General features: G+C 41.8%; 1 protein-coding gene across 6 annotated transcripts; it reads left to right on the top strand.

Moving 5' to 3' along the window:
* The first annotated feature begins 39,661 nt into the window (after positions 1-39,661).
* Positions 39,662-188,467, top strand: FAR2 (fatty acyl-CoA reductase 2). Of its 6 annotated transcripts, XM_049821934.1 has the most exons (13): positions 40,089-40,174; positions 98,156-98,337; positions 105,976-106,210; positions 151,164-151,339; positions 154,006-154,185; positions 160,066-160,243; positions 161,622-161,666; positions 167,204-167,322; positions 170,110-170,177; positions 175,792-175,963; positions 181,051-181,180; positions 183,021-183,148; positions 184,743-188,467. In XM_049821934.1, exons 3-13 carry the CDS (start codon positions 106,022-106,024, stop codon positions 184,903-184,905), a joined length of 1,548 nt encoding a protein of 515 aa, XP_049677891.1. In that variant the 5' UTR covers positions 40,089-40,174; positions 98,156-98,337; positions 105,976-106,021; the 3' UTR covers positions 184,906-188,467. The 6 variants fall into 6 exon arrangements, with proteins under 6 accessions (XP_049677894.1, XP_049677895.1, XP_049677891.1 ...); XM_049821937.1 differs by lacking the exons at positions 40,089-40,174; positions 98,156-98,337 and adding an exon at positions 39,662-39,720; XM_049821938.1 differs by lacking the exon at positions 98,156-98,337 and having other exon boundaries at positions 40,031-40,174.
* Positions 188,468-219,789: the final 31,322 nt, after the last annotated feature.

The raw sequence follows: 219,789 nt of genomic DNA on the forward strand, positions 1-219,789 counted from the left end.
ACATTGAAGCTGTTTGCACCTGTGCGAGTCTGACACGCTGACTGAAAGCACAGAGCCACTGCTCGTGTTTATTTGAAAGGTTTGAGGGTAAGGCATATTCTCCGTGCACCCGGAGCGTCAAGGGGAACCAGCCAGCAGAGGAAGGCTGAACGCTATACGTGAAGTTACCCCCGCACCGCGGTCTGGCCCGAAGCCGATGCGTGACTTACAGGACTTACTCGAAGCCTCTAAGAGAGCCAGATGGCCTGACCGGGCCTGAAGCCATCCCACACTGCTGGCGTGGTGGATTTGCAGATCAGGCTGGGAAGTCAGAGGAGAGCACAGAGGGCAAGAGCCACCGGCAGCGGTCAGGCGGTCTGGCAGCTCCCTCCCGTTGGGTGTCAATGCAGGTACTGCCAAGGGAGGCTCGTACGGTCACACGTGGCAAAGGACTGCAGATACAGCCCAAGCAAAACTCCCTTTGGGGTTCGGGGATTGCCACCAACCCACGCGGTTCACTCAGCGCTCACTGGATTTACAGCTGGGATAATTACCTGTCAAGCTGCGCAGAGCAATTGGGTGTTTCGTTCTCTGCTGAATTCACAGTGGCCGGTTTTGTCACAGCTCCTGGTCTTATGGTCTGCCTCTGGGGTTCGCACTGGAGAATTACGACTCTGGCCACCCCAGGCGGATTGTTTCTGTCAGCTGAGGGTGCAGAAAAATAATCCCACAATAAAGACTGTTTTCTCGGTATTTGTGAGTGGAGGGAGGGCAGGACTGACCCTTTGGGGAGCATCACACATTTAAAACCACATAAGCTGGTCATTAAGCCACTCTCTGAGGGTGGTGGCTTCATGCCTGCATTGTTATGCGCAAACTACTGTAATGGCTGTATCTCATTAACAACCATGTGTTTTAACTGAAGCGGACATTTATTAATTATTGGTACTTCACTAGAAGGAAGACTTCAAAAGTGTCTCTCTAAAGTCAGAAAAGATAAGAATTTTTAAATATTTATGTCCCAAGTTACAAAACTGTTAAATTTCAATGAAGAAACAAAGAGCCTTTTCAACAGAAGTAACACATATTGCCACATACTGCAAATGTACGCACTGGTTATGCACTTTTATGCAGGTTCCAGACCGTGTTCTGAAACTCACTTGGTTAAGCTAGAGCTTAAACAAACTTGAGTTTGCTTATTCAAGGTAGCAGCATCCAAAGGACTGAACCTCAGTGTAATTATCGCATAAAAGGCTGTGCCCAGGAATTTTAATGTAAAGGACCTGCTTTTATCTTAGATGCTCAAAATAATAATTTTGGTGTGCGGCACTAAATGGTGACAATTAAGTAGAACTGTTTCTCTAATCTTAGGTGCTGTATTAAAGGATATTAAATTTAATGCAGCCATAAAGAAATGTTTTGGAAGATGTTTTAGCCTCTCTGGGTTAATAAATTTGCTTCTTTGGTAAAGCTAATTGTGAAAATCAGTGAAGGTAAGTTTTTGCCTGTTGTGGATAGACACGTGCACAAAAATATATGTACAGATGCATAAATAAAAATCTCTTTAATGCTGTTTTATTTTAATTATATTTTATTTTTTCTTCCTTTATGTCTTCCTTTGTTCTAATGCAAACATATCTGGAAGAGAAGTTGATGCATGAGGAGATCACACGGAAAAGGCCTAGGGATTACCGATGTTTCACTGTCAGAGGCTTCAGTGAAACTTAACTAACGCGTAAGCGTCCGCTGCTGAGGAATGAATCTGACCCATAGTGAACTAATATGGTAAGTCTTGGTATTTTGAGACTGGCAACAGCTGGCAAGTTAACAGTCACCTACTGTGCAAGCCCAGGACGTTTTTTTCCTAAGCAAAGTTTCACAGGGCTTCCTATTCTGAATTCACACATGCTAATAATGCAATTACACATCTTGTTTGTTGCCACTGCCTAATTATAAAATATAATTTTCCTCTCCTCACAGAGAGGAGGAAGTAAAAATATTTTTACAAACATAAATCTTGATTGTGTAGATTGATATTTACAAAATTAGGGCTGGTGATGCTGTTGTGTAAGGACAATTTCCCATCACAAAAAAAAGCAGTAAACTAAAGTGGAAGATTGGGATGTGCTGTAACGTTATGAAAATAAAGGAAATCCTTCGAGGAGACTAATGATTCTGAAGGGGTTTGGCATAAGTCTGACTAGGAATGGTCCTGATTCCCTTGTCCAGGCAAATTTCTTTCTGGAAAGGGTTCTTGCTGTTTATGCTGCTTTAAAAAAGTCTTCTAAAACTGTATTTTTTTGTGTCAAGTTTTTATGATTTCAAAATAAAAATGAAATTAAATTAAAAAAAGAAAATGCCAAGTCCAAGTCTTAAAAAAAAAAGTGTAAGCCAGTTTTCCTTTCCATGCAATACATTGTAGTGACTGGTATTTGACAAATGTTCTTTCTAATTTATACAATATCACCTCCTTCCCACCTTTCATGGGTAACTGTGAAATGAAGCCTTGCCTTACAATTTTATCAGGAATAATTACTCCATTAGTATAACTGTGATCAGACATGACCTTGTTAACTGCAGAATAAACCCAGAAAAAGTCATTTGGCTTCCAAGAGAAGAAGCTCTGTTGCTCATGCAAGTATCTCTAATAATATTTACTCAGAAATGTACGTACTGGCAAAGAAAAATGTAAAATGTTTTCGTTTCTGCATGTTTGTCCCAGAATGAAAGTCCCTCTTTAATTACCAGCTAGCTACAGCCAGCTCCCTGCCAAAAATGGTGAGGAGGGCGGGGGGACACAGGGGAGAGCTATTTTAAGCAATAAAAGAAAGTTTTCAAGGCTCTTTCCCTATTGTTGTTTTGCCGTGATTTTGCTCCTTGAAGGATTCCAAGGCAGCACGGGCTCTTTGCTGTTCTTTGTGAGTTGGGTATTGAGCGTGCGTGTAGAGCAAGCACTGCTGCTGCTGCGGCAAGGACGTGGCTCACCCCAGCTATAGCCTTGTAATTCCTTCTCTTTCTTTGCTCCTGGAGACTTCGGAGAGCTGAATGGTCTTTCTCCTACAGTCTGTGCTGAATTACCAAGGCTGAGCAGATACCGCAAAGCCCCTCAGTGCTGCTGAAATTGCAAGATCGGGGAGCTCCTTGGGTCTTTTTGAGTTTCAGTAAAGGCCTGCTGCCTTTAAGGTGGTTTTGACAGGCTGCATATTGCTTCTTTTTGTACAACCTGTACTTTTAGAAGTAGTAAGGTATTTGTGGGTGTCTGGCGAAGGCATCTCAAAATCCCAGCCAGAATGTAAACAAAATACAGTTCTTCAATAAAATTCAATAAATATTGGCCAATATAAACCTGCAAAAAATCAGACTGTGCCATGCAACATTAAACCTTGTGAACTGCTGAAATCCCTCACCTCAAGCCTTTTTCAAAAGCACCAGAAAAAGTACAGTCTAATGTACACAAATACACAGAGACTGTGTTAGGATGGTATGTAGAGGCCAGTTAGTGTACTTGCTCCATATTTTAGGGAACAACTTTTGAATCTCTCTGTGCATTTAGAAGATCCAGCCTCTAAACTCCAATTCTATTGTCAACGGTGTTTTCTTTGGAAAATAAACTGCCTTGGCTGAATTTGGAACTGCTCCCAAATTCAGCTTAGTGCTCACTTCCTGATAAATGGTAGTAGAAAATTTAGACCAGCTAACATAAACATTAGCATCTGTGTCCATAGAGAGAAGGTACATATAATAATACTGGGTGGACATCACTCAAAGAATTGTGGAGGCCACTGAAATGCTAGAATCCGCTGTCCTTTATTTATACAGCACTGAAAGATGGCTCGTCTGAAAAATCCAGCCAGGCTGTAGGGCAGTGCTGCTCCAACGGCACTTGTCTAGAGGCAGAACAAAAGTATATTTTGCCCAGCTCCCATGGAGGCCTTATAACTGTGATATATCCCAAATTCCTGTGGGAAGCCTTGCACTTTTAATGATTTTTTTTTAAAGAGCAGCTTATGGTGCACAGGTAGGGTCCCCGGGTGGCGGGGCAGGTAAGCAGAGCCAGGCAGAGCAGGAGATGACGCTGCCTTTCCTTCTGAGAAAACTTTAACAGCAACTGCTGGATACTGATGGGATTACCCATCAGATAGTGCTAAGATCTGAGTAGCTTTGACTCCCCAACAGAAATGTGACTGGGCCAATGCTCCCAAGTCACTGCTGAAAAAGCGATGAGGGAGCGATTTCTGTACACGGGGAAGTGCTAAGTTAGAGGGACTGGGGGAAGAAAAAAGAATAAAATATACGGGCATCAGCTGTCAGAGAACAAGAAGTTCTTCCTTCAAGCAGCATTTGGATGCCCTTGACAGCAGCATCCTCACAGTACACTCAACTTGTACCACTACTGCCTTGCGGTAGTGCGTGCACTTCTGTCCACATCTCGCCCTCCGTGCTCACGATATCACTGTCTGGAAAGCATGGGATGTGGGGGTTGTGGCAGAGGAGGGGAACGTGGCGATGTAGTGGAGAGGTGGGCAGAAGTTCCTGGCTGTGTGGAGGGAGGACAGAGGAAGATGCTTGAAGGGTTTGGCCTGTGGCAGGAAGGGTGGCCTAAAACCTGGATCTGACCTCTGTGGCCGCTGGGCTAATTTGGACTATTGTGTATTTTTTCTCCTTTAGCCATTCTGTACAACTTCCTATGGACAGTCTCCGCGGTTCAGTTGCACAGGAAAAGCCACGCTTGTACCATGAGAAGGAATGATTGTGATATCTGGCCATCACCTGATGGCCTTCCAGTTGTCATGACAGAAAGACCTAAACCACAGGACATATGTATAGAAACTGTACGGAATAGGTTTTTTCAGCCTGGAAAAGAGATAATGGGAAAGGAGGTGGAGGCTCTACAGGACAAGTACCTGTCTAATGCCGGCAGAAAAGGAGGTAATTCAGAAATTATTATTTGCTATTTCTCATAGCACAAGAAGTAGGGAACACCCAAGGAAATTAGCAGGCCCCAGGGCCAAAGCAAACATCAGGAAATGCTCCTTTCAAAGAGCATAAATTGCGGAACGCATTGACACAGGACGTTGTGAAGGCCAAAAGTATACTTTGGTTAAAAAGGAAACTAGGTAAGTTCATGGAGAACAGACGCCTACAGAGTAATTTAATTGGCATGCTCCAGTGTTAACCTTCTGAAGCCCTTAAAATACCTCCTGCTCTATCTAGGCTGCACAAGTTCATCAGGGTAAGGGCTATCTCTGTCCTTGTTCTGGTCTAAGACTTCTTTTCCAAAGCATTTACTGTGAAGGACTGTCAGAAACAGGAGAGTGAACTAGCTGAACCTCTGGTTTCAGTGTCACAGTTCAGTTTCAAGGCACAGTAGGTTGTGGCTGGAGAGTGGGGCTAGAGGTATTTGTACACGAGAGGCCATGTGAATATGAAATAATTAAGTGAATGAAATGAAATAATTAATCCAAAATGAAATAATTAAGTGACAAGTACCATAGGCCCATATCTGGGCTCTGAGGTTTATTATTTGCATTTTCTTAACTGTCTTTAACTTCTTGATACAATTGTATAGTAAGGGAAAGAAAAATAAAAGGAATTTCTTCTCTTTTTTTTTTTTTTTTTTTCATTTTCCATTTATAACCGAGCAGACACTGTCTCTGTTTTTTTAAGGAAAGATCCACACATAAAAATTACTTGGGCAGATGTTCTTCCATACTTTTCTGTAGCCAGATACTGTTTTCCCCTTCCCCCAACTTTCTTATTCATTTCATGCAGCAGGGATGATACAGTGCAGGACACCACTAAGCAAAGGTGAAAATAAGCTATAACGATGGTTCAAAAGCTATAGACTAGATCCTCAGCTATGGTGAGTCTGAGCACTTAATTGAATCAACAGAGGTACAGCCATAGAAACCAGATGAATATGTGGCCCACCATCAGGGAAGTCAACTGAAGTGACAAACTAAGTTCTAGTGACATCTCACTAAACAACATCCCAGTGATGAGAATTTTCAAGAATAGAGCTCATCCCTAGTCATTGCAGCTGTTGTTCTGTGTTTTCCCCTTAAGCTGCTCTGTACTGACATGAACGTGAGATGACTTTACCTCTTTCTTTCATGCAGAATCAATACAATGCTTGCACCAACACTGGTCATGAAATGACCATGGACCATGAAATGTTTGTCTGACTTTATTTTACGATACACCGAAAGTATTTCAAAAATTAATCAGGTCATAAGGCTGAGATATAGTTACATAGTTACAAAAGTTTGGGCAAACCTGCCAGGCCTAAATGTATTTTTGGTGAGTGGTCCCTCTCATCTACCATAACAACAGCAGCAAGAGCAGTGACTTAAGAAAAGAGGAAAATTTTTTAAACTTCCTGGAAGCAGTAAGAACTGTGAGTTATCTAGTATGTGGTGGTTCTCCTATTGAGGAGCAGAATGTTACTAAAAATATTTTGTAAGGAAGAAGAGCAGCTAACTCCCCTTTCAGAAGAAAACTGCCATTTGGAGGAGGTTTGCAATTCAGGAGGAGTTGCAGTTTCCAAAGATCTTCCCTGAGCAAGCATCTTGGGTTAGATAATGGATCCTCAGAAATTGATGTCAATAGTCCTTGAGGAAGATTGGGGGCTGGGTTAGATGACCTTTAAAGGTGCCTTCCAACCCAAACCATTCTATGATTCTATGATTATCATTACTGCTATCACAGAAGAGGGTTGACAGCCAGCTGCCCACATAGTTTTCCCACCAAGAAATCAGAGACAGAGACACTTCAAAATGGCACGCATTTGTCAGAGGGTACATTTATTTATTATTTTTGGTATGTTGTTCTGGTTTTGTCTGCTTTGCCCCCAAGTATTCTTTTTTAAATTTTTTCTTTCAAAGTAAAGCCAGATGAATCAGTGAGTTTCATCTAATTTTCTAAGGTTTTGAATGGACCTGAGAAGCTGTTTGCTAATGGTTGTTACAATGAGCTCTTGATGATGCCACGTAAACTTGGTAGAACGGCTATAAATGAACTCTGTATCTGTTTATTTTTATTAATGCATGAAATCACTTGCATAAACTTTACCTACCTACAAGTATATCTAAATCACAGAATCACAGAACTACTGCTACTGGGAAGGACTTCTGGAGTTCATCTAGTCCAAACACCTGCTCAAAGAAGGGTCAGCTGGACCAGGTTGCCCTGGAACTTGTTGAGTCATATTTTGAATATCCCCCAAGGATGGAGACTCCATAACCTCTCTAGGAAATCTGTGACAGTGCTCAATCACTCTCACAGTAAAAACGTTTTTGTCTTATGTTTAAATGGATTATTTCTTTATATTGCAGTTTGTGCCCATTGCCTCTTGCTCATCACTGGACACCGCTGAGAAGAGTCTGGTTTGACCTTCTTTAATCCCCCTATCAGGTATTTATACACATTGATAAGATCCCCCAAGCCTGCTCTTGTTCAGGCTAAACACCCCAGCTCTCTCAGCCTCTCCTTGTATGACAGATACTCCAGTCTCTTAATCATCTTTGTGACCCTCTGCTGGACTTGCTCCAATACACCCATGACTCTTTTGTGACGGGGAGCCAAGCACTGGGCACAGCATTCCAGATGTGGCCGCAGCAGTGCTGAGTAGAGGGACAGATCACCTCCCTCGACCTGCTGGCAGCGCTCCTCCTAACGCAGCCCAGGACAGCGTTGCCCTCCGTTGCCGCAAGTGCACACTGCTGGCTCACGTTCAACTTGTCAAACATGACGCCCAAGTCCTTTTCTGCAAAGCTGCTTTCCATTTGGTCAGTCCACAGCCTGAACTGGCGCATGGGGTCGTTCCTCCTCAGGTGCAGGACTTTGCAATTCCCTTTGTTAGACTTCATCAGACTCCTGTCAGCCCATTTCTCCAGCCTGTGAAGGTCCCTCTGGATATTAGCACAACCATTTGGTGTATCAGCCGCTCCTCCCAATTTTGCAACATCTGCAGACTTGCTGAGGGTGTACTCTGACACATCATCCAGGCCATTGATGAAGATGTTGAAGAGTACTGGATCCAGTATCAACCCCCAGGGTACACGACTAGTGACTGCCCTCCAGGTGAACTTTGTGCCACTGACCAAAACGTTTTTTGCTCAGTAGTTCATCGGTTTTTAATTCACTTCACTGTCCACTGACCTAGTCTGTTGAGGAAATTACGCTACCTGCCAGGAATTAAGCCACCATCAACAGGGCTCAGCCCTAGGTTCCTGCTTGAAGAAAATGAGTTGCCAATCCGCTGAGTAATTAAGTGGGTTTTTTATCCAACATGCAGAGCAGCTCAAGAAATCAAAGACTGATCTTTCGATCAACACAGAACAAAGAAATCCTGGGCAATTATACCCTTACGATCTAAATTCCCCACCCCTCACACGACAGTTCTGACTAGTAGTAACATTAGGGTCTGGGGTCTTCCCGTTCTTCATTGGGCCACTTCATAGTCTCTAGGTGGGTTGTTTCTTCTTTTACCTCCAAGGTTGCTGCGTCAGCTGATGATGGTAGTGGCCTTCCTTGCTTCCTTATCTTCCAGCTTGAACCAGCTCTGGGGCCTCCTTTTACTTAACAAGGTAAAAAAAGTTCAGCATCCCTGGATGAAAGTTAACAGCTTGCAGCCTAAAGTTGCAGCAAATTTAGCTACTAATGCTAAGCAAGTTACACTAAGCGAGTTCTACATAAGTAGTATGCCAAATCCCATAACACTGTTTGTTCATGAGGGTATTATGGGAGATAGTGTTGACATCATCTGGATGAACATTTTCATCTAGGAAAATTCCATGGTATTAAAAGGACTGAGGGCCACTGCAACACCCAAAATGTTTCTTGCTCTCTTTCCATGAAACATTATTTTTGTGGATTTGAAGCTTTTGTAGTGAATTGTTTGGCTTGGATAGATGTGTCAAAATATTTTATGGCCTGTATAATGTGGGTATTTGTGATGCAGTCATTCTGTGGATGCAGCTTTTATAGAATTTAGCCACATGCAGTTCAGGGAGCAGGCCACACTATATGTATGCTATCCTTTTCCAGGAGCTAACTAAGAAGGAGTACTTCTTTGCTAACAATTCTGGATAATTTAGAGGGTGCTGTTGATATCCCATTTTTATGTGTATTGTGTTTCTACAATAAGATGGGCAAATGTCTTCTATAAAAAAGATGTAAGAATTCTACACAGTTTTTCCAACAAAATGCAATGTAAATATTTGGCTAAGAAATTTTAGTCCTGGAACAAAGGTTTCGAAAGCTAAGATGAAAATATTGTCCCTCCCGTAATGACTAGACAAGTCACCATGTGCTAGTAGTCACTGTGCTCAACTGCAGTTCAGCCTAGCATTCTCATCTTCTAATTACTCCTTAATATTTACAATGAGGTATTTATTTGCAATACCATACAGGTGTTACAGAGAGTAACAAATCATATTCCATAACAAAAAACCCCCACATAATTAACAAGCAGCCACTCCTGAAGCAAGGTTAGAGTTAGGTATGTATTTCAGCATAAACAACTTAGTGATTACAGTCCTGCCCAAGATTTTACTTAACTGACTTTTGGGGAGGAGGATGGAAGGAGTCAGCTAGAAATTTTCTGTTTATATGGAGCCGCTTTCAACAGAAACATAAAATGGAACAATTGTGTCTGTAGAGAGTGCTTAGTACAAAGACTTTCATCCCAAAAGATCTCATGTTTGTTCTGTTAGGCTTTCTAAAACAATACAACCTAAAAGTAAAATACCATTTGCAATAAAAACAGTATAAGCAATTCAATTTTTTTTCCAACTTTCAACAAGAAAAATACATTTCTTGTTGAAATCAATGTTTCTTAGATCCCCGACTTGCCCTCTTGCCTCACCACCCCAAACAGAATGCTGCCATACACCAAATTTAAAACCTCTCTGCACAAAAGCACTCTGTAGCTATTATTATGCCCATAAAAACATGTGCCTTTGAAAATATACACCGACAAGGTGGAGATTTAAAAACAAACAAACAAAAACAACCAGGAAAATGAGGTGATCACACTGTCCATGTCAATCAAATCTGACACAGGAGTAAGAGCCTGAAATCTGTGGTAATAAATGGCTGAGAAGAGTGAGGACAGCCTCTCAGGAACCCACTGAAAGAACAGCTGTGAGGTCCTGTGAGACCTTAGAGAACCAACATGGGATGGGGGGCACCTCCAAAATAAGCTTCAAATTTTGCACTCTATTAACACCAGAGAGCCGTACTCTGAAACTAAAGGTATAGGGAACCACATTTCATTAGTTCTGTTGTTCATAGAGGAGCCTGGACTTTTTTATTTATTTTTTTCAGGGATATTAAAGTTGCAGGTTGGCAGAAAAGAGGTAGATTTGTCTGAAAACAGGCAAGGAAAAAGGCTCTACAAAAGGGGTCCAGAAGGGTCCTGAAGGGATTGAGCAACAGAGACAAATCATCAAATCATGACAGCCTGTAGGCAGAGGAAGCACTCCCTGCATGACTGCTGCAAAAATGGACAAGATGTTCAGTAAGGAAAAGAATATGAGTTTGTGAATTGTACTGATTTTTTCTGGAAGATAGCAGTTAAAATGAGGTTTGACAGAGAGCCTGCAATAAAGAGAAGCTATTGCTTGCTTCCCACTAAGCATAATTCTGTTTTATACAAAAGGAATTGTTCTGTGCAAGGAAAAATATAGTGTCCCACTGTTTGTACAACCCGGGAACAAAAAGTAGAAGCAGTTTCTGTTTTCCACATTCTTGGGTAACTTCAACAAAGCTGGCTGCATCTTAAAAGTTAAAGGAGCTATCAGTGAAGTACTTTTCTCAATTTAGCCATTCAGAAAATTAATGTGTGTGCCTGATAGAGAAAAATGTGTTTTCTTCAACCTCTTCATCTTTCACCAGACTGTTGTGCCCACATTTCTTTAGTCCCCAAGCTCTGACAATAGTTCCAACAAAATCCCCTTGTCATAGAATCACAGAATGGTTTGGGTCACAAGGGACCTTTGAAGATCATCTACTCCAACTCCCGCATGCCCCGTCATGGGCAGGGACATTTTTTGCTATATCAGGTGCTCAAAGCCCCATGTTACGAGCAAAAAGCAGGTGCAGATCCCTCAGGGAAGGGGCATTACAGTCAGTGAGTGAAAGCTTTGGCTTTATTGCAAGTCTAGCACTAGCACAGGGGCAGCCCCGGGACACCAACGCTAGTAAAAATGGTGACCTGACGGAGTCCTTCTTGGGGGTGAAGCTCAAGGGAAAGCACCACAGGGGTGGGTAATAAAACTTGTGCTGATTAACATATCGTACATATACAATGTCTTGTTTTGCTCATTAGCAAGTCTCTGATGTAATGCAGGTCTATCATCCAAATTCTGAGATCTGCAGCTGGCCGTGACGTTGATGCCCATGCAAGGGTATGTGTAGATGGGGGAAACAAACTATCCTGGGTTACCGTGACAAGAAGATAAGATGCACTTGGGACTCTACACACTCGGATTGGGGAGGTGAATTATCCTGGGTTACTGTGCCAAAGTCTTCTCATGCCCTACACCTCGTCCAACCTGGCCTTGAACACTTCCAGTGATGGGGCATCCACAACTTCTCTGGGAAACCTGTTCCAGTGCCTCACAACCCTCACTGTAAAAAAATGTATTCCTTATGTCCAATCTAAATCTACCCTCTTTCAGTTTAAAGCTATTGCCCCTTGTCCTGTCACTACAGGCCCTGGTAAAGAGTCTCTCTCTTTCTTTCCTGTAGGCTCCCTTTAAGTACTGGAAGGCTGCAATAAGGTCTCCGTGGAGCCTTCTCCTCTCCAGGCTGAAAAACCCCAACTCTCTCAGCCATTCTTCACAGAAGAGGTGTTGCAGTCCTCTGACCATTTTCATGGCCTCCTCTGGACCCGCTCTAACAGGTCCATGCCTGTCTTGTGCTGGGGACCCAGAGCTGAATGCAGAACTCCAGGTGCGGTCTCACCAGAGCAGAGTAGAGGGGCAGAGTCCCCTCCCTCAGGCTGCTGGCAAACTTCTTTTGATGCAGCCCAGGATACAGTTGGCTTTCTGGGCTGCGAGCGCATATTGCTTGGTCATGTCCAGTTTTACATCCACCAGTAACCCCAAGTCCTTCTCTGCAGGGCTGCTCTCAATAAATTCATCCCTCAGTCTGTACTGACACTGGGGATTACCCTGACCCAGGTGTAGGGCCTTGCACTTGGCCTTGTTGAACTTCATGAAGTTTGCATGGACCTATTCCTCAAGCCCAACAAGGTCCCTCTGGATGGCATCCTTTCCCTCTACTGAATCAGCTGCATCACTCAGCCTGGTGTCATCTGCAAACTTGCTGAGGGTACCTTCAATCCCACTGTCCATGTCATTGATGAAGATGTTAAATAGTATTGGTCCCAGTACAGAGCCTTGAAGGGCACCACTCGTTAGTGGTTTCCACTAGGACATTGAGCCATTGACTGTAACTCTTTGGATATGGTCATCCAGCCAAATCTTTATCCAGCTACCAGTCCATCCATCAAACCCATATCTCTCCAATTTAGAGGTAAGAATCTTGGGGGGGACCGTACCAAAGGCCTTACAGAAGTCTAGGTAGATGGCATCCATAGCTCTTCCCTTGTCCACTGATGCAATCGTTCTGCTGTAGAAGGCCACTAGGTTAGTCAGGCACAATTTGCCCTTGGTGAAGCCATGTTGGCTGCCTCAAATCACCTGCCTGTCTTCCATATGTTTCAACATATCTTCCAGAAGGATCTGCTCCATGATCTTACCAGGCACAGAGGTGAGGCTGACTGTACTGAACCCCGTCTCCTTACTTGGTACCTGTGTTAACTGAGATTCCCAGATGATGCCTGTTGGGTATTAGCTTTGCCTGAGCTTCCTTAGCTTCCAAGATCAGATGAAGACAGCATGGCCTGGCCCTGGTCCCTGTGACTCCACACCAGTCGCTAACTGCCCTGTCAGCGCAAAGCAGCAATGTCGTGTTTGTCCCAAATTACAAAGCAAAGCAGCTGCATTGACCCACAAGTACAGCTGGGGAAATGCTAAGGCATGAGACAGCACACGAGGAACTTGCATCAGCTGGATGACATGAATGCAGGAGGTAAAGGTAAGTAACCCCCCTTTCCTCCATGCTGTGTGTGAAGGTGTGAACAAAGCACTTCTAGTGCTGACCTGGCATATCAGCTCTGGATAGGAAGTAAAAAGCGATGCTGTTTGCAATCATTCTGTAGAATATCTGGAAGCAACCCACAAATTTAATTTTTCCCAAAATGCAGCCAATAAACGTCTGTGGTGTTCCTAACTTAAATGAGGTTTGAGCTCCAAAGCTGAGTGCTTCTTTGCTTTAAGTCTTTTGCATCCTAAAGAAGATGTTGTCTAGCAACGTCCCGCAGAAGTGTCCAAGTTAAGAGTTTATCATCTCCCTTGTAATAAGCTCTAAGCTATCTGGTATCATACTTCAGAGTTTAAATTGCAAACTTCAGGGACTTGGCTGTCTCAAAGAATATTCACTTAGCTACCCATCATGCTAGTAAAAACCCACAGACAAATCCTGATGAGATGTCAGCTACAAACATATGCTAGATCCTAATTCTGAGCTGAGCAGCTCCATTAGTAGAAGACAGGATAATATGGGGTTTTGTAAGTACCATGAAAATTGTAATTGATTTTAAAAAAAAATATCATTAGGAGCCTCATCATTAGTAGTCAGCTGGTAATAATAGCGTGAGCCACATCACACGAAGTGCTGCCTACTCTGTTACTGGTTCTCTGCTCTTGCCCCTCTCTAGCCTCTCCTGTATGTGTTGCAGCTGGAGCTCTTGCAGACGTAGACCCTTGGTGTGGTGTTGCCTACCACATCTCTGTGGAGTTTCAGCCAGGAGACATGGGACATAGCAGCTTTTGCTCTGAAGTTAATTCCTTTGGCTTAGGTGTTTGGAGGAGATAGCGGTAGTGGGCATACCACGTATAGCTGAGCCATCTTTAATTTGTGTTGGTAGAAAGCCGTTCCCTGCCTTTTTCCTGTGATGCTCCATGTGCCGTGCTTAGGTGACTCTGGGGGAGATATGACCACCTCCACTTCATCCGACTACGTGAAGGCAGACAGACCAGTCATTCCCTGGGCTCTCACTTCTGGATGACTATGACCACTTTTTGTAAAGGCTGCGGGAGAGAGCTGCTTTCTGGTGTGTGTTTGTGACAATAATCTTATATCTATGCGCTGGGTTGACCCTGGCTGGATGCCAGGTGCCCACCAAAGCTGCTCTATCACCCCCCTCCTCAGCTGGACAGGGGAGAGAAAAAACACAGCAAAAGGCTTGTGGGTCGAGATAAGGGCAGGGAGAGATCACTCACCAGTTATTGTCATGGGCGAAACACACACAACTTGGGGAAATTAATTTAATTTATTACCAATCAAAATCAGAGTAGGATAATAAGAAAATAAAAACTAAATCTTAAAACATCTTCCCCCTACCCGTCCCGCCTTCCCAGGCTTAACTTCAGTCCCCATTTTCTCTACCTTCTCCCCCCCAGCAGTGCAGGGGGATGGGGAATGGGGGTTGTGGTCAGTTTGTCACACGTTGTCTCTGCTGCTCCTTCCTCCTCAGGGGGAGGACTCCTCACTCTTGCCCTGCTCCAGCGTGGGGTCTCTCTCATGGGAGACAGTCCTTCATGAACTTTTCTGCCTTCTTAAATCTGTTCTCCCAGAAGTCCTACCACCATCACTGATGGGCTCAGCCTTGGCCAGCAGCAGGTCCATCTTGGAGCCGGCTGGCATCGGCTCTGTCGGACATGGGGGAAGCTTCTGGCAGCTTCTTACAGAAGCCGCTCCTGTAGCCCCCCCACTACCAAAACCTTGCCGTGCAAACTAAATAAAATCTAGCATAAGAGCATCAGGTTTCTTTGGCAAACTGGGTGTTCCTGGTGAGTGCTTGAAGTCAGAGTTGAGTCTCTGCTCATGTGTCTTAAGGGCATGTCTTCACTGAGCTGGATGCACGTCTCTACCCTGATGCCTCTGGAAATGAAAGACAACTCCAGAACAAAAAGGCCTCTGAGGGAGAGGTACTTTAACATTCAAAATAAATACAGATACAGGGACCTATTCTCTTTTTTCTTTTTTTTTTTTTTTTTTTTTTTTTTGTAGTTGACAGCACTGCTGTTTTGTTGGCTCACCCAATACAATGCTTGTTTGTGATGTGAAGAGTCCGTAAAAATCTCTAGCTGAACATATGATTTTCATCGGTTTTTTGGTGGCATCTTGTTCTCTCTCTTCTTGTTTTGTTTCATGTCTTAGTCTTTCTCTTTTTTTTTCCAAGTGCCATTGCTGGGCTATTTATTAATGACAGATGTACTTGTTTACACGGATTCTGACTATTATTTAACATTTATTATTTTTGTAGCTCCTCAAGGCATGAGGGCCAGGACTCTTCTTCCACTTACAAATACATTTAAGAAATAGCATCTCACCCACTGATTACATTTTAGGCAATTCTAAAAGGAAGAATTTCATGCTCAAATTAGAATTTCCATAATTATTTTGTTACCGGGAAATGACAGTGTTTTGCTTAATATTTCATATGTTTCCAGATGCAGCACCCTAGTTATTTACAATCTTAAGGGATTTAATTTTCCATTTTCATTTATAGGATTAGTGTTTGAATAAATTGACTCCGATTGCCAGTGGCTGGGAAACACTGTGATGATTTTACAGAGACAAGGATAATTGAAGCAGAAAAGTGGCTTTACATGACATTATGCTCATTTAGAGGCATTTTATTTACTCCCAACCTCCTTGTTCTTTTTTTTCCCTTGCTTGTCTAACAGGAGGTTCGTCCAACCTTCAGCATGACTCCTTTGTGCTTGGTCTGGCATTTGCATTTCAGAACTACTTCTCCCTTGCAAGGGGAAGGTTGTTTCTGGGTACTTTTCCAGTGAAACTCCTGCTGAAGCTATGCTGAGAGCAGCTGGCACTTTTTAGCTTTGGGCTCTGCGTCAGGACTTGTCTATTAGCGTCCACAAGGGATGTACAAATTTTCACTGATGTAACTGTGCTGGTTTCACTTCCAGCGTGTTTTACAAGTGGTTACTGAAAGGTACGGTGCCTGTTCGTCATGTTGTTCACCACTTGTTATATGATGGGGGGGGGGGGGGGGGGGGGTGTTATTTAAAAGCAGAGATATATCTGTCACTGAAGTTTCATTACTTGTTCAGTTTCTTTCAATTATTACTGAGGCTTGGCCTTTTTATAACAAATGGTAAAAATAATGTCTGTCTTTGCTTCGTGTACATCTTTTGCTGTACACAACCCCAAGTCAAATGTTTACCTCTGCTCTACTAGCTTACACTATTTTTCTAATATTCCCAAAAGTATGCAGATAAAGAATGGAGCCTTCTGATTATGAGACTAATGAATTCAAACCTCACTTTTATGCTCAAATACATTTCTTTCCATACTATTCAGTAGCATAAGATTTTATTTGTCCTCTGTATGTCTATAAACTTAACAGGAGAAGCTAGTACAGTAAATGATGCTACTAATTTCCATCAAAAAAGCATATCTTTGTTTTATTGTGGCTCCAAAGGCAATCTTAGCAGTCTCCCTCTAAGAGCAAGGTTCCATATGTACCTATACAGATATGGAAGTCATTGTGTACTAGAAACCCTAATGCTCATGCCAAGCGAGCAGACCTGGCATCCTCCAGCCTTGCAGGTGAAAACATCAGCTGACAGCTGCAAGTATGGTTTTATTTCAGCCAGTGCCCTGAGGCTGTGCAGAGGAGGTGAATATTACTCTGGAGTGCAAGCTGGCTTTCTTCAAGACTTATTCACCACTGTTAGTCCACCTAGCTTGAAGGTCAGGTAGACCCTGAGCATCAAGACTCACTCAGAAGGAATCCTTGCCTTTCTCCTACCCCCACCTTGTGTGCAAGCCCTCTTCCAGGGTTTCTTTCTGACTCTGGGCTGTTCCTGATGAGTAGCATCCTAAACTAGGAGAAATGCCATGGTGCTCTTCCTTCTAGCAGTACCTCACTGGAATACAATTTCTTTGGACAGCAGCATAAAGCTGCGGCTTCTTCAACTTCATATGGTCTGGAAGGCTGTAGGTATTTGGAATGCATGTAGCATAATTCCACGCAGATGCTTCCATACCGTGTTTGCTGGCCGCATGAGAGAGAGAACGTGGGACTTCACAGGTTGGCGTGGGTAACAACATAGTTGAGTCATGGAGGTGAACTCATAAAGGTTCCCACCACATATACGCATGTGTAGCAGGAGCTCAGTATAGAGCAGCTGCAAGGAATGCAAAGTTCAGACCTCTATTCTACCTGCCCCAAAACTGCTGTGGATCAGGATCCTCTTGTGTTTTTCCAGCTCCCCCGCAGCTCAGCAATAGTGGTCACATGAAAATACTCTCTTGGCTTTCCAGTGGTCTCAGGCCACCGAGTCAAGACCTCATAGTTATACAGGGACATCAGGATGCTGCGCTCTCCCCAGGGCAAGGGCACTGTGGGGCATCCGTGAGACACCTCTGGGATCTGGCCTGGACCTGGCTGTGTGCTCAGTGTTGGAATTGCTCATCTGGTCCATCTTCTGAGCACCTTTCCGGCTGCCAGAAAGTCCTATAGCTGGCACATGCCACATCCCTCCTGAGCCCTGGGCTCCAAAAGCAGCTCTGGAGAAGGGCTAGCGAGCTCCTGTGGCTCTGGAGAACCCCGGGGGCAAAAGGGAGGTCCTAGAGTGAGAGACAGACGACTAACGACATCTGATGGCAGCCCTTGGGCTTTAGCCAGCCACTTGTGATGTGACCTGATACAGGAGAAGAGAGGAGGGGAGAGCACGGCCCTTACAGAGCACCATCTCTTGTATGTCAGCTTTTCCTTCACAAGTTACGTGGAGTCTGTATGCTGTCCAACGCTCCTCTCCCGTCTGTCATTGGGCCGTCTGCGCTTGTTAACTGTGTTCATTTTTTCTGTTTCTCCAAGGGCTTCTCTGTATGCTTTGAGGGCCTTTTCTGTCTTTATTATTTATGGGGCTTTGTCACTCCCTTTTTCCTTCTCTCATCCCCCTCACACAAATCCTGTAAAGAAGCTGGTCACGTCTGGCTTCTTGTATGCTGCAGGTACCAAGCTCAGATCAGGAAAGTTAAAAAGTGGGGCTACTAGGCAGTGTTCAGCAGCCTGCCGAGATGTCTGAAAGGTTGGTTTCTGGAACACTCTCCAGAGTCTATTGTGGGATATCTCCAGCCAGTGTGACGCAACAGGTTTTGATGATGACAAGCATCCTGTTCTCACAGATTGTCCCTGGTAATAAACGAACAGACCAGATAAACCGAAACTACTGACCTCAGAATAGGAAAGTCCCTAAACTTATTTAAATAAATTATTAAAAAAAAAAAAAAAAAGTTGGAGGGGGCAGCACACTTTACATCCCTTGGTAAAAGATTTTCTTAACGCCTCAAGTTCCTGGGTAGTCAAAACATCCCCAAAATGGTTATTTGTCATTGGTGGTGTTTACTGAGATCATTCATCAAATCCACTCCTGGTAATGCATCTAATAGGTAATGGCAATACAGACGGTGCATGTGATACTGCTCTCTTGCTATACTTGTTCTTTAGGCTAAGAGTTATTGTTGAAAAAAGTGATCATCTTCTGAACATCATTTTAGAGGACTGATGAGATTCTGCACTTGTATGAAACTCAAAAGACCCCTAAATAATTCCCTTACTTACATGAAGTGTTTGAGTCCTGTCTTCCTATTGAAAGGCACCTACTTTCATGGAAAGGTTAGCTACAAAGTGTGTATGTGAAAAAGGTATGTTAGGTCCCTCTATTCCATTGGGATAGTTTGCTGGGATGCATGCTGTGTGTTACATGACAGGGAAGAGGCTGCACAACCTCTTCTCTCACCACCCCTGCGCATCAAATTAATTGTGACAGCTCAAGCTTCTAACCCCATATAAAACAAGAGTTGCTTTATCACTGTCATTTAACATGAGTTGGCTAATAAGTTATCTAACGTGACCACCGCCTTTTTCTGTTTGCATTTGGGGTGTTTTTCCTTTGGTTTCTTTTCTAAAGCAGCCATTCTCTGAAACACTACGTTTCATTCATCCTCTTGCGTCCACAGAACAAGCCACAGTCATCAGCCCTCTGACATGCCCCACGTGTTGCAAACATAGACCCAGCAAGGGGAAAAATGTCTTTGTTTCCTCCACTAAGGTATTTTGTTATGAATAGTTTAATTGGACCTCATTGCAAGAACTGGTGGAGCCAGCTGTGCTGACGATGGATGAAGGAGCTAGAAGGTTAGTTATCTCTCTGGGCTGGGACTGAGTTACCTAGACAGACTAAAAGGGAGTTGTTATCACCCTTCTTATCCCTCGTTAGCATCTTCTGGGTGCCCATTTATGGCCACATGATGGAGAAAGTTCATTAGTGAATCCCTTGCATACACTGTGGCTACACTCCCCTATGCTGGTGAATAAGGTGAATTAACCCCTCTGATGTATCCTCCTCAGCTTTAGGAAGAAATAGCTCTTCGTACATGCACAGATATTTTCCCGCATTTACAATGCTACTGGGTTGCATCCTTGCATGTGCAAAGGGTCAAGTACTGTGGCTCAGAGGTATATTCTCACCAAAAAGGTGTTTAGGAGGTTTAAGCACTGAGCCTTCTGACTGATAAAAATCTAAGCAAACAGGTCGCAGCACAGCTTAGTGTACCTTGCTTTGAAAACATAACAAAGCAAAATGGAAAATGAATCTCCTCGAACCAAAATGCATGAAGCAACTGTAAATTATCATAGGTTTCAAAGGAGGCATGCCCTGCTCCAGCACTATCAAAAACTGCTTTGATGAACTATACAGCAGCACTATAGTCACTTCAGTGTTCTGCTGGGGGAATTTGACTGTAATTAAAAGGCGTTCAAGAAAATAAAATGAACAGAAGAAAATACTCTGTACCGTTGCTTTGCACCTTGTTGAAGTGGAGGTTAGATGCTACTATTCTCTTTCGGTAACACTTTGTGCTGCTGTAATTGACTGTGCCAAGTAGATGGCAGCAAAGAATCCTTTTAAGAGGAAAAATAAAGGGAGAGAGACAGTCTACCAAAGCATGGCAGGGCAAGAAGCTGAAACCAGAGGATAAAGGAAGGCGCAGGTAACAGAGAGCATCCTAGAACTGCTAGGTAAGTGCATCAGACCGTGCAGCACAATGCCGGAGGATGATCTAAGTTTTCACCTAACAGAAGTAATTCAGTTGATTAAATCTTAGATGTTTGCACAGCTTTGACTTATGAAAGTACATAAGGCTTTCTCACAGCAGCTAACTTTAGATCCACACGGACAATCTCATTAGGCTGTATCTAGAGCAGTGATTTTTCAATGTCTTTTAGTTGCAGTCCTTAAAAATTTTTCACTGCAGGTGCAAAATCCTGTAAACTGATTTCAAATGTATTGTGAAAGTGTTAGTTGCTCTTAGGTACACCTCGCAGCACCCTCGGAAATATCAGTGGATCACAGGATGAGATTATTGCTTTACGGTTGAGGAAAAAGAGAGGAGTTGCTCTAGCGTACCTCAGGACGGAACTGATGCACCGTGTCAGCCTCTGGAGGAGACTCCCACTTTTCATTAGCTGTAGAAGGGCTATGTGAAGACAGGTCTGCTGTGTCTGAAGGTACCCATTGTGGAGGGGAAAAAAAGAGGCTAAATATATCATTTACTATCCTAATCATTCACTCTAATCATGATCTGCACTTCACAGAAATTTAATGCACACACGCACACCACACCACCCCCCCATCCCTCTTTTTTCCTGAAAAGGAAAAACTTGCTCACCGATTATCTAAATGCAAATTTTTATTTATTTAATGAGTAATATTGGGGAGGGGAGAGGAGGGTTATCCTACTTTGTTTTTCTCATATCTTTGTTTTCTCTTCCGTTTGTCCTTACTCGGACCAGACACAGAACACCCTAATCACTTGGATAAGATGTTCTCTTGACTAGTCATGTTTTACAAAACATGTTAAGCATATATGAACTCTTCCTGAACTATGTATAGTTAAAGGTGACCTTGCTATTTCCTCAGTGCTCTGTAGGGTGGCAGATTTGTCTCCATACAGTCAGTACGGTAAGAGGCATAAAGAGAAGCTGAATGGAGATTCAGAGACGAGATTAGGTGGCTGCAGACTGAAGCTTGCATGACATCTTGGGTTATTACTTTCCTACTTAGAAAGATATCTTCGACAATTACATGTGGGTATCTGGATGAGAATGCCATGGTGAGGAAACTTTCTGAGCAAGGAGTGGAAGGGAAGAACAAATGGGGTGGTTCAAGAGAACTGAGCAAACCAGATAAAGAGGAAAAGCATATATTCAGAAGAATTGTCTAACATAGATAATATTTAGTCCAGAAATAGCTTTGTTGTTTATCCATGGGATTTTCGTTTTGCATGATTTGTATCTTAATGATGTATTGCATTATTTCAATGTCTTTTTATGATATTGGAATATTCCTTGTCTTCACAAGATAATTAAATACAGTAGCTAATTAGTACCAAATTAAATACTTTTTTCCGCTCTAAACACTTGTACTTTTATGCTGTAGTAATACTAATAACAACTGGTCTAGTATATTATTATGTGATTTAGAGAAGATGATATCTCAGTCACCTTTAAGAGACAACAACCCATAATGCTTAAAAAAACCCTCTACTGTGTTATTTCACATCAAGTTAGGTCATCAGCAGTACTATTGGTCTAATGTTTTTATTGTTACTAATTAAAAATCATTAAGTAATAATACTTTTTAAAATATGTGATGTTCTGGTTGACACTTCATATTTCAAACAACACTTTTTAAAATTGCAAATTTCCTAAAGCAGTTTTCTTCAATGACATTTTCTGAGCTCTGCAAAACAACACCAAAAGAAAACAAGTTCCACAAACTGGTTTTCATTCCCAAGTTGAACAAAGACAAATTTCAAAACTTAATCAGAAAATAGAAGTCCAAATTTCCATCAGCTCTGGTAATGAATCTCTGCAGAGTTCTCCTTTGTACAGCTAGATTATATGATCCCTTCTGGCTTTTTTCTCACACAAGAGCTGCAATAAACTTATATCACTTGTAAAATGTCCTGAGATCTGCACTGGAATGTGGTATGATAAGATATAAAATACAAGCCAACCTTTTAGAATTTAATAACAACCAAACCTTGGTATAAATTGCTTTAAATACCTGAAAGTTTTATCACCCCTTCCCTTTCTGCTGAGGAAATTGAAACAGCAGGGATCACTAGGAGGGTGGCAGAGCTGGGTACGGAAAGCAGGCATCATGACTTCCAGGTCTCTGTGTTTCTTGGTCTAGTGGTTAGAGTAGAGGTAGTAAAACTAAATGGACCATGAGGAAGCCTTTATTTAAGCACAATAGCTTAAGAAATTAATAGGAAACATATTCCAATTTAGAGAAGGTGCTTTAGAATTAAATTGATTCAGGAGCGATGCACATGAAATCTTTCCTCTTTAAAAAGATTTGTGTTCATGGTATTGAGCTTTTAAAACTCATGTCATAGTACTAATAACCCCTACTGGGATCCAAGGCCTTAGTGGTAAAAATAAACTGTGTTCAACACAGTGTTATGAAACTATTTGTTAGATGAACGAGGGAAAAAAAGAACTAAATCAAGCAGACATTAATCTGGCATTTCAAGCAGGTCAGACAAAGCAATGCATTTTATTTTTATATTTTATTCATGCTAATTCCTCCCCCTCTCTCCATCTCCGCTTAGAATATATTAATGATTGAGTCACAAAAGCTCTGCTTCCAGGCAATCTAACTCACAGCAACAAGCAGAACAATTAAAAGAAAAAACAGGCCATTAAAATATTAATCTCGAGAAGCAAAGTGCCTTCCTTACAGAATCTGGAAGAATGGGGTTCCAAGGACAGAAGATGCCCCAGCCCAAGTTATTAAATTTGGCTCTGAGAATGTGATGCATATTGTGGTAGCTGGAGGTCATCAAAATGTATGCCTAAACATCGTCCCTGCCAGTGGTGTATTTAACTCGCTCTGCTCTGTTACCCCAAACTCATAGCAAAAATTGAAAGAGCATCTTTACCTGGTTTTTCCTTTGGGGGCCTGGTACCAAGACATTTGGGCATCTTGCACCCAATGAGGCTTTTCTAAGCCTCTTTTTTTTTTTTTTTGATAGACAGGTTTTTATAATTATTTTTTTCTTAATCCATTTAATAATGAGTTTTGGGCAGTTTTTTGAGTCCTGTGTTGAGCTGTCTCCTTTTTCAAGCTGCCAAAGCTACTACTAGGCATGATTTTAAAGTCTCAGTTCTAAAAATCATGTCCAAGGTTTACCTTTTGTTAATATTTCCACTGTAATAAGGTAATTTTTATCTAGCTTTCCTTAGAGCCCTGCTGGAACATGCATGTCCATATATGTCTACTGTCTATCCTGTGGAAATTCCTTTAAATTTCAGAAAGAATGATGTAAACAGGATTTTTCACACTTTCTGCAAAACACTGGAAGTCTGTTTACTCGGGTGTATGCACAGATTTTATTCTTACAGAACAGAGGTAGTCTTGCCTATTTATAGCAACCTACATTTTCAAAAAGAATTTAGACCTTGATCCAATTGACCTTTAAATCCACCTGAACTTGTACCTAGCTGTACAGTTTTAGCTAATACACTTGTAAGCGTTCACAGTTTTTGTTTGTCAGGAAGAATATATGTCAGGAAAATGTCTGCAAGTCTTCATGTATATTTTTACATCATTCGCAAAGTGCTTGCTTTAGTAAATACAGCTAAGCAAATAAACTTTGAGGGACTATATTCACACATTGAGAGTATTTTTAGAATTTTTCTCTGCTTTAAATTATCTGCAGCTTAAAAAAAATGTTTCTTAAAAGCTGGAGCAACATACTTGAAAATGGTAGGCAGCCAAAGGAGAAAAAGGTTTCTGGAAGTAAACTATTTCAAAAATTCCTATTCGCTCGCATTCCATTTCAGGATTTTTGTAAAAGCAGATTGATCAACCCTCCTGTCACATTTATGAGGCTGATATATTTTAAAATATTCATTTTCCAGAGGGAGAAACTGAGGTTTAAGTAAAACAAAGCAAAGAGATCATAGTACAACAGTCAAAAATAACAACTAGATCCTTTGCCTCCCCACTCACCATATAAAAGGTTCTTCTTCTGTGCTCAAGAATGATCAAAGCTTTGGCTAACAGTCAGACAAGGTATATTAGAAGCAATTCATTATGTGAGCATGCTAATCCCAAGGGCATATTTCATCACAGCACAAAGATAATGTTACTTTGCAGCCCCAAACACTGACAGCACATCACCAGAGAAATGTAAGAAATGCTGCTTTGGGAAGAACAGAAAGCTTGAGAAGTCCACCTCCCCCCGTGAACTGACACCAGCAGAATCTTTACTAAACATATTTCATGCTGTATCATATGATTACCTGATGTATACTTGCAAACCACTGTTGTGTATATGCATTTTTGCTTTTCTGTAGTATGATGAGAACTACTGGTTTATCTGCAGAAGGTTTTAGTTTTCTTTTTCACATGACTTTGAACTTCATAGTGATGAATAGAGAAGGCATATATTTTCACCGCAGTTTAAAGTCATGGCAGGAGTGCTCTTTTTTCTTCCCTCAGAAGTCCCAGGAGTTAGATTTTCCTTCCTTTCCTCCTTGGACAGCAGTATTTCACAGGGGTATTCTGAACCCTCACGTTTTTACTGAAGCAATCACGGTGATAAGTGTTTAGCAGTGGTATGATTTCATACATGTGAATTCAATCTCGAATGCAGTATGAATGAAGAAAGACAAATTTAATTTTAAACATTTTAACAACCTTTCTCTCAGTTACTCATATTTCTTACTTTGTTCACATGATACTAGTTCTCTATGCTTCCATATTAACATTTCAAGTGTAAGATGCTAGGATAATCTTTTAGTATACTAGTTCTAAGTAGATGAAGCCAGAATTTTTTAATATAAAATCGTGAGATATTTTTCTTGGTTTATTTATTTTCTCCTTTTTTTCTTTTTCATTCCTTTCTGCTTACCTCAGAAGCTCAATTTCTTCCACCCCCCCACCCCCCCACCCGTTCCCTTTAAAAAAAATCTTATTAACATTCATTAAAGAAAAATAAAAAAATGCCACAGAAACCATATGAAATTCTGCTGCAGAAAATGTCATGCTAGGAATACAGTGAATAATGATGACTTGATGCTTCAAAGCCCATGCCAGATGACTGGTAGGAATGAGGACTGCGAGGAGTCCAGGAAAAGAGAGGCTCCTGTTGCCAAGCAAATTTCCCCTTCGGAATGGAAAGCTGTCACCCTGCCTCCGTTAGGACTGCCCTTCTTTTCTGCCGAACGACGATGAGCATTCAAACAATGCTTTTTTAATGCTTTGGCGGTCCAGTAAACGTAGGACATCTGCATATGTCCTGAAGACTCATATCCCCAGCTCTTCACCCCACTGTTACAGGAAAGGTGTCGGCGGGCAAGGCTGCTCAGAACCAGCATTTTCTTTTGCTCAATACTTCAGCGTCGTTGCCTTCAGACTCAAACTGCTCTCAGCAACCAAACAGGAAAGTTGAGTCATGCAATGCCTTTTCCTTCTGAGGGGTAGGCAATTGTTTTCTCACACTTCTTTCAAAGCTGGATGATAAATAACCCTCATTTTTTGCATCAGACCCCGTACCTTCAGGAAGGAAAGCTCTCGGCCTTTTACACTGCAGATATTAAGGGGGATGATTTCAAAGCTGTATTTTGCAAAGCTAGACCTAGCTGTCATCTGAACAAGAAGGGGTGGATAGAGCTGCGGCGCTCTGCCTGCGTCAGAAAATGCAAAAGTCCACCAGCCATCCCAGGTGGGGTCTAACAGCTTCTATGTGTCTCTTCAGACTCTCCCCGCCACCCCCGATTAAATCTGTACCGGTATCTGTAAATTCCAGCTTACATACTGATCTTTGAAAATCTTCCCCTTGGCCATTAGGGAGAACAAAACTCCTTTGAATGCAGCCTTTCAAAACATCAACTATTTTGTTCTCACAGCTGAAACCTACTCACTCCCATTGTTGGATGTTCAGTGCTAAACAAGGAAGAAAGCTAAAATTATTTTAGAAGCATAACTTTAGACACAAAATCTTTACAATTTTTGAAAATTTTGGAAGGTAGTAAAGAATGTTACTTGAAATCCTCCTGACGCATTTTTATACATCATAATGCTATAAAAAACTATCTAACAGAGGCACCATATTTCCTTCGATAACAGATGTTTTTATACTTTAAATGAAGCAGCAGCATCAGAGGCAAACGTTGAACTTCACTCTCGAACCAGAAACCTTTGCCCCAGCGCTAAACACCCCTGCCTCATGCCAGGACAGATGCGCTGTGCTGTGATGCTGGACCTCATTCTACCTCTCTACTCAAAACACTCAAAAGAGAGAGGCTTTTCCTCAGTCAGTCTTCTTCTGTGGTAAGGGCTCTCCAACAGAAGAAAGTACGCTTGTGTCCCCTCTCTCAGTAGCAGCAAAGTGGGGCTGTGCAACAGGATCTGTTGGTTTAGGCTGGGGGAGATTTATAGAAGCACTCAGCTTGGGTCTAAAACACACCAGGAGGAGACCTACGTACTCAACATTATCTCAGCTGGGGGACCACTCTGAAAAATAGCTTTAAACGTGCTTTCTGGAAGAGGTCCCAAAGAGATGCATGCTTAGCAAGGTGGGACAGGCGAGGATGGAGTACAGACCATTCCTCTCACATACAGCAAAGTGTGGCTGGAGTTGGAAATCAAGTTGATGGAAGAGAAAGTTAAAGTCTTACTACCACCCCCACTGGAGGATGGGCAGTCTAAAACATGGGCCGTTTGGGTTTGGCTGGAGCCTGATAAGGGGATGGATTCCCCATCCTGCAGGGAAGAGCAAGGTCTGAGCTCAGAGTGGGGGTAGGTGAATGACAGCAGAGAAGCTGAGACATAAGCACGGCTTTGATGAAGACTCCTCTGTGTTGTGTCCACCTATGGTCACGGTCCATTGGAGCCAGCTGGGACAGGCTGTGTCCGGCATGGGACAGCCCCTGGTCTCTTCTCACAGAAGCAACCCCTTCAGCCCCTGTGCTACCAAAATCTTGCCACCTACACTCAAGAAAACATCATATAGCTTTAATGCTGCAAGCTCTTGTGAACGTCCCCATGCCCCACGCTTGCAATCCACTTCAGCATTTTGCTACTGCAGAGAGTCTGTCTTCCAGAGGACTAGGAGCTTGGTGGGGCAAAGACTCTTCTCTTGCTTTGCCCAGTGCCTCACCCAGTAAAGCCTTGACCCATCATTGTGGTCTGTGGCTGTTATTGCAGTAAAAATCAATAATGCACTTGTTTTACTGAAGCACACCTGTGCATTTTAAGCCTTTGCCTCTTCTACTTGCCACACAAACAGCAGTTCCTGGGGGTTTTGATGATGATGATTTTTTTTTTTTTCCCAAGCATCCTCTTGGACATGATGGAATAATTCAGCTCAAGTACTGCCTCTCCTCCCAAAATTTGTGTATACATTCATCTTTGCTATGAAATCTAATCTTTTTCCCAGACTTGATTCAGAAGTAGGAAAAGTAATCCTGCAAGAAGCCTAGGTTGCTGAAATTGCCGCTGGTGTTCAAAATTCATTATATAAGGAATTCCAAACTCAAAAGAGCTGCAAACAACAACAAAACTTCTTAAAACTTAATTTCAAATATACTTTTTCCTTGTCTTTTTTGTTTAAACCTCATTGATAGTGAAATAAGTGCAAGCTTATCACTTCGTTGGTTTCTTTGCTTTTTATACTTGTTATCTGTAATTTCTGGAAGTTAATTTCCTCTCTCTGTCTTTCTGTATGATGATAGACAAGCAAATTTACCATCCTTTCAAGCTTTTTTTCTTTTTCACAGGTACAAACAACTTCTTTGCATATAAGAAGGATGAGGTGGGCATTCTCAGTAAACAATTACAAAATCACACGTGCAGTTTGGAGTTCTTTTTTGTTTTATTTTGCTTTGAATTTTTTACATTTCTAAGTGCTAAAACTCAATCCAGATTTACATACTTAGAAACCTTCTGTGGCCATCCCTGTACAGTTTAAACAGGAGAGCCTGACAAGGACCACAATTATCAGTAAATGTTTCCAGTCCTATGTATGTTCTGCAAGAGCCATGCATCCCGGTAGCCCAAAAAGCACTTGGTAAGAAAGTATTTCTGTATAGAGGAGGCCAATGCATTTCTCTCTCCTTGCCTTATTAGAATGTCTACTTACTGCCTTGCTATGTTGCCCACTAACAACTGACTTGTGTTACCTTTATCAAGATTTGATGCGTCTTGACTCAATGTGCCATCCTATCAACTTCTGTTATAGCAAAACATTTTAACACGATGTAGTCAAAATGGGAGCTTGAGCAACAAAGCTCATCACAAATCTGATCGGCATCACTTGAAGCTGAAGAGATAGTAGGATTTAGTAGACAATGGAATTGCTGAAAGTCTACACACACACCCCCTGTTCTGAGCTATTTTGGGCTCAGTGCTCTGTTATTTCGTATGTGCACATGGTGGCCTGAGATGGAAATGAATAGCATTTGCTTGTCTTGTCTTTCTTGCTTGATGACTCGAAATGAGTTTTAAGGGCATTGAATCTCATGCTTCAGTAAACAGTTATTCTTTATTCCTAATGGAGTATTGAATGCCCCCAGGATCAGGATCTCTTCCACACACCCCCACACCCCAAATGCCTTTAACTTTGGAGGATAAGAGCTTAACCAGATTTTGTGCAGCACTAGAAAAATTTCCATCGAGTGGCAATAAATAAAATATATGGATATCTGTTGAGGAACAACACCCCTTTCTGCAGGTATATTCCATTGTTTATCTAATTCAAATACAAATGAATTTTTAATACCAAAAGCTAGATCTTTCATTATTGATGATACCTGATCATGCTGTAGTAACTGAATACAGTAGTATAGGGGAGAATGAAGTAGCTGATTTGGAATGGAGCTATCATGGTATGCTACTGATGTTCTCTAAAGGCAAAAAAAATGGTTTGTCAATATGATACAAAACACTGCTACCAGACTAAGAAAGAAAAGATCCTGGGTAGCATGTGAGAAACAAATATTGAGAACTGTGGCTATCATCCCATTGAACCAAGGAGGTCATGTCTGTGATGCGATGTGTAGGATTGAAATGTTTAGATACATATATACTTTCTCTCACTGTGTTGCTGTTGAGTGATAGTTAAAAAGACAAAGCAAAACCACCGGCTCATCTCTGCCCAAATTACTACTGGTACTTGAGCTTTCTGATCTTTTTCTCAGTTGCACAGTTGACTGGAGATGGTTTCTTCCTCTTGATCTTGTCATCTTATTTTGGTTTTTACCAGCTCAAAACCAGAGTACTTTGAAAGAGAAAAGCCAAAATAGCTGAGATGCCTACTGGATTCTGAAAAATTGAAAACTGAAAAACCTTTGATCTCAATTGTATTTCTGGCAAATTAGTTCCGCAGTCCTGCATAACTAGTAATTTAAGGCTCAATTTTGTTAAACTGCAGCTATCTTGGTTCAGTTGTGTTTACTGTGAACTGCACAAGGGCTGGATATTTTACTGCGGTGAAAACAATGAATAAAGGAAGCTCATCAGAGCAATTTAAGCTGCCTGAAAATTTGACTCCTTAGGTTCAATTGTTTGATACTAAATGTTTTATTTAGTTAAGTTCTTCGGGCAGCCCAAGGGTTTGACTGTTGGGATGCGTAGAATGTGATTTAAGCTAGCAATTGCCATCGTCCCATTAAAGAAAAGTAAATGATGTGCAGTGCTGCTTCAAGTTGTCCCTTAAAACTCACACACACACCCCTCTTTTCACTGATTCAGGTGATTTTTTGTCAATAACAAAAAGATGGTGATCTACTCGAACATATTCCTTTCTCTGTTTCTTCTTACTGAAGAGTTAGACTGGGCAAATGCTGGGAATAGACATCTCCAGAGCCAAAGGAGCAACATAAATCTTCTTGAGAAGGCTACCTGAGAATCAAAGCCACAAAACTGGAAGCTATTAAACCAAAACAAAAACTTTCATTTTTCAGTCCTTTATTCATCAGGTTTATCACCATTTTAGACCACAGGAGAGAACAAAAATATTTGTTTTCTCCCTAACAGAACGCTGCTGTAACCTTTGCTGACTGGTTGCTTTTATTTGAGCATCTTTTTGTATCTTCAGAATACCTTCAAGCAGGGTTATACTTTCAGGTACACATCAATCTCTTATTGGCTAATACTCACAGTAGACAGCTAGAACTAATGTGATACTAGGCTAAGCACTAGTATGCCAACCAGTCCCATGCAGGCAGTTCTTGAGTCTGCTGCCTGGGCAGCTGGCAATCTGATGGGAAACTGCTGGCCTCTGCTATTTATACAGGATCATTCTTATTCTTGCTCAGTTGCCTTCTGACTTTATGATGTTTTATCTGGAGGTCTGACTCTTTTCCGTGTTGCTATTTTCTCTCTTGAGTCATTATTGCTGTCTCAATTTCACTTTGGTCTTTATTTTCTCTTCTCTTATCTTGCACGGTATGCTCTTCTACAGCTCAACAAAAGATTCTTTTTGCAAAGCTAGCCAAGGTCATACAGCCTGTGCTTCACAGGAGGGGGCTAATGGTTAGGGATAGGTGAGCCCCTGTACTGTGGATCACGCAAGTCATTTGTTCTGCAACTTCATAGGTGTTTTGGAGCCCAGTTATTAATAATATTTACTAGATAATGGGTTTTAACCCTGCTTCTAGTGGCTTACTAAGAGCGTGTCACACTTTGAACCCTGTTGCTGAAATGCTGAAACTCCCTACTCATGCCAAGACCGTTTATGGCAAGGATTACATCAGGAAGAAATGCCAGAGAGGAACAGAAAATACCTGAAGGAAGAGCCTGTGCTATCAAAGTGCACAAAGACAAAACACCAGCACATGTAAGGAATTAATACTACCAAATGAGACACAGAAATGAGAACCAGGAAATCAGATTAATGAACGTGTTAAATACTTTCTCTTTTGTATACGGAATTGTAGTAGAACTCCATATTTCTGATGTGGATCTGGATTTTTTAATACTAATTTGTATCTTTGCTAGCAGAAGTATTTAAAATGTGCAAGAGCAGTTAGCCCTTGAACAATGTTCTTACTGACTCATTCCCTGGTAGTTCCACCAGACTCGTTTTTCTTGGCAAGCTTCAAGCAAGACATCTGCTCTATCTTCTCTTTCTGCAATTCACTTTAACTGTCTTTTCTGCTAGTATTTACTCTTGTTTGTCCCTTCTTTTACGATGGCATTACAAATATCACAAATAAGTGAGAAGGGGCTTTCAAACCATCTTGCATGGCCTGCTAGGCCTCACGGATTTGATGCCACTGTGCTTATTGGCCTATAATCTATTTGTTTGTGCTGTTACACCTTGCTGTTGGCTTCCTTTATTTGATTCTGTCGGTTGTTCATATATCTTGCTTATCTAGATGCCACTGCACTGAAGTGGGTGATGGCTCCATCACGGCCAAAGACCTCCTTGTCTAAATATGGCACTGCTGCACAGCCGCCTTCAGCTTCATTGCTGTTGCTTTTCCAAATCTGGAACCACAAAATGCACACAGTAGCTCACTACAGGTTAGACTGTCTTGTCTTCGCTCTATGCAGCTTTTTCATAGCTGGGCTTGGTCTTGCTTGCCAGTGCATAGTGGGCTCACACATTAAGCCCTTTTGTTATGGAATAATGTTTCAGCCCCAAAGGTGCGGACAGAATGATACAAAATTCAGCAGTAATTATGTAAACAAACTGAGGTTGTGCTTTCTTTAGATTAGTTGCCCAGGTATCTGACACTTTCTCTAGTATTCGCAAGGAATATCTGATACTCTATGTCATAACCTAGACATCAGTAGGGAATAATGAATAGCATGTTCTCATATATATAAAGAATTGAGTGCCTTCGGAAAATTTAGTGCACATCTCTGACTTTCTGCAAAATACCACTAGGTGTCCTCTCATAGTAACTTTATTCCTGTAATACGTATCTAATTGTGTTCAGGGATGGGAAAATCCAATAAAATGAAAAAGCCTTGTAAATGTGTACCCAGAACTGATTTTTGGCTTGACTGCTGTAATTTTTTTGAAGCTTAGTTTCATTTCTGAAGCACAGGAAATAGTGGGGTGTTCTGGATAAAGATCAAAATAGTTTGGGAAATAATAAAAAATAAGCTATAGCAGAAAACTGCTAACGTGTCTGTCACCTGGAGATTTACAGATTTACAGATCAGCCGATGAGGAAATAACCAACTCCACCTTTGGACTCCTATTAAAAAGTTGAAAGATTACAGTACAAACATTTTAATGTTTATGGTTAAAAAAGCAGGATTAGGGCTCCTGTGACAAGGACCCTATTTCTGGCTGGCATCAATCACTTAATGAGAAGTGGCTTGACATTTTGTGATGTAAGGCACTCCAGACATGCACAAAGCATTATTGGTTTAGGCATAATTTGACCTGAAAGCATGAGGTATTTCATTAATTCTTTGCAGCTCTATGACATTTCGCTGCTGGTTATTCAGTGTTCAGTGCCAACACTGAATTGGTGAAAAACAGCAGTTAATTCCAAATTATAGAATCATAGAACCATTTTGGTTGGAAAAGACCCTTAAGATCATCAAGTCCAACTGTTAACCTAGCACTGCCAAGTCTACCACCGAACCATGTCCCTAAGCACCACGTCTACACGGCTCTTAAATACCTCCAGGGATGGTGACTCCACCACTTCCCTGGGCAGCCTGTTCCAATGCCTAACAACTGTTTTGGTAAAGAAATTTTTTCTAATACCCAATCTAAACCTCCCCTGGTGCAACCTGAGGCCATTTCCTCTCATCCTATCACTAGTTACTTGATAGAAGAGACCAGCACCCACCTGACTACAACCTCCTTTCAGGCAGTTGTAGAGAGCGATAAGGTGTCCCCTCAGCCTCCTTTTCTCCAGACTAAACAACCCCGGTTCCCTCAGCTGCTCCTCACAGGACTTGTGCTCTAGAGCCTTCACCAGCTTGGTTGCCCTTCTCTGGACACGCTCCAGCACCTCAAGGTCTTTCCTGTAGTGACGGGCCCAAAACTGAACACAGTATTTGAGGTGCGGCCTCACCAGTGCCGAGTACAGGGGAATGATCTAAGTGCCGGGTCCTGCACTTGGGTCACAACAACCCCATGCTGCGCTACGGTCTTGGAGAAGAGTGGCTGGAAAGCTGCCCGGCAGAAAAAGACCTGGGGGTGCTGGTCGACAGCCGGCTCAATATGAGCCAGCAGTGTGCCCAGGTGGCCAAGAAGGCCAACAGCATCCTGGCCTGTGTCAGAAATAGTGTGGCCAGCAGAAATGCATCATGGGATGTTAGTCTGACCTTCTCAAACTTCTGATTTCCTTGAAAACTTTTAACCTTTAAATTGTGCACTGCAGTTCTTGTGCTAGTAGGATTCGTCTTAAAAATCAACATTTGTCTTTTTTTTTTTTTTTACTTGCACTCAACAACTTGCTGTCTTCTCTATCTCCTCAGGTATTATGACCACACGAGGAAGTTGTAAGTGGGCTAGATTACAGTTATTTAAGAAATCAACCTGTCCAAAGTCTCTCGGCAGCTTTCCAATACATAGCTCTGATTTTCCTTCATCATAAACACCAGGTCTGAATTAAATTCAATCAGGCTGACAGGTGACAAGATCTGTTAATATCATCTTCTTACTTTGAAACATTAATTGTAGGCTTAATTTTTAAGTTTCTTCTCAGAGTCCCTGATCTTCACCTGTACCTTGGGTGAAGGCTAATAATTTATCAGAAAAAAAGTGAAACTGCAAAATGTGGATTCCTTGTATTAAGACAATAAAAGCAACATTACCTAAATTAATTAATTCCCTCCTCCTAAGGAATTAATAAAAAAAAAGCTAAATATATATCAGTAGCAAAATGATTTTTTAAAAACTTGTTTGTACGATGTGGCAATTAATCTTCTCTTTGGAGTTTGACTCATTTATTACTTTTCAAATGTCTGTTAATCCATTAATCAGAATTTTAGGTTTTGTTTAAAAGGTTATTCAAAACCTACATCTTCCATTACATTTCAATTTGCTTCACTCGGTGTCTATTATAGAATATACTTGCTAAGTCAGAAATATCAGAACTGTGTACTGGAAGCCACAGAGATAACAGGTGTTCATTTAACACTGGGTTGCTAAATAAGCATTATGTAAAAGAAATTTCAATCCAGTCCCTCAGATCAATGAAGCTGGGCAGCCATAAGTAGGAGTGAGTGGCTGGTTAAAATTATTTTTAATAAAGACATGATTTTCTGGCATCATTGCACAGGGCTTAGAATAAACAATAGTTATTGGATTTGATTTTTTGATTTTTTTTTTATTCCCATAGGCCTCCGCACACATTTAGGTTTTTCATGACAGCTAAACTATCTCTGTGCTGCTCTGCAGTCTGTTTTATACATGTGGTCTTGCAGCAGGTGATCCTGCTAGCTGTGGTTTGGGATCTTCATCTGAATAAGCAGTATATTATCAAAATGCAAGAGAAAGATAAGTGTGGAATTATATATTACCTAAAATCAGCTCCTCTCAGAAGTTCCTTTCCTGTAGTGCACTGGTAACAGGGCAACTTCAACCTCGGAGCAACATAAATATCATAGGTCAAGCTGCAACTTTTTAAAGCTGCAGGTAGAAATTTTGTGGGGAAAACCCAAGGTTAATTAATTTTGTATGCTTTCTTGTACATTTCTTTTCCCCTCTGGATGCTTAATGGAAAATGATTCCTTTGCTCAGAGTACCTCACAAAGATTGAATCGCTCTCATTGGCAAGAATACAGAGAGACACTGATGTCTGGGAAGGAGCCAAAGAAAGCTTATCTTTTAATAAAATGAAAACAAAACAACAAAAAAATTGATGCTCAAGAATGAGTTTTGAGAACGTGTAGCATGAGTTTCACAGTGTATCAAAGCACTTGCAGTCCTCTTCAGAGGAAACTGCAGATGGTTTGGCTCTGTGCTATTCTCATGCTGTTCATCCTTGTCCACCTTATCCTAGAAAAGTATGTAATGCTTGTTTTCTATGCACTCCCACAAGACTTCGGACAGATTATTATTGCTTCTCGAGCTGACCGGCATCTGGATAGTGCATGTGGAACAACCCTATCTGAGACCTTGACATACTCTCTTGGGGTTCTTCAGTCAGAAATACAACCTCAAAATAAGGCAGTGCTACTACAGATCCTGTAGTTTTCTAAGCAAGCAATAAACTTTGTGATTTATATCAATCATGACCAGAAAATGGAGTCTGAAATAAATATTTGAGGCATGGCCTTTTAAGCATTTAGTTAAAAAGATTCTCCGCAGCCAGCTGGGAAAGCTCAACTGTGAACCTAACGAGCCCACGCTGAACGGTGTGTAGATGAGGGACTGCACGCGCGCGTTGTGCTTGGCATCTCCTGGATGCTCCTGCAGGAGATGGTCTTGCTTCAGTAACTGTATGACTGTGACAGCAGCACCAGTCTCTGTAAATTGTTTTTTTATACTGCAAACATCTTGCCGGCTGCCTTTCTTCCTTTTTTTCTATATTATACCACTAAAAGGGAATCGGCAGAGCTGTTATCGATTAGCATCGGGTAAGGTTTTGGCCTAAAAAGGGAACGGACCCCCAGCTACACGTGGCTGGACCTGCCTCTACCTCCGAGTTATTCTCCACGTTCTATTTTACTCAAGAGACTTCGAAGAAATCTCATTTTGACGTGAGAGAGGAAGGTGGCACTAAAACTTACCTTGACGGAAGCACAAGGTAAAGACAGACCCAGAATTTTCATGAAAGGTGTTTTTGAAAGAGTACACATTGCTGAAGTTTGATACTGTTAAATGAGTCCTTTTAACTAAAAGGGAGGCCACAAAATTAAGCATCAAATGCCCTTAGGAAACTAATTTCTTAAAAATGCTATGAATCATGCCTTGTGAACGCCAACATATTCATTACTCTGATAAAGCTTACTCTCTCAAGCAAGTATAAAACCAGAAATGTTATCACAAAGTCTTTTTTTCCATTTGCTTGGAGAAAGAGCGAAGGGTGTTTCACACAGGCTGTGAAATTTGAGAGTTGTGCGGCCTCTTTCTTGCCCAGAGGGCTGTGCCATGAACATGGTGAGGAGCTAGAGCTGTATGAGCTGTGTGTATTTAATGAACGGAAGGAGTTTTGCAACATGGTCTAATCTTTGCCTACCTGAATTTTCTCACGTGTTTCTTGAGATGTTCTTTGACTAGATCTTGATCCTGATGAAGAAAGCCTTTGCTAACAGTGTGCCCCAGGAGAATGAAGAGATGTTTTATTTTGGGCTGCTGGATATGATGTGAACCCCAGATTTCCCTATCTACTAACTAGCAGGCAGTGAACCTCTCTATAAGATAGTTGCTAAACCTGCAAAGCATGCAACGTTTTAAGCTCTTTCCGGCCATGAGTAGTATATGCTTAGGTGGCAACAGGATCTAATGCAAAACAGCATCATTTTACCTGTAAGCGTAATCTCAAGTGGGGAAACTAGAACGTATCTTTGCCCAGGTAAAGCAAACCATTTTTTCTGTCTGTGTGTCAAAAGCCAAAGTGATTTTTCTCATGTCTGTGGTAAACCAGGGATGCTAGTCAGCACTGCAGCGGAAGCCAGGACTTGGAGAAGTCTTTGCCTGAACTGAGGACCTGCCTTCATACCCTCAGGTAGCTGAACTTGGGAAGAAGCAGTCTGCATTTCTCGCCTTGATGATGCTCGTGTTAAAGTTGAGGCCTCCTCTGGTCTCAGATAGGGGAAGCAGGACGAAGGCAGCTGTAACAAATAGGATCCACATAGATATTAATGAGTAGGAATGTAAATGTTAATACTTCCTCGCCTGGTGTAAAGGGAATCAGATCTTCCTGACAAACTAAAGATGAACTTCTGCTGGTTTTGAGGTCCATGTCCATAACACCTAATTCAATCTGTGAAGTACTCATATCTGAGAGTATACACACTTTCCAGAATAATCCAACTAGATTTCCTCAAGCTTTATATAAAATAAAAGTATTTTTCTCTTTTGAAATGAGGCATGAAAAAGGCAAGCTTAAAAGAAGTTGTTGAAGAAGGTTGAGTGCAACTAAAAAGCGGAGATAAAATAAATTTCAGCAGACAAATGTAGCCATTTCTATTAGAAGAATAAACTGTAATATTAAAATGGCTGCAAACCTTTACCCTTAGATTCCCTTAGATTTCTGATGTGTTGGTAGCCCTAAGGATCTGGGGTTTTTTTTTCCCCAGTTTATAGATCTTCCGGGCTCTTGTACTGTTTCTCCAGACTAAGCTGCTTTGCTCAGATGTAAAACAAACAAACAAACTGAAACAAACAAACAACCCCCCATATCTGTGCTTGTTATTTCCCTCAGTAACCCATGAGGCACAGAGTTAGGGCACGTTGCCAAAGGAAGGGAGGGAAGTGCTGTTCCGATTCTTCCAATACTAGCCTCATGGACCTGCACGAGGCAACTTCCCTTAGGCAGCCTTGCATCAAATCACTTAACAATAGTTTGATGTAAAATTTAACTTTCCTACTTTTACATCTTTCTTATGCTGCATTAGAAGTTCAGGTGTATGCAATCTCTAGCAAGGTCAGTTTGTTTCAAACGCACGCCTCATTCTTGTGACATGCACTGAAGTCCCAGGCTTGCAACAGCTCTTTGTCCAGCTCACTCGCTGCAATTAATGACAAAATTAAGAGGGTTACTCAAGAAAGAACAACGAAGGCTAATCTCTCTCCTTTTTCCCTGAGGGCAGAGTACCCTGGAGAGTTTACGTTTTTTACTCCTATTAAACATTTGTGGTGTACTACTTCAACTAGCTAAAAGGCATTTTTTTCAGCCAAGCCTCTAGATTTCCCCCAGCCCTTGACACATTTGAGAGCTGCATTACTCCCTCCAGTTCATCGGTTCAAAGGGTAGCCTTCTCAGGGTGGCACTGTTTTAATGATTCTTTCTTGTTTCTTCATCTCCTTAATCAAATTATCCCCTCAACTTTTTCCTAGAGATCTCTGGGAAGCTGTCACGAACTGCCTCTGACACGCTACCTGTTTAATGTCCTAACTGGCTCTTAGTTGGAAACTGTCCTTCAAGCCTGCCTGCTTTTTCGAAACTTCACAAAGGAACTTCTGTAGATTTGAATGTACTTTGTCTCCCATGCAATGTCTCTTGAAAGAGTTTATGCAAGAACTGATGCTTATCAAGCTCTCTATTCAATGTCATGAAAGATAATGCTAGCAATAGTTCTCCCTCATTCTGTGCTTCCCAGAAACTCTCCTCCTGGTTATTTTTCAGACTGCAAGATCGTGGTCTTTGAACAAAGCCACCCCTGACTGCCTATTCTATTCATTCACAGCTTTGTCTGCTTGTTCCCCATTTTGGTGCCAAGCAGTCGCTCACCTTCAGCTGGCAGTTCAGGTATGGCTTTTTCAGTTCAGATGCCTGGCCAGTCTGTCCAGACAGATGTTTATGTTAAAGAATATGCCTGAGATGAAGGCGACCAAAGGTCTGTTTACTCAGAATTACCCCAGCAACCATCAGTCACTCTCTGCAAATAGCTGGGACTTCCTTCGGTAAGAACCATTTCCTGTGGTTTCTTTCCTTGCAAGTTCCCTCCTGCTACAGTTCCAATTAATGAATTCAAAACCTCCTTTGCTGGAACCATAGAATCATTTAGGTTGGAAAAGACCCTTAAGATCATCGAGTCCAGCCATAAAGGAAGTCGTAAGCTGGTTTTCCTTGTAAAGGAAAAAATGAAATCGAAGCCAAGGCTTCTACTCTTCTGTCGAGCGCTCCAATCCATTGCGATGGCGACGTTAGCGATACGCGATATCCTCGTTATTTGTGAAGGCGGCAGCCTTTCTTCCATCTATACGAATGATGAAGTCAATGTACTCTACGTGCCACTCCTTTGTGTGGAATGAATTCCCTGAATGGCTCTATCTGACCCCACGCATATAAAACTCTCCTTTGAATCTGTAGGTGTAGTGTGGAGAGCAGGTGCCGTGGATCTTGTGTCCTGGGCAATTTGGACTTTTATGGTCCGCATTGGTCTTAGAGCCCTATGCCCCGGTGTGACGTTAATGTAGTGTGAGGACACTAGCCAGAATGAGGTGAAAATGTGAAGGCTTTGGGGACTCCACCTAGTCGCAGGCTTTAACTACTAGTGCCCAGGTGTGCAAACAGAGATGCCGAGGGAGCTCTCGTGTGGAAACGGCAGGCACCTGTAGCCTTTAAGCTTGTCAAGAAAGGAGCTAGAGGCTGGAGCACTGCAACTATGGGTGTAGTACTTAATGCCTTTGTGCGTGGAGTTCTGCTGACAGCTCTGATACCGAATCAATCATCAGTGGGCACCTTACCCAACCTCTCTGGGGCTGGCTTTTTTTCAGTACTAGTAAATTGAAGACGGTAATTAGATAAACACAACCTTGTAAAACTAATTAATGCTTGTACATACACTAAGTGTAATAAGAGGCTATAAAAGCACCACATCTTGCCGATCCTCATGTTGGGTTGAAAAGATCTTTCAAAGGGTGTAATCTTCCATAGCCGAAGCGAGAAAATTAGTATTGGTGGCAAAGGTAGGTATTCGTGGCTGAGCAGGTACGCGGCACGTCTCGGGTTTTTTTCCTTACTGCTTGTAAGACAAATCGCGTAATTAACTTAATATGCCCATTCTGTAACTCCGTTTCTGCGTTTAGAAACGCAGAGGTAAATTCTGCTTTTAAGCTGAAGGGAGAAGGAGGCGTAATAACCTTGGAGGACACCCGGGGGACCACTCGCCCTACCCCTTCGTCATGCATTTAGAAGGATTTCACCCCCCCCCCCCCCCCCTCCCCTCCTCCCCCGGCCGCCTCCTTCCCCCTCCCGGCCCTCCTTCCCTCAACCCCCGGCTGCCCGCTCCCGCCCAAGCGGGAGGACGGGGACGAGGACGGGGGCTCGGGGAGGAGCCGGACCCACCTCCCCGACCCCAGCCCCAGCCCCTCCCGGGGAACCCGGAGGCGGCAGCGCCGGCAGAGGAGCCCCGGCAGCCCGGTAAGGAGAGGAGCCCTGCGGCACGGCTAGCGTTGTTGGGGCGGGGGGGGGGGGACGGGGACGACGGCGGAGGCTGCGCAGGGAACCGGGGGCGGCGGGGGCAGAGAAAAAACGTGGTTTTGCCGCGATGCCGGCAGCGGGGAAGAAGGGGAGGCCTGAGGCGGGGGGCGGCCCTGAGCCGCTCCGCATCCCCCGGGCACGCCGGGTGTGAGAGGCGGCGGAGGGGAAAGGCAGAGCCGAGGCGCTGCTCCTCCCTCCTTCCCCCGGCCGGATATATAGTATCAGACCCAGAGGGGGGAGGAGAGGTTTGTAATTTTTTTTTAATTTTTTTTTTTTTTTCCTGGTGGTGTGGTTTGTTTTTTTTTTTTTTTTTTTTTTTTTTTTGCCGCCTCCTTTTCTTTGCCGGGAGTTGCTAGGGGAGGTAGGGGCAGCGGTCTGGTGACGGGAATTGGTCGGAAAAGCGGTAATTGAAGGTAACAAACCCGCTGGGGGACATTGAGGGGGAGCAGAAAGAAAAAAAAAAAAAAAAAAAGAAAGAAACACCAAAAAAATAAAACCGGGGGTGGGGGAGGCGGCGAGGCTGTGGAGGGATGATGCCCAGGAGGCTCAGAAGGGGGCCGGGCCGGCTGCAGGGAGGCTCGGCCGAGCCGGGTCGGATCGGATCGGTACCGCGGCCCGGGGGCAAGCTTCGGGCCGGGGCTGCGCCCCCCGGCTCTGGGCGGTGCCGGGAGGGGAGGGAAGGGGGGGGGGGGAGCGGCGGCCCCAGCCCTGCCGGCGCTGGGGCTTCTGCTTGGAGGAGAGAGTTGGATGCGGAGTGCAGCCCGGTGGGGGGGGGGGGGGGGCTTCTGCTCTGTTTCGCAGCAGGGTTTGAGCCGGGGAGGGGAAATCTTTACTGCGATGCTATTAAAAAAAAAATTTAAAAAGCCAACCCACACCCCAAACCGGGAGGATCTAATGTAATTTTAGGGAGGCTTGCGGTTTTGTTTTCCCTGCTGTTAGGCCCCTACGCTGTTGTTTGGATGGGTTTTTTAAAAAAAAAAAAAAAAGTGTAGTATTAAACAGCAATTGAGTCTTAATTGTATGAGAAGGGCTCCTTATTCTAAGCCTCGTTGCTGTTTTCTGTCTCTTGATTGGGAAATTACTGGATAACCCTGCTGCCCACCCACCCACATGGCACCACAAAGATACAGCACAAATTTGGTTACAGAATCCTGTGAGGATATCCTCAGTTTTCTAGAAACTAGAGACATGCGACCTTGTCTTACACGGTCCTTTACAGTAATGTTGTTACTCGGAACAATTCGCGTTTACGTGTTTGCCTCGGAGCCTTTTAAGGGCATAACTAGAGAGATGAATAACTAATGACAGACCGTTATCTTGCAGTGGGAAGCAGTAAAACTAAATGCGAGTTGCTTCACCCAGAAATGCTGCACTATAAAGTCAATCAAAAGCCTGGTTTTGCATCTTTGTTTAGACTGAGATTTTGCTGTCTGCGAAGGTCATGATTAGGCTAGAAAAATATACTCCAAAATCTGTATCTGCTCTAATCCAGATTCACTTGAATTTGTGTTAAAAGTACGGGTAAAACTCAACTATTAGGTGATCCCAAAGGTGTGTTTAAAAAAAAAAAAGAAAAAGGCATGGCCTTTCAGAAGCCTTCAATACCAAAGCTCACATTGCTGTGGCATGTTACTTTGGAGTGTAACTTTCTATGTGTGCTGGCGTGGTGGGAATCTTCATCTCCATTTCATAAGAAGCTGATGGCAGTCCGGAGATCTGCTGTTGGAGTTTGTTTTCATTTGCATCTACCGTATCAAAGGCATCATCGTTTTCTGCTTACCTGTAATGTTCTTGAATAGGAAAGTGCAAGTCCTGTTCATTACCGTATAATGTACTCATCTTTAAAGTGTTATAACAGAAGTGCTTTAATCTCCAGATCTATTGTGTTCTCGCCCTCTGATAAACTACAGTTTTGTAGAAACAAGTTTTAAAAACATTTCCTCTGTGGTTTGGGGTTTTTGTCTAAGTTAAAGTCACCGTCAACTTCAATACATAGGTGATGAGAATAGAAAATTTGGGGGTGTGGGGAGAGATGCACTTACTCAAAGGTATCTGAATTAAACATGAAGCAATAGCAGATTTAGGCCAGCCTTTTACTATATTTAGAGGGTGTTCGAGGATGCATCTGATACAGTAACAAAGCTGCAAATTCCTCAGTTCTGCCAATTTGGGTTTCAATTCTAATCCCTATTAAGGCTTTGTTAAATTAGTGGTGGGGAAATGTAGCTTTAAAACATCTTGAAGAACATGTCTGAAAAGCCTGAGTAAATAAAACCCGTAGCATGTCAGCTGGGCGAAAAAAGAAGAATCTAGAGAGAGAATGCTAGAAAAATAGTAGGGAATGGCCTGTTAACAGAGGCATACAATTTGCAGCTCTGTTATGGAGGCAGCTTTGACTGATAAAATTCTCGTGCTTTCCCCAAAGTCGGTTCAGATGTGACAGACCTGGATCTTGGGGAGTGGCGGTGGGTGGGTTGGTTGGGGAGGTGTGGGGGTGCTGGCAGGGAGAACGTGGGTAATGACAGGGCAGAAGGATTGTGGCAGAGAATGTGGGTAATACGACCAAAGGCACAGAGACTGCCATTTGGTCTGCGCGGTACGGTAGAGGAACGCAAACGAGTGGCCAGTGTCTTCAGAAATCTCTCAGGTACTGGTGATTTCAAATCCTGTGGCAAGTAGATCCTTGTCCAAGAGGGCCGTCTACAGCATTAGACTGTCATTGTAAAAAAACTTTTCAATATTTTTTCCTTACGTTCCACGTAGGAAGCTCCTAATTCTGATCAATTTGCCATTTTTTTTTCCCAATGGCAAGTAGTTTTGATCTATCTATACAAGGGATGGATCATGTAAATGAGGGCATAGGGAAAGAGAAGAAAAATACCTGTTTTGAAATGGGAAAAGGAGAAGGGACTTTTTTTTGTGTGTGTGTGTGTGATATCACAGATCTGAGTAGTTCATAGAAGCTGAAGGGCAATGGAGAGTAACTCAGTGGGGTTGGGGAAATTCTACTGATGAGTGCTCAACTCATCTGGGGACTATTGCTTATCTTACTATATTGTTTGGTTTTGCTGTGTTTGTAGGAAAGTGTTGGGGATGATTGCTGCAGGGCATAATGTTAGCATCGCTCTGTAGCTGCATTATTATCCCATTATTACTACTAAAAATTATAGCATTCTTATTCCCTAAGGGCCCTGGGTCTACAAAGGGTGCTTAAGAAATGGAAGTTTGAATATTGCAGTGCTGTCCAATGAGATTAACGTTATCAAAGTTATTAGCGGTATGTCGTGGAAAGAGTTTTGCATTTCCAGATGTATCTAGAAATAAGTATCATCTGAAGCGTGTTCACTTCCGTGGCTCAACAAGCTATTACACAAAGGCAGTCCTTTTCTGGGAGCTATTCACCTGTATTAATGTGAAGCTGTGCTGGAGCTAACCAAAATTTGCCTCTCTGCAAGGCAAAGGGTGCAGTTCAGCAGTCATTTCCATTTGCCATAAATGTGGGCTTCTGCCAAAGGGTCAGCCTGCCTGCCTCGCCTCTGGCGACGCGTTCCTCATCTCTCCCTTTGTACCGGTACTATCACTTGTGGCCAAATGCAAATCCACTCTTCTTGTTGCTCTTGGCCTGGCTTTTAGTTGGATGAGTTCCTGGGTCTGACTCAATGCATGACTAAAATGCACCAAGGAGTCAGCAGAGAGGTGCACTTGGGCGAAGAGCGGGCAATCCTCATCGTGCTTGTTAGGAGATCCATTTGGACCAGATTAAAATGATGCGGGACCTGCAGCCTAATGAGCTCGCTCAGTGCTCTGTTAACGCTTCTGCATGGCTTTCAGATTGGGTTTGGCTTGTGTCTGGCCAGTTTGGAGAGTGAGTAGAGGTACCTGTCTGTCTCCAGTCACCTGTGTAGACGTACTCTTCACGAGCCTGATGAACCGAGTGAAAGAGGAAACTTGAAGGACAAAGTTGTTTTAAACACCTGTATTCTTGAAGGAGGTGGAGCCTTACTCTGGCATCCTAAAAAATTACCTCCCTCTGCTCAGGATGTAGAGCTCTGAATTTAGGTTTGGGGTCAGTTCTGCCACTGACCTGATTTATGGCCTCACAACCACTCCTCTTGCTTCTGAGTCTGCCTGTCTTGTATTGAAATGGCAGACTACTTCAACTACAGTCTCTCTTTTTTGCTCTATGTTTGCACATGGCCTGTGCTGATAAAGCCCAGGTTTGCAGCATGACTTCTTTGTTGCTATGATGATATCGACAATGATGATTTCTCAGCCCGGGATGGTCAGAGCCATAGGGACCAGTCATGGGGGAGCATTTGCTCTCTTGTGCGGTCTCCTGGCCTCCTGCAAAAAACATTCCCTGTGGACTGCTGGGGTCACCATGCACTTGTAGCATCTCAGCCCTTTTTATATGCTGCCATGCCTGGCAAAAGTTCATTTTCGTTTATTGTCACACCAAAGAGTATACTACAGTGAATGCTTTGTCTTTTATTATATTTTTTCCATTCAATTTTTGAACGGTAAGCCTATAACTCATGGGTTTTTTTAACACCATTTGAGTTAGATGTTTTGTCTGGTGTGGGTTCTTTTTGTTTTCTTTTTTTCTAATTTTCATCTAAATAGTGCTTTCAGGCTTCCTTTAGAAAATGTAGTTGTCTGGGTGATATACAGTGTTAAAATTACAGCTGATTAGTTCTTTACACAGTGAAATAGTCAATAGTAGGATCTTGTGTGTAGGCATATAATGAATGTTCTATTGGAAACTGAAAATCTCCTCTCCCTCAAAGCCCTGGCCCATTTGTTTTTGTTAAAGCATGAGGCATACTGAAGGTCTTGCAAAAATACCTGTAATTCAACTATAAATGTGTTCAGTTCTAAGCTTATACTAGCTATCTTTTGCAGGAGTTGCTTGCACGTGTGTTTCTCTTTGTGTGCACCTATGCTTAGGCAGTTTCAAGTGACTGGAAATTGCATACGGCTCTGTTCTTTCACCCACATTCAGAGAAAAAGATACCTCGTGCCACAAAAATATAATATTATGTTTAATTCCAATGTTTTCTCCTTCCTGAAAGTAATTGTGGAGCAGCTGTGCCCATAAGAGATGCATATTATAGGTTTTTCTCATACTTTGTTTCATTTTTAACCCATTATGCCAGTATCCATCACCTATATCTTATTTAAGAAGCAGTAAATTGTCCTGTGGTTTTAACAGAACAAATTCAAAACTTAATGACTGGTTAACGCACACAGAAATGGCAGGACTGGTCACAAACCTGGATGCTTACAATTTAATTTCTAAAGCTGTCTTTCAGCCTTGCCTTATCCAAGCCCAGATCCACTTTTTATTGTGCTCAAAGGTGAGAGACAATTTTACCGTGGGGTGTTCTCTGGAAACAAATTTAAGTTTTTTATTCCAAGCTTGAATGGCTTGCGTCCACCTTTACAGCAAACTCGGTTTTCACTACTGTTTCGGCAATGCTGTATAAAATTGGGGCCAGCTGGATTGACAATGCCTTTTTTGTTTGTTTGTTTGACCTTCCTGAAAGCAACCACAAACCCCATTGATTGAAGGAAAGAAAGGTTCCCTGATTTCATGTAAAGAATGTGGATTTATTTTGCCATGGAAGGTTCAGGAAGGCCTTTCCTTATTCAGGGGATGCTGAATATAAATACACTGTAGTGTCACAACCCTCCCTAGAATATTCCTTCAGCAACTACCTTGATACTGTGAGTGAAATTATGAAAATGTAAATGGATTGCAATTTTGTAAACAATGCTATAGATGAACAATAAGGAAAAGATTCTTACAAAGCTTACACTTATACTGTTTAAAGAAAAGGAAAACAAGAATAAGTGTTATGTTGACATTGGCTTAATCAGGCCTATTTCTGAGGAGCATCTGAAAAGCAGAGATGCTATTGTAGAAAAGGTACCGGCCCTTTTCAAAGCGTAATTCCTACAATACACCTTAGTAAATCCTGAGAGATTCTTAATTTATTCAAGAAATGCGCGAGCATAGCAGTCTTCTAAAAGGTTCTTTGAGATGGGTGTACCGTGGAGTTAACAATGGGCTATACAGATGGGTTTGATAGTAGCCAGAGGTGGTACCATTTAATGATTCATTGGTGGTATATGAAATTGCCTGAGTCATCTTCCTAGGTGTACTGTGATGTCTCAAAAGAGAGTTACAACTGACTTTAACTAGTGGTGTGCTACAGCTGATGCAGCGTGCAGAAAACCACAGCCTGAAGCTGGCACTGTTTTCTCATTAGTAGTGGGTGTTTGCTCCCTTAGCACAATCAACGATAACTTGGAGAAGGTTGTAGCTGCAGCAGTCAGCACAGTTTTGGCCAAACACACAACACTCATTTGGAAATATACTTTTCTGTTACTGCTCTCGTTGATATATGAAATTTTTTTTTTTTGCCCGCTCTCTCTTGTTTTGAGACATAATGTGAATAATTGTGCTTCTCTGTGCTTTGGTCTCCATTGCAGTATCACTCTATGACTAGTAACACAAGGTTATTCATCATTTGTGAAAGTTTGTTTGGTTACGCAGGGTTGAAGCATCCGGAATGCCTCCTTCATCACCAAGGCCTTCGGAAACAAGAGGTGGTGCTTTCAGCAGAGGTCTGTACTGGAAGGCAGGTGGTTTTGCCTCAGTCCAGCACTGGAGCGTTCAGTGATGCTCCCTCTTAGATACTTTGGACTACACCAGAGGAGGGTGATGCATTCAGAAGCAAAGTGGTCATGATCCGTGGGGAACAAACACAGTGCTAGACTGCCGAAACCAGGAGCTCTGCCCGCTCTGTTCCCGGTCAGGACCAGCTAACACAGAGGTGATCTTGTGGCTCCTGGCGGATGACCACCTGTCTGGTTAGCCAGTATCAATGGCTTGCTATGGGCTGAGCTTCTGCAGCGAGGCAGAAGCAGTTTGGAGCGGGGATGAAGAATGTGGGTGAGTGTGCTTTGCCGGTCCTATCCAGGCTTTGTGGCAGCCAGCGAGGTCGGCTGCTGCTGGCTTTCTCAAGTGAGGTGAGGAAAGAAGAGGAGGGGAATCGCTTTCTCTGCCAGTATCCTGCGGAGCTGCTAGGACAGCGGAGCCAGGGACTGCCGCAGATCTTTTCAAAACCATCTGCTTTTACCACCTGTCATTGCTTATTCACGAGCACATAGTCTTATTGGGCATGGGTATTAAATCTTTCCTTTAAGTATAAAAATAAGTACGTTTCTTCAGAAATTCCCCCACTGTGTGCCCATAGCCCAAGTAGGGGACTTGGAGAAGTGCTCTGTTGTGAGGGAGCGGGGAGGAGGGAGAGAAAGAAAAGGACTTGCCTGCCCAACATAAAACACTTTGTGATGTACGCGCTCACAGTGCTGTCAACGGGACTTATTTTTGTCATCGGCTGGTCTGTAATGGATGGCGTGATTCTGCTTAAACCTAATTTTAAGGACAATTTTGAGGGTGAAATTTTCTTACAGAAGGAGCCCTTAGCAAAACTTCCATTGCATGCACTGACATCAGCTTATTCATTGCTTCTAGCTTTAAGTGAAGGGGAACGTCACAGTCAGGACTGCTGCTAGATTTCCTTTGGCTATTGAACTGAATGTCATTGTTGTAAAGCACCCAACTCCTTTGTTGGACGAAAAATTTATGAAGAGCCTGAGACTGTTGGTCCCCAGGCCATTAATAAGACACCCGAACTCTCATGTATTCACATTTCTAAATTGAATGTGACAGACAGAATTATACCCTTAGTTAACCCTTGCTTCATATAACTGCAGCCTCACTGCTTTACCTCTTTCTGATCCTGCAGACTGCAAGGAAACAATTTGCTTGCTTTTCTGAAAAAAGATCTGTTTATGCAAACCTGGAGCTCTTATAGCCATGTACTCCAACGTTGTGTGCAGTAAATTCCACTTTATTCCTGTGACTGCAGCTGGTACTTCTCAGCCCAGCTCTCTACGTGCCCTATGATCTTTTCCGTAGTAACGTACATTATTGCTTTTGATGAGGTTCTGTAGTACTTCCCTATGGAACCCTTCAGTCTGCCATCTGCGGGTAGAGATGAAATCCCAGATCAAGACATTACAGACATTGAATGACACCGTCTTCTACCGGTGACCTCCTTCAAGCTCCGATTGCTGCTATCTTTATTAGATACTCCAGAGCAAAGTGACTAAGCTAATACACTCCAAGTATGGAACAAAATGTCAGTGATCCCCTCCGCACTTTTTTTTGTGCCTTCATTTGCATCTGAAATGAACCTGACACTGTTGCGGAGGGAAGAGGGCAAGGAGCCCAGAGGTACCAGGGTCTTTATGCCGTGCTCTGGTGTATGAATCAAAACAACCATCATATCTTGCACCTAGATGCAGTGGTCAAACCCGTCAGCTCAGTGGAAAACCTTCAGGGTTCTGCAAGTGATCAGTAACTTTTGCCATAATGCTGTCTAGCTGTAGTCTTAATTTTTCTTCATTCTTAGGTTTATGTTCAGTGCTTGCTGCCTTGCCCCATGTATCCTCAAAGCAGACTGTGGGTTTCTACTATATACTAGAATTCAAGGTTTCAAGGCATCCTAAACAATATATCCATTTGATGGGGAATGTTAGATCTCGATGCATTTTTCAGTTAATATTTTTTTCGTTTCCCTTATTTCCTAATCACTGTGTTCTCTCCCAGGCATTTTGTTTTGTTCCTTTGCCTAAATCTGGCATCACTAAGCTGACAGAGGAGATGAGGAGTCTAACTGTGTCCTTAAAGACTGATTTTCATGCCTGAGATGTATCACTTCACCTTCATTTTGGCTTATCACTGACCCTTCATTGCTGTGTGGCGTCAGGCAAACTGCTAGCTATGTATTAATTCCTGTGGCTCAGAAAAGAATTTAACCCATCTCCACCATGTTCTGAAGCTGTCTTTTTTTTTTTTTAATGTTAAAATGAGTGCTTTACAGGCACCTTGCTCGAATCCTGCACGCTGCTGTTTGCTACAGGGTAGTCAATCAATACGTGGAGAAGAGATGTTCAGTTCCTGGTACTGGAACGCTCCATGCATGGGGCTCAAGTGTTTTGGTCGAGTGTTTGTTTTTTTTTTTTCTGCTGAATATTTGTGTTGGACCATATACAACTGAGATGCAGGCAGTTGTTTATCTGCAGAGGTTAACACTGAATTCCCTACCAATGGAAAGCCTATTGCTTTGGCTAGCTCAAGGTTTTTCGAGAACTAATTAGGCATTGCTTACTGCTGATGAACTCACCCACAAAGAAATTCTAGCAAGAAAGTCAGGGATGGAATGAAACTGTATGCTTCCAAGATGAAGTGATAACATCGCATGTTTGAAGATGAGGTTTCTGGACTCTACCAACAGAGTAATACTGTTGAACCAACCACATATGCAAAAGTAAACTCTGATCTGACAGCAAGTCAATCACAGCATATAGATGCATTAGCTGCTCATACTACACCACTTGGGAGCGGGGAGGGTCTTACTTCTCAGGTTCCTCTTGGAAACCTTTTGCCTGTTAAAGTTACATTTACTGTGGCTTTGGTTTTCAAGTAATAGAAGGTTGTATTTCTACAGCCATCTTTCTGCTGGTGAATCATAAAGAGGCTGAAGTTGCATTAATACTGAACACATTTCTGTCGTCTTTTCTGAAAGGCTAGATGTCCCCCAGACCAGGGTGGTGACGTACGTAGGAGGACAGGCTGCGTTGTGGCTGTCTCTGCTTTGCTTTTGAAGTTCAATATGATTTTAAACTTCCAGTATTAAAGGTTATAGGCTGGCACATCTAACAACCAGTATTTCACCTGGAAATTGGATAGTTGTGTTGAAAAATGAAAAAATAATATGCAATGCCAGAGTTCCCCTCGCTGACCATAGATTGCATCCTTGAAGATGGCAAAGTTCCTGTCTTCTGAAGCAACATAATCTGCATTTATCAAAACCCAAGTACTCTACTTATCACTAACATTTAATTTCCATGGCAACCTACGTAACTCTTGTTCTGGGAGATGAAGTAAGGCGATCTGGAGCCCTTCATAGGAACTCGCCTTTGATCTAAGGTTCATGTGTTCAAAATGTTAAAACAGTCACAATACTGTAAAAGTAAATCTATCTTTCATTAAATGGCAGGGTGCCTTCAAAGAGAGTAGTTGTCTTGTATTCCACATACGCCTACACCTAGTGTGACTAATGTTACTGTGAGCCCTTAAAGTGCTATACAAATAAAAGTGGAATTATAGAAGTAGGTCTCTCAGCATTCCTAGGTATACAGCAGGAAATTTGTGTCTTGTTTGGTGGGTAACAGGAGTAAACTAAATTTATTATGTCTGATAGTTGGAAGTAATCAAGACAATAGGATTTTTTTTTCATGTGATGTATGCAAGTCCTTATATGTATTTTTACTCTAAACATTTTTTTTCATTGTGTTGTCTATATTTTCACTCTAGAGTAGCTTTGGCAGCATTTGGTGCTTTGTTCCATGTAGCGGTGTATAAATATCACCCTGTACTGCTGACTCATTTATAAAATAAAATGGGCACCTCATTGCACTCCTTTTTTTCTTCTTTTGTCTTTGAAATTCTTATCTGCTATATGCAACTTTGAGTCCTGTCCACGCAAAATATAGCGCCCAAAATATCCTGTCTGGGATGCTTTTAATCTAAAGTGCTCATAATTTCCAGCAGCAGCTTCCTTTAAATCAATTACAGAATTTTCACTAGGGTGTCCCATAGTAGTTAGTTGGCTTTTTATTCTGTACAGTGTTGTGCAAAAATCTTACCAAACCAGAACTAACTTTCCACTTGCAGCAATACAAGTATTGCAATTATTTGACACTTGTTTTGAAAATTCAAGAAGATTAAGGCCAGAAAAAATACATTAAGGATAACTGTGATTCTGTGACGAAAAGGTCATACTTCATTGCCTTATCTTTTTAAAATGTCGTGTTTTCCATATTTTATGGAAATCTACCTTCTTTTCTTTAAAAAGCAAATTCTGAATTAATCTGACTGAAAAATTAAGATAAAATATATCAGTTTTCTATTTTTTTGTTGTTGTCCTATTTGTAAGTTATAAACCTACAACTGCAGAAGCCACTCTTTTGTGTTGAGCATTTCTTCATCGATTAAATCATCTCTTTGATATATTGCAAATAAATATCTGGTGTAGTGCTAGCAAGGGAACATATGTTCTGATGTCTTAGGGTAAACATAAAAATTGTCCTAATATATCTCCACCAGAAATGCCTGATAGGAGAACAAAATATGCTGGGCCACAGGTGAAGTGGTCGCTATGATCTTGAGAACGTTTTCTGTCAGAACATGTTGATTTTATTGGTATAGTAAGTGTCTTGCATCTGCACTTTGTGTGTATTCATATGCTTGTTGGAGATGAGTATTTTCCTTGTAGCAGTGTGGCATTACTACTTGAAAGCAAAGGGAGCATAGCAAAGGACACAAGTGATAATCCATGGTACAAGGTATGTGGAAATTAGGTAAATGTGGTAGATTTCAAATCGGATACGGAGATGCCAGTGCACCATATGCTGAATGAAGAGGAGCAAGATAGCGCTTGGCACTTGTGTTTCCTGCTTCACTGTTAACGATGAAAATGAGATTAACACAGGACCAATGCATTGTATTAATGCATACGGTAGGGAGTAGCGATTAAAAACCATGTATGGTGGAAATGGCTTGCTTTCTTTTGTTCCAGCTTAGCCCTGAGAGTTGGCAACAGCACAGTGGGGTTTGTCTGAAGACCCCTGGGAGCATAAGAGAATATTTGGGTCCTCTTCTTTCTCAACTCGGAAGCACGTAGTGACAAGTCTGCAGCAGATCGTGGGTCCCTGGTACATTCAGAGGAAAGGGTACGTAGCAGTTGTGCTCTGAGCATTCAGGAAGGTAACCTGGAAAGTTTGTCAAGACAGCAGTGAGATGGATCTCTAATGTCAGGGAAGGGGGAAACTTTCTGGGTCTTACTGGGTCTCCTTCCCCCGAAGGAACCATATCCTGGCAGAATCCAAATGGAACCCAGTAATTTTAGTCCTGTTAAGTGAGTATAAGGGCATGTGCCAGAAAGGCAAGTTACTCTTTCTTCATTCCTTCAGTTATTTTGGAGCTACCGTTAAGGGTAGGGTCAAAAGTTTTCTCTTTGCGCTGTGGGTATTTTTTGTCTTTCTGTCCTTCCCCCTGAATCAGTATTTAGAGGCTTAGCGCTCTGAAGATTTGGGTTCTCTTCTTTCCAATATCACTTGCTATTTGTCAGGAGTGCTTTTTGCTAGATGGCTGCTCATTAGGGTCAGGGGGTAGAGCACTTTCCTATTTTATAAGGGTGTGGTGAGGATAAATACTGTGTTCTCAGAGCCCAAGCAGTGTGGAATTGAGTGTGTGGGCAAGAGATGACCTGTCTTGCTGTGTGGCCCACTGAGCAAGAGGCATGATCAATTCCTATTCCACATATGATTCTGTACAAAAGCAAAGATTGCCAAGGAGAACATAATTAAGCAGTGCTGCACAGCAAACAAAGCATACTTTACTGTTAAGAACTACTTAGAAAAGCTGGTTATACTCAGATCCATCGGCCTGGGTGGGATTTATGCTAGGGTACTGACAGACATGGGCGACGCAATTGCAATTCTGTTATCTATGAAAAAAGATGGCAAAGAGGTCCCTGAAGACTAGGAAAAGTCTATCATTACACCCATCTTTAAGAAGAGTAAGGAAAGTCCAGGGAACTATAGGCCAGTCAGCCTTACCACAGTCTGTGGAAATATTATGAATCGTGTCCTCAGGGAATTCGTTTCCAAATATGAGAAGGTAATCAAGAACAGTTGACCCAGAGGTACCAAGGGCAAGTCATACTTGACCAACCTGAGTGCCTTTTGCAATTAAATTACTAACAATGTAGACGTGGGGACATCAGTGGATATAGCATTTCCTGACTTTGACTTCAGTGAGGTTTTTGTTATCATCTCTCACTGACGAAGCTGTGTAAGTATGGGCTGGAGATACGGATTGTTAGATTGACTGAAAATTGCGTGGCTCTCCAGGTTCAAAGGGTAGTAGTCTTCAACAGCTCAGAGTCTCATTAGAGACAAATAACAAGTGGCCTGTGAGAGACTGGGCCAGTAGTGTTACATCTCTGTTAATTACCTAGATGGTGAGACAGAACGCACCCTGAAAAAAGTCATAGAACATGTTAAAATGGCAGGAGAGAGAGTTTTGTACACCAAATGGTAGAAATTAAATTCAGCTGGACCTCGAGAGACCCGAGCTTTGGGTCAACAGGAACCTCATGAAGTTCAGTGAGAATAATCGTGAAGTTCTCTGCCTGTGCAGATTAACTCTGTGCAACAGTACAGGCTGGGAAACAACTGGCTGAACAGAACATCTGTGGGAAAGCAATGGATATTATGGTTGCTGCCAAGTTGAAAATGAGCCAGTGGTACGTTTTCATTGCAAATAAGTCAAGCGGCATAGTGGTCTACATTAAAAGTATGACCAGCAGATCAGGGGAAGTCGTTATCCTCCTCAGCACTGTTAAGTACTGTGCTTCTCCAGTCAGTTTTGAGGTTCCTCAAATGAAAAGGACAGTGTTTAAAAACAGAGAGAGGATGCAACAGAGGACTATTCAGGTGATTTGAGCCATGGGACCCCATAAGCTATGAGGAGAGGTTGAGAGAGTTGGGCTGGTTTAGTCTGGCCAGAAAAAGAGGCTAAGGGGCAATCTCACAGAAGCCTGTAACTGCTTGAAGAGGAGTTACAATGACGATGGAGCTGAACTCTTATTAGGGGCAGATTGTAAAAACAAGGGGCAACTGTCACAAGTTGCAGCTTGAGAAGTTCAGACTGGCCATCAGGAAAAGTTTTTTTATCCACGAGGGAGTAGCACAGGACTTTTAACATGTCACCCAAAGAGGTGGTGGAATCTTTCCTTGGAGGTTTTCAAGACAGCTGGACCAAGCTGTGGATGACCTGATCTGGCATTGGTGACAGCCCCTCTTCAGGCAGAGAGTTGAACTGGTGATCTGCAGAGGTCCCTTCCAACTAGCTTTTCTGTGATTCTGACTTCAAAGAAGTTAGAATCTGCATAGGACAGCAGGGCTGTGCCATGTGGAGGAAGAATTTTGTAAGGTTGTGATGTTTGTATGTCCACGATGGTGGATCTGGAATGGTGGACAATAGAAGCCCCTCTTCTACAAAGACTTCCTCCCTACCATCAGCTTCAGTTGTATCCATGTTCAAGGCATCCTTAACTCTATATGATATTATGTAGGTTTATCTTGCTTAGCCATTTTCAAATTTTCTGTTCTTTTGACATGCCTTTGGGAAAGCCACAATGTTCACGTGACCATAGGAATCCAAGTAATTTGTATTTCGCTTGAATTAAGATTATTTATTAAGAATTATATCTATTTTGCCATCCCTTCTCTCTTCCTAGGTGTGCTAGGAGCTGTAGAAATGCATAGAAAACTGTTGTTCAAGTTAATTTTTCAAAAATAAGAGAGAGAGATATGAGAAAATCAGCTGTTGGGATTACATTAGATCTGTTTTCACAGATCGGTGTTGATGATTGTTTGTTTTCAATGGAGTTGATTCCTTCTTTTAAATCTGACTGTGATTGTGAGCGCTGCAAGATTTAATTGAGGGAGCCAACTCATGGAAAGGGGGAAAAAAATAGTCAACTAAAAGCCAGGATAATTGGGAGTATGATTTTATCAGTAATCCAAGGTAGGAGTGGAGACAGACAGAATGGGGTCAACCTTTGCACAAGAAAGAAAGAAACACCCAAAGTCCCAGTTCCCCAAACTCACAGCCAAAGTGCCATTGCTGGAAGCCTGTGGGTGGGAATGTCCCGGAACATGCCCTGGGCACCAGACCTGCCTTGGGGCTGGCCAGGAAAAGGTATTGCGGTCATATGTTGGTCATCCTTTGTGGTTTGTCTGACTCCCAGTTTAACACCATTGCCAGCTGCGTTGGGGGTAGGGCCATGCAAATGTGGCTGTATCACTTCAGGGCTGATCCCAGTCCCAAACCAGTTTTATTTCTTTCACTTGATGCCTGAGCCAAGAAACCCTGCAGACCTGAGATGGCTGGGAATCAAACCAGTTTAAGGGGTATCAGATCTCATTTAGGTTGCTCGTGATTACGCAGAGAACAGGGGAAAAAAATGAACCAAAACGTCTTATATTCTAAATCCAGGAGGAGTTGGTTTGGGAAAGCCTGGATTTAAACTCTTGACTTTAGCTGATGTAAGCTGATTAAAGAAAGGGCACTCAAGTAACTAAAACACACACAATGTTACTTAACGTGTAGTCGTGCTCTTTCGTTTCCCTGTTCAATGTGTTTCTGTGAAACACTTTTCCAAACTATGCCTGTGTGATTAAAATAGGCATTGCTATTGATTTACTGCACCCTTTCCTGTTAGAGTGCTATGCCATAAAAAATAATGATATGTAGAAATAATGCTCTGACTAGATGTGGATTTCCTTCCTATGGTTGGTATTGCTATAGCAACACTTCCCCCCAAACAATGACTGTAATTACAAAAGTTGCCATTGATCTTCTGTGTAGTAAATTATATCTGTATTTAGCAATGAACTCGCTAATGTCAAATGAAGTAAATACTTGCTTTTCCTATTTGTCCCTCACCAGACCTTGATTTTCATTTCAAAAAAAAAATTTTATTTTTATGAAATTTCCTTTACCAGTTTTTCAGGAAGTTGTTGCTGGATGTGAACACGGTTTTTCACTCTCAGGATTTAATATATTTGTTGCAGCTTAGTTTAAGCATCAGCATTTGCTGTGGCAGTTTTACTGGAAAGATTCTTGGTAGGAGTGTCTCTGCCTCTGCCGGATAAATTTTCACAAGAGGATAATTAGGACCTAGTCTAGATCTCTGAGGAGACAAATACAAAAAAAAAAAAAAAAAAGGAAATGATTTACATATGGAATATCTGGAAAATATATTTCAAAGGGAATACATTCCTGACAAACATTCTTGTGTAAACTTAAATCTCGTTATTCATGTAATAGGAGGATGTCTATGTTCATATTTGTTTTCAATCCAGAAGTAGAAGCAGCAACCAGGGACTAAGTGTATGCACAAGAGCTGTTAAATACAGGGTGGGAAGCAAATCAGCACCAAGAGATTAGATTTGTTCTGGTGATCTTCACCGGGACTTCCAGATGTTCTTATTTAGGCCTGGGCAGCGATAACTTTGCTGAGAAATGTCTGTTTTCCTGTGGGCTTCAGTCTTGCGGTGGCAATACAAATAGCGCAATGAAACAACCCTCTCTGAAGACCGCATTACTCGGCGTGCCGTTTCAGACAAACCGTGCCACAGAGCCGTGCTGGCCGCCGTGCTCTCTAACTCATCGCAGGGCCATGCCGAAGCAGCTCCTTAACGCCCAGGGCCAGTGCTAGCCCAAAAGCAGCTTCGCGGCTCTCGCCTGCGGTCTGAGCCAAGAGCTTTCTGCCAGCTGGGGAGTTTCCGTGCTGTGAGGCATGAGGATAGAGGGGATAAGGGGCAAAATGCAGATCTCCACTTGTTTTGTATGGACCCGCGTGTCGTCAGCCATTAGTGGGGATTAGTAAATTCAACTAGCAAAATTCAGGCTCTTCTGCAGTGTGCTCCGGGTCCTGGGGGCTGTAGTAACTTAGGGCTATAGCTGGTCTGGCACAACATCCAGGCAAGCGTCTTTCAGTAAGTCAGAGCTGGGAGCAGCTCCATCACTTCAGCAGGCACCAGCTTGTGTTTGGCTGGGTTTGCTGGTTCAGCAGTGCTGCCTCTCCTGCTGTTTGGGTGACTCTGCACTGTTCTCCCTAAAATACCTTTTACCTGTCATCTCAGATATGTTGCCTGAAAGTGAACTATATTTGACTGGCGGCCAGCGAATCCGAATTTCATTGTTAGGCTATGTGTATAAACCCCCAAGCCCCTAGAACTTAGAACGTATAAACCTAATTTTGATTAAACCCCGTACATTATGCAAGAGCATTTATGAAATGAAATTAAAAAATACAGTGTGACAGCAGGTAAGGTAAGAGTGCAATAGCATGTAATCACAATCTGACCTAGAAGCTGAGGAGTCATTGTTATGAAAACAAAAGCATAAACCTGTTTGAACTCCTTGATACGATCTGCTGTTTCTTCAACCTCTGAGCAGCCCAGATGGTAAATCCCAGCTAGGTTTGCAGTCGTGAGTGATAGGCACGTAGCTTTGAAATAAATTGTAACTTTACTTTCATTTCTTGCTCCTCTTTATTATCTTGTAATATGTAGCTTGTTGGTTTGGGCCGTTTTAAATTCCACTTTGTGCTTAGACTTTGGACTGGGTTTTATTTGAAAGAGTCGAGGCTCTTAAGCTGGGACGTGGATACAGTTGACTGAAGGACCTTTGTCTACACAGTTATAGGTAAGAAGTGTTCCTGGGGCCCTTGCACCAAAGTGACACTGTTAATATGATCCCACCCCTTCTTTCTTTTCAACGAGTTACTGAGAACAAACTTATCTACACCTCAGGCTGTAACTTAGTTGCTCATCTCCTGAAATTGCCCCTGCAGAAAAGCCCCAGTAATACCTCCGTCTCTCGATGTGCTTGGTATCCTAGACCATAAGGAAAAAAGAGTCTGTTGTGATGCCATAAAAAGAGGTAGAGTAGAAGTAAAATCACTTGCATCTCTGGAGAGAAGGAGAGGGAGTGCAGCCTATGGCTAATGCTTTGTCATCAGGGAGCATCACATTGCACAGATGCTTTTTGGAACCTGAAAATGTTTAAAACAAAGCTGGTTGCAGTGTGGACATCTGAGAGTCATCAACAAACACACCAATTCTCTAAATCTTGTAGGTAAGCTGGTTACAAGCTAGTTATCACAGGAGTCAGCATGGACTTTATAATAAGCGTACAGTCTGCTCCATATTTGGAACACTGTTCACAATGGAAATTTTATGTATATGCCAGCATGGGATTACAAAGTATAACGTGGTGTTTGTAGGCAAAACTTTTTATGTGCAAAAACATACCTAAAAGTGGGTCCCAGGCAGTGAGCCACCTATCACACAGGTCTGTCAGGTCTCACGCTTTATGCGTAAGGCTCTGTCCGTTGGTCTGCCTTCCTTAAAATTCTGTATTCATGGATGGCTTCTCTTAGGCTCCAGGCTACACCTGATGGAGAGTTGGTAGAGTTGGAAGGGCATCATTACATGGGACTGTGCTGCAAGCCAGGTTTTGCCTCCCAGCAAAGCCAACCTGTGTGATGTTGGGCCTTGAATGCTCAGATTTCTTGATGATCTGAAAACTTAATGCATGCATCACAGGACCCTGATGTGTTGCATCTTTTCTCCATGCTAGTGCAGAGTCTATCTTTCGCATTGGTGTTGGAATCACCTGGATGGTGTCATGTAATATTTTGTTGTTATTTTTAGGAGTAGTAGATTAGATCTGCAGTGGAAGTTGAGCAGAATGAATGGTCTGCATTGGTTTATGGTAACTGAAGATTGTTGGTTTACTTTTTTCATGTGGTTAATAATGGTGTTTAAGAAGACTACAGTTGCAGAGAACTTGATAACCAGGCTACAGATGTATTTTCTGTGCAACAGTGCAGGATGATTTAGGGAAGCAAAGAAGTGTCAATGTTTGTTCTGATTTCCTGCTAGAGAATACGATATTCCAAACTTTAATGTCATGACTATAGCAATGTACTTTCTAAACCCTTAGCTCATGCTTCAAAAGATAGGGCTGTATATGTGACTTATTGCTCTGCTTGCCACATCTCTTGGTCATGAATTCTGACCTTGTCAAGTGGATTGTTTTCATAACTGCTAAGCAACGGTAAAAACCCAAACCATCAGAGCATTATTAGACCAGCAATCTGCATTTCTGTGGTGTCCTACGATGAAATGGAGTCAGTCTGCACTCTGCAAGTGCAACAAACTGCAGAAACAAAATTTGGCAAAGTTTGAAGGCAAAACTTTCTTTGATATCCTTTGTTATACTGTCTTATTAAGTCTCCTTATTGTGACGGCAGTCAGCGTGTTTTTATGTGCCAGAATAATTCAGAAGCTCAATAAAGGGAGTCTACTGTCCTACCTGGTAGTTAAATGGATAGATTCAATGCCTTAAAACCACGTTGCATTTCCTCCAAATGCCACTAGGTAATAGATCCTGTATGCTGCAAACTGGAAGGGAGATGCATTACAACGCTGGATGCGGTTTTAAGTGACTCAAGTAAATGATTTTCACTCGGGTATTAAACTTGTCAACTGAGGTAGTTTAGGGGTTTTTAAAGTTGTTGCAAATGCTTCATTTTCTAGCTTAAAGAAGTGTATCAAATGCTGTCACTTTTCTTTTTAAATTTGTCCACTGTAAGTTTTGGGTTGTTTAATGCAGCCTATAAACCAAGCAGATGAGTTTGGAGCACATAACCTTGGAACCTTTTCTCTGTGCCTGACTCATAGACATGTTGATTCAGCTTCAGGGCTGATTCTCCTTGGATTCTGTTATCCTCAAGCAGCACTAGTTTTGCCAGGCTCGGCTATTCAGGAAACATAAATCATGTCCTCAAAAACCATGAGAAAGTACTGAATAAGAAAACAATAGGACAAATCAGCAAATCTGTTTGAATTCTTGATCTTTAGGCTTCTCACTGCAGTAATTGAGGTTATAAAAGCAGAATTCCCATGTAATCAGGAAGTCCAGGAACTGGCTATTAATAAAAACTACTGCAAGGATTGTTCTGGTGTGCTAAGGACAGGAATACTATACTATGGGCATAGTCTGTAACAGATACTTAGCTATAGCTAAAAACAATATACATTGTGTTGAATGATGTCTACTGGTTCTTAAATTGTGCAACTTTCTCCATGCATAAGCTGTCTATTCATTTTGCTTATAAGCAAGGCAAAGTTTGGGTTGTTTTTTGTTTTTTGTTTTTTTTTTTTTTTTTTATTTAGTTGATGTGAGAACCCACTGAAATCACCTAACAATTCATTTATTGCGAAAATGGTTATGCTACGGGTACAAAGCTTGCCAGAAAATGTAGCTTATTTTATCTTCTGGGTTATTCTTGGTGCAAAATACAGGCACAGCTGACCCAAAAAGATCATGACAAGGGACAGCTGAACTCTGTATAGTTGTCATTTTGATCTTTATGTTTTGTTTGGTTTAGGGAAACTTAAGCACCTTTCTTCCTTTAAGCACAGTGTACTTTGCCTTGTTGGTGTTAGCTCAAAGCTAATACTATAAATAACATTGAATTTTTGGTGGTGTGCAGTCAAGTGCCCTTTTGCACCCTAGACTTTGGTTTCTTATGTTAGAAATAGAATGGGTTGAGAAGAGCTAGTTGTTACCAACTGGTTTATGCATATGCAAGAATCTTAATTTATCAGTCTTCTTACAACCCCTTGTTTTCCTCAGTTTTCGTTTTTGAGCTTGTCTTTTGAACGTTGCCGAAGATGGGAAGGGAAATTTAACAAGTTTTACTTAGCCTCATGCAACAATCATCTGTAAACTTTAGATTTAAGAAGTATAGGCCTAAACACCTTTTAGCAAATTTGGTCTGGGTAGTTAACATTTCAAACCAGATTAACTTTGTGGTTTCTAGTGTGAGATTGTAGGTATTGTGCAATTTTATTTTCTGATAAACACCATTTAGCTGCTGATGTTTGCATCTTAATTAATCTTACAGCTCCTAGAATCATGTGTTGCAACACAGTCATGGTGAACTTTAAAGACCTAGCAATCCTATATGTAAGCATCTCCGAGAGGGGTTTTTGTTGGGTTTTTTTTCTTGAGAAGGGAATGTTTATTGTGGAAGTTCTTGGAAAAGAGACATCTAATATATAGGGTTTTGATTTACAAAAGAAAAAATCGAGTGTAATGGGTTTTAGGTTGCAAATTTGTGCGCGTGTAGCGATGTAATCTTTGTTTTGAGTATTTGCCACAGCCAAAGTGAAATGAAATGTTTTGGAACATCTTGATTTTGCTGTCTGACAAGTTTTCTCTAAGAGAAAGCAGACATGTATTCATCAGCAGGAGAAGAAAGGACTGAAAGGGGGAATACACAACTACCATTTAGAGTGTCAACGTTGTTCTTTTCATGCAGACTTGCACAGGTACTTGTGGTCTATATCTGATGGTGAAGTGCGAAGATGATGAAGTTCATTCAAAGCGTGAATTATCATAGGAGTTGGACAGCATTGTATTCTGTTTATTAATATTATATGTTTAAGCAACTTGGGCTTTTGAATATTCTGTGTCTTCTGACTACACCTGTGATCCATACTCAGGTGAAGTCCTATTGTTTAAACAGGTGCATATAGTTCTAAAACTCTTTGAAGTGATAACCTTTTAGAACTTTATAATTTATTTCCATTTGAAAGATGTGCTTTGGATACTGTCCTGAACAGGAACACTTTCCAAAATCATGGGTTTAATGAGGTTGTCTTGACTTACTCCTTGCTGTGTTACGGCGTGTTATGTCCTTGTAATTCTCTTACTAGCATATTCATTCTGCAAGTCTAGCAATGATTTTTCAGATGTGAGGCCAATGAAGTTAAACCAATTTGTAGTTTGTCAAGTATAGTCGAGCAAAGAGAAAGTATGTACCAAAAATGAGTGTTATGAAATTCCTAATTGTTTTGCTGAGGTTTCCTAAGAACAGAGTCCTTTCTATAATGATTTTTTTTTAAACTCCTCATGCTCAGAGAAAGCTTTAAAAATTATACTCTAGCATGTATTCCAGATGTACGATGTTCAGGTGCGTTATTTCCCTTAAAAGAAATGGGGGCAGAAAATAATATTTGAAGTGGAAAGCCATCCTAACAGTTAGTTATGGAGCATTTACAGCAGCTGTGTATAAAGTCACCTGTCTTAAAGATGATTGGCAGTCTGCCCAGAAATAACTAAAGGACATGCATTTCTAGGAGAAAGAAGATATTACCGAGCTGCCCAAGGGATGCTATGATTTTGGTACAGCAGCTGAACCTGTGGAATTCAGTACTACTCTAGCCACAGACCACCAGCACCCATTTCAACAGCCCTAGGGCTTTATCCCCATATGAATTTACTTTTTTTTTCCTCCACCCCGCCCATCTTTTGCTTGTGTGAGCTTTTATTAGTGCTAAGCTTAGAAGTTCAAGATGGACTTGGAAACATCCTTCTACTTCATGCCTTCACCAGCCTTCCTGAGATAAGCTTGCTGCTGCTCACGCCTTTGCTTCTGCTGTGTTTTTCCAGAGGAAACAGAGTTAACCTGATGATGAGGTTTTTCTGTTTTGGTTTGGTTTTACTCTAATTAGTGGTATGCTGTTATGTAGGGTACAGTCTATAGCATGCTTGAATTATTTACAGTGCTTGATTTGTTAATCTGGCAGTTGGGAAGTTTGGAAGACTTCTCCAAAAAAATTAGTTTAGAGAAAATATATACGCATCACTTCTTGTCCTTTAATTGTGGTCAACAATGTGCCTAAATAAAGCCACAAAAGAAAACCTGCGTTTCACTCCAGGAAGAGTGATACACACTGTACCCTAAAATTCATAAAAGGGTTTCATTAATTACAAAATCATGTATCTCGGGTGAGTCTCTGGTGAACCACTGACTCTCCTGCCTTGAATTGTGGCTGCACTAATTGCCACTCAACTGTCCTTGCTAATTTGCAATTAAGCCTAGTTTGGCATGTGGTCTGCTTTGGGTTTGTTTGTTTGTTGTTTTCCTTGTGAAGCGGTGCCTTAAAGCAAAACCACTTTTATCCCAATCTTTTGCACATGCACGCAAAACGTGTTTCAGTGTGATCTGACTCAAACAGATGCTTAACAACAGAGAGGAATTTTGCACTATGCTTGTTGAGTTAGTAAACTTTGAGCGTAACAGACTATGTTGTGGAATGGGTGTTAAAAACAACCAGCTTCCACTGAGCATTTCCCTCCAAGGCAAAAGTCAAGGGACTGCAAGAAGGTGCCTTCCAGTTCAGCAGAGCCCTAAAAATCCTACCAGAGCACGGCTTGCTCTTCTTCTAGGTCACTGTAGATCTTTGCAGCTATTTCTGGACATGGCTCTGAGACAAGAGAGGGACTGGAAGGGTCGAGAGCATCAGTTGTGTTCCTGTCGGCGGCATCTTCTGTCGCTGAGTGCTGGAGGCTGAGGATCCACCAAAAGCGGTTGGCAGGAGGCAGAGCATGCTTGGAGGAGCTGCCCGTGCCAAGAAGTGATTCTTTCTTTTGAGGTTTGGCTAGAGATGCAGCTCCTGGAGGGCAGTTCTGCTGACAAGGCGGATACCAAACTGCTATTCAAAGCTGAACAGCTGATATAAATTGAAGATGAGAGCACAGTACTTTGCAAAATCCATGTGCTTAGCTCTTAAAGCTGTTTTTGAGAAGATAAGGAAACAGAGGAAGACTGAAGATGCCGCTTCCACTAAGCTCTATGTCTGTATCTTTTAAAATTAAAACTTCACTAGACTGTAAAAGGCCCACAAGACCTGGTAAATGTGCATTTGGAAATCTGAAAGGGCAGCACCCTCTTCATAACTCCTAACTGGGTTTGAAGCTGAGCGCTACTGTATTATTTCTGTGATTAATGAAAACAGCTAAACCCCAATAACATTATGGAACACAGTCATCTCTTGCAGGCTTCCTTTCAGACAACTGAACAGTTTTTTTACAGCTAGTTTTAAAAATTCATTTAACATGTCTGGCTCTGAATAGAGAGAGAAAAGTGAGGAATTTGTACTTTACTAATTCTAAGTGGAACTGCGCAGAAGGAAAAACTCCTTAGGAAGGTCAGTTCGGCTTGAAGAGAATATAGTAACTTGGTTTGTCGTGCTGTCTTTCTGATTTTTAACCCTGAACAATTTCTGAATTTATACAGATCAGACTATTCCTTGTCATACATTTCATTTGACCAAGACCCACTCCCTATAAGTGCCAGGGAGAATCTAAACAATTACCTTAACATCGGAGTCGCTGCTATTCAAAATGGTGCCTTTGAAACTGTTTTGACATTTGGCCGTGCACCCAGGTGCCGTGTTTTACAGCCTAAGCCAGTACACTTACATATAAGGCAAAAGGAGATCTGATGATCAGATCTATTGGAAAAATTCCAGTAAATCAAGTTTTGCAAATCGTCTGCTCCAGCACATTTCTGCCTGCCTCTGAAGGATCCGCAGCTCCCGAACGTTGTCGCTGTGTGGGCAGTGCTGGCATTGCCGTGCCCTGAGACACTAGGCTATTTGTCATGGAGAGGGAAAGGGACAAAACCCTGGGAGCTGCAGCTTGCGGGGAGGCTGTGACCGCAGCCCCCGGGTCTGTAGGCATCCCCCCACCTGGAGCGATGGAGCGGAGAGCTTCGTGCTGAGGATCCTTGACCTGCGTATTAAGATGTTTGTGGGGTTTTCTTGGGAGGGGCAGACTGCGTCAAAACCTGAAAATGCAGATGTTTGGCATAATTTTACAAGTCTTTTCATTATTGATGTCCATTTATTTTATTTTAAAGGGTTGTGGGGGTTGGTTTGCTCTTGGCACTGCATGCTAGTTTTCCTGGAAGGGCACCACAGCTGAGAGCTGCTGGGTGTTCCCTACATCTTGCTGTGGACATACAGTAGCATTTTTGAACACGAATGCTGATAAAAATAATAATTACAAACAATTAGAAAAGTCTTTGCCTAGGAGTTACTGACTATCCACCTACAGGAGCATTGTAACGCTGCAAACTAGCGCTGAATTGAACATGACCGTGCAACGTACGTGTGCACCTCTGTGTATGCTGAACACCTCTTTCCTGATTTGCTTAACATCTATAAGAGGATAGAAGGTGGTGGTTTGGTTTTTTTTTTTTACAGCCCTACCAGGCTGCTAACCCTTGTTTTTAACTCTAAAGGGTTTTGGTTCAGTTGAACAGTTGTTAAGATTAATGGTTATTGGAATTAGGGAGAAATGTACCACTTAACCACAGTGCAAGCATGACTCTCTATTCAGGCTGACTTGCTACTTTTGCCTGTTCTTTAGCAGTGATTATGCAATTTGGGGCATACTGCTTTGTCTCTCTTTTTTTAAAATCCTGATAAAACTTTAATTGTCCCATTATCCTCCCACATGTTTTGTTTTATAGCAGATCTCGGGGATGGAAATGTACTTGCTACAAAAGTCAAAAGTGAATAAACTAGGAAGGGTGTATGCAAACTTTTTAATTTGGGTGTGTTTCATATTTGTTATATGGTTTGTGTTTCCTGAGATCTTTTTATTTAGTAAGGGATTTTTTTTTTTGGTGTACCGGTGAGCATAATTGGTCATCAACAAGAACGCCCTCTTTTACTGGGTTTTGAAGAATTTTGACTGTAGGTAGGAGAAGGAAAGAAGAGAAGGAATATCTTACTTTTTCTTTTTCTGGCCCCAAGCATTACGCAGCAAGAATTGCCTCAGCTTCTGCCAAACATGATATTTTACCTTTCTGGTGAAAAGCAGTAGTTCTTAATGTGTATGCAGCATCCCAGCATGACAGGCTCAACAGAAGCAAACCACATGTGACAACAGGAACACCATGGGAATTCCATCTTGTGTCTCAGTGGTGGTAATATGTCAAGGTGGTTGTGACCTTTCTCTCAGAGAGCCTGAAAATATTACTGTGTTTATATTTAACGGTAGCTGTCTGTTGTTTTGTTTTGTTGTGGTTTTTTTTTATATCGTGGGCTCTGGTTTTATTTTCTGTTTCTCTCTAAATTGAAATAGGAAAATTAGAATATTGTCATTTGTATTTATTAATAAATGCTGGCACAAAAACGTCAAGGTGGGTTATGTTTAGATAGAGTACTTAGGAGTGATAATGTGAGAGAAATCTTGAAAAGGGCAAAGACATGGGAAGTTCAAATAAGTGCCAAGACTTGTCGTCTACTCAATTTACTGGCTGTTTTAGTGTTTTGTGTTGCTCCAAGCTAGGATGATGCGGAAAAGAGCAGAAGGTACCAGCATCTATAAAATCTTCAGATGGGTACCTGATGTTACTCTCCTTGCCTTCCAGTCTCAGCACCTAGTGTGGTACACAGTATGAACCCACTCCTTTCCCACAGAGTAAATTGATTAAATTGGCATAAACAGTGTTTCTGAACCTTTTCTGATGTGTGAAAATTAAAATATATATATTTCTCTATATGTTCTTTCTACCTCTATATTTTGGCAGTCATTCATAGACCCTCTTAGGAGTAGTCTTTGGCCACAATCTAGGGCATCTGGACCAGCAGTAGAAAAGCAGGAAAGAGATGTCATGAAAGAAGAGTGTTTGTTGTCTGCTAGTTCAATAGTGTCAGGCTGAGAACATCTTTATTGTAAGGTAAGCAATGAGTGATTTCCAGCAGAAAAGACTGAGCTCCTTTCCTGGCTTATCCTTCAGAGCCACTGATTTCACAGATCAAAGGCTACTACCTGGAGTTTTATTGTCATTAATGGGCAGGATGTGTACGTAACAAATCTCGTTGCTGGCGATGGTATGAAATGAACAGTTTCAGTCGCCTATTGTGTCTGCTCACCAGCTGGAAGGGAAAATGAGTGAGTGCCTTTTTTAAACTTGAGACCTAAACTAAGTTACTTTCCATGGTAGCTGCAGTACCTCTGTTGAAGATAAAACCCAAAAAGCAGCCAGACAGGGACAGCTGGAGGCATTCGTTGAATGCTGTTAAGTTTCATAGCAATACTGTAGAAAAGTGGGAGGCTTAATTAGAAGTTGTTAACAAGTCATAAATCTTTCTTAAAAATAACTGTCAATGTGACTTCCTAGTCTACCTGTCCAGGTACAAGGAGTAGAAACATTTCATAGAATCCGAGAAGTGGAAGGACTCCTGCTGTGTTCGGTTTTTTATGTGATGCCATATTTTTCATCAATGAGATCTACAGAAAGCTTTTCCTTTGCTCCCTCCTCCCCGCCTCAATGTCGTAAAGTAAATGGAAGCCTATGTGTTGTAGATTGCTAGCTTGTGGCTCTTTTTTATAATTGAATAGCAGGTATTAAACAGATTTTTCTTTTCTATACGTGTTTCCCTGCTAGCAAAAGAAGATTACAAATACATGGTATTTACAGGCACTATTTTTTTTTCTCCAGGTACCTATTATAAAAACTCATGTGATACTGTGCCACATTGGGTATGTCAAATAGGTACATGCAATTCATTACAAAAACTGCCATACGGAAATCATTGTTCCTGCTATAAGGTGTTAAGCAGAGCTAATTGGAATATATTTTCTTCTGCGTACTTTCGCTGTCAAAATTTTGTTCGAGATACTGCTTTAAACAGTTGGGCTCTTCTGGTCAAGAATTGTCTTCTTGCTTTCAGTTGGTGCAGACTTAAGTGGTGGGTTTTGGGCCCCTGGCTGCAATTTAGCAATGTGAATTGGAAAATAGGGGTTTTTAATCAGCTTTCTGCACCGAGCAGATAAACTTAGTGAAATAGGTTAACAGAACAAAAAAACACTGTTTCTCTGAAGAAAAACAGGTTTTAATTTTCTGCCAGCCCTAATGTCATCTCCTTTGGTTTTGGATTTGTGTGGATCCTTAGCTGGGCTGAGAACTGTACTTCTTCACCCTGGAATGGATAGTTTCACTCCTGTAAATGTGCCTATAAAGAAATCACAGTTGATTCATATAAAGAAATCACCTTGATTCATAGTTACCTCCATGTGTTAGTTACCGAAGCCCAAATACACACAGAATGCCTAACCGTTAGAGGGGATGCTTCTTAAATCACTGAAAAAATTATTAGCACCAATTACTTCTAAGTTGTTTCCCTTTCCTCCAAGAAGAGGCTACTTGTTAAAGGTCTTTGTTGGGGAAAAAGCATATTTATGCTTAACGAACACTTTGTGTGCTTAGCTGCCGTATCTTTCCGTTGTTTTCTTTGTCCTGTTTTTCTTAAAATACTGGTAGATACGTGCTTGTATAAAAACTCTGCCTGTCAACTATTTTTCTTCTTCCTTTCCCACCTGATCAATCTACTAGTAAGACTGTAATTAAGAATGAAGGTCATAGGGGGTGTGAAGTGGGAAAGACTATGCATCTTCTGTCAGATATCTGTAATATATTCTTCCACCCTTTTCTCCTCCTGATGTCAGACAACAGCAATAACAAAGTGATAAACCCTTCATCTTGTCATCCCCCGCCCTTCCATACGCATCACTGTTTGTTATGCATGGTATTACCACTCTATCCCTTTATCAGCTGCTATCATCACACCCATTATATCAGGCTCAAAATGTTAATCTGCAGCTCTGATATTGTCATACTGGTTGTTTGCATCTTTCCATGGTGCAGTGCTTTCCTTTTCAAAGTACAGAAGCGTGCTAGCATAGATGAAGATAATAGCTGTTCCTTGAGGCAAGAGCCTCAAGGTAGCTCTTGTAACAGCAACCATCAGCCTCGTATGATGCAGTGGTTTGTTATCCTGCTTTTCTACGAAGGGAGAAAGTGATCTAGGTGTACCTGTCAGGAAGAAGCTGCTCATCCTTGCACCCCAGCAAGACAGGCTATCGTAATTGGGCTGTGTGCTATAAACTACATTACAAAGACACTGATGCGTGGATTCAGTCCACCCATCTTGGGATTGCTTGGAAAAAAATTGCCTTTCTGTCTACCCACTTTTTGTGGGTGCAGCAGCACACACCCATGATAAGGCAAAGTTCCTCATATAATTTGGGGCACTTGTGAAACACTGGAGGATGTAACAAGTTCTGTAAGATGAGTGAAGACCAAACAAGTTTCATACACTGCATGTGAGCTCTGGAGCAGTATCTGTGTCTCACTAGGACTTTTCAGGGTAGTGACACAGTCGCTCTCTTGCTCCATGTTTCCACGTGCAATGTGAAGGGTTCAACCCAGTCTGTTTTTTTTTCACCAGCTGTGTTTCAGGCATGATGACATGGTGAAGCAATGCAACTAGGCAACCTGCTTCTGGCATTTTCTTCTTCCTGCAGCCTCCTGTGGTGGTAGTCCTCTTGTTACCGTATCTAGATTGTGGAGACCTGTATGCCAAGTGAGGAAAAGGGTGTTGGGAGACCTGTATTCTGATGGTCTATAGCCAGTCAACTGCTTTGCTCAGCAAATGCTTCCCAGATGTTGGATATAACAGTTGGGAGCGGGTACTTCATCTTTCAATGATCTTGTTAGTGAAAGATATGCCAAAAATTAGTTTTCTCCTCTGGTGTGCTAAGCCATGGGCAGCAGTGTACAAGCCAAAATGGTTGCCTGTGGATAGGTACCTGTAACGCTTTATCTTGTTCCAGTGGAGATGAGTCTTGTCATCCTTTTGTCCGACTATTACTTCAGAAAACTGGTTATGTTCTGTACCTAACTGGTTCAGTTATTCCCCCTCTATGCTTTTCCTCTACCTACTCTCTCCATCCTGTTTGCCTCTAGTGGGCATGATTGCCACCACTGCCATTTCTTTGCTGAAGGCCTTGAGACTACTGCCTTGGCTAATAAAGCCTGTTAAACATGGCCAAGACCACCTGGAACCTCTCATTTGGCTATGCACTGGGCTTCCCTGCCTCCCTCCTTTTGGGAATGCAGCACAGAGGTGTTTTCATAAGGTTAGCAGAGGCCCTTCTGCGTGGGACTCTGCTGCACACCAAACTGGGAGCATCCTCACGTTGCATTAGCGAAGCTGTCTTTACCCATGGAGACCATCTAGTCTGTGCAACAATGCCCATACAAATAAAGTACTGTCACCAGTCACTCTTGGCATGTTGTTAGAGGGGGCTGGGTGACGGGCAGGGGTGTAAAAATGATGCCAGCAAAGTTGGGTGCAGCTGGTGGCAATTTAGTCACTATGTAAATAGAATCCTAACACTGTGTGTGTTTGGTGAGTGTTCTCGTTATTCTTCATAGATCAGTCATTCCAGAGATGATCAACAGTCAGGAATGCTAAGATGGAAAGATTTTTGGATTTCAGGTAATTGAGCGCAAGTCATAACAGGCAAGGAAGGTTCACATGAGTCGTGCCATCGTGGCTTTCACATTAGAACAACAAAGCGTGTAGCCAGGTATACAGGAACAGAAAAGTGCCTACAGCCACATACGCAACAGGAGATAGACATCAGTGATGCCATGTTAATAATATTTAAGGATAATACCCTTGGAGTCAAGATTAGCAGTTTTACTTTATTAAAATTATTGCATCTTTGGAGTCTTCATGATCTTAAACTAGAGTTGAAGGCACATATATAAAAGCCTATTATTTCAAGAAGCTAAAATAGCAGAAGCAATGGTATACAGTTTGTAAATTTTCTAATGGCTAAAGGAAAGTTTCATTAACACAGGAGATACAGAAAGGGAGAGTCTGTGCTCTTAATAGCGTTTTCCAAAGATTGCAGCTGCTTATAGCACATCTATTAAATGACCTCCACCTTGCTACACCATGATACGTGCACTGGCAGATAACAAAAAGCCTGGAGATAAATGAAGAGGCTGTATTCCTATGCAGATGAGCGGGGAGAATCCAGAGTCCAAACAGTTCTTCTTTACATGTTTTGATTTTTCACTCCCATCTGGGAGGAGGAGGGAATGCATTGCAACTCGCGTGTGGATGGCTGTGGCGCAGGCTGGAAATGTTTCCATCCCTCGTTCTGGGCCAGCACCCCCAGTTCTGTTCTTGATAATGTCTGTGTGGGCAGGTGGGAGCTGGGAGGAACAAAAAGGAGCTACTTCTACAAGTCCCATCACTCTTTTTCCTTTCCTAAGCAAGCATTAGACAGGGTGGTTTTCTACAGTATTTTGAAACATGAAAGAAAATGGCTCATCTCTGGGCAGATTACGCAGGTGAAGGTACCATTGTTGGATAAGGATTATCTGCTAATAGATTTCAGGTTAAGCAATATTCAGATCAGTGCTGGCTCTGAAAAATCGGAGAGGAAGAATCACTGGCCTATGAATTTGAGGTAGAAAACTGTTCTGGTTTAAATAAACCATTCGGGTTGCTGCTGCACCTCCGCCCAGGTGATAAACAAAAGTGATAAATGTTAAAGCAAAGGTGTGTTTAATTTTTTAAAATTTTAAATAAAATATTTAGGGGTTAGGATTTTTTTTAATCTCCCATTCCCCAAATAATTATTTGAAACTGACACCAAAAGCATCATAACTCTAAAAACATTGATATGACCAAGATCTTCATTTTTCACCAAGAAAATTTCAGACAAAATTTCTTGCTTGCCACTAATAGCACTTCCCTGTCAACTTCCATAACAAAATATGGGTAGAAGTCAGTGGATGCATCAGATTACTCTTAAACGTAAGATGCCTGAGCTCAGTGCCGATGATGCTGTTTCAGGATGTGTGTACATTGTGCTCTCTCCAACGTGCCATGTCTGGCACTTGGTTAACATACCATAAGGAAACAGCACTGTATGAGCAGCCTGTTTCACACAATAAAAGTATACTCTGATGAGCCCATCAGGAGGCTAAATCAGGGGCGTAAAGGCTGAAGACTATGGATTTGTCTCCATGTCGCAGCCCTTCATCTGACACATGTACCTGTCCCTAGCAGTCCAATGGGGGCCTCTTCCAACACGACATTGTAGGATCATCTGCTCTAGTAAGATCTTCCATCTCCCTAGCCTTTGAAAGTCTTTTCATCACTCTGGAGTACTTAACCTACAGCACATAATTAAGGTATTTTTGAGAATATCTGCCTATTTTACAGAGATTGCAGCGACAATTTAGATGCTTGTCTGTCTTGGCTTTGCAAGTGAAATTGTGACCTCTCTGAAATGTACTCTATAATCTACTCTGGTTTGCTTCTCAATTTCTGTTTGAGGAGCAGATACCTAGTCTTGTGGGAGCATCACAGGTTGGTCTGTCTTCCTTCCACACAGGGACAATGCCATAGCTGACCTGGTAAATCCATCATCCAGGTTTTGCATTAAATCAAGCCTGGTAGACCTGATTCATCCCAGCAGATGATAAGGAGCACCAATTTTGTCCTTCAGTCAGCCCTGGCAATATTCTCCTCACCTTAGGAAAACTTCTTATATAGCCGGCCAGCTGTTTTTGAAACATTGTCCTAACCCTCAGGGCTGGAAACACATTTGTCTGCCAACTGAGAATCAGAAGGTACGGGTTACTCCCTGGACCTGAATGATGTTTCATTACAGAGTGCATCACAGCTGTCTTCCGGCTCCTACACACTTATTCTTGCAAAACTTGGTTATATACTTCATCTTGCCCTCCCTTTTGCTTGGGATCCCTCCTCCTATATTTTCAGAAGGGTACTGGTTCCTGAGAGCAGTCTGTTAAAAGTTCTGTATGGACCAATCTAGGAAAAAGGCCCCAGTTCAATTTTGGTAAAGTATTGGTTTGCAATGGTTTAAGCACTCTAATTTCTGTAGCTAAAATCAGATCATAGCCATCTAAGTTTGACTCAATAGCTGAGATACCAGTTTCCAGGTGAAGCGAGTTAGGGAGAGCCCTCCGTATGAGGGCTGACCTCTAGTGAGAAGCTTGAAGGTCCCTGTCACCATGCCATTGATATGACTGTGAATAGACATTATCTTAGGCTTAACGCACTGACAACACTCACACTGCTGCTAACTGGAATGCAGCCTTCAGAATGGGAAAACTCCCCCTACGTATATGTTCCAGAAATGAAACAAAACTCCTAACTTTCATTTTGTTATGAGAAAATCACCAAAATTCTAATAGTTTTATCACAAAATATCGTAAACTTTGAAAAAGTTAATGGAGAGGTTTTCCAACGTCCTCTAAATACCAGGAACACTGAGTAAAACTAGGTTGTTTGAAAATCCCTTCTAGTATTGATGTTAATATATTTGCCTCTTTTCTCCCAGCTGTGTTTCTCCTAACTGAGCTACATTTGTTTTCCTTGTGAGAATACTTCATTCCCGTCCCAGTGCCACTGGAACCCGTATGGAAGGACTTCTTAGTGGGCAGAATTTACCTGTGTAGGTACACACTTCTCCTCATCAGAACATTTACCGGATTCAAATAAAACTGCGACTTAAATAACAAAACTTCTTTTTTGCTTAAACTTTCTCTGAATTGCTGACAAAATCTATCCTGACAATGCAAAGAGGAGGAAACAACACCACCACCCCACCACGCCTAATTTGCTTGGCAAACTCCTGGCAGAATCCGACAAGATTTGGTTTTGTGTGTGTTTTTTTTAACTATCTTTACAAAACTTTGCTCTTTGGTGTTGCTGGTGAATAGGACATGCTGACATTCAACCGATAGGCTCAGGAAATGGCGGAGTCATGGAGTTTATTTTGATACCTTCACTGGGTAGCATAGTTTCATCTAGCCAAAGTGTGGTTTGACTGAAATAAGAATTAAAAATTCAGGGTTTTCCTGGTCAGGAAGAGAAATTGTCTCCCTGTTGCAAAGACCCATTTCCCTGAATGTATAACAGTCAAAATAGTGGGGGTGCTGCCCACAGCTCTAGGTCTTTTGCAGGCCCAAAAGTTGCACATACTCACATTTATGTTCTCTCTCTCAAATCTCATCTCTTTTGTTTTCCTGCCGTGATATTTTTTCACGCAGATCGACAATGGCTGCGCGTGCGCCCAAGTCCATTGCTCCTCTTGACTTCAGGAGGACTTGTTTGCTCCGAGTCTTCTACTTCTGTGACACTTGCAGGCTGAGGTGCTCTCTGTCCCTTGTGCCAGGAGGTTGTTGTTAGATCAAGATGAAGAAAAAAGACAGCCAGGAGGTTGTGTCAGTTAAGGGTATGTCTGTGCTGCACAATGGCACGCAGTGCAAAGAGCATTTATCGGGCTGGTACTTCTGTCTGTGCCACAGCCATGCTGTGGGACATGATGAGCTTAGAACTTCAAAGGTACACTCAAAAGCGTCAGCTGGCAGCACTGCACGTGGGTTACGTATAGGAGCAAAGTTAATTAAGCGAGGAGCAGCGCTGCCTGGAGCTGATTTGATGACTCCCAGTTCTGGAAGCAGGTCGGTCACAGCCAGACTGGGGCATCGCCGCTGTCCTCTGCTGCAAGGTGCAGGTCTGCTCCCTCGTCGTTCCAGCAGGACGTAGCTGTCGTTCTCGCCTCGGCTGGTGGTTCAGGTGCTACAAATGAAAGGGTTTGGTAAACACAGCTCTACGGAAAGCCAGCTGTTTTGCTTTGGTGAGTGTATCGTGTCTTTAGAGTATTGACAATTTGGGATAGCCTTCGGGCATTTTTGTTGTTTTGTGGGGAGAAGGGGTTGGCTTGTGGGGTTGGTTTGTTCTTTTCTTACACTGGTGGTTTTATTTTTTTTTTATTAAAAAAACAAAGGATCTGTTTTTTGTGTGTAACAGAAGAGCATTGTGTGAAGAGCGCTGTTAAGGATGGTCGATGTGGAATGATGTGTGCTGGCTGTATTTTATTGTTTTGAAACAAACACACCCCTCCTCTCTAGCTGCAATCTGCTGATTCAGTTGAAGCAAGGTCAGCTTGCATCCGTCTTCTCCATTCCTTTCTTCTTATATTCTAGAAATATTTTAGAATATTCCTTTTTCACTGCCAGAGAGCTTTATGCTTTCCTCCTTAGCTCAGCAGTCACCCAGGGCTCCTGGGTGCTTCTTGCTACTTCTGCTCCACACCCCGCCACGTTTTGAGCTGGGGCAGATAAAAAAAAACCCGAACAGCTGAAGGAAGAAGGTTACAGCTGTGCTATCGGAGGAGGCAGGGTTGCCGGCAGCAAGAGGACAGTCTGAACGGTCACATTTCTATTTGCGTGAAAGTTTTTGAAGCTGGCCAGTGACCCAACAGTTAACACGGTGGTGGCTCACATGCGGTTACAGGGGACGTGCCATAACCTCGTGCCGTGAGGGACACAGCCGATGCGCTGCAGAGAATCGCAGCGATTCAGCTGCTCTCGGTGAGATCGAGATTTCCGAAGAGCGCAGCTGGTCCTCGGCAAAACGAGCACGTCCGCTGCAGCAGAGTCAAAGACGTGCACCGCCAGAAGACCGCAGCGGATCAAGGAGGGCCTCGCTGAAGAGAAGGAAGGGACATCTTAAATGCCACATGAGCTGTCTTGGGCAACAAAGATTTTAAGTTACCTCCCAATTAGATGACTGTCGCAACTGAAAACAAGCAAACCCACACCTTTTCTTTCCAGGCTGTTGCAAAAGACTGAAGAGGATTTTGTGGTGGTGACAAACGTCAGGTGGCTTGGAGATAGGCCGTGATTCCTCGGCTCTGCTGAAAGGAGCAGTCCTTCACCGCTGGCTGCGTTGGAGCCAGGGTTTTGTGTCTTTGCGTATTTCACCATCTCTTAATCTCAGGAAGGGACTGGGAGAGAAGGCATTGCTAACATTTTCTGTTACAGTTGGGTATTGTCCATGGGTAGGTGTAAGATAAGACCATTTTTCTCTCATGAACTTCCTGGTCGTTCGCGGTTTTGGTGGCAGGTGATGGATGACAACGTAGCTGTTAGGGCAGCCAGCCAAATGAGCAAATTTGGAAAGCTGCCTTGCCTGAACAGAGGTTCCTTTGCACAAACAAATTTGGAAAGCCCCTTCAAACAGATAGTATGAACAAATCACCGTGTTTAATGGCTTTTACATTCACGGCAGAGATATCAACAAATTTGAGGGTGGAAAACTTTTTAAAGTACCTTTACTCTTGTTCTAATTTAATCAACAGGAAATATAGTAAGCACCCAATTATAAAATAAGTAAAAGTGACAGGCCTGTCATAGGATTTTATCCTATTTCTATCCCTTTCTAAGCACAGCAAGAGGATTATTTTAATGAGGTAATGAGTATTTTATTTTGTGGTGATATTTGGAATAGAGAGATTCAAGGGAAGATTGAGAATATATGCCCAGATGAAATGGTAAATATTGTACTGTTATGAAGTAAATTTTTTAAGATTTCCAACATTTGAAGTATTTCTTTAAAGGCAGACATGCGGTCTAGCTCTGCAAGTACTGGTCCTCTCCTTGCCTGGAGTAAAAGCGATACCTCGCTGGCTTAAATGTGCTGCCACTGACTGTTTGCAGTGAATTCTGACCAGCAGGTCTCATCTCTTGCATCCCACAGATGTCCATGAGTGTAAACTTTGCTGATGTGCGTGGCGAGTCCTGGACTGTAAACTGCCCTTGTGGATTGCCGTCTGTGAATGTGCTTGCCAAAAACCTGGCCTGTGGAAGGGTTCCTCTGTTGTCTTAGAAACCGGGACAGAACTTAGTAACTCCTGTTGTTGCATTTCTGTGAGCTTATGTGGTAGGTGCTAGGTTTGAGAATAGTGGAGCGAGGTCCAAATGATTTACTTAAGGATTTATATTGTATCAGGTTTTTCAAAGAGCTCCCTACTTAACTGTTCCCATGTAAAACCTTAAATGAATCTGGCCATTAAGAAGAAAGGTTCCCTTAACACTACCAAAAGATAAAACCCAGGTTTTTTAATATATACTTGGTGACAGAGAAGAAGCCTGGTTTTTCCAGTCCTACCTTCACTACTCATGTGAAGGCAGTCTGAGGCTTTTCAGAGATCCTGCCAGATGTGGTTATCCAGCCAGTTCTTATTCCTAAAGACATGCATTTCTGAATTCTGATTTACAACAGCCATAAGGCTAGGCTTGGATTTGTTGGAGTGATTGACTCGGCAGCGCTCCTGGGTCTGCCCAGAGCTCAGCTCTGGATGGGGCACATGCCACGTGAGGGAGCTGGGGATCAGCACCTCCAGAGCAGCTTCTCTGGCAGTAAACGTCCAGCTTTTCAACCTTCTTCAGTTCGCAGGTGAATGCTGTTGAGCCACTCTTTCTTTCTGTCATGTCTCTGCCCACCTTGCAGCCTGCTCTCCTTATCCTTCCATGCTCGCTTCCCCCTCTCCAGCCTTAATGTAGAATCAGTGCTTAATTAATGCTGCGCAGCGGAGCCAGCTTCCCTTCCCGATGCTCGGCTAAATTCATCTCATTCCTCGCTGAAGAGAGGGGCAGCCTCAGAACAGGTTTGATGCTACAAGTGATCTGAAGGAAACATCACTCTGGTGTCACTTTGCCTTAATGTTATTTTTTTTAGTATCTACAGATTTTTCTTTTGCCACTGTTAAGCTTGTGGAAACCTGTTTGTATACCGAGTATCTGGGAGTACCAGCAGCCTCCCTGAGTAGGAAGGGCTGCAGATAGAATGTTATTTTAGGTGGCTGGGTTTAAGTGTGTGCAATGCTGTGTGACTGTGGCATGTTAACCAGAAGGACAAGTGAGGAAATCCTGTTTCAGTTTATAGTTATTCAGTGTAGGTGGCAGCTGAACACCGATCTCTGTTGCTACCTTTCTAAACTAAGTGTGGCTTTGGGGAAAGAATGGACAAACCTGTACATACCCTGTCCAGCTGCCTTGGTGATTTGGGCTATTTCAGTTTCAGAGTTAGAAGAAGTAGGGTATGCAAGCCTCAGCCTCTACAACTACAGAATTGTTGTACCTAATATTGGAAAGTCATGAGTCATGTTGTCATCCTGTTCCCATTTTCCTCCCTCCAAAGAGATCTAAAATGATAAGAAGCTGCATGCTTAATGACACGTTTTATGCTTATTAACCTTGCAGGACAGGCTCTTTAACTGGTCTTGGTACAATTAGAAAATCAGTAGTTCAAGTGCACAGAAAAATGCTTTTTTTTTTCTGAAGAGTCCTCAGAGGTCAGTGACTTTACTTAGCCTCCCTCAACCCCTGAGCTTCGTTTAGTCCCCAGCAAGCTCTGGCTGCTCGCAGTCACCCTCTCTTTCCCTCTCCCCTGGCTCTGTAGCCTTCTGCTCTCTCCATTCACAGCTCCCCAAAGGACACAGCTGGTGTGTTGAACCGTCTGCCCCGTTAACACTTCCTTGTCCTCTGCTTCTCACTCCAGATTTGTTCCTCCTCCAGCTTACTCTGGAGTCCCTCCTAAAAACCATATTTCTTGAACACCAGGCTCTTTTTTTTGCCCAAAGGCTCCCTGTTTCACACCATGTCCCCCCTGTAGGCTACTATCCTCAGTCTTTGTCCACAAATTATTTTCTGCAGTGTTATTCCTTACTGCTGCACATTCACAGATCCTCTTACTGTTTTCTGTCTGGGCTGTAAACAGATAACAAGAAGCCTGGATTTACAGTAACTGGAAAATGTATGTTAAGATTTTTCTTAATAGGGCAGGTTCCATCCTCTTATAGAAGCTGTAAGGGAATCAAAGCCCATTTGGCCTTTTGACCAAAGGTGGCCTCCTTTAATCATATAGAGGGGAAAAAAAAAAAAAAAAAGGATGCAATGGGCATGTGGGACACGTATGGGAAGAAATAATAAGCTCCTTCCTTTATTAATATCACAAATAATAACAAAACCCACTGCTTAAGTTCAGATGTGTGGGGGGTCACTATGAGGGGTCAGTGTGGAGCTGAGTCTACAGTTTTGGAAATTTTTATCTTTTCTCATCTCAGATGTCTTCTGTGGACCCCATTTACAGCTGTAGTTTGGGAATAAAGATGTAGAGAATCACATTTGCTTTGACTACCATTTTGTACGAGTTCTTTTTGCACTATTTCCCCTGGCTTCCTTCTGTTGCATATGCATGATGCAGCCTGATTTTATTAATTGCCATCAGTATTTTACCTAACAATTTCTCAGCATCTTCAGCAACTCCAGCAGCTGTTTTCAGTTTCTCTATTTTCTCTGAGCAACTAAGAAAGAGGTCTTACTCATAGTTGGGCAGCAACTAAGAAACCGTTTTGCCTATGTTTTCCAGAAGTTTCTTGCTTTACAGTGTTCCTAATATGTCAAAGGGAATTCACCTAAAACCAGGTACATCCCCATTCCAGCCTGAGTTACTAGGCACTGAATGAATCCTGTAGAAAAATGAAATTCACCATAGCAGATCTTTCCTGCTCCATTTTCTCGTATTTGGTTTCCAACTGTCTCCTGGACTATTTCTGTGCATCTTTGATCAGATCCCTTAATTTCCCAGTGCCTAAATCTAAATTAAGTACAACACTATTTCTCTACCTTACAATGATGCAATGAGCTGAAAACTGGTTTGGATTACTTGGATTAGGAAAGAACAAAATATGGCATAAAACAGTAAAAATCACAAACTTTTGTGGATTTGGCTTAGTGTAAGGTTGTCCAGAAAGTGTGCAATGAATAGAATTAGAGCCCAGTTATTGTAGGATCTAGTCTAGCAGAGGCCATTCTCGGAAGTAAAAGCCCATATAATGAGGTTAAATACAGCCAGCTATCTTGTACCTTTAACCGTTCACAAAGAAGATGGACATACCTTCCCTTACTCCTTAACTACGAAATTCCTCAGAGTATGTGGGAAAGAGGGTGAAAATTTGAAGCTGTGGAGTGATATGAAATAATTTTAATGTAAATCTCATTCCAGCGTATACTGTTGCACTTCTTAACAACAAAGATGCATTTCATGCATTTTAAAGTAATTTAATTAAAGTCTACCAAAGCTATTCAGGCTACCTGGGAACTCAGCTTTCATAATTTATTATGGTGCCATTTCTCTGCAGTCGCCTTTTGCTGAGAATCCAAGAGTTCTGAGTTTCAGCCATGCAGGTTTCCCACTTTACAGGGCTTTTAAGTGCTGCATCTTTTCTGGTTTGACTTTGTGAAGAAAAGAAAAATGAAAGGAAAAAAAAAAAAGTCAGGTCAGGCTGATGACCCAGGAAGCAGCATTTCATTGAAACTCCTATATAGCTGCCCCTGGGCATGCTCTAGGGAAGCAGCAGATTCTCTGCATTTAGTTTAAAAGTGGAATATTACAGAGCTAAGGGAAAAATCACTCAGGGGAGAAGGAAAGAGATCTGCAGAGAAGGAGAGAGAAGCCCAGAGCAGCAGAAGTGTGATGGTCAGTAGAAAGACAGAGAACAACCAAGATAACTAGTAAATATTTCGCAAAGCAAAGACAGAATATCTTTTCATTTATCTTTCACTGGTCAGGAAAATATTTTCCCTTAAAAAAATTTCTCAGAACTACTCAGAAAAAAAACTTGCTGACCAATATCTTTTTACTTTTTTTTTCCACATCAGAATATCTTCAGTTAAACCTCTTCTTTAATTTATATATTATCTATCTAAAACTCTCATTCATCTCAAATCAACTCTCTGCTCTAGGTGAGACAAAACATGATTTATTTCTTCTCTTAGCAGTTAGAGGTCAGTATTCCCTGGCATTTTTGTTCATAGTATTATCTTTATATAAAAGATTTCCTTTCTGCCAATCCCCCCACCCCTTTTTTTTTTTTTCCCTGCTTCAATAAAAGACTTTTCCTTTTTAACATGTGTGTTGAGTGTGGAGCAATGGTCCTTCATTCCCAGCTCTTGGTGAGAAGCTCAGGCAGAACTGAGCAGAACAAACCTCCTTCGATGTCCTTTGGCTGAAACTGCCTTTCCCAGGCAGACTCTGAGATGGTTTGTTGCCCAGAGGTCCTGGTTTCTTACTTTGTGTACTCTTTCCTTCTCATTTTTTTGGCCCTTTTCGGGCCAGCATCAGTAACAGTAAAGTAGTATAATGTAGTCACTCTGCCCATGCATCGGAGGCACCTCAGAGTTAAGGGCCAAAGAGTTCTTGCCCCTCATATATCCAGTGGGGAGAGAGACGAGTATCCAACAAGGAAAGTCAGAGTCTCTTTCCATCATTTTTTGCTGTCTTTTTTTTTATTTTTTTTTTAATTTTTTTTTTTTATTTTGGGGGCTGTTGCCATTACTGATCTTGAGGGAGCAAAGCAGAGCTTGCCAGGCAGCCAGGAGAAGGAGGAGCGCTGGCTGAGTGTGCAGAGGAGCCACCGCTCATCCCAGCTTCCCACAGAAACCTGCGTGGAAATACAACTGGAGTAGTAAGAGTACATTTCCAGTTATCGTTCTGATAAAACAGCACTTTAGAAAGACGGAAAAATATTTGCTCCCAGGACAAAAAGAATAGAACATGCCAGCTCACAGGCTGTGGCTGTCAGAGAGGGAAGGCAAAGCCTTTTTCTTTCTGAATCAATCTCCCTGCTAGGACACTCCCTGATTTTAGTCATTCAGTAGCTATTTGGAGGCTTTTCTGATGGTGGAAAGATAAAAATATTTTATTTGGGTTCTCATGAGCCTGTCATTAAGCAGACAGTGCTCCCTTGACAAGAAGGAATTGTTTTCTGGGGAGCAGGTTGAGGCAGGAGGCCGAGACATCTCAGGAAAGCCTCTCTGGCCAAAATAATTATTAGCCTCCATGGTAATCTATTGTCCAAAACCAGGATTTGTTGTACTAAGAAGCCCTAGCTTTTTTGTTTGATTAGTGAGCTAAGAAAAAATGTACAGAGAAGTTGCATAACTCCATGAAACTCAGTGTTTTTGAAGGTATTTTTATTTCTTTCTTGAAGGAGTTCTTTACGTAGCTTGGAAAAATTTGCTGCATTTATGTCTATCTATAATGTCTAAGTTGGTTTTGCCTCAAGTACAGAATAATTTGTATTGAGTTTTGATTTTTTTTTTTTTTCATCTTCTTCACAATTGTTAATGAAGATGGTTTCTAAGTCCTGCACTGAGGGATATTTACCAGTGGTCAGCATACCATTTACAGCAAGCAAAACTGAATGCCAGCACGGCAAAGAAACTAATGTTCAGCTCCCCTTCCCCCTTTTATGTGCTTGTTTTCTTCTTCCTTGTCTTTTTTTAAGGAAAAATTATAGGAAATGCAGTTATAATCGTAGTAATCAATTATTATAGAAACATAGAATGGTTTTTCTTCCACTTCTGGAAGTTTCTTTCTTCTTGCCCATCCTGAAGACGGTCTCGGTGTTTGCCTTTTACTGTCCATGGGTCTGTTCTCTGTCTCCATGACCTTCCCAAAATACTAGACTGTTTTCTCCTGATGACATCGGCAAGTTCATTTAGCCCCCTTGGATGCCTCCCATCCAGTCCCACGGAGCTGCGTAGAACTTCTGTGCCTGTGTCCCTCACTCCATCTTCCTCTAGCAGGGGGCATACTTCGCTCCCCCAGACTCTGCTGTGAGACACAGGCACCTGGGAGGTCTGAGGGCAGAACTTGCAAGCAAAGACTGTAAATTTATATTTTCTACACAGACTTAGCAGAAATTTATAATATTTCCTCTACTGAAGTTATGGTTTGCTATCCAAGTAGCTGTGTGTGGTCATCAGGACTTCAGTAATTAAGCAAGAAACAAAAGAATAAAGTGATGGAACCGCAGTTTCTCAGATCCCATGGCATTTTTTGCAAATAACCCAAGTTATTCTCCTCAAACTGGACAAGACTGGCTGTTACTTCATCAGATTCTTTGCAAGGTTGCCATTATACTGGAATGTAACGTGTGAGTTGCCACAGTGCATTAAAAAAAGGAAAGGAGAAGGCAGAAGGGGAAATGCGGAAACAAGAATCAAAAGATAATTAGAAAAAGACCTCTTATGTTAAATGTGCTTTCACATATTGTATAAAAATATGCAATTTAAAATATTGTATTTTAAATATAGACACTTCTGTGTGAAGTTGCTCTAAAGAAGCTTGCAAAATGGAGAATTTTATTTGACCTTTAAGTTGCAGGAAACTGGAAGTGGTTTTAAAAGGCCTGTGGGGATTTTTTTGTGGTTTCTTTTTTTTTTTACTTCCAAGGTGAAGACTTTCAGCTTAATCTCCCTTTGCATGCAGGTCTGGCTAATTTTACTTCTGCGATTGTGCTATGCCAGGAGAGTTTAATGCTCAGAGCATCTCTTGCTCTAGGATTCTCCAGTCTCTGTAACTTGTATATTATCTGCCATGAGAGAGGAGACACCGCTCTGAGAGAATAAGCAGCGGATTTTATGAGCAACCTAAACCAATTTTACTTCCTACGCAGGCACTCCAAAGAAGTTAAGGGTTGACAGCGGGTAATAAAATGAAGTTTGGCTTTGTGGCATGGTGGTTAGAGAAAAGGAGGGGGGATGAGAAAAAGACAGATGCTGCTTGGTGATAACTGGGCAGAAGTGCTCAGGCTACTGAGAGTAAAATGTGAAATGGAGATGGAACCCGATGTAGTTTCATCTGTTTAGGCGAAGGCATTGTGATGTTATGGTGCTTTCCCATGAGGGAGAACCATGATGCTCTGTCTCATCTATCTCTGATAACAGTCAGCAAACCAGAGAGTTTTTAAAGAACAGCTTAAGTAAAAGATTTGTCTGGGAAAGATATATGAGGAAAAATTTAATAGTAGAACACGTAGCAAGCACTGATTGAGATGCAATGAGGAGGAGGAGTAAGTAGAGCTGATTTAAAACTCAGTATTTCCTTTCCTCAGGGAATCTGCCAACTTCAGCATTTATCTTTATGCTGGATAGAAATAAAAAAAAAAATCTCATTTTTGTGCTAGAATGGAGGGTTATGAAAAATTTTGGTTTTCAAAAGGATGGGGGAGGAGGGTTTTAAAAGACCAATTTGACATTACATCTTCCTCCATTGCTTTTGATGAGTCCTTGGAATGGCAATTCAGAGATGTCTTTGTTGATCGCTATGAGCTGGGGTCACTGGCCAAGCACTTTTGTCGTGGTGAATCACATTTATGTGCCACCTCCTCTGCTTTCAAAGAGCTCTGGCAGAGCAGAGGTCACAGCATACACCACGATTTGCATGAGTGTGTGTCTCTTGGGAGATACAGTCCATCAAGAGGCCTAACTGATAGTGGTAATGAGAGCAAGACCTACGTAAGCTCGAACTGTCATTTGGCATAGTGGCAATACAGGTGGTTGCAGATCAATGTCAAAATGAGACAAGATTGAACAAAGTGACAGATCCCAGTTGATTCTGCGTGACCTTGGCTCTAGAAAAAAACATTTTGCTTTAGGATTGTTGATGGAAAGAAATTTAAATATTTCAGTAAAATGATTGAAAACATGTCTGTAAACTAAAGGGGGGGGGGGGGGGAAGAGCGAAAATTACCGATCAATTCCCAAACTGGCTTTCCCATGTAAAGGTAGCATCAGCAAAGCTATTGTATGTTGTGACATGGTGGAATATTTTCATGTTGTGTGTAACAAGTTCAGGAGGCTGTGTATGCTCTCAAAGGAAAGCCATGGCACATGTGGTGTTCTAGGCAGAAAAAGGAAAGTAAAATAGTTTATCGAAGCTTATTGAGGCAAAAAGTAGGATTTATAGAGGGAGCAGCAGGACATGCTTTTTACAAGGGCTTGTAGCAGTAGGACAAGAAATAAGGCTTTAAACTGAAAGAAGGTAGATTTAGGTTAGATGTAAGGAAGAAGTTCTTCACTGTGAGGGTGGTGAGGCCCTGGAATAAGCTGCCCAGAGAAGTTGTAGATGCCCCATCCCCGGCAGTGTTCAAGGCCAGGCTGGATGGGGCTTGGAGCAACCTGGTCTAGTGGAAGGTGTCCCTGCCCATGGCAGGGGGTTGGAACTAGATGGTCTTTGAATGTCCCTTCTGACCCAAACCATTCTGTGATTCTATTCTATGACATTATGCAACACTCTATAGAGTTCAGGTTTAATTCGGCTATGTTAGGAAGATCTCCAGAGCAGCAAGTGTATTTCATCCATTGTCTGCACACGGCCATCACTTGTTACTCTGCAATGAATACTTCTGTGAAAGGGATATTTAATCAGGATCATCTTTATGTAATTTTGAGGGAGAAAAGGCCTCCACAGGAGCTCACAAATTTCTCTCTTCATTGGCAGTCTATAAACCACCTGCTCTAGGAGTCACAATAACAGGAAAGAAAACAATTAGCTCCTTTCAGGTGTCATGCTGCAAAGATACCAAACTGATATTTGATTATTTTTTTAGCCTGTGGGCTAAAGTGACTCCTGCACAAGAAATGGAAGTTATGGTGGATATGGAATACGTAAGTGCAGACAGATCAGAGCTGGTTCCTCAATACAGAGCTTTCCCCAAGCGGACCAGCATTCAACCAGCTGCCGGGAGCCCCATAGGCAACAAGGGCCCTTCCACGGTCTCTTGAGTGGGGAGGGTCCCCACGCTGATGGGTGGCACAAAGAGGAGACCCAGGTTGGAGATCACTGAGCTCCTTTCTTTTCGAGGTGGTTCATGCCCTTCTCGCATCGTCTTCCCTACAACCCCCTGAGAATCAAGGGAGAGGCTTGTTTCAGTAGGAGGTTAGTAGCTACTTAGTCTGTTTTCTTAGGACTGTGGGTTAAGGTCCTTATATAAAAAGAGCTTGTCACTTTTACTGGGTCTTGACTGTGTCAGTATTATCCTTTGTAAGCGGGAGGACACGTTATATGAGCAAAACATACATATTTTCACTTGTAGTTTACTAAGCTTTTCAAGAAAATATGTTGGATACAGCTGAGATAAGTGTATCCTCTGTGGGGAGAGAAAGTAATTTTTATTTTTATTCTGAGTTTCTTCTGCTTTTTTGCCGGACCGACTGGTTTTGCTCTGGGATAGGGCATGAGGAAGAACTAGAGCCTGAAATCTGCTTGCTCTGATATGTGGAGAAGAACATCAAAGCATCATATTAGGCTATTTCAGTGAAAATGAAGATATAATAAACTCTGGAATGAAGGGGCTCTTTTTCCCAGGCATTAGGAAGGGAGTGCTAAATTGTCTTAATAGATTGTGTTGTGTGCATAGTAGTCCTGCTCTCACAGGCTGAAACCTGAGTTGATAAAGTTGTTTTGTGATAAAGTGACTCATCTTTCCATTCAGCTGCAAATTAACAAAAACGCTAAACCCATTGCGTAAAGAACAGGCTATATCTTCTAGAAATAGCTGTCAAATAAAAAGCTGGTCATGTTGCCTCATCTTAGCTATTGTGTCAACTTGTCTGTAGCTGTTGCAATTCTTCTGTGTTTTATAGCATGCTGTGACTCTGTGTGTCCAATGTATCTTAGAGCCGTTTTATTTCCTAATAACTAATGGCTTCTCTACTTCCTGCAAACCTTATAGTACCTCCCTTAGAGCAAACAGGAGGGACTAGCTGGTCCCCGTCCAATGCTATAAAGTTTCCCATGTTGCTAGAGAGTTTGGCTAACTTTCCTGACTAAACTAACTGCCTGCAGATAAACTTCTGCAAGAGCTGATTTTTTTCAGGTAAGCCCTGTTCCTAAATCCTTGCTCTGTAAGTGATGCTAGACCTTCTCTTCCATGCTGGGCTGGATTCTCCCTTTTAAGTGACCCCCCCTAGTCCTCACTTCTCTATTTGCATCTCCTGAGCTGCGACTCTCTCACAGAAGCAGTGGATTAAGGTTGATGGTGGTTACCAGGGCTCTGTTTTACTTCTCCTTGCCTGGTGGCCCTGGAGGATCTGTTCCTATTATAAGCTTCCCAGTTCGGAAGACAACACTGCAGGTTGGGCTGAAGCGTAAATAAGGGGAAAGAAAACAAGGGGTTTGAAGGGGAATAGCAAAGTATTGGCAAGACACCCACGAGGAGTTGGAGAGATGGCCTGAGATTATTTAGGTGAGACTTCATGCAAATCCTGGGGAAAGTTGCTTGTAACTGTTATAATTGTTATATTTTAGAATTGGAGTACTTCCTAAAAAAGGTAGATTAAATGTTCCTGCCGAGAGGCCAGAGTTTCACAGTGTGAATGCCTTGGCAATGATACAGACAAACGAATTCTTGCTTATTCCTGCCCCTGCCTCTCATCCCACCGCTGTCTCACAACGCCCTCAGTGGTGCTGACACAACTCTTTCTCAAGCCACATTGTAAACTAGTCCAGTGAATTCGTTTAACTCACAACTTGATCCTGCAGGAAGAATTCCTGCACAAGTGAAGGGGCAAGAAGAATATGGCCCGAGTTGCTAAAGGTAAGAATTTCTAAAAAAAACCACCAAAAGCTGCTGCCAAAACCTCTGCGTTTAGCCACAGTGCAACTCCAGAGATTCATGAAAGAAAGCAACTGAGGATCAGCAATGGTTTTCCCTTGTGAAATGCCCTGCCTCGATTGTCTCAGTCTTACTGTCAGAACTGAAGAATGTTGCAATTAAGGCTTATGATTGTACACATTAGGCAAATTAATTGGCCCAGGCTCGGCCTCGGAGTTAAACTTCAGGTATTGTAAATTTGGAAGGACCAGCCTAATATAAAAAAATTGTTTCTGTAGTGTAAATATGATCTAAGAGCTTTGGTATCACCCGTGGGCATCTGTGCTATATAGTGATTAGTGGCACTAATAGATTCTATGGAGCAATTTGGCACCTGGCAAACCCGAGATCTCACAGCCAGCTGGAAAGCCTGGCAGTGCAAAGGTGCCTTCTACTTCCCCTTGCAGTTCATCATTTGTCTCTTAGATCATAGATAGTAGTTTTAATTTTCTGTCACTGTTTCTAAGGATGATCTATGCAATACTCAATTTAAATTCTCTCTCTCCTGCTAAACACTATGGCTTTTTTAACCTGAATTTGAATGCTGAAGTTTTCTGAAGTGCTTGTAAGTCTAAAAAAACCCACCTGACCTATTCTTAAGAAAGTCCAGTCTCTTTAGAAGCAGTCTCTTTGTGCTGGTAGAGTTTTGGGTACATAGGATCACTATATTGCATTTATTCTTCAGCCCCTCAACTTCTATGTCTTGACAGCAACCTCTTTATCCTCTGTGTTATTAGAAGATTTCAACTAGATCAAATAATTTGCAGGTAAGTATCATCTAAATTAAATGTTTTTCTCCAAGCACAGATCACCTACTGTGTGGCTGCTGTACCTATGGTTAAGCTTCCTTGTGTCAAAAGACACATACTACACATTCACGGGCATGATTTCTTTCCCCTCTGGTTATTTAGGATTGTATCTCTTGCAGGACATCTCTGCCATTTGGTTGTTAAGATCCAGATTTCTTGGTGTAAGATCAAAGAATATGGATGTGGTGGCAAAACCATTAAATTTCCGCAAGCCTACGTTGGCTTCCAGTGCAGAATGACGCTGCCTCAGTGCATTGTTTTCTGTGGCTTCAAACACCCTTCTGATAACATGAGGTCATACCGCTTCTCTGACTGCCACCTTTTTTCTCTGGTCATCCTATTGGAAACGGGTCAAGAAAGGGAATTGGCAAAAATTGTAACAGAAAGCCTCTGTAGGCTGTGAGTACTCAGCCAGGAAAAATTATCAGGAAGACAAATATGCTGAGTTTGGGGCTGTTTTGCAGTGCCAAGGGAAAAAAAAGCTTCTTCTAAAATAGGATTTTACACTACAGAGATTTCAAGAAATAAAATTTTGAGCAGAGTGAAACACCTCTCCTGTTTTGCTTTGCTTTCACAAGCAACAGAGTGGTACCACTTTTACGCTGTTAAACTGGAGAGAAAAAATGGTTGCTACTGCCTGTAGACAAGTATGTTTGTTCTCTACTACTCTTTTCCCAAAGAGGTGTAATTGAGCGGGAGCCTTACTTTGTGTGCTCATTTTAGTAGGTATCTCTGTATTGCAGGAAGCATCCTGCCTCAAAGACTAGTTTTTGGCAAGGTCAGTGTGTATTTTGGCTGTTAATAACACAAGATTTTTCTTTCTTGTGGCAAGCCTAGTGCGGATACATGCTACTTACTATGTCACCGCCCAATTAACCTGTGTATTTTGGCAAAGAATTTCCAGCCTGGCAATCTGCATGTACCTCACTTCAACCCTTCTTAATAGGACTCTTATCTGGACCAAAGAGTAGCGGTAAAAAAATGCAAGATGGGGCAGATCTAACAAACGTTGCAAGGCTTGGAGGTGAATTATTTGTGTCTGAAGAATCAGGACAATGCAATTGGTGATACCTTCAAGAGGATGGTGCACTTTTTGGCTACAGTTTAGAGAAGCCGGGACTGATAACAGTTTATTTATTGAGAGGCAGCCTGCTATGCATGTATGTTGTTGTTACACTAAGTCACTTGATGTTTATTTTCACAGCATCTCTGGGGTTTGGGCTGAGGACAGACTCTGGACCTGTGTGGGACTTTCAAAGCATTGCGAATATCCACGACCGGAGAGACCTGACTTAAGATGCAAATCTTTTGTGCTCTGCTCGGCACAAATTAATTAAGAGGGGGTGGTTCAGCTTCTTCCAAATAGCAAAATTTTAAGTACACCAAATAGAGAGGTGTAAGATAGAGTGAGTCTACTTTGGGTGTCTTAGTGCAATGGAGCTAAAAGCACCAAAGCACCTCGGTAGCGTTTCAGTTTCAGAACGAGTAACGTTTGCTTGATATTTATAAGTTCAGACTGTGAGGTTTCTCTCCAAGATCATGAGGTCATGCAAAAGTCAAAAATAGCATCATTTCTTGGAAAATATAATTAAAAAATTATAAACAGGAATTGAGTCAAAAGTTATTTTTTCTTAAATGATATGGATAAATCCTTCCTTTTAGAAAGGTCCTCAGTGGCCCTTTATTTCTATTGTTGTGTTTGATCAAACATTAATGCTTATGTAGTCACAACACCGCTAAATACCTTTACCTTGGAACATAACAATTTTCTGTCTCTACAAGAGAGGAAAAGGGTTAAAAAAACCACCAAACACCCCACCCACCACCCACCCACCCCCCCAAAAAAACCTAAAAAACAAACCAAACCCAAAATAACCAAACCCAATCAGGAGTCACCAACACTCTGTACCTGTACCTGAGCTTGAAATCACTGGTGCACAATAGTACAGCATTTGCTGCAGTGTTTTATACAAGCATAATGTAATTAATTGACTTGCATCTATTTTGAGATGCTGCATCTCATGTATATTTTCTTACGAACTTTCTGAAACATCAGTAGCCACATTGATGAGAAGAGAAGACTGCTATCAGAGAGAAAACTGTCACATTTCGATGGACAGCTAGCCGTGAGGCTTAGCACATCTATAGATTGGATGCTGCACGGAAAAATCTAGGAGCCCACCTGACTTCATCTGAAACATGTCATATGCCTTTGCATATTTATTTCTGTACTTCTCTGTGCTGTGTGAAGCTATGCTAATATACCAGGTTTGTGTGGCCTCGTGCATTTTGAGGACAGGTACACGTTAATCAATCCAGAGGCAGTACCACTAGGTAGGCTGTACAGCTTGACATCTTCCTGCCTGAAAGGCAAAGATCATGGTAGTGGCAGGAGGCTGGCTGGGTGCTGGCCCACAGGGTTGTACTGCATGGGCTGTGGGAAGTCAGCACATGTATCTTGTTTTCAGGATGTAGTCCTGGGTCTGTGACTAACCTAATTTAAAATTATTCCAAAATTTAAACTGTGAGTTGGCTTTAAGAGGACTGTGCGGGATTCTCTGGAAATAGGAAGAATTTCTTTATTTTATAGATCATGGTAGGGTGAGGGAAGCCAGTGTTGCAAAATTTGTGGATATTTTTCTTTACCAGATAATTAAGGTTTTAACTGCTAGTCACTGGAGGAAAAAAAAAGAAAAAAAGTAATGAAAAAACTTTATTCAATATGGGAGCATGTAAATTTTGAATGCAGAGCTTCTTAAGGACAAGAAGGTAATTTGTGATTCAGGAAAACACGTGTGCTAATTTGAACCTGGCAATGATTACAACAGTATTATTCAAGTGCTTTAAACTTAACTCAAACTTTTCTTGAATGTTTAGAACCAAATCATCATTGAATTACTTCTTTCCATTCCCTCCTTGTGTTTCAGTGCACAGAGGATGTATTAGATGTCATTAGTACAGCCTGACCATCCTTTTCTGATGCTGCACTTAGGTTTTATTCAATGCTGGATTTTTTTGAACTTCTATAAATGTGCCTTGTCATCTTTCATCAGCTTGTCTTCTAAATATTGGAGAAGGGGGGGGAAGAAAAAAATTGGACCTTGTACGTGGAAAAGGAGGAAAAATTTTCTCTGTGCGAGCCAAGAGGCATTTTCTATTTACATTTTATTGTCTCTTCTTTCTGGAGAAGTGTGTTTCAAAGGGTCCCAGTGCTGCAAAGCTCTCTGCTGCCTTATTATTCGGAGCTGCTGATGTGCTGAGCAAAGTTCCTTAATGCAGCTTTGGGTAACTCTAGGGAATTCTCTTTAGTTTCCTCTTCCTGCTCTTTTCTCTTTATCTGAAGAGTAAATGTTTGTGTTTCTCGGACAACTTTGGGGAGAGAAATCTGCAGACTGTGCTGTGCTACCTACCTTTCACAGAGACTGAGTGAGGAGATTTAAGGAGTGTATTTTCCTTGCAGTTTGTGAGAAAATCTAATTTGCAAGGGTATTATTTTGATCTTCTAGGTTGGCTTCTTCCACATATAACCATTATTTCCCCCCTGAATCCACAGTTTAGTCTGTGTGCTCTTGAGTGAGAGGAATAACTGTATGACCCCAACCGAAACAACAAACCAAACCCACCAAAAAAACCCCAAAAAAAAGACCCAACAAAATTTTTTAAAGACTTTTTTATTTACATATGCACATGATACCAATGAAATTGCAGTACTGCAACAACTATTTTGATCAAGTCAATGTATTTTACAGCATTTATGGTCCTTTTTGCTGTTGTGGTCTTTGGCTTGTGAAACAGATGTTACTTCTGATCCCTGTTCTAATATGACCTAAACAATTAAAAGAACGGAACACAACTCATAAAAAGAGCAAAAAAGTGGCTGCTTGTCACTGTATCATTAACTCTAATTCATTAACAGCCCCTGTGAATTGCCTTGCTTCTAATAACGGGAATAATAAAATACACACCTACTTTGTTTCTCTGGGGTATTTCAGAGATCATTAGTTAATGTGTATAAAACAGGGTATGAGCAAATACACTAATACAATAAAAGAGAATTTTTAACAGCAAAAGGGAGGGATAAACATTGCTATGCTGTGTGTGCTGTGACTGTGTTTGCTATATTACTGATTTATATATACAAATCCGAAAAAATATTTCTACTCTGATAACTTCAGCTGTGATCAGAGACGTATTCTGACCGGTACTATTGCACTTGCATAGTTCCCATCCCAAAGAGCTTGGGATGCAGCAAATCTGTAGTCTCTGCTGGAGGCATACATGTTTCAGAATATTGCATCTATCCCTGTATTTTAAAACAGCACACTCAGGCCTGCTTAACATTTGCTTTTTAGTTTTATTTGTTTCCTCATTCTGTTTATCCTGGTAGAACAGGGAGAGATGTACTAATTAGAAGAGTCGGAAATCCTTAAAACCATCTGATGAGGATCAGGAGATAGCAAAACTACCTCCTGAGAGTAACTAAACTCTCAGAAATTAAGTAAAGATAATATTTAGTGTCAAGAGTGCAGTCAGTTGAATTATGAAAGATTTTGTGAAAATGTTCTCACTGTTAGTAGAGTGAGATCTGCTTGCTCATAGCTGGGTTTCAAGTAAGGGAAGAGATGATAGGGGATAGAAAAAGAAGGTTTAGTATGTTTAGAACGGCAGATAAGACTGTGATTTCTGTGCTTTGTTCATACCTTCTTATGAACTGCACCTTTCAACTATATCTCGAAATATTATGGCTGTCAGGTATCAAGAAATGAGAGGCTCTCAGTCCTTTTCCTACTGAACTAGCTCCTGCTTGACAAAAGCCTACCTTCTCTGCAAGCTTTGATCGGCACCCATGTTAGCAGACTCCATTGCCACATAGCCACAGCATGCCAGTTGGCAAATTCTACGAGAATTATAAATTTTCCAAGGCACCTGAGGAGACCCTTGTAAGTTGTTTCTCATTTCTTTCAGCTATAGGCCTCAGTCTTAAGGAAACTGGTTTTTGGAAGAGTTCAGTTTCCACATCATCAGCATTGAAGATTGCTAGACTATTACCCAGGAGTAATTTGGCTCAGTGTGTTCAGAGATCACAGCACTACTGTAAGTTTTAAGCTGCTGTGAGTAATTCTGGGCCTAGCATGGTGAGGAGGTCTCTTGGATTTGCACACTCAGTTCATTGTGAGATGTAGGCCTACTGGTAGAATCTGAATGGGAATTCCTCCATAAACAGACTGACTCAGATACTAATCACAGAGAGTCCTACAAACTCCTCTCTTGGTTTTTCTTTTTTTTTTTTTCTTTCTTTTTTTTTTTTTTTTTTTAAAGAAGCTACATTTTGCAGTCTCATCTTTCTCTTTCTGTTGGTAGCAGTTAGCATCCAAGATATGTTCACCCTCAGCCTACCCATGTTGAGATTATTTCCTTCAGTTTTCCACTTTGATCAAACACTGGTTTACTCTGTCAAAAATCCTAGCAGGCACCTTGGAGCTACCTATCAACACACACCGCTTGTTTTCATATGGCTGGTGAAGCTTCCGGCTTAGCTGGGCTTCTTCTGTATTAGCTGTTCAAGTTTCCAGGGAAGGAGGCCTTCTCCACGTGCTGTGTTTGTTGATTTCAAGGAAAAAAACTTCCAAACTCTTAGGATGGTACTTGGTGTCAGAAGGGGAAGAGGCAAAACTAGTAGTCCCGCTGTGCACAGGTAGCCTCTGAAGCTCTCATCCCCTGGCCTCAAGCTATCCTACAGCCTCGGGAGGAGCAGCAGGACTCAGCTGTGTGTTTTAACTCCATACTTCTCTTGTCTTGCTAGAAGCAATAGATCAAGGATTAAAGAGGTTGGGAGTGCATCCCCGCAGGGACAGTCGGACAAAGCAGGGTGAAAGTCTACCTGGAACAGTGAGGTGTAATGGCAGGCAGAAATACCACTCAGTCTCTCTGGAGCGCCTTCTGTCATATTGACTTCTGTCTTAAGAACTAGTATGCTTTATATTTTTTCTACGTTATACATAAAGTCTAAATTCTGTTTGCTGTTGCGTTTCCTCACCCTCTCTTCAGAAGCAGGCAAGCCCCATACCGGTGTCTCCATTGCCCCCTCCCAACACTCCACGCATGGGTCCTCGTAGGATGAAGTGGCCTTCTAGATTCTCCTTGCAGTCGTTTCTGTGCGTTTTCAAAGGGAGGATGCGATGTTTGTCAGTCAATCACATTTGCCCAGCGAGAGTCATGACAGGGCAGCAACCTGCCAAACTGGAACAGCTGGAGCTCTGCTGCTGTCGCTGCCTTGGTGTGTATGCCCTTAGGCTGCCTGTGCGAGGTCGTTATTTTAGTGCCAAGGACTCTGGCAGTAAATATGGCAGCGTGTCACGGTTCTGAGTCAGGCAGTGCCAGAATTGTCTGCAATAAAACAGGGGATGCAGGGAATTATTGGAGAGCTGGTTCACTGATGCGGATTTTCTGGCTTGGTGCAGAATAAGCCAGCTAGCAGCATGCGCTAAGCAGTGTAAAATTCCCTGTGGACTTCCTGGAACAAAATATGCTTTGGCTGCATTTCTTCCCTTTCCTAAAGGGCTTGATCCTGCTCTGTCTGCTGAGAACTTTACTTGACAGGAGAACTTTGTGTAGCAGAAGCCTGGATAGCTTCTGTCCTATTTCAGTAGCTGGACAGAACATAGAAGACTGCTGCTGTTGTCTGATGGTTTGCCAGGTGCCATCAAACGCTCTAAGCGTGAACAATAGAGCAATGTGGGAGAAATGAAAAAAAGAAGTTCTTTTTGTTTGTACTTAGCCTATCTGAGTTTTGACGCGTTGATGACATAAAAGGCAAAACTGTGGTATTTCCATCCACTATTCTCTCTTTTGGGTTTCAGTATAAAAAGAAGACTTGATGGTGTCTTAAATCTTTGGTTTTGAAAATGTATTTCTGTATTTATATATGCTTTCCTGTGAAATTGATAGTATGGACTCTCGCATCCATCTGATCATCCTTTTAAGACAACTTCTCTTAGTGGGAAGTATTCCAAGCATTTTTGTCTTTCATCCCCAACCAAGGCAAGAGTAGGGTTCTAGACTGCGCTTCTTAATAAAACCTGAGTATAATAATGCTCAGACTGCTGAGCTTAGATTTCTATTGGAAAGAAAAAATAATTACAGTTATTTAATTAACCTTAAATCTGAGCCTGAACACAGCAGGTAATTTTTTCCACTCTGTTAGATCTGAGATCAAAAGTGTGAAATTTCATTTTAGCTTGCTGTCACAGGACTGCTAGACTTCTTAGTATAGTCACTACACTCTTCTGTTAAGCAGCATACACGATGCTACTATATTATCTGAGCTCATCAAGAGGTTTCACTGACAACACGTCAAGAGCTTCTCAGCTGATAAGTAGTTTCCTCTGCCTTTTAGGGGAGGTATTAGCAAATTTGGACATTATGGAGGGATGGAGGAAAAGGAATTTTTGTTCTGTTACAGCCTGTCAAAGTTTACAAGAGGTATTCTATAGCCACTAGCCTGTAAAGGATAGTCGTGGTCTTGAACCCAAAATGGTTGTGGCTCAAGGAAAACACAGTTAACAGGTTGTTGCACCTACAACCGAAAAATGGTTTTCTGTGCATGTACAAACACGAGTATGTGCATACACATTACTAAAGAAAAGTCTTCTTCAGTAGAAGCCTGTACACTTTGGAAAATCCAGACAAATTGCGTGGGGGACTTGGGACATCAGAAACTGGAGAGAATGAATGTTGTATACATTTGAATCCCTACGGCTTTTTTTTTTTTTATGCAGCTAGTGTCATTCAGTCATTTATTAAATACTTTGCATTTGTTTTGAACAAAAATATGTATGTATTCTGATAAATCAGCACAGGACTACAAAGCTACTCATCTTTTCTATATACAGCTTCTACCGGACATAGCTGTAAAAAGTAGTTGTAACAATAGGAAGGTAGCATGGCTTAGAGAAGCGGTCGTTAATGACCATTAAGGGGTCATCACTTTGACCACGTTCCTGGTACGTTGTACTCAGTTTCTTCTTTTGCTGTTTTCTGTATTTTTTTGGTTTTGTTATGAAAACATATACATGCAGTTCCATTTGATTTCATTAAGACTTTTAAGCGCTGTGGTTATGTATTTACCTGGCAAGAGAGCTGGATGGAAACTACGCTGACAGTAGCAGAGGGAGAATTACAGGTAGAGGAATCCCTCAGGAAGGTTGTCTCTCCATCATTACATGACATAGATTTACTTACCAGATAATGCTTTACTTGGATCAATATTACTGCTGACTCAAAATCTTGAGTGAAGACCATTCTTTATCTAGTGACAGTGCCTTTGTGCAGAACATGTTTGCTGCAATCACATAAATATTTGCATTTCTACTATCAATCACTACTGTTTTTTCATTTGTTACAGAAATGCAGTCAGATTTTAGATACTTTCAGTTTTAGTTACCCAGTCTATTTTGGGGTCACTAAGGGATGGTTTTCTGTGAGTGCTGGAATATGGAAATTGGGGGGAGGTAGCAGTCGTGCTGCTGCTGGGCTTCACAGCAGCTGAGCTAGCTCAACCGTTCCAAAAGTGGGGCTTGAAAAAAACACCAATACGCTTCAGTCTCCTGCTACCCTCAAATTGTATACAGGTATTCTTAAACTGGATCAATCATAGAATCATTTAGGTTGGAAAAGACCTTTCAGATCTTTGAATCCAACCGATAACGTAGCACTGCCATGTCCACCACTAAACCATGTCATTAAGCACCACATGTTCATGTCTTTTAAATACCTCCAGGGATGGTGACTCAACCATTTCCCTGAGCAGCCTGTTCTGATGCTTCATAACCCTTTCAGTGAAGAAATTTTTCCTGAGACCCAATCTAAACCTCCCCTGGGACAGCTGGAGGCCAGTTCCTCTCATCCTATCACTAGTTAGTGGATAGATGAGACCAGCACCCACCTCACTACAACCTCCTGTCAGGTAGTTGTAGAGAGCGATAAGGTCTCCCCTCAGCCTCCTTTGCTCCAGCCTAAACAACGCCAGTTTCCTCAGCTGGTCCTCACAGGACTTGTGCTCTAGGCCCTTCACCAGCTTCGTTGCCCTTCTCTGGACACGCTCCAGCACCTCCATGTCTTTCCCGTAGTGAGGGGCCCAAAACTGAACACAGGACTCGAGGTGCAGCCTCACCAGTGCCCAGTACAGGGGAACAACCACCTCCCTCCTCCTGCTGGCCACACTATTTCTGATACAGGCCAAGATGCCGTTGGCTTTCTTGGCCACCTGGGCACACTGCTGGCTCATATTCAGCTGGCTGTCAACCAACACCCCCAGGTCCTTTCCCACCAGGCAGCTTTCCAGCCACTCTTCCCCAGGCCCAAGCAATGCTACAGGCTTCTTGTGACCCAAGTGCAGGACCCGGCACTTGGCCTTGTTGAACCTCATACACTTGGCCTCAGCCCATCGACCCAGCCTGTCCAGATCCCTCTGTAGAGCCTGCCTACCCTCAAGGAGATCAACACTCCTGCCCAACTTGGTGCCTCCAAATCCAACTCTTCCCACAAATACCGTAAATTGTAGTGCCACTGTTTTTGATGAGGGGCAAGAACAAGTGGTGGAAAAGGACAGAAAATCTTAAAATACTGTGCTAAGAGATGGTGGATGCTAATACAAAGTTACAAACTGAGGTATCTAAAAGAAAATAAAGGTGCCAGACCACCCTGATATCACAGAGAGATTTGTAGACTTTTGACTTAATCACTGAGAGAACCTCCTTTTCACAATGCTGAGATGCAGTGTGATCAGTGTGCAATGGTTATGGCAAGGGTTTTGATTTAGGGGTTTGGGAAAGGACTGCTGGTTGTAGAAATCCCAGTCACAGCTAAAGGAGAAAGAGCAAGGTGATAATGGCTGTGAAGAGTGAGTTAGTGGAAAGAGAAGGGGAAGGATCGCCTGCAGAAATGCTCTGATGTAGGATGTCTGCATATAATTATTCTAAGGCAGAGCAAAAACTCTCTTCTAGTCCTCATCTATGCACAGCACCTAAGCTTTGATCTTGCAACCTGCTCAATGGCCTTGCAAGAACTAGCTCTAAGCTAAAAAAAAAAAGGGATGGTGGGCACAGTCACTGACCTGCATAACACAGAAAGCCTGCAGAAGCCTTTCCTTTGATGTCTTTGGGAGCTTCTGTTCTTACCAGTACACTACCTAAACAGGAGCAAGGCAGAATACATCCAATTCTGAACTACTGAGAAATATTTGTTCTTTAAAATCCCATATCACATATGTAGGTATGTCCTTAGCACAACTGCCCCGTCTTAGCAATAAAACACTTACAGGCGTGTTTTCTTCAGTTTCAGAAAGAGCATAGTGAGACTGAGAGAGACTAAGAGGTTTCACTGAAAAATCAAGAGGCTGCTCCTGGATGTCATTATATCGGTGGCCCTTCTGCTTCATTCATTCTCCTCTAATTCTTAATGGTGGTCAAACAGTTTGGACTACTTAAGAGAGTCAGCTGATCTGTGAAGCTGTACAGGTAATGCTTAAGCAACGATCGAATCTTGAAATTCAAGTTTTTTGCCCTACATCTGGGTCTTGATCTGCAGGCAGACCTCTAGCCCAGGAGCCACAACTCCCAGTTCCTGACTGCGCGTAATGTAACGTTCAGCAGTTCGCAGGATCTGGCTGTGCATGCTGCTGGTTGTCTCTAGCTCTTAATTATGCAGTCACACTGCACTGTCTCTTTAGATTTAACTGTTATAAATTGAAATGGATTGCAAAACTGGTGTCATTTTTCAAGTCATGAAGGGTTTCCAGGAGCAATGAGAATTTCTCCTTGCTTGTTGCTACTTAGGTATGCTGTTATGGAATTGAGTTGGTAATGTTTGCAAACAAAAAATGACTTGAAATATATTAGCCGGAGAAAAGTGATTTAACCTTCAGGCTGCTAGCAACAACATTTCTATTTGGTGTAAATTGCTTGGAGCAAAATCTCTTGTAAAGAGGATTATCATCAGGAGTTCAGTCTGGCTGTGAATGTGCCCATCTTTGAATCACAGGATTTTATTTCTTTGCACTCTATTAGCATCTATAGTGCCTGTACAAAGGATGGATTATGACCTTCCTTTTAATTCTGTAGCTAAGTGAGAGAAGGTTCATTTTTGCCAGTTTGTTATTGTTATTGTTAGTGCTATTAAATAACTATGGAATTTATCAAACCATGAGGATCTTTTACTTTGTCTCTGGATCAGCCATTTTAACATCCTCTTTGCTTTATTTTCTGCCGTCAGTGAAATCTCCCCTATCTCTTCCCAAACTTCATGTGCTGCACAAATCTTTGTGCCTAAAGACCTTTGAAAATATATTATGTAACTTCAGTGCATCATTGCTGGTACTGTCTCCTGGTTTGCGTTAGCAGCACTGCTGTCAAAAATGTTGTACAGTGTTGAACTTATAGCCTTTTTCTGTTCTGAGTCACTGTTATTTATCACTGAAAACGCAGAAAATCTTTTAAATGTAAAGGCTCAAATCTAAGCTAATTCATGTTAATCCCAGCTGAAACGTTGGTCATTGCAGTGGAACTACCCTGATTGTGAGTTTGGCCCAGTAAATCAAATCAGTGGAGCCGAGTGACATAAACTTCCTCCCAGTGTTACTGAGAAGCCAGGAGTTAAGTCACTATGATGAAAAGCAGGTCACTTCTTCAGCTATTGCCAGCGTGCATGGTGTGGGACTCTGCTCTGTGACTCGTAAGGCCACAGCACGCTTTATTACTTCCAGATGTCCTGGGGCTAAAAATAATCCGTGAAATCTCTGAAGCAAAGCCTGGTGCTCAACAAAACCTTGATATCCACACAAAGTATCTTAAATGACTGAGCATACACAACTAATGCACCTGCATGCACCTGAGATTTCGCTGTGAATTGACAGACACCGTTATATCCCGTGTTTCTAGTGCCAGCGCATAAATGAAACATGTAGATGAATATTGCATTTTCCTTTGTCTCTTTAATTTTTAGTATTTAAGCATGGAATGGAGCATTCTGCTACTTCAGGAATCAGAAGGTTGGAAAGTTGCTTTGTTTCAGACTGGACTTCGCTCTATAGGAGGTGGTGTGTAGGTTGAACTTGTAACACTATTCTTACTTCTTCATCCATGTACACGCTCTCCTCGGATTTTACTGATTTGCTTCAAACCATACAATTGTATATACGTTAGCATTGGAGGAAAACTGCTCCTTCTTCAAGTATCCACCTCTACTGGCCACCAAAGTGAAGAGATCGGGTGGTTCCTGCTGCAGTCATAGTCATGGGATTATTTACTTGCTGATGATTAACTAACAAGAAATTATACACAAATGCTTTCAGGTAAAGAAAGCATATTAGAAAGAATTGCTTTTATGTATTGTAATTACATGCGTAGTTTGCGGAGTCTCTGTCACACATCCTGAGGCAAAAAAATAAAAAAGAACATAATTATGTGAAGATACATTGTTGAGGCGTCCCCAGTGTTCAGTCCATTTTAAACTCATAAAATAATTAATAGACTGAGGAAGCAAACTGATGAGATTGAAATAGTCTGTGACCGCTTTATATTGCTTCATCTGACCTCAGCTGTACAAGTGCTCTGAAGCAACAGAGGAATTTTTCTTTCTCTGCATGTCCCAGGTTAATTATGACTCCTCCAGAATCCTGATTAGACTGTATTATGTATGATTGGATATTTGTACCCAGGATTAAAAATTTATATTCAGAAAGTGGCCAAAAATTATTTTATCTTAAAGGACTCTTGGTGTCTGTAGCTTTGTTTCAAAAAAATGTTGTCGTTAATTGTAATTTTAGTTGAAGCTGGTTCATTACATTTAATATGATGTCTGAATGACTCATCTGAACAGTCTGACCCTCTTGTTTACAGAAATTATATTCCTGCATAAAGTTGTGAAAATGCAACAGACACGAGAAAACTTATCAAAACCAGACTAAGTAGAAAGAGATGACAGAGAGGCCGGTTGTGAGTCTAGATGTATATTTACAGGCATACAGTCCTTTACTCTTGCACAAAACTAATTTATTTTTTTTTTTCCCATTCTATTCTGTTGAGTTGAAAAGGCAAATATCTCAGCATATAAGCTTCTGGAATGGCCGCTGCCCTAGTTGAGTAGGGCATGGAAATCTCAGTAGGGGTCCAGACCCTAGTGAAATATTAACCTGCTCCAGTCTATCCATCCTTCATTGCTCATGCTCCATTTTGCCATCTCTCGTTAACGCTCTACAGCCATGGGCCTGCCCCAGGCAGCGGCAGTAGCAGCAGACAATGAAGTTCAGATATACTTTTCCCTTCCCGTGGCTATGGCTTTGATAGCAGTCTAACTCTTGACATTACACCATTGTAACCTGAATGCAGATTTGGCATCATTGAAGTACGTGGAAGATGAGGACAGTGTATTAGTTGTTTTGTTAAGTATCAGCTCAATTGTATTATCTGCTCTTGGTGGGGGAAAGTTCGTCTTTACTCTTCGGTTGAGGATACGAGGGTTTTCTTTTGCAGGAGGAAAGTATCAGGTTGGTAGGATTCCCACCTTTCCCTTTGCTTCTCCTTTGGCATATGCCCCTGGCACAAGATCATGGCTTTCTTTGCAATGCAGTGCTGTAGATCATCCTTTATGTCTGATCCAGAGGTGGCTGTTACAGGCATCAGTAACAGAGCTTTACCCTTAAAGCAGCTTGTGTACTTATGTCTGCAGATGCTCAGTGTGATTCCTGGCTGGCTGTCCAAAAGGTGGTTTTTTCACACTACGGTCGGAGATGAGTCAGCATCAGTGAGATGTGTACTGCTGCAAAGATGCTGCATTCAGTAATTCAGATGGCATCAGTGATTACTTTCCTGCTCTGATTAGTGCCTAAACGCTCAGAGTTGCCTGTAATTACTCACTTGAATTGGGCTTCAAGAAGCCCTTGTGTGGGCTTTTCTGCACAATTCAGTGGCTTTCTCTCCTCCACTCAGTTTTGGAAGAGACAGGACCCTTAGGCTCTGAAATAGCCTTTATCTTTCTTCACCTCAATAAGGGTCAACTCACTGCAACTGCTGACCATGGTTCAGACTTTGAATAGTTTTGTCTTACCAGACGCTTAATCCCTTGCAGCTTAATTGACTGGGAAATAGTTAATGCCCAGTATTGACTGTTTATTCCTTAAAATCAAAAACAAAGTTTAAGCTTCTGCAGGAAACATTTTTTCTTCATTTGACTGAGTGTAAAAAGTCAAAAAGCGTGCATATAGTTCTCTCTATTTTGAAGTAGACATCCGAAGGGTCAGGTCAGTAGGCATTACATGGTCAAAGGGTGCTTTGACCTTAGAAATCCTCTGGTTCCTTAAAATCTCGATACCTTTTTCAGTATTTCCTTTACAAAGGCCAAGCAAAATCAATTAAAAAAGAGAAGAATCAATTTTGTTATAAAATCACACTCTTAAAAATATAAAAAACCCAAAGATGGTTCTGAAAAATAAAGTCAAGTCAAGACTAAGTTGAAAGGAAAATCCCTTAGCAATCCTGAATAAACTAGAATCTGCTTTTGAATTTGGAACCTAGTAAAAGCCTCTTTAAATTTGCTTGGATAGTGGAGATTCAGGGATCTGTCTGAACATAGAAGATTGGAGCATTGTGGCTTTTGTGTCATGATCTCCAAATATAAGTTCATTTGTACACATTAAACAAATACACAGATTTTCTTTGCTGGTAATTAGCATGACATCAGGTGGGTACAAGGTTATTGTATTTTCTTCTAAAGCTAACTCAGGAAAGGGAAAAAAAGTACTGCAAGCGGACGCAAATCCGATCCTGCAATAAGCAAATACCATCTCATTCCTCATGGCTTTTTACTGTGGATGAGGCCCTCAGCAACTGGATCCAACTGTGAAACTGGCCCTGCGATCTATCCGCTGCCTGACTTGAACTGCTTCATTACAGAAATTAGAAAGAATGTGATTTTTCTTACTTTTTCTTTTAACCCTATAGGGTTAAGCCAATAATCAAGAGGAACAGCCTTAGAAGTTCAGTTTTTCTGTGGCTGTGTTCGGTGCTTCCATTTTCATCATACCAGAATGGTTTGGGAGATGCAATTATTTTCCTGATTTTTTGGAGTCAAATGTTCAAAATGGTCTCAGACTACATGGGGAAAAACTGTGAATTGTGTATGTAGTCGTTGCCAGAAATACTTAATGAAATGTGGCTGCACAGCCAATTTTAGGGATGCTTTCAAGTACTGCGCTATTTTTTTTTTTTTATTTTTTTTTTACTATTCTAGCAGGCATTGAATGTCTGACCAAAACAAATGAAGCCCCGTTTGGGTAACTCAAACAGAGAACCCACATGAAACAACATAATAAATTGATGTCCACATTTGGAAATCTTAACAGTTATTTTTGCAGGAGTCTACAACTATAATGCAAAGCACTAATGTTTAGTGATGCAGGTTGGAAATGTTCTCTACAAATGAAGCATGGGAAGAGAGTTAATTCCTGTTAAACAATGTGGCAATCTCCAAGTTTGTGGTGCAAAGTACTTTATAAATGTACCATTTTTCTAGCAGAATATTAAGTGAGGTTAGGTAGATATGATCTTCAGAATACGAGTTCAAAGCAAGTATCCAGTGACTGGAAGTGGTCTTCCATTTCACCTTTTGTTTCCTTATGTTCAGTATAATTTGTATGGCCTCTAGTGACTAAGGACTCCTTTCACTAATTTTTCTGCTTTGCAGGGCATGTGTTGGACCAAATTCTCTAAGTCTTTTGTCATCTCCGTCTTCATCCGGCTAAACTAATATCTACTTTTGGACTCACACACCATTTCACACGCTTCCAGGTTCTGCAAGTTCCTGTCTTCCAATATCACTCAGTTTTTCTGAACCTGAATGAGATGTGACATTTTGTTATAAATAGGATTAATAGTTTAACCTGTTTGTTTAACTTCCCAAGTGGCCAGCTCTTTAATAAGAACAGGTTTTAATAGGCCTAGCCGAGCCTGCTACATTCATTTAAATTGTAATCTAGGCCATATCTGAAAGTAGGCTAATACCCGAATTCACTGAGCCAGAATACCCACAGCTATTAATTTGTAAAATAGTGTCCCTCAGAAGTTATTCTGCTTGACCCAGTTTCTAAATTGGATGGCACACCTGATGATTTGTTATGGATAAAGAAATTTGGGGATTTTCATTTGTTCGATGCTATGGACTGCAGTCCCAGGCAGCACTGGGAAAGAAGAGCAGTATTTTGTTGGACTTGAGTCCCTACTCTATGTGTCTGTGTCCATTAGAAATATCCATTCAACGTTTCCACCTAGCAGTACAGTGATTGTGAAAACACTGTAGATAGGTAGGAATGCAAAGTCAGGTCTGGGTAGATGGATCAGCTGTAGACCCGGATAATGACAGCAGATTGACACAGACCGTGGATCACTTTTCACTGTTGTGAGTGGTAACGCCTTGGGGATCGCAGTCCAGCCAAGCACGTTCCTGAGTGTCGCAATGAACACAGTACACCTTGTAAGGGTTGATCCATCGTGCTTCTCTTGATTCACATAGCTGGCGGTCAGTTTTCTGGGGTAAGATACCTCACTCCACCCTGAGGAAGGAATGCGCTGTAGGACAAGCTATTTTTCTCTCATGTTCCCATGCGGTGAAGGGAATTTAACCTATCATCACATGTAGCCAAGGTTCTTACAGTACTTTAAACTGTTCATTTGGTGTTGGTGTTGTTCATTTGTGTTGGTCCAAGCCAAGGACTCATTATATAAGATGTTTCTGTATGAAAGCTTGTGGTTTTTGCTCTAAGTTAGGCTACTTAACTGTCCCTGAATGGTTTACTAGGTTTCAGAAATGCAAAAGGGTTGGTGAGAGCAGGGGATCTTAGAAGACTGCAAAAATGCAGCGAATGCTGTATTTCTGTTTTGATGTGTTTGCATTTTATTAACATGCAGTTGACTCATCATGTGAGAAACTTGAAGTGGCCAACAGTGTTTCTGAAGCTTCTGCAGGAGGAAGAGGTTTTTTTGGGGTACATGAAGATCATTGTCCTGGTTCTTGAATGCTTGATCAGCAGCGTTCTACTGTTCTTGTTTCTTTTTCTTCCAAAGTTAGTAAGCTTTTTTCAAAACATCGATTTATATTTTTCATGAGCCTTTCCCCTGCCATGTAAGTGGTTTGTGCATGCTGCGATCTGCAGCACTTCAAAGATAGGAGGGTTTTCTTTCCTTCCGTTAGTCTAACAGAGAGAGGGGCTATATTAAGAGGATTCAGTCCATCCTTGTTTGTCATTTAATCAACTTGAAGTTTGAATCAGGATGGCTGGGGACACGTAGGCCTGAAACCATTGTATCTAATTAAAATATTTAACTGGGACACTTCATGTGGGAGCCTAGTCATGTCAGCCCCCTTAATATAGTCAATGGATCTCCAAAGGGCAGTTCAAACAACCTAAACTCTCCAGAGCAAGCATATGACATCTATGTTCCTTAGAGTTAAATGGGATGAATTGTGGCCTTAACAGCCAATAGTGGGTGATGACCTACACACAGGAGCATGGTGTTGAAGAGCAATGTCATTGCACTATATCTTCCATGAAGAAGGGCTTTCTTCATGGTTTTATTCCAAGTCAAGGCAACAGAAAAAGGCTGAGCACGTTGCTGAGTGATAGCTGACAAGAAATGCAACAGCTTGGCACAGTGGAATTAAAGTGGAAAACACAGCATTTGTACCTGCAGTGTTTGTGAGGAGATCTGTTTCTACTTTGTCTTGTAGGGATAACTGCATATCTTCATGGCTGCCACTTCACAGTGTAGGAGATAAATGCTATTCAACACTGCAGTGAGCATCTACTGCTAGGAGTCTCAGACAGCACAAGTTACGTTCTAAATGGTGACTGCTGGAGCAGCTATGGTATAATATGGAGAATAAGGCTGAGCTTGATTTTTTTAAGCTTCTCAGATTAACCTTTTTAATTTTTGTGTTTTATTTTCATAATAAAGGCTTTTAAAAAAATCATCTTTTAAATTGCCATGGACTGAACTAATGTGAGCTGCTATAGCTGACTAGGAAAAGTTGTCTCAGACTGTAGCTCCCAAATAGCTGATCTATGACTCAGAAGCCCTTAAAGCTTTATTTCTGCATCTTCTCAGGTACCTCCTGCAGGAAGTTAAAGGAAGGACAGAACAAGAAAGCACCATGTCTTCAGTCTCAGCTTATTACAATGGAAAGACCGTACTTATCACAGGAGCTACAGGTTTCATGGGCAAAGTACTGGTGGAAAAGCTTCTGCGCTCCAGCCCTGAAGTGAAAGCAGTTTATATACTTGTCAGGCCAAAGGCTGGACAATCAATGCAAGAGAGAGTGGCCAACATGTTGAAATGCAAGGTAAGTTTCTATAATTTATTCTAGAGTCTAATCTGAAATCCATTTAGCTGGGTGAAGCAAAGGACTTCTGTTAAAGAACAAAATACCATCTTCTGCTGTAACTGTTGTATATTTCTGTTGTGTCTAAAACAAACAAATTGTACATGAATGAACCTGGATCTGTCTGATTTTGATAGGTGATGCAGCATTTTACACTGTAGTGATGTAATTTCTTCCTTTTTTGCATTGCTGTTTGTTGTGAATTAATTTTTTCAAAAGCATGTTAACTTAGCAAATTTCCTTTTTGGAAGAAGAGCAGCATTTTGCTTTCATAAACTCTTTTTCTTCCCCCAATTTCAAAACTTAATATTCGAACATTAGCATTCAAAAATAAAGCTGAGTGTGAGCGCATCACACCCTACTCCTTGCCCTTACAGGGACATTAAATTCATTTCATAAGACTAACCTAGTGGCAATGTAGAGTGGGCAGTGCATTGCTGCAGTACGCTAGGGCATCTGCCATCTTCTGATGTCAGCTCCAGTTTAACCTTATTTATGAAGTGATAAAATGCTGCTGCATTTTTAAAGGGTATTTTCCAAAGTTACTTGCAGCAGAACACGAAGGCTAAGAGAGACCTGAGTTGAAGACCAGACCTGGGTGAGCTCCAGCCACGTGGCTTGTTTCTGTTGAACTTTTAGTTTGCCGCTCTGGTGAGGAAATCCAGTTCTCTAGTGTGAAGAAGGATGTCAAAGCCCTTTGCTGCATTTAATGTAAAGATTTGTAAATAGAAACTGCTAGACCAAATATCTAGAGTGGACTTGGCCTGAGGACCTCAAGGTCCTCAGGAGCTTAGGCCAGTGGTGAGGTCATGAACTTGCTCAGACTCCTCTAGCTATGGTAAGTGCCAGAGTTCAAGCCGACGCTAACTGCTAGAGTGAATTTGTAAAAAGCTGATGTGAAATGAGGGGAAGGGACAGATCTGGCCCTAGTAGGCAAGGAATTACTTGGAATTAATCTGAGAAATGTCAACGTATCTTTACAGTATTGGTCTAAAGCTTTGAACAAGACTTGACTGGAAAAGTACTCCTCCCCCTTCTACTGGAGTTAGAGGTAAAATAGGTCTATAGATAACTTACTTAGCAATAAGTAAGTCTGGGAGAAGGCATGCATTTTTCCTCCTAAAGTTTTGAGGCATCAAACTAGAGAAGTCTTAAGTATGTCCAACAACAGAGTTTGATGGGTTTTTTTGGTGTGTTTTCAACAGAGGGTAGGTTATTTTCACGTTTGGGAAAATTTGTGAGTGATATAAGAGGAAAATATTGCATTGGTTGCTTTTTGCAAGTCTGTCAAGTGCAGAATTTTTCATTACTTTTCCTTTTAATGAACACTTTTCAGCTGTTTCTACAGCTTTCATCACTGAAGACTGTGGGTAATGGTTTTCATCATCAAACAACAAACTCCCAAATGTGGTGTGTTTGCATGGGTTTTTGCCTCCCCCCCCTTTTTTTTTTTTAAATCCACTAAGAAAATGACAAACCTAGCTATTTTTCAGGACTTCTATAAGCTTTGTTTGCATTTTATGTATAAATATTACTGGCTTACCTCTTCTGTTGACCAACACAGCTTAGTGTTGTTAGCTCTAGGTGAGGTTCCCCAGTAGGTGTTTTATTGTTGCAGCTGTACTAGATGTACCCTTTTTTCTCCTAGCATGTGTCAGCAGTTTTAGACATGCCAACAGCAAATAGGACTTGATAACCTCTCCTTGAACCTTTGACAGCCTGCTTCAATGTGTTTCAATGAAGAAAAGAAGGAGGCAAGTCTCTAAGGTAGGCTGCTGCAGCCTTGAAATAAAAACTCTAGGAGTATGCTCACAACTCATTCAGGTCCCCTCAAGGAATAAGGTGACTTGTTTGATGCTGATCTTTTTAAAATAAAGCAAAAATACTTCCCTAAGGCAGAAACCCAACTGTTCAGAGATTATTTCCATGTGAAAACATTGACAACCTTTGTGTTTTTTCTAGATATGAAACTGTTAATTCCAGCAACTGGTAGTTTCATGGCAGACGAAAAGGGCAAGAAACATTATTCTTAACATTTTTGCAGATTGTTTCCAGTTACATTTGCTGTATGCCTTTAAGCCACGTAATCAGTTGTTCGCAATCTAGAGACTACACTTTCATTTACAGTTGTGGTATGCATTCTTCAGTTTGGGAAACCCCTGAGCTATATAACAAATAAAAATGCAGCAAAAGCTTACTCCAAGTCTTAAGGCAACATTTGCATTTGACACTCCTGATCATAATCACTGATGAAGAATGCATATATTTGAGTAAGCACAGGAAAATTCAGAATAAAATCCCTTTTCTTCCTTACATGTACGTATATAATTTCTAATCTCTACTGCATAATTATTCTTTTCCCCCCACAAACTGTTGGATTTAATGCAATACAGTATTGATACCTAGTTTTAGGTGAAAATACTTTATTTCTACTTTTGTATTTTACCCTATGTAATCTTCTCTACTGACCGATTACACATTCACTTTGCAAGTAACTCTTTCTTCTTTTACATTATGCTTTGACCCAGTATTATCCTCTGGAGTTTCTCATTTTCACATCCGGAGGGGAAGTATCCCAGGAAACAGAGGCATAGAGAAAAACAGGTTGCCAGCTTCTAAATATTCTAAACAAACAGATAAAGGTAGTATTGGGGATGAAATAAGATGAAAGCAGAGAAGTAGATTGGCAGGAATTAGTTGCACTGCATAATGCTTAGGTCCTTCAGGTAAGGTCCTCTGGGGACTCCTGAGTTTTGATAGTGCTTAAGAATATTAGAAAAGAAATTGCCTGTAATTTTTGATCTCTCTTCATATATCTCTGTGAAATTTTTGTGGTTTCTATCATTGTATCTACAGGGGCTTAAACTTTGAGGTGTCACATTTGTAAACTGTCTTGTTCACAGTGTGTACATGTGAATATGCTGAAAGATGACTCCTGTTAAATAAAAAAGCAACTCTAAGTTACAAAAGGGTGCTGAGGTGTGAAGGGGCAAAATACCTTGGTTTGTGCTTTTCGATGTTTATTACATGCAATTTTTCAAACTCAACGCAACATGAAGAGTAATTATAAAAAATAATTTGGGCAGAAATCAGAATTCTTCCACTGAATTCTGGAGTAGCTGAACACATGGCATTGAAATGTAATATAATGCTGGTTTTCCTCAGATCTTGTAAAATTAGTTTTACATGAAGATGCGTTATTGCACTAATATGAAATGTATAATGAACAGATAGTCAATTATCTCAGCATCAACTCCAAAATGAGCATATGCATTGAGGAATGTGTGGTGCTTGGTGACCTTGCCTATTTATGAAAGGAGATGTTCTATTTTCCAGCAGCGAGTCCCTAAGGGAATCAAGCTATTACCCTGTGCTTAATGAAATGCCATGTCTGCATGGCACAGAGCGCAGCTGTTACACAAACCCCCAAATTTCAGGATTGGCTTCACCCCAGATGTGTCCGTCGATGTGGATCACAAGGCAAAGCTTGACAGTGCTGTTTACTTATTAGTTGATGGGAGGTGTATATTTATCAGAAGTAGGGAATTGTTTCAAGAAGTATTGTTTGTTGTCTGATCCCTCCGTATGCAAAAATAGGCAGGAATGCTTGGAGGGCTTGTCTCGGATTGCCTGGAGAGCTGTTACTGGGCTAACGCTGAGTCACTGGTTGTAGCTTTCACCTTGTCTCTGGGAGAACAGAGCTTTTTCCATGCTCTGCATGCAGTGAACCAAGGCTGCTTGCTGCTGCCAGGCTGTTTCTCAGATCTATTTGTTCAGTGCTCCTAATTAGAAAGACGAGTTAAATTGGGAAGTGGAAAAGACTCTTGTTAATGTCTCTGATAATTCAGAGAGAAAATGGGGAGGCTGCAAGGCTGCTGAAAATGGGTAGCAAATATTGGTGGGTCTGACCAGAAATCCTGTAAAATGCTGCTGCTTTTTTCATGACGTCCAATCACAGTTAACTGTTATACTTAACCCTTATAGTTACGGTGGATGGTACAGATAGACCTTCTCTTCCCTGCAAAGCTTTGTCTGGAACTACACATTATGATGGGACTGACCACTGAAAACAGCAGCAGTCCAGTGTTATCAGACACCTTTGCCTCTTCAGTTTTTCCTTGTCAAGTATGCTACGCTTATCAGCAAATATATAGCAAGACCCTCCGGTAACCCTATATATTTCACCAAATCATGCCAGATTTCTCTTTTTCCACCTCCGTTGACTATCCCTTTCTCCACTCTCTTGCTCATGTGTCTTGCTCATCACCATAAGCAGTAAAAGTTCTCCACGCCAAATCAGTGCAGCGTCACTCTCTCTGGAACAGCAGCCCCTAAATCTGCTGTGACCACTACAGTGGTGCCTGGATCAGAGTAATGAAGTTTCTTGGTTGATGGAATGGGACCCCACTTGCTCAGTAAGAGGTCTGGAAACTGCTAATTGGAGTGAAACAGAGCTGAAGATGTTTTCTGGTTTAGTATTTATGTAGATTTGCCTCACTTTTGTCAGTAGATTATCAGAAATAACTCTGGTATTTGTGTACCAAAGGAACAAATCTGTCATTTTAACGAACATTTACTTCTTACTTGACCCCATGATTTTGTAAACCATGTGGTAGAGAGGAGCTAAACCTTAAGGGCGGTAACATAACTGACATAAATGCAGGCAAGGGTCTCGAACTATTCTGTTCCTCTTTCCTAAGCTAACACCATCTGTTGCCTTGTTCCATTTCATGTCTGTCTCTTCTACAACTTGTGTTTCTGTTTGAAGAAGGCTGGTAAGGTTTTGCTTTATATGTTAGCGGCAAATAGCCTGCTTCCTACAGCACAAGGAAGGGCCGACAAGACAGCTGGTGCTTCCAGCAAGATAACCTTTCACACTGGACAAAAAAGAAGCCACCATTAGTCCAGAGCCCAAGACTCACTCACATGCCCCCGGTGTCACTTTCTGCTGTTGGATGTTTGCAGCCGTGCTGCTGCTGCTGCTGCCCCTTGACTCTAGGCTCAGCTGGAATATAGGCATCTGGAACAAGCAAAGTGCAATGATACCGTCTTTTCTGAGTGCTGCGCCAAAGCTGCAGCCTTGTATGGTGACAGCTCCTCCTCATTTGATGGACATCCAACCCGTGTCATGACTCAGGGTGTAGAATCTCACCCGTCAGCTTTCAGCTAAGTTGGAAGATCTGGCAGGCCCACCTACTCTTTCATCTGTTCCACATGCAGAGCCATGCCTACCAGGAGCCTAATGGAGAAGCTGAGAAGCACAAAGGCCCACCTTGTTATCAATTAGCATCAGCAGAACTTGGTTTCCTACAGCTCCTTTCTCTGGAAGTGCAGCTAGTTGGAAATGGCGGGGGGGTTAAAGGGTTTTTTTAATGCATACTCAGATGTCAGAGGAGAAACCATGATAAGAGGAAGGGGGAAAGAAAGGTGGTGGTTGCAGTTGTGTCCTCCATTCCATCAGCCAGATAAATTCAGGCTGCAATCTGCTGAGGAAGAAAGAATATCTTTGTGTGATTGAGACAATTCCCAGAGAAAATAGGCTCATTGCACAGTTTCGTAGTCATAATGCAGTTTCCATCACTACTTAGTATACGTGGATGCTGCACAGTAATTTAAAATTTCTCCACACACTATGTAAGTTGATCAGGGATGCATTCAGAGTTATGGATTTGTAACAACCCTGAATCTTCTTTGCTGTGTGTGTTTTGTTACACTTATACGTGACTAATGACAGTATTAGAAACAACAATAACTATACTTTTCAGTATATAATGTGTTTCTTTGCTAAAAGTTTTCAACGTGTCTGGTGAGTCTGATTCATCTCAGTGGCCTTTTGCAGACTGATTCCCTTTGGGATACTTTAATTTAGAAATGTTAGAAATGGAGCACCCCAGATTAATAGTCAGTTTGAAAATGCTTGTGTATTTGAAAACGTGTTGCTGTGTCCATACTCCTTTTCTTAGGGCCACAAACTTGTTCTGTAAGGTTCTGTGTACATACAAAAGCAGGCATGAAAAAATGTGGAGAGTCATCTATACACCATTCTCAAAAGATGAGCCCTCATTTTTTTAATGAAGCTGGAGAGAAAATGTGGGTGACAGACAGGATTGTGATGCAAATTAAACATCCAGGGACAGAGAGAGGAAGCAGTTAAATAATAAGTTGGTGATATTGCTAAGAAAGGACTTATGTTTTAGTTATGAGAAGTTACAATGAACATCAAGTCATCCAAAAGGAGGGACGTCAGCTAAGTTCAAAGATGGCAGAGACAGACAGAAGTGGGTCAGGAGCAGTAGAGTAAGGGGATAAGTTTATGACATAATGGTGACACCAGTGGAAATCTTAGTAATAGAGGAAAAACAGTACAGACGCAGAAGATACAAGAACAAATAGAAGGCTGCAGTAATATGAAAACTTCTGAAGAAATCCCAAAGAAACGATTAGAGGAAAAAAGAGAAGACAGCAGGTCTGCAGAGGCTATCAGAGATAACATTCAGAAAAAAAGAGTTTGTAAAAAGCATCAGAAGGAAAGTGTGAAGAGTAGGGCATTATCATTGGTGAAAGTCAGGGCAAGGAACTGGAAGAGAATGGGGTTGAGGAGCTAGGTGGAGGAAGAAAGTAATGGAGGACTACAAGAGGATGTTGGTGGGGATGAGGGAGAAGAGGAAACCTTCTTTTCTCATATTGATAGATGATAAATCTTATTTGCCTTATGTTGGCATTCAGGAGCCATAGTTATGCAAGCACAGGTCTTTGTCCAAAAAGTCTTTCAGTCTGAATGAAAAGCCTGGTAAGGTCATGAGCAGAAAGGAGGGAAGTAGTTTAGGGTGATCAGAGAGCCCATGGGAGTGAATCAACACCATGACTTTAGAATTATAAGAAGGATTGTGCCTGATTTAAAGCCAAAACCCTTGTACCTGTCATATAGTCCTGTTGAATTCATCATTTCTCCTATATCAATGTGATCAGACAATGTTTTCCTGCTTATCCCAAATTTTGCTAAATATGTTAATCTTCATTGAGCTTTTAGGAGGATGGGAGATGAGTTTTTAGGCCTTATTTAACACAGTCTGTAAAAGAAGTCTTTCATCTTTCACTTAGATGTTACTTTTAATTTTTTTTGTGATCAGTTATTTAAACAGCAAAGTAAATTTTTGACAAGTATCTGCTGAACAACACAGAGGTTCTTCTCTACCCCTCAGTCTTAATTGCATTGCAGAACAGAAGAAGTTAAGTATGAGAAATGCCCATCCTGTTCTCTCTTCTGTGCAGTTCCTGAAAGTTATGCAGAACTAATATTTTATTTTGCGGAACAAGCTCTAAACTCTGCTTCCTTTGTCCAGTTAAGTTGTCCAGTTTCTCTTTTGCTCTCTGCCTGTGTCATGACATCATGTAGACATCCCTGTGGCCTGGGTAATTCTCTGTTCCTCCCAGCCACTAACATCAAGAGTCTGAAAGAGGTGCTCTTCTCCAGTTTCAGGGGAAAAGAAAGTCTCCTTCTTGTCTTCTAATTAAGATCAGTCTTTGGTACTGTCACAGTACAGTAACTATTCCCAGGAAATTTCATCTCCTATTTTAATCAGTAGGGGATATGATAAAACCTCTGTAGTATTCTTTATTATATAAAAAAATAATAATTCCATTCTCTGCAGTTTCAGCTAGTTTTTTATAAGCTTGAAAATGCAAATCGCTTTTGTTTCTAACTTGTTTTCACACTCGTCTCTCGGAACCTTTTCACAGGGTCACAGAATTGCAGAGGTTGACCTCTGGAGATTGTCCAGCCCAGCCTCCTGCTCAGAGCAGGTCAGATAGAGCCTGTTGCCCAGGACCATGTCCAGCTGGGTTTTGAATGCCCGAGGAGGGAGACTGCGCAACCTCTCCAGGCACCTGTGCCAGTGCTCCATCACTCTCACAGTAAAAAAGTGTTTTCTTCTATTCAGGCAGAATTTCATGTGTTTTCATCTTTTGCCCATTGTCTTTTGTCCTGTCACTGGATACCCCTGAGAAGAGCCTGGCTCCACCTTCTTCTTTACTCCCTGCTATCAGGTATTTATTAACATTGGTGGGATACCCCTAAGCTTTTTCTTCTGAAGGCTGAACAGTCCCAGCTCTCTCAGCCTTTCCTCATAGGAGAGCTGCTCCAGTCACTTCATCATCTTTGTGGCCCCTTACTGGACTTGCACCAGTATGTCCATCTCTCTCTTGTGCTGGGCATTCCACAACTGGACACTGCTCTCCAGATGTGGCCTCACCAGTGCTAAAGAACAGGGAAGGTTAATCATTTAGTCGTTGCTGCTGGCAGTCAAGTGTTGGGCTAATCATTTCTGAAGTGCCTCCTTCCAAGGAGGAAAACTCCATCCATGAAATCTGACTTCCAGAGCATAGATAGATTCTCTTAACAGTAGCAACAGAGGCAGAAGAGACTGTCACCAGGAGTTTCAGAGTATTCTGTAGGCTATAGGCCAAGACTGAAATACTATATTTTCTATCTGTATGTGTTCAAAGCACAAATAAGTTATAGAATCATTTAGGTTGGAAAAGTCATTTAGGTTGGAAAAGACCCTTAAGATCATCAAGTCCAACCGTTAACCTAGCACTGCCAAGTCCACCACTGAACCATGTCCCTAAGCGCCATGTCTACATGGTTTTTAGATACCTCCAGGGATGGTGACTCAACTATTTCCCTGGGCAGCCCGTTCCAGTGCTTGACAACCCTTTCTGTAAGAAATTTTTCCTAATATCCAATCTAAACCTCCCCTGGTGCAACTTGAGGCCATTTCCTCTGGTCCTATCACTTGTTACTTGATAGAAGAGACCAGCACCCACCTCACTACAACCCCCTTTCAGGCAGTTGTAGAGAGTGATAAGGTGTCCCCTCAGCCTCCTTTTCTCCAGACTAAACAACCCCAGTTCCCTCAGCCGCTACTCATAAGACTTGTGCTCTAGACCCTTCACAAAGGCATTTCCCACTGGGAGAAGCTGGGTCCCTTATTACATGGCTTGTCCTTGTACTTCTGCTTGAATCTCTCCCTGAAACATCAGGCTCTGGTCACTTACAGATGCAGTTCTCCAGTGTTATCAAAATGATTCTTGCTGATGTCATCCCTTAAAAGCAGAACTCGTAGTACCTGGAAGCTCTAGGAAGAATTATGACCTAATTGTGTGATGCATTGTCTTTTATTACACATGATACTGCTGAAATACAGACGAGCCATGGGGTCTGCTGGTTGTCTGCTAGTCACAAGCTCTGCTAGGTGGTACAGAATACAAACCTCAGTTTTGTCACCGCCAAGGAGGGTTCACAGCTTAATGCTCCAGCTTTGCAAACTGTCTTCAGTAATTCAGCTCCTGGGGGTATTTGCAGTAGTAAAGTCAACTTGTGTTTCTTTTCTTAAAATAGACTGCAATTTTCAATTTACTTCAGTTATACATTACTTGCAACAGGTGCACAATAAATCAGAATGCAATTAAGATTGTTTAATTGACATAAAATACTAAATGAAAAACAAGGATACAGTGCTAAATGAAACTGTGGAAGCAAGGTGAATTATTCTCGAATGAGTAATTTCTTGAAAGCAAAATGCTTCACAGTTCATTTCAAGCGCGTTTGTCTTTCATTTTGTGAATTAAAACGGTTTGGTGTCCAAACCTGCCACATCTGTTTCCTCACCTTTCACTCAAAACAGCTGTTAGAAGCATTGATGTGGTACATCCACCGCGACCAGCAGAGTGACACTAACACCGATACTTGTCCAGGTGCTTAGGCACTTGCAAGACAAAGCCAGCGTGAAGTATGGTGGCCACCATCACTGTCTGACCAGAGGCCACCTGCCCGGCAGCAGCTGCCATCTCAGCAGAGCACTGCCTTGCAGCCCTGCTGTGCAGAAACTCCATCTCTCGTACCAGCCTCTATCACGAGGTGCGTGTGACCTTTGCTAGGTGTATGCACAGAAAATACGTCTCGTGCAAAGGGTCTAGCAAGATCTCTTTCTGGAGCTCAGCGTTCTATGCGCCTACTTGCTTGGCTGCAACAGCAAGGAGGTTAATGGTTTCTGTCTTTCATGTCATTCTACACAAATACTCACCACCTACAGAATGATATGTAAAAGCTGGACTTCATTTTTCTCTTCACTTCTTGGTTTCATGCAGCTTTTCCTTGGCCTGGACTGGAATCACGATAAATCATCAGATTTCAAAAGTAGTTTTCGGTTGGTTGGTTTTTTATTTTTGATCACTTCATGGTGTTAAGTAGATCATGATCTAAACAGCAACACTTCCAGGGGAGAATACAGAGCCTCAAATATAAACGTTCCAGAAAAATCCCTCTAGCTAATGCATGTGTTGCTAGTGCAATAAAGTAAAAAAAAAAAAAGAGAGGAGAAATCTCAGTTTCATATTAGATATCTAACAAGAGACTATGCACAAGTTTCAGTATAAATATTCAAGTACTCTGCTAAATTTGTAAAGACATTGTGGCTAATTTTATGCAGTTCTTTGAGAACTCTAATGGTCAGGGACCTCATTTTAGCCAAGGAAAATTATGGATGAGCTTCTTACGCAGTAAACACAAAACTGTGCTCTGCAGTCCAATTAATATATACCATTTGTATACACACAAACGCATACATATGCATAAAGGTCCTCCCTTTCAAGCTAGCAGTTTTTGTTTTATTTAATGGTGGATATGCCAAGGGATTCGTGTGTTAGTGATGATGTCTGCAGTGAAGAATTCTGCCATCTGATAAATAACAAAATAAAGGTTCAGCCCTTGAAGCAAATGAGCAGGCAGTACGTTTAGAATGATGCAATTTTAAAAACCCTCAAAGGTAAGATTTTCTCTTGTCAGTAACAGCCTAGAGGTTACAGTCAGGCTGCATTTGCTAACATATGTAAAATGAAATGTGTTTTTAGTTCTCCATAAGCAGTGATATTTTGGACACTTGTAGCCTGTATCTACTTCACAATATTTTTTCTTTGATGTGCAAGGGTGTCTTACAGAAGAAGGAGGGAATCTCATCAGGGAGTTAGCAAACTAAGATTGCAGTTGAGTCACAACTTTAAAGGATCTTCATAACATTGCTTGAATTTGCATTTATGCCCACGTGCTTTCTGGTTTGCAGCCAAGGCCCAGTTCCTGAAATCAGTAGAATTTCTCTTGGTATCTTCATTTAGCTTTGGTTGAGTATCTCATGAAGGGTGGATTTCAAAGAGGTAAATAAGTAATTTACAGTTGCCCTTTCAGTTCTATGTCATTGTGTTGGTTTTCCTTTTTGTTCTGGATAATTTTGTTTCTTACAGAAAAAATGCATGTATGAGTTTGATTTCACTGCCAATATTTCAACTTCAGATGATGGCGACTTAAACATAGTAAGAAGTGCTTGATACAGGAATGCAAATGCAGTTAATCACTCTTCTGTATCTGGGAAACCATTCCTGCCTGACTCCAGCCTAAAAGCCTTTGAGGATAGGCAAGCTAGACGGTTTCTGGGTTTGGAAGCTGCCAAAACCAGGAAGCAATGGTTTTATTGGTACTGCTGACTCTCATACGCTTCTTTTGCCCATGTGATTGCATCTGAACTTGGCCTCATGTGTCAAGTTGGAAATGGAAACAGTATCCTAATATTAGAGTTTTGCAAGTGAGTAAAGGCAAGATTTAGATTCTCTAATCCACAAAATTCACTTTTGTGCTAGTCAGAGATCTCTCCATCCAGAAAATCATCCCTTTTTGGATGTTGGTTTTCTTGCCAGCCGAAAGCTTTCAGCAATCACCGCCACTGCTGTCTGCATATGCTAAGTGGTAAGTCAAGGAAGCGAGAGTGCGTGCGTTAGAGGTATGGAAGAAACGTGGTGCAGGGGAGGGTGATTGTAAAGAGTTCAGCATGGCATTTTCAAAGAGGACAGGAAAAGTACAAAGAGCATTGAAAAGAAAAGCTCCACTCCACAGGCTTGAGAGTTTACATCAGTAACAGAAATCAGAGCTGTTTCCCAGCAGCTTTTGCTGGCATCAAGAAAGATGGAGCAACACCATTAGAGAAGTCCTGTTGGGCATCCTTTGTAACCCTCCGATTTCTCCTGTATCCCGGTTTTGCTCAGGCACACAGGAGAGCTGAGATTTTAGGCAGCTGCACAGCATGCTTTGTGTTCATGATTTTGCCAAGTGACCCGTTCACCAACAAGGCCTTCAGCAAACATGTTTTTAAACAATGTTTGCCGTTTTGCTGGAGCCCGTGACTTGGCTCTTGACGTGTGCGAGTTGGCACGATTCCTTTTTGGGCTGTTGCACTTCAGAACCACTCTGGACGCCGACAGAGCTGCTCATGTACCAAAGCTCATACGCAGGCTTGGGTTCTTTGCTTTGAATTGAGGCTGAATAAGGACACCTAACCTCAGGCAGCCTCTCTTGGGAACATCTTGGCCTGCAAATCATAGTTAAGAATGGAGGCTTATCTTTTTCTTAAGCGGGTCGGTAATGGAGCTATCAGTCAGCACCCAAAGAGCAGAATTTGCTATTTGGTCATTCAACAAAATAGAAAGGTAACTCATGTTTCATCCTCCATGTCTGATTTTATTACATTCTATCCCCAGCTGCTTAAAGCTTTTCTCTTTTCCTAAATTTAACCCCGGCCATCCTTACCTGTAGTTTTTCTTATCTAGCAGCTGGCTATGACTGAGTGACAGATGCTAAAACCAATTTTATGTTGGAAGACCTTGCAAGGAAATAAAGTTTGTTGTGAAAAAAATCATTGCGGTTTAAGAAGAAATCCTAGATACAGTGGGCAGAGTCCTTAATCTTCTGTTTTGACTTCCCAGTTAAAACCCTCAGACCTGATCAGTGTATAATACCTTCTACAAAGAAAGTTGTTAAAATACTGGGGAGATGGGGCGAATGCTCTGAACCTTAGGACCTCTAAGGCAGGACTTCCACTTGTGACACTGTGGTATGTCTTGATGTGCACAGTCCGGAGCATTTGATCTTCTAGGTGTCCTGCCTGCAAAGAAGAGTCACTGGCTCATGCATCATCCTCCTCCCAGTCCCTGTCTTTGAGCTATGATTGGAAAAGTGAAAACAAATTCAAGGTATCCCTGTATACCAGAATGCCATGATTGCCAGAAGGCGCTCATAAGGCTTTTCATACCCGTACTGACTGCTGCTTTATGTTCCAAACATTTGACCTTAAAATCGATCCTCCAGAAGATCATACAGCTTAAGTTTGCTGAAGGTCACCTTCGACTGCAGTTTACCCTAGCAAATCCAGCCTACTGTTTTTATTTCATTCACCAAACCCATTAGGTCTGCCAAGTATATTAGGTAGAAATCTTTAAAAAAAAAATGTGAAGTTCCAAATCACATCATTGCATACACAAATAAAAATGTCTGAATTGTGCCAAGGAACCCAAGTGTGAAAATTGGGTGTTGGTAATTTTCTGGGGGCTTGTATTAGGCCTTTTGTTTTCTTTTAAGGGAGCTGGGGGTGGGACTATTATTAGTGTTAGCCTGTTGTAAATGAATTTTGCTTCTTGAAAGAAAAAACTGCTGTGGCGAAGGAGCTCTTCCATTCATAGTTAAATGTGAATGATGGTGTGATTGTGAGCGGCAACCGACTGACTGCAGCCAAACATTCAGAGTGAGCTGGTCTGATTTTGCAGAGGGGAACCATGCTAATTCTGTGAACAGGGTTGATTCGCTGCCACGCTCTGGACCGTGGAGGTGGCAGTCCAGAACCTGTTGTTTGTATCCAGACTTGTGTTTGATGTGGAGTTGGCATAGGGAAAGGATTACTGGTCTAGCTAAATATTTTTAAGATCAAGGCATGCCTTACGCACTCTGTCGAAAATTATAATTAGACTGATTTTTGATCCTATATTTGTTTAGTTACTGTAAGCTTCCACTTTAAAAATCCTAACTGTAAGATGACTGCTTCCAAGGTGTACTTCTGGGATTAAAGGTTTTCCTACATCATAGCCCCTAGCACCACGCCATGCCAGGTGGCACTTCGTGTGAGTTTGATGGGGTTTCGTGCATCTCTGTTCCTGCCTGGCTGTCACAGCTTGTGCCTGTACTTCTCCCAGGATAGAGTTACGTGATTTCCCATGGTTTTATTGTCCTGCGTGTTTATGTCACCTTACCACAGAAAGTTAAAATGCCTGCAAATCTGCTGGGAACCTGCAGCAAGCAAAGTGGCAGTGGCTTCTAAGCAAGTCTAATACAGCTGTTGTGGTTACTGACATGGATTGTGCTGGTGGAGGCTGTGATGCTGAGGTACCTGAAGAAGAGTCTGGGTATTGCAATGACAAATATTTTATGAGTCTTGCAGTATTTATTTTCTTTGAAGAAAGTTGGTGTGTCTTTCACTCGTGCCTCAGTCTTCTGCTGTAGTTTGGGTCTGTTTTATCCTAAACTCAAGGAGGTGCATTGAAGCAGGTGCCACTCAAGAGTTAACAGAATCTTGCCTCGCGTTGATACAGACTGGATTGGGTGAGTTTTGCCAAGTATATGGCTCATTACTTAGGGCATGATTTAGACGAGAGAGAAAATTTAGAATGATCTCCTTCTCATACATTAAGCTTCGAGATAATCGCTGGATTAAGTAACTAGTTTGCTTGTCAGTTCCTAAAATATCCCAGTAGACATGTGATGGGCAGTGGTGTTGGAAGAGTTCAGATGTGCCAAAAAATAAATAGGTAGGGTCAAAAGCTTGAGCTTGGAGAATTGGTAGCTTGTTTAGTGTTTGGTACAGTAAGGAAAAATCAGAGCTGGGAAACCAGCTGACGCCAGTGCTAATCTGCTCCCACAGCAGCAGCACACTGAAATGCTTAACAGAGCACAGGATTATAAAAACATAGAACTGGAGAATAGCAGAGGAACAGAGGGTGCACTAAGGGCAATTAACAAAGGACAAAGGCTCTGGACTGACACCAAGGCAGGTGTATGCCACAATGCGCAGCATGTTGTACGTGTGATAAGAGACAAGGTTGGTCACTACAATGGCAGAATTTACCAGAACTCCATGGTCATCATTTTTCTCCCGGTCTGCTGGAGGCCTGCATTTGCGAGGAAAAATTACTGATTCTAGTAACTTGCAGTTGTCCGTGCCTGATTGCACCAAGATTTAAAGGAAGGGATTGAGCTTGATGTGCTTTTTTCTGGATGAGACTTCTGGGCACTGCTGCAATATAAATAGCAAATAATAATAACAAAAACAAGTGATGGCATGTTGCTTGTTTAAAAAACAAAGAAACTTTTGATACTGGCTGACTGTGTGTGTACATTTGATCTCCATTATCATGTGTTTTCTTCTCATCTGCCTTGCCTCTCTGCTAATTGTCTCCTTTTGTTGCCATCTTGCCATAAAAGTGGGGTTTCAGAGTTTAGGGGCAAGGTCTCTTATTTTGATTTTGTATCTGCAAAACACTAAACCCTGTTTTCAAGTCTTCATACTACTGCCAGGCTCAGCAAAACAGGAAACTGAATCTGGTTCCAAGCAGGGCATTACTAGGCGTTACAGTTGTGTAATACTGCAAGTATTGCGTAAATATAAGCAAACGTCTATGGTGAACAGTCAGTATCTTCCTAGTGGGGAAGGAAAAAACATCCCCCCAAAATGTTTTTTGGCAAATAACGTATGAATAAGGACAAGCAAACTGCACTTTTGTATGGAATTACCTGGATTGCTTTGGTGGAGCTCCATCACCAGGGCCCTAGAAAGAAGAAAAAATAAAACCACAACAAAGCCAAAAGTATTTTGGGGTGACCTCTTCTAAAATAATAGTTGACTTTTTTTTTCCAGAAGGATTTCTTTTAATTTTTAAAATTATTTCAGATTTTTATTTTTAAAATTTGAAACTAGAGCTCAAAATTACAGCAAAAATTCCTAGCTGGTGACAATTTTTTTTCATTTCATCGAAAATTTCCCCTTTGGTTCAAGCAAGGATCAAGTTCTGTAGGGTCTCTCTTTGATAGCGAAAGCATCTTGAAAAATTAGGTGTCCAGAGGCCTCTGTAGTAGTCTCAAGTTTATAACATTTTGTTTATATGAAAGGTGTGTAACACACACAGCAAGCATGTAGTTAGACTCCTCACTCAAAAGCTTCATGATTCTGTCTGTAAACCCTCTCAGTCTGACCTCTTTAAGCCTTTTTAAAAGTATTTCACTTACTATTCAAGGTATTCAAGTGTAAACTAGGCTTTAAGAACATACAGTAGGGATGCAGTAGGGTAACAGAAGGCTTTATTCTACTGCTTTCTATGTGACTACCCCTGAACCAAGCAATAAAGTCATGTTTCACAAGACCGGGTGAATACAACTGCACTGCTTCTGGTATTGCACGTGTACCCACACCCAAGGAATTAACCACCTGAATAATTTGAGCAGGAAAAACACTTTTATGTGCAGATTTCTGTTTGGGGAGGTTGCTTGCTTAAAGGAAATAACCTTTTAAAAAATCTGCTCTGTTACCTAGTGTGTTGTATCCATGCTTGAAGGCACACTGTCTCCCTGATGTTTGACTCCCCATTGTATGTGGGCAATTCCCAAGCCACTGTCCTTGCTATGATCTCCAAGAAGTTGACTTCATTAAAAATGTGTGTGTGTGTATATATATATATATATGTTTTGCAGCAAATTTCTTTGCCACAGGGGCAAAGAGAGTATGAAAAACTATGTATCTCATTTATTGGAGAAGCTTCCAGCCTTTCTAGATTCTAGAGGACACTTACAGCTGCACAAAGGCAAATGTTGCACCCATCGTCAGGAAGATCAAGAGGGACAATTCAGGCAGCTGTAGACCAGGCGCTTTGGCTTCGGTCCCTGGAAAAATCATGGAGTGAGTTTTCTTGGGGCACAATTCTGGTTACATGAAGGAGAAGAAGGTGACTGAGAATAGTCAGCACGGATTTACCCTTGGTATCCTTGCCTTGACCAACCTGATCATGTTCTGTGATAAAATGGCTCAATCTGTGGACGACAGGAAAGCCACAGCTATCATTTACCTTGACATTAGCAAAGCTTTCAGTATAGTCTCCAACAGCATGCCAACATCCAGACTAGGATGTTACAGTCAAGATGGGGAAAAGAAACCTGGCTGGACAGTCAGACCGCGAGGGTTTAATCGGTCATGCTCTGCCTGGAGGCCAGTTATAAGTAGAATTTCTTAGGGGTTTATCTGGGGACCTGCCCTGTTTAATACCTTTAAAAAAAATATATCTCCAGGCTATACTGGATTCTTTATGGTAGGCTACTTATAGCTGGCTGTGCTTTTATAAGTAATACCTGGTTTAGGAAGCTGGAGAGGGGTAACAGAAGAGTAACCCTATTCTGCATCTCTGTGCTCCTGAGGGCTGGTAGCTTTCCCTGGTCTTTTTACACAACTCTTGGCTTTTACTTTCTTGCCGCTGATGTGCAGTGTTCAGTACAAGGAAGTTTCTGTGTACGAGAGGTCACTCACTAAACAAACCTTGGTCAGATAAGCGCTTCCAAGTGCGTCAGGCACATCCTGGCAGGGTGTTTTAAGTCACAGGAATTACTGCAATTGCTGATAGTGAAGCAAGTGAGAGGCTGGGAGCAAAGGGATTAAACTAGATGCAGTGCCAGTAACAACACTAATATGTAGCTTCCAACCAAAGGTGTCAATGGCATACTGGAGGCCTGGCGTGATTAATGGTCTGGTATAATTAAAGCTCTGATGCAGTGTAGGGGGTATGCACCTGCTGTAATTTAGAAAGGTGAAAGATACATATCAGAACTTCATATTCTTCCTTCAGGACAACTACTTAAAAATCTAGATGAATCATAGTTTCAGTCTACCCCCTCTGTCAGATAAATTAATATTATTTTCCCTGGTTTAATGAGGGGCAAACCAGATGTACAGCTTCCAGACCCAGTGTGGCAAAAGTCTTCCTAATATGAAACTTGCAGTGAGTTCCCATTACAATGAGCGTGCTTTAAATAAAAAAACCTGCTTGGGCATTTTCCTGAAGCAAGATTTAATTGACCTGTGTCAAGCTGCACAGCCTGTCAGCAGAAAGCAAGCAAAGGGAGCTTCTGTCTCTTGAGTTCTGATTTGTGGCTTTAACCCAAAGACCTTTAAAGAGCAGGGTTAATCTTCCCGAGCTTTAGCTTCTAAAAGAGGCATTTACTTAAAGGGTGCAGTTTCATGGTTGACCTGAGCCAATCCAAGTCCCTGCTGACTCCACCAAAAAGGACGGCTTCACCACGTGCCGCATGACGTAGCTACTTCCCACGTGCTGCTCTTAGCCCCTATACACAGCTAATGAGGTAGGCAACTGGTCTGACTGAAAACCCACGGGCAACCCTCTCCATCCCCCGCACAAAAACCAGCCCCCAAATCTGGCAGCAATAACCAAAAAAACCCACCCGCTGCCTGAAAATGTAACTAACTCCTGCCAGTACCAGGTCAACTGGTGTGGCCATCAAAGACTGGTAGCAGGCGACGGGAAGGCAGGGCGGAGGCTTGGACCCACAGTGGCAACGTGGAGTTGGACTTAGGCTCGCGTAAGGAATGAGGGTAGCTTAAGTACACGTGCATTTACTCTTAAGAACCTTAGCCTGATCTGGGCAGAATTTTAGACTGAATGCCTTAGCTTTTGGATGCCTGAAGCTAGAAAAGGTGGTACAAGTGCGTGAGACATGGAGAAGAATATGCCAATGAAAGAATACTAAGCCGTAACATCTTTGCCTGTGCTGTAGGTCAAAGCTCTTACCCAGCTACAGAATTCCATGTTGCACAGTCAAAGATAACCAGAATGTGTTTTAGAGCTCAGCCATGTGGCTGCTTATTCAAATATTCTCTTTCCAGCTGGTTTCCCTATCAAACTTCATGCCCAAGATGCAGCTCAGCTTTCTAGGTACACTATTCAAGTTACCCAGGTTTCTAAGAACATGGAGGTGGAGCTAGTAACTTCTTCCTGTAAAATATTACCATCATTATCACTTGATTACATACCATGTCACACACTCTCCACATACGTGATACTAGGAGAATGGTGCATCTTTTTGAGACCTGAGTCCTAAACCCACAACAAGCTTTCTCTGAGATACCCAAGGATTCCTCTGTGAAAACAGGGCTTGCTATTTGATTATTTTTGAGATAGTAGAAAAGCTGAGGTGTTAGAGGTTTTTCTTTTTGGCAAAAAGGGCAGAGAACTGTAACTACATGTACATGTAACTCTTAATGTTCCCTGTCATAAAGAGTGTGGGGAAATATAGAAATAGCCTGTGGAGATCATCTGTATTGTAGATAAGAATTTTGAGAGGGATGTGTAACATGACTAGGCATATCCAGAAAGATAAGAAGAGAAAATACCTACTTGCTCAAAGGGCTGAGAGACAAGATTCTCTTCTTCATCTCCATCCTTTTTGTTTCATTGATCTGCTGCATTTTGTCATCATACGAGTTCCTCGACGAAGGGATTTTCTCTGCACAGGGTTCATGTTATGTTCATTAAAGAAAGGACAGTCAGGTTTTGATTCCTATCTTTCCAACGATTTAAAGTACTAGTAGTCCTTACCATTTCATATCAATTATCAAAATACATGACCATCTTTTTTTTAATCTGTGTGGAATAAATAGAAGATTTTGATCACTTTATATAAATACATGCCAAAATACTGCTTTAGCATCTCTTCCAAGCATCAAATAAGCAGTTCTTTAAATATAATCCATTTGAAGGATTTACACTAGGAAAGGATGCACAAGAGATCAAGGCATGGAAGTTTAGAGGGGGGAAAAATTCTTGTACGTGAAGACCTATATGTGCTAAAAATACATTGTGGCATGTTCTCTGTAGATATTACTCTCATTCTAGTATTTTTAACTCAGTATATCTGATCCTTTAAAAGCTTGATGTCTGCCGCAAATCCTGAGTGCTGATTTTGCTTGTCTCTGTTCCAGCATGAGCAGAAATACAAACTGTGATTAAAGTCAATGTACTGGTTTTGGTAGTGACGTCCAAAGGGCATCAGGACTCTGTATGCTGTAGCCTGAATACCAAAGAAGTAAAGAATAAATCAAGTTTGCTGCAATTCAGAATTGTTAATATAGTGCCTGTATGATTTTGGTGGAGTTTTATCAATGGAGAGTCTCTGAGCCTTTAGGGAACAGTAATTAGATTCTTCTCTGTCAAATTTTTGCATGTGCACAGTACATTGAGTGAGAGGACAGTAACCATTCTTAGCAGCACAGAGACCTTGAGCTTCAATAGGGCATGGAAGCAGTAAATCATTTTGTCATCCTTCCAAAATTCTTCCTTTCAGCCTTTCCTTTTGAAGCTTGGAAGATTATCATTCTTTCCACCCTTCCCCCATTACTTCCATTTCTTTCCGACAGGCAGGGTTTGCTGCTTCGGGGCCTAGCAGTCCATTTCCCCACTTTCCACTAGCCCCAGAAATCTCCAGGGAAAGTTTTGATCACAACGTCCCTCTAACATCAGCAATTCTAGCTGCACCATTACATTTCCAAGTCAACACTGGCCCAAATCCTGTGCGTCCAGCTCTACTTCTATTTTCTGTTTAAAGATCCGTACAGCATTAAAGCCATCATCTGCTCAGTTCCTTCTTCATGTATCTCCTTCGGCTCCCAGTCTTGCCAGGTCACCTGTCCCTCCCGTATACCTCAGCAGCTATAGTCAACAGTAAGTAAAATCTTTGCTGTTTCAGCACATCATTGCAGATGCAGAAAGGGGAAAAATTAGAGGTGAGTTTGCTGAGATTCAGGGCCTGCCAGCTGTGTGTTCCTGTTGAGGGTGAGCCATCACCACATTGGGGTGATGGCCAACAGTGCTTCCCGATTCCCTTTCCTCACCAACCTACACTTCCACAGCTCACTTTTCCCACTTTCAGAGGTCACCCTTCAAACAGGGTGGTAGAGCTGCACTCCTTTCTGTCAGCAACCTGGCGTTTTAAGTACAGTCTTTGTGAAAGTTGGAAGAAATGAGTGTACATCTTGGATTTGGGCTGGAGAGTGCTGTTGTTCATCATACACAGCTGATAGTTTGCACCTACCTGCTTGTTCACTCGCATGCAGAGTCTGGAGAACTGAAATAAAGCAGCTTGCCTGAAGGACTTACGGCTAGGCAGCTTTGACAGACACGGCTGATCAGTTTAGGGCTAGCCGGTCCGAGCGTGCCTCCCCAGAGGGTTCCCCAAAGAGCTTTCCTGACTCTTTGATATGCCGGGGCGGCTGCTGGCCAAGGCTGGTCAGAAGGAGAATGTTTGGTTTATATCTTAACTTGGTGGTTGTCTCAACTGGTGTGTTCTGCACGTATGGCCGGACATACGTCACGCTTGAAACGAGGTGACTGAGCAATGGCACCGAACGTGCTGCCGGTCAGCGTGCTGTCCCCTGGTCCATGCGTGTTACACCGGCCACCTTGCTGAGAGATTGCTCCACTGTTTTCTTTGGCTAGGTGCCCATGCCCTGTCGAGTGTTCAATAATGTTTTTAATAGCCTAGTTTGCAAAGCGAGAGGCAGCCATTATCTTCATCGATGTCTTCTGAGGTTTAAGTAAAGCAATACATTTAGTAGAGGGGGATAATTACCTCAATTGCTCAACAGCAGTCCCTTGTTAGAGACAAAGTCTTAAAATAGTGTTTTTACAGCTGTAAAAGTTCTATAAGACAGCGATAACTCATCTCATGCTTACTCTCATGGATACTGATCAAATATGTGCCCAATAAGAGCATGTCCAGGAGGACCTGGCCAGCTGACCTTAAAGGCCACCTCCTGTTAGGAAGCAAAGTCCTTTATTCCATACCCCTTGGTATGTCTTTTCTCCCTCTCAGCATAATACACATCCCTCACTCCTGAACGCCTTCCCTTTTTCCAAACGGCAATTAACTATTTGCTCTCCTTTTCTCCCTCCCTCAGGTAAAGAGTCTTCTGTGCGCTTCTCTTCTTGGTACCTGGGCAACCATGCTAGAAACTTATTTCTTGCCTTCCTTTTCATCCTTCTCTCTTAGTTCATATTTTAACTGCTGTGGTTTGGGTCTGCCTAATCTGTATGAACTAGTTATTTCCTGTGTTTATGTATTTCACTACAGAGCACAAACACCCAATTGGTGTTCCAGAGTACAGTAAGATTTCAACTAGCATTGTAATCTCAACAAATCAACCAGCTTAAGTACATTTGTATTTTCCAACTGCAGCTGCAACATGAACCCCATATTCAACAGCGTCAGCATCTGGTATCTCACCGGGACAGAGAATGATCTTATGAGGTCCCTTCCAACCCTCTTTTTCTTCATTTGTACTTGTGAATGATAAAAAATGCTCTTTTTTTTTTTAGAAGACACATGCACACTGAGGCTGCAGTCTACCCATGCAAGATGCTGTGTCACTTACCTGAATGCCATAATATTAGTCCAAGAGTCCTTAGCGGTTCTGGGGTAAAAAAAAAGTGAACTAGAACTTGTAGAATTTACTGCCCCATAGAAAGGAAAGCAACAAAACAGCAAGTCAGATAAACAGCTGAACTGCGTTGCAGGCATAGTCGTCATGCAGCCCATGGATGCTAACCAGAGTAATGCTGTGTGGTTCAGGTTTTGTCCAGTTGGGAAGACTTCCCAGCAGAACTACATCTGTATCTTGATACACTGAGCTAACCCCACTTGGAGGCCTAGAAAAACTTTTTCACTTTTGCTTGTGTCTTTATGGAAGTCGTTTAGGTGATACATATCTCTATAACGAGAAGGTGTAGTCATGAAGATACAGATCAGTTTTTAAATTGTCTGACGGAGACAGCTCTCAGTCAGGCAGCTGATGTGTTTCAAAGGTTATCATTTTATTGGGAGCCTTGAATGAGAAGGTGTTGCCCTCAGATTGTTATCTTATCAGCGAGATGTGTATTTAATGTTAATTTGTTGTAAAATATTAACCGTAAATAAACCACAGTGGAATTTGTTGATGGACATGTTCCCATCTCCTGAGGTACGCTGCAAATACACTCACATCTCTGGATAGAAAGCATGTCACACTGAGAACTGAAATGCATAAAATAAATCAACCCGGGTAATACTCACCTTGCTATCAACCTAGCAAATTTTGCTGCAGGCTTTGAGCAAAATGACAGCTTCTTTTTCTAGCAATTTCAGTGTTGATTAGTATCCGATGATTACACTGCTCTTATCCTATCCACAATATTTTCATGATATTGTAATATCTCAGCTAGTTTAGTTCAGGAGAGGAAAGTGAACCCTTATGATGTTCTGACATTCCTGTTTGGATGACATGATTGGAAAGTTTCACCTTTATCCCAGGTGATCTGAATGGCATCAATCTAAGTGGATTCACACTAGAATAAAATTAGAGCAATGTTAGAATTTATCAGAACCTCCGTTTTTTATTATGCTGCCATGATGTTGTGTCAAAATTTGATAGGTAGCCCCCGGACCCACATAGATTACTTAAAACTCCTTGTGTGAACAGTGGTAAATCAAGCTTTAATCACTGCCGGTGATAACATTAGGACACCAGCTAAAAGAGAAAAGGTTTCTGAGCAACATCTCGGCGAACCACCGACCATTCTGTCCATTGGACATTTTCCCTTGCTTTTGTCTCCCTCAAGACCATGTGCCTTAAAGTCCTGGGAACAATGTCAAACCCACATCGTCGCTGTGGTCCAGCCCTCCTGCATCCTCCTGCATCTGTGTCTCTTGTGCCTTCCCAGCACCAACACGCACCTGCTGCAAAGGAAATGGGTGATAAAATAGTGGTTATTACCCCCGAAACAAAGCAGAAACAAGTACAGTAAGGGAGGAGTATCCTGGAACAACAACAAAGCAATAACCACCCGCAAGCGAGGGTGCTGGGAGCCTCAGCACGCTGTGCTGCAGGAGCTGCTGCTGGCAGGGACCTGGCTGGGTGGCACTGGGGAAGTGCCAGGGGTGGGACTGGTCACCTCCGGGTCTCCTGGGCCCATGCAAGGTCCGGAGGGTAACAGATGGGAACAGCGGTGCCATGAAGTGGTCCCCGTCCAGGTCACAAGCAGCCTTCCTCCAGCGCTCCCTCCGGATGCGGGCTTTCTGCTGTCAAAGTTACAGCGATGTGCTAATTCTGCCAGCATCCCGTGAAACAAAGTGCCGACATCAGGTGCCCCCTTGGCACGTCCAGCCATCCTCCTGAGAGTATCCATCATTTCTGTTTGCACTTCCTTCGATGTCTGGCACCACATCTTCAGAGGAAGACTTCTTCATTGGCTTTTTCAGAAATTAAATAAATACTATCCTTTCTCCCCTTCCATTCTTTTCCTAATTTCAGTGTAGACCTCAGAGGAAGGAATTAAATCTATTTATACATAATAGGAGGGAAGGGATGGAAAATGAGATCAAAAGTTTGAGGGAAGTTGTTATAGCAGCCTTTTTTTTTAAATATTAACATCTAAAGGGAAAATTCACAGCGTACATGTTGCTCTGTAGGAATCAAGGTGGGCATTTCAGAAGGTTCAGCTCACAGCAGTGTCCGTGCTCGTGCTTTTACACAAGCAGGGCATGTCTCGCTCCAATTTTGAGGCTATTAAGCCTGGTTCATCACCCAATTATTAATATAAAGCATAGTCCTTTATCTCTGCTTCTGGTTGCCATGATCATTACAGGGTGTGTGAGCTAAGTTATCCTGGAAAGTAGGATGGAAGAACACTGGAGACCTTGTGCATGGCCAAGAAGAGAAATTTTGATCTTTTTAATCAAATGCAGGCAGAAGTGTACTATACAAAGCAGAGGAAGCTGTTGACTAATATGTGGTTTAGATGGGAGGAGAGGAGTAGAGAAAGCATGAGCTGGAGCAATTGCAGTGCAAGGCGCTTATGGAGAAGAGCTTATTGCAGTCCGGGGAAAGATGAACTATAACTGTTAAAAAAAAAATCCAGCACCCTCCTGTATGTCCATATTTTATGACTGACACGGCTTAGGATGGAGACTGGGTGTTACTTGGGCAGAGAGGGAATAGCTCCTAGGAATCTTCTTTAGCGTCTGAAGGATATTATTAATAGTGTCCTTAAAAAGAGCCATACTAGCTTTCTGCCACTACAGAGCTTTTGGAAAAGGTAAAAGAGGAGGAAAAAAAAAAAAAAACCAAACCCAAAACTGCAGTTTGGGCTTATGTGAATGTCCTGGGAAGAAGAGAGGGGGCCAACCCCCTTTCACCTCGGAGGAAGATGAGAACCACCAGAATTCCCCATATTTTTCCTTGCCAAGGCATAAAGTAAGAGCAAGCAGAAACACGAGTGAGGACAAAAGTAGAAACAGCAGCAGTGATACATCTTTGAGTCTGCATAATTTCATTAAGCATTACAAGCAAGGCTTCGTTTCTGCTTGCATGAAAATATCCAGCTGCCTTTTCTTCCTCTGTACCAACCGCTTTTTTGGCAAGAAACAAAGCCAGGAAGGGACCAGACCAAGGCAGCGTGCCTCCAGCCTCAGTCAGTGCCTGCCTGTGGGGCTGGGACCTGGTTTCTGTCCTATATATGCACTCCAATGTATATTGCCCTTTGTCTTCAAAAGCGATGACGTTGGTGTATGATTTTCTGCAGTCCTCATCATCTCCGAATGCTGTAATTGTAGAAAATGGGGGTATCCTAAAGAGTTATAAAATCTCACCTTAATAATGGCACATTTCATTAAAAACCTGCACATGTATTCTTAAACTCTTCCTTGTTTCGTTTTTGTTTTCGGAATGTGTTTGTACTCCAGAAAATGGCAATGTGGGAGCCCATCTGCTTGTTAGGGATAAATAGTAAAATTGTAGATTATCTCCAGTAGATATTTATCAACATTGTGCAGACTTGTATATATACAAATCTGGATATCACGTTTGAAATTAATTCAAATACGTTCATTTAATTTATTCTCCTTTAATCACTGCTACAGCTTTTTGAGTGTCTCTCTTTTGAGGGGGCTGTTTGGGCAATAGTGATTATTTTGCATGTATTAAGAAACCTTCCCCCTATATTAGCATGTATTTCAGTAGGGAAGACCAGATGATAAAGGAAATCAAACTGATGGCGCAGGAACAAAGGAAATTGTGGGCTTGACAGTCAACCTGTAACCTCTACCAATAGTAGCTGGAAAAGTTTCCTTGGAAACCAGGCTGAAAACCAGATTCTCTCATGCCTAATTTTCAATTTAACTGAAAAGCCAATTGCACGTGATATTAACTCTCCATGTGTGCCATTGTGTATTTTAAATAGCAGTGAATAACCTGAAGTAGGTGCACATAGATGGGAGCGTGTTTCTGTGTTTCTGTAAATCTGTACATTGCCTTTGATTCAAAGGTGAACATTTCACCAGTGACAGTAGGAGAAAGCAAATAATTTATGTAGAAGTCACAACTTTTACACAGAAATACATGCTGTTAAATCACCCTTTGTTCTGGACTGAAACAGTTGCAGAAGAAATGCATTCGTATGTAATTTGTCAAAATAAAATGTATGGCTACTTTCCTTGGGAGGTTCCAAAAAGAGATTTTGGAGAATGTGCTTGATTCATTATTTAGCATAAGAGCAGGGGAGCTGAGCAACTACTGCAAGAGCGAGCAAATATTTTTGATGCTAGAGGCCCAAAGGTGTTGCTAAACTGAAGCCTTGCTTATGTCTGTAATGAAGTGCAAAGATTAACCTCCTGCTGAAAGGGACATGAAAAAACAAGCTCTAGGAGTTCTAAGGCATCGGCTCCCTGCTGCTGTTTATAGAAGTGACATACACTTAGCCTAATCCAACTGAATGTTATCCATCCATTTACACAAAATGGGCAATATGAAAAGCTCTTGCAAGAGGTGCTTTTGAGCTGAGATTGTTGCTGTAAATGTTTTTCGTGTACCACTAGACTCCTACTTCAGCGCTTATTTGGGATCTGTACTGTATCAAACGAGAGTTGACACAGCTGCCTCTGTGTCGATCTGTGAATTGCGGAGAAGATTCTTTTCATTTGCTACCTTAGTTGCTATGCATATATTTATTTCATTTGCCAATGTCTGCCTCGGTCGCACATCGGTCGCTCCTCGGTCACTCTCAGATGTGTCCTCTGAGGACAGGTTTCACTGCTTTCCTTTTGTTCAGGTGAAACCCCTGGATTGCCAAGTGGCAATTTCAGCGTTTCCTATGTTAACTCTGAAGGACACATTAGGATTGCTACCTCGAGGCAGTTTTCCTCCAGATAAACGTTAGCTCCTGATTAGAACGGGTCAAAACCAGTTTATGGGGAGGGAAGAAAGGCATGGAGAACAAAGCGGTTATTTGTACCCTCCCTGTTGGTAAGCTTGGAGCTGGAAAGAGTGATCTTCCCAGCCTCCTTGGAGGCAAGCAGGGGCACTCCCCGGTGAACACCACCTTTAACTGTTTCCCCAAGGGCTGGTACTCTCTGGGGCTGGCATTACTCTGCCTCACCCATCTGCTTCCCCCTTCCTTCTCCCCGGCGCCCTGTGCTCTCCCGCAGTCAGCCAGAAAGGCAAGGAACAGTGACAGGAGAGCACATGGTACCTACAAAAAGAATAGATTCTTTCACAGGCCTGTCACCCAAGTGTGTTACTATTCACCCCGATGTATCCTGCCTTTATTAAACACAATTTCTTACGCTCCACTTACAAAGAGATAATATTCCCAATCCTAAAATGTGTGCGCTGTATTATTTATTTTTTTTAAACATAAGTTTGACTTTGAGTCAGTGCCATGATTTTAAAGTTAATTTGACACTCGAATCGCAGCTCTTGGGAAAGAACCACTTAGTTAAGGAAGGAGTATTGCCTCTTAAAGGGCTTTAAAATAGCTAGGTTCTCCTCCCGGTTCTTCCGCTGCTTAGTTATGTGACCTTGGGTAAGTCACTTCAAATCTATGTGTCCGTTTCCTCCCCTGAAAAATTATATGGCTCTTCTTTATAATGAACTTACTGAAGAAAAAGGCTACTTAATAGTTAGGTATTAATGAAATATTTAATCAAAAATACCTACTTGCAATCCAAAAGGTCTGGAGACCTATACTTATCCTTCTGTCCCTCCTGCCTCAAATCTGATGTGGAAGGTTCAGGGACATTTAATCAGTGTCAGACCCTGGCTACATATATAACTTTGAGACCATCCTCTTCAAATTTGCTTTCCATGGGCCGTGTGCCTATGGAAACAGCGAGTTCCTCGGAATGCAGATGCTCTCTAGGAAAGCAGTCAGCTTTGTATGCTTGGCTACGGATCGCTCATGTGCTAATAGATGTTCAGATCCCTGGTGTCAGGAGAATCAGCAGAACATGAAACTAGAGCGGCCAAAGACATCTATAAATAAATAAAAACAAAATAAGATAAACTCAGTGCCCAGAAAAGCAGACATTCAGTGAAAGTAAAAGCAAATTCAATGCTGAAGAAGGGGAGACTATGTTACTAAAGAGTAACTAGACTTTGAAATTAATTGTGTATGTTGTTATTGAGGCAATAAATGAGGCTTCAAGTTGTACTAAACATTTTTATGGATAAAAAATATACTACAAGTAAAATATGTATAGAAAGATAGCGTTGTAACTTAAACTCTCAAACCAATGCCTCCCTCCTATAAACCACAATGAGACCTAACTGGGAGGATGTGATTTCCCAGCTGCCTGATGCAGACGACCTACATCTTGCTTTGAAACATCACTTGTGGCTGTTGTCAGACGGGGACTAAGAACAAATACACCGTAGGTCTCCTCCTGCACGATAGTTCTTGTACTCCTGAATAATTTCTCTGCCTACACCTTGTTTTGTACTCCCGTCCTCTGGCAGGCACTGCATTTAATTTACTCAGTGCTCCTTTTCCTTTCTTTTCATTAGTTTTCTATCTAACAGCAAGGCTCGATGGATTTTGGCTCCAAAGGCATAGCCGAGCCCATGCACTTGTAAGATGCCAGGGCTCCTGAGCTGCAACACCGGCAAGAGGAAGTGCCAAGCAATGCCATTTCTATTCTGAAAACTTTAACATTTTGTTAAAAGAGATTAGATTTTTTCTAAGGCCAGCAGCCCACTTCCACGGGATTGGTTCAGCAGGTCACTTTAGGTAGTGAGAGAAAATACTGTCTCGGTAAAGCAGAAGAGAACTGCTGTTCTTCCATAGTATCCCCTTTAATCTGGAAAGAGCAATTGGTTTTCTCACCCCTTCCCAGTTTGTTTTCTGGTGAAGGCGTGGCATGTAGTTACGCACTCACTTCTCCACTGCAATTTGTCTTCTTGCTTGAGTGACGTAAGTGAAGGTGACAGCTACCCAGGGTGCACTTGATCCTGGTACTTGGTGAAGCATGAACGCATAGCGCAGGCTGCAGTCTAGCTTCTTGTCTGTCATCTGTATCCTGCACTTTGGATGAGGCCCCCAAGATAAGGCCCACACTTTATTTTTATTATTTGGCAGATGTAATGGATTTGATGCGAGATGATATCTTCATAATAGATCTACTAGCTCTTTCAGTTTAATCTGATTAAACTCTCCCAGACACTTACTTAGGTAAGGTAGATGGGACGAGTCTGAGTCAGAAAGATTAGGTGGCTCTTGCGTGATCACGAAAAGGTCAGAGGCAGAGGAAGGAATTGGAGGGGCATCACCCCTAACTTGCACATAAGTGCACTTGGTGAAATCAGGGCCCAGGCTGTGGAAGGGGAAGGAGAACTGGCACAACGTCATTCACTCACTCCTCATCCTTGCTTCTAGCGCAGATCTTGAGCTTTTGGTACTGTAGCAAGAGGGTGGGAATCGGCAATCAGTATGGAGTGGGAAGCTGAAGCTGATATATCCATATATAAATCCCAGGTCAGTGTGTTAACCTCTGGGCCAGCTACCCTGCCTAACTGAAGTGTGGGTATTTTACTACAGGGAAACCTTCAGTATGAACTTTCACATTAAAAAAATGAGAGCTATGTCCTCAACTGAAGTACGCGGTGTCAGTTTAGGTATTCTTATTTTGCGCTGACCAAACGCTGACACAGGCTGGGTGATCAGACCACCTCTATTACGCATGAAGGGGAGGACAATCAAAACACAGCGTTTCCTCTCCTAACTGTTTCTCAGGTGACTGACAAACAGAAGGTGGACAGACTTCCTCATTAGTTGCTTGTGATGTTACCACCATGGCTTAGAATATCATTTCTAGGATTAAATTCTGACTTTGGGAGGGAAGGGTAGACAGGTTCGCTTACCCTCCAGAGTCAGTCCATGAGTAATGGCTATTGCACGTAAACGCTTTATAATAATTACGAACAAAGACATGAGTACTTGTGTTGTCTCCCTAGGGACTCGTGTCACCTAGCTTGTTATAGTCATTTCTTTCCTAATAGAAGAAACTCGTTGTAGGCGTAATTCTACCATGGTGTGTGGGAGGGAAATCTTGGGCAACAGATGGTTCTTGGTGAACAGACTCTAGTGACTAAGACCGGCTCTCAAAAAAGAATGAATCTATCAAGCTGATTTGATAAAGAATAGAAATATGAAAGATAACCATAATATAAACACAAAAATTAACTGTGAAGCAAGGCTGCCTGTTGTATGCTTGACAATGGTATTTCTCCCTGGTAAAGAAATTGCTTTTTAATAGCTCTCCTATGGAAAGGACTCTCTGAGCTGTTTCTTTTTAAAATGCTGATGTATTTATCATTGAGCACAGGAAGGCAGAAAACCAGGCACTTGAAACTCAGAATGAAAATAAAGAATTCTGCACTAGCGGAAATTTTGCCTCTACAGATTCGAGTCTATCCACTTGAAGGTGGTGTAGGAAACCATTGAGAATTTCTGATGGACATCTAGTGTTTACATGATATTGCCAAAGGTCTTGAGAAAAAACAGTGATAAACCATACCTGGGGTGAACAGTAGGTACCTTTGAGCCATTGGTAGCAATTCAGACATGGTTGCCTTGCCTGGGCTGCCTTCTATCAGCAGCACAGGTCTATTCACTAGACAACTGCCCTGTTACGTGGATCGTCAAACGTGCGAGGAATTGAAGCAGCAGGAGACTCTGCTGCGTGTCTGTCCCAGATGCGTCCTGCTGCGGAGCGGTGGGAACTGCAAAGGTGTGATAGGAATTGCCTGCCTGTGAGGCTAGAAGTGCCCCTCTCTGCAGCTCCCCGGGGAGGTGGTAGTTTGCATAAAGATTTCAGAAAACATCATCCTGTAGGCCCACCAATATGTGCAGTTCAAATGGACAAACTCTTCGGTTAAGCTCATTTCAGTCCACTAGTGTTGATAAAAACGTACTTATTCCTTAAAGGTCATGGTTTAATTATCGGCACTGATAATGACTTTCATGACCAACACAGAACGATTTCTGACATCAGGTTGCTGAGTGGGTGGATTAAAATCTCTCCCCATGAAAGAGATTTTCCCCTATAAAAGAAGTACTCAGTGCTGTGGGCCATTTGCTCAGTCATGAGTAATCTCTTAAGAGCTCCTTGCCAGCCATTTGATATGTTCGTGTTTCATTTTCAGGGTGTTTAACCATCCCACCAGCTGGGAATTAGATAAACAGCATCTCAATTTTATCAGTGCAAGAACTGAAAGCGGTTAAATAAGTGGCCCCTTCTTACTTGGCAGTATCTTTTCAGGACTCATTTGATCGCTATACTGACTGAAATGCAATTTTACGTCTGTTAGGCCTGCAGACCCAGCACAGCTCAGGAGAGATTATTTTAAAGTCCATATCTACAGCAAACTTTTTAATTTAGAGCTGGCCGCAGTGTAGTGGGAAATTCTCAACCAGACGTATAAGCCAGTTGTCCAAGGTACCATGCTGCTGCTACTAAATATGAAGCAGACAAGGCAGAGTTTCACTTGGGTTTAATTGAAGCAGTACTAATCAGTCTGAGACTTAATTCTGCTTCCCTTTGGCATTACAGTAAAAATGTCCATTTTTTAAATAAATGACTAAATGTGCTCTGGACCATTCTTAGCTACAATAACTGATATTTAACTCAGAGCTAAAGGCTACCCATACAAAACATCCTGCAGTAATGTTTCAGAATTGGCATCTGGCCTTGTAAAATCATATTTAAACTGGCAAGGTCTTTTGAGCAACATGCAAGGAAATGCATATCTCCATGGCTGCAACCCCAAATGTAGATTAGCCTCCCTTCGGAAGTGGGCTTTTATCTTGGAGATGATCTCCTGAGCTTCTTTTTCTATAATGGCACATCGCTGATCTCCATATCTCATAGGACGTAGATGGCTCCAGCATTGTCAGTGTCATTGTTCATTAGTTGTTATTTCTCTTGGTTCAGAGAGTGATGATCAGATATTATTATATAATTTGAGCCTCTTCAGGAGATGCTTTTAGGCATGTGGGAGGGAAGGAAACACAGTGTTTTGGAGAGTCATCTCTTCCAGTGTAAAAGGGAAGAAGATATTCTTGGTTTAATACATTTTTACTCTCTCTGAATTAGATAAAATTGCAATGCTCTGAGTGATGAATTGAGTAAATGACGGGGAGATAATAGCTGCACTATTATCCCTGGAGAGAAGATGCCAAAAACTGAATGCTTTTCATTTGAAAGGCATGAGCTGCCATAAAATGTTCGTTGTGAGGAAAGTTGCATGGACTAGGATTTTCCTTGTTCTTTCCTCAGAGCCCCACTAACCTGGTGAGTTAAAAGCACTTTTGCTGCAAAGATGAGTCTGAAAACGAGCAGACCTCTGAAGTTCGAGGAGTGCATACATGAGATGCTTGGCCATTAGCCCGCATACTGCTGGACAATTCAAGACACAAGTTCACCATTAGTGCCTGTGCCACCTCAGAGATCATTTTCTGCAGCTATAGCACAGCAGTATTTCTACTTTCCTGCTTGGGCACCCCATATAGCTGCTCAGGGGTTCACAAATTGCATGTGGTACTTGGGGTCCCAAAGAGGTGGAAAATAAGTGATATCGCAGCGCCAGAAAAAGGTACTGCAAAAGGAAAGCACAGGGGAAGGCAGGGGACCGAGAGAGCATGAGAGTCCCTCCATCACAGTTGGGAGTTCAGTGGGGAAGATCTGTTCATGCTGTCATGGTTCCCTTAGGTTGACACGATGACACCGTGAAGCAATTCCAGAAGCTCTGTAAGATCATAATATACCAGCAGGCTTACCGTTTTCCTGTACAAATGTGAGAAACAGAAGTGTCATGAGCTGAGTGCAGAAAACTGGAGAACACAAAGATCAATGTTTTCTCATTCTGTTGTGAGTGCTTTGGAGGCTGTGAGTTACGGATGTCATTTGGGGGGAGGATGGGGACAGAGACTGGTTGTGTGGGAGTCTGAGCATCCATCTGGAGGTGGGGTGAAGGCTGCCCCTGTTGATGAATGGGCAGAGCTGGTCTTTCATGCTGCTGAGCCGAAGGTGGTAGCCATATGTTGCTTTACGAGTCTGACTCTCCCCTACAGGTTGCAGGCTTGAGGGATAAGTGAATTAAGAGACTATGATGTTTTTAAGTTGAGCAATACACTACTAAGAGACTAATAAAGCAATTAAATGATAATTAATCTAAAAGCACACACAACTATAAAGCTACTAATTATTATTCTTAAGTCTTATGAATCACACCCAACTACTATTGAATTACAATTCTGTCTCCCTTCCCTTCCCACTGTAAGTCTATCCCTCCTTTTTCCAGTTTCGCACACCAGATCTTTCAGGCAAAGACGTGACGGAGGCTCCCACAGGTTCTCCCATAGGGCTCCCTCCCGCATCACTGTGGGCTTGGATTCAAAGGTCAGCTTCATCACCATCTCTACGTGTCCACACCCCTGCTGACAAAAAATCCTGTCCTCCCTTAGTCTGTACCTGATCTTTTATCTTATCTCCCAGTTTTCTATTTCTGGATGCATCTTTTCACCACCTTGCACCTCTTTTTCTCTATCCAAACTCCTCTCAAATAAACAGTCTGGTCCCCAGTTACTTTTTTCCTACTGGTCCCATTTCTGCTGCATCCATACCCAAGTTTGGTGGGTTTTTTCAGTGCTGTTACTTAGGCAATCTTGACTTTGTATGGTATTACTTATATGGCTGCCTGGGTACAGGTGACTTAGGAAGACTTTGCACCCCAAAACTCCCCTACCAGTATCCAGTTCATACTGGCATCGTATTTTTTACCATATACACTCACGAAGACAAATCATTTTATTATAGCCTTGACTCTGCTACCTAGTTCCAGTTAAGCACAAGCAGTTTCGTTTCTTGTGCACTGTCTGCATATCACAGCACCAGAGTAACACGTTTTTCACATTCTGGTTTTGTGCTTATGCAACCTTGTTGTCCTTGAACTGTTTTAATCACTTTCCTCATTCCCAGTAGAGGCCTTATCTAGTTATGAGGCTTGGTGCTCCATCAGGACCTCCTGTTACACCTTGTCACTCTGTAGCAGTGTCTACAGAAAGCTGTATGCCCTAAAGACGTGAACTTTACGGGCCATGTAGTTTGGGGTGGATCTTCAAGCACTGGTGTGGTTTTTTCCCCCAGGGAATCTGGGAAATTGATGGGCTGCCTCTACCGAATACGGCAGAATAGGTGGAGACTTAATGTAGGGACGAGTTGTACTTCCCTCAGTTAAATATATAGTTAGGATGTATAGCCTCATGCCAGTAGTATTTGCAGAACATTGTGTACTTCTTATCTGTGAAACCACTGTGTGGGATGAGAGGTGCATTTCAGTACAGGTAGTTGGTAGTGTTATGTTCTGCTTGTTTCTTCTCCACTCCTTCAGCCAGGGTTTTTCACCAGTAGATTAAAGCATTAAAGTAATTTATAACCTCGTAGGACTAGGGCCAAGGACACAGGCTCATTAACGGTAATCCCTACTCAGACAGATGGGGAGACTTTTGTGTACAAACAACTTTTTGATGTTCAACCTAGCTGAAAACATTGCTCCTTCTTGTGACACACGGGCAAGGGATTTGTTACATCTGAAGCATAGTTAACCCAAGTGCTCACTTTTCTGCCTTGTATGAACTGGGCAGCATAAAAGTAATCAGTGAAATCTAGATCTAGAAGCCAAGGGCAGGACATGCAGGAAACATGAATACCGTTCCAGCTTACATGAAGTCTCCTCTTTGGTCTCCCTTGGAAGAAGTATGAGCTGAAAATATACTTGCAGAGAAAAGTAACTTTTCTATTAATAGATGTACAGTATTTGAGGTGTTTTGCAAGTGAGATGAAGACTGCATGTCAGTGTGAAAGATGGCTTGAGTCACAGATCCTCTGATCAGAAACTTTTAACAATATGGCTTTAGCCGGAACAATTAATAGGAGTGTCAGAGATGGTAGGTCAGGCTTGTAATGGTTGATTACCCTTCAAGAGACTCTGAGAGATGCCAGAGCGAGCTAAAACCTGAGCCTAGCTTAAGGACACTTGATACAGCTTCCTGATCCTCTTTAAAATGCATGTGTGTTTCCTTCCATACTACAATATCTGGATTTCTCTACCATTAAAATAAAAAAGAAAAAGTAAAAAAAAAAAAAAGAAAGAGAAACTCCTACCTGACTGCAGACAAAACTCATTCTTATCCTTTAGTGCCTTAAAAAGGAAAAGTCTTGCAGGGTGCGTGAAACATCATCTAGCTTGTCTCTTACCATCAGCCCTGTCAGAGCATTCTAGTCAGGTACAACTGCAACGGCAGGGAAGGGAGAAAATTTTCACATGGTGTAACTGAGCCATCTGTGGCAATGCTCTGATCTTTGTACCGGGAAGTGAGCGACATCTGCTCCTGGCAGAAGTGTTACTATCACAAGCTGACGTTAAATGGCCCTCTCAACAATAGGTATCTTTATTCTGAAACAAGACTACGCCTCCTGCTTGATGAGACCCAAGCTAGTGGAAAAGGAAGTACTACATGGGTCAAATTTGCCTTTCCCTTACATCAGGATAATTTGACACAGTTCAGTGGGACTGCTTATAATTTTTTTTTATAGCCGGGCCACAAGAGGTGAATTTTTAGAATGTTTATTATGGGCAGAATCAATTGATCCAAGCACTGTTAAAAGAGGTCTCAAATACAGAAAGCGGTCCATAATTTGTGTAACATGCAAAGAGGTTAGATTCAGAGAGAAGATCTGAGCTGTGAATCCAGGCTTGCATGTGGGCTTCTGCAATGATTTCTGAAGGGTTTCCATGGATTCTTCTGAGAACTGACCATAATCAGAGGCATTACAGCTGGTCTCTGGTAAGAGCAGTCCTTGCAGAGCCACACTGCTTTGTAAGTAGCTGGACACTATTTGGACAGATGGTTCTATCTTCTTAAAGAAGTTTTAAATTCACTAAGCTGAAGGCTCCTTGGATGGAAATCAAGGATTACTTGTAACTCTGTACTTCCTTGCTTGCTTGGAATAGTGACACTACAGAAAATCGGTTTATAATGGTTAAGTCATCCTTTCTTAGATGGTTTCCTAGAATATCAACTGTTTTCTTCTTCACTGGACTCAGTCTGTTTTTCACAAGTGCCTTCAATTCTTGTAGTGTTCCTGCTCTTCCTATTAGTCTCATAAATTGCATTACCTTCTGATCTTCTCCTAGTAATTCTCCAGTTTATTTACTTAACCGTGTGTGCTGAATGTAGCCTTACTCTGAGAATATGATGACAGTTATGTGACAGCAAGGAAAGGAAGCAGATATTTGAAAGGCTGAGGTACCTGGGCTTAGTGCTTTTCTTTTAAGCACCAATCAAAAAATTACGTTGTCATGATGAACATAACAAAAATGTATGTGGAATAGCATAAGAAGGCTGAAGTTTTTGTGTTGGACTTAATTATGGAAGAAACAACTGAGATTCCACGATCTCTGTTATACAGATGTTCAGGGTAACGATCCCTCGAGGTTTAGGATTGTGGGAAATAGCTCTGCAGACAGCAACTTGAAGCCCATGCAGCTTGAGCTCTTTGGGTCAGCTTGCTCAAATAGCTGGTGGCCCCATGGAACATTTGCAGACAAGAGTGCTACTTCTATTATGTTTTAGCTGGTGGGAGTAGATACCAGCACAAAATGGACACAAGAAAAATGATGAAATGAGAAATTGTCCTAGGTAAATGCAGAACTTCCATGTTTAAACGATTGTACTGTTTGACAAGGTCCATAAATTGAAAGTTCTTGGGATGAATTTCAGGCACCAAGACCAGCTGGCATGAAATGGCTTGCACTCATGCCATTAAACTTTCTTACTTTCCAGAACATCACAGCCGCATGTGGGATCTCTGTTGGGAAAAGCCCCTGTCCCAGGCTAACTCCTCACTTGTGACCAGGGACTTGTTGATCTTTCTGGTGGTTCGTTCAGGCCAAAATTGTGCTAAGACCCTTCTAACAGTGGACCAATACAGATGATTGAGTTCCAGTGCCCAGAGCGTAACCTAGCAGAGTTTAATTTACAAGTATAGATATTTCCACAGAATTCATTTGCTCTCTTGGTTGGTGGAGGTTCAGCACAAGGTTCTTACTGGTTGCTGACTGCCCGCTCCTCACGTCCTAGAATCTTCTAGCATGGTTCATGCTAGAAGAGCGAGTTACTCTTCTACTGTACTCATTTCCCAGATGTTCAGCTCGCTATGCTTGAGTGCCAACTCACTACAGTGTTTAAAAATCTTTTTTTTTATTTGAGTAGCTTTAAATATTTGATGCATTTGTCTTGATTTGTTCAACTGGTATAGTGTGTGACATCAAAGGATTTTTTCCTCCCTTCCACTTTTAATCAAGGTGAACCTTGGTGCCCGCATTACCTATGATCCTCTTCATGATGGCATTCTCTCCTTTATGCCTTAGCAAGAGGTCAGGGATCTTTAAAAAAGTGACTGTGGAAGTGCAGGACATCCACCCTAGGTTGCCACAGCTGCTGCAGTCGTTCCTTTGGAAGAGCAGTGTGGAGGGGCACAAGGTCAGAGTGGAGTATCTCAAGACCTTCCCAGACGTCCTTGCAGGAGTTGTAGGGCCCAGATGCGTCAACAGAGTGGTCCTTGAAACAAAATTTTGAATTGCGTACCAGCATTGTGTATTATATAGGTTGTGTGCCACCTGGCTCAGCTGTATCTGTGTGACAGCCAATGTGCCTGGTTATCCTCTTTGGAAACAGCATTGTAGCAGAAGGAGAAGTACTCTCAGGGTCTGGCTAAGATAAGGTTGCCTGAATGTCTCTAGTCGTGGGGATCCCTCTGTGACTTTTCGGCAGAGCACTTTTTTCACTAAAAAGTGACATTGTGAGTTACTGTGTGGTCTAACATACAGAGACACTGCCAGGCAGACACATACACATGAAACTTATGTTTTCAGAAGGGAGGAACCTCAGAGTTCTGCACCTGTGATATATAACACATTTTAATGTAATTGTAAATGAGAGTGCATTAGAGATTACACTGTCTAGCTGCTGTGCCAATCTCCATAAGCTCCTAAAAATCAACCTGATTTTTATTAGGCACTTTCAAATAGGGAAGTAGTTTTTGGTCATTTCTTTAAATGTCTCCAAGAAGCAGGCATCTGTGTTTGGACAGCCTTTACTCCTGGCTGGTTAGCCTTGGGAACTCAGCAAATGCTCCTGAAGTTCCCTGGTACCCAAGCAAGTATGGCAGAGAAACTTCAAAGATGTGTAATTAAGGCAATGAGTATGGAAAAGCAGATTCAGATCCTATGTCTGGAAGCTCTGTACTTATTAACATTTCCAAGTATATGCAGTGATTCTGTAAGTAATCGGTAGTGAATTCTGCATGGCAGGAATTGAGACAGGACACTGGTCTTAACCTGGACACCCCTTGCAACTATGCCCATGTTGGAGCATAGCTAGGGAGGAGGGATGAGAAAGAAAACAGTTCTGGAAAATGCGTGGGAAGAAACATGTTAAATGGTGCCTGTAGGAAAAGCTCCAAGTGTTACCATCCTCCTTCCCTGCACTTAAATTCTTCCCCTGTTTTAAATGTCAAGCATACCATCAAATGCTGATAGTGATATCTAAGTACTACACAGGGGCACAAGAAACGTCTGTGATGAATGTAAAAAAGCTCTGTGTTCTGTCTGTGACTTGTCCACCCACCTATATGATGGTACTAGAGACCACAGAAAGCTTTTCCATGTCTGTCAAGTCCCCAGTGCTCCCATCTACAAGGCCTCTCTCTGAAAGAGCTCCTTTTACTGTTCCAGATTAACTGACACGTAACCTGAGCATTCATTCTTGCTAGAAAACAGCAGGCCGTGTCAGCAGCCAATTTTCAAGGAAAATGGCCGGTTAAAACCACATCCTAAGTAGCTGGCTATACATATTAGCCTTAGCTGACCTATATTGAAATTTACTGTCTGTCGTCTCTTTGTTTCTGGAGTCTTTATCTTTAAAGAATCAGCTGTTTTGTTTACTGGATGTTGGTCATGGGTACTGTATTTCCACTACATTAGCTCTACTCAGGGGAAAGTAATAGCTCTAGATTGAAGCATAAGCCATTTGTTTTCCTATAATGAGGAACAACTCTGCTGCATGCTTTCTGACTGATTAGATGAATTATGCTTTATTTGCCTTGAGAAGAACCATACTTAAAAGCAACTTTCTGAAGAGGAAATGAGGCAGAGAGCGCACAAGGGGAAAAAAAAAAGCTCTATCCCGATTAAAGCTTCCTGAGCTGCATTTTCACACATTTCTTGACTGAGCAATCCTGATGTTTATTGCTGGAAATGTACCAGGCTAAAAAATAATTGCAGGCTAATTACTTTATGTCAAGAAGCTGCCCAATTATTTTTCAAATTTGCTACAATAGCAATTCTAAAAGTAGCTATGTACCTTCCTTCCTTCAAAACTGTATTGGAGGATTTTATCAGTGGCAAACACAACTGGGATAAGCCTTTTCATCAGAATAAAACTGCAGAGATCAGGTGTTTTTTAAAGAGCTATTTTCGTTACTTTGGTACTTTCCGTAGTTTAGATTTGTGCTGGTCGCTCATAACCATTTATGAGACTGCCACCACAGAGGGATGGATATATGCGCCATGCTGTTACTCTGTGTGTCTGTATATAGGCTGTTCTCTAGCATTTATACACCAATGCATTGTTCAGAAGAGGGATTTCAAACACCTTGTTTTTAAAATTATTCTACACACCCAATGAACACCTTGATCTTTAAAGGAATTGTTGCCATGATGTTTTAACCCTTGGCCTTTGTCTTGCTTAGAATAAATTATATTCTGTTACAGAAGCAAATCATGCTTATATTCTCCTGAATTATGCTAAGCAATCTCCCATTTCTTTATCTGAAAGGACAGAAGCTTTTTGCCTTTTTGGTTTTTTTTTTGTTGAACTCTCTCAACTTTTATCTTCTCACTAGTTCCTCATATATGAGATTCATTTGGGTGGAATTCTCTGATTTTTCTCCATTTGGAATGTTCTCATACAGTAATGCCTTGAAATGCGCATTCTATAATGTAAGTTACCATCTTTTCCTAATCCTCCTAGAGCAGCCTAATATCCCAGCGCCTATTAAACACACCTGGCCCCACTGTGCACCAGAGAAGACCATTTTTTATTGGTCCTACCACAAAAAAAAAAAAAAAAAAAAAAAGGCAAAAAAAAAAAAAGCTGGCAACATCTGGTTAAAATAGTGTATTTTGGATGCCTCACCGCAGAAGGAAAAAAGCTTACCTTTCTAGGCCACACTTTAAAACTTGATGCTTTCTGGGTCAGTCACCAAAGTATTTGGCCCTGACCTGGCAGAGGGAGAGCCGTGAGTGCTGTCGCTGAAGAGGCAGTTTGGTGCAGAAAGGAGCCACAGACTCCTACCGCAAGTTACAGGCTCTGCTGATAACGTGATGAAGAGCAGCAGCCCACCTTCGTCAAGGCTTGCATTGCTGGGACGTGTTTATTCAGCACTTTGGAAGATGAATCCTTCACATCAGGGGAGAGCACAAGAAATAGTGTTAGAGAACGTTACCGAGCAAACGAGAGAACTGCTTTCTCTCCTACTTGTGTTTCTCAATGAAGTGCCGTCCCACGTGGTGCCTGTTACAGTAAGCTGGTTTTTTAGGGGTGAGGACTGATAGGTCCAAAAAAGGAAGGACTGTCCAGGCTTCTTTGAAAGGCAGTTTTAAGACCAAATTCATGCAAGTTCCTTTTTAAAGTAGATCATGGCTTAGGCACTCTACTTTTCATTATTTTGTATTTGCTTCACTGAAAATGTCTCCTGAGGAAGATGCGAAGCCTTTGGCATTTTACATTGTTCAGTGGTTCCTTTATTTTTCAGCTGCGCTGTTCCGTAGATGTGCAATTTGCCCTTTCTTTAAGGTTTTTGTATCTTTGTGGTATGGAAAAAATTCTGATTGAAAGATTGACGGGCAGAAATCTCTCTGAACTATTACATGTTTTAAGGCAAGAGCAGAGAACAGAGAGAGTTACAGATGTCCTTTGAGAAGGGAGGTCAAAGCTTAAGTGGGCAGGAATAGGAAAAGAGATGCCCATCAAACACACTCAAATATAACGTTGGGATAAATTCTAGTTGTCCTGTTTTCATAATAAGTGCTTGACAATGTAAACTGAAATCATAGAGATTAGATTATTACTATAAATGGGAATTGCCTGATTATAAAATAAGAAAAATCCAGCAAATTTCAGAGTGACATTCTCACCTCTGTGGAGGGGCAGCACAGCCTATGCAGAGCTTGCATCCTATTTTGAGATTTAAAATGAGAATAGCAGCTACTAGGTTCATTTATTCTGTTTTGGTCAAGGCAGCAGCGTTGTTCCTGGAATGCATTAGGATGCTCAAAAAGACACTGAAATCAGGATACATTATTACTGATTTCCCTCAGTTTAATTAATATCGGACAACTTGAAATCAAACATCTTTCCTTTCTCTTCACTACAATTCCGTGGCAATTCATGTATCGCTTTTGGAGTATTGCTGACTTGGCCAGTGTTTTCATGCAGTTCTAACGGTACAGCACACCAGGCCACTTCTGTCCATTGAATATATTTTGTATTGGCAGACGGCTTCTAAAAAGAAAAGGCAGAACAATCCTTAGGCCTCATGCAGTTATTGGGGGTTTATTATATATGCTCTGGGTGAGTTAATCAGAATTTAGAGATGCAATTACTGTTTACCTGCAGACTGAGCATCATCTTTATGTTAAGCACTCCTTGAACTATAGGAAACAGTATAGAATAAGATGCATTTGTTTTGTCTTTCAATCTTCTTGCACTTCCTTGTAAAGCACCGGCAAGCCCGAAATCTTCAGATTCCATAAAAGAGGCAACAGACTTTTATTAAACAGCTGCTCCTGTTATCTGATTTACGGGTGACAATGTTCTTGTGATCCAGAAGGTTTCCAAAGCAGTGTGCTGATTTGTGAGCTTGCATTTAGAAATTGCCTTCATCCTTTAGAGAAATGCAGTGAATCATTGGAGGGGGTGAAAAACTACAGCTGTTGAGTGGCATGTGGTAGTAGGCAATACGTAGCAGTAGGCACAGAAACTGAAGGGGATACCTGCAGTGGGAACGTCGGGAGGAGATGGCATGTAGACAGATAATTGTCCAAATTCGAGAAATACTGCTCTCCTTTTTAATATGCTGTGACTGAAATGGAGAAAAGGCTGATTCATTCTTTCTCTGCCTTTGCATTATTTATGCCAAAGTAAAACAAGTATAAAAGAACTGTCACTGGGTGGAGTTTTACACTCTCTTTGCAATACAACAAACAAATGCAGAATTGTTCCTAAAACACGTAGAAGATACATTGGTCTTACATGGGTTCTCTGAGAAACCTTTCCATTTTGTGTCTCATCAGGGTTTGCTCATGTGCAATCTCTCTTGAGATGCTGTACATTTGGACAGCCAATCTAGCATCCTTTTGCTAGAAGACAAAGTTTTTTACAACATTAATGCTGCTAGTACCTGGTTCAAGTCATTGGGAATTGAGTTCCTACAGTTCAGCTGGCTCTCACCATCATCTTTGTCCAAGATTAGCTTTCTCTGCCTAGAAATCTGTTCTCTGGCCTAGACTGAAATATGCATGTAGTTGGGTGCAACTGAGAGAAATGAAATTACATTATCGTGTCCTAACTTCTGTTAACTTGCTCAAGTTCCAGGTTTATGAAGGGTGCACAGCTGTACGTTAAAGAAAAATACATGAAGTCAGGTACAGAGTGTGCTGCATTGTGGGGAGGGCTGATGATTTCCTTATCACTTCTTTATCCCTAAGAACATCAGGGTTTATCTAGATTGGGTTGTCAGATAGGCAGAAAGATGGTAAATCCCTGTCAAACAAGAGAATATTCCTATTAGTATCAATTTCATCTTTCATATGTCTTTTCCTTTAGTATGTTTAATTTATGTCAAACCATTTCTGCTCTTACGTAAGCACTGGGCAAATCAACAACAGAACAATCTCTAGGAAAACAGGAGGCCATGATAGTAACCAGATTTACAAACTCCGTTTTACCCAGTGAATAAGCTACAGAGTAGAGGAAACACCCAAACACCACAGAGCTACTGGGAAGCCAGCTGGCCCTTCCTCCTGCCCCAGGGTAGTTCCACTATTCCCTGCCTTTCCTGGACAGTTCTTAAATGCATCCAAAGGCAGTGGCCCACAGCATCCACCAGCAATTTGTCTCAGTCCTTAGTCATTCCTGTCAGTAGGCTGGTTACCTTTGAAGTGTGGTTATCCTTTGAAATGTAGATTATACCCACAGCCTCTCTATTCTATTTATCCTTTCTACCCTTCTTGTTGTCACTCTGCCCCCAAAAGGGAGGAGCTTTTTGGACTTAACTGTTACTATTATTTCAGTTGAAGTTACTCAAATACAATAATGCCGGCCAGCAATACAAACCCTTTAGAACAGATGCCACTAATACTTAAGATGATTTTTTTCAAATCCTACTCCAGCAAACTCACATAGTGTTTTGAAATTCAGGCTTCATCTTCTTTGCCTGTGAGATTTACCAAATCAAAGCTTTCTGGGTGGAACCTGGAGCAGCCATCTGCTTTCATGGCACAAGCAGAACTGCTGTACTGTTATCAGTGACTACGAGCTACTCACAGTAAAAATGGGAAACTGCTGTTTTCACATAGACACCCTTCAGGTGATGACAGTGTTGATTTCCTTTTCCTTTCAGAAGGTTTGTGCACAGCTGTCTTGCCATTCAGGGTACCTGCTACCTCGGATCCTAGGCAAAGCAGGGTGCCAAATGCTAGTTTTGGATAAGTCATCAGATAGAACAGTATATGGAAGTGTAGGAATCTTTTTAGTGGACAGATGCACAGACTTGCCATTCTGCAGAAGGCTGGGCAGACAACCTGTGCTGGAAAGAGCTATGGATTGTACTCATAGCAAAAAAGGGCTGAAAGACAGCTCGAGAGGCCAGCTAGCTGCACACTTGTCCAGTCATGCAAAATTGCTGGTGGCAGTCAGCAGCTTTAGCTTTATGCGTTATTGAGGTGCCCTGTATTTCCATCCCAAAGGCAGCTCCCCAGAGGACTCATCTGACATGAACGAAGAGTGACGGTAGGCAAGGAGCAGCATAAGGAAGAGGAGGAGCCGGAACGTGCCCTGCTCCCCTCCTCTCCTCAAGTCCTTTGTAGAACCATCAAGAAAATTGCTTGAGTCCCAAGGCTTCACAGGCTTTCCCACTCCATGCTCTGCCCTCCTCATTAGCTCCCGTTATGCCCTAGAGAGTGGTCGCAGGAGATGTGGAGATACAGGAATTTCAGTGGCGGTCCTAGGAAATGAGTGGTGTGGAGAAGATTCATGCATCTCTTTGGGGCAATGCATTACCTCCGATATTTTTGTTCTGTTTCCCCTGTGAGGTTTTCCCATGGGAGGGGACAAGTGAATTAATTATTTTATCATCTCACTTGTGTCCTCCCTCTGAAAGAACCAGGCGTTCTCTTTCGTGCCAATTTCATTGATTGATGTAATCAGACCAGCTACTAATCGAAGTGATCTCAGGAGCCTAATTCTGTACCTGATCTCTCTCTGTTTGTGCTTCAAGGTCTTTGACAGGGTCCGAGAAGATTGCCCTAATTTCCACGAGAAGATTAAGCCTATTAATGCTGAACTCACTCAGCCCAAGCTGGCCATCAGTGCTGAAGATGAGGAGGAGCTTCTGACCCGGGTCAATATTGTCTTCCACTGTGCAGCAACAGTTCGCTTTGATGAACCCCTGAAGTATGTCCTGCTTTCTCTATTTGCTAAGCATGATTCAGAATGCACGATAACCCATAACACACCATTCAGCGTATCTCTCGTAGAGCTGCAGTACTAATTCTCCACTTATGTTTTCATGCTACGTGTGGTTCTGCGCTGAACGTGCGGTGTAAATGCTCTGAAAATGTCATGTGCATATGCACGTCAAAAGTGAAGTATCTTGGCAGATTTCCATGGGAACAGAAGGAAGTACTGCAAGCTTGGGTTGTAATATAGCAAGGGAGTTAAGTATGACCTAAAACTGGGATAGGGAAAAGTGCGTTTTAGGTCAAGAGGGAGATGTTTTGGCAGAACTAGCTGGAGACAGCTTGAAGTGAAACTATGTTGTGTCTGTCTCTAAAGCTAGTGTTAATGGCCTTTCTTTGTCACCAAGTAACTGAAGAGGGAAATGAGATGTTGTTTAAGAAAATAGCCTATCACAAGCTTTAAAATACCCGACACTCGCTGTAATTAACTGTTTACAATAAATGCTTGGTTTCTGAAGGAGCTCCCTTGGGAGTGCCTGTCCAGGCAGGCTTTCCATTAAGAAAGAACAGCCGAAATAAGCCACTAAACCAAGATGAGACGTGTAAGTGCTTCTATGAGAATCGTAAACTCAACAAACCGAGGTGGATGATCTGGATCTTCACAGTTTTTTGAAAAACACTAAAGCTGTGAGAGTAGAAACCACAATTATTAACATCAGTCTTCATTTGCTCAAACATAGGCTAAATACATATCCACTGTGTCCACCATAAATAATTGCTTTTAGCAACAACTAATTAGAGAACCCACCAGAAAGGAAGCAGCTCTTGATTTAATCTTGAGCCATGTGTAGAACCTGGCTCAAGATACAAGTAGCAAAGCACTTCACTGCATTAATAGCCATAGATGTTCTTAAATCAATACATGAATGAACATGCAATAAAAATAGGTAGCAGTGGCATGTAACATCAAAGGGAAACTCTGCTTTTAATAAGGAGGATAGCTAGAAAGAAGTTAAAAGAAAAAGTTAAAATGGTCATCTGCTTGCAGGCAGTGTAGAAACTATTTAAAGGTTGATTGCATGTGATCTGTCAAAATCTCTCTAACAGAACATCTAAATCCAGTATGATTAAACGGCAAAATACAAGAAGTTGTTAAAATCAAATTATTCCTGTTGGAATAATAAAATACATCATATGGGTAAAAGTTCTAGCAAGTTAAATATGAAAGCACAATATTGCTGCTCAATTGCTAATAAGACACACACACACACAAATATTTTTAAATACAGCAGAAGTCCAAAGCCTACCACAGAATACCTAGAACAGATAGATAAGGGAGGTGCAAAATGAGTGCTATAGAGATACTAGAAAAGCAGCAACAGAGAAACTAAATGAATTATTGCATCAACATGCAGTACATTTAAGGAATTCTCCACATGGAACTCTTGAGGGCAGAAATCTGAGAAAATGTGTTGTATTGAAATATTAGTAGATGCAGTTTTAATATAAATAGAAAAAATAAAGAGTAACAAATCACCAGTGTTAGATGATATTCCCCTAGAAGACTAAAGGAACTCTGAACGTCTCAGCAGAAATCCATGCTGGGCCCGTATTCTGAGCACAATTCTGTTCACCCCCTCTCAGGAGGGATTTAACTGAATAGAAATGTACACGGAAAAGTAATTTTCATGTGAAGGGTAGCAAAAGTAGAAGTATTCATCCTGCTAGAAGGGCAGGAGGAAATAGAAACCTATAGAAAATGCTGTTCTTCAATAGCAGCGTGCTAAAAAATAAAAGTATCTCTGGCTTTAGATATTGTGACTCAAACGTTAACTCTCAGCTTCTGTTTTCATTCATCTGGAGTATTTACAATTTCTCTTCAACATTAGTGTAATTCATTTCTTTAGTATACACTGTACTTGATAGCATTATTCATAACCTTGTACGTGTTGTTGAAAGCTCCTGCTCCTGGCCTGAACAGATTGCATATTCCTTAGCCTTCTCCGTTTTGTGCAGCAAAGTGTCTTTCTTCCAGTACAAAGCGTGCAACAAAGTTGAACGTCTGTCCACTGAGATCCATTGCAGATAGTCTCTAGGACAACTTCTGGCTGTGCTGGGTGCTTCAAGGTCAACCTTGCTAACCAGGATTCTTCTCCTCTTATGCCTTTCAGTTCTCCACTCCTTGAGAATTTGAGCTGTTATCTCTAGTTGTGTCTTCTTTCAGCATGAATCTGTTTTTCTGGGCCCAAGGACCCTTTGCTGCTTACTGACACCACGTGTTTGTCTGGTTCACCAGTGGTACCTTAAGGAGAAAGTTGAACGGGTACCACAGGAACCATAATGCCTCAGTGGTCGTGTGCGTTGGAAATATTTGTTCCAGGAAGGGGTGGCAAGTATGTCAGATGTAGAGTGAAGTGTTACCTCTGATCCTTTGAACTGAGTGAAAATATTTGAGAGACATTCTGTGGCCAGAACAGCAAATCCAACAGCATTGCTGTGAAAGCTAGTATGGCCCTTGCATTTCATTGAAGCTTGCCGCTCTGCTGCGACCCGTTCCCTTCCCTTACTCGCTTTTTCATTATCTGGGGTTTGGATAATGCTCAGCTTTGATATATTCTTTCCAGTGAAATGCATTTTGTTTCTCTCCCCTGCCCTCTTTAGACACGCCCTGCAACTGAACGCAATGGGCACGCAGCGGCTCCTAGAGCTGGCCCGGCAGATGCAGAACCTCGAGGCCTTCATCCACATCTCCACCGCCTATGCAAACTGTGTCCGAAAATGCATAGACGAGGTCATCTACCCACCCCCAGCTGAACCCAAGAAGCTCTTTGATTTAGTAGAGTAAGTAGGAACTGTGTCGCCTCTTCTGAGGTTGGTTTTTCCTTCATTCCGCTGAAGACCCGTTCATGTAACCTTTGCCGTGGGATTTCTGTTCGTCGTCGCTGTTGCCGCTGTATGGGCTCGTCCGTAGGCACCGTGCCAGCAAGAAAAGCTGGCCATAATAAGAGTGAGACCAAGGGGAGAGAGAGCTCTCATTTTAGGTGGTTTTGAGGGGTACTTTCCACAGAATGCCATCCAGTACGTCTGTCCTTTCTAGATTTTCTCTTGAAAGTAGCTCTACTGAGGTTTTTTGAAAATAGAAGAAATACTCTGTTTTGGAGCCTTTTTATCTGGAGAGCTGCTGAAGTCATGCTTTATAAAGAGTTGGATGAGCTTAACGATACTTTTCCAAATACAACAGTATTAGAAAATAGCATAAAACACACCTAATAACCCTGTCATTTCAGCTACCTCTAAATTTTTCCACACATCATTTTAAAAAAGACTGTGATTTCGTGAGAGGCCAGCATTGAAGAAGTTACGCACGAGTGCGTTTGCTATCAGGAATGGAGTTGTGATGCTTCTTTCTGTAAGACTCAGCTCTGTCGCTACCTTAGTAAGACCTGAAATTTTTCATATACCTTATATTCATTTCTTTATCTCTTGAGCTTCCCAGTGTTGTTTCCACTTATTTCAACAACCCTGTGGTATTAAACCAGAGTTATACGGGGATGATTCAGAACCAGGCTGTTTTAGAAAGAGTTCAGTGTAAGACTCCAGGACTGTGAGGGAACAACAAAAAGGCTTGTTTAACTGAATTTACCAAAATGAAGAATAATTAGAAAGAATAACAAAATCTGCTGATAAAGACCCCAGGACACCTTCTCCTTAGAAGAATTTTCCCACAGCTGTAACTTTATTTTCACTTATTTTCTAGTGGTATTCCATTTGTGTGATATAAGCAACTGACCTGTGAACTAGTAACCCAAAGAGCTGGTGTAAAGTCTTTCTTCTCCTTGATTTAGGGTAATAGGAGATGAGATGAATTGTTGTCCAGCAGGAGAACCACTGAGGTTCTATATAAAAAAAATTGTTTGCCAAAAAAAAATAATAATTCGACTAAGAACTACTCCAGAAAATTCAGCACAAATCAGTGTTTTCCTTTTTTAATTTTTCCAGTAGCCCATATTCTTGGATATGTTTACTTCCAGCAAGTAGTCATCTATCATTTATTGTTTATTCAGCAAGTGGAGCATGATAAAAACATAAGAAATGCCCTAGTGCATTAGGGCGATGGGCTGCCTGCCCCAATATCTTGCCCTCAACAGTGGCACTGGCAGATGCTCTTTAGGGTAACTACACAGGCCTGGATACTTTTTGCAACCCGTTCCCCTTGTAGCCTCCCAGAAACCATAACTGTAGTATGAGGGGTGTTACATCCTATTTTTTTTTGTCCCATTATTTTAATCCATTTATTTGTTTAATCCCTTTTTGAAATTTCTGGTACTCTGCTTCTGCAAACCCCCTGTGGCAGCAAGTTCTAGACATTTACTAACCGCTGCATAAAGATGAGCTTTCTTTTCCCTGTTTCAAGCTGTCATGCTAAGAGTTCCATTGCCTGTCCCATCGTTGCAGCATTGCAGTGTCTGCAGGATTTGCCCTATTCACTACCTTTGCAAATCTGTCTTGCATTCACCCTGGACCTTCTCTTCTGCAGCCTGAAGAGTCCCAGCATTTTTCCTGGCTCCTCATATGCCAACTGATCTGTCTCCATGATGATTTTAGTTGCCCTTCCTCTCTGCCTTTTTTTAACTCCACTCCCTCCTTGAGGTGCAGGGGCCAAACAGAACTGCATGCAGCACTCAAGGTGTGGTCACGCTAAAGTTTTATTGAAATAGCTTCAGAACGACACCGTTGGTCTTGTTCTCAGTACGTGATGATGTGCAACATTTCCTTGACTTTTTTGTCTGCTGCTACTCAATGACCTGGAGATTTCATAGAGCTGTCAGCTGTGCTTGCAAGAGCTCTTGCTGCGCTGCGGCTGCCAGTTCTGGGTTCAGCAACCTCTAAGTCCAGTTTAGCCTGCTTTTCCCTGAATACATTACCTTACTTTTACTTACAGTGAAGCTAATCTGCCACCTTTTTGCCCACTGACTCAGTTTTACAATGTCCTTTGGCGTTCATCGCTATCAATATTACATGTCACTGCCCCAAAAAGCTTACCATCACTTGTAACTTTGGAAACAATTAGTGTTGACGGCTCAGATAAAAAAGACTCCAGCAAAGGACTAAATGCTAATCGGAAACACACAGAAGTGCCTGGCTGCCCCAGAGGTTGCTACTTCAGCTGCTCCATGTAAGACCCTAAGAATTCATTTATCGTAGTTTGCATGTGCAGCAGAGAGGATGGTGTTTGAAAGAATGGTTGAGTGACAAAGGATTGGCTTTCAGATGTGTTCTTTCATGTGTTTATCTTGGTAGTATGTTTGGTTGGTTTTTTCTTAGCCACATAATTAGGGATGGGTTTTCTTGCTTTTTTACTGGATTTTTCAATTTGTTTTACTATACTCCAGAAGTTCACCACCTTCCAGTACTTTTAGTGAGACAGAAATGACAGTGTGCCCTCAACTAGGACGGCATCTATTTCTCTACAGTGTTTGCAGGTAGCGTTATAATTGCTCACAGCAAAGACAACCACTGCTTTCAAAGGCATTGAAATCAGGTGGCATTGTTGAAAATCACGGGCTCCAGGGTAATTGGTTTGGAAGGTGTTCTGCAAATCAAAGGCAATATATGAAAGAGATGCATGGGGTTCCAGTGTGTATGAAGGAGCAGGATGGGAAAGTCCCTGGGATGTTGGGACGATGTGACATAGGCAGAATGGGATAGAGAAAACTCTGAGAGACTGAGAAGGGCAGGGGATTACCTGGAGGGAGGGTGAGAGAGAAGACAAAGCAGGGTTGGAGGGAAATGGGAGAGATGCCTCTTTTATTATTCACCGTGTAAGTGGAAGAAATAATATGTGGGTATCTGGGTACAGAAGGTTTCAGAGAAAGGAGATTAACAGGTATCAGAATGTTACCTTCAAAAAGCAGGGGAGGAAAAAAAGCAGACAAGGAAATACAAACTCCCTTCAAAAAGGGGGAAGAAATAGAGGTCATGTTTTGCATCACCCAGCTGCAAGAGCTTCCCTTCACAAACAACCCTTGTCTTAAAGTGCTCTTCTGCAAGTGCATTAAGAGGCATGATCACACAACTGGATGCAGTAACAGATCCATTTAATGATGCTTGTGGCCATGCACTTGATATATGCTTATGATTCTTTATTCAGCTGAAATCCCAAGTAGGACTCCCAGCTGTTTCTTTTTCTGTTCTTATCCTCCTATTATATCCCTGCTTTCCCGTATTTTGATATTTAAACTGCCAGTAAAGCCTTAGGCTTAATCTGTGTAAACCAAAAGTCACACTTCTAAGTGCTGCCAGGCCACTAGAGGAAACATATAATCTGCCACATCATGCAAGGTTTGCCTTAATCTAAAGCTGAGGGAAATCAGCTTTGAAGGGTGTGCTGAGGTAAGGAACACAGTGCACAGTGAAGTGTGGGCTGAAGCAGAAATGTTTTCATTATTGCAGAAAACGTAGATCCGTCATCACTTATAAGAAAGAGAGCGTCTTACTAACGCAAGGTGATTAACACAGAAAGTTATGTTTTCCTATGGCAGAGTAATTTGGTGTATATACGTGGTGAAAGAAGAGGATACTAATTGTTTAATTTGCATCTCTTGTTGCTACGGGGCACTTGCAGCAGTGAGCAAAAGCAATAGCTTTGTGATTTAGCATTTCAAAATCTTCAAAGTAGGTCACAGAGGAGTAGGAACAGTTCGCCTCGCTGAACTGTCAGCTCAGCGCTCCCGTGATGGTAATGCTGGTAGATCCAATCACCTGGTAGGATGGTACCCGTGAGACAGGCAGGAGCGTGGACCCCTTGATGACCACTTAAAGTAAGGCGGAGGCCTGTTTGGAAGGATGAGGGCAAGGGGAAATTGCTTCTCCTTGTACTTCTACACCTGTCTTTGCTTTGTGAGAATGCTAACCTGTAAGCCCCTGTTATTTAAATAAAAGCAAAAAAAAAAAAGAGAAGGGGAAAAAGACTTGCATGCAGCTTCATCTGAGTTCCCAAATGCACCTAGTCTTCCTCCAGGCTCCGCAGAAATAGACATCTCCTTTTGGTAGGCTGGTAATTAATTACTCAACAGATTCAAACAAAGGCAATTTAGCTGAGACCCTGAGGAGGCTGGGTTCAATGACTGCCTAAACAGGCTTTGTAAATTAAGTCAATATTGTGTGCCGCTTATAGCCTCTGCATAGTTCAGCTTCGTATTTTATGCTTAAACAATTTTTCTGCCTTGTTTCTAAAGCATGGGACCAGAGTTGCAAAGGAAAGTATTTGTGCCTCTATAAGGCTTTTTTTATTTAAAAAAAAAAAAAAAATCTATATACTTTTTACTGTCAGATTCTTTTTAACTCATTCCAAAACTGAAATTACTGTCAGATTCTTTTTAACTCATTTCAAAACTGAAATTCACTGAATTCAGCCCTCCCCTGCAAACTGTTTTGCAGTTTCAGTGAATCAATGCTTTCTCATAGAACAGTTTTCCTGTAATATTTCCACCTGTGTCTAATGAGAGCCATCTGAAAAGAAGTGTGCCACCTGAGCCATCAGGTGTTTGCACATTTAAGTTGATGTGATCAAGTAATTCTCTAGGCGTGACTGTTTCCACCTTATTCCTCTCCCCTTGACCTCCACCTGTTTCTGAAATTCAAGATAAGGAGGGGTGAAGTGAGGATCCGCAGGAAACGGTGTCCTTGCAGTGCCCCTGGGAAAAGTGCACCCATTCAGTCTGAACTGTAAGTCCATTGACTTAATTACAAATTGGATTATAGGAGTTAATCTTTGACTCTGTGGTGTCAGAGCAGACTGCTGAAAGCCTGTTGGGGATTGGCAGTGGTGTGCAAGGGCTCTGGAAGTACAGCCAGTTCCTGTCCTTTAGACCCAAACGCTGGCAGGACCAGTAAAGTCTTGATGGTGTGCCAGGGAAGAGCCTTTGAGCTTTAGGCCCTTGCTGCAGCACCGTGGTGGTAAGGGCCACTTTTTTAAAGGTATATGAATAGCTGCTTCTGATGGATTAGATACCTGAATACCTTAAAAAGAAAAGAGGAAAAAAACCAAAAAAAACCAAAAAACAAAAAAACCTCAGTGGTTTGGTTTTTTTCTTCTTTGTTTGTGGGTTTTGGGTTTTATTTTAAGCAGCTAGCACTGACAGTTTCCTAATTTCCTTTGTGGACAAGCCCATGGAAAACCTGTAGGAAAGAACACTGTAAATAGTGCTACTGGAATAATATCCCTGTAGTATGTTGCTCTAGCTTTTGAGACCTTCGTAATGCTACTCAACTCAGTAACTCAAGGTTATCAAGAATCTCCTGAAGTGTACTTGGGAGTACATAGGGACTATTTTGGCTAAGGATAAGTGCTACCTAGTGAGAGTGCTAGGTTGGAAAGCTCCATCAGTCTGTAGACCATGGCTATATTTACGTTACAGATTGCAGCGAAGCATGAAGTACACGAGAGATAGCTTTATAATGAGATTGTATAGATTCCTGAAGTTGAGCTGGACATGGTAGCATGAAGCTTACCAGGGTTATTTTGCACTTTGAAGACAAAAGTAACCTTTCTCCTGCAGAGTTGTTATAAATCCAAACCAGTTGCTCCTGGCTTTGTCTTAAATGGCTTTGGCTTGCTTACCCTTTGTTTCAGGTGAGGATTCCTGTCTCACTGGTCTTTTTTGCCTCAGTCTTTTCTCCCTCTATGGTGGATAATGACGTTCTCCTTGTTTCCTGTAGGTGGTTGGATGAATCTATCATTCAAGACATCACACCCAAGCTGCTTGGGGACTGGCCCAACACTTACACCTACACCAAAGCCCTGTCAGAATACCTGATTCAGCAAGAGAAAGGAAACTTGAACATTGCTATCATCAGGCCATCCATCGTGGGAGCTAGCTGGCATGAGCCTTTCCCAGTAAGCATGAATACATAGCAATTCCCTACTGAGAGCCCTTTGATACAGCTGTAACTGCAGTTCTGTCAGGAATCTCTCCCTACTTGTAGCAGTGTCCGCTTGAGAAACAGGAACTCCAGTTGATAGGAAAGTGTGTGGAAGAGATGGAGGACCTGTGCTGGAGTAGAACAGCAAGCCTGCTTCAGCATTTTTAGTAAAGACTCTTGTCTCCAAGTGAGAAGAACACATTTAAGCAATAATATCAAGAGCTGGGATAATAATGGTGCAAAATGCTGGACTTGCAACTGATGGTCTTACTGGCAGAGGACTGTGCCTGGACAGACACACAGGGGAGTTTCTGTACTAGCTGGGGAAACATGAGATGTGAGGGTCAGTCGTAGTCCTGATGCATTCTGGTTTGAGTCTTTCCATGGTCTAGTCAGCCTATTTTAATGAAGTCCTGATGAGCACCCTCGACCTCACATGGTCCTTGAAAGCATTTGATCATGTCATATGCAGTTACCTAGTATCTCTCTTACGTTGGTAATTGCTGAATTTGCTGGATTCACACTTGTATGAGCCTGTTGCAGATACAAATGTCAGCCACAGTGTAATTAAATGCAACTGTACTTTCGGTCTGAAATAATTCACTAAGCTAAATATACTGGTAGGAATAATGTGCCCTAACTTTGCAGCCAAATTGGAAAGGCAACCTAAAGTCACCTTTGGCTTTCGTGCAGCTCAAACCATGCCAAAGATGTCTGAGATATAGCGAGGCTCTGGGCCAAGGTGCCCATCTTGGAAAGACAGAGCAAACCCTGTTAGGTGTCATAACCTGGTTTGGGTCAGACAGCTCATCACTGCTCTTACCTCCGGCTTCCATAAGTGGCAGTTTCCCTGACCTGAAGTAGGATGGGATTCAAAAGTGCAGTGGCTTTTTTTTTTTTTTTTTCTTCCTTGCCTTAGAAATTAGCTGGAGTAATCAAATCAGTTTCAGTGACATCTGCATGTTGTACGTCGGAGGGTATATAACATGCTGGCTGTTTTCAGCAAATGTGACAGCACCAAGACCCTGTAGTGTTTAAAGCCAGAGTCTACTTCTGTAGCCAGGTTATTATAGGAAAGCAGTGGTTTCTAAAAACAAAATTAGATTCTGTCGTTGATGGGTAAATTGCAGACAGAACAAGGTACCATACAACGCATCCCCTATTTAAAATCAATTAGGTATTTCCTACTGGTTAGCTTCCTGGCAGCTGTCCCAGATGGGCTGGCATCTGTCTTAACTGGTGTCTTGTTGCTTCTTTGTCTATACTGCAGCACTGTAGCCCTTTCACTGTTTTGAAGCCTGTGTAAGCAACATGTCATTGAAAGAAATAGTAATCATTCTTCTTTTTTGCAGGGTTGGATTGACAGCTTCAACGGGACAAGTGGAATATTTGTTGCGGTATGTCTAGTTTCTATTTAAGCTCCCCTTAAAGTAGAGTATGAGTTGCTAAGATAGCAACTCTAAAGTTCCTCTACAGCCCCACTTAGAAATTGTGTACAAAAAAGGATCACAGCACTTTTCTGAATCTGGTAGAATGATGTCACACACTCGCTATACATCTAGATGCCTGTAGGACCCAGAAGACTCTCTATTTATGCTGTGTTCAAAAAAGGACATTGAAAGAATATTCATGTTTCTGGTTCACTAAAAGTGAATTGGAGTTTCTAAAAAACTCTAAAAACCCTAACATTTTGGACAAATTAGGCCAGATTTTCAAAGAAGGGGCAAAAGATGCATCCTTGAAACTAGGGTAATTCGTGGATGTCAAAGCTTGACTCTTATAACAGAACTTAATTTTCCAGGCCAGATTACCATAGCATCAATACAAGGCAGCATTATTTGTCCTTTCATTTATCTTTATTTGTTTTGTTGCTAAGTCCACTGCTATAGTTTGTGACCACTTCACAATAACAAAGATTCTGGGTCTCTCTTGCCATTGCTTTACACAGGATTTCTCCATGTGCAGAGTACACCTAAATGATGTGTGTAACTGTCAATTCAGAGTCTACCAGTCACATGGATAATTCACTATATTCTTGCTTAATACTTGTATAAATAACAACTGTGCAAAACGGCGAGGAACAAACCCACAAGATAATGAATAACTTGATAAAATATTCCATGTAATATGAAAATAATCATTACAGTTTAACATATGAAAACACTAAAGTTGCATACCGTTTCTCCTGGCTTTTCTTTTTTCTGAACTAAAATCGCTGCCTTCGGTGTATTTGTTACTGAATAATGCTGTATAGCTATGGGGAGATTTTTTTGTTCATGTATGTTTTGTCCAACTTGATTACTTTGTAAAAACTATATTGTAATCAGCCTGATGCAGTGTATAAAAGCATTAGTTGTCTACAGTCTTAGGAGAGCAGAATAAAATCCAAATATAATCTTGTTAAAAAGCTCATTTATACCTGAAGTAGAGCATAAATAGAAACTGTTACAGTTACTTCTGGAATCCGCAGGACTAGTGAAATTAGTGGGTATATCCCAGCTAATGCTTTTATCTGAAACCCCAGTTACACATTTCAGAGGCCTTCAAAAGCCCCCAAATGCATCATTTGTGTTCACAAAGTGTAATTAGCTCCTATTCATACCACAGTTTCTTTAAAATAATTACCTATCAGCCTTTTACTCCTTGCTGACTGCTCATAAAGCTTGTGCTGCCTCTCTGCTCTACTTCCAACACCTTGTGCTGTTTCCCGTGTTCTTTCACAATGTCTTATCATCACGATAAAGAAAGGTTTTGCAGTTCTTTAATTTTGCAGATCCACTCCTTACGTTTTCATGTGACAGGTTCTAACTTTTGTAATGATATCTGTGAGTTTTAATGGGTTTTTTATGTTTACTTTTGAGCATTAAAGATGTCTGTCACAAAAACTTGTCCAGAATTGGTTTGCAAGAAAGATAATACACAAGTTCCATTTCATTGTTCTTTATTCCTCATAAGTGAATTACCTAAGTAACAAATTACAGCAGCTAGCTGTCATATGTGTATCATGTGCCAGTACGTTATGAAACACAGGCCAAATTCATATGCTTTCAGCCATATAAAAACATGCCAATCAAATCTTTTGTCATTTAAAAAGCATTTTCCCCCCCCCTTTTTTTTTTTCTTTTCTTTTAATCTGTCAACACGTGAAAAAACACCTAATGGTCAAGTATTTGGAAATTTTGCCCGTATCTCAGTCTTTTTTTAATAGTGCCCGCTTTAGGAACTTAACACTGGAGCTTGCATGTATTTTATACGCTTATCCTTTGCCACTCATACCAGTAACTAATATTTTCTGGTTTTCAAAGCAAAAAATTTCTAGCCTTACTGAATGCAACAACAAACCTAATGGTGGTTTTGCTCAGGCCAGGTTTCACGCACAGATGCCAACCTGTATCTTTATCTCCAAATTAACTCTATGGAAACTAAAGATTTTGAGGTTCTAGGGTCACTGTAGTAAATAACTTCCCTTTTATATAAAAGCTTTGACCTGTACTGAAAGAGTTTTGCAATAGAGATGGTGTTTTTTGGTTCAGGATTGAAGCTCTGAGGTTCTTCAATACAGGAAATAGAGAGACACTGAAATTGGTGTCATCTGCACCGAGCTCTTCAGTGATGAAATACGATGATTTGATATATAACTGTACCAAGAATTAACCAAGAAAAAGACAAAAAGCAGTGACAATCGGTGCAGGGTGTAGAGGCCGGGCGGTTGTCCGTGTCCGACAGCTCTTGGCCCCAGGGGCAGCGGTGTTGGCTGGCAGCGGTCAGGAGCAGCGACTGCGATGGGAGAAGCGAGGGGTGGTGGCCGAGTGCTGACAGCATTTGTCTTGTACCGTCTCCCGTTGCTACTGAACTTAGTTGGAGCGGTACTAGTTTTCTGGAAGTGAAAGGTATTTATTATTGGGGAGCCCAAGAGACTTTTGGTCTTCTGAGGTGATGGAGGGGAAATAAATACATGTTTTGAATTAATGTGCTTGGATATGGTGTGTTGGTAAATCCTGTTTGGTAGTTTGAAAATTAGCCCTTGAGCATGTGGGTTACACGTTAGTTTGATTACCTGGAAGTTGTGCGATTACAACCAGCTGTCTCGGCCAACTGTATTTCAAAGTGTATTTATTAGTCAAGTAGCTTTATTAGCCTTAATTAAGGATGGGAAAAGCAAAAAGCAAGTGTTTTGGTGTTTGTGTATTTTATTATTTTTTTTTAAAGTCCTTCCGCATACTAAAGTATTCGTATACCACTTCTAACCCAAGCTCATCCTATATGGAGAACAACGCCCAGATTCAGATTTGGTTCAGATGATCTTTGGGATCATCTGGGCAGAATCTGAACTCCAAACCTTGCGAAGTTGTTTCGTTGTTTGGGTTTTTTTTCCTCGGTCACTGCTGCAATATTTGAGTCTGATAATTTCATTCCACAAATAGACGTATTTCTTTTAAATATTCATGAAATACGGGAGTCCAAGTTATTCTTGATAGTCTGTTTATTTTGCCTACAGTTGTTCCAGCTGCTGTGGGGAGAGGCTTTGTTGATTGAAAAATAAAATGAAATTCATTACATTTCTGCTGGACCATAATTGAAGCATTTTGTCTCGCTGTTCCATATAACATGTAAAGACCTTCTTCCCTGCAAGGTGGTGAAGCTGTAAGGCAGAACTGTGGTTTAATTCATGTTCTGGACAGTGACTAGTCCCAAAGCGCATCAGGTGGGAGGCTGTCCAGAAACATCAGACTCAGACCAGGAAATGATTTCGGAGGCTTCAAGCTGCAGTAGCTTCTATTTCACTAAAGAGAAAAAAATTCAGCAGCTCTAAACAGAAACCAAGCCATATCTGGTAAAGAAGTACTGAACCATTTCCAATGTAAAAAGTAACTTAAAACACTTAAACCTGAAGTCTTCACTAAATACACAGTGCATGAAACATCCAATTCATCCATGTGTATACGACCATCACGTGCTGCTCTGAATACAGCCATGTTTACAGCACATCCATCAAACTTCCTCGTTTTGAAGACCTCAGAAAGGTCTTTAGTGTACCTGTGAAAACGTGATAGTTGGTCACACAGTGGTCTCTAGTGGGCATGTGTTCGCAGCAGTGGAAAATTCAGAGCTGAGCTTGATTGCGTCCTTTGGTTCTTTTTGCTTTTTTTGTTTCCCCTTGAAAAAACCAGTAGTAAGAACCAAAAAAACCCATCATAGTGATGTTGCAAGTTAAGGTTCTAAGGTCTTAAGCGCAACGGTGGTTCAGCTGAGGTTCGGCTTAGGGGAGCAGAAGTTAACTGCATGCCATGGGTTTGGGGAGGATGGAAGCATGCGGGGAAGCTTACGCGGTTGCCTGCGTCTGAGACTGTCTACGATCCCTCTGCCAGCTGCACCAGGGATGAGATGAGACTGCTCAGGAGTCTGAGCTCATGAAAATTAAATCAGTCATAAGTGGTATTCCCTTACTTGCAAGCTGTGAAATGTAACAAAACCATTTGATTATAGAAGGGGAAAAGAGGGGGAGAGAGACAGAACAGAAAAAAACCCCCAGATACCTCCCAAACAGGGGATGCAGTGTCCCTTTAAAATCCACCAATGACCAGTAGACAATGGCACGTGCTATACAAGTTAATGTCAAGTCTGAAATGCTTTTTTTTATCACATCTTTTTTCTCCCCAGACTTCAGGTAAGGGTTTTTGCACAACTAGGCACTTCCTGTCCAGCTGCTGTAGTAAAACTTCATCTTTCACAGCTGGAGAGCTAGTTCATCACAAAATGGGAGTCTCAGGTTGGAAGAAAGAAAAAAATAAATGCTATAACATTTTCTTCGCCCTAAGTTTTAAATATTCATGGATCTGTAGAGCATATTCCTCTGCCCCTTCACTCAGTCCTTCCCTCTGGTTTTGCATGGCTCTAAATCACAAGAGCTTTTTTCTTTCCTTCCTTGCTTCACTAGTGCTTTTGTCCTCCCAGCTTTTTTGCTGGGTCCTCAGCTTCTACATCAAACTCAAATTCATTGTATTTTATTTCCCATATGCTAGAGAACTTGTTTGCAAACTTGACTCTGCCATTGGGGTGGTTTTTTTTTTTTATTTGCTCTGTTCAGCCCTCATACCTGACACACTAGGTGAAATTCCTTCACCCCATTTCACCTCCATATTTCTATATCGCTGAATTATCCTCTCTGGTTCAGTCTGCCTTTGTTGCCATCTGTTGCCATGTCTCTCCTGTGGAACCTCCAAAGACTAATTGGTCATCAGGGAAACACCTTGACAAGCATTCAGCTTAAATATATATATTCTGGGGAGCCTGATCCCCTGACAAATGCACTTCCAATGAAAGCAAAATGAAAATCTTCTGTTCTTGCGTACCTCTTCTCTTTGGTTGTCAGTACTTTGTATTTTCACTCATTCATTTCCTGAGTTTTGTTGGGTGGTGAGCTCTTCAAGGCAAGGGCCATGTCTCAACTGTATCTTTATGCTTAACAGACACAGCTTTGGAAAAGAGGAGGGTGTGAATACATCCAAAGGAAAGGGAGTAAACTTTTCAAAAAGCCTATTTGTGTCACTTCCAAAGTGACTACCGTCTTTGAGGGACACTCAGACCTCTGCCTGTGTGAGTTAAGAAAATGTAACTACAGGTATCACTGGGAATTTTACTTCAGTAAATTCAAATTTATTTCTTTCCAAAGGTTATTTCTTTCATATTGAGTTAACTAAGAGTCACAGCTTTTCTTACACACAGCACAGACATCACCGTGTTTTAGACTTCCTCTGAAAACGCAGAACAGTGGCATCCACGCGAGTTCCATCTTTGTTTTCACAGAAACCAAACCATCTTCTGCAGCAGGTGCCAGGCTTGACGAGCGCTAACACGACAGTCCGTCCTCGATCCAAGTCTATGAAACCTTCCCGTGGCGTTATGTCAGTGACTGTTTTCCTTTGTCCCACAGGCGGGCAAAGGCATTCTGCGGACCGTCATTGCCAATAACGAAGCGGTGGCAGACATGATTCCAGTAGACGTTGCCATCAACCTGACCCTTGCAGCCGGGTGGTACACTGCTGTGCACAGGTGGGAAGGACTTCTGACTCTGCCGGGCTCGGGCATTTACTGCCTGCACCAGGACTTTAAAGGGAACCAAAAGCTAACTGAAAACCTGTGCAAGAGCCTTGTCGAGTCATTTTCTGGTTCATGGTTTCTTCCCCAGGTTGGCAAGGACTAAGAGTGTAGCAGAAGCAATAAAGGCAGGCTTTAGAGTTAGGAAATCTCTAAAGCAACAGGTGAGACCTGTTTCTCAGTACAACGTAAGCTCAGCTGACAAATCTCTCTCTCAGAAGTCACTTTTCTGAAGGCCAAGAGCTTTACTGTAGCTTCTTGGCAGCCGTTTCTGGGCGTCCTTTCTCGGGCAGCTACACTGAGTCGCTTTTCAAGCGGCTTCTAGAGTTTTCTTGGTGAAAATGGTCTGTGTGCTTTCCTTGGAAAACACGGCACAATATAAATATATTATGGGCTCATATGATAGGGGAGATGATCTAAAAAAACCCCCATTCTTTGCATTGTTAAGAAGGGTATGTATAAGTGACGTTAAAGATTTTGGATCTTTTCCTGTGAACCTCTGGCTCTGACCTTTAATCATTAGGTAGGAAGTGCTACAGAGTAAACCACGTGAATTTTTCTGGAGGTTTATGCAACTCTGAGAAATCAATACCAGGCAAATAAAAGGCAGAAATATTTCACTTTGAAAGACAGAGTAAGCCCTCTGAACTGAGGGTGGAGAAGAGCTGCATACAGTAACCTAAATACAGGGACCCTAAAAGGATCATAAAAGGCGGCTCACCAGCTTTTCAGATTTATTTTTTTCTCATAGTTTCATCCCTCTCCATCAGCAACAGGCGAAGCAGCATGGTCTGGGAAAAATAAATCCATCTTCCCTTTACACACACCCCCACTCCCGAGAGACTCCAGATGAAGAGAGCTACAGCCTGTCCCTAAAGTTGGAAAAGGAGACAAACACGTGCTGATGAGCAGTATGTCAGCACACAGGTAGAATTCCTGGCTCTGGCCATGGTAGGAGATGTGCCATTTTTTTATCTTTTCATTGGCAAAAGATACAAGGTTTTAATCTGGTTCCTGCACAAATAATTATTAGGCTCAAGGAGCAGTTGCAGAGCTTGATTTAAAGCTTTGTCTAGCTGGGCAGAACCCCAAGGTTAGCAATCTGTATACAAAAATCAAGAGCCTGAGCCTTCTGTAAATTTAATTTCTCTGAGAGAGTTTCAGGTTTAGGTGCTGTCTTGAAGAACAGCACATGTGGTTTAATTTTTTATTGTTTTTTTCAAATCATCTAATTAGAAGGTCAGCATCCTTCAGGGAAGGTGATATTACCGAGGGAAGTTAGATTCTAAAACTTAGCAGAGAATTGCAATCTTCACTACATAGTGTAGAAGCTCTACACTCTACCAAGGTCATCGCCTTAGTTGGAGGGTGGAGAAGGGAAAATAAAATCAACAGGGAGAGGCTCTTCATTGGAAGCTGGGAAAATGGAGAAATCCTCTTCCTTGGTGTTTAACGGGCCTGACCCACTGGAGTAAGTGGAAGTCTGTGCTTTCACTTCAGTGTACTTTCTGTCAGGCTGTGTGTGTGTGACTCAGTACTAGGTGAGTTTTCTATATGGGCACATATTATGGATCTAGTCCTTAGTGAGTTGCCATATTGATTTCCATAATGCAGAGTTTCCCACACTAAGCACTATTGTGCATTTTTATGTTTAACACTCTATCAGACTTAACTCAGTAAGTCAAATTACAGGAGATCATGGATTCAGAGTTTGACATGTGTCTTTTAGTCCTAACCATTCCTAGAAGTCTACTAGGGATTAATAATAATGGTAATATACAGTCAAATGGCATGACTTCAAAGCATTATTTAAAAAAGCACCATTAAAACTGTGCATTATCCAACGGCAGTTTTCAAGTATTACTGTGCGAGATTTCCTATCCCAGGTTATGGGGTTCTATCTCCTGCTATCTTTGGTCATAGGAGTTTTGAAAAAGAAAGGTTCCTCATAGGCAGCCTCCTCCCATGGAGAAAGGCTCTGAGCACCACAGGCACCCCACGAGCACGGAGATGTTGCATCCTCCAGCCAAGCTCCCATCCCCTGTTCAAGGCCAGATCTCGCCTCTTTTTGCATTTTGCCAGATGGCTCCAGCTGCTAATGCAGAGTAAGAAAAATGCTGTATCAATGGCATTGCTTGCACCCTTCACAAGGCAGGCTTAGATCAAAAAAGCTCTTTGACTAACTCTTGCTTTGTATCAAAGGAAGAAGTAAAAGCAGGATGATGTATGTTTAGTGTCACGCCCAAATAACAACCAAACATTTTGATATTAAAATGAGAATTATGTCAAAATGCATTGATTTATAATCACCACCCTAAAAATGGAGTTTAAAGGTAGGACAATTCATATCCATTAAGTAAATGATTGCAAAATACACAATGTGTCCCTGAGGTTGGTTTGGGCCAAATATTTACAGTATAGCAAGAGAAACTATTAAAAAAAAAAAAAAGTCAGAAACTTGTCAGTATGCATGTTTTCCTTATTGTCTTTATAATTTTTGGTAAGTCAATTATGGATGGTTTTTCTTAAACCCCATTGACTTCATATGCTCTCCAGAATCTGACTGAATAGTATTAAAATTTCATTTTTTATACTGTATTTTCATATTTGTGAAAAATTACCTCTTCTGCATTTTTTTGTGAGCTGACATTGTCTCTTGGGCTGTTAGCTTTCATGCTCCACTAATAAAGCTTTGGGTGCTTTTCTTCACACCTTAAAATAATACTTCTTTCTCTTTTCCAGACCAAAAAACATGTTGGTGTACAACTGCACAACAGGTGGAATCAACCCGTTCTTCTGGGGAGAAATGGGTAAGGTCTAGTTTAAACCTAGAACGTGTCAAACCTGAGTAGCATTCCTCGGCCAGGCTTTGAAAAAGGTGTTTTCCTATATTTCGGTGACATTCAGCATCTGCCGTTCAAACTGCGCGTGGGAGGGCCAATTGCCGTCGGTGAGGGTCCTGTGAACAAAAGCTCCTGGTGCTGGGCATTCAGCCCAGGAAGGCATCTATTCCGTTTTCATTGTGGGCGTAATCACGGAACAACCCAGCAGAGTACGTGTTTTGCTGCACTGAGGTGGAAAGCGGTGGAAAAAGGAATGGAGAACCAGCCCCTTATTTCTATGAGAAGATGCTCTGCAGAGCCATAACAGGACATTTTCCTTTTCTGATTGAGAACCTTTTCTGGGTTTGGGGGGGGGAGGGGGGGGGTTGTGCTTTGAAATCACTTGAGGAACCTTGATAGTGAATGAACACTGGTATATTAAGGACGTAAAGAAATTGCCTTTCTTCCTCTTTCTGTGAAGAAAATTCTAAAGAGAAATAATTGGTGTAGACCTGAGAAGGCAAACCTTGAAATGACAGGTGTGCTTCAAGAACAATTTGCCTTTTGGTTATGAATTTTGTCAGTGGAAGAACTAAAACTATTTTCGTGGCTAACTTTTCTTCAAGTGGATGTGCTTCGGAGGCAGTGGTGAAAGAAAGGGAGACAAATCCTGACACCCTTACAGTGGAAAACTCATGCTGAAGCCAAGCAGCAGAAACTCTACGTACAGTCAGTACGTTCATGGGCAGATGTACAGGGCCTGATTCACTTTCTCTTCTACAATAATTCATATCTTTGTGTTTTAAATACAGGATGCTGGCAAATAACTACTGTGGTGTTTCACCTCTCAGCCTTTGCTTTGCATTTGCCTTTGCATTATTTAATTGGCAAACTGTAAGTCGGCAGAGAATCAGACCGTAATTGCATTTTCAGAGCATGGCTTGTCTGAAAATCCTACTAATGTCCTACCATGATTTGATCAAGTGATTTAGCAGGGAAGAGGTTTCAGCGATTGGCTGAGCAGTGAGAAAATCACACTAAGTTCCTGATTTTTGTTCTATTCTTTTTTAATGAGAGATCTAACATTGTGGTTTGCCACAGTCGTGAGAAGAGGTGAGGCTTCGTAGGTGACTGCTGGAAAACATAGACAGTCTTTATAATGCGTAAAGTCAGATCTTCTGTAGCTTTTCACAGGAGTAAATGCAAAGCTCTTCACAGGCTGCTACTTCAGGCAACAGCCACCGTAGCACTACTACCTGAGGTTTGCCTTTCTTAACCCATTTTCAGTGTAATTTTACTGACGAAAACAGCAATGTATTAATGCATTGTAACTGATCTTACTCTGTTACTTTGCTCTTAACTGTGGATTTAGCAATGAAATCACCCGAGTGCAGCAGAAGCTTGCATAAGCAGTTCAGCTGCGTGATGGGACTGAAGGCAAGCTTTTTCTCCCTGGGTGACACTGTGGAGCTCTTTCTACTGCATGTTGTATCCACAGTTTTCCAGAGATCAGCAGGCTGCAGGGCGGGTATTAGGTATAAATTCATGAAATTCAGATCTTCATTAGGCTGGAGTATCGAAGAGCAAAATTTTGCCTGTAAAGATGTTGCATGGTTTAAGAAATTAGTTTGGGAAAGGTTTATTGCATCAGGATGTGATGACTGTGGCCATCCAGTTTGAATTCTCAATTCAGTCTCCTACCAACTTCTTTTTGGTCAATACATACAATTCTAAAATCTTCTTTATATAGATGACAGACTTTCTCAGCCCACTCACATTACTTTCTCTGTCTACTCACTGTTACTTGGCTTCTAGGCAGCCAGTCTCTTCGCATGAACTTTCAACAGGCCTTTCCGAGCCATGATCTCTCTGAAATAAGAGCTACCGCTGAGTAGTCCAGCCCCTGCAGAGGAGGACTGAACTTCATCCGCCGGTTCCCTCCCTCGCACATGGGGCAGCATCCCTCACTCGAGTTGTCACCCTCTCTTTCTGAAAGCCTGTTTCCAACTGTGTTTAGCTCTGCTAACCTTTCAGGTTGAAACTGTTGAGGCCAGGTCTCGACCTCCAGTGGTTTTTCACCTTTTTCAGAATTTTTCTTTTTCCCCAGCATGAAAAAAGCTGTTTGATGCAAACATGCAGGAGACACAGAATCAGCAGAGGGAAAGAGAGTCTCTTCAAGGAGTTTGGGGAGACAGGACTCGCGCAGGGTCTGTAACTGGTCATTGAGGTGGAGGGTTGTGAGACCGAGACTGGAAGCTGCTGAGAGACCAGGGTGGTCCCAGCCCCCGAGTCATCTGGTGTGGGACCGAGTGGTTTAGTGCAAATCAAACACGGGGTTTGCAAAGGGGAGGACCTGGACTACCTGGCTGGGGAGACTTACACTGGGACCAGCTGTAGGGATGAGAGGTGAATACAACAGGAGTAGGGTCTTTATGGTGGGAGAGGAATAAAGGAGAGAAAGATCAAATAGAGAAATTGAGGCTGGAGTGGGCTGAGGATGCCCTGGGTAGGGAACAGAAGTGACTGAGGTGGGGACGTACTGACTACAAAGGTGATGAGCTTGGAGGGAGGGAGAAGGAGATCTAGAAGAGAATTATTTGAAAAATATATGTCTACTTAAGAGCTTAATGCTTAAACATCCATTGCAAACCAGTTTATTCCGCAGATTTCCAGATACAGACAAACCTCTAGTGTTAAAAGGAACCTTAACTGATTTATTTCTTTTCCAAATAAGGCTGTTCCTTGGGATTTTTTCTTACTTCATTCCATTACTGCTGTTATTTTTCCCACCATTATAAAAATGTGGTCAGGAGTAGTAATCTGAAGAAGTGTATTCTGCTTTGCTGCAATCTAAATCTTGCTAGTTGGATTTTGTGAAGTACGTTTTGCAATTTCTTCTCAAAACTAAACCTTAAAGTAGGTTTTAAAATGGTGTTCAGCATGGGAAAACTTAATTTCAATTTATCCTTGACAGTCTACCCAGACGAGACTGGTGTCTGATTCCCCCCCTGCTAAATCTGCCTTTGAATTGTAGAATTTGCTTCTGCATTTTTGTGCTGTGGTCGGAGGGGAAAGACCACCCACCCGCTAAGCCGTTTCAGTAACTCCTAAAGGTGATACGCTTCTGGTTCGGGTTTTCTGCCTGCCTGACCTGTCTGTCTGTCTGATTCTTTCTGCCTCTCTCTAAAACAAACTATTGGAGCATAAAAGACTTGCTACGCTTGCAAAGTTGAACACTTTCCAGAAATTAGGAGACAGAGCAATTGTGCTGAGTCAGTGCAAGGCAGGGTAAGGGAGGTTTGTAAGGGAAATGCACATAGCATTAACTGTTCCAAGTTATGCAATGCTGGTGTTTCCCTGACTTCCTTCCAGTAAGTCTTTCAAGTTGGTCTCGCTGCCTTCTTACGTGCATTTTAGAACAAAACCACTTTCATTCCAGACTTTCAGGATTTTTCTTGAGTTTTCAGCAGATATCTCATCTGCTCTTGACTTACGTGCATATTTCCAAAGGGAAACCACCTCACCCAGTTTAAAGTTGAAAACTGGATCTGCAATATATTAACATCAGGATTTGAATAGAGAGAGCTATAAATATATGCTGCAGACAGTATCAAAACTCTCACAATTCCAAAATATCAGTGGGTCCCAGTTAAACTGATAGGTTTCCATTAGGAAATGAAGTGACCAAATGTAACTAAATGAACTTAAATATTGATAAGCAGATGAGAGTTTGTAAATAAACTGGGATTTAAAGTGCCTCTTGGAGAAACTTCCTTAAGGGGAGAAGCAGCAGAGTTCATGGGATTGCTCTCCTGATCCATGAGCTGCTTGAATGGGCACAGATATACAGCCCTCCCCAAACTGGGAGCAGATCTCTTTACATTTAAGCCAGCTATGACTTTGTCGAAGTATAATTGTAGTAAATGGCCGTGCTGCTAACGCAGAGGACAGAAACTCCTCACACGCTGCTTAGACAGACACAAACTCTGCCAAGAGCTGGGCTAGGACAGCGGCTTCTTTCCCAGTAGCCCATCCCAAATTGCTTATTGTCACTCCCCTGCCAGGAGTAAACACCTCTGGAAATCTCCAGTAAAACCACAGGCACAACTAGATGGGGAAGTTTAAATAGTTTTTTGCTAATCCTTGCCATTTGGAGAGAACGTGCTGCAAACGATAAGATTTCTGTACCGCAGCCCGCTTAGTGACCACAAGATAACCACATCATTGCAGTGTGGCTAAGTGAAACGGAAAGGATGGCAGTCAGTTCTAGCTATTCAGATGCAAGAGGAGTTTCAGGAGAACTGGTCTTCAGCCATTAAACTTGTAGCCTACGGGACAGAAAAAATTAACAACAAACTTGCACTAAACCTAAATTGTATTATTTTAAAAGTCTTTGTGGTCTAAACTTAGCAGCTAAGTGGCTGACAAGTCTCCTCTAGTTGCTGTTACTTAGAACGAGTACAGCAAAAGTCACTATTGGAAGTGCAGTAATGAGCCGACCACAGATACATGAGAATACTGTCTGAATATTATGATTAGAATCTGCTTATCTGAGGATGATCTGGATGTTTCTTGTGACTTGCAAATTCTCATCTGATTTTCTATTTGTAACATAAGCTTAGAGAGTACAGTATAATATGAGCACAGATTGATGTCATAACTCTCAAATTCATTTTTAAAAAAGTAAAAAAAGCCCACATATTCTTCTTCGTTGAGCTCGTTGGTGCTCAGGAATAGGAGCACCATCTGTTTATCAGTCCCTAGGATGATAGTCTTATATTCAACTACTGCAGTTCTATTAAGCCTCTGCAATATGCAAATGCCCCAGATATGCACATCTAGATGCCACTTCTGTGGCACTGTGCCATTGCAAGAGCTCAGAATCAGACCCAACATATTTTGTGCCTTAACGTACAAAGGGGATGAAAGATTACCGCCCTATCGTTAGTTTTCAAGTTAAGAATGCAAGACAATTTGCTGCTTTAGTGCATCCAGAGCTCCTCTGAAAACAGACTGAGGTATTTGGTGTTGTGGTTCAGATGTGGTCTGAAAGGATATAATGAAGTCTTTCTAGAAGCAGCACCATATGTGTGTAAGCAACTTGTCCCTGACTCAGACTAATACTGACATCAGCCCTTTTGAAAATTTGACTAGAAATTGGAAATGTCATTTTTGTTTTATGCTAGCAGATCAAAGTTAGCTTTCAGTGATCTGAAGATATGTTAACACTTATCAATTTCTTTTGCATCTACTGCAGGTGAAAGCAGAACAGCAGTTCCTTGCTCTGAAGTGTTTCAGGATACAACTGCCTGCTTTTCCTCCATTCCGTTTTGGTGTTTTGATAAGGAAGTTTTTGTCTGCTGCTATTAAGTCTAAAGTCAGATTGTGTTTCAAATAGGCAATAGATGGAGTCATCAATTTTCATGCCAGAAGGGACCCTGAGATGATCTCATCCAACCACTGGTTACACAGTTCACAGAACTGTAGGTTAAACATGTCAAGCACTGTAACTTGGGCTTTACTGCAGCATGTTGGTGTGGTTGTGCCCAACTCAACTGAAATTAAGTGCCTGATTTTAAGTTAAATGCCTCTTCCTTTACAGAGCAGTATGTTATATCCACGTTCAAAAGGAACCCCCTGGAGCAGGCCTTCCGAACACCCAACGCTCACTTGACGTCCAACTACTTGATAAACCAGTACTGGATAACTGTCAGTCACAAGGCACCGGCCATACTCTACGACCTGTACATGAGACTCACGGGGAGAAAGCCCAGGTAAGAAACCACACGCCTTCAGCCTCCTGCATGCCTGCCACTGTTATAGAAAGCAGATCTCTAACAAGTTCTGAGAACTGGCTCCCTCGGCCTCAAGTCCCTGGTCTTCTTCCCATCTTCTTGTCTTGAGATTACTCAAAAAGAAGAGGAATCGCATGGCCATAGCTAAGTGTAGCCTAGGGTTCCCACCCTTCCCAGTACCTGGGGGACAGCACATCCTTTAAACACAGCTTTGTGCACTTCAGGGGTTCCCAAGACAGAAGAGGACCAGTAGTTAAACTGTCCTCTGTACAGCAAGATTTCTACCATTGCAACTCTCTGACGTGATTGCCTCTTTGTGTCAGTAGCTTGCATAAGGACTTGAGACTGGCAAGGCTTAGAACATTCCAGCTAATATTTTTTTCCCATATCAGATGCATAATTAGCAGTTGCCAGCACTGGCCCAGCACCCTGATATCTAGGAAGGAGTTGTTTCGGAGTATGAATAAATTCTGAATTGTATTTACGAGGATGGTTTACCATTACAATTGGTATTTGAGCCTTGGCAGTGTTGTGGCTAGGAGGAATACACGACATGCATGTCCCGTGTGGAAGCAATCCTGGTGTAACATAACTCAGCCAACATCGTCCTTTACTCCCTGCCACCACAGAGGAGAATTTATTGTGCAACACAAGAACGGTATGCCAGCACTGTGTTGATGTCAGCTGCTCTGTGCTCCTCTGCTAGTTAGAAGCTGGCTTCGGCTGTTTGCAGGGAAATCCCTGGCTGATGTATTGCTCTAATTTCTCTCTGACATTCTGCTACAGAGGAAAATTGGTCCATAAAAAGAGTTTCAGTTATCCAGGAGGCAAGAATTACCCTAGAAATAGAGGTAGACTATGAGCAAGAATAGGCTGGAATCTCCAAACTCTGTTGAAACAGGCAGCAGTAAGATCTTGGCGTTGCCATTACAATTGACATTTCTTTTCATAATGTTGATTGGCATAAGTAGCCAATGGACATTGGCCGTAATACTGTACTTAAATTTCAAATAGAGCTCAGCATGCACTCGTGCTGAGAAAGATACCTTCTTCTGAATTTTGAGATTTGTGACCTGAGCAAACACAGGCTCAGCAACGAACCTGTGAGTTCACCAAGTTGGTTTTGGGCTTGTTGGTTTTTTTTTAATCTAATTCCCCTTTTCTTTTTACACACTACTTACGCTCATCCAGGCATTACTGCAGTGTAGTAGAAAGCATAGTAGCAGCTCATTCTTTCTTTTTTTTCACAGCTACCTAAATACCAGACCTTTATGGTCTAAGGGCAGTAAACCACATCAAATAAAAAAAAAGTTGAATATGTCACTAAACCTGCTTTAATGTTTCCCTTTAATTTTTCCCTCTGCTTCAAATGGAGTACCTAGGCTTAACTTTCTTCCCACTTGACATTCCCATCTATTGAAATACAAGCCATCTTCCTGGCAGTTTCTTGAATTCTCTCCTTGACCCTATGCCAGATTTGCAAGCAGAAAGGAGAAAGTTCTTTGCCAGGACCAAGACTCAGGCTTCGGTTTTCTACTGTATCCATACTCAACTCATGATAAGGTGATGGGTTATCACATGGAGTAGGTTATCTGGGAGCTGGTGATGGTTTTGCAAGTCTCCTGTTTATTCAGGACCAGCCTATGACCTTCCCTAATTTGAACTGCAGGGTAGTTCGGAGGAACTCGGTTGTAGTTCCTCCTGTAGTTATCACATGCAGTACCCCATCTACCAAAGGGTAGGTACAAGAGTCACCTCCTTCAGCTTTAGACTTTTATATGTTGCCTCTCCTGAGAAACTTACTTTAACTGTTAGCTCATTTCACATAAATTGCTTGATGTCTAGCAAAACTGCCCTAAATGCCTTACTGTTATTGCTGCACATCCATCCATGACTGAGAAACTAATGTGGTTTATATCATTAGTAGTCTCCTGAGGAAATCTGTCACACCTGAGAATCTGCTCGTGCAAGGCTCAGTATGAGAGCAAATAAAGAAATCATTGCTGTAAACAGTTTTCTAGAAGACAAGATGCATTTCTGAAGTGTAACTAATAAGGCTATCAGTGACAGCTACTACTTGCTTTATTCCTCTCAGTTCCTCCACAGTGGAGAATGAGATTTTCTGTAAGAAATTTTTGCCATAGCCTCTCAGAGGCTGCAGAAAAGCATGTTTCCACTCAGTTGATGTTTTTCAGTAGACCACTCCTTCATCCAAATTAGTCAATATTTTGAATGTGGTCACAACATTTGACCTCAGTCAGTTAACACGAAATGCAGTTTTCATACGTACCTCTTCAGATGCTTCATTTCTCTTTTTGACCCTTACTTTCAGCCACTCAGATACGTTGCTTTGGGTAGATCTACAGTCAGAGCTTATTCTGCCCGCATTGACAGGAGGCCACATGGATAGCCTATTTTCAAAACATAAGTAGGGACACACAGTTGATCCTCTCTTTTTTTTTTTTTTTTTTTTTTTTTTTCTGACAGATTCCATTAGCCCTAAACACTTTAAAGATACTGATGGCTTTTGGGGAGCCAATGTGAGGGGCAACTTCAGATCTTTGCAATCTAGCCATAGACTTTGTTTCCCAAGTTCTTACAAGGTATTAAAATATCCACAAAGCTTTGCCCCATAGTAGTTGCCTACACAGGCATAATCGGGAAGGTTAATCTGAAGTAATTTTAAAGTAGTTTAGATAACCTGCTTTCAATCAATGCGCACATAATAATTCAGAATGAAGGTTCCCTTAATGTGATGATGTGCTGTCCTGAAATGAAAGCCACTTTACTTCTGAGTAGGAGTGCCTATGTAAGGTTTTAGTGCTCTTTCAATTTGCTTTGGGTAAGCTGCACAGTCCTCCTCTGAATTGCTGTACTCATTGTGTCTTTTTCTGCTGTAGTTAATGCTTATCATCGGGGCAGTCGCATCTGCACGGGGAGAGGCCAGCCTGGCACCATTCTTCCCCAGACTGCCGCCTTTTATTTGTCACGGCGACTGTGTTACCCTCTGGGCAGCTCAAAATTTCTCATGAAAACAGCTCTGTTTTCCACAGAAATCAGCCTTTTAATGCTTTCTCTTGCCTTTATCCAGTCTGAGAGAACGTGGTGTTCTCTCAAAATTGACCAAGCTCTGTACATCACACTTTAAACAACCAGAGGCCTTTTGTACTCATGACCATTGGGACAACTGAAAAATAATCCTGCAAGGTAGGACAGCATTATTGTCATCCCCTTTTATATAAAAATTAATAACAAAAAAGGGCCAAGACACATAAGAGACCTGAACCTAAGTTTCCTAAGTCCCTGTTAAGCAGCTGTGTCCCTGAAGGAGCTTTCATCTTTACCAGGACACTCACGCTCCAGGAAGGTGTTCAAACAGTCGTCGTCTCTCCCCCCTCCCTCCCCCCGCCAAAAAAAAAAAAGCCTATGGTCTCAGGTTATTTTCAAGGTCATCCACCAGGAGTGCATCCTATCAGACCCTTCCTGTATAAGGAAGGACACAAAAAACACTCCAAACTGCCACTATATTATACAGGGAGAGGAATGGCCTTTAAGAAAAACAAATGGTTTTGAGAGAGAGATCAAAGAAGCCCAAAGACATGAAAAGCAGGCCACCAAGCTGAGCGGTGTGGTTGATACTCTAAAGGGAAGGGATTCTGTCCAGAGGGAAGGACCTTGACACGCTAGAAAGGTGGGACGATGTGAACCTCATGAGGTTCCACAAGGCCAAGTGCAAGGTCCTGCACGTGGGTCAGGGCAATTCCAAATATGGATACAGGCTGGGCGATGAGTGGATTGAGAGCAGCCCTGTGGAGAAGGACTTGGGGGTATTAGTGACTGAAAAACTGAATACGAGCCAGCAATGTGTGCTCACAGCCCAGAAAGCCAACTGTATCCTGGGCTGCATCAAAAGAAGTGTGGCCAGCAGGTCAAAGGAGGGGATTCTGCCTCTCTACTCTGCTCTGGTGAGACCCCCACCTGGAGGACTGTGTTCAGTTTTGGGACCCCCCCAATGTACAACAGACATGGACCTGCTCAAGCAGGTCCAGAGGAGGGCCATGAAGTTGATCAGGGGCTGGAGCACCTCTCCTATGAGGACAGGCTGAGAGAGTTGGGGTTGCTCAGCCTGGAGAAGGCTCTGGGGAGACCTTATAGCAGCCTTCCAGTACTAAAAGGGGGCCTACAGGAAAGATGGGAAGGCACTCCTCTTTCTCAGGGAGTGTAGTGTTAAAATGAGGGGTAATGGCTTTAAACTGAAAGAAGGTAGATTTAGACATTAGGAGGAAATTCTTCACTGTGAGGGTGGTGAGGCACTGGAACAGGTTTCCCAGAGAGGTTGTGGCTGCCCCATCCCTGGCAGTGTCCAAGGCCAGGCTGGCTGGGGCTTGGAGCAACCTGGTTTAGTGGAAGGTGTCCCTGCCCATGGCAGGGGGGTTGGAACTAGATGATCTTTGAGGTCCCTTCCAACCCAACCCACTCTGTGATCCTATGATTCTATCTGAAAACTGAAGTTGAGCAATTGACCTCAGAGCTTGTCTATGCTGCAGATGCAGTCACCTCTGTACTGGAGCTAACTCCAAAAATCAGTGCTTTGCTTCAGGAGCCCAGTCAGGCTTGAGAACAGAAAAGAATTTGTGTGGTAGAAAGAGAAGTATCCACCTCGGGAGGCAAGCAATATACCTTTGTGGTTTTGCAATCTGCTGTGCAGACTTCATACTAGTTCAGACGGGCTCTTCACCTCACATGTGGTACATGATGTAGATATGGCCTCCAACCCTTGTTTAGTTCAGGCTGGTAAGTGAAGCATCAGTCCTGCCCTGAGAAATGCCTGTTTGCACCCATGTTCAAGCCAACGATAAAAGCTGGTTAGCTGTAGGCTCAAGACCTGAGGTGGAGCAGTTAGACTTGCTGAGCAAGTTCTCGGCCTGGTGAGCAGCAGTGCAGTGTTCATCAGGAATTGCAATGCCTATTCATCTGGATTGATGAAAACACCTACAGAGCAAACCAACAGCCTTTACATACGATCAAACCTCTTGTCCACCTCTGACGTTCCTCCTCTGTTTCAGAATGATGAAGATTATCAATCGACTGCACAAGTCTATGATGCTCCTGCAGTATTTCTCCACCCAGTCCTGGGATTGGTCTTCAGATAATATGAATATGTTAATGAGTCACCTGAACACAGAGGACAAAAAGGTAAGTATATCCTGAATATGGATTGCTAGTCACCTGCAATTCTGTTCATCTGCAGCAATTATTTTTGGTGTATTGTTGAGCTTTCGAATGACATCCATATGACTGGAACTGACTTTAACCTGAAATAATGTATTTCCTCCTTGTTTTATTAAATAACTTATGAGGAACCTTCCATTTATGAGAGAGGAATGTCTTCTTCTGAGGTGTGTTGCTCTTTCTTCTGAGGCAGGTCAATCGCTAAAGTCTTCCCAGTTAACATTGCAGTAGATGACCTAGATGGAAATTACTTGAAAGATTTTGACATTTTCATCCCCTTTGGTTTTAATGGGCACTGCACAGGGAAATTTAGGTAACACATAGTGTCTGAACCTGAACAATATGTAAAAAGTTCCTGTTTTATTCAAGTCCCCAAAGAGCAATTAATTTGCAGGCTGTCTAGCTCTGTTGTAGTCTTTATAGGTTTGAAATACTACTCCTTAAGAATGGGATTGTAACTGAAAGATTGAAGGATACAAAGAGTAGATCTGTGATAAGCTTGAAGGCACCTTTGGTCAGTATCTCCTTGCAAAGAGATACTTAGGCATTCACATAAAACTGGTCTTACTCGCATCATGAAGTTCTTGCACAGACTCCCAGTAGTAGAATCAAGAGTTTTCCTCCCTAGTCTGCAGAGGGATTGCGTGCAGCAAATTCTAACTTCTAAGGGCAGTGGCACTGCTGTGACCACAGCAGATGTAGAGGGAACCTAAATGCTATGATAGGAGATAGTTCTTAGGCAGATAAACAAAAAATTACAATGTCAAAGACTTAGTGCAAGCTAGACAGAGTTTCAGGTTTACCAAGCTGCTTATGAGAACTTTGTGAGATGCACCGCATCCAGTGTTGCCACTGCTGCATTGTGAACAGTATTCAAGCTAGATAGTTTATGGGCAGCACACAGCTCTATACATATATACATATCTGACAGACGCACCAGGATCTGCACAGTAGCTAACCCCCTGTATTGGACAGAGTTAGCCAGCCCCTCTCTGCTCGAGTTATTGCTGGTGTGATACCAAGGCCCTTGCACCAAAGCAAATGGCCTGGATTGGCATGGGGGTGAAAGGAAAATATTTTTCTGAGCATATTCTCTTTTAAGACCCTGTAAATAAGAAATACCATTCACTTCAGTCATTTGTTTAGGAAAAAAAATGCTTTCTTTGCTCTAATAGACAGACAACCCCTGAGAGCTTGCTAACAATTTTTCCAATATAAGCATCTGAAATTAACTGGGGTAATTAGCTCTACAATGAGACTTTTTGATGCCAAACACCAGAGTAACCTATTTTTTAGACTTCTGTCAGTCTAGCTGCTGAGAGATAATACAGCACAACAGCAAGTAATACTGATGCAGAAGCACCTGTTGACTCAATGTCCAATTCATTTATTTACACATAATTCTAGTGACAGATTAAAAACTTCATGGAGGTTTTCATATGAATCCATTTACCTGAGTGGAACGCCATTTTTCTTCCACAGTTGTGTGTTTGCTTGTACATGTGTGTAAAAATACATGTATTTATGCAAAAATTGCTACCTGAAAGACAAACTTATCTTTGTTTTCTGCCAGTTAGCACTAAACTTCTGCTTGCTTCGCCCAGATTCCCAGCTGGGTAAGACGTTAATTGACAGCTGTGAAATACAGTCTGTTAGTGCCCGTGTCTTCTTGGAAACTTGGTGGCTTTAAGAACTTCAGACAGGGAGCCTTGTCAGGAATGGAGGTCAATGAAGAATTGATGCTTAAAGTGAACTTGTTTTGAACTCTGGCGTTTAACTTCTGTTCTTTGTCTTTAAATCCCAGTTATACAACTTTGATGTTCGTCAGCTGCACTGGTCAGAATACATTGAAAGCTACTGCCTAGGTGCTAAGAAGTACTTGCTAAATGAGGACATGGCTGGCATTCCAGCAGCAAAGCAGCACTTACGAAAGTAAGTCATACCCAGTGACAAGGACAAGAGCTCCTGGCTGCCTTGGATGGCTTCTAAGGAAAATTATTCTAGTTACATTGCAGTAATAATTGTTGAATAATATGGAGATAAACATAGCATAGCTTATTTCTTAAGGCAGAGAGTTGTCAGTATTTCATTTTCCCAACCTGTAAGAAAAAGAGGACTTTTGATGACCCTAATGATCAGGGGCTAGATATTGTGCCTTCCCAGCAGATGACCAAGTAACGAAGTTACGATGCATAAGAGGAATACATGAATGCAGATGATCTTGGTCATTCAGAATTACAATAGAAAAAGAGGGGTCAGATTTAGACTTTGTGAAGCTCCTAGAAGTTTTTAGCTATTCGAAGACATTGCCTAAAAACCTTAAGCATTTGTATGATTTTAAATTTCATTTTAAAGTTGAAGCCTCTAATTCCTTTGGGAGAATGGGCAAAAATTCTCCAAAGTCAGTGGTGAGCTTATGCATTCAATACCTGATGACAGTTTAAGAGAGTCTGAATGAGCAATTTGAGATTGTCCTTCTATTCAGTTAAAGATTGTGCTCTTCCTGTCTTCTCCAGCCCTTTTACCAAGAAGTGCAGACAAAAGGAGAAGGACCAGCTCTCTTGGAGTAAAAGCCTGGTTGTTTCCTTTAAGAAAACCATTCTAGTGCACTGTAAATGCTAGAAGCATAAAAACAGCTTGTTGCCATAGCAAGGAATCCTAAACTAGTTCTTCGTTCACAGGTCATTTTTAAAGGATTTATAAGAACATCTGTAACAGGCCAGTAACCGCCTCATAGTCCAAACAGGCAGTATGGTATAGTGCAGTGATAAAGTTAACAAACAAACAAAAAAGACTCTTGCAAAATTTAAACCAGTCTTGGGGAGATTAGGTACGAAGTTTTCTTCCCTTGTTCAGACACTGGGAAAGTAAGAATTAGAGAACTGCAGAAACTTTTGCTTGATAGAAAGAGGACAAGATGATTAGCATCTTAAAAGACTCAAGAATGCCATTTAAATATAAGGTGTAAACTGCCCCCCCCCCCCCCCCAAAAAAAAAACTCCAGTGCTGCAGTATTGCAAAAGTAAAGACCATTTATGATTATTGAGTAATTTCCTAACTTTAAAGGCAAGGTTTCACCCAAACAGGAGACCTTTATTCATCAGCTTATGCAAACGTAGGTCTTCTAGCCTGCCACCAATCCTGCAAAGTAAAAAAAAAAAAAAAAAAAGCCAATATACCAAATCAAAGCAGAGAGTATTGGACCTAGACTATCATAAAGAAAAAACTCTCAGTATGACTTCTGTTCCGGTTTGAAATAAGAGCACACAGAACAAGAGAGACTTGCAATACATTTGTTCCACCTATCTCGCTGGCTATTCACTATATCCTCACTTCAGCACAGTCCTTGGCAAGACGGTAGGGACATCTTGGGCACAGCGTTTTCACTAAAACAGTTGGGCAAAAAGCCCAAGGGCTACTTGTAAACAGGATTTCTTACAAACTTACCTGCAGCAGATGCAGCAAGCTGGTAAGCTTTTTTGTTGTTTTTGTTTTCCTCTATAAGATGCCTCTTTCTCTTTCTCAGGCTGAGGAACATCCGATACGCATTCAACACCACCCTCCTAGTGATCATCTGGCGCATTTTCATTGCAAGGTCACAGATGGCTCGAAACATCTGGTACTTTGTGGTGAGCCTCTGCTACAAGTTCCTTTCCTACTTCAGGGCATCCAGCACCCTTAGGCACTGAAGCCGTCCATCAGCAACCAGCCTCTTCCAGAAGGACCTCCATCTCCTCTAATCAGCAACTATGGGCATCGGGGTCTGAAAGTAGCAGAAAAATCCACTCCCTCCAACAGCAGCCTGCATTTATTGTGCACTGTTACATATTCACCTTTTTAATTTTAACTAATGCTTTAATACATGGTGGTCTTTCATCTGTAGGACCAGGTCAATTTTTAAAGCCATAACTGAAGCTTTAGGAACAGGTCAAGCTGGAACCGTTCATCTAGGGTCCGATGTGCAAGAGTAAGAATTAACCAAAGTCATTGTCTTCCCATGTACTACCTAGGCTATCTTAATCCCATCTTCTTCCTCAAAAGAGGCAAATTTAAAGCATACAACCTTGGAAGAAAAGGATGCCATCAGAGGAGACCCAGCCAAGGAAATTAACCTGTAAGAGGTCTTCCTAAAGAGGCTATTCCTTCATTCTCATTCAGTGAAATGGTACCTTATTGAAAAACATGATGTCACAGTTTCAGTTTTTCAAAACTTAGAGGGGGGAAAAAAGATCAGTTATGCTAGGCCAGTGAACACACTGAACAGTTTTCAGATCTTGTCTTATAGTGAGGACTGACACTTTCAAGCCATAACTGAAGACACACATAGAATTCATGTACCTGTGTTAACTCTACTCACTCAGAAGCTGCTTTCTTATGGAGAGGTATTTTTTCTCTGTGTGGTTAAGGTTGCAGTCTATTAAAAAGCCCTGTTCTTGCATTTATAACATTTGCCTGGAACATTTTTTTTGGCTTGAAAAATGCTGTATTTACTCTGAGAATGAAGAGAAAACTTCTTAAAAGATTGAAGAAGAATTCAGAAGCTCTCTGTTATTTTTGAGGAATAGGGTTTTTTTCTCCCTTGGGTTTGTCTGCAGAAAACCTCTCTCCCTATAGCTCAAAAAAGGCCTGATGCTGTCCTTCATGCTTTCATTACAGCTAAATCACTTTGCAGTTGAACAACTCCACTAGCAATGAAAGTGTAAAGACATGTATGGAGGAAATCCCATCAGGCCAGTTCTGCTGCCACTCCTGACAGTAGGAATTAAAAAGTCTGAAACTTGTTTTCATTGAGAATAGGAAAGGCTTCATTGACTTCTGCGTAAAAAAAGTCATGCACAGTGAAGGTAATACATTTAGTCCTACCTTGCAGTTTAGAAAGGAACCCAAGGATCTTCCTAAGGCTCATGGCTATTGGAGATACTTGTTTCACTTAGCGAAGTATGAATCCGGGGTGGGGGAAGAGAGCCTTCTTCAAAGTAGCTGGTGCAACAACGGCCTTAGTGCAACAGCAACAAATTCATCATGCTATCAGATTTTTAAAGTTAAATCTAGTACTGGAATATTTTTTATTCAGAGAACACTGAATAAGCACTTTAAGATTATCAGACTTCAAAGCAGCTAGTTTTTGAAACAATGCAGCATCCAATTTCTTTAGTCTTGTGTCATGCTAGCTGTCTGAAAAAGTAATGCTACATCACAGAAAAAATGACACAGTTGCTCTTTTGAGAGCTGAGAATAGCAGAGTATTTACAAAGCTGGCATTCTTCAAAAATTATACTTGTTTTTGGCAGTGAAGGCAAGAGCAGGTTATGATGACTATATTTATATCTTAGGCCTCCAAGCTAGTTCAAAAATCTTTCTAAAGGTGCAAGGAATTAATCTTCCTCTGTATGCCCCAGAGGTCTGGTTTCAAGCAATTGCCAAAGGATACCTGCAGCAGAACCTGACCAGAAACACGGTGTCCAGAATGGCAGGGCTTTGGCATTCCCTAGCAATGTTTGTCACGCGTTACTTCTGATCTGTGCTTAATTAGGTCAAGCACCCAGTTTACAAAGATGGAAATTTTTTTAAGCTCTTGCCTTGAAAACATACTTTCAAAATGAACCCACGCTGGTTGTTAGCTATGTGTTTTCCAAGTTCAGAAAGCTGGCAGTGCGGGCCGTGCATTGCACATTAGCGAGGTGTCATGCCTTGGAAACTAGGAGCTATGGGTTCAGGTGCTGGGGACCAGAAATTTCATGTACACTGCTTCTGTAGCAGTGTATATGGTGAGGCTTAGCCGCGTTATCCTTTGCTAACTTACTTGGCTATGCGGAGACTGTGGCTACCTTGGCAGTGCGAGGCAGGTTGCTGTAGGGATTCCTCTAGAAAGTCTGCATTCCCTCAAGTACATAATCAGGTCATCAGCCAGCTTTCAGTCTTCTCATATGAAAGGCTAAAAAACAAACCAAAACAAAACTGCAGATTATTTTGAAACAAACTTCCATTAAAAAAGTAGGAAAGAATTTCAGCTCATATCCTAAAAGTCTTTTTAAGTGCCTGCCTTATGTACAAAGAGAAGCAACAGCTAAGGGGGATCATAAGTCTTACGCTGTGCACGTGACAGACAAAAACTTGAGTCTCACAGAAAAGTCAAATACTGCAGACCTGCTCCACCTACGATGTCTGGTCTACATCAGTCAGCTCTACTATGAGTAAAGTGTCCTGCCTTCCCTTCCCCAACACTCATCATGCCACGCATTCCTCACGTACGCCTGCAGGCGTTCAGAGTTATTTGCACAGGCTGTATTGTCCCACCAAGCCCAAGATGTATCTTTGCTCACCTGAGCATCTCCAGACCTGTGTTCTGCACGTGCAAAAAGATGCTTCAGGTTTCACTCAGACCAATGGTGGTACCGTGTTCTAAAGCTCTTCAGCATTTTGCTGAAGGTAACAGCCACAGCAAAGCTACTACTCAGCCCTGAGAAAACAGCAGGAGCTGCTTGGGGTGTTGCAGAAACATAGCTGTTGCAGATGGTTATGCTCTTCTGGAGACCTTTGGTAGCCCACACAGCATCGCCGGCAGCCGATGGCCTTGCCTGGGGTGGGGATCAAGCTGTTAGCTTTTCTTAACACAGACATAACATGCAGTGAAACTTGAATCTTTAATCCCTTGTCTTGTGGCTCGAGATGTTTTCAGGTGATTGTCTGAACCGCAGAAATATGTCAGAAAACCCTCAATGCGGAGACTGACACGTGGCAATGGCCTTTGGGTGCCAATCATGACTGTCAGCGTGGAGAGCTGGACCTGGCGTAAGAACTTGTTCTCACCTCAGGCAGTGACTTATCTTTGAGGTTTTACTGTGTGCTCCTCAGTGTATTTGTACGTGCTCTGAAGAAACCCAAGCCTTGGGGAAAATATCTAAAAGAAAACGCTGAGTGACAGCCATTTCTTTTCCTCCCCATTCTCTCTCTTGCTCTTTCACGTATACTTACAAACTTTTGACAAAAGAAAAGCCAAATACAGTGTTTACCACGGTAAATCGGAGGTCCTGTGGTGACTGTGCACAAATTAACACGAACACCTCAGGAGTGGATATTACTCGTGGCTGAAGGCTAGAGCTTTTAATACCTCTAAGGCTGAAGCAGGACTCAAGCTTTTGGGGTGGTTTTTTTTTTTTCTCCTACAGAGGTAGCATGGGCAGTGCTATGGGGAGGCGAGAAGAGTAGGAAGAGCATTCCTGCAGCCTCTGCTCACAGACAGCAGAAGCATAGAGAACAATATTGGCAGCCAGTCTGCACAGCCACAACAGAAAGTATCTATCTGCCGCAAGACAGTATAATGGGATTATTTGTTTGCACCCTATGAACTTGCAGTGTATCTACCCCCTCACGGTGTCAGAAGCCTGCAGTGCTGCTACAGAAATAAGACGGACCACTGCTGAACCCGACGTACTGTTTTTGTTAATACTGTGCACATACACTAGTCTGTAGGCTATAGCTGTGAACTGCTGTTGCAAAAGCAATGAAATACTGAATATCATTTCACTGTCAAAGAGCAATGGGCATAAGCTTGCAGTTAAGAAGTATCTTTTTTTTTTAATTAAATTGCGATAACAAAAAAACCCAGATCCCTAAATCTAATCCAAGTTTAAACTGCCTTTTGCCTGACAACCAAAGCTGTTTAGCTCCAGCATGTCTGTTACCAAAAAAAAAAAAAAAAAAATTCTCACCTTGTTAAGAAAATACAATTCTTTCTTGGTAGAGGGGGGTGGTAACAGACATACTGGTATATTACAGTCTGTTGGCCCATTACCCACCTCCTCAAGAAATTTGTTATTTTACATTTTCTAAGAAAACATGGTTATATATATGCGCGTGTGTGTAGTTACATCTTTCAGCACCAGTCTTCTCACACAGTATACAGAGATGGTAAAAGTAGCAGAGCTCATATCAAAATGCCAGGCTGTGCTTGTTTGGTATGCACTGTTCCAATTCAGTTTAAGACAAAGTGATTAAAACCTACCCCAGTTTCCAGCATAAAGGAAACCAAACCTGTAGTACTATTAATCAAATCATCATCATGAATAAGCAACTGGGAAAAGAGGGAGGGGGGCATTCTTTTGTTTGTAAATAAGCTACAGCTTCATGGTCGAAAGCATGCTGTTGCTCTTCCAGCGTTGACGTTCTACCGCAGAAAGCAAGGATGAACTTTTATTACAATTTGACCCTTTATTCTAGTGCAGAGTAAATAACATACTGTACATTCCCCAGAAGCTAAATGGTGAATACCCCATTACATGGTGCTAAATATAGGTATGAAGGTGGTACAGACTTACTTAAGAGAATTTAAAAAAAAAAAAAAAAAAAAAAAAGCGTATTTGGGGAATAATTAAAGATGTACTATCCCACTTTTCTCTATTGCTTAAAAGTCAACTATGAATTGAGTTGGTTTGTTCAGATTAACACGAAACTGCTTGCAAAAGGTTTCTTGTTCTTAAATAATCTTGGCAGACCCCAGTTTATAGTAAAATATGTACTCTCCCACTGTCCAAAGTTTATATGGTTCTATCTGCTGTTTCTATTCTCTTGTTAGCTATGAGACAACTTACTGTTATAAATCTTAATTACAAAGTTTCTAATGTTAAGGTGTAATCTTTTGAGCTCTCAAATCAGATAAAATGGTAAAGTCACAAATTACGAGAACCTCAGCCATAAAATTGTTAATATGATGTTTATGTTATTTTAAACATTTAATAAAACAAAATATTTTAAAACTATGGTTACTTTGCATCGCTCAAGTTGCTAAAGGAGGTGGTTACTTGCTGGCCATTGCAGTTCAGAACAAGCTGCATCTGCACCACATCTGTGGCACAGCTGCCTGCTTCCCTGCCTGCGTGGAACAGCAGCCCCACCTACAGGCAGCTGCCAGCACAAGGAAAGGGAAAACAAAGAGGGGGAAATCCCAAATTTTAATAAAATGAATGACTGTGAGACTTTAACCCAGATACAACCGACCTGGAAGGGTCCATCTCTGGTCCTCCAGAAAGTGATGGGGACAGGTCTTAAGCAAGGGCAACTTGGGAATAACGCGACCAATTTCCTGAGCAACATAGCATTTGCACCCAAGAATATTACCCCAAATTCTTAGGTTTACAAGGTAAGGACTTTAATTTACACTTGGCGTTAACACTATAATGCTCTTCTGGCATAGAGAGCTTTTAAAGTCCACAGAAATACGGTATGCTTTTTTTCAAGACCCTAACCATACAGCGAGAAAAGTTAAGGATGTTACTGCATAGGCATACGTGGGGGTTGGAAATAATTGTGGTTTACGTGTGTTTCCAAGCAGTGTACACAATAATATTTCAGGCTGTTGGGTAAGTTCTTAATCTAGCAATTCTCAGGATTGCCAAGAACATTCTGACTCTGACAAACACTTCACTGTACTTCGCATGACGTCTCCAAGGCCATTGGGAAGCAGTGGCACAGTGAGATAATGAAATCATATTGACAAATAGCAGGACTAACTAGAAAGTTGGCTGGTTGTTTTACAAGTAGAACAGTTCTTACCTTTTCCAGTTCTGATAAAAAAAATAATTATCTTTCTTGCTGAAATAAAATCTTCACAGCTGGGAACGTCAATAGTCAACAATCTCCAACTGCCCAAAGCAAAGACACCGTCTCAAGGTCTGAGTCCAGGCACTCCATCAGTGTATTTGTAGACAAAGAGAATGTCACATCCATCAGAGGTCTCTGCTATCAAATCTTCGGGAGTGTATATTTTAACAATAAAGGTTTAGTCTAGTAAATGTTTCCAGCTATCTACATTGGAAGAGCCCGAAATCAAAACACCTCCATTCCCTTGGCTGCTGCAGCAATTCTGTTTTCAGATGCACATGCGCAGCACAGCCCACCACCAGTCCACTCACATCTCCTCTGGCTGGCCTGCTGGATATTGGCTTGTTCCCCAACACTTCACGAAGATTCACGATAGGTAGGTTATCCGAGCTTCTTCCAGAGCTCAGCGGGAGCACAGTGGCATCAGACACCCTGAGCGCTGAGCACAAACTGTAATTGTTCTCTGTGTTTCAATACTTCCATTTTAATTCTAGTGACTGCAATGCCTTGCGATAGTCTCATTTTCAGAAACTTTTAATCTTATAAGTATATACAGGTACATATGCATAGATACATACGTGTAAAATAACAGATATGTTATACATATGTCTCAAGACAGGCCTGGTCAAAATATTTGGCATTTTTTGTATCTATGGATGAACACAGGAGTGCACATAGACACACAAAAAAATTGAAGGCAGGGAAAGAGGGCAGGTCTAATCTGAGTAGGGTCAAATCCGCATACAGCTGGGTTTCTGGAAAGGGAAAGGAATGGAGTTTTAATATTGATTGCCATTACAATTCAGTGTAACAGGAGGGTAGCAAGGTACAAGCATGCTGTAAATAGCAGTATGCTATCCACTGTCAGTGAAGGTAATGGGAAACTAATTTAACAGAAAACATAGCCAGACCTGCCTTCATTTCAGTACAAAGGTATGCCACGTCCTACCTAATTTTTAAAATCACACATTCTCTCAGTGACCAAAAATTTAGCTTTTTTTTCCCAGACATTATTTTGAATGCTAGAAGTTAAAATGCCCTTCAAAAATGTCAGTTGTTAAATTCCAAGGGGCCTATGGGGGACCAAGACTTGGAGGTGGTAGATGTGGATGGACTAGTATTTTTCAGTTTCTGTCCAACACTATCCAAGAAAAAGGCATTTCATTATCATAAAATTAAAAGAAAACCCTACAAATTTGTTAGTTTTCAAAAGAATTGTTTGCCAAAAAGCACATTAGGAAATATTTTCACCATGTATTACTGATAAAAATGTTTTTGTCAAGAGTCAGAAATCATTTTACTAACTTCTTTCCAAAAATCGTATTTGTTGTAGAAAGTTTGTCCTCTTGGACTCATTTCACCAAATCACAAACATATTTGCCTTTAAATTTCTCCAAAGGCTTTTTTTTTTTTTTTTTTAATTTGAAAAAACTAAGAATACCTTGATAAAAGCAAAACAAGAAACAACCAGACCATCTCTGGAAAAAAAAAAAAAAAAAAGGCATGAAGATTGAGGCAGTATTTAGCACATATGACTAATTCTGGATGAGAAGTCTTTCTTCCTGCCATGTAAACAATCATGCATGCAGCCTGTTACTCATCACCAGTTGGCTGATTTCTCCTAAACACTGCGGTAGAAGTGGTCTCGTGGATCGTACAGCATGTAGAATGCTGGTAAATACAGAGAGCGACCTCTTGTCAACGACACAGGCTAAACAGACATAAAAACGCTTGTGTCTGTGTGTGTATGTATGTGTAGATATATACACACACGCACACATACACATGTGTGGGTACGTGCATGTGTGTGTATCTATCCTATATAAAAATATATATATATATATCTTTTCTGCAGGTCTAATCCACTGCTGTAGGCCAGCCAGTTTGTCTGTCATTCTGTTGTCCCCAACCCCAACAACACTTCTGCTACCCCACCTTCACATTTCTCGCATTCTTCTGGAAGTCACGCAGCTCCCAGCTTTCCTCTCTCCTCACAATCCGTTCTCTTTCCCCACCCCACAGACCTCTCTCGAAATGTTTTGATTATCATTCCTTTATAGCAAGAGCATATTCTGTATCAGAGATGAGAAAGAAAGAGAGGAGGGTCCAGAGAGACCCCGAGGGTGTCTGTGGGCCGAGATTAGAAGGAAACTGGCTCATCACAGCTTCGCTGTGCGAGGAGAAGAAAGAGGGCTGAGCTTGACATTTCTCAGTTCCCAGAACATCCACTTGATGGTCCACAGCTGTTTGATGTAGGCTACAGCAAAAGTAGGGGTAAGGAGAGAAAGAAGAGGGGAGCTGCCCCAGTTTGCACTGAAGGACTCCAGATTAAAGGAGCGGCTTTGTCTCAACCTTTGCATAAGCTCCCTGCTACTGCTACGGCCACCACAATCTTACTCCAGTCTTACCTAACAGAATTTAGCATGAAAAACAAAATCTGACCCATGCTATTCAGATTAAACAGAAATATTTTTTCATTCTTCTTTTCAAGTTAATGGCACTCTTAGTGGCATTTGGTATTGACTTTATAATGATGCTCTTTCATCAGAACTGCATTTTGCCAGTCTCCCTCTAGGCTTTGTAAGATTTATACTACATGTCCTAGTCCAATAAGAAAAAAGAATGATGTTGAGGGCTTTTTGTTTGTTGGTTTCTGGGGTTTGTTTGGTTTTAGAGAACAAACAGAGGATATGCCTTTCGACCCTACTAATTTTGAAAATTAAGGACAGAGACCGCACCTCATGATGTTGGTCTTCTGTAAAGCAAGAACAGATAATGTCTAGTAATCATCTCTCACTTCCTTGCAATATAGCAGAGTTTAAGGAGAGAAAAAGTCACAGCATCATCACGAGCCTTTCCTTAATGAACATTATTTCAAATCCTGAAACCCAGGGCATACGTCAAAGACATCATTTTCATTTTGTTAGCAAATCTTTTCTTAAAATACCATTTTCCCTTTTTTTATGCAAATGTGATCTTTAGGGAGAAAAAAAAAAAAATCAATTTTCCATTAAGATGCATCAATGAATTAAAGCCATCAGCAAGAAATTTCAAATTCATTCCAAAGAACAAAGCCTTAAAGGTCAACCTGCAGACTTCAATATTTAAAGCTTTTCTTCTGACATTCTGATGACATAGTATTATCAAGCCAAATAATCAATTAAATAAGCTAGGGAAATTGTATTACTATTCATTTTCTAAGAGAAGCAAAACAGGGAGGAGGAAAATGATGTCATGCACGACAACCAGTCCTTAGCCTATATACCATAGCTTAGATGACAGAATAAGCACCAGGTCTCAAGGGAAGGGATCTCAGCCAATTGTCCCCATCTGCCTCAATTAAAGACAACCAGAAGTTACTGTTGTTCGTTAAGAATAGACCCCACAGGTCCCACTTTATAACTGCCTGAATCAGGATTATTTGACTCTAAGTGCTGTGGCACAGAGATAAAGTAGATTTCTGGACTTTGGTGCCCTACCTATTGAATGGGATACCAAAGCAAAGGAAGTAACGGCCCCCTGCAGGTCAGTTGAATTAACCCGTATCCCATTCAGAGCCATGAGAGGGGTGCACGCTCATCTACTCCTCTTGCCAGAAGTGACTCGATAATACAAATTCTCATAACCAAGACAAATTCTCATAACCCCCTGCGCTGCAATCTCAGAGGTGACTTGCTCCTTCCAGGGAAGCAGCACACGCTACGCTGCTCATCATGTGAGCTTCGCCCAGACCCAGACGTAAAAAGCCACATCAAAAGTACACATCAAAGAAATGCATCTTCTATAAAAATGACCCAGAATGAAGATTAGGTAAAACAGCATCAAGGCAACAGCTCTGAAGCTGCCTTTGAAAAGCCACCTAGTAGTGATTTCTGTAGGCTGCCAAAACAAAATGCAACAGGGACAAACACACCGCATCACCTGAACACCATTATTCTGCATCCCTACCCACTGGCCTTGTCTATGTCCCAATATGTGTTCGGGTACCAGTGAGGAAGAGGAGGGAGTGAAAAAAGAACATTCTAGATGAAGGTCCGCTGACAAGGATTGCAGGCACATGGACGCAAGTGACAGTCTACCTGCACAGAGATCGGTCTGCACATAACTCGACCCAGGGCCAGGGAAGAAAGTGACTTTTAAAACCACTGCTCAACAAAATTCACCCTTCCCCAATCTTCCCTGAACGGGGCATGCAGAGAGCTTTGCCGGGGGCTTTCAACGGAAATTCCCACCTCAGCTGGCGACCCAACTTCTGTATTTCCGATTCACTTCTCACTGCAAGCTTCTCCTCTCCAATTGAGCTGTTTGGGCTCGTAACCTCTCCCGAAGAGCACAACCCCTTAAGAATCACTTGGGGAAAGCTGCTGCCAAAGTGCAACATAATTAATTGGACTAAATGTATATAAACTGGTCAGAGAAATCAGGGCTGGTGAAAATGCCAGAAAAATAGCAAAAGAGTTTGTAGGAAGAGGTTTTGCCTGTATTTAGGTCAGTAAATGTAAACAGAGAACAGGCAAGATTTGAGGCAAGCAAAGCAAATGTTTTGCTAGTTATAATGTTGGTCCTTTGCCACTGTCATTTGTGACTCTTCCTGACAGTATTTGCTGGGCAAGACACTGAAAAGCCCCCAAAAGAATGGGCAAGCACCCCAGTGACTCTGTGTCCTGATTTCAGCTGGGATCGAGTTAGTTTTCTTTCTAGTAGCTGGTATAGTGTTATGGTTTGGGTTCAGTACGAGAAGAATGTTGATAACACACTGATGTTTTCAGTTGTTGCTCAGTAGGGTTTAGGTCAAGGACTTTTCAGCTTCTGATGCCCAGCCAGCAAGAAGGCTGGAGGGGCACAAGAAGTTGGGAGGGGACACAGCCAGGACAACTGACCCAAACTGGCCAAAGGGGTATTCCAGACCATGGGACGTCATGCCCAGTATATAAACTGGGGGGAGTGGGGCTGGGGCGCAGATCATTGCTCGGGAACTAACCGGGCATCGGTCAGCGAGTAGTGAGCAATTGCATTGTGCATCACTTCTATATTCCAATCCTTATATTAATCATGTCATTTTATTATTGTTATTACCATCATTCCTAATTTCTTCCTTTCTGTTCTATTAAACTGCTCTTATCTCAACCCAAAAGTTCGATTCCCCCCCCCCCACCCCGTTCTCTCCCCCATCCCACCGGGTGGGGGGCAGTGACTGAACGGCTGTGTGGTGCTCAGTTGCTGGCTGGGGTTAAACCACGATGTTCTGCCAGTTACATCTTGACAAGAAAGTAATAAAAAGCTATAGTATGGCACAATCTTGCAGAGAATGGACGGTAGGTTTATATGTATTTTATTCTTTCTTACTGCCTCAGGCCTTCAAAAATGAAGACAATTTGGAAGTCGAGGAACTAAAGAATAATTTACAACTCTAGATAGTAAAAGCTAGAGTTTGTAATTGTAGAGTATTGGCCACTTGGAAGCGTGAATGGCAGTAAGTTATTCAACAATGACTATGTTTATGCAACACTGAGTTTAAGGGGAAATTTTTCCTTGAGTTACTCCTGTCTTCACAAGCCATGATTATCGATTGTTTTAGAACATTTTGTTGCTCCCCTTCCAGCAGAGGCTGATGTGACAATTGGTCTGGGAAAAAAGAAAAATGTCAGTTGCCTATGGAGCTCTCTGGAAATTTTACTGCCACCTAACACCTCCGGGGAAACTTCCTTGATAAATAAAGGGCTGCCAGGTAGGATACATCAAGAAAAATCCTGAGAAAGATTAAGTCAGCAAGGGCAGATTCAGCAGAAAACAGAGTAATAAGGTAAACTAGCTTGAAAAGGCAAGTGAGGCTGAAGTCAGGGATTTGACACTCTGCTCGTCAGGAGAACAATTACATTAAAGCAGGGCCAAATACGGTACGTTAGAAAGAGAGAAACAAACACATTTTTCACCTTGCTCTACTGAAAGAAAGCGGATATACACAACCATATTACTTATGACTTAGAGTTCCATTTATAATTAAACTCAAGTAATGCAGGTTGACTTCACGTGCCAGTTTATAACCCCAGACGGACAACAGACCTTTTATTAGCTGTGACACTTGGGAGCAAGGTGTCATAAACAAAACCGTTCAAGTTCTGGCTTTAGTAATGATAAGTTATGACTAATCTGAGAAGCCACCCATAGCGCACCTCCATACAGGCAGTTTATCTGCCCCATAGTCGCTCTGCTGTTGCTTCACGTGAGCACACAGGGTAAAGAAGGAAGCACAGGGCAACGAAGGAAGCACAGGGCCACCCCGCTCTGGGATTCTGGCTACACCACCCAGTGTTAACAGAGCCCTCAGCCCCATCGGCAGTAAACCCTAGCCTTGGCCTGGCAGAGCACTAACCCAAGTATAGTGCTTTCTGATGAAAGCCAACTCATTTATCAGCAAGTCAGAACGCAGGACAATTTGTATTTTTGTGTAGCATTATGTCCTAAACACATCTGAACAACTCCTCCCAGAACTACTGGGGAACTTGGAGGTGTTCCTCCACCCAAGCTGACCGAGTGAAGGGAGGGAGCTAGAAAAGACACGTTTCTCCTTTGGGGCCAGATACCTTTATATCCTGCAGTGCCACAGAGAGGGACAAGAAGAGACATCCTCCAAAGCCCTTGCTCTACTCCTGGAGCCTGTCCTTACCCTCTCTGACTTCTTAGGGTCTTTGAAACCCAGCTGCCTGCCACCTCAGCAGCTGAAGCGACGAACCTCTGGGGGGTTTATTCGTGACACTACTCCACGTCACCAAACCGTAGCCTGGGACGTAGCCAGGGTTGCATTGCCCAAATACCACAGTCCCGCGGTACAAAAGCACTCAAAGTTACTCATCACATTGCAAGAGTGACTTTCCATAGATACGGCTGCATCCTCTGATGGGGAGCTCCTTAGACAAACCTCACAAGCCAATTTTGGGACCTAGCAGACATTCACATGCATAAGTAACTAGCTAGGCAGCAGTTTTAAAGAAAATTACATCTATTTGTATCTAGTCTGACAAGTCAGTCAAATAGCTGCTTCTGGGCAGTCTGAGCCACACATGCCGTCTTGAAAAATATGTTGTAATCTTGCATTGTTTTTCTATTTGTTGAGTTTTTTATTCATATTTTTAATTACATTGCCATGTAAAAAAGACATCAGAGGCTTAAAGTTTCTCCCTTGCTGCGAGGGAAAAATTTGTTTGTGTTTTGTAAATCTAGTCAGGTTTTTATATGGTGAGAATTAACAAACCCTGGTGAAACTGATTTCAGTGATACTGCCTGATCCATGGGGCAACACCGCCTGCAAAAGGATTTGGTTTATGTTCAGTTTATCTACCATCCCACTTACCTTCATAATAAAGCTCGTGGGGTCACAACATGTTGAAAACGAGACAAAAGCCAAGCACAGCGGCTAGCTTCATTTCAGTTCAGGTTACCCTGAGTCACCAAACACCGTAATCACCTTTCTCTCCTTCCACCACTCACTTTCCACCTTTGTCACATACTCTTTCTCCCCCATGAGCCACTGCAAGGCCTCCTTACCTCGGCTCCCCTCCTGGAGCTGTACGGCTCATTATTTCCACCTCAGCACCGAGCCTGAGCATCTCTGTATTGAATTATCTCCAAGGTCTTCAGGGCATTCTTCCCAATTCATGAAGGTCATTTCAAATTCTAATCATATCCTCCAACGCTTCGGCTCTCACTGCCAGCCTGATGTCATCTGCAAGGTTGAAAAGCACACACTGTACTCCAACATTTAGATCATAAATTAAACTCCTAGGCAGTGCCAAACCCCCTTATTCCCCACGCCGCTCCTTTTCTCCCTTATCCTCCCCCTTCTACCCTCACGTCCTTCACGGGGAAGCTTGTGCTCACCTCCTACTGAGAGCCAACGCTACGGGCCAAGCCCAAACCCTTGCTCTCTTCCATAGGAGATGCCGGCGTCCTGCAAAACCGCTCGTGGGTGCAAGCATCTCCCCCCACACCGCCGCGGATGTCTCCCTCCTCAGCCAGCGCAGCCACAGCCCCACCATCCCACCTCGCCTCCTTCCTCGGCCCTCCTGCCACCGACGCTGTGGGCATCGAGCCTCTTCCCAAAATAACGCTGCCTGCACTCATCGGCCGGGGCCTCGGGCAGGGTTAGCTTAAAGAAGGTCCCCTCGTGTGGCTCGACGCTGCTTCGTGAACTTCTGGTGAACCTCTGAGCCGCTGCCTTTTCCCACGAGATGAGAGTCTCCCGAACGGCAGCCAGACGGGTGGTATCTGCCTGCCAAAAATAGGGGAGAGAAAGCAGGGTTGGAATATGGCTACTACTTCAAAAATAAATAATAAATAGAAAAGGCAGGGAAGCCTTCCTAATTTTTAACTAAACAAGGGGGAGGGAGAGGGGGACAAAGCGTGGGAGCAAAGCAGCAGTCGGGGAGGTTAGGTCTCCTTCTGGGGAAATAAAGTGGGATGCAGCAGAGAACTGGGAGGGTGGTAAAAGTCCCAGCCACGAGATGGGGATCACGCTGGAACCAGGAGATGTAACATTCAGCTTTGGCCCCTCCGCTGTGGGGTTGTCCGAGACTACGATCCAGCTGCTGGTGGGGATGGAGAGGAGCAGCAGCAGCAGTGGGAGTGGGCAGTGTGGGGAGCACCTGAGGAGATGGGGGCAACTTTTTTCTCTTGAGGGAAGGAGCAGGTTGAGGAAGCCTCACCAGTCCTGTCTCAAACCAGAAACGCAGAGATGTACAGACAGACACATGCTGACTGCCCGGTTCAGGTCAATTAAACATCCTTTGCAACAAGGGAGGATGGGCTCAGCCCAAGATGCTGAGCCCCCTGACCACAGGTGAACATGGCAAAGCCGTGCAAGCAAAAGAATCTCCTTGTGACCAGTTCAACCAGAAAGCAAGGAAACGGTTTGGCAGGCTGGATGGAGAAGCCAGCAGAGAGGAGAAACAGAAAAGCAGAGAAAATGAAGCTCGCTCCCATGCTGCACAACCAACAGCTACACAACCGCTGAGGATTTCTCCCAAGATATAAGGACCTGACCCCAGAAATGGTCCCAAAAAACCACAAAAGGGCTTCTCCCCCACCCATGCCAGGTCGGGTCCGCCCAGACCTCTGCTCTGCTCGCCTTGCTCCAGCTCAGGACCCCCCCGGTGCCCCCCAGCCCGGCGGATCCGCTCAGCACCCGTGCGGCACATCTCCTCCGCGGACATCACGGGGAGCACAGCGCTCTCAGAGCCGTCCCAAGAAAAAGAGCCAGGTCGCTCCATGTCCGTGGAAGGTAAGAGTTGGAACGTGTGCCTGACGGGCATCAGAAATAAGTTTAAAATCTTTCCCAAGTCTGTGTTTTGAATCACTTGTAAAATGTACTCAATTTTTTTTTTCCTTTACTTTGCTGAAATATATGTGAATTTGAGTTAAGGAACTCCTACAAGATATCGTAGAACAGAAACTGAAACATTAGAGGGTAACTGACACAATGCCTCTTTTGGAAGATTTTAACTTCAACTTTTAGCAGGAAAAATTCTTTTCTCAAAAATTATTTCCATCCTTCAGATTTTAATACAAGCTTCCCATTTTCTAAAATATGCTCATAATGCATAACCAGGGGATAACTAACCCTCCCCCTCAAATCAAAATACTGCATTTCCAAACATTTACATTTATATTGTAAGCATTTTTGGTCCTGTTTATATTATTTTGGCAAATAAAAGAGAGAAAAACATTTTAGTCATAGTCCTTCTATCACCTTATTCTATATGATTTCCTATCTTTTTGTGATCCATTACCTCCCTTACCGTATAATTATTGATATAAAGTAATATGTCAGTACAACATTCGAGGGATCAAAACGCTTTCTTGTCAGACAGCCTGAAAATCAATATATCATAGTGTGCTTAATTCCTTAGTGGATAGAGCCTGCTCATGAGCGGTGCTGGGAACTTCTCCGATGTTACACTGGCTGCAGTCTTACCTGCTCCGAAATACTGTCTGCAGAGATGGACAAAGTAAAACAGACCCTCAATCTAGCCTATGATCAAAACTATCAAAGTCTAAAGGCTCTGGGTGAATACTTATCAATAACGCAGTGAATTACCAGTCTGGATTTTACTTAAATCTATTTGATCTAAGTCAATTCACATAGGTTTTGGCTTACCACTGGGGCAAGAAGGATGCAAACAAACAAATTAACAAAATAAAATAACATAAAATAAAACAAAACAAGTACAGCCAAACGACAACAAGCTTAGTTCTAGGTTGGTAGCGTAATGCTACGATAAATATGAAACAATTAATAGCCATGCTAAAAGTAGTAGTGAAAGTTCAGGTCCACCAGATAAATGAAAAGACCTGTGGAATTATCAGCCAAACAATTAACAAGTACAATACCATTAGGTAAAACATGGCGTTTTATCAGAAGTCACTCCAGTTGCTTTGTCCAAACTTAGTCCAGCTTATTATTGTTTTGTTTTAATTTATTCCAACCAGAACTGCAGCAGCAGCAAAATCCTACTTATTTTTTGTTGTTACTACAGTATATTCCATTACCAGGTGTCAGTTAAGAACACTGCTGCTGAGGGTCAGTGGTACCAGCCCAAAATATACCTTGTAGTGTCTAAAAGTGATCAGGTGGTCTGTACATCAGTAGGCAAAAGAAGATGGAAAGATGCTGAAGATTAGGATGGAAGGAGCTGATGTTTAAAAATCAAACCATAAGAAAGGGAGTTCTTAAAGTTCTATAAGTTAAGATTTATTTAGAAAAAAGTGCAAGTGAGAAATAAAAAAATGAAGCTAAGAAAGTGATGGGATTCTCCTGACTCATGACCAATCCCTTCAGAATCCAGCAAGATTCTGAAAAGCTGTAATGAATTGAGGAACAGCAAAAGGAAGGAGAAAGCTGGGAGAGAGAATGTGAGCTTAGATGTTTGATAGAAAGACGGTCCCAGTGGTGGTCCATGCACAAACTAACACCACCATATAACAAAAGCAATAGCTACATTATTGTCACTTATTTATGAATCTTTGGCACTAAGGTGAGTCTAATATTTCTAGAAATAGATTTTTTTAAAATTTTTTTCCAAGACTTCATTTACATGATTACTGACTCAAAATAAAGAACATGAAAGAAAGCAAAAGAATTAACTAGATCTAATATGCATTAAATTAAAACTAGCTTCTGTTAGTATTTCTTCTAATCAGGGTATTCTTTAGCCTTAGAAAGCAGTATAAAATCAGCCAACCAGCAATACAAAATAGCACATATGTTTTGGTATGTAAAGCAAGAATACTCTGCTGATAAGCTGTTTATCAAGATTTGCTTTATTATAGCAATTGGCATTTTATTTGGAAGTGCTATGTTCTATGATAAATATGGAACTGAAGCGTCGAAAAGTTTTACTAAACTAGACACATACATCATTTTTACTTACTTCTCAGCAACAAAAACGGTCATGAACCCTCTGACTCTGTGCACATTGGCAGTCTTCCATGATCAAGTAAAGAACCAAAATTGTTAAAAAACCCCAAACATTCAGGAACATAAGCTAGAGGTTAAGATACTCACTACCCACACCTTTTTACACCAGTTACAGTTAAATTAATCAGAGCAAAGTTTTAGATCTCATGGTAAATTCGGAGGAAGACAGAAATAGTCTTCTCATGGGAAGATGGATCAGATCTTCCAAACCAGGCTCCGAGACATACAAATACTGCAAGATCCAGTCGTCTCTGTCATTAGCAGAAAATGACTGAACAATACTTTTCTTCAGCACATCAGGAGCGCATATTTAAGTATTGTTCTTACGAGATGGAATTTCCAAAGTAGCATGACTTACAAGCTAATATGGCTGGGACAATCTCCCAACCGGAGACAGCACGGAACCGCACGCTCAGTGCTGACGGAGGATGCCACAACCAAATGCTGCCTTTCCTGCCAGGCTAGCCCTGACTAGGGGCATGAAAAGCGCCCTGGCTGAATGGCACAACTCTGGGGAACCGGGCGATAAATCTCATGTTGTACCGACATTTTGTCATTGTCAGAATCGCACCTTTCAACAGTGCAATTAAGTCATATATTTTCATAAATGTCTGCGTATGCATCATTATAAAATGAAACAAGTAATTACAAATTTGTCCCTGGATAACAGTGGAGTTCACTTCAGCACACCGATTTTGGCAACCTAAACGTCTTTTAGTTTTTTTATATGGCACAACTGCAAGATCTTTGTACGTTAATTACTTTCTATAATACCATTTAGCCTGCAGCATTCCAAAAAAATCAAATTTCCCTGGCAGAAATTACCCTTTCTAACCCCACATTTCTCTTGTAAAAGTTATGGAAACTGTAAGACTACTCTTAGTTCAGTCACCACTATAAAAATATCATCAAAGTCATATGCCTTGCATCCTTTTTTTTTTTTACACACAGAATTTTCTATATAACAGAGCCTTACATTCCCCTCTTTTCCTGCCTTAAGTACCCATGTATACATAGTTGCACTATTGTTTTTTCATTAATTTAATTAATGTGCCTAGTATTGTAAAAAATTACATTTAATCCATCTCAAATATAGAAGAATCATTTCCCTCACAGAGAACAAAAATTCATTTTGTTACAACATGAAGAATATTTACCTGTTCCTCCTGGCAAAGAGAATCAGCTAAATGATTTATCCATAAAGTCCACAATTTCTCATTCACCTAAACAAGAAAGAACAATCCTTAAAGCCCTGGCCCTAGCAAAGCTGGAAGCAAATATTCCTTACCTGGGGACTAATTCTTCTTACTCACTGACACAAAGTCAGAACTATAGATGTTTGAGGGAAAAGTTCTAGGGGGGGGAAAAACAAACAACCAAAAACCATGAAAGTGTTCTAAAGAACTACGTTTTCAACAATATTACTTAGAAATATTAATTATTGACTAGAAAAGTCAAAATAATGTAATAAAAATATTGCATGAAAAAAATAGATTAATGTTATAAAGAAACCAGGGGAAAAAGAAAAATCAGTTTGAACATAGAAATTCTTTTAAGATGGTAAGGAAGAGCAGTGGGTGGCCAGCCAGCTGGGATTAAATCTTGCCCATATTATCAGTGAAGTGAAGGTGCAAGGAAAACAGTCTTTTGTTACCTGCAGGTGGAAACCTCAGTAAGAACATGAGTTCACTGCCAGAAGAACACCGCTCCAGGGCGAAGCCCATCTCTTATTCTCTAATCACTATTAAAAGCTGAATTATTATGAATTGAATTATGGCAAATATGGTAAGTGGATGTACATAATTTATCACCCTCCCCCCAGGCAGAAAATTTGCAGTCTTTTAATTGTTCCTAGAACATGCTGTCAGCTCTTGCTCTTCTGCTTCTTCTCCACGCCTCCTGGACTGATAGAGCACATTCAAAGCAACTGATGGAGTTCAGCAATGCTGAGGACCACCCGATGTCATTATTTATTTTCAAGACTGAATTAATCCCAAAGAAAGCCACTGTAATGACATTTCAAGAATGATCTCACTTTACACAGCCTCCCGTCAACTGATCTCGGTGAGGGATGGGATGGGATTTCACTCCTAAAAAAAGGCTGTGTCACCATGCCACCAGCAGGGATTCACAGGAGAAGCAAGGAAGGAATTTCGGAAGAACGGAGGTATTGTTCAAAACACGGTGGTTCAGTGCTTCAGGTATCTCAGAGTGAGGAGACTCTGCTATGACTTATTCACTCTTTTCAGTAACTGCTTAATGGGTTTCCTACAGAGTTTAGGCATTTTCCAGATGAGGCATTTGCTGAGCAGGGATGTCAGATTGGCAGTTGCGTGTCCAAATTCCGGCACATCTACACATCACCCGCTTCAAGCCCTATAGTGACCTGCCAAGACATCAGACTTGAATGGAGGCGGAGGAATGGCAATGCATGAATTTCCAGGTCTCCTCTTCAAGCATCTACGCCACAGAGCCTCCTTCACCCCCATTTGTGACCACAGCAACTTGTGTAGAGGGTAAACCCTCCAAATCAATCTCTTCTGGCTGTCCTGATGTACATGACACTGTGGCTACTGCTGTCGTTTGCTGCTGCCAGTGGTTCACTAAAGGGTCTAGGTTTTCTGTGTGGAGTTCTCAGCAGGTTTTGTCTTGAAGGTGATCTTGGTAACTGCCCTCCTCCACCAGACAGTAAGTGCTGGTCAGCCCAAGTCTCTTAGATAGCTGCCGTGAAAAAGCAGCTGCTTTCCCCAGCTGGGCTTGCGCCATTGCTGTGTAGCAGAAACAGGACACCTGCATCTTCTTATCCTCCTCCAGAAACACTTACCGTGATGAATAGGAGGTGATGGAGAGGAGCAGGAACACTTCCACACTCTACTCTGTTCCAGTTATCCAAATGACACCCAACTTGACCACGGAAGCGGAAAGGGGTCGGTCTGGTTTATAACTGGCAAACACTTCAGGGCAGGGCAAAGCCTTGCAAGAAAAATAGACCAGATTGTGAGCATGGCTCTGCACTGACAAAGTTGACCGAGAAGGCCACAGTTCAGGATGCTGAACCTAGAATGCACAGTTTAACTGTCCAGAAAACCAATGTGAATATTATGATGACTAATCTAAGAAGTCCCTCACTAAGACGACTCTTCCTACATGCCAGGACATCATAGCTATTCTCGGCTTCTTGGTTACCAGAGAAATGAGAACAGTAGATGTTTATCTTGTCCATCACCTGTTAAGATTTTAAACAGATCATTTGCCTTAAGGAGGAGTCCCACATGTCTTCGGACTCACCCCAATTCTCCTGCCTCCAGCACCCAGCCATTTCATGGTATTGAGAAAGAAATCCACCTGCTTTGACATGATGATATTTTTGTCTAGTCACCATCATATCGTATTGTCCACAAAACAGCTGCAAGAACAAACTTGTTGGAACCAGGCAGGTTCACAGAGAAGACCAACATGATGTAGATAAACAGATAACAGTGCGCACATCTCGTCACTATATCAAACCCCGTCATTCCCTTCAGTAAAAGATGTAAGTCTCTGTGCTGACATCACTCCATCACTCCTGAGGCTACATGCCAATACTACCACCATCTCATGAAAAGAAAGAAATGTGCACAGTAACAAGCCATGATGCCGCTTCTGGAAAAAAAATTACTTTTAAAACTGTGTGCATTTGTTTAATTTTAGGTCCTTAAAACGCCTTCTCTCTTAAATTTGGTGTGCTTTGATAAAGAGTGCCATCTGTGTACTTTCATGCAAATGACAGCAAAAAGGAACAAATTTACCTACAGAAAAGGTAGCAAGAAAATGGAGAACAGGACTGGACCCATCAGATGTCCACAGAGAGAAACACGAGAACTGCGACATTCAAGAATTTTGCCTATGACTTATGAGAAGCGAGACAAAATAACGAGAGAAAAGATCCCAGACAACATCCACTGCCACAGGGCAGAAAAGGCAAGTGGAAAGTACGTTCCTCACTCCTGCTGAAGGAGAACCCAAGAGATGTGATGAGAACTCAGTACCCACCACCTCTGTGCCTCCATGCTGCACGCACTCGTTTGGGGCCAGGCCACACGTGCACACAGGTATTTGAGAGTATGAGAGTATGAGTGAATTAAACCCAGGCAAGAATTAATGTGAACAGGTAAAAGCAAATTGCTTAGAGGGTCCATTAAAAAAAAGTAAAACAACAAACCCACCAGAAAAACACCTTGCCATTTCCATAAATTCTCACACTGAGTTACGCTCGTTTCCTACATTAGCTCTCAGCTATACAGCAACGGACAACGTGGCTGAATTGGTGCCCAGGAAAGCCATGGAACGGGAACATGTTGTCTTTTCCTGGGATAATGTAGAAAAGGGGCAGCAGGTGACACAGAGGATGATTGATCGAGTATTAGTGATACAGAGAACTACTGAGGGATAAGGAATAGAGGATATCATTCTTACGAAATGAGTTAATCAAGAGCCCGCTTTTAATCCCAGTAATACTCAGAGACATTCTTTTTGCTCAGCAGAAAAGGGGATTACTATAAAAAGCAAACATATAAAATGATCTTTCAAACTTTATAATAAAAGGACTTTAAAAGAGCACAAACAGTGAAAGGTAGTCAGATTATTTTTTTTTTAAGCTATTTTTTCTCCAGATTGCAGCTAAGCAATCAAAAGCCCATGTACACTTAATGCAGTTACACTTCAATGGCAGAATTCCCACTGACTCCAGCAGTAAATGGATTATGTTTCTGTGCTATACAAAATGCATATCCACCAAAGCAAAGGCTGCTCACCATCCTCCTCTGACTGCAAAGGAGAAGGGAGTGAACTGAATCAAGTCCTTGATGTGACAGTTCTTTATGCCTTCCAGAATCTTAAAATTTGGCATGACTTATTTGGTCTATGACAAGGCTTATTTCGTGATTGTGCTGCTTTTTTTTTTTTTCCTTCTCTCTTCTTTTTCTTCTTTTTTAAGAGCTGTGCATAGCTGGTGGGAAGGACCTTTTCAAAATTGTTTTCTGTGAACAAAATCTAAACCACCATTGTCATAAAAATATGAACAATGACAACAGAATAGTCAATGATCATCATTTAAAAGACCTAGCTGATTTTAAAAAAGAAATGTGTATTTATTACTGGAGAAATTAATGTGTTGCTTAACTTGCAGAATTATAGAAAGGTACTGACAATATTTCACATTTTGTTTGATTTTGATGTAATTCCTAACTTAAAGATAATGCTGCCATGTATAGTAGGGATTACACACTGAACTCCCTAGTTTTAAATGCTTTACTCTTTGAATAAAATAAGACTACATTTTTCTGCTATGGAAGTATTAGTTTTGCTGTTTCTAAAGGTCAGAGGCTTGTGGAATGAGCAACAAGGCTTTGTGTCACTATGTGTAAAAAAAAAAAAGTTTGCACTTTTTAAAGAATGAGAAACATCATTTTACATCTTTAAGGACTTAAAAGAGTTTAACAGAAAAAGCTATGAAGTGAGATGGGAAGGTAAAGCATGAAACATTACAGGTTTTTTTTTAATTTCCTTATTCAAAATTTGAGACCTTGGGATTTCAAACTAAATCTCAGTGTTTATCCTTGGCAGCCAGTGATCTGAACACTGAAAAAAAGCCAAAAGAAAAAGGGCAAGGAAATTAATCATGATGGGCTGTTTTCCTGTAGCTTTTCCTTACCAAAAGGCAGCTGGAGTAGTTTTGTTTTCTCCAAATTATTTTGAAAGCATTCAGGACCAGCTGGACAGAAAGCAGCCTTCTGAGAAGTTAGTTTGTCCAGTTTGGGATGCTAAAAGGAAGGTATATTTTGCAGAGAGCAGGTGAGAACACCCCAGGGTTGACAGCTCAGAGCCCGGCAGCTGCAGAAGCAGCAAAACTACTAACAAGTTGGTGTTTCTTCTGTCCATCAGTTCTGCGTTTCCTAGTCTGGCTACATTTTGCCTTTATAAGACAGACTTTGTATACCTCTGTGTACATATCAGGCAATGTTAGTATTGGTGACTATTACATAAACAGTCTATTTTAACTAAAAATAACCAGAGATGATTACACCGACTTGCTTCAGTGGCTTTAAAATGCAAGGGAAAATGAAAAATAATTTAAGTATGTTCAGTAGAAATAGTTATTTTGCCACCTATCTTCTTTCTTTTCTAACATTTTCTTTTTATTTGTACTTGCAGATCATAAAGAAAACAAACCTAGAAAGATATCTGGAGAAGAAAAAATTGCCACTGAAAAGATTGTGTAGTATTTTTAAAAAGGTCCCTATAAAACAGATACAAGGAAAACATTTTATACATGTTATAAATGCTCTGTAGAGTGACTCTAAATACAATAACAAGGCGTAAATGCCTGAGGAATATATTTGGAGATGCTGTCATTTGAATACTTGGCTGCATGGTAATGAATATACAAATAAGGATATGGGAAAACAGAGCAGGTGTAGCACACACAAGTATTTCCACACAGTGAAACAACAACACAGAAAATATTTTAAGTAAATATTTAAAACGGAAACATATCTAAAGAAAAGAATCCAATGCACATTATTTCATTTCTATCTTTCTGTAATGATTACTAAACTGCTAGAGCATGGAAAGATTTTCTATCTTCACGTGAAGACTGGGAAGTTGGACTGGATGCTGTATTTGCTAGACAGACAGTTGTATGTTGTCTTTCAGTACTGCACCATAAAATTACCTGGATTTTTTTTTCCCACTTTCCAAGGCATACGAAATCAGTTGCATTTCCCTCGCCACAAGGTTGTAGCATTCATCCCTCTTAAACCTACACTATAACTATTATAGAGCTTCTGGGTGATACTTGGAAATGTGCCTGAACCAATGGAAAGAGGGAGAACAATAAAGTAAGGACATGGTATTTCCAGAAGTTAGATATTTGCAGTCTCAGAGAACTGACAGTAAGACCCCAAGGCAAGCAAATTCTTGGAGAGCAGGTAGTGGGAAGATTAGCAGTTTCTTAAATGGCATTAAATGCGCAGGTATGCGCTATCTCAAAGCGGAGGAAGGACAAAAGGTGAAGAGAATAAATCTGACAAGCCACAGATTTCCCTGCTGGTCTGAAATCACAAACAGGAACCACACAGGAGGAGACAAGTAGGTCAGATACATAAGATAATGTTTAAAAAAAAAAAAAAGGCGCAACTGCAAGTGCAGCCAAGCAGAAAAAGGTAACGTAACTAGAAAGTAGAATAGTGTGGAAGTATTCTATAGTATTATTGATTGGGAGACAAAGACTACAAGAAGAGCTGACTCTCTCTTCAGTGAGATGGGGGAAGCATCAACAGAAGAAATCAAGATCTGTGTCTTGCTAGCAAGAACTGCAGAAATTACATAATTAACACAATATCAGCAACAAAAGGGTAAGGACTCAAAGCAGAGAGAGAAGAGGTTAGATTTTTTTTTTTTTTTTAATGTCACCTGTAGGCTTGAGCAAGCTGAGGTAGGCTGGTAGATGCCATGGAGAGCTCAGGAAAGATGGGCAAGATTGTAAAAGATAGACCAAAGGAAATAGGAAAGGAAAAGGAAGACCTTGGGAACTATTTTTAGTGAGCCTGACTTCAATACAAGAACAATACTGAAACAAGACTTAGCGGTCACGTAGCAGTTAAAAAGGAAAAGAATAACAGACAGTCTAGATTTCCAAAGCTGAATTATGTCATATCAACTTTTCTCTTACAATAGAGTGAGAGGCATTGTTAAAAACAGAGTTGAAGATGGCATACAGTCTATGCTTTAAAAGGTTTTTGGTACTATCTGACATGATTATTCTCACAAATTAGCTGAGGCGAGAATACTATAAAATCAACGCAAAACCTGTCAGAAAAATCACAATACTTATTTGCAATTCAATGCTAACCTGGGAAATTATGTTATGTGTTCCCCCAGACCAGAAGGATTCAACAGATCCGTTAATGATTTGCATGATGGGATACAGAGTATGTTCTTTAAAACCGCAGATGACCACAAAGCAGGAAGGCTGCAAGCACTGCCGAGGGCAGGGTTAGTTAGAACTCAGAATATTCCTGTTGAATTGGAACACAGAGCTCCTACTTAGTGAAAATGATGTCTTTCACATTAAAAATACTTGCACGGATATCTAATATGGGCTTATTAGGCTAATTTCAGAGATAGTTTTGAAAGGATTTTATATAAATGAACGTTGTTAATTTTCCAAACTCAAGAATTTAAAATTATAAAATGCCATATCAAAGCCTTCTATCCGACTGATGTATTATGACACACTCTTTAATTACTTGCGTACTATTTTTACATGAAGAACCACTCACTGGTTTCTTCAGTGAACCTGATGGATGAATGAGAAAACTCTTCAAGATCTTTTTTGCGCCCCTGTTACCTATGTGTGGTCTTACAAGGTATCATGCCACACAGTTCAAATTCTACTAAGCCAACAAAATAAGTCAATTTTTTTAATTCATTTTTCTATGGCACTCAGTACTGCAATACCTATAGGCTAGATTAATTTATATACTGGGAATATTAATCATTTCACCAACTTCAGATATGTTGAAGCTAGTTAATCCAGGCTTTCCTTTTTCCATGTAAGGAAGAACAGACCTTTCTAGTATGTGATTTATGTGAGCTGCTCTAGGAGTCTAGATTAGGATGTTGCATAAAGGTCTACTCACAACCAATAGTGTCCAATGCAATAAGCTTATTAACATCTTTATCACAAACTATGAAGTCTAGGAAAATAATCCAGTTTTATTGCAAAGTAGTATCTGCAACCCTGAATGGGATACCTAGATCCTCTAAGGCACACAGGGAATTAGCCACTGCAGAACAGGGCCCAGAAAAGCTGGAACAATGAGCAGCACCTAAGACTGCCATAAACTGAGTCACATCCTCCACAAATCAAACTTAATCCTGACAAATAAAAGGAAAATGCCCTGAAAACCAGAAGTCTGACAAAACGTTGAGTTTCAAAACACCTTAGGAGTTTCTTACCTCTAAGAGTAGCTGCGTCCCCAGGATCTGTGCTGTTGAATTACCCAGACACTTAATGTTCCCTAAATACGTTCAGGGCTAGCAGTGCACTATATCCCCTCACGCAGGAGAAGAGAGGAGGGATGCGCTTCTCCTTGGGGTGGCTGGGTCGATCAGGAATTTTCTGTAGCCCACAGCATTTCCAGCAATAGCCCCAGAATTATTACATCCCTGCCCTAGCTAAAATATAGGCAAAACAACGAGGTTTTCAAACAGCTTCACTTTTTGAAATAGCTGAGCCCTAAGTATTCAGGCACTCCACTGACCATGAAATGCTTACTGGGATCGTATAAATAGAAACATTAATGCACAAGGAAAGGAAAGATGACAAAACACAATTACCAATGCAGAGCCTCCTGAAAGATGATACTTGTGTGAAGTGACATGCTGGAAATGGTAAATATCTTTAAAGATAAGCAGAAAAAGAATAAAACCAGAATTTGTGTTCTGTTTTGGTTGGTATTTTTTTTGTTAGAAAAGGCCTGAAAGCAAGGATTTTTTTTTATTTATTTATTTTTAGTCAATGGATGCTGATAAACAGCTGGCCTTCAGAGATGAAAGTGCAAGAAGTGAAGCCTGACTGACTGTGATAGATAATTACTTTCATCTGACCTACTAAGAACTCTCAAGGTCCACCTATTTCCAAGAAAAACCAACCAACCAATCAAACAAACAAAAAAACCCAACAAAACACCCCCACACACAAGCAAGATGACCGTGTTGCAGAGGAAAGATTTTTGTCAGGGATGATATTTACTCTGCCTGTTTAGGGCTCTAGATTCCCAATGACTATCCAAACTTCCCTAACTGAAGCTTGCAGTTCCTTCAGCTCTGCTTCTATGCTAATTTCAGTTGCTAAAATATTAATTGCTCTTTGGAAAAAGATCTACTTGCTTTCAGGGTGATACTACAAGGGACAATCCTTGCTATTGGATTATTGATTTGTTCCTGTTTCTTTCAGCTGTGCCTGGTTCCAAGAGGCTACCATAAATGAATGTATTTTTATCTTGCAGTTCTTATTACTTCTTAAAGATTTCATCATGCATGGATTCATAACAGTCTATAAAAAAAGAGAAATAGCAATAGGAGTAATTTCACATGAGCAAAAGATGAAGAAAACAGCCTCCAAAACCTCAGAGGATGTTATTACAGTCAACAATTATTTATTTGGAGCTGTTGTTTAAACATGTTCTGGGAACCTTACAGACCAAATACGACAAGGCAAACACAGCAACAAGCAAATGACACAGGAGATGGGTTTGGAACTCATGAGAAGTGGAAGAGAGGGATCAGCTAAACTAATGGTAAACCAGAGTAATGAAGGAATATGAGGACCAAGTGCTTCCAGAAATGGGGCAAAAGCTAAACCTTTAGCCATTTACTCCGTGAGCAGGAGCTTGACCACCACAAGCTGCTTTGTTGGGAGCGTGCCACAGCTATGCACGTGCAACCCAGCTGAGGTGGCAAAATGCAGCGTATTTTACATCATTTAGGATCCTGTGTGAATGCTACCAGCAAAAATGAAAGTGTGTTTAGTAGAAATAAAAAGAGGTATCCCATACCATGGGATGTCACGTCTAGTACATAGCCTTCAGTGCCTTCCAAATGGGATTTGGCACTAATTGCCACCTAGGAGAAGGGCAGGGCAATGCATTAACCCATTTCAGTTGCCTCTATGCTGTGATAATTGCACCGACTAAAATTTCTATCTGTATCCAAGCACACGCTCACCTTCCCTCCCCTGCAGCTGCTGCAACCATAGGCTTCAGGAGTAAATAAGAATTAAAATTCCTTGTTACCTCGTAAGCGAAGATAAGGACCCCAAAGGTGCCTTGGGGAACCAAGAAGGGAATCTGAGTGATGTAGGAAGAAAGATGATATAACCAGGGAAGAAGGATCTAAAAAAGAAATTTGGACAGACTGGAAGAGGCCAACATAAGACACAAGAACATCCAAATAGGCATCTCAGAGCTAGAGGGCCTCAAAATCCCAGGACAATTGCTGAGCGATCAGAGAGACACACTGGAAGAAATCAGTCAGATTTTGAAACCTCTTGGCATTCCCACAGGAATTCATTTAAATTAAATTGTTTCTAACAGTTTTGATTTCTATGAATATGTAAACTTCAACAACAACAAAAAAGATGTCTGTTTGGAAGTCTTTTAAATAGCTCTTCGATATTTGCCATCAGAGCAGTGAAATTAGAATTTTTGAAGTCTGCACTCAAAGACACTTAAATAATAACAATTAAGCCTTATTATTGAAAGAGGAGCTACAGAGTATTTTTAACAAGATCTACACACCTGGAAGAAAAAAGCAGGCAAAAGAGATGTCTTCACTATGTTGGTATTTAAAAATAATAATTGTTCAACTGCCACAGAATTCTATTCAGAGAACAGTAAGTCTCCAAGTACAGAAACCAAGTCAGCAGGAAAAAACAAAAACAGATGCAACCAAGCACTAGTTAGTGCATAAAATCCTGCCAACAGCCTACTAAAACACCTAATTTTTTTTATTTTTTTAAAGTAACTCTCGGCTCTGCATGTTTCATGCCCATAGCCCTCACAAGTTAGATCCTCAGGATTTCCCGTACAGCCCTGAGGAAAAAAGGATGAGATTTTCATGTTGCAATGAACACCGAAAACTGTGATGACTTGTCCTCTGCTGGAAGTGTTTTCTGCATGCTTTTTAATACCCGGGCTGAGACAGGGTTAAACCAGAGCTCTGCACCCACACAGAGGATTTCTGTTCCCAGCTGTTCCTGCTCTGATAATCAAGAGCTTTGCCCACCGAAGCGTGTCTCCGAGCCAGCCCCAACCCAGGCTGCGATGCCATGGGGGGAGGACATGAGGGGCAAGTGAACTGTGGGAGGACTGGTGGGACCCCAAGAGATGGGCCAGGCACGAAGGCTGTTTGCTCAGCGAAGGGAACCGGGAAGGGGCTGCCAGGAATAGGGGAAGTGGATGTAGGCTGAAAGCACGGCGCTTTCTTACAGTGCTACATCCTACAGCTTGAACTCTCCTGCAGGAATCAAGAAGAAAGGCTACCTACACAGAGCTGCAGTATAATGTATATATTACTGGGTGGGCAAGTATTTTATAGTCATTATGCTTTTCTTCTTCAGCTGTCTGGATGCAATATACATTCTCCTTTTCTATTTCTGCCAATACAGCTGAGGCTTCTCGAGGCTGCTCTCCCTGCGCTGCCTTCTCCTATTTCTTCCCTCACTTCCTTTCTTTGCCTTGTTGGGCACACAGGGAATATGGATGTTTTCCCAGATCTGCTTCATTTGTCATGATTTTTTACAAATCTGTAAAGAACGGCTTTCTTTTCAAAACAAGAACTACTATTAAGTAATTGGAGACTTTAGAAAAAGGTGGCAAACCAGTTGCTAGTTTTGCTGTAGTAGGAACAGCAGTAAAGCACCATAACACCTAGCTAGGACAGGTATAAAGAATAATAAGTTACATAACAACCTAAGACAGGCACCACCTTCCTCCTACAATACTTTAATGCTGATAAGATTCTGCCAAATTTAGTGGAGTTTTTATGCATACCCTGCATCCCATTCACAAAGGTGATATCAAGTCTGGTAACTCAAGAAAAAAAACCAAACCCAAGGACAGCAGGCAAAACTCCTCTAAGAACCCCTAAAGACAGACACCGATGAAGACAAAGGTGTTGCACTTCTTGAAGAATCTTAGAGAAAATAAGATTGAAGAAGGCCCTCAAGATTATCTGGTACCTACTTTGGCATGTCTGTCTTGGAGCATAGTACACATGGATTAACAAAGCTGACGACTTCAGATGATGCAAAAATCTAAAAGTCACCTATCAAAAATATCATCAGAAAAGTATTAGTAAGCACGATACCAAGTACAGTGAAATATATCCAGTCTGAATAATACAAGTGAAATTTAGACATGCAATGATGTGATGTTAGCCTTAGTATTATTTCTGATTTCCAGGTAAGTCACCAAGGGATTGTGCAATGCTGGTGAAAGTTATCCACTGATCTTAGTAATGGATTATAAGAATGAAATCAGTGACAGTGCTGTTAAGTTGTCGAGTACGTTCTTAGCAATTTATCACAGAAAACTGTTAACCATTGGGGCTAAACCTACTATTTTTTTCCCTTGTTAGATAACTCTGCACCCAGAGAGAGTCTAGCACATTTGAGGATCTTGCTATCACCTTTACTTTCCTGAGAGTGCAATTTCCAAATATCTGGAGGAAGACAAGCCAAGATTGCAGGAGGTGTGGCAAGTCCACTTGCTGGTAGAGAAACTGATAATGGGATTGAAGGATTAATTATGTTACTGGTACTCTACAAATGGGACTTAATGAGGAAAAGGCCAAAAAAAGTCCCAAAATAGTCCAGGATAAGCATCAGAAAGCAGAGATTGTTCTAGAGCTGTCCCACAGCGAAGGAGCTGCCAGATGACCAGACAAATAGAAAGACATTGTTTCCCATGATTAGTTGGATTTTTTTAAAAGTATCAATATTTGGTACTTTTCTTGTCCTTATTTCTCTGCATCTGTTACAACCCCACCCACAGTCTCTCATTCTTCTTGTCACCTCCTCTACCTATTTTATACCTTCCTGCACAAAACAGGGCCAGAGACACATTTAGGTCAGCTAGGTACTGCTCTCTACTGCGCCGACAACAGTATTCAGACCGACTGTGACCGAACAGCAGGATTACTCACTCAGCACAGGCCTGATTGGCGATCGTGCTCCTTCTTGCAGGTACTAGCATCATTGGTGATACGGCAGCAGACTTCACCAAGGAGGCTGGACAAAAGAGAAGAGTGTCTCTAAATTCCAACACAACACCTCTCTTCTTGGGGGCCTGTGACTCTCTAAGGACTTCACAAGCACAGCAGCTCTGCTCTGATGCTTTACTGGCAACAGCACTGTCCCCTTCTAGGCACTGAATTTTGATTTGGACTGATTTTTTTTTTTTTTTTTTTTTTTTTTTTTTTTACAAGAAAACCAAAAGCATAAGAGAAAACAAAAAACAAAAAAAAAAAATCATTGCAGGACTGGAGCGGTAAGATTGGCACAGCCACAGAAGTTAATTACGGAAGACTGAGGTGGAGGAAAATATCAAATCCTCACCTCTAATAGGCCTTGACCAAGCTATTTACAGTTCATCAGAAGAGCAGTGCTAATGCAGTGAGAGCACTTGTATTTACAAATACTTTTCTCACTGGTGCCAAGCTCCTGAGCTACTATAACTTAAAATGGAATGGAAATAATATAAAAGTGATCTTACCCACGTGAAGGAAGCGGGAGTCTAAAACCAGGATGTTTTAACAGACTTTTCCTTCAGAAAGCAGACTGTAAAAAGGACTATATTCTCCTGCCTGCAGAACTCCAACATTTTGAGCACAGAATGAATTACAGACCTCTCCTTGTGTACAGATTATTTTTTTTTTAACGTGCCTTAGAGAAGCAGATGGACATGATTTAAGATAGTAAACCTCCAATCCTAGGACTTGACAGCTGTCAGAGGAGCTTGCATCTCCAGATTACCTCTCACTTGTCTATACACTGCCCAGTCCCCAACATCAAATACACCTGCACAGACCGCAGACTCAAAATTCACCAGGAGAGCATCTGTGGCATCCTCTTATATATTTGTGAACACTGCAAAGCTCTCCAGTATCCCTGGCAAGCTATCAGACACTGCCCCACACACCCTTTTACATCATTGCCAGAGCACTGCAAGGAAGAAAAGGAGGCAGGAAGCATTCTGGATACCTTCCAATATGGGCAAGAAGCCCCCAAGCCCCACCCCACCTAGGAATAAGCATATTTTTAGCATCAGAGGTGCTTTTCAGAACTACTTAAGTGCTTAGGAGGATAGGAGGAGAAAGACTTCTGACTTCCACTCTCACTTATATAGAAGGAGAGAGATGTAACCCAAAAATTGGAAGTACAATGGTTTCTTGTGCTCCTCTGCAGCAACGCTTCCTGTGGTCCCCAGTACACCTGTAGTTCAGAGGTATTTCAGCACTTTATCGTCAGGTTCAGATGGGACCCAACAAACACATCAGAGAACAAACTAACATAAAAGGATGCAGGTCACCTTAGGTTTGCTACAAAGTGCTCCTGAGCCTGCCAGCTATGAACAGAAACATCGTATACAAACTCCCTCCCAACAGGCAAAAATCCTACTTAAGCCCTCAAATAAGAGATTCCTCCTACCTGGTTCAAGCCGCTGAAGTGGAAGACTTTGCTATGTTTTCTTTTTGAGGAGTTTCCAAAGACAGAAGTATAAGGAGATACCTAGACGCAGGGAAAGAGGAAGATAGAGGGAGAAAAGCAGAAGGAGCTAGGGAAGGCACAAACACTAGAGTAACTGAACTCCAGTTCAGGTATCAAACTCTAAGCATTGGTGCTCTTTTACAAAGGACAGAAGCTCAGCAAAGATTCATTTTAACAAAAATGCAACATTTTAATATTGAACATCTTAAAAAAACATTAAAATACAAACTTTAACCATTGCTTTGAAGAGGGGATTCTGCTTCTAAGCAAAATGAAATTAAACATCCAGGACATTATGAACAGTACCCCAGCATTTCCTTAGAATGTTAGCAACTCTTGCTGGAGCTCTTAAGTCTAGAGCCACGTCTCCAATATGCTCAGCTGATGGAAAACAAACCCCAAACATTTCAGTACAAGTTCACACTGAAGAAATGCCTTTTAAGGCCTCCCAATTTGCCTTAAATAAATATCCTATTAAGTTAAAACCAATACAAAATCCTCGTATGACCCAGCGTGTGATTTTTCAGTCAACGCAAAGACAGTCATACCTGATCCCGCAGAGCTTTATCTTTGGACCAGAATCTGACATCATTGCACTGCCACCAGTAAGATAACTTGTTAAGAGAAGTAGTGCTTCCCATTCTTAAAATCTAAATCATATTTTATTAATTACTAACAGTGCATACTTTTAACAAGACAACATAACATACCTCTACCCCCCCCACACCCCCCACCCCCAACCAACAACCCACAAATACGTCAGTTCAAGAGAAAGACTGCTTGGCATAGGCACAAGCCCCAAAATTTCTTTATCCCAGCAGCTCTTCAAAGGTAAATCATAGTTAGCTTTTTTTGCACTTTTGAAGCTCAACGGCACTGACACAGCTACTAGCCTGTGTCACCGAGAAACAAGGAGGTAGAAAGGACTAACACTTCTTAAAACTCTGCACTTACTAGCCTTAAAAGGCCCTGTGTCAGAGTCCTGCAGGAATGGGGCGGGGGCTGTGTGTGTGCATACACAAATAAAATAATTCCCCCCCCCCCCCCCCGACTTCGCAAGATGGTGCGCCTGAGCTTCTCAGTGTTCATCCCCAAACGGTAATTACTTACCCCCAATAAACTAATACATAACAGTCAACAACATGTAATAATCCAAATAGGATATGACAGAATATCTAAAAACAGACTCAAGTGGGTTCACCTTTGAACAAAAGAACAGGTGTCCTATCAACCAGTTCGGCTTTTCCTCATAAACTCTTAGTAAGCAAGGTAGATCTGAATGGTGGTCTTTTGTTGGGGGTTTGGGGCGGGGGTGGTGTTTTTTGTTTATTTTAAACAAAAAAACAGAAAATATTTTTTTGTAGTTTTAGTAGCAATGCTGGCCTAAGAATCAGCTAAGGTCACCTCATTTAAAGCCTTCCTGAGTGAAGGAAGCTTTTGCAAATGGATGCTGGGAATAGAGGTGCAGTTAAATTGAACACCTTTACATTAGCGTGTTGCTTACCTCTGTATAAATCAGACTTAATAGGAGTTGCTTAAAGCATCTCTGATGATTTTATCATTAGCTTCAGCTCATTAGGAGAGGTCCAATTGCCCAAGCACATGTTAGACATATCAGGTAGAAAAATCTGCTTAAGTTTTATGCATTATCTTATGTATGGATGTTCCACTTAACTACAGCCCGGTGATAAAGATCTCTTGAGCTGCCTTGACAAATACATTACTGGCCAGAACGCCTGCATGCTGCAACAAATGAATAGGCAGTGGATTTGATCAACTGCTGTTTGCTGATGCATCCAAGGCATTTATCTTTCCAAGCCCAAGTGCGTGGTCAGCATCTTCACAGGTACTACAATTACAACATTCCAACACAGAGATCACAGGTTTGAGTGAGAAAACAGTAGTCACATTTGTTTACATTGGATACATTTACGGCACAAAGCTGATCAAGTTGTAGAAGCTGCAGGATATTGAGGGATTGGGAGCTGAGTGGTAGGCAGAATTCCAGGAGCAGATGACCGGGATAAGAGACTAGTATTTTCAGGGAGGAGACTGCTGGGATTAAGAAGAGGAAAAGAAAGAGACGCTGCTGCAGCTGCCTGCCGCCCTAGTAGAAGTCCTAAACTATAGACGTTTGAATTAATGAGATCATTGCCTGGGAGGAGTATATTCAGTTGTTTCTGAATT

The sequence above is a fragment of the Accipiter gentilis genome, chromosome 18 (assembly GCF_929443795.1).
Source record: "Accipiter gentilis chromosome 18, bAccGen1.1, whole genome shotgun sequence".
Taxonomy (NCBI): domain Eukaryota; kingdom Metazoa; phylum Chordata; class Aves; order Accipitriformes; family Accipitridae; genus Astur; species Astur gentilis.

Excerpts from the sequence above, each read along its gene's own strand:
- FAR2 (XM_049821932.1), top strand. The coding sequence starts at position 76,875 with ATGCCACGTGAGGGAGCTGGGGATCAGCACCTCCAGAGCAGCTTCTCT. Across the intron at positions 154,186-160,065 it reads AAGCTCTTTGATTTAGTAGA|GTGGTTGGATGAATCTATCA; the intron begins GTAAGTAGGAAC and ends TGTTTCCTGTAG. Across the intron at positions 181,181-183,020 it reads TGAACACAGAGGACAAAAAG|TTATACAACTTTGATGTTCG; the intron begins GTAAGTATATCC and ends TTTAAATCCCAG.